Source organism: Silurus meridionalis, chromosome 4 (assembly GCF_014805685.1).
Source record: "Silurus meridionalis isolate SWU-2019-XX chromosome 4, ASM1480568v1, whole genome shotgun sequence".
NCBI lineage: Eukaryota > Metazoa > Chordata > Actinopteri > Siluriformes > Siluridae > Silurus > Silurus meridionalis.
Window position 1 is genome coordinate 19,485,703 of NC_060887.1, and position 288,358 is coordinate 19,774,060.

At 37.6% G+C, this 288,358-nt stretch overlaps 7 protein-coding genes across 32 annotated transcripts; 5 read left to right on the plus strand and 2 right to left on the minus strand.

Annotated features, from left to right (window-relative positions):
• The first annotated feature begins 56,399 nt into the window (after positions 1-56,399).
• Positions 56,400-180,411, plus strand: sema6e (sema domain, transmembrane domain (TM), and cytoplasmic domain, (semaphorin) 6E). 7 transcript variants are annotated; one of them, XM_046846362.1, is made up of 21 exons: positions 56,400-56,623; positions 68,324-68,429; positions 105,560-105,745; positions 135,584-135,772; positions 140,957-141,071; positions 142,281-142,338; positions 143,554-143,610; positions 144,177-144,278; positions 146,725-146,815; positions 147,037-147,159; positions 147,259-147,347; positions 147,531-147,748; positions 147,965-148,096; positions 148,765-148,920; positions 149,323-149,496; positions 150,591-150,728; positions 153,214-153,291; positions 163,433-163,491; positions 164,908-164,958; positions 169,862-170,014; positions 177,800-180,411. In XM_046846362.1, the coding sequence occupies exons 4-21, from the start codon at positions 135,643-135,645 to the stop codon at positions 179,047-179,049; spliced, it is 3,174 nt and encodes a 1,057-aa protein (XP_046702318.1). In that variant the 5' UTR covers positions 56,400-56,623; positions 68,324-68,429; positions 105,560-105,745; positions 135,584-135,642; the 3' UTR covers positions 179,050-180,411. The 7 variants fall into 7 exon arrangements, with proteins under 7 accessions (XP_046702318.1, XP_046702324.1, XP_046702323.1 ...); XM_046846368.1 differs by lacking the exon at positions 177,800-180,411 and adding an exon at positions 172,253-172,405; XM_046846367.1 differs by lacking the exon at positions 169,862-170,014.
• Positions 180,412-202,167: 21,756 nt separating this feature from the next.
• uts2r3 (urotensin-2 receptor 3) lies at positions 202,168-220,225 on the minus strand. Of its 4 annotated transcripts, none has more exons than XM_046847924.1 (2): positions 220,213-220,225; positions 202,168-204,464 (listed from the first exon to the last, which is right to left on the minus strand). In XM_046847924.1, the coding sequence occupies exon 2, from the start codon at positions 204,368-204,370 to the stop codon at positions 203,216-203,218; it is 1,155 nt and encodes a 384-aa protein (XP_046703880.1). In that variant the 5' UTR covers positions 204,371-204,464; positions 220,213-220,225; the 3' UTR covers positions 202,168-203,215. The 4 variants fall into 4 exon arrangements, 3 of the variants coding, with proteins under 3 accessions (XP_046703880.1, XP_046703879.1, XP_046703878.1); XM_046847923.1 differs by lacking the exon at positions 220,213-220,225 and adding an exon at positions 210,295-210,459; XM_046847922.1 differs by lacking the exon at positions 220,213-220,225 and adding an exon at positions 206,084-206,274.
• kcnj14 (potassium inwardly rectifying channel subfamily J member 14) lies at positions 215,763-228,878 on the plus strand. 10 transcript variants are annotated; one of them, XM_046847918.1, is made up of 9 exons: positions 215,763-215,917; positions 222,234-222,308; positions 222,442-222,526; positions 222,931-223,103; positions 223,363-223,383; positions 223,551-223,605; positions 224,453-225,549; positions 226,266-226,583; positions 226,781-228,878. In XM_046847918.1, the coding sequence occupies exons 6-9, from the start codon at positions 223,575-223,577 to the stop codon at positions 227,099-227,101; spliced, it is 1,767 nt and encodes a 588-aa protein (XP_046703874.1). In that variant the 5' UTR covers positions 215,763-215,917; positions 222,234-222,308; positions 222,442-222,526; positions 222,931-223,103; positions 223,363-223,383; positions 223,551-223,574; the 3' UTR covers positions 227,102-228,878. The 10 variants fall into 10 exon arrangements, with proteins under 10 accessions (XP_046703874.1, XP_046703875.1, XP_046703876.1 ...); XM_046847919.1 differs by having other exon boundaries at positions 222,931-222,988; XM_046847920.1 differs by having other exon boundaries at positions 223,050-223,103.
• A 1,201-nt stretch (positions 228,879-230,079) lies between these two features.
• Positions 230,080-261,596, plus strand: myh14 (myosin, heavy chain 14, non-muscle). Of its 7 annotated transcripts, XM_046846798.1 has the most exons (44): positions 230,080-230,284; positions 233,881-234,049; positions 235,529-235,735; positions 238,891-239,047; positions 239,469-239,496; positions 239,969-240,086; positions 240,324-240,371; positions 241,705-241,716; positions 242,175-242,267; positions 242,365-242,428; positions 242,563-242,661; positions 242,753-242,896; positions 243,446-243,660; positions 243,746-243,898; positions 244,024-244,197; positions 244,481-244,654; positions 244,769-244,883; positions 245,065-245,136; positions 245,773-245,987; positions 246,439-246,560; positions 246,763-246,832; positions 247,063-247,223; positions 247,380-247,488; positions 247,833-247,964; positions 248,634-248,840; positions 248,929-249,066; positions 249,359-249,482; positions 249,578-249,749; positions 249,879-250,091; positions 250,308-250,452; positions 250,586-250,792; positions 251,039-251,143; positions 253,833-253,985; positions 254,077-254,325; positions 254,436-254,648; positions 254,768-254,980; positions 255,171-255,332; positions 255,532-255,660; positions 255,764-255,852; positions 255,942-256,065; positions 256,615-256,823; positions 257,164-257,272; positions 257,570-257,742; positions 258,584-261,596. In XM_046846798.1, the coding sequence occupies exons 2-44, from the start codon at positions 233,891-233,893 to the stop codon at positions 258,786-258,788; spliced, it is 6,180 nt and encodes a 2,059-aa protein (XP_046702754.1). In that variant the 5' UTR covers positions 230,080-230,284; positions 233,881-233,890; the 3' UTR covers positions 258,789-261,596. The 7 variants fall into 7 exon arrangements, with proteins under 7 accessions (XP_046702754.1, XP_046702747.1, XP_046702748.1 ...); XM_046846791.1 differs by lacking the exons at positions 230,080-230,284; positions 233,881-234,049; positions 235,529-235,735 and adding exons at positions 237,468-237,673; positions 257,987-258,013; XM_046846792.1 differs by lacking the exons at positions 230,080-230,284; positions 233,881-234,049; positions 235,529-235,735 and adding exons at positions 237,468-237,673; positions 257,990-258,013.
• A 1,801-nt stretch (positions 261,597-263,397) lies between these two features.
• LOC124384166 lies at positions 263,398-269,982 on the minus strand. 2 transcript variants are annotated; one of them, XR_006925357.1, is made up of 5 exons: positions 269,957-269,982; positions 269,147-269,336; positions 268,945-269,075; positions 267,362-268,821; positions 263,398-263,538 (listed from the first exon to the last, which is right to left on the minus strand). XR_006925357.1 is itself a non-coding variant. In XM_046846799.1 (4 exons), exons 1-4 carry the CDS (start codon positions 269,967-269,969, stop codon positions 267,563-267,565), a joined length of 1,593 nt encoding a protein of 530 aa, XP_046702755.1. In that variant the 5' UTR covers positions 269,970-269,982; the 3' UTR covers positions 266,910-267,562. The 2 variants fall into 2 exon arrangements, 1 of the variants encoding a protein (XP_046702755.1); XM_046846799.1 differs by lacking the exon at positions 263,398-263,538 and having other exon boundaries at positions 266,910-268,821.
• Positions 269,983-271,698: 1,716 nt separating this feature from the next.
• Positions 271,699-274,476, plus strand: si:ch211-120k19.1 (uncharacterized protein LOC563199 homolog). The gene is made up of 6 exons (XM_046848053.1): positions 271,699-271,846; positions 272,182-272,311; positions 272,452-272,922; positions 273,066-273,136; positions 274,194-274,223; positions 274,312-274,476. The coding sequence occupies exons 3-6, from the start codon at positions 272,460-272,462 to the stop codon at positions 274,441-274,443; spliced, it is 696 nt and encodes a 231-aa protein (XP_046704009.1). The 5' UTR covers positions 271,699-271,846; positions 272,182-272,311; positions 272,452-272,459; the 3' UTR covers positions 274,444-274,476.
• A 168-nt stretch (positions 274,477-274,644) lies between these two features.
• rpl18 (ribosomal protein L18) lies at positions 274,645-282,090 on the plus strand. Its single transcript, XM_046846096.1, has 8 exons — positions 274,645-274,660; positions 277,346-277,563; positions 278,435-278,521; positions 279,201-279,308; positions 280,690-280,788; positions 281,214-281,337; positions 281,757-281,826; positions 281,957-282,090. The coding sequence occupies exons 1-8, from the start codon at positions 274,645-274,647 to the stop codon at positions 282,030-282,032; spliced, it is 798 nt and encodes a 265-aa protein (XP_046702052.1). The 3' UTR covers positions 282,033-282,090.
• The last annotated feature ends 6,268 nt before the right edge of the window (positions 282,091-288,358 follow it).

Below are 288,358 nucleotides of genomic sequence, written 5' to 3' on the forward strand. Positions count from 1 at the left end.
TTTTTTGTCACATACACATTCATACAGTGTGCAACATGTAGTAAAATGCTTCCTATGACTGTCCAACATGTAAATACAAATAGTCTATAAAAAATAAAATAAATAAAAAATAAAAGTAAAGTAAAGTATAAAAAGAATAAAAGTATATTAAATGTATAAAGTATAACTAAAGTATCAAAACAGGTAAAAAAATATATATTTATTGTAATTCATATTATATTATATATCATATTTAATATAATAATATAATACACACACACACACATATATATAAATATGAATTACACAGAAGGGAGGGATGTATGTTGGAGAAGTCCAGAATTGTCCCAGTGTCCATGTGTTGATATTAATGTGACACTGTGCTGTGCCAGTCCATAAAAAAAGCTGTGACTACTTCCATGCGTTTGCTAAAACAGCACAATATGGTGGTTTAAAAAACAAATATGGCATGCGCTTGAAGAGAGCATGGTGGTATTATCACAACTCCCGGTTCAGTTTCAGGTTCAGTGTTCAATTCTAAGCTCAGGTTACCGTCAGTGTAGAGTTTCTGCCCATGTTCTCCTCAGGTCCATGTGGGTTTCCAAAAGTTCACTCATTTCCTTTCACCTATTAAAAACATGTCAGTAGGCCAAATTGCCTTTGGCTGAAAATACATATGTAGGGTTCTGATGTGTATATGCCCATACAGTCTGCTTAGAATAGGCTTAGGATCCACTATGACCCTGACCAGAATAAAGTACTTAACATCAAATTAATGAAATATTCCAGATGGCATATCCATCAAATTCTGTTTGCCTTTAGGCTCTACCATCCTGCCACACATGGAAGTATTCTTCAGCTTTGCTAGAACAAGGACCAGATGTCATTATAGAGTCTGTTTATATTATCATTAGTCCATAGATAACAAGGAATCACCATGATAATCACCAGGCTCTAAAGCATTAGTCTAAAATGTTTATGTATAAAGTTGAGTTTACTGAAAGGTCATAGAATCATTTAGCAGTAAAATATGATATTTAATATAAGGACCGTAAAAATAAATTAAATAAATATAATTAACTTTGTTTTGAGGTATGGAAGCTGAGCAAGCCTATTTTGAATGGTATCATCAGTTATAGTTAAGAGAAGAAAGGAAACATCTGCTTCATCATGTCCAACTGATGTGCACTAAACACTTAAAAACACAAACAATTTTCTAGGACTTTTTTTGTTTTCTATTTTCCATTTGCCTGCCTTTTATTTGCACATAATGGTTGTGATAAGCTTCACTTAAGGTTTGTTAGGTAATGCTGACTAAAGGAAAAAAACCTGACTGCCAGATTGAAAACACAGATAAACATGCCAGTGCAGCTCACCAAAAATTCAAATATTCTCCTTAACACTCCATCACTGTCTTTCTGCATCCACTCTTTTTCTTTTTTCTTTGTGTGTTGCTGCTAGGCCCTGATCTAGGGTTTTAGTTGTGCACTGTCCATCATGTTTCTGGGTCCCTTTGAGAGAAATCTCAGCCCCCCTGTCTGTCTGTCATCCATATGACCACCCTGGAGAGAAAAAGCGGCAACGGGAGAGACAAAGACAGATAGAATGAACACATATGAGTGAAAATGAGGCAGCCAGAGACACATAAACACAAGAAAAGATGAGAAACTGAGAACAAGAAGAAAATGAGGAGGGAACAAAAAATAGAACGAGACAGGCATATCATCTGGAGACACCCGTATCATCTGGAGACACACAATGGTGGTCTGAGTTTGAGTTTGAAACATACTGCTTCTATTAGGGACATTGTGCTGCACCATGGGAAACCTGTAAGAGCTGAGATGGAAGGTATTCTGTAACAAAGGTGACTTCTTGTCTTCTTGAACACTCATGATGAAGAACTGTTCTGAAGCATCATCTGATTGAAATTCTCTGAATCCTATTTAGGTTGGTGACATTACTTCGAAATAAAGAATTATTGATTTTCTATTTTATTTATCTGTTTGTTTGTTTATTTATTTATTTATTTAGTAATTCTTGACACAACATTCTAAAGTGAATGAGTGAAAAGTGAAATTCACTCATCCAGCAGCAGTACTTAATAGTAAGAATTAAAAAACAGTTAAATATTACTTGATAAATAACATGTTTCTATATTAACATTCTGTATTATAAAAACCTGTTTAATTATTAACTAATTCATATTATTTAACATGGTATTGAACAATATTAACCGTTATATATTTTGAAAAACAACTAAGAAATGATATGGTAATGATTGACCTATGAGCACATTATATTCTATACAATAATATATTTGACAAAATTTTACATTAAGGTTTCAAATAGTATGAAATGACATCAATCATTCTTGTGTATTGTTATTAGATTTCAGCAAATATATTTTACATGTGTACAGTACAATACATTTACACTTATATTACAGTGTCTATTTCACATAAAGGCTGAAAGCAGGTATGAAAGTTACAAAGAAGACTCATTAATAACACATTGAAGACATATTAATCATATGGTTATGTAATATATTCCAAGAGAATTCATAAATGATTCATTTGGGTGTGCTTATATTTAAAATAGTTAAAAGTAATGAAACTTATAATCATATTCTTAATCGGAACTTTAGCAAGAAAAAGTTGGTTGATGGACAACTAAGTGAAGACACAAAAATGTTTTATTATTAATATGTACACTAATTAAGCCATGATATTGAGTTGTGTTTCATTTAGAGAGAATTGGTCCAGCTTGCGTCTGGAGTTGCCAGCGTTTCCAATGTAGGTTCCAAATCTGCCTTCAGATCAACATTCATTAAGTGTTAAGCATTTTTTAGTTCCTATTCCATACTACATACAATTATACTAGTGATTCTACTTATTATTCATAGAGCAAGCAATTAGAAAGGCATAAGAACTGTATTAATATTTGTAAATGTTTGGTAATTATTCATTGTGTATAATATAAAATAAATATTAATTACCCTACTGTATAATAGGCAGTAAAATTATACATCTATTACTCATTAACTACTGGTCATAATATTAAAGAACATTAATCTCTGGATTACGATGCATCTGTAGTATGAATAAACATTCTAACATTATTATACCTGTTAAAACTATTACAAATATGTAAAGGAAAAATATAAAGGCTATTCTTTCATGCTATCATTATGGTGTATTTTTTGTATAATTTTGTGGAAAATGATAAATTTAATCCATTTTGGAATAAGGTGAAACATAACAGAATGTGGAAAAAGTGAAGCGCTGTGATTACTTTCCAGATGCACTGTTTGACAGAGTATTTCTGTGCCAAATTTCGGAAATACATATGATGTAATGAGTGGTGGAATTCCTTGTATGGGCACTACTTCCAGAGGAACGTGTGGACACAGCAATCAGAGCAAGAGCACTCCCACCAGCATGCTTCATTCGGTTATAAAAGTCTCCCACAGCACTGCACAGGACTTGAGAAAAATGCCTCCAAAAAAGTGTGGTTTTGGATGTGAGGAAAGGTTAACCTTGTGCAGTACTTACCATATAGAGAGGTCCTGCTGTAATCGCTGCTGTTGTTCAGTTTTAGATTATATTCTGGATCAATTAAATATGGCTGGATCTGACTGTTAGCCATAGTTAATTTAAGACATTAAAACCTTTGTTCCTCTTTTATTTATAGCGATGTCACAGCTTGACATTTCCTTTATAAGTCTGATAAAACTAAAACATTTCCGGAGATATGGGATAAGGATGCAATACACTATAGGTGCTCAGGATTAACCTGACATTTGCCAAAATGGTGTGTTATGCTCCCTTTAAGAATTACTGTCCCCAAATTAAGTATGTGCACCTTTTTCAGTTTTTTTTAATCATCCATTTATGTTTGTAGGGCTACACAAATTGAGATTTACACAAATTGAGATGTACAATTATTAGTTTCAGCTCCTTAAGCTGTGTAGCCCTTTAACACCATAAGCTAAACTAACACTAAACAAAACTCATCATTCTAATAAATGTGTGCACTTCTGTTGGTCTCAAGACATTCAGATGGGAATAAACGTTCACTCAAACAGTAAAAACTCACTGTGTTATTTGCTAGAGCTGGTATAATGCTCACATCATTTCACTTTCAGCCATCTATCCCCTAGTACCTTCTGTGCCTAGATTCTCATTTTCACTCTACTTAATGACATGTAACAAGAATTAGTTTCAGACTTTCACACTTCCTTTACAAAGGTGGAACTCTTCCAGGTTCAAGCTGCTGTGACAAGCTCCAAGCTGTAATTTCACTCTCTGCCGTCATTAGATTAGCACTTATGGTGTCGGAAGAATGAATTTGGCGCCTTTCCCAATAGGAGCTCTTGAAGGTAAGGGTCCAATGATCAACTCCACTGTTTTGTGCCTGGAAAAAAAAAAAGAAAGGGAGGGGGTGTTTGCAACCTTCAGACTCAAATTATTTCCCTTGCCTTGCTAAAATGAGCATTGCAGTTGTACTTGGAAAACTTATATAATCTATTCACTTTGAAAGGTTAAATAGAAAAACAATCATTGTCAGTTTCCAGATGCTCTAAATTGAACAAATGAATTACAATTGATTGACACATCCATGGTTTTTCAATCGCTGGCACTGGTCAGTGAAGACACAGGCATTGCTGATTACACGCCATGTATAGTGCAAAATGCTTAAAAACGTTAAAATTCAGTAAAAAATCTACTTAATCTAAAAATCGTTGTGCTCAATGTATACCTAAGCCACAATTTACTAACTAAATACTAAACCTGCCCTTCATTGTGTTGATAGGATTCTGATTTTTTTTAATAGTCATTTTCTCTTATTCATATTTAATAATCACTTTAGCCTCATCATGTTTACAGTGAATTTGTTGCCTATTTAAGGAACACATGGCGTGAGGTGGGAATACGCCTTGGATGGTACTTGACAATTTAATAATTAAGCGTTTTTTTTTTCTACATTTGTATTTAAACCTTCAAAGAACTTATTAGACATCACACAAGCTCTCTTCTTCTCTCATTCAGCCACTGACATGTACACAGCATATCAGTTTCACTTTCAATCAGTTCAGGTCATCAATGTATACATAATGCAAAGAATCATGCTAGTATCACTTTGACTGTGACTTTCTGCTATGCTAATTAATGTATTATTCACTATAAAGGTCTGAATATGCTCAATGATGGATAAGCTAGCACACTGAGTAAAAATATACAGTGTCCTGTATCTCCTTTAATAATATTTTCAATGGTTTTTTTTTTCAATATTATTTTCAGGCAAAACAGTGATATAGCATTCAAAAGAAGATCATAAAATGATAATTACCATCAGTTTAAACCTTTAATTATTTTTCTTTACTTTTTAATACTTAATTACTTTAAAGAGTAGAAAGTTTTTCACCTTAGTTAATTTTTTGGCTTGATACTTTGACTTTTGAGCAAGATTTTGGCAGGCTGTCTATAGTTTTACTTATAACTAAGAATTCAGTATTTTATCTTCTTTTTTTGTAAATGTCTCAATGTATTTTAAACAGTTAAGCAACAGTAGTTGTGACAGGGTTGCACCTGTCACAAAACTTCATGCATTTAGAAATTAAATCAGCCATCCAAGCAATCAAATGCAGTACATAGAAAAACAACCATTAAAATACTTTATAGGTCCAGTTAGACCCTGTTGATGTATACTGAAGAAATGTAATAGAGCATAATGTTTATATTGTTGTAGTGCATAATGTTAAACGTTTTACATTTTTATGTTATATTATTATTTCCACTTTGTTTTTCCACATATATAATTATTTCCATTTTGTTGGAGTTTCTATAAATTTTTTGTTTAGCTCAATTCAGTATAATTTTGTCTGAAGTGTAAATATTGCTTTTCACAATGGACATTGTTGCACATTTATTTATTTATTTATTTGCTAATGTTGTTACATTTAAAGGTAAGATAAGATAATAAGACAATTGCTATGGATAAGTTGCTCTCGATAATGATAATAATAATAATAACAACAACAATAATAATTATTATAATAATGAGAAGAACTTATAATAAATGTTGCCATTTTATCATTTTTAGTTTCACATAAATTCTGCCTCATATTGGGTTGACTACTATTTTCAGTGCTTCTTAGACCACTTGGATTTTATTCTGACTTTGCAGCAGTCTTCTTCATAGCGCTCGGCTTCTTTGTACTTTTGAAGGCCCATTAAAAATCCACATAACATTAAGGGCGAGTCACACTTAAATGCCTCTCCCTTATTCTGGCTGGTCCAGAATAGCCTCCAGTAGCTGCCTGATTGACTTTCTCCATGAAGGGTAATTGATTGGTGGGGATTATGTGGAAAGTCTGGCCTTGATAAAGACAGGCGGGCTGTGCCAGAGCAGCCAAGCAAACCATTCGGCCCACACAAGTCTCTGTCTCAGCCCATTACAGGGTGACTTACCGCCACACAACAAGGAAAGGCTATTTGTTACATTCTACTGCTCTCATTATTTCCCGCCTTGATTAAATACTACCTACTTCATTTCCTACTTCAGTCTTCATCCTCTTACTGTATATCATGAGGAACATACCGTAGCTGCAAGAGGGATGTTATAGAAGAAAGCAACATATATTTATTTAATATTGGCTGATGAACAATTCGGTGATTTACTGTGTTTAACTCCTATAAAAAGAAAAATGGCTATTATATATACCATGCACTTAGAGAACAATACTTTCAGGTAATTCTTTTCAGCATTTATTATCCGACTTTATTATGTTGTTCACTGCTTTTAGGGTGATTAGTAAATGCTAGAAATGCATAAGACTAAGAAAGCATCCCATCTAAAAGTGTTTTTTCCCTGTCTGCAACGATGAATTAGGCTGATTTAAACTTTCAAACAAGTGTTTCTCTAACAAAATAATTCACAGAAGTGTTTTATTAAAAGAAATGCATTAATGTTACTTTTACTTACTTCACTTTTATTTTCTGCTTCCACAGGTTGGTTTTTATTTCTAAAACTGCTTTGGAATAATTATTTGTTAATTAGTTTATAAAGTAAATAACCACAATTGCATTTATTTGTGCTCTAGCTAGTAGATTACCTTAATTTGTTTGCTTATTTATGGCATGCTTAGCTTGCCAGTACTATAGGAAAAAAATATTCATGTATGTATTAATATAGTCTCTATATAGTAGCTGAAAGTGTCATATTGTAGATGGAAAATACTTACAGAAAATAAGAAATGTTAAAGCTTAAATATAAAACAAACAAATAAACAATAATGAAAGGCCATATTGCTTTTTTATCCTTTTAAATGGCAGATGAGCCAATCACCAAACCTAATCTGCAATGATAGAGAGTTGAGCTCTGATTATAAACTGCTCTGCCCTTTCCTTCATCACAGCTGATGCTCTTGCATTAGCTAACCAGAGAAAGTTTTGTGATCATTAATGTACGAATATAATCTATCATTAAGTTTTTAATTACCACTTAAATAATTAACATCAACTCTATTAGGGAAGCTAAAAGGTTCTGCTGATTTGGGTTTGGAAGTGAAAGTTGGAAAGTTGAGGAAGAAATGGCCTCATGAGGAGAAATGTGTGCTCATCATATATGGAGTCATTGTAAACACAACTGGGTTCTTTCAGCCATGTTGTAATCTGAATGTTTACCCTGTAGCAGTATCTGAAATATTTCCATCTGGGCTATCTGCCATGTTGAAGATTACATCCTCACATTTATCCAGATAATAAATGAAATATTTTTGTTATTTTGTTCGACAAATGCACCATATTAGGAATGTATAAATATTGAAACAGCCAAGCAAATGCATTTGTAACACATACGTATCAGTGTCAAGGTTTATAACTAACATTATCATGTGATTAATTTGTTGTTGTCAATTGTAATAAACAGAAGTTCTTAAATATCTTTATACATTCGCTCCAAATCAGTGCAACAGACATTTTTGTTTGCATCCATTAATTTACAATTGTACTACTCTATATGATTCAAATTATTTGAACATCTGTCCATCTGTTGCCACAAAGCAACCGACACTTGTCCAGAATGTTTTTGTATGCTGAATCATTACAGTTTCCTTCACTGGAGCTAAGATGCCCTGAACCTGTTCCAGCAATGGCAATGTCCCTGTACACAAAGCAGCCTTACAATATGCCTTGCCAATGTTTTAGTAAAAAGTTTGAGTTGTCTGCAAAAAAGCCTGACCTCAACCCCACTGAAAACCTTTGGGATGAACCGGAAGTGGCACCTATGCTCCGGGTTTCCTTACCCGAAATCAGTACCTGACTTCACTACTGCTCTTATGGCTGAATGGACAAATCCCCACAAATGCTGCAACATTTAATAGAAAGCTTTAACTATAGGCAGGAGTTGGGTTCTTGATATAATTTTGATGGTCAGATCAGGTCAGATAGTGTAGTGTAGTGTAGCGATTTTAACTAGTCACTAATTATCCTAACTGGATTTTTTAATATGTAATACACCAGAAGCACAGCCTGACAAAGGAACCAAAGAAAAACATATAAACAAATCCAGTCTGCTAGAAATCCAGAAGTTCTTTCTCACACCATATTTGGCAGGCTTGAATAAAGAGGACAGTACCCTTAGCAGTGTAATGCCAATAAGTAAAAATGCACATTCACAACAACATCTCTTCCACACTATGTCTCCCCTGAGTTCTGCTACAAACACAAACACAAACACGCAACCAAAAAAAGGTGATTGCACAGCTCTATGTGCACAGGGCTTGGGGAGTAGGATCTCATTTCAAGTGCACTGTTGCCTGGCAGCCATTTTAAAAATTGCTAATAGAGGTTGCTGATTGGTAGGTAAACAGCTTATGTGCTATAAAAAGGCACCAATGTGTTCCCAGTCCACTTTTATCTTATTAATCCACAATGCTGATAGGATTTTCAGAAGCAATGACATTTTCCATGCAACACATTTTTATTATTTAGTGATTAAGTTATAAAAAGTAAGAGTTATTTCTCAATTTCCACAACTCCTTTTTTCACTTAACTTTATCTGCTCCTTCACTCTGTGGATAGAAATGTGAGAAATGGTAATGTAAGGAAATGATGTGTTTATTTATGTGATAAATATTATGTTATTTATTCAAATAATGTCTTACTAAGGTACTTACAATATTCTTATATGTATTTTATTATTTTTATTTATAATTAAAAATAATTATTAAGTGAATTGATGTGATTTAATGAAACAGCTGAGATTATATTAGTACAGAACCATTCATAAATTAAAATAAAATAACTATTCATTCTATAAAGTCTATGAATTCAAATATTTATTCATGGCCAGTAACTTCTTTATCCAGGTCAGGGTTTCAAAGAATCTACAGCCGATCCTGGTAGCACTGTGAGTTGTGAGGTATATATATATATATATATATATATATATATATATATATATATATATATATATATATATTTGTATGTATATGGGAATATAATAATAATAATAGTGAGTGCAAATCTTACATTATTAAATTCTGATACTTGTGCTATATAAAATGCTTTCTCTGCTCCAGTGTCAGTGATTCACAGCTGTCAGTAACAGTTGGTAATAATACATTTTCAATAAAAAATGTTCTGAGGATGCATTAAAAGTAAGGGTTGTGTTTCATACTGACGTGTACACAGTTTGTGCAGTTTTTATTGACCTTTTTTCAGCCCCTGTAACCTGGCTGCATTTACAATGTGACATTTCTTTTAACTTATTTTTACACCCTCAATGATTTCAGTGTACATTTACATAATTATTTTATCATCTTATTTATAACCCATATAACTTATTTCTCATTATCCTTAATTGTATTGAATACAGCTAACCTCAAACAGTTTTTCTTATAGAAGTCATTCTGTATTGCCTGGACAATGAAATCCAGTGAAAAAGGATGCTCGGCAAACTATTGGAACACTGGTGAAACAGAAAAGCACCTTTATTAGCAGACTAATACAACTGTGCTGTACTAAGGAGTGTAATGCCAAGTCATACTTAGCCATAGCAATTAGACTTCATAAATGAGTCATTTTATTGTTGGAGCCTGTGACCTCCACTGTTAAACCAGAAATGTGTTAGAATTCATTTGCACTTTGTGTACAATTATATTATTAATAGTAATAATGGGAGTGATCGGTTTAGTAGGGCAAGCAGGACTTTTTAGGAATGGAACAGGAATTGCAAACAGATAATTGCAACAGCACCACAAAATGTTGGCACAAAATTGTAAACCCTCAATTGTCTAGAATGTTTTACATTTTCCTTTCTAATGGAAAAGCTAAAAAAAAAAAGTGTCTGGAATGGGGTGGTCAAGATTTCTTTCTAGTCTCGATTGAAGACTCAAGCTGAGTTGCAATGACAGACATGTTAGGTAAATGCACAAACTGAAAATTGTGTGTGTGTGTGTGTGTGTGTGTGTGTGTGTGTGTGTGTGTGTGTGTGTGTGTGTGTGTGTGTGTGTGTCCTGTTGAAAGTCTAATGAACCTGAACAAGTTGATTAATGAACAAAGTGCTTTTGAAGGAAAATTAATTGTAGATCATGCACAGAAATTGTCCAATCAAAGTACAAATTACACAAAATGACATATGACTAAACAGAATATATAGTGTTTTTTTCCTTTTTTTTTTTTTTACACCTTTTATATCTAGCATCTTTGGTATTTGGATAAAATATGTCAAGGGTCCAGGGTAATACAGACATCTCCCAGAACAAAATATAAATCATTAACGCAGTTTTGTGTGATTATTATATCAGCAGTCAACTCTACATTGACATTAATGCCTATTTATCTTTGAGAGATATTGGGTTTTAGCCAGCTTATCTAATATCATGTCCAGCAATCACTGAGTTTGATGGGTTTGACAAGGAGTATTGAAACATGTGAAAAGAAAATGTGAGGATTTCCAGCTGCAGGTGCATTGCCATTGAACCCAAGCATCTTCAGATGTAAATGGATCCTTGTCTATCGATAACTCTGGAAATGCTATAGTGTAGGGAGTTATTGATGACTGGCATTGATTACATTCATAATTCATCATTGTCAAGCAGTCTTCAATAAGTGTTCTGGCACCCACTGGTCTGTGCCCTGCATGAATTTGTGACTGCAGTTACTGCATGTCAGGGAAAACACTAAATCAGTTGCTTTTGTCAGACAATCTTTTATCAAAGCAATGTCAGAGACTATTATGGAACCTTGACAGTGTGAGCACATAAACATAGAACCAAATAATATAGTAATAAGTTCCGTCATAAAGAATAACAGCTCTACATTTCCAACCATAATTGACATTTCCCATGATGACCAGCCAAACACAGAGTGGCATTTAAGCAGTTATTCATAACATTTCTCCACTGTTGCTTAAACAATTCAATTAGACATTTCCATCCCAGCTTTGCAAATAGATTATCATTTAAATTTTTTGGTTTATTCACTGCATAGTTTTTTGTGTGTGTGTGTGTGTGTGTGTGTGTGTGTGTGTGTGTGTGTGTGTGTGTGTGTGTCAGTTTTATTCCAGATAACCTGACAAGCAGCCAGTGAGCCATCAAAGATTATTTCCCAAAGCAATAAGCCTTATCTATTCACCGAAAGTAGATTACAAAGGCCTGTAAATGCTTCACCATAGCTTATCGTGCAAACATTGTACAGATTAATGCCATTGATTCTAATTGGACGCCGCTCCAGAAAGCTGAAGCGGAGTGAGGAAGATGTCGATATAAGCAAGAGGAAGTAATTAAAAAAAGGTAATCCCTGATGAGCCTGGGTAATGATGGCAGCCTGTGGTCTGTGTCTAAGCCGCAACTTTTCACTTTGCTATATTTTGTGCTGTCTGCACTCTGCTTACATGCATTGTGATTAAGAGCCTGTTTTTTTTACACACTGGGCAGGTTTTTTAAACATTCCACTACCTGAAAATCCATGCATCTATAATTTCCCTAGAGGGGTTCTGGTAATGTTTTTCTGGTAATGTTATTTTTAGTCCAATCTAACATTATAAGTCTCTTACAGTCTTACCTTTGAGTTTATATAGGGGGCTCTAGCCATCTAGATCTCATTATATTAAACAAATCTGCTTATGTGTAAGGTCACAGGATTAGACTAGCCGCTATGTTTTACCCTGAAGCTGCATTAGTTCAACTCAGCTCTAAATGCCACACAGAGCTATTAATGAGTAGTTTTTACAGCTTTATCTGTTCTTTATTTATTTTAAAGCATTTAATGATAGGTACAATAAATAAGAGTGAGGTTGCATTAATATATTCACCATCTGACCTAATAAGCCCACAGTAATGTGTGATGATTCATTCGCAGGAGTAAGAGACGTTTATTTTTGACCTCTTAGTTCCAGACATGAATGCAATTTTCATATTAGCAGTTGGTGATGTGTGGTCTGTCTGCATCATAGTTCACTCACTTACTTACTCTGTCACTCAGTATCTGTTTAAATCTGTTCTAGGTGAATTTTAAAAAAAGTAAATGCTACTGTATGGCTATTCTATTTTTCTATTAAATGACCACATGTTGTACTGTGTATGATTGTGCATGTAGCAAATTAAAATTTTAATTGGTGGTGAACCCAATACCAAAAACCTGAATGGATCATCAGTTCCTTGAAGGGCACCATGCACTCATCTACTAACACATATGGGTAATTTATTGTCTGTCTGTCTGTCTGTCTGTCTGTCTGTCTGTCTGTCTGTCTGTCTGTCTATCTATCTATCTATCTATCTATCTATCTATCTATCTATCTATCTATCTATCTATCTATCTATCTATCTAACATCAATTTACCTACTGGCATTTTTTTGGGAGGTGGGAGGACACTAAGGAAATCCACATGGACATAAGGAAAACAGAAAACAAAAAAAACACTGTTCAGATTAACCATTAACCTGAGTACAGGATCAAATCTGGGACCCCAGGGCTGTGAGGCAGCAATGCTATCTGCTGTGCCACCCTGCTGCCTTCATAGTAGTTTAGTTAATTAGAATTTGCTTGTAATCCCTTGAATTTGTTGTGTTTCTTGGGAGCAGTAATTGAGAGATACCACTGAGACAGAGTGATGGTGCATGCTTCTATAAGTCCTCTGGGACTTATACAGCTTTTATAATGGTGGGTATAAAAATGGCTCCAGTCGTGTGATGCTGGTCTCGAGTCATTGACCTTGATGAGAAAATCGTCTGCTTTATGATCCTGATGATCATGACATGGCTACACATACTGTTCTCCTGCTGGCACTGAAAACTGAAAGAAAAAAAAAAAACTGCTGAAATCTACAAATGTGACTTTTGCAGATAATCAAGCCTTGAGCCACTGTTCTAATGAACCCAGTCTGGGTAGCGCTGTATCAGCCAGACTGCGGCTCAGAACCATCATGAGCGCTGATGGTATGCAGCTTCTGTGCAGTAAAAGTTGCACTGTGCAATCATTTTTGTTAAGACAGCGATCTCTTTGGGTCTCTGAATTGCTGCACTTTGTCACATAGATTTACTGTTAATTCCAAATGAGAAATCATAAGCAAGAAAAGAGGGAAAGAAAGAATGACCTTTGGGATTCAAAGATCTCATTATGCTTTCAGTTATTTTAGGAGTCTATCCCTCTGCTGGAAGAGTAGAGGAACTAAAATCCCCTTTCCATTTTTTCCCTGATCTGTCAGCTTATTCAGTATATGGGGGATAGTGTAGTAGAAAAATGTCTGATTTCTTTACACGTAAGAAGGTAATTAAAAAATAAATTTGATGCTGAATATCTATGCTGGATTTGGAATAGAGAGGGTTAGTGAGGAGTGCAGGGCAAGGAAAATGGGGAAATGATGAACATGGGAAATATGATGAGTTTGTCACTTACTCGCAAGTAGTGGATTTGGTTTGGGCCATATTATGACTTAAGTCAAGTTTGGATTAATGCAATGGATTTTCACTGCAATTAAACTAAAATACTTACTGGGACTATAGGGAATTATATAGTTTTAAATGAGAACTGTCTGGGTTTGGCTGTTTGTACCTTAAGTGAAAACACAGGACAATGTGAAAGAAATCAATAAATTCTTGCACCATTATATGATTTATTAAACTGAAAGACATTTTAGAGATTGAGTACACAAATCAGTGCTACTGCAAAGCTGATATTATGCTGGCAGAAGCCTGGTGGAAGTCTGTTTCTACTTTTGAATCTACTTTGTTGAATACAAACTTTCACTGTTCATTAGATTGAGTAGAATAATCAAGATTATGTTTTACGATCTTAAATATGATCAGTACATTTCTAAAATGATTTATAATGTATTCCTTAGTTTATATAATTTAATAAATCTTGGTTTATAATTTCCATTGCAAAGTCAATGAACACAAAGTTTATTTTGCATTCCATTTTATTTTATTTTTAAAACTTAAAGAACTCTTAAAGAGATCAAATGACAAGCAGGAACAAACTGTGCAAACCAAACCTTCCCTAAAATGTATTAATTTATGCAATCTTCTCAAAATTCTGATTGAGTATACTGTAAGACATACAGTAACATTTAAGACAAGTTATATTCATGTTATTGTATTAGAGCTTATTATGAGGCTTTTTTCTCCTTTGTCATATATATCTACTATAGTAAAGCATTAATTACACATGGTGTCACTTAAGAAAATGTTTGTGTGCATGCCAGCCAAAATACATATGCACTGAACTCGGTGCGATATTTAATACGCCATTTATCAAATTCTCCTTATTGATTTTTGTAGTGTAATTTAATTGCATATTTAAAGCCTGTGATATATGTGATATATGTGTAAAAGCGTATTGTGCTTTATGGAGCCCTCATCATTCATCCATGCGGTGTTCAGCTCAATAAAGTGCCTATTTCTCACCCACTTGTCATGGTGAAGGAGAGGCTTATTTGTACCTGTAATTTTGTGCCTTTCTGCCAGAGATATGGGGCATGGCTTCTGTCTGAACAGAAAGCTGATGCTGTCTCTTTCATTATCTTGACTGGGTTTAAAAATGCTTAACACCATTACAGAGTATTAGTGCCATGCTGTCAACATTACGGAAGCCTGGCCTGTAATTACAGTGACGGCTTTGATGGCATATCTCGTGCAGGCATCCTGTCTTTTTCCAATCTCTGTATCACGCATACGCACTAGTTGGACCAAGAGTGTGCATAAGCTAATAAGCACATATGGATACCCACCCCATCCTTGAAATCCTTCAAACGGCTGCAATGTGTTTTGTTTGGCTACAGATTTTATCATGTCTTGACTGTAATTCACCATTAAAATCAAGATACAAAAAAATGACAGACAACTGTAATTATTTTATAAAGCAATTATTTAAGTGACCCAAAATACCTAATTTATTAACTGGGTTCTTTTGGTTGCTATTAATTGTTATTCTGCATTAATTTTAAAGGCTGTGAAAGCCTGCTGCTTTTTTCCTGCTGCTCTCAGTTGAGAGGCTCATGTTGAATTTATATGCCAATTCCTTTCCATTATGGGCTTAAATGACTTTTCTGAATGAGATGGATGCTATTCCATCACCATGGCACATCAGCACATGTTCAGACTTATTTGGGGAAATTTGCTTTGCCAGCTCACTCACTCATGACTAGCACTTGAAATGGCAATATATATTACTTGAAGCTGGCTGAAGGATTATGTTCGCTTTCATGAGTTCATTACCAATACACTGTGAAAATATATTCATACTCTGTGCAACTCTATCTTCCACCCCAAAATCGATATTTGCCAGGAGAACATTGTTTGGAAATAAAAACTATTGCAAGATTTTAGAGTAACTTGTGAACAAAACAATCTGCATCCCAATTACATTGTTAAAACATTTTTTTGTTCAAAAAAAGATCAGATAAAGATTTATATTTATTTTATACAATACAATGGAATTTAGCATTGTAACTCTCAGAAAGCAACACTTTCACATTATATTTAAAAACTAGGAGTTCAAGTAAATAAAGGACAAAAAAGTTCAGTAAAAAAAAATTAGAATACTTTGGATGTCACTCCAAAAAAAAAAAAAATATATATATATATATATATATATATATATATATATATATATATATATATATATATATATATATATATATATATATATATATGTGTGTGTGTGTGTGTGTGTGTGTGTGTGTTCCTAATGTGTCCTATAGCCTTTTATTGAATGTTGCCTGTTGCCATATCAAATGCTAGTATTATGATTTTACTGTCATGTAGTACTGGTTTGCTTTTACAAGTGGATGGACCTTTCTCCAAAAGTTATAGAAAAAATTAGGCACTAAAGTATTTGAACATCTACACCGATTTAACATACTGTCATGCTTTTACTTTAATAGAATACTGATGGGCCTTTCACTTTCTTTCGAACTATTTTACAAAAGGAAAGTCTAGCTGAGCTGATTGCTTTCAAGATGCTTTTCTGTTGTTTGCATTGCTAAAAAATTCTGCATTACTGGCCTCATTCAGTTTCTTTGTTAGCAGTGGAGCTGAGCATCAAGCTTTACTGCAGCTGGTGCACCATCTATCTTACCAAAAGCTGCACATATATGGAACATTTCTGTTGCTATTTTCTAACCTGATATTGATGCAGCTAATTATTAGTGAGTTAGTTTGACTGTCAGTCAGTTAAAATTGGGAAGATTGAAAATCTTGTATTTGTTAAGGAAAGAAATTCGAATTTCAGAATGCTATATACACTGTACACTATATATATATAAAAGTTAAATTCCAATCCAAGTTCAATATGGTTGAAATATATATATATATATATATATATATATATATATATATATATATATATATATATATATATATCTAACCACTCCAACCAATATAAACCACATCGTCATGGAGCTCGCTTTGTTCACAGGGACATTGTTATGCTGTAACACATTTGGGTCTCATAGTTCAAGTGAGGGAAATATTGTATGTTACTACATCCAAAGACTTTCTGTGGATTTGTGGTAACATTGTGGTTTGGGGTAGAAACACATTATGGCTGGAAAAAGTCAGGTGTCCCAGTATTACCTTTTGTCCATATAGTGTAGCTTGTACATTATACATTGCAAAGAAATTTAATTTGTCCAGGTGTCTGCAACTCAGAGTTGTATGCAAGATTACATAAAAGTGCAAATCCACAACAGTGAGGTGAGTGCAGGACAATGAATGTGCAGAACAGGACAATAGATACACAGGACAATTGATTCACAGGACGAGGGCTGAAGACTGGAAACAATTTTCTAATGTGGCAGCAAAATAAGTATAGAAGTAAAATCGTCAGCAAAAAAACAGTTCCATCTTAGTGAGCACCCAGTCTAAAACAAGGAATACATAAAAATGTGATGAACCTGGTGCATGAATCTGCATAAGCATGCTGCTAGTAAACATGGCACTTCACATTTTATTTTCTGAAAATTGTGTTTTAGAATACTTTGACTGGAATGTAACTAGAGAAAACATGCATAATGTAATTAACTTTTATTTTGTTCCATCATGCATTTAAAAGGCTGAGAATATAATTTTTTTTCTTTCATCTATTATGTATAAAGCAATCACATATAACAATGACATTACAATACACAGTAATTATTATGTTTTATTGATTAACTCGTTCTGAATAGATTTGGTTAAACATATGAGGCTCAATATTCTATCATTACATTAAATCCTCTGGTTAGCATTCAGCAGTGTGTTCCTGATTCCCTGTGAAACATTGAGCTGTGACAGCCATACATATTTTAAAAAATAATAAAAATCTCTTCAGAGAGTATCAGAAATGTATGATCTCTGTAGACTTACGGCAGCAGCCTGTCATGCCACAAATCGTCATGCAGAATGCACTGCATCCTAGATGTTTCGGGAGACAGGAAAACATTTAAATGCATTCCATCTGTTGTATTGCAACGGGTTTCGTTTCCGAGCTAATGGATAGGTGCAACTAAATGATGCTAAAACAAGCACATGCTGACATACATTAACCCTGCAGTAAACAGAATACATTTCACTAATTGTTTGGCACTTGGCACTGCAAGCTATTGCACTGAAACATTACATGCACATTGCAAATAAGCATCGTAGCTGTTGTGATATTGAAAATTGTTTATGTTCTATAATCTGCGAGTCATTTATAGTAGTATACTGCTACACTGATATACTGCTATGTGTGTGTGTGTCACTGAGGCCACTGTTTCCCGACTGAGGATAAAAAGTATGATTACCCATGATACCCCGGAGCTGCTAGTATGATCTTGTGTTCATTACACAATAAGACATAATTGTAAAAGAAAAACCCTACAGGGTTACACCTGTAGAGTTCAAACTGGATTTAGATTATTATTTAGATTAAATGCTTATTCATAAATGCCTATGCCAAGAACATGTTGCAGCATTGGACTCATTATTTATTTGATGTGGACCAGTTTTTTAGGCATACATTGTATGAGAAGGTGTTTTGTAATCTTATAGGTGGAGTTAATAATCACACTGAATATCCTAATCAAGTTAAACTCTTGTTTAGTTCATGAATTTCATTATAACTTTTGAAAATTATAATTTCAGTCTGTAAATGTTCTGTTTGGTTTGCCTAGTAGGTTTTACATCCGCACTGTTGCTGTAGTAGAGAATGAACCATATTTGTAAGGAAAAATATAATGTGTATTTGTATAGTTATGCGAACAAAGCTAACAAGCTAACAACATGAGCCTTTTTGTTTAAAGTAACCTTGGTCCCAGTTCAGGACTACTATAACAGTGAATGCATTTTGTGGTCATAAGTTTACTTCTATTTTCTCACAATTTACTCATTGCTTATTTAAGACAAATGCTTGCATCTGAGATCTAGTGCTCAAGCACTTTTAAATGATTTCTTTCGTGCTGTATTTGTGTAGTCCATAGATGCACAATTTTTAGCCTTTGTCTCTTTAAATGAAAAGGAAAAGGAGATGTTCATCATTCCTTTCAATTTTGTTGGCCTCTTTTAAATGCTTTACTGCTGTGCACCTCAGGAGCTTGTGGTCAGAAGTTAATCAGCAATAAATTAAGTAAATAAGTTAGGTCTTGGAAGGGCACTAATGGAAGCAGCACTTAATGCAAAGTTGAACTGATACTTAATTAGCCATATTCATGGTTCTTGAAGATTCTATGACCATAATAAGTTTGATGAGCCACCTAATCCATGCCAAAATGGCAACATGCATGCTTCATTCAATGAATTAGTGAGTCAGAGGCTTTTGTCCAAATGCTTCTGAAATTCTCAACACTGGAATTTTAGTAACAAAGCAAAGTCAGAATAGTTGAAATTCTAGATTGGGATTAGACATTAAGATAAAGCGTTCACTCAGAATGTACATGACATAGTAACCACAATAATTAAAAATGACCTAGCCTGCGGATAGCTCTAAAGCAGATAAAGTGTAGTTCAGAGACAAGGCCATAAGCATTAACATTTAAATAAGGTCCATAAAGATAAAACCATTTTATCTAGTTATTCTAAACCATAGAATTGAACTGTTCGTCATTCTGTATATTATATTTAGCTTTTGTTCTCATTAAATAAGCAATGCAAAAAACAAAGCAAAATTCTATTAAGGAAAAAAATATGAATTAAGGATCATAAATATACATAGACTTTAGCGTATAGGAAAGAATATGGATACGGCAACAGATGGAATGCTGCATTATTGTAACCTATTGTAAAAAAAAATTTATTTGTATCAATGAAATAAATAAATAAATGATACAATTTATTGTTTGTCAAACACAGAATGCAAGACAAAGGACTGTGAAGGCAAAATAATTATATTTGAAATATGCATCTTTGTCTCCTTAGTGAAAGCATAAAAGTTTAAACATCCGGTTAAAAATTTGTTTATATATATTCATAATATCTCAAGTCCTTTCTGACAACCTGAATCCCCACATACAAATATACCATTGTACAGACCAGGTCTATTATTTCAGGTGGACTACACCTTAGTACCTATTAAGACTGATATGTACATTAAAGAGCTAAAATCCTTGTTGAATGGGTGGCCATGATTTTAATGAGTAAACACATTTTAAACAAGCTGGTTAAAATAATGCTGAGTGTGAGAACTGTCCAGTTAGTAATCTCCACTTTGCCGATACACTGTCCAGAAGAGATTTCTTCCAGAGGTTAAGTGCCAATAGTGTGCTAAAAGTGTAGCCAGAAACACACTTGTAAAGTATGTGACTGCAGCAAAAGAAGATGAAGCAGCACCAGCAAAGTACCAAATATTGTATAGTAATTAGTTTCAATAAAGTCAAAACCTAAACATAAAAGAGCTTTTAAATTACTGCTACAAGTAGGATGCATATTGTACGCATTAATACATAGTAGTGTATTAAAGTTCAGCAAACTTTTAGATTATTGCAAGCAGACTAACAAAGGACCAACATGTGTCTTTTGTGTGGCTCTCTCAAAAGCAGACACATTTTCAGTTTTCAGTTACCATGCCTACCAAAATATCGTACAAATAGACAGTATAATCTGCCATACTTCCCTAACTAGTTCACTTATGAAAGCTTAAATTTATCATATTAACATTTGAGAATAAAGCGTAAACTGTATAATCATAAATTGCTTGTTATTAAATACAGAAAATTTACGCAAATTCTGTTATTCACCAGCAAACATATAGTGTATATTTCCTTTCCAACTGAATTGCACTTTTGATTCTGTGTACTTTCTGGTATCATTTTCTGCATTATTGTCTCTATGTACTGTACTGGTCAATGTTTACTACATGTTGCATGGTAGTTTCCCAAAAATAGTAGAATAGTGCAGTTGGTATCTTTAACACAAATAACCTTCTAATACATTTAGTTAAATAATAAATACATTTTGCAAAAAAAATAATATAATAATTTATTCTTAAGTGCATGTATAAGTAGCTCTTTGGCTTTCACTTGAGTATAATTAAGCTGTCTATTTCAACTTTTAACTGAATGAATTTTGACATATTATTCACTACAGGAACCTTTGCTGAAATACATGTACATTACTAGATCATTTTTCCATGATGTTTACACCCATGCTAATATTGAGCTTTTGTTAAGCTCAAACCAACCATGTCTAATCATGTCCATTTGGGTGTGCCAGTTGTTGATTTACTGTATGTGTCACATACACACCTTGAGAAACCTGTGGTAATGCCAAATTTGGAATGTGGAGAAAAACAAATCAGCTTAACCTTCAAAGCCAAAGTACCACCAGTAGCTTGGCAATATTTGTCAAGAGCTGTTGAAAATCTAATTGCTGTGTCCCTAAAGGTCTGAACTCAGGAAAATAACTGATTTATACGACTCAAAAAGAAAATAAATTATAACTATGATGGCAAGGTGAAGATAAAGATAATCACAACATTTTAGATCAAAGTGGCAGGTAAAACACTGTCAAATACTTTACCTGATATAGTACAAAGCATTTCACATGATGATGGAGTTGTGTCATTATGTGCCAAGTTTTATCATTAGTGGAAAAAAAAATTACTACTCATTGTGTACTGTTTTATTTTACAAAAATTTCTCACGCAGGGGCATTGTTTTGCAACAATTTGCACTAGGAGGTGTTTAGGGATGAGCTAAAGTCATAATGACTGTCCCACATACATTTTACCTTCTTTCTCTCCGTCTCTGACAAGTCCTCTCTTAGCAGAGCAAAGCAAGACTGGTATGTATACACACAGCACTCATACAACACTCATGATGCATACAAGTTATAAAGTATAGCTACAGACATGAAGAAGAATTCATTTTTTCCTATGTGATACACCTGTCGTATCACTATTATGAAGTTCCTCCGCATTGTCCAAATAGAAAAAAGACAAATATTAAAATGCCTCAGGGTAAGATGAGCAACAGATTATGAAATTGTTTCAGCTGAACAAATGAAAGAGCAGAACAATCATATTACCCAACACAATCAGATTAGAGATGTGGAATGATTTATGCTGCTAAACTGAATTATGGTGCAATATATATATATATATATATATATATATATATATATATATATATATATATATATATATATATATAATACAGACCAAAAGTTTGGACACACCTGCTTATTCAAAGAGTTTTCTTTATTTTCATGACTATGAAAATTGTAGATTCACATTGAAGGCTTTAAAACTATGAATTAACACGTGGAATTATATACATAACAAAAAAGTGAACTGAAAATATGTCATATTGTAGGTTCTTTAAAGTAGGCATCAAGAGAATGCCAAGAGTGTGCAAAGCAGTAATCTAAGCAAAAGGTGGCTACTTTGAAGAACCTACAATATGACATATTTTCAGATGTTTCACACTTTTTTGTTATGTATATAATTCCACGTGTTAATTCATAGTTTTGATGCCTTCAGTGTGAATCTACAATTTTCATAGTCATGAAAATAAAGAAAACTCTTTGAATGAGCAGGTGTCCAAACTTTGATCTGTACTGTATATGTGTGTGTGTGTGTGTGTGTGTGTGTGTGTGTGTGTGTGTGTGTGTGTGTGTGTACATGTGAAAAAAAACCTCCTCCATTTGGCAAACATAGGAACAGGTCAATATTTCAGGTAATTTCACTTCAGGTAATTTCAGGTAACTTATTGCCATTTTACTGGATTTTAATAAACTATAAACCTATAGTTGTGAAACGTGCTAATGGACAAGAAACCAGAAAAGTCTTGTCCATAGTGATTATTGACATAAACAGAACATAGTCATTTTATTTAATTGTAGGTCTTTCATTAGACAATCTTCACTGTATAATATAACATGCTATTGCACGTCTGTTAAAGAATTTGCCAAAGATTGTATTGCTATCCTGCCAAACAATGTGGCAAGTAACAGACCTGGTGTAATCTCACAGACTGAAATTGCAACAGTAATTGCACAAAGATTCTAAATTGATGTTTAATCTTTAAATGCGTATATAAACACTGCTCTCTAATTCCACACAGTTGCACTAGAACCCGTGTGTTACACGGTGTTGTACGTTTCTGTTCCTTTAGGATAGTAACAAATATTTTTTGGTAAAGGGCAACACTGGATTTGAGGTAAGAAATAAAAATACTTAGCAGCCTCCATGTACATGCGTTCAAACATGCATAGTGCAGTGCAGACACAGAAAACTATTCGTCAGTAAAGTGATTATGTGCAGTGCTGGTTCTCCACACAAAACACTCATTCATCCCTTTCTCTGCCATTATACCTCACTAACAATCCTTCTCTGCTCCCTAAAGCAGTGTTCCGTCTGTCCTCTGTCCCTGTCTGTGAGCACTAGTGATTCATGGCTAATTGATCGATGCTGCCGCAGCATTGTTGAAAGAATGTTATATAGCTTGGACAGACCCACCAAAAGTGTTTTGTATCTAAGATTTCTCTCTCTCTCTCTCTCTCTCTCTCTCTCTCTCTCTCTCTCTCTCTCTCTCTCTCTGTCTCTTGCTCTCATTTCAGTTTGTATACTCTTTTCGCCTCTTCAGCGGCTTGATATACTTTGGCACGTTTGTGCAGCGATATGGCTTTTGTCTCCCAGGCTAGCGAAATGCAGACAGACATCACAAAGACCAGTCCAATCTTTACTTGTCATACCAGGCTGCCCATGACAGGCTACACTTTGTCTGCTGTGCATCTACAGCCCCAGAGAGATAATGCTAAATTAGAACGCTGCATCGCCATGCTGTCTATAGTTCATAATACTCCAGAGGTCTGATGCCTTCACTTTATGGCCTCCGTGGATTCGGATGACACAGGCTTGAACGCCATACTCAGCATGGCACATTTACCGTCTAGGACTATAATAACAGCTATTGCACCTGCATTGCACTGACAATAACTGGGCTTGTGATCGTCATAATTGGTGCAATGTCGCACATTTAAAGTGACCCACTTAGCATTGGTTGCATAATGAAAATGCAAAAGGATTAGACAGGAAAATAGATAGCATTCTTGCTTAATGGATCCTTTTTTTTAAAGATAAGGCCATCAGCAGATAATGTTTAGTCATTAGATTTTATTGACAGTGGGTGGATGATGGCAGGTGTTACATAGAGGGAACACAATTAAAGCTAAATTATATCCGATACTGATCCCAACCCAGCACTCTTTTAATGAGTCCATGTTAACTGGAGGGTTATGGTCCAAAATGTACTCATGAGGAAAATAAATTGTCTCATTAGAAAAGGACTCCCAAGGCTCACATTCTAATTTTTACGTGTGTGTGTCAAAGCTAAGGTCACAGTCATGTCCCTGCTAATGTATCTGTCTTTCTCCTCAGTGCTCTTTCACTTTCTCTCCTCCATCATGCTTTCTCAGAGAGCCTTCCGCTATTTCCTTTCCTTTTCATCCTTTTCTCCTGCTGTCAAACTCATTCCTACTCCCCTCCCTCTTTTCTAAGTGCTGTCCTATTAATCTCTGTCCTTTCCTTTCTGTCCTCTTTCCCTGTCTGTTTTCCTCATCACCTTCAATATTTCTTCTCCTTCCTGTCCTTGTGAATTTTTTCATTAGTTTACTAAAGTGAGATTATTTTGATTATGTATTTCTAGATAATCTTTTTTTCATGTTTTTTTTTTTGTATATCAGCAGTTTATCCTTCAGATTAAGGATGGACATCACCTTTAATCTTGGTAATTTATTTATTTTCTGTTTCACTTAAAGTCAAAAAGTGTAGTGCAAAAAAACACATCTGTGTAGTATCCAAATAAAAAGCCACAGGCGCTGAAAAGGGAAAAAAATCAAGCCAGCAAAAACAAGGAAAATTGGCTCATCCCATTGTTGTCAGTGCAAAGATTCTAAAAGCAAGAGCTTGTGTGGACTGTTTGCAGTTATAAACCTTTTATTTTGAGGGTTTACCTGCTACACAAGCACAAGCATTAAATAAAGGCTTGCTAAAGCTGATAAGCTTTAGCAAGCCTTTATTTAATTGAGTGAGAAGAGAAAAAATAATATATTGGTCAGATAAATGTGCTTTATGTAAAGTAGCTTTGGTAACTTATTAAGTATAAAAACACATGCCTTTTTCTCCATTATTTTGGCCATAAATCTAAAAATATTGATTCTTCAAACAAAACTATTGTGAAACATTTACATACTAGGATGTTCATTCTTATCCTATAAATACTTTACTTTTTTCTCTCTCTTACGGTGTATAATCACACTGTCCAACACACAAAAACTGTCCAAATAATCACACTCAGATAGGTATGAAAAATAAAATCAGATCATTAACTTACACTCATAAGTACTTACCTATAAACATCCAGCTGTGAAAAATCAAGTGAAGGGAAAAAAGAACGTTCTCAGTATAATCACAAACACTTGGCATCAGGCCAATATTTAAAGTCATTGTCATTACTGAGTGCACTTTCTGAACAAGGGGTACAATAATTATTATTATAAATGCAGTTTCAGACTTGCTAATATTAGACGTCTGGTAAATTTTAATCCCCTTTTTGGTTTAAAAATGTAAGTGATCTCTTCTATACACTACACTGTGCAACAAAAGTATATATATAAACAATATATTAAGGACAGGAAGGGACAGCGACATGGAACTTGAAAAAGTAGTTCAGGGAATAATCCACTTCACAATCACCTTTTCTATTCCTTCTGACAGCTTCAAAAGCTAAATTGAGAAACAGCGTGTTTTTGTGTTGCAGGGCTAAATGACACCTGGCCCATTTTCTGCCACTTTTTCCTGCTGCAGCTCTTCTATCTGAAATCAAACATGAAATGTTAGTGAATCAATAACATCACAATCTAGTAATTAATTTTAGCTCCTTTAAATCAGAATTTTGGAAGAAGTGAATTAATTACAGTGGTGAGAGATAGAGGTTACCTTTAGTGTAGCCTAAATAACTCATTCAACAGATTACTGTACTACATCCATCCATCCATCTATTTTCTATACTGCTTATCCTACAGACCTGCCTGGAGCCTCTCCCGGGTAACTCAGGGCAAAATGCAGGGAGATTTCTTGCACGCCCACACACACACACTTACATACAATAGACAATTTGTAAATGCCAATCATCCTACAGCACTTTGTATTGGGGAGGAAACCAGAACACCCAGAGGAAACCCTCAGAGTGCAGAGATAACATGCAAACTGTACACTGGTTTAAAACCATCAGCTCTGGATGTACATTACTGTATTATATCTACTGTACCAAATAAAAGTATTCCATTTAGCTCCTGTAAATATTTCTAAATTGCTTGTTTCCTCGTAACACAAAGCTTATCAAAAAGGGGTTAACATTTGCTATTTATGCTCCAATTATTTTATTTTACCTATCAGCAACATCTTTTATAATGTCACTCCCAGCAGCCTTTGCATGTCACATGTCACTAATCACTCACTCCTATTCTTTGTTTTACTTAATTTAAAAAACTAATGTTAAAGTACATTTTTGTTATGCTTTTTTGATGTGTGTGTTTGTTGCGTTGTCTCTGATTTGTCTCTGTATGCTTTGCAATTTTGTGCATACTCACCACTTTAGGTGGTATTTTTACACCTTGCACTTTTAAAGACTGCACTTGCATCTGCCACCTCTTCCATATTGTGACACTTAGTTTGTTAATTGTAACCTTTACCTGTTTACTTTCATTGTTTTAGGAGACTGTTGCTATAATGGATTGTGGTCTATGTTGTAAATAAAGGTTAATAAAAATTATACACAAATACAGACTTCTTTTTTAATATTATAATATCAAATACAGTAAATATTACAATAATACTTTGTGCCACCATACAGTATGTAAATAATGAGAACTCAGTATATTTGTTGACATGCTGTCTGTTAGTGAGGCATGACAGGTGCAGTGACTCAAAGGCATTCAGTTTGGCCCAATTAAGCAGCAGTAATTTCAGTAGTGGTATTTTGTTGCTTCTGTGCTTTGGCCTTGCTGTACTAATGCTGGGGCTGTAGAGCTCACTAAAGCCCTGTTTTCCCTTTGCAACTGCTGTCAGTCCAGCCTCGGCTTTCTATCAGCACAATTCTCACAATAGCGTCTGATTGCGCATGCATAGAATTGAGATATTGGCGGTGATGGAGCTACAGGAAGGCCAGTGTGGAGACGTAGCTGGGAGAATCTGATTAGGCTGTCATGTGACCCTGAGAATGCACACACAAACACACACACAGATTTTCACTCTCTCTTTCTCTCTCTCTCTCTCTCTCTCTCTCTCTCTCTCTCTCTCTCACACACACACACACACACACACACACACACATACACACACTCACACACAAAACCCAAACACACTTACATACACGTATATATATGTGTCTGTGTGTGTGTGTGTGTGTGTGTGTGTGTGTGTGTGTGTACAACACATGATTGTGAAACCCAGTGACTGCACCTTCTCTTGCTGTTGTTCATGCTGTAAGACAGGGCAAACCTTATCTGTCTTGTCTTTTACAATTGGTCAGTATCACTGTGATTGACAGGTTAGAGACTATATACCATTCCTTTCCCCAGAAAGCACTGCCAAGTTTGATCTCTCGGACTCCCTGTCATGTATGGCTGTGGCATCATCGCAATTTGACCTCACAATTTCTGAATGAATGGCTCTGACCCACATATCACTGTAGAATGACAGAAATGAACTCATCTAAATCTGGCTGCCAAAACAAAGCCATAACTCAGCCTTGAAGAGACAGTATTTCTGTCAGAATTTTGTAGGACTGAACAGTTACAGTTAGAGGCCCTAAGTCATCACTTGTGGACTTGTGGATTCTGCAGCCATTTAACGATTTTCATGGGGCTTAGATGCATATTATACATGACCCAGTAAGTAACTTATTGGTAGAGGTAGCCAGATTACTGTTAAAAACATTGATGGGTTCTATGATGGTATGTATACTAATAAACCTATCAAGGAAAGTAAAGTTAAAAAAAAATAATAAAAAAGCTCCATGTCACATTCACTTTGCTGTGCTTAATTGTAGGGATTAGGTCATCTTTCTGTCGTTGTTTTCAAAGCCAAAAAGCTCTTTTTTTTTCAATTATTTGCTTATAAACCTCTGATATCATATTCTATTAATGTCAAGTGAACACAAGTAAGCTTACATTTGCTGTTAGGAAGAAAAAATAAGTTTTGGCATGGCTTTAAAATATTTTCCTTAAAATGTTTTGTGCAACATTTTTGCCTCCGAACTATTAACCTTACAGCTGATATGGATATTTTTATATAAGTATTTTTAAAGTCATTGCCAGATTTATGAAGGTCATCATGTTTTTTGTCTTATTTCTGTTTTCTCTAATGTTCCAAATATTGATGAAAGACTGTAGGAATCTGCCCACTGTCATCATCTCATATTTATACACCAATTACATCAGAAGTCATGGATGACCAATGAAGGGTCAATAAACACTTAGTGAACTTAAAGCAGCAACACACAATTGAAAACATGGAAACATTTTATATTTATTTATTCTTTATTTACTTCAGTTATAGTTTTAAATCCTTTTAAATGTTCAGTGTGAGAGACATTTGTCTGAGAGAAGTCTGTGCAGTAAAGCCAAAGCTACCATTAGCACCAGCTGTACCGATAACTTTGAAACTGATTGTACATATCATAATTCAGCAGATCATTTTTACAGGTTTAATGGCAGATTGATACTCTGGAGACAAAGCTTATTAAATGTACTGCTGGTAATGTGGAATGAAGATAGCACTAAAATGAAGATAAGTTACTAAAATCTAATGCTATTTATAGTTATATCATTTATAACAGAGTTACACAGTGTCTCCTTTGCATACTGATCAAAATCATCTCATGACTCCTTGACTTTAAGATCAAATAAATCCAATCTTTATAATGCATTGTTTCAGAATGTACTATGAAGGCCCAGTGTAGAATGCCATTAAATAAATGCTAAATCAATGCTACAGAGAGCTCTTTAGTTAAACACTAGCATTATTACTCCTATATATCCTGTTGCCCCATAGTGTTTTAATGACATTGCTTTATGTGAGATTAATCGAGCTTTATACCTAGGATCATTGGGTCTTGATGTTCCAACTTTTAGTGTTAGCTTGCTTTGTTCCCGATTGATTATTATGGATTTGCCCTTGATAACCCAGCCTGTGTGTTTATGTCTGTTCTGCTCATTCTTACTTTGAATCTTGGGGAAGGCCAAATAAATCACCCGTTGCACACATATCCTCTGTCATTCGTTACAATAGCTCAGATCTGGAAGTCTGCAGTCTTTCGATCTCTTGATATATCTCGCCGTTGGTGCCTTCAAACTGAGAAAAATGGGAGGAGGTGTGGGGGGGCTGGGGTAGACGACATATGCGGTAGTTCCAGTTGAGTGAGCTGTTTATTTTCAAGCATTTCAAAAACTCCCCCCTTTGTGAACATTGTTTATGTTTGTCATATCCAGATGGTGTATCTCCTGCTTCCAGTCTACTCTCTGAACTTAAGCCACAGGAAGGGTATTTTCCCCTTACCTATTGTTTACTATATTAATCTTAGAAACTTCATTATTTGTGAACAGCGTGCTTTTATTTTAGAGATTTTTATTTTTTCCAGTATTTGTGCTTTAATTAATTTTAGGAAAAATGTTGTTGCTGATTCCACATTTAAAACCTCTTTATACCTTCAGGATAAGTTGGATATCTGGAATGTTTACTTCATCTATTGATTTAAGAATTAGAATAGATCACATTGAAAGTAAGTTACCTTACTTTTGCATGCATGTAATAGAATATGTATTATCATGACACCCACAAACTACGCATTCATAACCCAAAGCATCTTTTCAGCCATTGTTGTCTTTATTGTTATTAAAAGGGTGGTTACAGGTTTGAAACATTGTAAAATTTGATTACATTATACAATTAGGTGAACAACACTAATTATATCTTCATCATGGCACCTGTTAATGTGTGGGATATCATTGGCAGCAAGTGACCATTTTATCCTCAAAGTTGATGTCAGAAGCAGGTAAAATAGCCAAGTGTAAGGATTTCAGTGAGTTTGACAAGAAGCAAATTGTGATGTCTAGACAACTGGTTCAGAGCATCTCCAAAACAGTAGATTTTGTGGGTTGTTCACAGTCTATTTTGGTCCGTATCTATCAAAAGTGGTCCAAGGAAGGAACAGTGGTGAACCAGCAACAAGGGTCATGGGTGGCTAAGACTAACTGATGCACATAGGAGCAAAGGCTGACCTGTGTGGTCTGCTAGAAAAGATGAGCTCCTGTAGCTTAAATTGCTGAAAAAGTTAATGCTGTAAATGCTCCAGGGGTCAGGACTATTTTAGCAACAAAAAGGGGAAAGGGGGGCCAACATAATATTTGGCAGGTGGTCATAATATTATGCCTGATCAGTGTATATATTCTATTCAACAATTCTTCTGAAATTTTAAGTGTCTTGTGAAAGTCTTGTGAAAGTCACAAATCATACATTTTGTAAAATTCCACTGACAGACTAATTATCCTTTTTGGGTGACCAACCATTAAAAAATGGGGCTCATTTTAAGCCATAGAATTATTATTGTGGTCAAAAAATGGAAATTACAACAAGTGCTAATAGAGGCCCATTTGGACAGAAATTTCACTGCCCCAGGCTAACTTTTTGAACATTTTCAGTGGTGAAAGAGCAGTGGACCAGGCAGTTATGTTCATATGTAAGAAATGCATGGAAAAGAATGACCTTGTTTTTGACACAAAGACAGAGGTTTTTGAGATTTTACTGATATGTTGCTGGAACATGGGTAATAATATTTGCTCTGCTGGTGATAAAACACTGTATGTGAATGTGAATATTTAAACTTTAATGAGGCTATGCTAAAAATGTAATTAATTAATTACATTTATGCTCTGTTGTTGTTTTGTAAAGTTCTCCCATCCCACCAAAATCTATAGTCAGAGACACTGTTGACATTTGCAAAACGCACATTTACTAGATTTTAAACCATTTGCTGTACATTTATTTAAGCATACATAAATAAATTCCAAACTGCACATGTAAAATAGTTGTGCATATAAACATGTATAAATGTCAAGAAGCTGATGATTGATTGTTGTTATTTATGCTTCCCTAAGTTGTATTTTTGCTTAGATGAAGTTAGATCTCTGACTTAAGTAGATGCAATTTTAGTTTGACCCTGGCATAATGTATATATACAATTTATATATATATATATATATATATATATATATATATATATATATATATATATATATATATATATATATATATATATAATTAACATCTCATTTAAAAAAGATACAGTTTTGCCTTTCCAAAAAATGTATAGGTGTGGGTTTGAATCATAATATATTAGCTTAATAAATTGCATCTTCTGAACAACATAATACCTTCTTTAGACTAAGTGGTTGAGGATCTTTTCAATTTTATTTATCTTTGGGGAGGCATCTAAGAGACTAAATTAAAGGGATCTTGGAAAACGAACTATTTATCATACTTATGAGTTCTAAAAGATGCAGCCTATCAGCTATTTTGTGCAATCTCTGCAACCGGCAATTTATATAAACTGGCAAATAAATAAGCACCAAATTAATCAAGTGTTTTACAAAATCATTGAAATTAGCTTGGAATTCAAGTGCGTGATGCAAGCATGTCTTTCAAAGAAATCTCGATTATAGCCCTATTAAATACATTTTGTGCTCTGGATAGGATAAATTGCAGTACTGGTTGTGAATATAACACTTTTTTGTGTCTATGTGGAGCCTTCCATGAGGAAGTTGGTAAGTTGTGCTGTGAGCCAAAACAGTGATAATACCACAAAATAAATGCCAGACTCATGGAATAATCTTTCCTTATTAGCAGATTTTTACTGAATGTTCTTTATATTCTGTGTGTTTACATGTTGTTGAAATTTGATACAAAGGGTAGGAGAGATTTAACAGGGGACCTAGAGTGACACAGTCCTCTTTAATATGATGCAAAATTTAGTAAGGGGATTTGAAGCATTTATAGTGTGTATGTGAATCCTGTTCTTTATATTTAACGTAATTCTTCAGGCTTCACAAGACCTCCAGTCTCCACAAGTTATTTTACTTCCTCCACCTCAGCATCTTAAATGGCTTCTCCTGCTACAATGGCTGGGCCCCTTCCATTTGCTCTTTATTATTTAGGGTAATTTACTGACTGGCCTGGAGCTATGCCACCACCCCAAAACTTCTCAATTGGTAAGTGTTTGTTGCAGAGGAGTGGGGGAGAAGCAATAGAGGCAGCAGTGTACAGTATATGGATAAAAGCAGAGTCTACATGAAAAGATTTTTTGGCTTGTGTTACTACTAGCTGCACCAAAACAGGCTTGAATTTACATTAACTTTTGCTGCCAGAGGCAGACAATACAAGTGCAAGTTCAAATGGTTCCTAAACTTATAATTGTGAAAAGTCTACTAATTAGCACATTCTTAGTGTGAGAGACAAACATTAAAAGTGTTAAGGCTAATATTGAATATGTTCAGCCATGTGGTGCCCTGAGGCTCAGATGTATTACAGCCAGCATGCTGGGTTAAATTTGGTACAATCACTTTTTGTTTAACTGCATGACAAGCACAACTGGGCTTCAGTGCTATAATTTGATGGAAATGTAAAATATAGCATGGGTATAATGGTTAAAATAATAAAGATGATGTAATTCAGTTTCACATTGCTTCTTAATAAAATTTTCTCAGTCCAAAATTGTAAAAATGTGTTCCTTCAGTCAGGGGAACTGCTGTTGACTGCTGTATTCAATTTGGTAGGTTAAAGAATAAACTGGAAACATAAGGGCTGGCCATCAAACTGTAGTTAAATTACACCCCCAGGACAAAGACCTATATACGAAGCAACATTGAAATCACATTTCATCTATGAAACTCATACTATGAACATTACTGTTTCTACATTGCCTATAGAATGAACTATAGTTCACTCTTCTCCTACTGAATCCCATTTTAACCTCTGAGCATGTTTATGCAAAATGCACATTTAATGGCATGAGAGGTATTAAGTAAAAGGGATGAAGGAGTCGTTCTTAACTTCTGCCTGTTGACTATTTCTCTTTATTAGTCTAAACTATTTTCTGTTATAAAATAACCTTACTTCCTAATGGATCTGCTGTTTTAAAGCTATTTCATCTGTGATGAAAGAATTATGTACACAGCATAATTAAGGAAATAATAAATTAATCATCCCAGTCTACAAAAATGTATGTACTTTTTTCAATTTTTGCTCTTTGCCTAGGCCCATTGGATTTCATTGCCATTAACAGCTTCTTCTCAAATCAACTTAACTTGACTGCACCTTCTTACACCATATTAATGTATCATTAAATCTTATTTCTCCTATCATTAATAATGTTTTTGATAGCAAAAATAAGAAAAGTGCTATCAGGCATATTTGCGAATGGTCAAAGAGAGTATGGAATGGAGCATTAAGCAACTATATATTTTTAGCACCTATTAGCTGTTCCACTTGTAGAATCAGAATAAGCAATATTTTCTTTTTTCTTTTTTTTTTTAAGAAATTATGCCTTTTTAGAGTTTGGCAATGAACATTTTACTTTGCTTTTTTCTATTTATTCGTTTTTTAAAACATTACGAATGTGCATCAATAATGTGCAGTGCAAGCAAACCAACAATACTGCAAAGAATTGCTTTTACTCAAAATATGAAGAAAATGTCAATACATATAGCTAATTGGGGGATTTATTGGGCCCAAGGCAGTTGCCTAGCTTTCCCAGTAATGAAGTCCATCCCTGTTTTAGATGTACTAAATAACCCCAAGTTCATTTTACTGCTGAGAAAGGTTCAATAATTAGGATAAATTATATTTTGCAAACAGTGCATGCAATGTAATATTGTGTAGTTTTATAGAAAACATAATCTAAAACTCTTCCTCAATTCTTGTTTGTTTAGGATTTTGCAAACACCTAGATTGTATATTATGATTAATTTAATAATTAATAGATAGGGTATAATTTAAAATCAGTTTCAGCCCAATGCCTTAAAAAACGGCTATGGCTTTTTATTATGCAGCCCCTTCAAGAGCTCAGTCTATTTGGTGTGAGTAATGGAGTAATTTGAAATTCAGGCCACTGTCAGCCTTCTCTAATACAGGCGATTGGGAGAGCTGCAATTTACACATCTCCAGCCAGTTGTCTTGATAATGACAGTGAGGCCTTAAGCAAGGATGGTGCTTACAGTTACTGCCACACTGATTTGCTACTCTGGTTTTCCACTTTGCTTATTACCCATTTGGAATAGCACAGTTTTGGCACATTGCCATGGATAGTGTCAGTAAACAGAGGATCCATTCGATGCAATGCATGCGATCAATAACTGTTTTGGTCAGAACTGAATCCCATCAATCAGAATCTAAATGCAACATCATTTTCCCAGGGAAAGTGAGTGGGCAGAGTCTGATTACATGCTCTGCACCCAGAGGAATTACGTTTCTTTTATTATCCAAATCATTATAAGAAACTGATAGCTACAGATTTATTTCTGTATTACTTAGTTATGGCTGCTCCTTTTCCTGTTGTTTTATTTGTATGTCCTGGCCAAAAGCAAGTGAACTGTAACCTACAGAAATGTAGAAATGTAGTATCTGTAGACAGAAACTTTTCTGCATGTAAAACGCATGTAACAGACTGTAGACAGAGAGGCCACACACACATGGAAAAGATCTTTCAGCTGCAGCAGGGAAAGGTGCAGGTAGAGGCTGGCATTGTGACTATGCAGTTCTTGCCAGGTTGAAAGCTCTGTTAGCTCACAAAAATGTGCATGAACCACAGCCTGACCATCTCACTCACATTCACCACACGACTGTATTTCAAATGTGTCTACCCAATCACTGCTTATGATGTGTTACCGAAAAATATCAAATGGATATCAAATTTAGGGTCTGTTTTACTGTGTGTGATCAACTGACACACTGTCACTGAGATGCCCCATGAATCAAAAGACCGGGCATGAAAGATATTAACCCTTTAGCAACACATCCTACCATTCTGTGCATTTTTCTAACAATCACTGAAAGACAGAGGGGGCAGTGTGTTACAGGGTTGGGGGTTTTTATCCCTGCTATCCCATTTATCATGTCATCCTGCAAGTGTATTGGTCTTTTGACACTCTACATGTTGCTTATACAGCAAAATATGTACATTATAAATGAATCTACTCTTGAGTATATATGTTGTCATTTCTTACTGATTTCATATATATATATATATATATATATATATATATATATATATAGTTCAATAACTGCATTTATTTCTGCAATCCTAAACAAAAAGTTATTTTTTGATTATAAAGCAAAAACAAATCAGAAATAAACTTTCCGATGTGTCAGCTTTCCATGAAGCAGAGTGTGATTACTGCACGCCTCGCATCCACTCAGTGGTGATTTATTTCGCCAGCAATGCTGATGAATGTAAACAATGATGCACTTCACACAGGATCTGTTCAGTATCTCAAAACTTGGGCTGATAATAACATGCATTAACCCTGAGAGAGCATATGAAGATTGGACAGGTGGGTTAGCTAAGCAAATAGAGCTAACAACATCAGCATAGTTAACACTAAACAAGTTAAATATAAGTAAATTATATTTTAATACTATTCATTTACAGCAATATAAAGAGTTAGAGATGCCAATCGTATCACTGTGCTTTTTAGTTTTTTGTTAGAAAGGATGTCATTGACATTGAGCTGTATCCGTCTGGATTAATGTTTTCACCACCCTTGAGGTTAATTCTGACTGATAGAGGGTAATTTCAATTTTGTTAATGTTATTTTACACTGTATATATTTTGTGGTATATGCTGTGTTTTTTACTACCTTATTGTACAATCAGTTTGTCTCACTGGTAACACTTTTATTGGTGCCAAAGGAGTCTTTTAAAATCTGTAGGCTGCCACTGAGGACCAGCCATGGAGCAGAATCACATCTCACACTGTCTCTCAACTCACTGTGGGATTTATCTTTGACTTCTAACTTAACAAGCTCACTCATGCATGAAGCACAGTGCAGCCTTTAGTGTTTAAGCATCACACGCTGAAATAATTGATTGACAACTGATTGAAAATGAAAAAAAAAAAAAAAGAGAACTAACCCCATTTTATTATCATTATTGTATGCTAAAAAAACAACAACAAAATAATTTCTGCCTGACTACACAGTAATACTCTGAAATTCATTTTAAACAACAGATTTTCTGTGATTTTGCTCACAGCTTCCATCATTGCGTCATTCACCCACCCTGACAATTAATCACAAAGGGAATAACGGATCTGTTAATACCATTCATACATGAGTGATTAACAAACATCCTGAAGAAAATTGTCAACGATTTGCGGCATTATCGGAACAACTAAATTTCATTATAGCAGATGAGCACTGCTACTCCCACAAGCAGTAAGAACCGAACAACCATTTTATCACTGTGTAAAGAAAATTAGATCATCAATATGCTAATACTAAAACAAAAAGCCATGTGATGAGGACATGGACATATTGGAGAGGACTCTTTATGTTGCTTAATGATTGCAGGGACCATCACATTTGTCTTAGTCATTCCTCTGAACCTTGTAAATGTTATGTGTTAATTGTAGTCATTAATCAGTTTTTTTTTTTTTTTTTGTGTGATCATATGTGTCTATGGAAAGAACGATTGTATAGTTGTTGCAAATCAGTAATCAGGCATCCTGTGGACAACATGCTGAGTTTCTTAAAGGCCATTTTCTGCCGACTAAAAGCCTTTTCCTAGGATACATCTGTTCGGGGAAAAGAAAAAACATCAGTAGAGAGCAGATGGTGTCTAAATATCCCCGTGAATATGAATATTTACATTGTGTTCCTTCTAGTCTGGTTATAGTTTCTGCACGGATGTAATAATCCTCATTTATATGAGAAGGAAAGGTCACAGTGAAGGCAGTAATCCGCACGCAAAGTCATGTCCTCTATTCCACAGATTCAACTTAAAGGCAGAGACCCAAATTATTGTTTCTTACCATTTTGATGCATTGTTTTCTGATATGAGAAAAACCTACCAGACCAGCACTAACTTGTCCTCATAGCCCTGCCTCCAACGATCTGTTCATTCATTATTTTTGGATGTTATTGCTTGTGTGTGTGTGTGTGTGTGTGTGTGTGTGTGTGTGTGTGTGTGTGTGTGTGTGTGTACTTTACCGAATAAAAAAGAAAGCACATTCCACAGCTTGTTTCTCTACAGGCAGAATGGATTTTTTTCAGATTTTTTTTTGTCTTCAAGATACAAAAATCTTTTACTACCCTCCTTCTTTTTCCACATCCTAACAGGGTTATTAACTAACCCAACTCTTGCTGGCCACAGCAGGACTTGGGATAGTATTGCACACAGTGAAACATTAAACCCAGCAGGGGGGATCAGAGAAGATATGGATTTTCTAATGGCTAGCAAGTGAGAAAATATAACAAAATATTTTATAACATAACAAAAAATACCATATCTTGATTCGCTTAAACATTTTTATAAATCTGTGAGAGATTGCTGCCGAACAGTGCACCAGCAAATCTTTAGTGTTGCAAAAAAATAAAATGTTCAATTTACTGTCTACTGTGTAATTCCTGTCCTTTACTGTCTACAAACTTTAAAAAATATTTAAAGAAAAAAGATTTTTCTATTATTTCTCCATCTTATTCTTTCCAATTTGATAATCTGTCAATCCCCACCCACCAGCTACCTCTACCTATCATACCACAACCACCAGTCTAAAGGCTAACAAATTCTTTCTCTGAGATATGTGAAGATGTCTACCCACACCTTTTTGAATTGCTGCTCATAAAGTGTCGCAGGGCAGTTTAACACACCTGGAAGAAAATGCTCTTCATCCTCTTCCACATACTTGAAGCTCGCAGTTTGACAGGAGCTAGAGAGTATGCCATCCCTTCCTCATAGCCAGAGAGCACAGCTACTTTTGCTTCCTTGTGAAAAACAAATGGCTGTGTAAAAATAAACACATTTATTAGAAAAAAGACAGTAAAACACTGAAAGGAAGCAAAATTTGAAAGAAATTAATATTTAATATTATATTACACGTATATTAATATTTATGATTATGGGCAATTGTTTCATTATACAATCTGCTCTTTCCAGTCAGCTTGTAAAATCAACCAAAGAAAAAAAATGTATAACATAAAAAGCATATTGACACAGTATTTATAATGGTATTATTTTGTCATATTTCTCAGCTCTAGTGCACCAGTATTATGCAGCTCTGACACCCTTTGATCACAGGCCGAACAGAAATAATGCTCATATTTAGTAGAGCTGCACTACAATGAACTAAACAAGATATCCATATACATGACAGACCAGTCATGTGGAAACGTTCTGCCATGAGTGAGACGATTGTGTGTATGTAGGATCGGTTTGGTCAGAGAAATTGTTGAGGTTGTCCCTGTCATGTGGATGTTCTGTTTTGGTGCGCTGAGCTCAAACGAGGGTTTCTTGTCACACTGCGAGACCATATTTGCAACAAGCAGCAGGAAGGGGGAGCGACTCCAGCAAAGCACCGCAGATGTCACTCTGCATTTGTGCGCTGCTTGTCCTGCTGTGAGCTTCGTCTCTGCACTGACAGAGCGCTTCTGAGATACAGTGAGTTGTCGTCGTACCTGTCACCTCTGGGAGCACAACAGCCTTCCCTGAGCTTTAATTGCTGTCATTTCAGTGGCTACAGAAAAGGCTTGTTCTGCATGACAGCCTAATTAGCTTTATTTAGATCAACTCATGGCCATAAACACAGAGAGGCCATAATGAACACGTGTTTGGACGAGAAGGCTGTAGGAGAGCTTCTTTGTGAGTTACGAATTGTTACAGCCCTCCACACCCTTATTAATGGCCCTCTTAATGTCATGTCTCTGATAGCCTCCAGACGATCTCCCAGCCTACTGCTGGTGTAAGCATGCACATACGCGCTCGCACACACACACACACACACACACACACACGTCTGTTGGCTTTTCAACTATTGTTTGTTACAGAAAATCCCCATTGCTTGATTTTCAAACATTTATGCATTCACATGCTACAAAGGCAACTGGCCATGAGTTAGATTTTAGCCAACATGCTACAAAGTAGTATATAAATAAGACTATACAGTAAAACCCCGTTGGACGAGCATAATTCATTTTTGAAAATTGCTCGTAGGTCCATTTGCTCGTACGTTCAAACTAATATTCCCTATAAGAATGAATGTAAAAGTGATTTAATTCGTTCCGAGACCTCATTCGATCGCTTATTTCTGCGTGGGTTTGCTTGTGCAATAGGGTAAACTTTTGCGAGCAAGGTCGCTCGTATCTTCGTTTGCTCGTACTATTAGTTGCTCATACAACAGGGTTTTACTGTAATATAATTATACTATGTTGTATACATAAGTAAACTATATGGCTCACAGATGGTCACCTCTTCTCTTAGCCTGGCTTCCACTACTGTGGTGTGACTAATCAACTTTATTCCCCTGTAGTTAATGCAAGTCTGCACATCTCCCTCATTCTTAAAGACAGTACCAACACACTCCTTCTCCATTCCTCAGGCATCCTCTCACCTTCAACAATCTTGCTTAAAAACTCCACTGCCACCTCTCCTAAACATCTCCATGCTTCTACAGGTATGTCATCTGGTCCCACCTTCCACTCTTTATTCTTTTAATAGCTGTTCCCACTTCATTCTTACTAATCCTATTCACTTCCTGCTTTACCATCATCCGCCCTTTTTTTTCTCTCTTATTTTATTCATTCATCAGCTTCTAAAAATACTCCCTCCATCTTCTTAACATACTCTCATCACTAGTCCATCACACATTTCCATCTGCATCCTTTGTTGCTCTAACTTGCAGCACATCCTTCCCAGCTCGGTCTCTCTGCCTGGCCAATCGGTACAAACCTTTTTCTTCTTCTGTAGTGTCCAACTTCACATACAGCTCCTCATATGCCTTTTTCCTAGCTTTTGCCACATCCCTCTTCACCTGCTGTCACATCTCCTTGTACTCATGCCTACTTTTCTCATCTCTCTGCCGATCCCAATTTTGTTTTGATCACAAGTCTTTACTCTCCTCCTCATCTTCTTCACCTCCAAAGCCATCCTACAGTCCACTATCCGATGCTGTCTAGCTACAATGTCCCCTGCCAACACCTTACAGTCTCCAATCTCCTTCAGGTTGCATCTCCTGCATAGAATATAGTCGACCTGTGTGCACCTTATTCAGCACCTTATCCTCCTCCTTCTTGAAATAATTATTTACCACTGACATTTCCGTCCTTTTAGCAAAATTGATCACCATCTGCCCTTCCATATTCCTCTCCTTAAGGCCATACCTACCCATCACCTCTGTTCCCTTTACCAACATACCCATTAAAGTCTGCCCCAATCACCAATCTTTCATTCCTAAGTACACCATCTACTATGCCATCTAACTAATTCCAGATATTTTCCTTCTTCTCCATTTCACAGCCCACTTGTGGAGCATAAGCACTGATGACATTTATCATTACCCCTTTAACTTCTCTTCATTTCCACTACACTCTTACTGTACTCTTTCTTCAGGATCGCCCACGCCATGATAGAACAGTTTAAACCCACCTCCAATGTTCCTGGCCTTACTCCCTTTTCACTTGGTCTCCTGAACAAACAACATATCTACCTTTCTCCTCTCCATCATATCAGCTATCTCATTTCCTTTACCAGTCATAGTACCAACATATAAAGTGCCAACCCGAACCTCCACTCTCCTACACTTCTCCTTCTCCTGCTGTCTCTGCAGACTGTTCCTCCTCTCCTTCTCCTTCTTTGGCCAACAGTAGCCCATTTTCCACTGGTACCCTGTTGGCTAAAAAAACCTGTGGCAGTCGTTGGTAACCCGGGCCTCGACCAATCCGGTATGAAAATCTTGTTTGTGATCTGCATATTTGATTTGGCACATGTTTTATGCTGGATGCCCTTCCTTACGCAACCCTCCCCATTTATCCGGGCTTGGGACCGGTACTAAGATTGCAATCCTAATGCACTAATTAGGGTTAAAAAACAAAACTTATACCAAGCTTTTTAAAACATTAGGGATATGTAATCCAATTCTAAAAGCCTTACTGTTGCAAAACCACAAACAAATAATGGTAATTAAAAAACACTCTCTTAAAATTATCAGAAATCTGCGATGCCCATAGGTGATCTGGGAAACCATTCAACAGCCGAGGTGCTGCCAAATAGAAGGCCTGAAACCCGTGTTGTGCAGATTTTACTCCTTGAGATATGAAGGAGGAGGTTATTGTCGGACCGTAGATTGTGAGTGGAAGTCAGGGGGGTAAGTGATTCTTTTGAGAGAGGGCGAAGCCTCCAAAAGAGGTTTAATATGAGATTAATATTACATTTTAGAGGAAATCGATATGCAGTGTAGTCCAGAGAACTGATATCATTACATTTGTGCATCAGGATCCTGGCAATACGGTTTTGGATACACTGGAGGTTTTTAATTTTTTTTTTATTAACATGTAATCATGTAAATGCAGAATCACCCAAAGCCTCATAGACAGACCAGAAGCCTTTTGTAATTCGAATCAGTCACCCAGAAGATCAGACAGTAAGTGAAGAAGATTTCTTGGGGTGCTGTGGGCAATGAAAAAAAACGAATATGGTTAAATTAAATTAACGTGACAAAATGTCAAAGCATAACAGATAATTATATAATATTTATGCATTACAAACACTTGATACACACAAAAAACCTCTGACCAAAAAAATTAACACAAATTTTGTGGTAATAATAATGATTATGCTGCTGAATAGATGACCTTGTTATATTGGTCTAAATAATGGCAAAATTCAACTGAGAAATCATGAGAAATGGATATTGAACATGTAGGCTTTTATTTAGCAAAGTAAACACCCTTAGAAAACGTGTTTAAATCGAAAACAATGAAACCTTCTTCTTATTGACCCACTTTTACTTTTAAGTGCTTTTAGCACATTTTAAGTGGGAAACTTAAGTTTTTTTAAGAGGAATGTTGAGAAACCTTTTTACTGTTTTTTGTAGAAACCATATTTGTAGGATTGTGAACAGGGACTACATTAACCAACAGCTTCAGCATTTCAAATGACTGTCACATCACTAATCATTCACTCCTCTTCATTGTTACCCCAACCTATATTTATTATATTGCTTTAGGCTCTTTTGTTTTGCACTCAATATAATAGTCTGCATTTTGGCCATTGTATCTATGCTTTAGTTATGTGACACCTACAACATGCTGTACAGCATACTTTCCTATCAAAAAGAAAAAGTAAAAACTCTTATGTTTCCAAAGAACCACTAAAAAACTATGTGTAGTCCCTTAGCAGTGTACTGGGATTAATTAGAACACAACAGAATATTGATTAGAACTGGAGGGGGTCAAATATATTCTGTGCTGCAGTCGGCCTGATGGAGGACTGGCACTGCACACTGTCAGTGCTGTAAGATCAGCATGAGCTGCCAAACCTTTGGATTTTTTTCTCATTGTTTAATTTACAGGTATGCTCAAAATACCATAATTACAATTCATTGGTTAAATCAGGTGTTTTTAGTATTATGCAAATTTGCATACAGGCTACAGCTTAACAAATTACATGATAGCATATGCTTGTGATTCCTGAGTGCGGATCTGGATGGCATCCAGAGCGGCTGGGCATTCGATAAATGGAGAAAATGCTCTTAGAACACAGAGACTGCACGTCTGGCCTTTTAAACAAGAAGCTTTGTTTGGGTGCCTTCAGTTCAGATTGAAAAGATATTCAGAGGTTAAACTTCTCACAAACACAAGGAGAGTGAAAGAGCAGCCGAGGTCAGAATAAGGCAGAGAGATCTTACAGCAGGCATCAGACTCTTCTCCTTAGCTGTGACCCTGTGCCAGGGTAAAGCTCTGTACAGACCTCAAGCAGCACTAGAAGATTTCCCGGTTGCCTTACTGTCAATTTTGCCTGGACAGTGAGACCAGTTTTTACAATGCATAAAACCAAAGCATGGCTCAGAAACATCCACTCAAACTGAGCAACCTCAGCCCACCCCTTTCCCCACTTTTCTGCTCAAATAACTGACTATTTACTCAACTACGACATATTGTATCAAAGCACACTGAAAGGCTAACATCACTAATCTTTTCAGCCTAGAAATACATGCATATAGTAATGTTTGTTAGTTCTCAATTAAAATGAATGTGAAGAGTAAAGGTGGAGTGGAAAGAGAAAGGATATAAAAAATTAAAAGTAATTTTCCAAGGAGTGCAAAATTGTACATCAACTGAAGCTTCTGCATTACTGTATGATTCATTTGCATAGTAATTGCAGTGTTTTAAAATAGGCTACTAGTTTGTTTTATACTTTGGGAAATAGGAGCGAATTTTACCTGAAAAGATAGATGCATGTAGAAAAAGACAACAACAAAAAGAAAAAAACGCCCCAAGCATATCACTAGTTGAAACCAGTTATGAATTTAATTATCCATAATTTACAGCCAGTCTGCTTCTGGGTCTCTGTTTTTTAATGTTTCTGGGGGGCATATCAGTAGGTCTGTTTAAAGGTCATACCCAATTACAAATACCAATACAAAAAACTTATACATAAATAAATTATACACATCATTTTCCATTTCCATTTCCATTTCAACTGGTTCAACAGTGTTGGTGAGACTGTGCCCTCTGTAGCCTCAGATTCCTGTTCCTGTTTGCGGCTCAAGGATTTGTCATGTTCTGGATTCTGTGATGCTTTTCTGTTCATCAGCATTGTAAAGAGTAATTACTTAAGCTCCCATAGTTCATAAGCTCGTACCTGTCTAGACATTCACCTCTGTATTTCATTTCATGAAGCATTTCCACCAACAGAACTTTACATTATTTTGTGTAGTGTAGCAGTTTCTAAAATACTCAGCCTGGTCTGTCTTGCAATATCAACCATAATAAATTTTTGTTTTTCTACATTCTGTTGGTTTGTTTGAAAACTTGCATTAATCTGAGAACTATGGTTGAACATTTCCGAGAGAGAAAAGATCTATTGTACTTTATAAAACATGGATTCCTAAAAGTAATATTTTTATGCTTTATTTCCTGATTTATTCAATTAAAATGTTTGTTTAAGTAACCGTTTGATCAAATATTCATTAGGCCACTGCAAGTTGTCAGAACACCTTCCATGCACCTTGGCATGGATTCTGGCACCATTTTCTAGAGCTGTAATGGAGGCATGAACAAAATTCTTCTAAAAGATATTCCCTTACTTTTGATGATGTGTTCTTTCTTCTGAGATCTGGAGGCTGTAGCAATCTTAGCTTTTGGTTTGCATAATCTTCTTTTCAAATGTAAATCTTTTAGTATAGTTTGATGCCCAATAGAAAGGGGTATTGTTATCCTAGAAGAGTCCATGCTCATTAGGATAGAACTGTTTAATCATACATTAGTTTTTGTTTGGCTTCACAGTAAAGTGGACCCATAACATATGGGCTTGGGTCTGAATTGGCTGAATTGTTGTTCCTGCCTGGCCCCCTGGGAACATGTGCCCTTCAATAACTTTCCTTCTATAAAGCATTTACCCAACCACACAACTTCCTCAGAATTGGTATAAAATATAATACGAACATAAAGAGTGTATTGATTTCAAGCCCCCTTTCTGTTCAAACTCAAATAGTTCAATTCAGAAATATAATACACATCCAATTCCTTCTTTTATTCATCCAGAACAAATTATGTCAACTATAAAGGCAACAAAACAGGAAACTGTTAAATTTAATTACATTTCAAAGTTTAGACTCTAGGTCTATTTTTCCTCAGCAATTGATCTTACTGAACTGAAAAATGTTGTTGTTGATTTGATTCTTCAAGGTGACATAAAAAAAAATGACCTGTTAAAACTAGTCATCCGAAACCTCTTTCTAAAACAATAAGACATCTGTTTCAACCTCATAACTGTGGCACACTTTCTAGAGAAAAAGATTACCCTCATTATGTGCAGTCATATGATCATGCACATTCAGTCCCTGCACAGCCATTAAAAAAACATGAGCGTTATCGATCAACCCACTGCACTGCTTTCCCTAATGAACATGTTAAAAACCTCTGACGCATTTATAGCTTCTACTTCTTGTGTGGCAAGTGATGAATTTGTTTGAGGTGGGTCTAGTGGCAGTTTGACTTTTGGTGTGGTGGCATATTGAATGTTTTATGTATTTGCCCTTGATGAAGTTGCTTGCTAATAAAGGTATAAGTGCAGATTTGACTTGCAGATGGGGAGAAACCATATGAAGGCCTTGCAATGATGGGCAGTTTAATATTTGGGCTTCTGTTCAAATTCTGCTGACGCCCCTGGACCTTAACGTCTGTGCTCCACATGCTGTAATTCTAAACCAAGGTCGACACAATTTATGAAGTAAAATCACTGGCTTTAATATGAGAATACAAAAAACATGTTTAAAAGCAGGAAAGTAGGTTTTGGGAGAACAAGTGACTGCTAAGCATGAGCAGAAACAAAAACTGCCTCTTAGCAACACAAAACTGTCACAATTATCTCTTTATGCAGTACTACACACTACAGTGTGTGTGTGTGTGTGTGTGTGTGTGTGTGTGTGTGTGTGTGTGTGTGTGTGTGTGCACGCGTGTGCGTGCATGTGCGTGCATGTGCGTGTGTGTGTGAAGAGACAGAGAAAGTTTTAATGGTCTGCCAGGCAAGAAATAAATCACATAAATTGTAATTATGTTATGCATAATCACAAATATGTATTGACAGTCACTATATAGAGGAATGGAATTTACAAACAAAATAATCTACACTGGTTTGCAGTTTGTGTAAATTAATTGTATTCATTAAGATTGTACATGTGCATCTTTTGCATACACAATGCTATTTGGATTCATTTTGGCTTACTAGCACAGCTCCCATGGTGTATCTGATACAACAAAATGGTTGATTTACACTAAATATGCAGCATATTACATTCTGTATAGGCAAACTATATAGATTATTAGCATACACATTATACATAGTTTGCATGGTTTTGTACAAGATTAGACAGTGTACAACTGAATACACAATTATAAATGTTTTTATCAATCTTTGAACTAAGAAACATATCTGAATGTAGAACAAGCATGGTACTAGTACACTACAGCTGACAGTATTAGCATACCGTAATGTCCGGACTATGAAGCGCACCCATATATAAGCTGCACCCACTGAATTTTACAAATATATTTATTTTTAACATAAATAACCCGCCGCACCTGTCTACACTAATGTACTTTACACAGGCTTTAACAAAAGACACGTTACACACAGTGTAACAGGTGAAATATGTTGCGCTTCTATAGAGGTAGCATAGAGGTATTTTGGGAATAGCATGCCGCCGCATTTTTCCGCTATTACTGCATGTGTGGAGACCGAGGATTATGTTATTATTTTCTGATGCTCATTTCTAAGTTTCTTTGACTAACCCGTAACGCTGTTGCCAAGAAAAATTAAAAAGCACGAGTTTTGGAAACCTGTCTGTGCTTATATGATTTCTGTTGCAACTGGAGAAGCTATCTCTGACTGAAGCTATAGCTTCACCCAGACTCAATGCGTTACAACGGCTTGTATCTAAACAGTAGCCGACCAAGTAAGTCATTGTTCACTGTCTTCCTTCTTCCTTTCACAACTATTTATCTCGGGAGTTTATCTTTTGGCATCGTCGTGCGTTTAAAAATCACCCGATGGAAGTTTTTTCTCCCGAAGCCATGCAGTTTTTTGGCTTGAAGTTTGTGAAATCTATGAATTAGCCGCTTCGTTGTTTATGCCGCGGGGTTCAAAATATGGGAAAAAAGTAGTGGCTTATAGTCCAAAAAATACGGTAATCTCATTTTAAATCCAATAGAACACAAATGAACATAAAAGCAAAACATTCTGTCGAGAGGCAAGTAATTCAGGTTTCAAATATTCTCAAATATTTAAAACTAACTGTACAGCATGTTGTTCATTTTCACTCTCATTCTGCTGCCATTGTTAATTGCTCAAATTATAAGGCCCCCGTATACACTCGCTCACCGTCCAAACTACAGGTTACACTACAGATCATCTCTGGACTACTTATGCTAAGCAATCCAACCGTACTACGGTGTTCGATTCTATGGAAGTATCTGCTCCGTGTACTAAGGCAAATAAGGCGTATTTACTTTACTACCAGATTTCGACTTTTGATCTGTATGTGACATCTACAAGCAAAAGAAGGATTTATTTAAATTTGTATTAAATTGTAATATTTCTTTGACATAGCAAGTCCAGTTCACCAATTGGTGTTTCTGTTAAATAGGACACAGATGAAAAGTTTTCTGCTTAACCGATAATTATTAAATAAAGAAAATTTTATATAACAGCTCAGTTATAAAACATTTGAGGGATCTGTGAGTAAACTTTGAATTCTGAAAGATTTACAGCTGCAATAGAACAATGTGTTCTTAAAAGACTTTTAAAGTTGTACACGTGCATAGTGTCCAAATTACAGATTAGTATCTTTTTTTCCCCTTAAAGTTTTTTAAAGAAATAATCTAAACAAGCAACCACTTTATATGTATGCAGGTACATAGGCAAATGTTTGTGGACACCTGACCATAAAATTGGTATGTGCTTTTTCGATTCCACATTTAGTCCATATTTGCTGTTATAATAACTTCCACTCAAGATGCTCCACTAGATTTTAGAATGTGGTTGTGGAGATTTGTGCTCATTTCAGCCACAAGGGCACTAGTAAAGTCAGGTACAAATGTAGGCTGAGAAGGCCTGGATTGCAATTCATTACAAAGGTGTTCAATGGGGCTTAGGTTAGAGCTCTAGAGCAGGCCACTCAAGATCTTCCATGCCAACCCATGTAAAGTATATGTTCATGGCACTGGCATTAAGCACAGGGGCACCGTCATGCTGGAACAGGTTTGGGTCTTCTAGTTCAAGTGAATTAAAAATGTAATGCTACCGTATCCTAAGACATCCTGTACACTTGTGTGGTAACAGTTTAACAAAGATTCACATTGTGACTGAAAAAGTCAGGTGGACCACTGTTTGTGTGTGTGTGTGTGTGTGTGTGTGTGTGTGTGTGTGTGTGTGTGTGTGTGTGTGTGTGTGTGTTTACTGGACATTGGTCTTGAAATAAACCTATAAGATCCATTCAACTAATTGTTTCTATTTGTGCTGCATGTACTGAACACTGTATCTGACATGGAGATAGGATCGCTTATGAGTGCATCAATTCTGGAACTAATTAATGCTAATTAGTTTTGATGAAGTTTGACAAATATCCATACTATTTCCATTATTATAGATGTATTCTGAAGCAAAGTGTTAGCTCTTTTAAAACCTATATTTATTTGTTGGTGCTTCTCCAATCATTATATTTAAGTTGATTATTTCAATGGTAAAAGTCTTGTTTATTTAACACTTCTGGTCTATTTTGCACTTTGTGAAAACAGTTTTCAGTGCCTGTCTGTGCTTATATGATTTCTGTTGCAACTGGAGAAGCTATCTCTGACTGAAGCTATAGCTTCACCCAGACTCAATGCGTTACAACGGCTTGTATCTAAACAGTAGCCGACCAAGTAAGTCATTGTTCACTGTCTTCCTTCTTCCTTTCACAACTATTTATCTCGGGAGTTTATCTTTTGGCATCGTCGTGCGTTTAAAAATCACCCGATGGAAGTTTTTTCTCCCGAAGCCATGCAGTTTTTGGCTTGAAGTTTGTGAAATCTATGAATTAGCCGCTTCGTTGTTTATGCCGCGGGTTCAAAATATGGGAAAAAAGTAGTGGCTTATAGTCCAAAAAATACGGTAATCTCATTTTAAATCCAATAGAACACAAATGAACATAAAAGCAAAACATTCTGTCGAGAGGCAAGTAATTCAGGTTTCAAATATTCTCAAATATTTAAAACTAACTGTACAGCATGTTGTTCATTTTCACTCTCATTCTGCTGCCATTGTTAATTGCTCAAATTATAAGGCCCCCGTATACACTCGCTCACCGTCCAAACTACAGGTTACACTACAGATCATCTCTGGACTACTTATGCTAAGCAATCCAACCGTACTACGGTGTTCGATTCTATGGAAGTATCTGCTCCGTGTACTAAGGCAAATAAGGCGTATTTACTTTACTACCAGATTTCGACTTTTGATCTGTATGTGACATCTACAAGCAAAAGAAGGATTTATTTAAATTTGTATTAAATTGTAATATTTCTTTGACATAGCAAGTCCAGTTCACCAATTGGTGTTTCTGTTAAATAGGACACAGATGAAAAGTTTTCTGCTTAACCGATAATTATTAAATAAAGAAAATTTTATATAACAGCTCAGTTATAAAACATTTGAGGGATCTGTGAGTAAACTTTGAATTCTGAAAGATTTCCACAGCTGCAATAGAACAATGTGTTCTTAAAAGACTTTTAAAGTTGTACACGTGCATAGTGTCCAAATTACAGATTAGTATCTTTTTTTCCCCTTAAAGTTTTTTAAAGAAATAATCTAAACAAGCAACCACTTTATATGTATGCAGGTACATAGGCAAATGTTTGTGGACACCTGACCATAAAATTGGTATGTGCTTTTTCGATTCCACATTTAGTCCATATTTGCTGTTATAATAACTTCCACTCAAGATGCTCCACTAGATTTTAGAATGTGGTTGTGGAGATTTGTGCTCATTTCAGCCACAAGGGCACTAGTAAAGTCAGGTACAAATGTAGGCTGAGAAGGCCTGGATTGCAATTCATTACAAAGGTGTTCAATGGGGCTTAGGTTAGAGCTCTAGAGCAGGCCACTCAAGATCTTCCATGCCAACCCATGTAAAGTATATGTTCATGGCACTGGCATTAAGCACAGGGGCACCGTCATGCTGGAACAGGTTTGGGTCTTCTAGTTCAAGTGAATTAAAAATGTAATGCTACCGTATCCTAAGACATCCTGTACACTTGTGTGGTAACAGTTTAACAAAGATTCACATTGTGACTGAAAAAGTCAGGTGGACCACTGTTTGTGTGTGTGTGTGTGTGTGTGTGTGTGTGTGTGTGTGTGTGTGTGTGTGTGTGTGTGTGTGTGTGTGTTTACTGGACATTGGTCTTGAAATAAACCTATAAGATCCATTCAACTAATTGTTTCTATTTGTGCTGCATGTACTGAACACTGTATCTGACATGGAGATAGGATCGTTTATGAGTGCATCAATTCTGGAACTAATTAATGCTAATTAGTTTTGATGAAGTTTGACAAATATCCATACTATTTCCATTATTATAGATGTATTCTGAAGCAAAGTGTTAGCTCTTTTAAAACCTATATTTATTTGTTGGTGCTTCTCCAATCATTATATTTAAGTTGATTATTTCAATGGTAAAAAGTCTTGTTTATTTAACACTTCTGGTCTATTTTGCACTTTGTGAAAACAGTTTTCAGTGCCTTTCTTAAGTCTTAATTTCTCTGAATGACTCATTGTTAATTATTGTGGGTGTCCCTAGCATGTTGTTATCTCAGTATGTAAGCGGTTAACAGTAAACCACTTTATGACCAGGAGTTAAAGTAAAATGTATGATTTGGGGTAGCTCTACATTTAAAGGGCTAATAATTTAACAAAGTACAACAAATTTCTAACTTAACTACAATTGGGTGATTGCACATGATAAATGTCCACCCTCTGAATCATGTGTGTAATCAATCCAATGGAAAGGCACCGCCGGGACATCACCACACCGCCGGGGTGATGTCACGACCAGGAGGCTATAAAAAGCACATGCAACAGAGCCACTGCTAGCTTCTGTTTTTTCAGGAAGCGCTCTATGTGTGATGCTCTGTGGTTAGTGGTAAATGTCAGGAAATGTTCCTCCTTATCCCCGCTATATTACGGGGGGTGGGGGGAATGCACTCAGCCGGTGTGTCGCTTGATTGGGAGCAGAGCATGCTAGGTCAATTCTCGAGAGAGCCAACTGCGCACATTTCACTCGCATGTCTCCCAGAGAGTGCTCTTTGAGGAGGACGCTCCCGCTCCTCACGGTTCTGGCCCCCACTTCTGTCAAGGCGAAGTGACGTTTAAGATCATGGGACTTGCAGAAGGTTCGGAAACGCCCCCTGTCCTTTCTCCTTCCTCAACTGCCGGGTCTAGCGCATTCTCTCAGCATTCAGAAGCATGCCACTCGGCGGTTTCTTCCCTCTGCGAAGAGACCGCTGCTCTCCACCACTCTTCCTCTAAGGAGAGGGAGGGGATGGATACCATAGAGCCCATAGACATGCTTCCCCAGCCAGTCCTCTTCGAGGAGCTGTTGGAGGTAGTATCTCAGGCCGTTGCCAATATGGCTGGATATCTCTTGGCCAGTAGAGCAGCAGAAACTGTGCCTGTACAGCACTTCGTACAACTCATGGTCGACGCTGTAAGTACAGTCATCGGCCGCTTCCAGGAGGTTACAGTTCAATTGCCGGCGTTGCAGAAGGTTCGGAGACGGGCTTGTGCCTTTCTTCTTCCACCCGGTACAGCACTTCATACAACTTCGGCCTTGGTGGGCAAAGGCTTATACAGCAGCAGGTCAAGCCAGAGGTTGCATGCACACCATAGCAGTGCTGCAGGCTTAATATGCCAATCTGCTGAGGGAGGTAGACGAGAGAGTTCCTTCGGGCAGCAATCGGGTCCAAGAGCTGCGTTGTGCTTCAGACCTGACACTTAGGGCTATTATGGAGACTGCTAGGGCCATTGGCTGGTACATGTCTGCCCTCGTTTCACCCTGTAAGACCTTCCTGACAGGAATAGGGCTGTGCTGCTAGACGTCCCCAGTAGTGCCTACTGGTCTGATCGGCAACGTCGTAAGTACGGTCGTCAGCCACTTCCATGAGGTTACAGTTTATTCGGCGGTGTTCCAACGGTTTCTTCCTCATTGCTCTTGTGCTCTGGTCTCCCTGCACCTTTTATTTGAGGCCTTGTCATCTGGAGCTTTGTTCCATGACATCTGCAATGCTGTGGGCTGTCTGCCCTGATGACCTTCGGCAAGTTTGGCCTTGACCTTAGTGCCACTCCTGGCCCCTCTGTCCTTCGACCTTGCTATACACTATCAGACTAGTCAGTCTGGTGGAATTGGACACTCGTTCCCAAAGCGTTGTTGATGCAGCTGGAGTTCCTGAAGGGGAACGTATCTAGGTTATGTAACCCTGGTTCCCTTAGGGAATAAGACGCTGCGTTTCCAGGACACACTCCCTTAATCCCGGCAGCATTTCTTTCGCTTACAAAGCTAGCGCTGGCTCTATTGCATTTACTTTTATAGCTTCCTGGTCATGATGTCACCCGCCAATGACGTCGCACCGTTTGCGTTGGACGCAACGTCTAATTCCCTAAGGCAACCAGGGTTACATACGTAGCCTGGAATCGATTCCCACAAGGCATATGCATTTTTGTCATCTAACAAGTCACAAAATAGTTATAGCTAATATTATTTTAGTGTGCGTTTTCATAGAATTCAGCAAAATGAACTAATGATAGCTAAGACTTAAATTAAGATATTCATAGTTATGCACACAAATAATGAATGTTATGAAAGATAAAGAATGTATTCTAAGAAATGTTTCTTTTTATTGTGGTCCATAGGATATGGTAATAGTTTATGTCTTTGTTAAATAGCTAAACTTGCATGTTTCTGCACATGACTAGAAGAAGAAAATGAAGAAGAGAAAAATTATATATTGTTTTTGTACTGCTGTGAAAAACAATAAAATGACAATGATATTACCCGAATTCTTCAGACAACAACATAAATCAACAATATAAAACACAGAATTTGAACCAGTGACAATGCCCACTGTTATTTATTTATTTTATTTTTTTCCAGAAATGAAGTGATCAGTATTTAAGTTATTACTGAAACTGGCCTGGTTCAGTAAACATCTTCGGATACTGTCTGTGTGTTTCTTATATTCTACCAGAGTCCATGTCAGTTCCTCTGGGTTTCTTTCCAAATCCCAAATACATGCATTTACATAGACCAGCTAATGTAATTGTCCCTAGGAGTGTATGAGTTTGTAAATGTGTGATGGAGTGACATATCATTCAGTGTATATTTAGCCCCAGCTGTTTTATGTGAGCATTACACAGTCTGGCAAATCTCCTCTGATCATGCTCATCATCAAGGTGTTGCCACCACAAAGCTGCTGCTCAATTGATGTTTTTTGCTGTTTTTGTCATTGTTTGCACTGCTCTGTGAAAATTCTCTATTGTACATGGAATAGGAGATCAGCAGTTTATGAAATACTTAAACTAGCCATCTGGCACCAAAAACCTTGCCACGGTCAACATCAGTGAGCTAGTCTAGTGTTTGTTAGCACCTTCACCTACATTTCAGATCTGACTATTTAGACAGTATAATTAATACAATAGGTACAATTAATAATATGAAATTAAATCTATGCCATTGCCTCTAACTCTCTCATCTTGTTTCAGTCAAATTCACACACTCGCATACTGCTTTCCCCGAAAGTCTTAACAGAAGCTCAGTAAACTGTAAGATTTGGGTTTAATAATATAATACATTTTGACATTTCAACACTATTTATTACCTCATTTTACTTTGAGTTTGTTATTTCCACAGAAATATAGGATATTTTTACTTATTAGGTGGGGATCACTGTTTTCCAGATTTCTTTTCACCTAGCTGTGCTTAGGAGAAAAGGGAAGCCTGCCATAAGCATTTAATTTTCAAGATGTCTTAGAAACAAATGAGAAACTCATAATGGCTCATTCTACACTGACAGAGTGCTGAAAGATTTCAGAGATGTTTCTCTTTAATGGCCCATGAGAGACTTGGATGGAAAGGAGTTCATCTTTAGATGGTGGAAAGGAGGACTGAAGAAACATGCATAATATACCAGTGAGATATTAGTCTGTCTTGGCTTTTGTGAACCGACACTAAGATGCACCATAATTGTTTTGGGATAAAAAAAAAAAAAACGATCAAAAAATAAGAAAAACAAGCTTTATTCAGAGATACAGTCCATGACTTCTTTCTCTTAGAAGTCTCTCAGAGATAATTAGGCTTACTACTGTATGTCATAAACCTGTCATATGGTTCTGACACAGTTCCAAAAAATTGATTTGTATTTGGTTTTTTTTTTAATAACTTTATCTTGTTGATTAACTTGTAATTAATAATATACACTAAACAGACACATTTTAATTGTGTTAAACAATACCAAGTATACAATTCTAGTAAACAGAAGTTTTAAGATGAAGCTATAAATCTTTTATTTATCCCACAAACTTTCACACATACTTTGCTTATCTATGAGAGAAAATAGAACTTTTTTGCCTGAGATATCTTATTCTTTAAATATCTTATTGTTTAACATATATTTTTTCCTCTGGGTGCGTATATGTTTTCTAGCCGCTGGATAATTTTTCCAATAATGAGGCCTCAGGTGACAGAAACCTCTAGCTATTTCTGAAAATGGACAGTGTGTAAATGTGGATATTGTTGTAATGTGGCTGTGTGTGTGTTTGTGTGTGAACAACAACAACTACAAGTTATATTTATTGTTAATGGAGCTTTTACATGTGTATGGGGCATTCTCTTTTCACTTAAACAGTACTATGAGCCTTGTCAGCAGTGTTGTGTAAGTGAATGCAAAATTGTAATTTAGACATACACATTTTTGATTCAAGAGCATTTTGAGACTAGATAATGCAGATGCCTCTTAAATATTATGTTAAAGTTAAATACTTTTGAAGGAAAACAAGCTAGCTGTCACTGGAAGTTACTGGTTACTGAGAGTTATGTTAGAAGAAATAAAAAAATGATCATCTGAAACTGAGGCTGTTAGTGACTAAAGTGCCAAAATTCGCAATTGAACTGACTCTGAGTATCACTAGCAAAGCCTGCTGTGGAATCATTTGGAGCACTTTCTCTTCACCACGAAAGCTGGGCTTGGAGGAAAAAATGAAGCTGCCAAAGAAAATTACTCTGATAAATCTATCGGGAAATAATTCGAAAACCCCACTGTGGTTCTATCGACCATGAAAAATATGAAGCAGAAACAAAATTTGGGTACACTATTCTTATAGAACATGCTGTAGGTGAAGACCTTCAGTATAGTACATTGTATATTCATTTCTCATTTAGCTCTGTGATGCCTCAATATTTGCTATTTTGAGAGGATCCATGAGCACTATCTTTGTATAATTATGCAATGATCTATTATTGTATGTAACTTTATTCTGCAACTTTGTATAAAACATGAAATAAAAGTAAATGTAATAAAAGTATTTGGCCTACTGTTTTTCCATGAACTACCTTGTGTCCTTGTATTTTCCTATGACCTACAGAGAAAATTGCAGTAGCCTTATCCTGGATACTAAATCACAACTTAGTGAGCTTGTGATTAGGCTGCGTACATGATAATATGTAAATGTACTTCTTCACTGGCTGATTTTATAAGCCTGTGACAAGAAAAAAAGTGTAATCTTTTGTCTAGAGCTTTTGTTGCCTTATTGCCTTTAGATAGGATTTTTAGTTAGTCGATTATAAAGGTCACAGTTTAAGAAGCATGACTAACAGCAGGCTTTATGAATGTAAAATGGTTTTGGGATTTAGAACTCAATGGCTCATCACCATCTTGGACTGAATTAGATCCTAAATGGCGACTGGCCACTGGAAAAACATTAATCTCTGGAAAGCTGGACAATTTAAAATAACCTTAAAATTTTATAAAAGCCACTGCAATTTATTTTGTTTATCTTCAGTAACTGCTTTGGTCAGGTTTACAGTGAATCCAGAGTATAGGCAGAGCGGTGGACCAATTAGAATAGCTGTCTTTTCGCAAGGAGGAAACTAGAGAACCCAGAGGAAAACCATGTGGACATGGAGAACAGACAAAACTCTTGGACTCTGGAATTATGAGGTGCTAAACCTACTTTCATTGCCACAGTACTGTGCAATTCACCCACAGACATTTGATCAAAACACGATTTAATTAAAAAAGCTTTAACATTTATGTATATGTTAATATTTTATATTTCTATGTCTATCATTACCCTCAGTCAGTCTTGCATTATCCTTTTAATCTACATCTTTCTTCCTTTCACACAGAACAACTATAAAACTCTAATTGTACTAAACTCTATGTGAAAATGCTACATTTGTGGGCTTTATTATTATTATTATTATATCTTTTTTTTTCTTTTTACTATTTCTGTAAATACGTTTCATATGAACCCTAATCCGCTTCTGAAGCCCTGAGGGGAAACTTTAAACGAGAATTTAGATGAAAGACTTTCAAGCGTTTCTATTGGACGGCCGCCTTGTAAATCAATACATATGGGCGTGGCTTTGGGCAAAAACACGCCCACAGTATCGAGTCGCTCCAGCGCAGTGTGCCTTGGCTCTGTAGGCGTGTGTATACACTTATAACGTTGTGTGTTTAAACTGAAGAAAAATTAAATAATAGATATAGACCTCGTGGGGAAAACTCAAGCAAATCGCATATTTTTGCGGTTTCTTTTACCACATTTTGCGGACAGGCTTCTGTTCTTCTGCACGGAGTCAGCTTTGAGGGGGGAAAAAAAGACGAAGGTAAATGGCCTGATTTTATTCCTCTGTCGGAAGTTTTTCTTTCTTTTCCATTAGGAGCTCGTGAATTGGAGAGTCACTGACGTGCGTGTCCGGTGCGTTTCTACATAGAGAAGTGTTTTCTGCATTGGGATTGAAGCGATTTCATTGAGCTCGGGCTGTTTTGCAGTGTGCGGCGCGACACAAAGCCCGTCTTGCGCTCACCACTGCAATTTAAAGTCCTGCACAGACCTCCACCAGTCTGCCTGTTTATGATCGCAGCATGCTGTTAGATGGGAGATTGCTTGAGCGTGTTTTTTGTTATTTTCCTTCCACGAGCACGCGATTTAATCGATATAAACTCACACCTTTTGTTGCTTTTTTTGCGCCGTGATTTGTGCACGCGTCTATTGTTTGCAGCTCAATCGTGGTGCAGTGTTTTGTTAAGGCGGTTCGATAAAGAAAAAAGGGGAAAAAATCTCGGCGTTTGTCTTGATGGGAAACAGACGTGTGATTTTAGAGGAATATTTATTTTATTTTATTTAAGAAGGAAACGGAGGTGATGAAGTTGCATTGGTGAGGGGACAGGATGCCAGCTGGCACTGCTGTGTGGATGGAGAAGGGGATCAGAGCGCATTTTGAGCATGCTGTCTGTCATTCAGCAAAGCGTCTCTGTGTTCCAATCGAATGGCACATGAATAGAGGAGATAGAAAGGTGCTGCATGGAGTTTCTGTAATTAAAAAAAAATCTAGTGGGGAGTTTGGGGTCAGGCTTTAGGGGTGTTGCGCATCCCGGTCAGGTCTGTCACGCAGTTTGGTATATTTGGTATGCAGAAATAATTGCTTATGACGCGTCATAATTGCTTGTTGTGATTAGTAGTTGATGTTGATCAGTTGTGAATAATCAGGAAAGCGCTCGCGCGCTCGCCCCTTTCCTTGTTTTCTTGATTAAAATTTTTTTTTTTTATTTTAAATTTTTTAAATTTTATTTTTTTTAGAGCAATAGACTAATCAAAATAATTATCAGGTCACATTATGTCCTTCTTTTAGTGAATACGCAAAAAAACCCTTTTTAATAATTTTTGAACGTTTTTTTTTTTTTCCTTCCCTTTTTTTCAAGTCTGAGAATAGTTTTTAAAAACTGCTTCAGCCATAATTGCCATATAAGTGCTCTTTAAAAAAGAGAGGAAAAAAAAAAAATTAGGAAGAAAAACACCGTTTTTTTTTTTTTTCTGATGCACAGAATAAGCCGAGTGGACCATAGTAAAATCAGGGGCGTTTATTATTTTTATTTTATAATAAACGATTTCCCTACTTCTACATGTGTCACACACTGACAAACGCCAGAATAAAGCATTTTCATAACGTCTTCAGTATGTATTGTGTCTTGTACTATGTATTTGATTATCATATTTAGATTGCTAGAATGAACACCCCCTTTACATTAAACAAGGCAGTCAAATCAAAATGTTGGAGTGCTTTATCATGTGATCAATCAGATAAGAAAACAGATTGGCTTCTTTTGTAAATAAACGAAGGGGCTGTTTTATGTTCCTGCACAGAAACTTGGCAAAGATAAATCAGCTGGTCATTTGGACAGGCACCTATGCAAACATCAACACTCAATGCTTATAGAAGTATAAATCAGCCGCTGATGTCGCTGGAAAATGTGTCGTGAAAAGTGTCATGGGAAAATGAAAATGGAAGATTAGACAAACAAGAGTTCAAGTCTCATTTGCTTTCGTACTTTTATTTTCCTTTCTTCCATTGAGACTAACAAGTTCTTAAGAGCAACTAACTGAAGCCCTCAGATAGGTACTAAGAAACAAATTAAGGTACATCTTTGTTAGAAAGGAGTTAGTATGACTAAAAAATAGTCAATGACTCAAACAGGGGAAGTTCTTTCACGTTGGTGCTAGGACAAAGAACAGCCGTGATGTATCTCTTGACAGATTCTGTGTCACATCAGCTAGGATCTGGAATGTAACTGTTGCAAAGCAGGATAAGTGCCTCCATGTAGGTAGGGGTCCATTTGTGCTTTTTGTAGGCATGCATTCATGTTTTGAACTTGATGTGGAAAGATACAGGAAGTCACAGATGGGAGGGAATGTAGCAGCGGGGTGACGTAGAGCTGTAAATAACTCTGAAAGATTGAAAACAAGTCGTGCAGCTGCATTCTGGATCAGTTGCAGGAGTTTGATGATACACCAGGGAAGTCCTGCTATTTCATCATGTCCATTTCCTGACCTCTATAAGCTTATTACAGTACTGTACTGCATGAGCAGTATTATTGGTAGAAATCTGTTCATGCTTTTGAGCTCTGTTCTCACATAATTTCATAAAAAATTTCTGTGCACAAAATGTAACATTTGTCCATGGAGATACCAGAATAATAAATAAATGTTTTAATACTAATACATCTGCACATTAGGCACCTAGGTTAGATTATTGGTTAAAAGCTTGGCATGTCAAGTTTTTCAGAAATGTCATAGTACTATTGCTACATTCTGAAAGAAATAAAAGCTCTTCAATCAGAAAACAGTGGGAAATTGAACATCGTATCATTTATATATCTATTTCCAGCATCATTAATTCGCACCAGTCCAAAAAAAAAAAAAAACAAGGTTTGTTATGGTCAGGTTTTACGAACAGTGAGCGGTCCTGTTCTCTTAAACTGTAAACTTGCTTCCTCCTTTCCCGAGCTCCACATCACCAGACCCTTAGCTTGTGTGGGTAATGATGCATATAGCCCGGGGTGTAATTTTACTTCCAATTTCCGCTGCTGTAGTTTTGCCCTAAATGATGTTACGCTGGCGGTGTGTTGCGGATGACTGTGCCTTCCTAATGGCTCTTTGGGTAATGACTGCTGAAATAGGCTTGGTGCTATGAGCACTGATCTAAGCCATCTACCATTCAGTATATTTTTTTCTTCTCAATTCTTTTCTCCTTTTTTGTCCTTTTCATCAGGATACAGATGGACATATTTTACATTTGAACCTTGTTTGCCCCATTATAAGACTTTATGACCAACATTCTGAACAGAGCAGGTTTGTCGCAACACACAACACTTCTTAATATTTGTAGCACTTTGTGCCGTTTCCCTCATATTTCACACTGATTGTTGTGGTGACAGTGCAGCCAATAGCTGGCAGATACACCTGGGGGGAGAAATTAAAAGGCAGCAGGAGCCTTTTTTTCTTCTTTCAATTCTTTTTATTAGGCAAGTGCCGCATTTCCCTGCATGGCTGCCCGTGTCCAGTATTGGGCCTTGTCCCCCTGGGGAGTGAATTATTACCTGTCAGATGTGGGGCCTCCACATCATCCATAACTTGAGTGTGACACGGGGGCAGCAGAGCCAGCGCAAATACGGCACAACCAGCTAGCCTTGGCCTTCGAGGATGGCTTCCTCTCTCGGGTGGGAAAAACAATCATACTGCTACTTCAGGTATTGCAAGCTGCATAGGGAACACTGAGCACTTCTACTCTTGCCTGGGATGTAGTCATACATGCTTTCATTTAACAAGTTTCAAACTTGTGGTTTTGTAAGTTATGATTTATGTAGGATGTAAAAATGTAATGTTTTTTTATTATTATTTAGGATTAAAACAAAGGAAAAAAAAATAGTATTTAATCTAAAACTGTTGTTGAGTAAATCGGTAAAATATCGGTTATTTACATTCATGAGATCATATGTAACACAAATTTTGCTGTAGGGGGGAAAACATGATAATTATAACTAAAGGGAGAAAACGCAATGGAAGTTTTAGGCAAAGTTAAGGAGAGCAAGAGCGTGTCACGGACTTCACATTGGACAAGTTACAGACCTCAAGTGCTCATTTCTATGCTGCTCTTGGACAGACTGGCTGGCTTCCAGTGGGCTTTTTAAGTCATTTATCAGAAACTTTAACCCCTTTTGTCAAACATGTTGGTTTGGTGCTTCTGGCAATTTCACAATGACCACAGAATTAGAGGGACGACGAATTGCCTCAATGCCTGCTGGGTTGAGCCGCTCCACCTAATATACACTAGAAATGGCATCAAATGAACAAATTTTACAGATAAGCAGACAGAGATGCAGCTCTTGTTAAACAAAATGCCTCCCATCGTCCTGTAGTTTTATTTTCCTATGTGGTTTGTGTTTAGGTGTGAATTTGGAGGAGGAAAACCATTGTTGAAATCCATGTGAGAAAGCAGCTTCTCTGAGTGCCAAAAGTCTAATTTAAGCAGAAATAGTGCATATTGTTGTTTTTTTTTTGTTTGTTCGTTTTTTTGGGTCAAATTTAAAAGTAGTATTTCATTTGGTTGTTTGTGTGTGATTGGTATGACAGCAAGAGCAAGCTTCTTGCCCAACTGCCATCTTGGAAAACAATGCTTGGATAACTGAGTTGCGAGAGTGAAATCAAACCGAGTTAGAACCAGCAGGCTGGCTAAATCATGCAGACACGGCTTTGTTTTTTTTTGCCCCTGGCTCCTCTTCGCACCAGATTACAGAGTGATGACTAACTCCATTTCATTGCACTTGGACATTCAGCTGCATCCCCAGCTCCCTGCTTCCACCACACAAGTAGCCTTTTGTACCTTTCCCCATTGGTATGCCAGCATTACGGGCTAAATCCCATAGCAATGGGTGAGAGAGAACTTCACCCTCTACTAACACATACCGAAGCCCTTTTTAATTACCCCCATCTCTGAATCTGAAACGGAACCGCAGGAGTATGATTTTGCACCCATATTTGTTAAAGAGCCTGCATACATGTTTTTGATCTCTCTCCCCCAAAGAGGTTTAAAGGTGCTCGGATTTTTTTCTCTGAATGATCTCTTAAACACTTTAAAGTGGAACAGCTCTTTCCACCCCCACATTGATCAGATGCTTGCATCACCGCTATCGTGAAGCTTTATTCAACTTGTTAATTTGAGATCTAGACTGAACTAAAAGTTGTATTATAAAGTGGGAAAAATGGTCAGCCATTATTTTGCTTTTTCACATAAATATATATATTTTTTAAACTTCGATATTTCGAATGTTTTAAAAATCTTCTTTTAGCCCTCTTTTGCAAGCAAAAGCACTCGGTTATCTTTTTTTATCCTTTTTTATTATTATTATTAATAATTAGTTTTATTATTACTTTATTTATTATTTTTTTTATTATTTTATTTTAAATCAGGCTCTGTGTTGCCTTTGGAAAGTAAATGCTTTTCCCAGAACTGTCCAAAAAACCCAAAACAAAACTGCTGCAGAGAAACACAGGGTGAAAATGAAGATTCTGTGAGAGCCCAAATCACCCCCCACCCCCACCCATCACACCAACCGTTGCTAAAGTCTATTTACCCTTTTTATTACTAACTTCCAGCATTTTTTATTTTTTTTAAGATTCGAATTTTATATTTAGAATTTGGGAATTTAACGATTCTTTGGCACAGTGCTCAACATGGCATTTAAAATATCTGCAGTACTATGTGAGTAACAGTTGGCCGCCTCGCTGCATGTTTTAAAAATGAGCCTTTTTATGGTTGTAAAAAGTGAAACGGAGCAGGAAATTAAAAGCCTCAAGATAAGACAAGTTTTATTTATTTATTTATTTATTGCACTTAAATCTGCACTTCCATCCAGCAGAGCTGCATCATCAGAGCCCATTCATTCAGGATGGAAGGGTTTCATCAGCAACACAGAAGGGCTTTGATGTGAGCATCGAAGATTTTCATTTTGGTTTTATTTGTGAACGTGGCCTTTCGTGGAGGCGTGCTAACTGTTCACAGTAAATCTAGTGTGACCATACGCACATTATGTAAATCCCACTAATTTCCCCAGACCTCCCAAAATAGAAGTCTCATTTGACCTTCAGGGAGAGAATCTTAGCGAGAGGCGGTCCATGTGTCCTCAGAGGAGCAGCGGGGTAACAGCAAGGCTGTGATCTCACGTCTCTCAGTCTAATGTTGGATTTTGATGGGTGGGAGGGTCTCCATGATGAGTGGTATTAGAGTTTTGATTTTTGGACTTTGTCGGATTTAAGATTTAAGGCTCTGCTTTCTTTGAGTTTCTGTGAATGCTGAAGACTATTAGCACAAGGTCTATTTTTAGAGCTAATGCTATGGAGAAGGGGCCAGTGTGGGGGTTGGTGGAGTGAGTATCATATCTCCCCTTGGAACAGAGCCAAACACCACTAGGGCCCCTCAGTTCCCCCTCTTGTATGTCTTTTTCATTCCTCAAGTGTGTGTCCTGTTAATCATATAATGACTCAGTTCAGTGTGAATGTGTGCGTGTGAGCACATACGCTTGCAGATGTGTGCGGTTGTGCAACTAAATGTTTTTCATGCCTTGTGTCTGTATCCGTTTAAACCATTCGCTGAACCTAAAACACACACATGCCCTCGCATACACACACATGCACACGCACATAGTATGCACCCCTGGTCTAACTTGATTTGATTTTTCTTTATTACTTTCTCACATTATCCCTATCCTGGAAAGCCGCTTGTCCCAGGGGACCGATCTCTGCTTCGCGCTGACGTACAAAAAGCTTGCCGTAGACAGATCGCAACCACACACAATTCCATTAGCGCTAACAGTTTGACTCAAATACAGCCAGCCATGGCTTAGTCTTCTTTGCTTTCTTTTTCTTCATGCTCAAGTCGAAGGTGTACCGAAATAGCAAGGGCAGTGGATGCCAGTATTATGGGGTACCACAATCATGTCAGTTCCCCCTTCTAGAAATATCTTTGGCCTTCATCATCTTTATATATGTCCTGAGATGGATCTTGTACTAGCTCCATCTGCTTGGTGAGTCAGCTAGAATATATATATTTTGTGTGTGTGTGTGTGTGTGTGTGTGTGTGTGTGTGTGTGCTTAGTCTTAGCCTAGTGTAAGCACACAAATGATTTTATAAATGGTGGCTAGTAGGGAAAGTTGTGGCTGGAAGGAGTGGGAGTCGATAAGATTGTTGACTGCCAAGTGTCTTCCTGAGATATATTTCTTTGTAAGTCACAGCATGTCTCAGCTGGAATTTGTATTCAGGCTCAAGGATTGCTGTTTTGAATGGACAGTATGACAAGCAAAGAGTTTTTTTTGTACAGAAAAGCACACAGAGATCAACAACCATTATAGTGGAATTAGCCTTGAAGTCAACAAAATCCTCAGCAATGCATATCTTTTACATTTCCTTTGTGCTCAAAGCAACTGCCAATTAACTGTCGGCCACCATATGTGTTTCAATTTGCTCTTTTACAAAATAAGCTAAAAATGTTTGGTTAACCGAGCCTTTGTGCTCTGTGGGCATCTGTCCTATTTTCAGTTCAGACAAACGGTGTGTTTTTATTTATTTATTTATTTATTTATTTATTTATTTATTTATTTATTTATTTATTCTTCCTTTCTTTTCCCTCTCTCTCCCCTAAATTAGCATGATAACACCCTGGAGAGGGAGTAAAAGAGCTAATCACATCGTTCTCTCTATCTTTTTCTCTGCGTTCATAGCAGTGGCTTATTGTGATACTGAACGCTTCATCGGTTAAACTAGCACTCTGATCTCCTCCATAAATCTCGCATATCGCAGACTGTCAGCAAATGGGGAAATGAAACACAAAAGGCAAATTGTATGTCTCTTTCTCGGCGGTGCACTTGATATTATGGTTGGTTAACAATCTTGTTCCTGAGCTATTATTCCATGTTAATCACATCCTGCTGGTCCTCTATGAGAAGATCATGGCCTTGAATTTGCAGAGGATGCTGCTACAAGAGGTGGGAAGGACATGTTTGAATTGCAGCCATTTCCATTGTGGTTTGCATCACTCGGGGAAGTAAAGAAAGTGAAAGCCAGCTGGCTAAAAATGTGTTTCCGTGTCAAGGTGCCAACTGGACAAGAACCCACCCGGTAGTTATTTCTTGTCACCCCCAAACCCTCTCTTAAACAACCAACCGACCCCAAGTCGTCTCTATTACTGTTTTGGACAGCCTGACGCCCACCAGACTGAAGGGGCTGACCCAAATCCAAGTCTTCCTCCCAACACAATCCCATAAGGTCACAGGGTCAGCAGTTAAGCATGGGCAACGGCATGGCCTGAATGGTAAAGAGATTGATTTTTGTCACTGGGGGTGGTGGGGGCAGGGATCGGAGATGGCTCAGGTCAGATCATTTGCCCCCTTTAAGAGCAGGGGGAGAAAAGAATGCACTGGTGAAAGGAGAAAAAAGCGGCGCATTCACAACATGTCTACTGTCTTTCTGCTCTCAACCCGACATCTTCAGCAAGCTTTGCTGTAGCCCAAAACAGGACATGGTGTTGTGCATCTTTTTTTTAAATAGGCAGCTGAAGGGCAAGGGCAGTCTTCCTTTGGTGCTGTACTGAAGTGTTGTGTTTAAAGAAGTCAATTCTTTTACCCTACTCGGTTGTTTTGATTGTTTGTTGCCAAGGTTTGGTCTGTATAACTTGGTTATTTGTTCACTACAGTCATGCTGTTCTTTTGGCACAGAATATAATTTATAGTTAGATTTAAAGTACACCTAATTATAGCATAGTACTCATTTTTAATAGTAGTAATAGTTCTTATAAAATAATTTCTAATTTAATCAGATCATAAGGGTTTTTTTAATGCTTATTTTGTCACCTTTTGCAAACAATGGATTTATTCTCAATAACACATCATTGGGACGATGATTGCAATAAACTTGACTGTTGAAATGCAAGTTTAAGGCACTGCTAATATAGTGCCTGTGTGCTCTTGTCCTATATGCATAGAAAGAGCTATATAATGGTATCTGGGCGAGCATTACGTGGCCTTCCTAAAGCTCAGAGCTTTATTCCAGATGACGAGCTGCTAAGTCTTCCTGCCTCCTGGGTCCGATTTAATCAGAGTAGAGCTGCTCATTGGGAAAAAGCAGCTGGCGATAGGGCAAATTCTTCTGTTTGGACGTGCCATGCTCCTGTCAGCTTTCCATGCTCTAGGTCAATTTTATGTGCCTTTATTGACTCTGAGCCAAGGAGAAATACGCATTGAGTTAAGGTTTTCTTCAGGCGTCATGTCGAAGTGCTGGCGAAAGATATATTTATTCTCGAAATCTACACCGTGGCTAACAAAGGAGGCCCTACATATGCAGGATGTTATTCCAGGAATCTGTTAAGGCAGTCATGCTCACGGTGAGCCACATTGAGACACACATTGTTAAAGTGCTATGGTGAAGCCTAGATGAGCAGCTATGTTGTAGCCGCTCTCTCTTTCTCTCAGATTTTATTTCATTTTTCATCTTTAAACCTGTATTTTAATGATAATTGATGCCCTATTGAAAGATCTTTTCATTGTAGTTGTTTTTCTGCACATAGATGCAAAATGAGACGGAACAGTCCTTGAAATAAAGAGAGCATTTTTAAAGAGTGATTACAGAAATGATTTCTGACAGACCTGATTGTAAAACCCGGACTGTAAAATGTGCACCTGCTGTGGGTTAAAGGTCATTAAAGTCAGCCGAAAAATAGACAACATTTTTCTTTGGAAAGTTCTAAAACATACTGAATGCATCTTTCTCAATTTCTCCCGTTCTGTCACTCGGCTGTCACCCAAAAAAACCATTAACTTTTTTTTTTTTTTTCTTTTTCTTCAAGGTTTCTTCCTTGTTTCATCTGTCGCCTCTGGTTTCCTCATTAGGGGTGTAAATCTACATCTGGATTTCTATAAAGCTTTGGTGTGACAATGTGTGTTGTAGAAATAAAGTTGAATTGAAGAGTACAGCAGTACCACAGTTAGAGCAATTTGACGGCTGGAAAATTAGGATGTCATTAAGACAGCGGGGTAGTATTTTTCTAACTAACTTGGTGTGTTGAGTTCAAAACAGATAGTATCATTTTCTTAGTAGGAAGTACCTGAAGAAAAATGAAGCAACCTCCTGGAACCAGTTCAGCGAAGCATAAAACACAATAATACACTGGCTGCCTGCCCAAAACTTATCACATGAACGGCAAATCTACACCATTTCGTTTAAGTTATATTTCTCTGCTCTTGGCTATTCTTAGCTACAGTAATGTAAGAAGCATTTATTGAGGGGGGGCTGCAACAACAAAAGATAAACTGAAAAGATAGAGGATCATGTACTATGCTATAGAGAAATAGTCAACCATTTTCCTTTTAGTGAAACTCTAGGGAGCAGGAGATAACCAGTTGCCTCCTGAGCTTTAGTTTCTCTGTGTTAAAAGCTTCAGAGAAATGCTGCTCAAACACCCACCTACTAGAACCTGGCCACAGGACGCCTGCTGCAGCTCAGCAACAAAGAAAAAGGAGCGCTGCACTGGAATTGGATTGAGTCCAGGTGCTTGCTGATAGTTTCATTTTAGCTTTAAAAGCCAGACTGAGCCAGACACGGCACTCAGGCTGTGGGTTGATTTCGAACTGGCCGCTTTGTAGTTGTCCACAAAATGTATGGGTGAGCTTGAGGCCTTGAAGTGAATTGGTATGTTTTTAGGTTTTCTCCTATAAATGGGCAACAAGGAGGTAAATGGAAACACTGCAGCGCACTGACAGCTCTGTGCATTTTGGATGAGCGTCTTAGCATGAATGCTTGCTGTTCTCATGAATCGGAAGTGGAAACTGAACGTTTGCTAATATTGTGGAACTGGTCTGATCAGAAGGTTGGCAATTCAAGCCCCAGCAAGCTGCCACAGTTGGGTCCTAACCCTCTGGGCTCCAGGGCTTCTGTATCATAGCTGACCCTTACTCTAACCCCAGCTTCCAAACAAACTGGGGTATGCAAAGAAAAAAATCACTGTCATGTAATGTGACAAGTAAAAGCTTTTTTCTTGCTTCTTCCTTTCTTTTAACATTTGTTTTTTTTTTTTTTTTAAAGGCAGCTCAAAATGACTTTAGTCACACATACATGTAGACAGACATATACAAAGCATTAAACCTTTCCTACTGGTCTATAATTCATAGATTCTTAATTCCTCGAATTAAGAGACCCCTCTCCAAGAGCACAACCAATTTAGCCTGCCCTCAGGGGGGCTTTGTACGTCGAACCTTATCGTACAATATTAAACACGAATATAATTAGATCAAAGTTTTACGTGCATTGTCTCCATTATTCTCCAGAGATATGAAATGGGTCTGTCGTAAGCACGTTTAATGCACTTTGTTCTTTGTTAGGAGACAGACACTGCTGATTAAGCCAGAGAACTTGGATGCAGAGGCTATTACAAGGAGCTACGTACAGACACTGGCTCAGACACGATAGAAAGATGAGGTAGTGGAGAAGCGCTTCCTAGTGCTGCAGGTCTGCACAAGTAAGGAAAACTGGCTGAGAGGAGCGTTAACTCGCAGCAGATTGAAGGAACAGATTGCACTCCACACAGATTTGGAAAGCCTCGGAATTGGATTTGTAGAGATTTGGTTAAAATTCTATCCATAATGAATGTTAAGTGAACAGTGCTTCCTTTTTATCATGCACAAAGACGGCACTTTCTTAATAAATAACTTTTACTTTGTGTGATTTGGCAGTGAGTGCTAGTGCAGTAAATGAACGGTGGCCCTTGAAAAATCGGGGGAAAAAAATATTTTTTGGATGCATCTGATTTTTATACGATTACATATAAAAAATATAATGGTGCATTGTAAATTATGGCTGCTATTCTTCCTGTTCATTAATGTGTGGAAACGCTTGTGTGTGTGTGTGTGTGTGTGTGTGTGTGTGTGTGTGTGTGTGTGTGTGTGTGTGTGTGTGTGTGTGTGTGTGTGTGTGTCCTCTTAGAGGGATATCACGACTTCCTGGAGAGATCCAGCTTTTTATCCAGAACATTCCTTATCCTCTCCGTCATGCGTCTGACACCCTGAAGTATCATTGGATGAGCACTGAGGTAGGAACCAAGGGGAAACAACTTGCTGAAATGTCAGACCCGAAATAACCCACTTTATTTTTTTTCTTGTCTTCTTGAATCTTTTGTTGATATTTCCTTGGTGGAACACAATTGCATTCTTTAAAGGAAATGTGTTTTGATTTGGCAGAAAATTGAAGTCGTGGCCAGCTGCATTATCTTGGGCTAGTTGGTCACCTCACGGTGTTGTTTGTTTTGTGGAAAGGCTTTTTTTTGTATTTTTATTGCCTTGTTGAGATGAACAGGTGCAAATGAAAACCAAAATCCTGTAAAAGAACTTGGTGTTTGAGGATAAATTAAATCCTTAGTTGTTTGAGGAAGGTGTGCAGGAGTGTGGGGGGTTAATGCTGTGATTTTAGGCATATTTTATAGTGTAATCTCGTTTTTCAATTTTTGTTTGTTAATCCGATCAATTTAATACATAATTATTAATGATGAGTTGTAGAGACTGTATTTAATAAGTGCAATCTCACCAACGATTGTATGGGAAAAAATATTGATGTGTTTGCTTCCAAGCAATCCTAATCACATCTATTATCTCAGCTACTGCAGACATGTTTTGGTTTGTAGACAAATAGCAAGCTAGTGTGCGCATGTCATGAAGTTGTTTGTTTGGTATTTCTGAGCATTTCCAAAGAACCAGTGAGGAAAAAACTATGAAAATAGCGAAATTCTTGGGAAAGCACCATTTTGGTCTGTGGGTCCTTCAGCGTACAGGTAGTGATCCTGCTTTAATCTTTATTTTACATATCACACCACACCACAGTTTTCTTATAAATACACATGTTTCTTTCAGAAGTGTGTCCAAAATTTAAAGAAAAAGTAAAAACCCGTATTCTGTATTTGCCATGAAATAGCCATTGAAGTTGATCTTGCACAACACCCAAATACAAACAAGTTTGTCCTTGTGATGAAAATAAGGCAAGCAGTTACACTCATGATAGAACGAGGGAATTTAATTTACTAAAGCCTTTCTAAAATATAAACTACAGTTGCTTCAAGGCTTAGTGGTCTTATTAGGAGCAGCAGTGGTCCTTGAGAAATCAGTCACTGTGGTTGATTGTAGAGTTGATATAAACAAATAGTGTGTGTGTAAAAAAAAAAAAACATTTATTATTGGCAGAGCAAACCTTTTCTGTACTTTCAAAGCATATATTTAACATTTAATGGTGCTGTTTACTTGATGCTCATTTGACATGACTATTATATAGCGTAATAATGAACAGGAACGATGCACATTTTAATGACACTTCAAAAAGTTGTTTTTTTTTTTTTTTTTTTTTATAGTCACCAATTTTATTATGCTGTAAAGGTCATGGGTTGGCTCCACCTGTCGGCTCACTGCACATCAGTTTTCCGACTGATCACTTTTATCCTATAAGGAAACATTTATATTCTGATGGGAGGGGTCTTCTCCACATTGATGATGCCTGGAACCCTGTGTAGTGGTATATTGTAAGTGTGTTCAGGAGAGAGATGTTTTTATCGAGGGGCTTGTGGAAAGGTTTGATGAGTTTGAAAATGATGTAAATCATTTGCTATGGCCTTCACATTCACTACATCTCAATGTAAGTGTTCAAAACGTTGTGGCCTAACACATGCCATGTTGTCATTCTGAGTGTAGCACTAATATATTTTGTGCTTTTTAAAAAAATTTTTTTTTTGTTAATTTCACTTATTAATCTCTTAAATTCTAAATTCATAACAATACTCTCCATATTTGGAAAATAATCTTAATGCAAAATTGCTTCCCAGGGTGTCTTCTCAGACACTATTTGCAATTTACCAAACTGCTGTAGAAGCAATACATGTTTAGTATAGTTGCCCATTTCTATGTCTGTTCTCTCCACCATGAGTGTTTTCAGACAGAGAACAAGGAAGTATAAAACAGAATAATAAAACCTGGGTTATGCTGTGAAAGAGAATTGAAGATGAATATAAGAAAGAGGAAGTGAGTGTTTGAGTACATTAGATATTACAGCCTACCTGCTGCATTTCCCCATGGATTTAGCCTTCAAATGTGGACCTCCAATCCCTAGGGACCACAAGCACAAACAGACGTATGCATATGCACCAGCACCACCACCAGACATGGTGATTGGCTAGAGCGCTGATGCAGGTGGCAGGGTCTCTCCAGTGCTTGCTGGGAGCAGATGGCTGGCCAGATGCATGCATGGATTTGACCTTGGTGCCCACAGATGATTGAACAGCACAGTCATCCCTACTTCACACTCTCTTTCTCCACTGCTCCTCATCTGCTCACTTGTGCCTCTATTTGCTTTGACAGCTTATGGTGTGTGTGTGTATATATATATATATATATATATATATATATATATATATATATATATATATATATATATATATATATATATATATATATATATATATATATATATACACACACACACAAAACACATAACACACACATGGTGACGGAGGGTAAAATGAGCAGATGTGCAGATGAGGGACATGGGGTATATCGGTAGGAGAATGCTGAGTATAGAGTTTTTAGGCAGGAGGAAAAAAGGAAAGCCAAAGAGGGAGGTTTATGGATTTGTTGAGGGAAAACATGCAGGTAGTTGGTTTGAAAGAGGTAAATGTGAGGTGGCTGGCACATAGTGTGGAGGGAGGTGGTAGCTCAGTGGTTAAGGCATTGGAATTTGGGTCGAAAGGTCACAAGTTCCAAACCCAACACCGCCAAGCTGCAACTGCTGGGCTCTTGAGCAAGGCTTTTTACCCTCCCCTACTCAGTTGCAAGTCACTCTGGATAAGGGTGTCTGCCGAATGCTGTAGTTGTAAATGTAGATGACAGAGTAGTATGGAAACGGATGATCTGCTGTGGCGACCCCTGACAGGAGCAGCAAAAAGAAGAAGAAGGGAAAAAAAAAAATAATAAAAATAAAGATTATTTATATAAATAAGATTTTCCCCCTTGACCTGGGCAATATGGAGTTATTACAAAGGCTCTCATTTGAGGTGTCATATTCTTCCAATGTTATTTGCATTCGGTTATCTTCATGACTGCACAGCACAGTGCTGGTGGACATCAAAGAAATCATCACATTGACTGGAGTAAGAGGAAAACAGAGAATGGATTATAATTGGGTGAACAGATTCTTGATTTTGATGGACAGAAGCCTTATTAAGTCCGCTGATCTTGGATGTGTGGGTTCAGCCCATTTCCCTCTGTTCACGCCTGTCAAAACTGCCATCCGTCCCAACACTACTATGTGCCAGGCACTAAAAGATTTATTCCTAGTCCTCACGTCACGAGCTTGGAGGAAGAGATAAAGTGTTCTGTACAAGTTGAAGCCTGGCCACCAAGGTCAATATTAATAACGATTGTGTTCTGCTGCAGCTTTTTTTAATTATTATTTTTACATTTTTACATTATACATTTTTCTAAATTTGCGATAGAATTCTTGGAAATGAGCACAAAGAAGCTCTGTTTGACTTAATTTTGTAGAATTAGATTTATATTTACATACTGAAGTTTTTTTAATTATCCTTGAGACATGTATTTAGATGTTTTTTATTTATTTTAATTTTTTTTTATAAAAATGATTTAAATATTTACACAAGACCCAAGGTTCCTTTTCAAAACTAATTTACACAGTTCTATTTTTGTACCACCAATCTATCTGGTCAAGAGCTGCTTTTTACCTAATTAATACAAGTTTTTCAGTCTTTGCAGGGTTGCTGCACAGCCAAAAACATCTGTAATTGGGCTCATTGATTAACTGGAGTTGTTGGTTGTTCTCTCTTTATCAGTGAAAACCAGAAAGCAGGCGGTGATGCAGAGGAAATGGTCACCAGGTCCAACATTAATTTGATCATACTCTATCATACACTAATATATCATGCATTGCGTTAATTGAATGGTGACTCATTCACAACACAGACGTGGCTCTGAGAAGGGTGTTTCACTGGTAGGCTTGTATGAAGTGAAGTAGGTTTTCTAGGATATCTTGTTGGGCCATCTTGTAAGAGTACTGTTTAAACCAGTTTGTGTTTATCTGTTGTAGGTGTGTTTTAACTGCTATAGTTTGTGCTTGTGGGTTTACTCTGTCAAGTTTATTTTCTTTTTCCCATTCTAATTAGAAACTGCAGTCTACAGCTCAATGTACAATTTGTACACTTTGCTTTTATTGAAAATTATATTGAGCTTTGATTTACATGCGACATGCTAGGCTTTGTGCTAGCTTTGTTGGCAGATTATCAAAGACTAAATATGCTAGTAGCATACACTACCATTTTCTTGTTTTGATAATCATCATAGTAGTCACATACACTCATTAGAGGCACCAGGAATCTCTGCTACATCTTTAGCTTAGTTTTTTCATAAAGTCATTATATACAGTGCACACGGAAAGTATTCACAGCGCTTTACTTTTTCCACATTTTGTTGTCGCAGCTTTATTCCAAAATGGATTCTTCTTCTTTTTTCGGCTGCTCCCATTAGGGGTCGCGACAGCGGATCATCAGTCTCCATACCCCCTGTCCTCTACATCTGTCTCTTTCAAACCAACTACCTCCCTGTCTTCCCTCACCACATCCATAAACCTCCTCCTTGGTCTTCCTCTTTTCCTCTTTCCTGGTGGCTCCATCCTCAGAATTCTTCTAAAACAATACCTCATAATGACAACGTGAAAGTTTGTTTGAAATCTTTGCAAATTTATAAAATACATAAATAAATTGAAATGTTGTTTTGTTGCTTTCCATCGCTGAAGAAATCTCTAGCCTTTTAGCAGTCAGTGGACTGTTTGCTAGATATTTCTAGTCTGTTTGTGAAGTTAGCAGTGAACTTGGTGTTTGAAAATCCCGTTAACACTAACATTTCTGTTTTATCAGAGGCATACAAACTAAATCATGTCTCCCTCATGTCAGTGTTATAGTGGGCCTTTTATTTAATATGCCGACACATTGTTTATAGCAACATATGGGCTATAATCATCTTTTTGTACATACAAACTGCAACTTCATGATTATTTTTAAGTAATGGCCAATGTGTGTATATTCAACTTGCTGACCTATGCACTTATTTTTATTTTTTTCAAATTTTACTGTGGTATAAATTATTTTTGTCCCTTCTTAATAACTCCTGTTAACATATGTGTTTTCCCTTATGTACTGCATGTTCAATGTCTTATACTGGACTAAAGACACGCTTGTACTGCAGTGGCAGGCCGATTAGCATCTTAGCGGAGTGAATGTTAAGTAATCTTATTGTTGGGGCTTAACTCGAGTGTTTGTGTGCATACATACTTCGGTTCCTTATTCTAGCATATGATACGTCTCATTCGTAAAGCAAGATTTCAACTGCTAGAGTTTTGAAACTCTCAAGTGCACTGTGGTGATGAGAGTAGTTTGGTAATGTGTAACACTTTTTTCCCCACAGACACCTCTGAGTAGAGTTCCCTTTTGTAATTGAACAGCAAAAGCAGAAACTGGAGTGAGAATTTAAGAACATCTGTTCTCAACAAATTGTTTTCTGAAGAACAAATACTATTGCCGGTTCCCTCTGTGTGTTCTTCCTGACCCTTAGTGGTTTGTTAAGCCACTGGTTCTGAATTAATAGGAAGTGCTTGGTCCCCAATGTGCTAACCAGGACCTCCAATCACTCCACTGACTCCTCTGGGTCTGTGTAATCCTGTGCGTCTGTGCTGGTGCCCCACGAGGATGAGGCTATCTCAAAAGCTCTTCATCACAGCACTTCAAAGTGATGGCTTAAACCAGGAAGAGATGGAGGTAAAGCTTAGCTCCAAATCTGTACCTGAAAGTTCCCATTGTAGTGCAGTAAGACTCTGGGTCTGATAGCCAGGGAGGATGGGAAGTAAAGGTTTGACGTCTAAAGCAGGATTAAACCTCCATAGCCATTTTGCATTTTAATTAAAAATCCTTTCCTACCAAAAGGTATGAAGAAGACTCAAATAAGAAAAGTGTTTGTGAGAGCTGATCTGCAACTGCAACTTCCGAATTAGAGTTTGGTCTGCACCCTCAACCTTGGCACGCATGGTAGCACAAACTTCATCCAAAATGCTCAATGAAAATCTGCTCATTTACAAGTTTATGCAGTATTGCTTGAATCCATGTTGCTGTAAATAACACAAATAAGATGAACACAGAAGACTGCTTGTAAAAAATAAAATGCATTTTCATTGTTTCGTTAACACTTTTTTCACACTGAAATCTTCACAGATTTTAAAGCCATAAATGTCCAAAACTCCAATTGTGAATTCCTCGTGGTCCTTTTGCATGGCTTTGTTTATTGACTATATAGAACAGAAATGAAGTGTAATGACATTTTGAGAAAACACAGTTAATATAAATTTTGTTGCACAATATGTCCTGTATTTTCTGCACTGCGTAAATTATTCAAGGGAGTGGCTGGTTATATAATATATATATAGAGCAAATCACAAAATGGATAAAGATACACTTTTTTTAGAATTAAAAGTTTTAGCAATACTGGAATACAGATCTGATGAATACCTTATGATGAATCTAAAATGTGTGAATTCCAAATATTTATTCAAAGCTGAACTCAAGGATGTAGTCATAAAGTCGGGCATAGAGTGCTTTTGACAAAGCATGGCATGAAAAACAGGCCTGCTCTGTGCTCAGAGTGACAGATATGCTCTCAATCTTGCCTCCCCATTTACTGTCCATGATACGACTAGTCAGTTTCTTCTTCAAGCCATCCTGAGATATTCCCAAAAGATAGGATGGGAAAACAATAACTACACAAGATTGATGGAAAAGCAAAAAAAAAAAAAACTTTGGCAGTGAATTAACTGAGGAGTAACAATTCACCTTAAAAAGACAAATGCACTTCATTAAATAAAAGACAACGTAAGTCACTGTGGTGTTGTCTTTTAAGGCAATTTTAAAAATCATAACCAACGTGTGGTGTAGCATATTGAGGTATGGTTCATTTTTCTTTGTGGGAAACAAATTAAAACGTGATGAGTTGTGTTTGACAGTGTTGTGTCAAAGTAAGGGAAAGGTGGTTCCATAAATTGGAATTAAAATGTATTTATTTATTTAGCTCTCGTGATCATTGAAGCTGTTATTTACAGAATTAATTACACAAACATTGGTTGTTGTGGCCCAGTGATAAAAAACAAATTTTCTCTCTTTCTCTATCTCTCCCCCCTCCCTCCCTTTTTTTTTTCTTTTTACATGGACTGTTTGCTTCATGAAAATCTGGTCTGTTGTAGCTGTGCAGAAAAACGCCAGCTCCCCCTGAAACTGTATAGTAGCGTGACAAAAAAATCCTGCTCTGCATTGCTTTGGGTCTAGTGCCATATGTTTCCAACCACCCATTCATCCTGTGGGTCCAAAACACGCCAGCACGGCCTTTTTCAATAACATCCTGGCAGAAGGAGATGATTGTGGGTTAATAATGGATCCTACTATTTATGTGCATATCCTTGAGGATGACAAACATTTGTTTCGTTGCGAATGATTTGTTATAAATGAGAGAGGGGGAAAAATCCTTCTCTTCTTCCCCTAAACAATGTTGTCTGCATCTCTCTCTCTCTCTCTCTCTCTCTCTCTCCTTCCATGTTCTTTTCCTGACCTCCCTGTAAATTGAAGCTCATTGCATTGCACTTTATTGGTCTATATTCTTGGCTGTATTCAGGCAGCAGGAGAAGACCTTCGATAAAATGACTAGCTCTCTGGCTTTATCTGTTTTAACTTCCCTCCTTTCGAAGCATGTCTGAGCTAAAAAAGGGTGAAGGGGAATTGAAAAAGCCCATCACCAATTAAATTCTCAAAAAACAATTATCCCTAGTAGATGAACAAGTTAAAGGACCTTGGCTGGCTCACTAGATTTTTACAACTTTGGGTAACCTCCTTTTTTTTTTTCCATATTCACTACCAAATAACAATGACCTACTTTCTAATACTTTTTTGCCTTTTTTGTTTTCCTGGTGTGGCTGCCGGTTGTTCTTTATGTAAACCATTTTTGTTCTTTGAAGGTGTTGTGCCTAGAAATGGTATTTCGGCCTGGTCATCACAGATGTGATTGCATAGTCTTAGTTCTTCTCCTTCGTTCTGTGACTCATTAATCTAATTTAGCTAAACAATTTGTAACAGCATTCAAGAGGCCTAACTTGCTCAAAGGACTGATTGGAATAAAGGGATGATGGGTATGAAGGACCCATTACTCCTGATAAGAAGAAAGTCTGCCTCTTATGGGTTTAATGCTACAGCAGTACCCACACAACCTGCCAATTAACGTAAGTGGCCCCTCAGGGCAATGGATTAGTCCTCTACCCTCTCAGTGAGAAAAGTGAGCACTCGTCAAGAAAGGGCAGAGCTATTAAACTGCATGGTCCTGATTGCCACTGCTTGATGCCACATTGTCCATACCTAATCTGCACACCAACAGGACATTGGCAAAGTGCTGTGATGTAAAATGATTGGTATTTTCCAGTCCCAATCTAGCACAATTTGTTTGTTTGTTTTTAGGCCCCACGTTCCACAAATTACGTCGTATTTCATTTGCTATTGCATTTTGCTTCATCACTCTTAGTTGGAGCCATTTGTTTGTGTGATTTAATCAAACTAGAAAAATGTTCCTGAATAGTAACTGATTCGGAACTGCTTTCTCTTGGAGGGCCGACGTTTTAAATGTAGAAAAACTGGCCAGATTAATCACACTGACAAACCTGGCAGAGTCCTGTCACGAACTCAGCCTGCACACTCATGTTATTTCATGCTTATATGATGCAAAACCTGTCTGCATTGCTCAAGCCAGTTATGCTATCTATATATTATTGAAATGTAGCTTTGCTGTCTGACCGTATCATTAATGGCATGCTTTAGCTTTGTCTCTATTTTTAAACTCTTTTTATTAAATTTATTTTTTTTTTTTACTTTGACCCTAATGACTATTCGTATTTATTAATGCACGTTCATAGTGTACATCTAATAAAATTCTGTGCAATGTTTTATATATAATTTTTGCTGACCCGTTTCCCTGATTTTAAGATTTTAGTCAGTGAGCCAGGATATTATCTCTTAACGCTGTGCCTAGGGCTTTTTTTGCAGCAGTCACATATTTGTTTGATTGTGATGATTTGCATCAAAGTCTTGCAGGTCTGCAGAAACAGCAGCACTGGATTAATTGTTTTTTTTAGTTGCAATCAAAAGCAATGTATTTAGTTCATTTTTCTCATCCCCTGAGCAGCTAACGCTCGGATGTTTGCAGAAAATTAGCCGCTTCAGGGCTTTGGAACAAATATCTTCGAGTGGGTGTGTATGTGTGCGTGCACCACTAAGGACACATAGAACACCTGAAGCGTTATGACCCGCACTACCCCTCGTACTTGTACACTTGAGCAGATTGATTTTGGCTGATTGCTGAACAATATTTCTGCTGCAGCAGCTGTTCACAAATTAACCCGGTCTATGCAATCAGAGGTTGAACAATGCTCACTCTTATGACCTGCGCCTCCACAGTGATGAATGACCTTACAATGGAGTGTGACACGGTCTGATACTGCTTTTAAATCTCCAGCTGCAGAGACCTCCACTTGATAGCATTGAGAGATTGGTGTAGGTGTTTGTTGGTGAGTGAAGGCAGAGGTGGACAAATCACTAACCCAGGTGTCTGACACAAGCAGATTTCGTGTCTGGGATGTTAGAGTTTTTTTTTTTATGTAGTTGCCTGCTGAACAAGCACGTTCAACAACCAAAGAAAGACATTTCCTACTGACTTCCAAAAAATAAATAATAAAAATAATGATAAATAGCTAGATGAACAATATCTTTTATTTGCAAGCACAGAACACAGCCATGATATCTGAAGACAATTTTGCAATACGACCCTTTAAAAAAAAAAACTTTATAAATGTATGATACTGTAAAGTCCTTGGCTCATCTTTCACATGATAATGGTGGGAATGGTAAATAACAGTTAGAGAGGAAAAAAGGTAGAAAATGTTATAGATTATTTATCATTAAATAATAAAAGTAAACGCAAGAAAGAAAAGAAAGGAAACTCGAAGATGCATTGAAAAGAAAAAGTAGTGTGATACCAGTTTCTCAATAAGAAAAAGATAAAGAAAATAAATAAACTCTACCTTTTTCAATCAAAATGCCTCTTCACATTAAATAATTTAACATTAAAAAAGAATTTGGAGTCATCTGCCTTCAAAACCTTTTTGATTGAAAACATTTGTTTATAAAATACATTGCACTGCCAATGATTTCACTGGTATTGTTCATTTCGGCACAGAACCCATAGATTAAATGTTGAGTTTTTGTTAAACATGGTATGCTGCAAGATCCTATAATAATACATGTACAGTAACTATCTATAAACTCCTTCATAATTTATCATATTATGTTAGCTAATACTTATTAGTCCAGTCAGTTAGGTTTCCAGGCAACCAAAATACAGACCTGGGCAAGCATAATGAAGCTTTTACCATGCCCAGTGGGCTAACTAATGAATTTATTATTTGATGAGTCATCTGCAGGTTGTCTTTCTGTCTGCATATTTTTCATGTTCACTTTCTCAGCAAATGTTTTGTACATGTAGAAGGAGCTGAGAAGTCACGAACCTCAAAATACACACGTGTGATGGAGTGGGGGAATGAAAGTGCTTAAAAAGACTGTACTTTTTCTGTATTAAAGAGCAATACCAAATAAGGGAGAGAAAAGAAAATGTTTATTGCTGAAATTGCACACAAGAATATCTGAAAACTAAACCCATGCAGTAGCACATTTAACATCCACATTACATTCAAATACAAATACGGTGAGTTTTAAAAAGCGGTTCTCTGCAGGGCCCGTGTAGAGTAGGTTATAGAGAAAATATTTGTTTAGTGAAACTCATTGTTTTTTTCACTCATGTATTTATTTATTAAATCTCACACAGTATCGTGATGTGGTTTTATTGTCTCCAGGAAAGCGGCTTGAAATCTTTCCACGAAATCTGTGTTATCTTTAAAATCATGCGCCACAACCTGCTCTACACGGCCACTGTGGAGTGAATTTTTAATGCACTGTATATAAATAAAAAACTACTTCAAATTACGCAAACGGTAACCGCACTGTGCGTTGGAAACTTTGTCTGATAGCACGATAGACCAAACAACTTATAGCGAATAGTTTTTATGGAGTTTTATATTAAAATAATTAAACATATTAATAAAAATATACTTATTAATTATAAAATGAAGTAATATGTTAATACAGTACTGTATACATAAAATGGCATTTTTGGGATGGCGTCTGTTTTAATCACAGTTTTTTGTTTATCGCAGGCGGTTTTGGAACGTAACTTCCACGATAAACAAAGGATTACTGTATAATGTGAGGTCCAGTTACCATCATGACACTTAAACAGTTAGTAGTAATGGTTACTTTTTTAGTTTAAGTAAAAAAGGACAAGTTAGAGCCTTTACTTTACTTGAGTGAAACATTTTAGTCAGTAATTTTAAAACATGAGTATCTGTACTTCTACTTAAGTGAAGGATTTGTGCACTTTTGCAATATCTGCTCCTCATCCCATTGATGCCCCCAAAACTAAATTGCTTTCTCATATATAACAGGAGGCAATTTTGAGTGTCTAAGAACTCTCTTGCCTGTATGACCTTCTGCTTAACTGTACCTGTGCTCCATAACCATAATAAACCAGACTGTCCATTTTCCCTGTTGTCATGGTGTGACTTTTTCCCACTTTTTCAAAACTTAATGTTTTTGGAAAAAAAAACATTTTATACTGCCACCATTAGAACAACTCACAACTCAGGACCACCATCTGTGTTACCATGGTGATTGTAGGTTCTATTCTTCCGAAATGGAATGCTCCAATTCTGTTGCTCTCTAATTGGCCTGTGATATTGTTGGATGGAGCAGCTTCAGATGGAGCATTTATCGTCGTAGACAACTTCAATCTCCAGACTTTAAGAGGTGAAGTATAAGAAAAGATCACGTTAAGGGCCAGAATGCACCCCACTGTCCTTCAGAGGTGCACTGCTGTAATCTGCGAATGGAGTGTGAAAGTTCACTCTCAAACCACTTCCAAAAGTGGTATATTTTACCCATATCGGGATTTGCGGTGTTGTAGATATGGAAGATTTATTTCTTTGCTTGAAAGCTGCAGGATATATCATGAAATTTTGCACTTTCTGGCTGAAATATCTGGTACTTGGAGAAGTTAGTATATTAATGTTGGTTATGCTGCGTCATTGTAGATTAATTTCATGGATGCTAGTTTTGTTCAGTAGTCTTTCTGTGATCATTCAATGCTGTCTCCCAAATCTTATAACACTCACTAAGCCTAAATAGTAATGGGACCAATGATATAGTCACTAGTTATGATAACAGTGTGCAGTCTCAAATGTATATCTAAGCATAATTGCTTCATATCACTTGTTAAGTATTGGAGCAGGTTAATAAGAATAAAATGCCCGTGACAAAGTTCTGAAGAACCATGTGAATCCTTCAGGTTTCTTAGTAGTACTGTACTGTTTACATGCCGTTTTTGCACATTGTATCTGAATTGCTGCTATTGCTCCTTGCACAACATTTTGTTGAAATTTTTTGTTACTGTTCACTTTGTCTCTTTACAACAGGTTTACTGGCGAAGCTGTTTTATGTTTTGTGTATTTGTCTTGCACTGTGTTCTCTTTGCACTATTTGCACCAGGTTGCACACGATGCACTTTATGTGACGTGAACACTTACTAGTCCTTAGCCCTGTGTTTTCTGTTGTCTCTGATTGTTGTTGTTGTTGTATGTAGCACCAGGGTTCAGGAGGAACGTTGTTTCATTTCACTGTGTACTGCGTCAGCTATATATGGTTAAAATGACAATAAAAGCTTCTTGACTTTTGACTAGTAGTAGTTAGTGGACACATGATTGGCTAGCTGTTTATTTTTGTGTGCTGTTGCATCTTGTGCATGCACCTGATACATGCATGCATGCACCTTATAGCCACTTCCTTTCTGTTCTTCATATATACTATCTGTTTTGTATTTAGTGCTCTAGACTGTCAAAGGAATTAAATATGAGCCACGCTAGATAGGACACAGTAATAAATATATGCATAGAGACTAGTAGTCATGTCTATTTACCACCTGAAAAAGGTCTACATATATACTCCTCAGCATTTGCCATTACTCAATAGCTCGCATAAGTAACATTTGCTCTTCTCAGTCAGCCCTTTTAATTGAGTCCTTTAGTCTCCATGGATGACTGGGTTTTCTCTTCTTATCCTTCTAAACTATGGATTTCACTTTTTTCAGGTTAGCTTTTACTTGAGTGACAATTAAAAAAAAAAATCCAGAATGTAATATTGATACAATCGATACGATTTTCTTTCTTCTTCCATGTTTATTTTGGTTGCTCTCACTTTCTCTTCCTCCCTTCATTGTCTGAAAGTTTCTTTCATGCCTAAGGTTTAAGGTGTGAGGATGTTTTGAAGTTTCTGAGCTGACATCTGAGTAAACATTTTCCTCCAATTCTCCAGGCATTGTTAGGGTAACTCGCAGAAATAGGAGCATATTGTAGAGTAGAGGATTTTATTTTTGCTTTATAATTTTTCAACCTTTGTACCAATAATATTTATTTTTTTCTTTTCATATTCCACACAAAAGAAACCCTTTAGCTTTAAGTGCCATTAACAGCCAGGTGCATTTGTACATCATGCCTGTGTATTATAGAGTGTATTATGACTTTATTAGTTAAAAGTAGTAAAGTGAAACTGGGAATACCTGCTATGCAATCCATTTAACAGCATAATGGACTACAGGGTTCCAACGCAAATTGCATTCAAGAGGAAAATGGCATGCCAAGCTGCAAAGATTTCATGCTGCTCGCCCAAGACCTTTCTTTATTAGGGGAAATGTAATGTGTCTGGTTGTTCTCCCATGCTGGTGTACGTTGATATTGGCACAGATTGAAGGATCATCCACCACTAACCTACTCTTACATAGCCTCAGGCTCCTGCTGCAGGCCACGTGTTGGCCGCAATCCCGAAGCACCATGTGAACACGTGCTCGAACCTCCTTGTCCTTGGGCCTTGTGTGACAATGAGAAAAGAGGAGGAGGAAATGAAGGAATCAATGGTGTCGATTTAGCAGCTGGGGAGCACAGCTCACACCTTTATGAGAGCCGGAAAGAAAGAGGGCCCTCCTGCTAGCAGAGCAGAGGTGGTGAATGTTGGTGACTGTAGCACATTTTGGAAAATACAGCCAGCTACAGCCAGCATTGAGGTGAGGAACTTTTGCATCGACATATCAGAGTGAGACAGGTTTAAATGTGTACACGGCCAGATGCAAATTTCTTTTTATTGTATCTCAAATGTCTAGTTTGCATAATGCAACAGAGAGTTGAATTAAACATGGAGGCAAGGCGTAAAGTCTGAACTTTGCAGCATAGCATTTCGGTGGTTGTTTAACGGCGGGGTTTTATAACGTGCTAAAGACAGCGCAGTAACAGAGCTGGGACTCACATTTATGACTTCCTCAGATGGTGGTTATAGCTACTGATGTTTTATATTTTTGTAATATTTACTTTCTTTACACACGTGTTCTTGCACATGCATGCCCACGCATGTTTTATTTCTCCAGAGAAATATGAACAAAATTCAAAGGAAGTATATTTGTTTTGTATCAAAGCCTATCATTGAGTCAAGTTTACTAGGTTCATTCTCTCGCTCTCTCTCTCTCTCTCTCTCTCTCTCTCTGTCACACACATAGATTGTTCCACCCTGTTCCAGTCCTCTCTTTCAAATGGTAATGCTGACTGCTAGAGCATATTGGAGTGTTCAGTCCCTGACATCAATACATAGCTTGAAACCTCTTTTCAGCTTGAGGAGATGTTGGGAATATGCTCTTTTGTAAAGATTTCTAAATGGCAAGATCGTTGTTTCTATCCCACACCTATATTTCTCACTGTATAATCTTTTTAAGTTTCTAATCCAGACAGTGTTTGTTGCGTTTCCATAGTCAGGGTATCTTTCAGATCTTAGAAAACTTGTAACAATAAGCTAAGCATGCAACTGTATGCTTGCCTTTTGCCCCCAGGGCTCCCCGAAAACACATAAATAATGGGTCATATTCAGTATACTTTCTTTCAGCATGTTTTCTGCTCTTGACATGATAGACTTTGCTGCACAGATATGAGCAGATTGCCTGCATTCTGAACGCTTTTGCCTTGACTCCTCCAGAGTCACCTTTGAGACCTTGTAGGGGCGGAAGAGAAGCACTTGTTGAATATTTGATGTACAGGGTTAAATTATGTGACCAACCCTTGAACATTTCACTTCTTCATGGAGAGGGTCTATGGGGATCACACTAAACTGACTAAATGCTAGCGGCATGATTTCGCCACATATGTTCAGAAAAGCGCCCCTCTCTTGCTGATTTGCTGGCCGCCTGCAGGTTCAAGGTCTGATGGATTTCAGTGCAGGGAAAGGACTCCCCCATGGCTACATTGCTCTGATCAAAACCCTGTGTCTGCCTCACTACGTCTATCCAGCTCCCCTCTCTATATTCAGCACTCATTATAGAGGCATAAATAAGTAATTCAGGATCAATGAGGAGGGGCTTGAAGCAGTGGGGGCACTGGGAACTCTCTATGGAGCCCCATTTCAATATAGAGCTATGTGATTTTTCTTTTTTTCCCCCACTCTCTCTCTTTGTGTCTGACTGCTCTCAGTTCTCCCAAATGAATCTCTCATGATGTAAATTGCTCATAATTTATGGATGGGTCATGATGGAATTGACAGAAAGCTTTTATTTTTTTATTTCTCCTTCCATGTTCGGATGGCTGCCTCTAGAGATAAATATGGTTCTGAATAAATGTGTCGTGCTGTGAGTGTGTGTGTGTGTGTGTGTGTGTGTGTGTGTGTGTGAGTGAATGTGAGCATGGCAGACCCAGTTCCCTCACACATGTTGTTCTTATCTTGGCCATCAGCACTTCCCCAGGGCTGCCACTGCTTCCTTTCCCCTTCTTCACCTTGGCATCTGTCTCCTCCAGGCCTCAGAAGTCTCTAATTGACTTTTCAGCTGTGTGAGGCATAATTGAGTTTTAATCACCGTTTTACATTCTGTTTTGATATTCAAATCAGCCATGTCATCTGAGAGACGAGCCAGCCGCTCATTCACTTTCTCCAATGGCTGCTGCACCCATGTGCCACGTTTGATTAGGCCTTTCACGTTAAGGCCTGATCCCTAGTCAGCTAGAGACACATACAGTATTCACCACCAAGGTCTCTGAGACAAAGCGCCACTAATGGCATCCTATACTTATTCACAGTAAATACTAATTACTACCCATCAACGCCAAAATCTGCTCTATCCGATAAAAGGCTGTTAAGGTGGCTAGGTGTTTTATTTTTGCACATTCCATAAAAAAAAGGTTACATTAGAAGGCTACATGTTGAAAACATGAGTAATCCGTACTTCTGTAGCGTGACTAAGTAAATGTATATATTGTTTAATTTTGAATGGTCATCTGTATCATAAGAGGACAGTTGGGAGAGAAGCGTCTGCCATTCTTTACTTCACTTTGAAACTTCACAAGGTCGGCTCACTCTGTTTTCTGGTCAGAAAACAGATCTTGTACTCCACTCTCAATCTCAGGGAGATTAAGCTAGTTTAGAGCAAGCATCGACCAGACCCGAGCGCAGTGCTCATTACTAGACTTCTGTTCAACACACGAAAACCAATTAAGTCCCAGTCAAAGACTCTGGTCATGATTACTAAAGCATATGGTGTGTGAGCAGAGGTGGTGTTGGTGCAGCAGATAATGTGATTTGTATTAGCCATGTTGTGCCCTGTGGAATTAGTATTAACTGTGGTAGCTTCCGTCAGTCAGTACAGCCATGACTTTTTCAGTATTTGAAATGTGTTAAAATGTATATGCCAACCTTTGCAGTTCTGTTTGTTCTGTGATGGCAATAGAAAAATACATCCATGCTAGTATGGGAATACAAAAGTAATCTAGTCTAAATATTTCCTGGGGTTATTCCTTAGGTTAAAATCCCAGAGGTCCATTGTAATTCAGGGGTGGTGTTTGCTGAATGTGCAGCACAGAAATGTACTTGGATGTGTTTTGAGATTTCTATGGAGACTTGCAAAGACAAGTATGTGCGTGCAGAGCTCTCAAAATGAACTCTCCCACTAGGACAAAATGCAAACCAATACCTGGATTGTAAACTTTTCAGTCTGGACAGGTTCTCTCTCTCTCTCTCTCTCTCACACTCTCTCACTCTCTCACCACACACACTTTTTCATACAAGAAATGCATATACTCTTTTTCTACTTTACACCTGCTCATTCATGCCATTATCCAATCGTGTGCTTTAGCAACACACATACAAGCCAAGAGCTTCAGCTAATGTTGATGTCAAACATTAGCATATCATAAATTTTGGATGTGACATGATTGTTGCTAGATTGGCTGGTTTGCATTTTTGAAGAAAGTGGTAGGTCAGTGGTTCTTCTGTGTGCAAGCTGTCACTTCTGGGCCCAGTTGTATGAATGAAACGTCAAATGTAAATTATTACTTTCAGAATTTCAAGTACGTTTAGAGTTTACAAAGAATGGTGCTGACTGATGATGGTCTCTGTTTTTGGATTGATGTCTCTACTGATCCTGTACTATTTAGTTTACTGCTAGGTTTTACATTCTAAAACAATCAATTAACTTTCTAGCACATACCCTGCTTTAAAGAGGAACAGTTTATTATGATATTTTAGGATAGCAAAACAATTAAAAAAATATATATATATATTCTGTATTGTTTGCTATAGAGTCGTAATATGCTGAGTAAATCTAGCTTTTGGACGCAAGTTGTAGTCCAACTTTGTTCTCAGTTGGCATGACACACTCCATGGTAGCAGGTTTATGCCCATTTTTTTGTGCATTAATGATCTTGTGTTTCTTGGTGTCTTTGCCCTTTTAGGAGGAATGATAACGAGGCCTGCCATTTGAAAGGCCAAAGTGTGTATCCATTTTTCTCCTGGCAGCCTGCTCCTGTTATGCATGCTTTTTTTGTCGTTCAGCTGCACCTCCCTCTATAATGCACGTCTATATCGCTGCAGTTTCCGCCTGCATTTTGTGAACGTGTACCTTTTTAAACAACAGCAATACAGAGTCTAAAAAGGGCAACAATTCCTTTCAGTCTTTCTTGTACCCATCTTTTTTCTTTTTTCTCCGCGCACCAGTTTCCGCTCAATTGCCCAGATTGTAATCTTATTCTCCAGAAAAGGCCGGCCTGAAAATGAAGCCATACATCATAGACAGCCGAGTGAGTGAGAGAAAGAGACAGATTTAGGATGAGAGAGAGAGTGCACGTTGAGAAGGAAGAAGAGCAAGCGGTGGAAGATAGAGAGCAAAGGAAGAAGCCGATCAAGCACCAGACAGATGGGAACGGTAAATAAGTGCTCATATCCAGAAATGGCTTGCTTTCCTTTTGGCCTCTCTACCCACCCAACCCACAGTTTCTTGTTAGAGGGAAAGCAGCATTGAGCGAGCGAGAGAAAGAGAGAATGTTCCCTTATTGCTTTCTGGGCATCATTAACATTCTGATTCTGCTGTGCACTCCTCCCGGCATGCTTCTCCAAAGCCTTATTCAGCCTCTCTCTTTCTCTCTCTCTCTCATTTTTTTTTTTTCTCCACCTCCCTGTCTGTCTCTGCTTCTCCATTTTGGCAGCTTTAGAAGGTTTGGAGGAAGCAGAAAGAGAGCTTTGGAAGTGAGAGCTCCTTAGGGTCTTTGTGCCCTGCATGTGCCTGTCTTGGCCCTCACACGTGCCCCTCTGTGCCATCACCACACATGGAAAGCGCCCGTTTAGCTGTATCCATGGAGACGGAGCCATGACCAGTGAAGAGTTGATTTAAGCCCCCGAGGAGCTCTTGCTCTGAGGGAAGGGAGTGAAGGGATGGAAAGAGGGAGGGAACTAGTGGTGAGCAGGTTTTATATAGCACTTTAGTCAATACACAACTCTCGAGGAGCAGACTGAGACCATTTTGAAAGCCCTCAAAGGCTTGTCATCTGTTGGCAATATTGACCAAACCTTCTGAAGTGAATAAAACTTCGGCAGCCCTCTGTGTGTCATATGAACCATTGAGGTTAAGTATTTGGTAAACACATAACTCTGGATCAGCGTTATGAATATGTAATCAAAAACACATTGTTCCAGAGAGAACTTAGTCATTCCTTCTGAGCCGCAGGTCGCTAACATAAAATGCTTTGGTAAAAAAAAAAAAGTATATTATTTTGTGAAAATTGTTAGGATTGATATTTGTGCTAAAGGCAGGTCTAAAATGGCACAAGGGTTTATTGCTTTGCGCCCAGTTCACCTCTATCCAGCATGCCAAATGCCCCCTTGAAGAGCCTTATGAGGATGCAGAGTGCAGGCTGTGATCTGGCCTAAATCTGCACCACATGCTTTTCCTCCTGCCACAGCCTCAATGTTAGCCTACCTTTGGGAAGTGCTTAAGGCTAACAAGGGTTGTATGGGTAATGGCTTCAGCAACATTTAAAAGGCACAATCTGTTAGAAGCTTTGCCTATGTGGCCACTTCCTTCAAAACTCTGAAAGCGTATAGACACTGAATTGAACTGAACCCTGAATTAACCATGAATCTCATATACACAATCCAAGATGATTGCAGTCTGTGTATTTTCCATTGCATATTACTCATAGCTGCATGTAAGCTTTTCTTTGCAAACAGCTCATCTAGGACTAAAATAGCTGCTGAGGAAAAAGAAAACATTGTTGACCATCATATCTTTATTTAATCGCAAAAGAAAACATCTTTGCAAGAAGAAGAAAAATTGCCAGGAAGTGAAGTACTAGCTTGACTGGAGAGTATATAAGTCTAGGATTATGGTAGAGTAATTGATGCACATTGAAAAGGCAGATTTCAACCCAAAGTTTCAGTTCCACAAGACGCATAGTGGAAAAGAAACCTGCCAGAAACATGAGACAACGAGAGAACTTTGGTGGATTTTTTCAGCACTGGAGAGACGGGAGTTTCAAAGGGCTTGAAACTGATATGGAGTTTTGCTCCTGTTTGACAGGCAGTTTTTTTTTCTTGGTAGATTTTTATATAATTTTTTTTCTGAACCTGTATCCTCCCAAAATGTAATGTGGAAATTACTTAAACATTTACTTAACATTTGATGTGCACATGATGACTGAGTCTGTAGCTATGCTATGCATGTAGCTTGTTAGCTGCCTGTGTAAAAAAACAAACAAAAAATTATAATAAATCAATTATGACCCGTTTAATATATATTTTTTTTTTTTTGTTTTTTTTTGCAACCTTTAGGATCACTTGCTTTGAGATACAATAGCTAATAAAAACACATAGTTATAGAATTTCAAGCCATTTACTGTTGGCAATGCCAAGGTCTGCAGTGAATCAGAGGCGGGTCTGCTAATCCTCTGCCACCTTGTCTCACTCTCGCATTGTGTTTGTATCTGTAAAGAGTGATGGAGGATGTGGGTTTGCCACGACTTGTTCTGTGGTTAAATCTGGAGTAAGCTAACGAACCACTACAATAGCATTATTATGATCGATTAATCATGAAATTATGAACAATAATGGTGTTTATCTCAACAGATCAGAATGTTTTTTGAAAGAACGTGGCTTATAGCAATGTTTCTGGAGTTTAAACAATTTTATCCATTAATTATTGATCGACATCCATGGCCTAAATTAGAAGTATGGAGAAGAGATCTGCTCATTTTGTGGTGTCCTTGTTGCTGGGAAAGCAGAATTGTAGAAGTGATATAAGGGTGTAGGAGTGTGCCAACTGAACAATAGCTCTGGAAAATGAATCTGACTGAGAGAGAGAAGGCTTTGGCTCCAGTGAAAGATGGGTATCACAGCGTGTGTGAGCTGAAACTAGGACAGCTCTCAGAAGGACAGGAGTGGGACTCAAGGGCAGGGGCAAACGCACACAGGTATGATGAAGACCCCTTGATTTTAATCCCATCACACACGTGCACACAGACATCGTCTATACAGCATGAAGGAAAGCTGTTCATTGAAGTGCCCTTGGCTCAAGACAAGTTTGATTTGGTCTTTTTTTTTCTCTTCTTCTTAAGATTTAGAGAGAGAGGGGGAAAAAAAACATGACTGCATCCACCTTCTTTGTCCTATTTTTGTTTGTGCCATTATTCTAACATTTACCGCATGCAAACATTCAATCCTCATCGATCCTTGTGTCGAACGGTTCTCTTGAATAGAGCTCTACTTTTTCTCTGACAGTCTGTACTGTTTGAAGCCATCAGCTAAGGCAGAAGGCCTCCCCAGGGGGCTGATCAGCCAGAAAGAGCCGAGACGTTCATTAGACAAATCCATCCATCCTTTCCTCTCCTCCTCCACCTGTTCTTTTTCAGCAGCACTAAGGTTAATTAGCACATTGGATTAGGCAGGTGCCTTCTCTGTAGCCCTCCTCCTGCATCCTCTGCAAACCGACTTGGCTCAAATCATCTCTGCAGTGATCTTCACACTGCTGGTAAAGGATATATGTATTACTACATTCTACATATCACTATATAACTATACATGTTGAGAAACGCTACCTGCTAATGTTTAAATACCTTATAAAATAAAGCAGAGAGGAAAAATGGAATAATCACCAATTAAGTAAGGATTTAAATACATGTTCTAGGTTAATAATGAATTTTCAGGGTGTAACAGTAACTCAGCGTTGTCAGGCTCCATTACACCATCCTATTGTGGCTTGTTTTCTAATAACAACACACCCAGGCTGTTTAAATCATTTTTATTTTTTTTATTCCTTCTTGAATACATTGAAGTTTTTCATATAGGTACTAGTATTTACAAGATAAAATTATTCCTGTTGGGCCTGCAGTTAGAGCAGCTATAAACAGTCAAAAGTCCTTTTTGACTATTTCTAAAAGACAAAAAAGGCATATCAATTTACAGAGGACCTGAACAATTTACAGGAAAATAGCTTTGATTGAAGACTTGACTTTGGAGGACAATTTGCATAATACTCATTAAAAATATCCTTACAGAACACTTCACCATCTCAACAATTTTCCAGCTTTCCTGTTTAAATAATGGCGCCCTGTAAGAGCTGTAAATCTTCCAGCAACTTCCAAACAGATTTGAAAAAATGTGAACATCTACATATATATTTTATATAGGATTTTATATTTATATAGGATTTTATATAAAGATTATTCGCCATATAATCTTTGCATGTACAGCCTTAGAATTCTGCACAAAAATACCACTCTGGGCAAAAAAATAAACATGTTAAGCTTGTGGATGATTTTTATTTTTTTTTTTCCTCCCCGCTGTGTTTTAGTTCTTGCCCACATTTCTTAAATATGAAAAATATAAACAGGAAAAATTATGTTCACTCTAGATGTGTCAACATAACAGGTATTTTCACTAGACCATATATTGCTATTTAACTAATGTTGTGTCCTCCGGTTGCTGCATATGCAGCTCTTTAAGGCATGATCTCCACAAAACATCTGATGGTGTACTGTGGTATTTGGCATCAACAGATTTTTTCAGTCTTCTAAGTTTCAATTTGGGGTCGTCACGGATGAGACTTGTTTGTCCTGCTCATCCCATAGAATGATATCTTGGGAATATTGGAGGCCAAGGCAACAACTTGTTGTATCTCAAATCATTTCTGACCAATTTTTGCAGTGAGCATGGCACATTATCTTGCAGAGAAAAGACCAATACTATTAGAGAATACTGACACCATGAAGGGCTGTTCTTGCTAGACAACAATGTTGTATGTGGTAAAATAACATTCACAATGCCTTTGCTGAGTTTTCTAATTCCCATAGTGCCTGCTAGAGTCATCTGTTCCACAGGTAATTGATGCGTAAGAAAAAGAAATGAGATTCATCAGACCAATCCACCTTGTACTATTGTACCTTGTACACATGTCCTTTGTAAACACTTTTGGTAGTGAGCTGAGGCCAGCATGTGAGCTCTGACAAGTCTGTGGCTACCCAGCCCCATACACTGCAAGCTGTGATGCACAGTGTGTCCTGACACCTTTCTATCACAGCCAGCAGAACTTTTTCAGCAATTTTGCTAGAGTAGCTCTTCCATGGGATCAGACCAGACAGGTCTTTCTCTCCTTGTGCCCATTAATAAGCTGTGGGTGCTCATGACCCTGACACCGGTTCACCAGTTGTGCTTTCTTGGATCCTGCATTTTGTCCAGTGCTAGGCCTGATCTGATCTCATTGGATTTTGACCAGGAAGCGATGTTTCTTGCAGCCTCAGAAACAGATTGCGATTAGCTGTACAGCTTTCATGTTGTGATTGCTTACAGCTGGGCTGCAGTGACTCCTTAATCTGGAGAATCGGCTATTCTTATAGATTGGATGGCAATGAAAGTATCATTTTAAATAGTCTTAAGAATGGTGATTTGGGCAGTCGGGAATGCAGTGAAATTTATACGAATATTTTAGGGATGCTGAATTACTATTATTTTGCTGTCTCATTATTTCATTAACATGTCAGAAAAGAGTAAGAGTGAGAATGTGTGTTAGAGGGAGCAAGAAGCCTGATTTGTGCAAAGGTAGAGGTTGCCAAAGAGGATTTATTTTGTTTTTGTCCCAGTACAGAGGCTATCCAACCCTGACGCCAAGATTTCCATGACACGTCCGTACACGGAATCCCTGCCAATGTCGGTTCACACCTCTGTGGCAATACCTGCTGCCTGCTGTGCCTGGGCATGTGTTTGTGCCAGCCTGTATGCAGCATTCACAGTGTATTAAGTGTTGAGTTTTATCCATATCCGTCTCTGCATTGAAATAATTGTCTGCACTGGAAACACTTTGAGGTGTCAGTATATAGAAAGGTCTATGTTGGACCTTGATTTTTTTTTACAAGCTGTTGGAGTCAACCAGGCTGTTCATTCACTCTGAATTGTTAGTGTGTGAGCTGTTTAAAGAAAACAAGGAGGTTAAATGTTTGTGAGCTATCATACCAATCTTCTACCCCAACCACCTTTCTTGAAGAGACTGCAGGGAAGAGCGGGGACTGCAGTGGCGCTGCAATGGTGTGAGGCCTGAATGAAGACGGATGGATCCATCAGAACGACTGGATGATGAATCGTGGGCTGTAGGAGAGGCTCTCATTTATGTAAAAGAGGTGCTTTCAGACATGGCACTGCCATAAATCAGACAGAGATTGCTCTAATTTCATTACAGTGGCAGACAGAGGAGGTGCCACTGTGATGCTGCAGTGAGACACACAGTCTCACACATACACACACAGACGTTCATTGTAGTATTTTGATTCAGCCTGCATCGACTTTGCAAGTGGCGTATGAGACATGGCAATATTCTCCAGATGTGGATCTTTCAGCCTGTGCTGGACTAGGCTCGAATCATTTTGTGAACCGTGTGTGTGTGTGTTTGCGCGTGTGTGCGTGTCACATCCTCACTCAAGCTGTTTAGCACCGAGCCATTTCTTTCCCAATGCAGGTGGTGTGGCGAAGGCGTGAGAAAGTAGCTGAAGCGCTCAGTAAAAGGCCAAATCCAGCTTCCATGCATTATGGATGTGAGACTGGAGGCGATGAAGCTAGACAGTGAGGGGAAGGAAAGAGTGTTAAGCAAAACAGGTTAAAAGTGCTGTCTACCCTGTGTGAGGGTATATGTGTGCACACTCGCTCTCTGCGTGAGCCCCATGAGCCACTGGCCTCCCTCGATAGGGGGTGGCAAGCGCTCCAGCTGTTTTGGCAGATAAGCCAGTGCAGTGGCACTCTCAGCTTCCTGTCGTGCATCAGCTGTCACTGTCCTCTCTACACTTGACACTCAGCTGTCCCCCACACACAAACACTAAGGCTTGCTAGCACGGTTTCAGCTCCCTCAGCATTGAATTAGCTAGAAACACACATACACACCACCTATTGTGCTGCCCCAAACTCTTTAATATCACAGAGTACCAATACCTTTCCACACCACTGCTGACTAATTACATGGCCAACTATTGGCCTGTGCACGGTGCACACATGCAAACACGTAGCTAACTGTCACTGATGATAATTGGAGTAATGAACACATGGTTAGAGGGTTTTCTCAGACACCATCTTTTGACTTTATCCGAGATGACTCGTGGAGACATATTGGGTAAACAGTGAGCATCTTGCTTAACCTGCTAAACAGCCCTGAATGTGAACACGGAGTTTAGGTAAGAGCAAAAACAAGCCAGCATCGAGCACTGCACCTCCAAAAACATCACCAGCACTTCAGTTTATTTGGATGAGGGTAATGGTATCTCTTTAACAGCTTCAACTACACTTCTTGGTGCAATTTAGCACTAGTTTAATTTATTTCTTAATGCATTTTTTTTTAAGTCCAGTTTCAAATTCTAAAAAGAGAAAATATCTGAGGTAAAAAAACAAACAAACAAAAAAACAACAACTAGGAAATATGATCATCAAAGTGAAATGAAATGCAACCTTCATAGTTAGCTTTAATGTTAGCCAGCTAAGCTAACCAATCTTGAGTCATAGTTAGAACAAGCAGAATATTTCAGGGCTAGGGCTACTTTAGCAAATGCAGCTGAATTTTAATGAATAAAAATATTAAGTATTTAGTTTAATATTTACATTTAATATTGTACAAGCCCAGAGCACAATCTACCAGCAGTGCTTTGTTCTGTGTTTGTAAGCATGCTATGCTATGTGTTTGCTTTCTTAAACAAAGGAAATTATACTACGGCCTAGCCGTAGTTTAGTTTGATAACTAAATGTTATCAAAGAACTTTATTTATTGAGTCATACTCAGTACATACTTAGTAACTGATTTTTAGCCAAGAATGTGAGTATGACATTCACGCAAATACAGAATACACATACTGTAAAATCTGCCTTCTTTTTGCAGAGGTATTTTAAGGCCATTAAAGTGAAGTGCTGCACTTCAGGTCAGACTGAAATAGACAACAGCAGCATATTTAGTGAGTAAGGTCTTAACAGATGTTCTTTTTATTATCACCACAGTCACAGATGGTCCTTCATTTCATAGTTATAATATTAAAAGAGTAAAATATTAGTAAGGAAATTACAAAAATGAGGAGGGGGAAAGACAAAATGGTCAATAGAAACCTTTATCACCATTTAATTATTCCACTATAAAATATTTTAAAATTTTTGCTTTTAATGCTTAAACTGCCTTCAATTCTCACAGCAGGTGTACTATTCACCCCATACACATACAACTCGACACATCTGTTGGATCTCTGCCAGATGTCATACACTGCCAAGAGGGTCAGGGCAAAACTTCAGTTTATTATTTTATCTTTTGGATTGTTGTTTTGCTGCCAAACACTACAATTTTTAAATTTTTTATTTCTATTCAGATATTTTAAATCAAATACCAAATAGATTCTTTATACTATACTTACTTTGTAAGATATAAGCCTTTTTGTGTATTGCACCCACATGGTGGACCGCATGCACAATACAACATTGTTCGAGATCTGAAAGTGCTCACTAATTACGACTTGTATGTCAAATATTTAAAGATATATATATATATATATATATATATATATATATATATATATATATATATATATATATATATATATATATATATATATTTACGTTTTTTTTTTATTTATTAAAAAGAGAAGTGGTGGGTCATGAAGCAAAATCGAGCAAAGAAATTTGTTGTGTTTGATAAATTATATATATATATATATATATATATATATATATATATATATATATATATATATATATATATATATATATATATATATAAAATAAAGATAAATTTTGACAGCCTGAGTGTATGTAATCAGTGGATGTTGAAAATTCTTCTTCTCCATCAACAATGTACTTTCTCACTCTTTCTCTCTCTTTCTCCCTCTATCTAGCTCATACACACATGCACAAAATGCAGCACTATTTTTGCACCACAGTGTGTTTTGTGAATGTTCAGCTGGATCGAGGAAGTGATGGTCCTATAAGGGCCGAACGCAAAGGTCAGTAAACAGAGAGTCATTTTTAGATCTGCAGATTGAAAGGGAAATCGGTTTGCTGTACTGGGACAATGTCACAATGTGTGTGCATGAGCCTTCTGAGCTTTACTGGCACTGCTGGAGATTTGTGCTGTACCGCAGTCTGCCTGGGACCCAGGTGACCTGTCAGTGGTAGTCAGGGTGCACAAGCACCGTATAACATGGCTTAATGGAGCCGAAATTCTCTCCCTCACCCTCCCTCATACTCAATCTTGCTCACGCTGTCTTGTTCTCTAAGCCTCAGGTGTGTGGGTCGTCTCTGAGCGGCCGGACCAGCAGGGGAAAAGGATCAGATGAAAGATTCCCATATTAATATGAACTCTAGCTGTACTCCCAGAGCTCATTATCTTTCATGCTAGCGTTTTTCAGAAGGCTCAGAAGATTTCTAGGTAAAAGACTAGACATGCAGTTTTTGTATTTTAGTCGTGTGTGTGCTGGACTTTGGCTGAAAGGAGCAGTGTTTTTCTTTAGTGGTAAGGAGAAGGAAAAGCAGGGCCTCTTGGCTCAAACTTCACTCACACCGACTCCAGCAGTCCAAAACCAAGAGTGCCATTAGTGGAGTACAGTTGCTCAGTACACACACACACACACACGTACACATACATGGCTGACCTGCTATTTTCCACAATCTTGCTCCAAAATGGATGAGGGTGCCAGAGCATTACCGAGTGCTGCTAGTGAGCCCTCTCAAAACATGCAGTCAGTGCCCATTCCCTGCATGTTTACACAATTCTCTTCACACTGACCTCACGCTCCACATGACCTTTTCAGCTTCTGCTGTTTGATCCGAAGCTTTTTGTGCTCTAAAGAGCCCCCAAATCTCATGTGTTTATCATCATTGCTAACAGAAAAAGATATAAAAAAAATACGCAGTGAAGCAAAACTATCAGCTGTGGAAACAAAAAGTCAAAGATCCAGCCCTGCCTTGTACCACACATCGTCAGTGTACTGCAATAGCTTTATTGATCCATATAGTGGATTTTTTTATTACATTTTTTTTGCCATTTGGTGGCTTATTACAGTCCTTCATTCTCTGCTTTTGAGGACTTTCTGAGCACCTCAAATATGTATATATACAAATATACAAATATATATATATATATATATATATATATATATATATATATATATATATATATATATATATATATAAAAAATAAAAACCAGACCTGGGTTTATTTTTTATTTCTGCAGTGTTCGTTTTCGAGGTGAAAGCCATTTTACCGGCTAACCTCCCACAGTTTTTAGAAAGTAAGATAAATGTTGTGCAGCTCTACTTTGTTCAAGCTGTTGCCTTCTTGTCTTATGGTAAGTTTTTGTGACTGAACATCTTTTTGATATTGTGAGCTGTGTGTTAAGGAGAACATTATAATGCTTTTGACAGTCCCTATAGTATTACACTGCAAGAGCAGATGTTGCATAACAGCAGTAGAGTTTTCTAGTCTATGGTCAGCTCCAGAATTATTTGCATCCTTGGAAATGGAAAATGTATTTTTATTTACATTTATGACATTTGGCAAGTTATCTTATTTATACAACTGAGCAGCAACTAGAGGGTTAAAGGCCTTGCTCAAGGGCCCAGCAGTGGCCTCCTCTTCAACTTGTGACTTTCTGATCAAAAGTCCTTCATCCTAACCTCAGAGCTACCACCTCTTTATGGTTAATTAACGTTGGTTTTAATATCATAAAAAACAAACAAATAAATAAAAAATTCTAAAACGTTAAGACAAATTTATTCTGTGTGTGATTAAACACTTTAATTACAAAGATTTTTTTTTCCCTTTTGTTTTTTTTTTGTTTTTTTTTTAAACCCCCTTTTTTTTCCCTTTTCTTTTTACAAATGGGTGCCAGCAATTCTTGTGCTGCAGTTCGACAGTGCAATTAGTGTTGAGAAATGCTAAGTATGTCTAGGACATGATTACAACAGTGCTGTTGTGATAGTGTTTCTCATTCTTGGACATCCAGACTGGAATGCCGGCATACTTGAAAGACCATTTTCAGATGCAAATCAGTTTCCAGGAAGGACGTTTGGTTCCAGGTGAAGGACAGGGGTGCATTTCCACATGCTGCATGATTTGAATTTTCTTGGTAATCTTCACAAAGATGTCAACAAACAGCGACAAACAAAGAACAAGCATTTCCCACTGAAAACATGCACTGCCAGTGTACCAAGGGACAAAGGGAGTGTACAGGCATGTAAAAGTGCCCTCAGTGTGTAGACCGCCTTGTACAGCAAAGCTGATGCGTGGCTGGCGAACACTGCCACATCTCAGTCTGAGATTTCAGCAGACATGAAATTTGATCTCCCCATGAGATTTGTGTTTGCAGACAGCTTCAGAGATTAACAGCGGGACGGCGGGAGAGTGCCGTTGACTTGGAGACCAGATTGTCTTATCTTCATTAACTATGCACGGCCACGGTTAGTCCGAGCCAGGTAACTGGAGGAGGGAGAGGGTGAACGAGGGGTTCAGGATGGGGCCTGGATGAAAAAAAAAATGCTTTTCTAATCCTGGATTATTGGCATGGAGGTTGTGTGCGTGTTTGTTTGAGTGGATGTGTATGTGCATTTGTCTGTTTTCTGGCAGTAGAGATAAAGAGAGACAAAAGGATTGCTTTATGGGCAGCTCCTGCGCCTACCCAACATCTTTAATCCTTTGTTCCACAAACAGACAGGAGAAAAGTGCTAAAATGCTAAAAAGTGCTTGTAAAGGGGCAAGGAAAAGTTTGCCAAAGTGTCTGTCTGATACCATGGCCACTTTGATTGAAACTTTTTCATTTTCATCAAGCGATGTTGTCCGGTGATGGACTGAGACTAATTGTCAGGGTAGGATGTGTGACCTAAGGACAGGGTATTTTGTTTCAAGGAAGAGGGAAGGAAGGAAAAGTGTTCTTTCACAAACAGCTACCCAAGCAGTTAGTCATGGCAGCTTTGCCATTTTCTGATGTGTTTATTCTGAGGTCTTGGCCCCTGTGCATAGCAGAGAGCTATTTTTGATGCTGATGCTTTCAGTGACGGTGGTATTTGCACACATCGTCAGGTCTCGCTTTGTTCCTTCTCTGCTAACCTTTTGTGTGCGATCCTACTGGGGTTTGTTTATTTAGGTTTCCGGTAGGGGGGGCACATGTTTCTTTATCCCCCTTTTTCAGGTCAGTGTATTATATATCAGGGCTATTCCAGCGAGTCGTCAGTATAACGGAAACATACCACCCTGCTCTCTTGATAATGCCTTTCTCTCTCTATTTTTTAACATACCCATTAACCAGTAATCCATCATTCCTCTTTCACCTTTAAACAAGGAGTATAGGTTGTATTACCAGCTGAGCCTCCCACTGGGGTAACGAGAGATCCATTCAGGTTTGGACATTGGAAGGGAGGTCAGATGTCCAGCCTGTATGATTTGAGGTTTAATAAAAGCACACTGGTGTTTGCCAGAATGACAGTCTTTATTTCATGTGCTGCTTTCAAAGTGATTTATGTCCAGGAAGGCTATTAGATTGCGTTCTGCTGTATCCATGCAACTGCTGGCAGCAGAAAAAAAACGTGTTCCTCATTCCTGTTAGAAATGTTTGCATTTTTGCAGACGTTGAATAAAACACTGACTTACGTTTGTCAGCATTAAAGGTTGTACTAATGTTCTGCCGTGTGTTATCTGGGCTTGGTGCGGATGTGGATAACAAATGTAGGAATTATAAAATACAGTATTTAGTCAACAATTGTGTGTGTGGGTTTGTTTGTTTGTGTTTTTGCCAACTTGACAACACATGGCTAAACAGAAAAGCCATTGTAAGCATAATACATGAGGCCAGCTCCTTTTTTGAAGTGGCTGTGTGCGGGAGGTGGCTCAGTGCAGGGAGATATGGGAGAAGTGAGCCAGAGAAACTGAAAGGCTGCTTGTAAAATGACGGTTGAAACAATGAGGAGCTCCGAGTTGGCGCACACAGAGCAGGGAAAAGGACAGAAAAAAAGTCAATGTCGTGTTCATTTAGACCCACACACACCCACTGTAGGAGATTTAGACAGAGGCATAGAGGTAGAAAAGATATAGAGAAAGATACAGATGCTGAGAGATCGAGGATGAAAATAAGGAACTCTGAGCATAATGCAGAGATATGTAGGAAGAAAATGAGATGCAGGGAGATTGAGGAGAAATCGATAAAGAGACAAAGAAAAAGAAATGGAGTAGAGGGAGACTGAAAGACAAAGAAGAGGGAGACTGAGAGATGAAGGAAGCAAAAGAGATTGAGACAGAGAGGAGTGAGTTGGAGGACGAAAAGCAAAGGAAGATGAGGTGAAATCGAGGAAGAAAAAGAGAGACACCGAGATGGACAGAATGAGATTGGAAGTAGGAGACAAAGAAAAATGGGAAGGGGAGAGCGAGAGAAAGAGCGAGCACAATATATGGGCTTGGGTCAGCATGTGTTGGCAAAGATATTTGATATTGATCGGGATCTAATTTTATCATAGTAATTTAAAAGTGTTGTCAGATTTTGTGTGCATGTGTGCGTTTGTGTCTCTAATGTGTGACTATTAAAATGTGGCAGCCGTACACCTTCTGAAGCTGCAGTGATAAAGTGGGTGTACGTGCAAAACAGCCAAGAGAGCTGTTGCTGTAGCGTGAGAGGAAAAAGCAGATCTAAGATGCTCTGACCCAAAGTAGGGGCAGGATGTGAACTTTTCCGTCCTTTCCCACGGACTAGAGGCGACTGACCTGACCCATTGCAGCGTAAATGAATGGACACCCAAGAGGAAAGGAACCCAAGAGGAAATGGAGGCTGTCACTGAAAAAACACTTCATGACTCCAAAACACATAAAGTATTTGTACATACAATGACTTCTGTTTGATTATTATTATTGTTCAGTAGTATTCTGGGGTATTATATACTTTATACATTTAGTTTGATTTGTATCTAACCACATACTTTATATGTATTTAAGGGTTACTGGAATCGAATACTTTTCAAAGAAATTATTATTATTTTTTTTTACAGTAAATTTAACAGAAATGGATAAAAAATTATTTCATAAAAGTAACTCATCTAGTCAATGGCTGTATGCTATACATCAATAAAATAGACTCCAGTGGATTTGCCTTGCATCGCATTTACATTTAATTCAATCCTAAAGGATTCAATTCAATTTATCAATGTATAAAAAAGAAAATCAGTAATTGTGCCAATTCATCATCTGATGTGCCTATCATTTCCTCAATGAGCATATTTCAAAGTAGAAAGTTTTTTTTTTTTTTGGCTGGATAAAAGACTACTTAAAATACAACAGTATTTATTTTTGCTTCAGACAGCAGTGCTTGTGTATTGGTTCCAATTAATGAGTCACACTTTATTTGCTGTACAGAGCACTAGAATTAAATATAGCTGCTCTTTTGGGTGGCTGAATGATGTACGGCCTTCAAACAATTCTTCAGTGAAGATAACACCACACACTTCACATGAAGAGACCCTTCAGGCTGGTTAAACCTCATAATCTCAAGCATTCTGTAAGAAGTATGCCGAGCTTCATGATTAATGTCTCTGATGTCTGACGTTTTCATATATTTGATGGGAGATAATGTCCTAATGGCTCATGTGTCGGTTATTGAGCTGGAGAAATTGGGACCCAGACTAATGAAACCAATATGGATCTTTTTGTTCCCCCCTGCATTAGCATCGGGGGCTGATTGCTTCTAATTGACTTGCAATGAGCTAAAGGCCAGGAAGCTCACAGCGTTAATGAGAGCATCCATTTTTATTTGTAGTTCACTACAAATCAGTTTGGCCCTTGTTTGCAGCTTCGCCATCCATTTGAGTTTTCCAGTAAGAGGGAACCTGAGGATTTATTGATCTGATAACCCTTTAGCTTGCGTCTTGAACCGAGGTTGAACCTGTTATGAGCCATGGAGTAATTATAAAATTCAGGTTGTTAATTGTTCAGATTCTGTGGCTGGAACAGATTTTTATTATTTTATTTTTTTTAACTGCTGTGACTGAAGCTACTTCTTTATGGGGTTTAAGACGTGAGTATGACTCGGTGTCAGTATTTGTACTTTTGTGTTTTTTTTTTTTTTTTTTATCATTCATATCTTTTGACAAGAGAAGAAAAATCTTCTCGCCCTCTCAAGACTTGCCTGTGTGTTTGAGGAATGCTAGATGAAATGCCTCTGTGAATTGAATAATCACATTCTCAACTGATTTGCACACCGCTAAAGTAAAAAAAAAATTTAATAAAGAAAGAAAAGGGCACAAGCCACAAAATCGTCAACCTTTTTTTTTTTTATCAGTTATAGCTGAGGAAATGATTTACATTTTACTTTTCTTACTACTCTCAATCATTGATCCAGGCAGAGTTGAGTGGATGAGTGATGAGCATACAGGCCACCATTCACAAAAGAATGTGATTGATCAGAATTTCCATTTAGCATGAGTGGCCTTTGGTGTCCCCCACACACACACTTCTATGACCTTAGCTGTTTCCATGGTGGCATGTGAACTCCAGTGATGCATGTTGTTGAATGATGACTAACTTCATCTTCAGAATAATGACGAAGATATTAAAGTGTAATTGTTGAGCCGTGCAGTTCTTGTTGGTCACTTGAGGTTAGCATCGGGCCGGGGGCATTATGAAGGGGAACATGAAGTACTTTCTCATTAGGAGAAAAAAAAACAAGTAATGCAGGTACTCTCTCCTAATTTCAGAAAGGTCTTTAAATGGTTTGCACTCAGACGACCACTATAAAACACAGTGCTCTTCACTCAGTGACATGGCTATTCAGTCCATTTTATTTCCTCCTGAAAGGCAGCAATTAATCTGATTATTAGTATACCACTCCTGTCGTTCACTGCACTAATGGCCAGTATGACAGCAAGGCCTCTGCATTATTAATAATTCTATTTCAAGAGTTGGGTGAGATGCAGCCAGGCCAAGCCATGGCCATTGATCAGCAAACACAGAGAGCAGAACACAATGTCCACAGGGCAGAGAGAACTGGACAAAAAATGACACTCACACAGCCTTGTTTTAACTCGATTTATATACTATAATATAATTCATTGCGAGATTTAAAAAACATTTGTACGCATGAGTAAAGAAACAGCGGTCAATGATTGTGACACAAATACTGCACACTGCAGAACCGTCTGAGATTGTGTAGCGAGCCTATTAACAAAAACTTCAGTTTGTTTATTAGAGCACCCACTTGCATCTAATAGCCTTTTGCAGTATCAATATATCAGATGATGATAAACAAATGATGTATTACGCAGCTCTAGCCCAAATACACTCACTCTATAAAAAGTGATAACAAGGAGGGAAGGAGGCATGCTTGTGTAAGACAGAATAGATGTAGACGTGATCTTTAAGGCAATGAGGCACATCTAAATACTAGTAAGCTGCAATGTGACTATTAAAAGCAAATGAGCAAACAGGGTGGGGGGTCACATAACTCTTGTTAAAAATCATTCTTACTCATGATTTATACGACAACTTGTGTTTCTTTCAGCTAAGCAACGACATTTGTGACTCCTTCGAGCGAAACCTCTACAATCTGAAATCTATCTGTTAGCCTTTGACTTAAACCCATAAAACATCATCTCCTCTACAGAGTCCCTGGGGTCTAGCACATACATCACTTCCTGCTATGTCAGACAGGTTTGAATCCAAACAAAATTGTCGCTGCCAAAACGCTCGCCGTCCTCACTAAGTCTCAAACAAGGTCATCATTCAAAGACAAACAGAGCCCTGTTCAGCTGGACTGACATTCATTTTCTGGATATTTGTGCTCACCCTTTGCCCCTGTGATTGTTGAGCAACACTGCCTGCTTTCAAAAAAGAGCTATAAACTAGCTTCAGCTGACTAGAATTTATAGAGGCTGGAGGATATGATATGAAAACTGCAACACATTTGCTTTGTGTCCACTTTAGCATGACATCCATAGCATGTGTTTTGATATTGTTTGCTAGCACTGTAGAAAATCTATACACTTTGATGTTTCAGGAAAAAAATAGATTTTGTTGCCATATCGTATAACATCATAAAGCATTCTGCCAGGAATTTTTTTTTCTTCACACATACTGTTGATTTAAACATTTTAAACAGCTGTAATAGAGCTGCTAACTTGCTACAAATGTTGAGGATCTTTATGATATAGCATACTGCAATATTTCAAAGTGAGCAGCTGAATTGAATACAGGATACGTAACGCACACGATAGCTGGCAATGTCAGATGGGAATGACCGCCGAATAGCTTGACGACAAAATTGTTCTAGTTAACTAATGTATATAAGTATATAATGTATAAGTATATCATTAGTACTTTTTTGAAAGAAATCTACTCGGAAGAGATTTTAAGACAAAAAGTCGGATTTGGAAGCCAAAAACTAAATCTTTTTTCCTTGAGAGTCCTGCTAGTCTATTTATATTAGCCACCCCGATATAATGCACAGGTTTAGAAAACAAGCAAGTTAGCATGAGAACACTCAATTTATTGCATCCTTTCTTTGGCTATCGTAACAGATGCACGCACCCACACACACGCATGCACAAGTCTAACAGGAAAACCAGACATGCAAACTCACAACTTAAGACAACGGAGGGCGAGAGTGTGTAATTGAGCTTAAGTAGGCTTGTGCTGACAGCACTCTTTATGGGTACACCCTTTTTCCATGATAAACCTTTACTCTGTTGACATACATTTACACACACACAAATCCTTAGTGACTTATACACTGTTTTGGTTTGCTTCATCTCATACGATGTGGCAAGGATCACGCCTCCAGCAAAGAAAGCCAGTAACGCCCTGTACTGTAAACAAGTTAGAGCTGTAGCCAGCCAGAGATGTATCACAAGGGTGGCTCACGCACATCTGCGTCATTATTAACAAAACATTAAGCTTGTGCTGTACAGTAAGTGGTTATTTATGGGTAATTTGAAGCTCGCAGCTGATGAACGTCAGTTGAAGCATCTGCACTTGAGATTATGGGTTGTGTAGCCCAAATATGTCGTGACTTCCATTTATCCTTTTGTAGCTCAACTGCACTGTGAAATGCCCCCAGGCCTCTGCTCAGACGTTTAAGGCATGACTGTTCGACTTTCATAACTTCAAATCTCCTTCTGTGAGCAATAGGGGGTTATGGACGAGAGCAGACAGAGAGGGATTCGTTTCCCCTTAGCTTAAAACAAATACTGAATTTAACCTGAAGGCTACACTTTACTGTAACTTAATATGGTCATGGCTGTAAAGGGTCTCAGAATGAGTGGGTGGGTTTGGGGGGAGGAGGTGCAGATGCCCGAACCAGATGCTGTTAGTCACTAGCGGTTAGCGTAGCGAACAGTGGTCAGAATGTGCTAGCTTTGCATAAATGTCTTTCCGAGAAATTCAGCCAACAGCCCCCAGCCTTAGCAGAGAGAGAGGGGCTCAGCCACAGACACACGGCTCGGAGTAAAAAACCTCACGGCTTCTTAACGAGTTTAATCTCGGTGGAGGAACTCTGAGTTTGACACAAGGGTGCCCGCTTCCTGCTGAGAATTACAAATTTTGGATCGCTTCATAGCTTTAGCTACACAGTCTGGCTGTTTGGTGCAAAACTATATATAGAAAGTGCTTATCATTTAGTCATGTTTTAATAATGTGGATAATAATAAACTTTGTTTGGATAGTGCTTGGCATGCAGACTGCAGTGGCTTGGGATAAAAAGCATATCAGTGGCTAACAGAGAGCGTGAAAGAGAAACCAGGGAGAGATGGGGAGGGGGCAAAGACAGCGAGAAAAATGGAGATATTAAATAAGGTTAATGAGTTCAGAAAGTGTAGAGGTGGGTGTTTTACTCTCTACCAAAAAACATCTGGTAGCGTTTAAAGCTCTGCAGCATGTGCTCTCATTGTTTTGGGGTTTTTGGAATGAAAGGCTAGAAAGGGGTTTCTCAAAGACGACAGTGAGACAGGGATCTTCTATTATCATGGGTCAGTGACCAGTTGATTTCTCCATTCATTGCTTTTCTTTTCTCAGAATAACGGTTATTAACCTAGCAATTTTTAACTTTGGTTAAATACCAGTATGTTCTAATGTCTTTTCCCCTCTTTTTCTCTCTCTCTCTCAGTGATTAAAGAGAGTCCTTGCTGATCACCACTGAAGCTCCAGCTTGTGTTTAGGGTAGTTGCACCTGGACCTCTGCCCCCACTACCCTGTTTCTACATCTTCTGTACAGACGTTTCTTTCCCTGAGATCGTAGAAAGAGAAACATCTTGTCTCTCTGCTGGATTCTGCTGCCACCCAGGCACTGACGGTGAGTGCAGAATGCTCTCTTACTCATTATGATTCAGATTCAGTGACCCATAATCGTGGACACAGCAGCTTAGATTTCCTGCAATTCCCCATGGCAGACAAAATCAATTTCTGACACCTTCTTAGTTTGCACAAAGCCGGTGACATTCACCACACGTCCAGGTGTGGATTTCAGCCCTGTCCAAACCGCTACTCTTCACGTGATGTAATCACGTGTCAAGCCAAACCGTATGAAGTTTGACATCTGTAAAGCAGCAGATCTGAAAACAGTTTCAAAATGTCTGCCTGTGGATTTTTTTTGTTTAATATACCAACGAGATTTAAGAGTACAGAATTAGAATTCTGGCCCCTTAAGCATAAGAATCACATATGGTCAAACATTTAATACTAAAACAAGTGTACATCAATTTCTTTTTGACATTTTCCTTTGTTGGTTTCTGTAAAATCAAACTAATCTTTGTGCGGGAATTTATTTCCACGACCTGAAAAATTCTCGTTTAGCAGATAAATAATTAAAAAAGTGTAAATAACATTATTGACGATTGCACTCACAGGAACCTCAGCCTGAAAGGTATTGTTTTTTTAATTAAGCAATCAACTGAGCAAGAGTGCCACTGTATTGAATAGCAGCAAGACTGTTCCGGCCGTAGGCACAAGGCTACCAGTGAGGTGACGGTTCCATAAACAAGAATTGAATATAGATTAACTGACATTTCAGACACAATATGGCCAAATATATAGTTTGATTTTGCTCCATGAGTAAAAATGGTTCCCAAAACGCCACAGCTGTTTCCATGCAATTCGCACACAGACTGACGGCCTGCAGTAAGTATAGTAATGGTTTCAGTGTAATGCACTCTTAGTAGAATAGCAATTTCATGTCATGAACACAAATAAGCAGTATAACTGTTGTACATCATGTATTATGTATTTTATAATTGTTGTTCAGTGGTGCATAATCAGCTCTTGAGATGTTCAACTGAGTTAGAGCCAGATTCGAGTACACGTCATCATCAATACCTGCCTTAATGCAGTGTTTTTGGGCAGTCAGGATATATTATTTTGGAAGCTATTTTCTTACAAATCAAAATAAAAAGGCCAGATACCATTTCTTTAATTTTAGTAGTTTGTTTTCAGGGTTTGATTAATTTATCGATTTTAAACATTTTGCTTGTAACATTATTTTAACATTGTGACATTATAAAGCTCTTAAATTAATACAAATCTAGTAATAAATACTTTGATACTTAAGGTAACACTGAAAATACACTAAACTTCAGGCAACACTGGAAAACCTGTGGGAGCACTTAAGTGTTCACTAGCCTTTAATAGCTTTAACATGAGCACATCTAACACTGACTTTTATCTCCTTTTAATATTTACACCATGCCTCAGACCTTGGCTTGTCTGCAGAATTCTCCCCTTCTATTGACTTTCTGTGAAAACTGCTGTAAAATCTGTGAAGTAAATATGTATAGTATATATAAGGTACATGTGGTATGTAATGAGGTTAAGACACTTAAGTGCACAATGATTTTGAGGCGTCATTTGCTTAAACCAGGAATATTTTTGTGCATACTGCTGATAAATAAGGGCCATTAAATACGCAATAATTATGTTCCTAAAATAAATCGTCTTGAGTCAGAATTATACAGTTCCTGTCTGCCTGTTTATTGGTTTTCAGGATAATCAGCTTACAACCATATAACAACCACCCTTTCTTTTGTAAATTCTGTTATGAACACTTTGTCATATCTATTTTCAAGGTTTTATAGCAACCATGGACATGAGTGATTATTTAACTGTATGCAGAATTTTCACGATTTCCTGAAGCTATAAAGCATATTTATTCCTGAATATTAGATTCACATAACTTTTTTAATGTTATCTAATATATATATATAAATGTATAGTTATTACATTTATGAAATTTTTATAGGCCTTTTTTCCCTGCAGTTTTGATGGAGCCAATTTAATTCAGATGACCAGGCAGGCAGGCTAATAGCCATGCACAATATAAGAATAATAGTTTTGATAATGCAGCACAGACCCCTGGGTGTCCCAAGAGCCCATTATGGAGATCGATGTTTATTAGCGATATATAGTGTTTTGAACTTATTTAGGTTTTTATGCTATAATTCCAAAGCCATAACAAATATAACAGAAATAAATTATACATTATTTTATCTTTTTAAAATTTGGTCTGTATGCTCATTCATGACTTGCTTATACTTCAGTTTTTATGGAATCCATTTTTTATTTTATTTTTATTTTTTATTTTTGTTTCCTACTATTGTCTGCATTTCTTCTTTTTCCTTCTTCTGCTACCTAAATGCCATTCTATTTCAGAAAGACCAGCATTTGGCCCTCACATCTGGCCAATTTTTGTTCTTTTCCTGTTCAGCTCTTCTTGTCCTCTAAACCGCTTTTCTGATTTGAGGGCCATTAGAGACCATGACGAGCTAGGGAAAATGTGACTCCTTCCAGTGCATCTGCATCACGTGTTAAGGTGTACCCTGCAATGCTGCACTGCAATCATGTGGAATGGAATACAAAAGAGGAGTAAGATTAAAACCACTCTGGATAGTGAAAAAGTAGCAGTCTGCATACAGGCTCACACTCCTTAAGTTTTAGTAGTTGAATAATCTTAACTACTGTGTTGTCCAATGTTTCTGTAGAGTTATGTATGTAGTGTTGGAGGTATGAGATCTTGAGCTTGCTTGAGATTTTTAAAAGTGCAGACACAGAGTTGTCCATGAACTCCTCTGTATCCCAAAGTATAAAAAAAAGTATGCTCACATTTACAACAGAATGTCTGAAAAAGAATCAAATCAAGGTTTTGCAGTGGCCGAGTCAAAGCCCAGACCTCAACCCAACTGAAATGCTCTGGCAGGACATTCAGAGAGCTGTGAATCAAAAAATGTGCCAAAATCTCAATGAAATGATGCAACATTTTAAAGAAGAGTGAGCCAAAATTCCTCCACAATGATGCGAGACTGATAGTCATACAATGCACAATTGCATCAGGATTTTGCTTCTTAAACATGATTTTACAAGCTCATAAGGTGTAGTTATGTAATTCCCTATAACTTTGTTTTTCACTCATTTGTTTTTCCATTTTGGCTTTATTCTTGTCAAACAGTGGAATATGTCTGGTGGTGGTGTTCATCTAAGGTTGCATTTACCTAATTCTGCCAAGACCAAATGTCTTGATATGTACAACTTAGTATATCTTCTCAAATGACATTACAATAGAAATTTAACTTGGATATATTTTAGAGTAGTCAATGTGCAGCTTGTATAGCAGTATGGATGAATTGTCCTCTAAAAATAACTTGACATACAGCCATTATTGACAAAATAGCTGGCAACAACTGTACGTTGTGTAACCATGCAAAGCCACATGTCCTATTAATCATGTTTGTTTTTGTCTGCTTGACAGGACCATACAAATTTGTGTATCTTGTATTAGAGCAGTTAAGAATTTGGTGCTTTGGGTACAATTCTCTCATACTGACCACTGGATGTTCAACAAGGCACCTCATGGCAAAGACTCTCTCAGGATTTGACAATTAAAATTAAAATATGGCTGATGCTATAAGATCAGTAACACCCTGAAACTGAGTCCAGTGCAGTGGCTAGAATCATATAGAAGATTTGCAAGATAGGTGCCACTCAATCAAAGAAGTTAGGTTCTCGTGCTGAGAGTCAGGTTTAGGAGATGGCTTTAAAAAAAAACTATGCAAGAGTGCTGCAGCATTGCTTTTGAGGTTGTAGAAGCAGAAGGTTCGCTTGTCAGTGCTCAAACCATACGCCGCACACACTGCAACAAGTCTGTTTGCATTGCCATCGTCCCAGAAGGAAGCCTCTTCTAAAGCTGGCTCACAAGAAAGCCGCAAATGGTTTTCTGAAGAGCAAAGAGCATGAATTACTGGAACCTTGATGAGACTAAAATAAACAGATGGTGTTCAGTATATGAGGTGACCCCCTGGTGAGGAGTACAAAGAAAATTGTGTCTTACCTACAGTCAAGCAATGTGGTTGTGGCATCATAGTCTGGGGCTGCATGAGTGCTGCTGGTACTTTGGAGCTGCAGTTGATTGAGGGAAACATAGATTCCAACATGTAATGTGATATTCTGAAGCAGAACATGATTCCTCCCTTCAGATACCAGGCCAAACAGCAGTTTAACAACATAATGACCCAAAACACATGGCCAAGATGACAACTGCCTTGCTGAGGAAGCGGAAGGTGATGAAGTTGCCAAGTATGTCTCCAGACCTGAACGCTATTGAGCACCTGTGGGGCTTCCTCAAGCAGAAATTGCAGACACGCCATGTGTCTTACATCCAGCAGCTCCGTGATGTCGTTATGGAGGACTGGAAAAGGATCTCAGCACCAGTCTGTGTAGCTCTGGTGAATTCCATGCTCAGGAGGATTAAAGCAGTGATTTAAATATCAATGGTGCTCACATAAAATATTGACACTTTGGACACAGTTTTGACTTTCACTTAGTGCAGGGGTCGGCAACCTTCACCACACAAAGAGCCATTTGGACCTGTTTCCCACAGAAAAGAAAACATTGGGAGCCACAAAACCCTTTTGACATTTAAATTGAAATAACACTACATGTAACAGGGTTTTTTTTGCCTTTATGCTATGTATAATCAAACCATAATGTGTTGCATTTATAAAATCAATGAACTGCAGAGAGAATGAAATTACATTTCTGCATGCAACAAAAAAATTTTGAACTCCTTAAAAAAAAAAATTGGGTTGAAGGTTACTTTCAAGTAAAATACTCAATGTCTATTTGAGTCCTTCTTGTATTTATGAAAAGAACGCCGAACATAAATTATCCACCGGCAGCAAACCAAAAATGCCGTCCTCTTCTGTGTGCCGTCAACCAAAGTTTAAGAAGTCGCGTGCCGGTTGTAACGCATATGAAGAGCGACAAAAAACTTTAACACGTTTTATTTAGATTTTACAAGATCACCAAAATCTTCAAATTTAGAATTACATTTTAAAAACTATCAAACTAAAATAAAATACATTTTAATTAAATACTCATTATTTATTTTCCAAAGCCACAGGGAGCCGCGGGTTGCCGACCCCTGACTTAGGGTGTACTCACCTTTGTTGCCAGATATTTAGAATGGCTGTATGTTGAGTTTTTTTCAGAAGACAGTAAATCTATACTGCTATACAAGCTGCACATTGACTACTTTAAAATATATCAAAGTTTAATTTCTATATTATTAATCAATATCTTGTATTGATGATGTGAAGTCTTCTCCAGCACATCCCAAAGATTCTCAATAGGGGGTTAAGGTCTGGACTCTGTCGTGGCCAATCCCTGTGTGAAAATGAACCACTCTTTCACAATTTGAGCCTGATGAACCCTGACATTATCATCTTGGAATATGCCTGTGCAATCAGGAGAGGAAAAAATCCATTGATGGAATAACCTGGTCATTCATTATATTCAGGTAGTCAGCTGACCTCATTCTTTGGGTACATAATGTTGCTGAACCGAGACCTGGCCCACTGCAGCAACCCCAGATTATAGCACTGCCTGCACAGGCTTGTATGGTAGGCACTAGGCATAATGGGTGCATCAGTTCATCTGCCTCTCTTCTGATGTGCCCATCACTCTGAAACAGGGTAAATCTGGACTCATCAGACCACATGACCTTCTTCCATTGTTCCAGAGTCCAATCTTTATGCTCTCTAGCAAAGTGAAGCCTTTTTTTCGCATTAGCCTCATTGATAAGTGGTTTTCTTAAGGCTGCACAGCTGTTTTAATCCCAATCCTTTGAGTTCCCTTTGCATTGTGCGTGTGGAAATGCTCTTCTTTCACTATTAAACATTAGCCATGAGCTCTACAGTTTTTTTTTTTTTTTTTTTTTTTTAACAATTTGATTTCGCCAAACCTTTTAAGATTTTTTTTCCGACCACATTTCTTCCTCGAAGATGATGGTTCCCCACTATCCTTTCGGTTTTCAATAATGTGTTGAACAGTTCTTAACCCAATTTTCAGCAATCTCCTTAGATGTTTTCTTTGCTCACTGTGCGCTAATCATTTGGCCCTTCTAAAACAGATCAACATCTTTTCCACGACCACAGGACGTATCTTCTGACATGGTTGTTGCAAATGCTTGATTGCAGTTGTTGCTGCTAAAGGTGGCCCAAACAGTTATTAGGTTTAGGGGCAAACACTTTCTCACACGGGGCCATGTAGTTTTGGATTTAGTTTTCCCCTCAATAATAAAACAAACAAACCTTCTTTCGGCTTCTCCCGTTAGGGGTTGCCACAGCGGATCCTCCGCACGTTTTGATTTGGCACATGTTTTTACGCTGGATGCCCTTCCTAACGCAACCCTCCCCAATTTATCCGGGCTTGGGACCGGCACTGAGAGTGGCTGGGATGGTTCCTGACCGAATCAAACCCGGGTTGCAGCGGTGAGAGCGCCGCATCTTAACCACTAGACCACCAGGGGACCTTCCCCTCAATAATAAAAACCTTTATTTTTAAAACTGCATGTTGTGTTCACCTATCTTTTACTAATATTTAAATTAGTTTGATGATCTGAAACATTAAAGTGTGACGCATGCAAAAAAATCAGGTTGTGTGTGTGCGTGTGTGTGTGTGTGTGTGTGTGTGTATATATATATATATATATATATATATATATATATATATATATATATATAAAATAATAAAAATACTAAATAATGCACAGACTTGCACACATACAATCAGATGTGTTTCTGTTGCAGTGACTGTTGAGCCTTGGGGTCATTTTAACATACAGAACATTACACACAGAGCTCACAATATACATCAGTAACCTTGAGTCTGTTTGTCCGCTGCAGTCATTTTCACTCACATGGGGAGAATTTTCAGGAGTTTGTGTTCTCAGTCTCTGATAGAGCCACAGGGCTTCTTAAACCTAAAAAAGCACCGGTCCTGCTCATCACGGCGCAACACCATGATCCGGGAACAAATTGCTCTTGCTCCAATGCTAGACTGAGCATTGGAGTACACCGGCTGCTGTTCTGAAGGACACATCTTTGAAACATGAACCCTCACAATCACTTAATATAATATTTCACACACTCTCTGAACTGTAATTCCTATAACACTAGAATGGATCAGTAATTCATGCTATGTCCTACCCTGCATGTACATCACTCTACTCGTTAGTGGCCAGGCTTGTCTTGAGTTTCTCCGGGTAGTTACACAGTTTACTACAGAAGGTTTGCAAAAACCACTCGGTCAACCTTCTTATTAGTAATCATTGAGATGTCTTGCTTAATTTGAACACAGATGGATTTCTACCAAAAATAAATAAATTCATCTTGGCTTTTCTTTAAGTATATGACACTCTTTTATTTGCAGGTGGTAAAATGCTTCATTTGTTCTTCTGCATTCTGGGTTAAGGTGACTAGTCACTTAGATTGTTTAATATTGATGCTTTTAGACAGTCTTAAGATGGCATAAAGGCAAAATGTCTTACAAAGCCCATTCCTAATGGAATGGAATTTTCCGAGATTAAAAATAGAATCCTAAAAGCAAATCAGGCCTTGTGTGTGCGTGTGTGTATTTGTCTAGGTGATAATTGTGTGTTTAGTCGGTATCTATCCTCTGTGAGAAGCCGAGAGCATTTTCCCACGGCCCATTGATATTCTGAGCGGGTAGCGCATTAAGTGCGGTATTGATCCGCAGATGTGAAGCATCCTCCGGGATTCACCCAAAGCTGCTCTGGGGTCCATTCTGTCAGTACATCTTATCTCTTCAAGCCCTCTTCCAGGCATTTAAAATGACATGAAGAGACAGGTGTGGAGGCATGTGTGTGGGTGTTGTCTTATTTGTGTATAAGGGTAAATCATTTTTATTTTTCTCTCTTGTGCTTTGATATTTTCCTCAAAGTTCTGGGCTAATGCTAGAAATATGAACCATTTGAGCTATGTGTAATTTAGCTGTTAGCTCTTCTTAAAAATGACTTTATTTGTGTCTCTGTCAACTTGGATTTTTTAAAATCAACGCTTCTTCCTTTTACCCAAAATGCATGACTTGTACTGTGGGAAGAGTGAAGCAGACCTGTGACATGAACAAGACCCTTTTCCTGTGACAACATTAAAGCTGCCTGCAAGCCAAAACAGATGACACTTGTGCATTTGCTTGTACACAACATGATGCATGAATGAATGAAAGGTAATGAAACACTTTTTACATTCTCCAGGGAGACATATAATACGTTCCACAAACAAAATACGGCTCTTGTCTCACCAGCAAATTAAAAAAAAAAAAAATCACTCCATTTAATATTTACATAAATCAACAATCAAAACCAAGGAAAATGAAAAATAACTGCAAATCCAGCCTGGAAATTATTATTATTATTATTTTAATTGATGTGATAGCAGTCAGATAATCACACATGAATGCTTTAAACACTCTGCAGTGATTGTTGTTGACGTTGTCCAGGCAACTAGAGACATATCCTGCTTTAATAAGAATAATCCCCTGTTCATTGTGTGTCACTAAACATTTCAATAAATAATAGCCAGTTTTTTTGACATAATAAAAATATTTTAGTGCATGTAATGGCTCTGGGTAAACTGAAATCTGAAACTGAATAGAACAATCCCAAAAAACTATAAGTCTAAATAATAATTAGATTAAACTGTATTTGGCTTCCATAACTAGTGATATAAACTGTTTAATAGTGGGCTTGATATTTGTGCAGGGTGATGTGAAGGTGCTGCTTTGATAGTTACATTTGGAATAATATGCTAATACTAGCTTGTGAACGTTTACAATATGAAGCATTGCTATTACTTATTCCCTTCATAAACGCTCAGAGATGTAATGAGAGAAATAAATGCCAAAAGGTAACGTGGAAAAAGTGCAAAGATTGTTGATTCCTTAGTGACCCTTTCACTTGATGTTTTTATTTCGATAAGGGTATATATATATATATATATATATATATAAAAAATATAAAATTATAATAAATCTCTCGTTCTCATATAGAACTGTTTTTTATTTTATTAATTTTCCTTCTTTTTAAAATGGACATTATCTTTATTCATTAGTCATCTGCTTGAATGGAGCCACTACAATTTAATTTAGTTTCCCCATAAGAGTTTCAAGAGTTAATCAAATGAAGACTGTGAGCAGCTGGCAGCGTTTTAAAATCGTCACACGTGCTTGACTGCTTCCCTCAGTTTTGTTGAGATAGATATCCTTGCCATGCTGATTAGGCAAGGTGTTCATTTTAAGAGCTAACTTGGTTTTAGTCATTGAAATGAAGTCATATACTTCATTACTTCAAGGACAAAAGTTTGTGGACATCTGCCCATAAGTGGCATTAGTAAAGTAATGTAGGCTGATGAGACCCGTTGTGCAGTCAGTGTTCCAATTCATCCCAAAGGTGTTCAGTAGGATTGAGGTCAGAACTGTATAGAAGGCTTTTCAAGAACGTTTACTCCAACCCATGTAAACCATATTTTCATGTGCAGAACAGGTTTGGGTCTCCTAATTTTGGTGAAGTAAAAATGTAATGTTACTGATCTAGACATACAATTGTGTGTCTTAGAACCTTAAAATACATGTGGAAAGTTAATTGGGGGGGGGCATATTCCCTGAAGACCAATGACCAGCATTTTTTTACATGGACATATTCTTCACTTTTGGATATTTTCATTTTGGTTTTATTAGATTTTTGCTTTTTTAAGTTTTCCAAATAAATAAATAAATAAATAAATCTATCTATCTATCTATCTATCTATCTATCTATCATGTATTTATTAATTTATTTTGCGTCCCAGTAACTTCTTAGTCACACCGTACACTCGTGGGCCCAAAATATAGGTCAAGTATTTATTTAGTCAGTTAATGAGCAAGAATTTAACAAATGGATAAAGGGAAATTGTTTGGGATCTATTTTCCCATGATTTATTTTATTAAATGTTTAAGTCTTGTGTGTAAAGTTGAGGATATATATATATTCAAAAAGACCATATAAGTGAATTCCCTGTCTCTACCTTTTCTCAAAACTAATCACTGCAGCCAAAGTTAATGCTCTCAGGACTGTATTTGTTTCATTCATGCTAATTGCTAGTTTTCTGTCCAATGATTTGTTGTTAAGACCAATAAAAACTTCATATGGTGCTCATTTAGGCTTGACTAATTTATTTGGCCAGGAACGTACACACACAGGCTTAAATATACATACATTGAAATTACCTCAACTACATAGACATTACTCTTGCATTGTAAATCAGTTATCAGATCCATCTTCAGCATGTCCAGATGTTCATGATATTTCTTCTTGCTAGACACTTAAAACTGTGTTGAAATCTTCCTTCATTTAGCAGATATTTCCTATTCAGCAAGTTCTGCTTTTATATCCTTAACCTGGCTGGCCTCAAGGTTAGATTAGAATATTCATGGAGCTGGATTTTAGAAATCAGTTGACTTGTGAGGATGGAGTTCTCTGCTGAGTGTCTGCTGCTTTCTGATGAAGTGCTCACGGTCCTTCGCAGTCATCATTTTTAATGCTTAATGCAGGCCTGCTATCTAGAATTGATGAAAGTATATGATTGTGGAAACTTTTTTAACAATATAACTCTCCCTCTACTGCTTATTTTTTTCTTAAATCCTCGGAAGTGTTCATTTGGGTTTCATGTGTCTAAACTCTACATTTTAAGGTGTTTTGGACTTATAAAACTGAGAACAAGTATGTTAATTTTTTTTAAACGATGCAGTATGAATGTTGCATTCTGTGCTGCTTTTAGTTGGAAACCATAAATAAAACGCTGCAGATATCTGCACGCTATTTATTCACGAAACCAGGACAAGAAAGCATAGAAATAAATGATCCTCGCATCTTATACGCGCCTGGTGTAAAATGAAAAGCGTTGCAGAGTGATTGCTGCTTCTTGTGTAAAATGGGCTTAAAACATAAGCCCACGCATCACGCTGCACTCTCCACGCGTGAAGGTGAAGTGGAAATTTTGTAGGAATCGCGCGCTCGCGTTTTCGCTTTAAAGTTTATTTAAAAGCATTCTGTACAGAGCTGTCATGATGTGCAACCTGTTGTTCCATAGCGGTGTTTACACAGTAATTATACTGATGGGAGAATTGAGGAAAAAAAAGGAAAGGTATTTTATAAAGGCATCTACTTATAGACACAAGACACACATTTCTTTAGCTAATTTTAACTCTTTAACTTTTGAAAAATTAAATGACAAACCATAACATTGACTCAAACTAATTTAAAAGCTAGTTATCAACCATGTCATGTAGCTTATACTTCACCCTTGCTTACTTTCTATTTATGACTCCTTCTAGCAAGCTCTGACATAAATTATAATGGAGCATATGAAAAACACAAGACATAAAGTACAAATTTTTAATTCTAGTAAAGTCAACCACCGATAATTCGCAGTTCGGAACATGCGGCTCGAAAATTTGTGGTTCTCATTTGGAACCTGACTAACAGCAAGTTTTAGGAATCTGCAGCGGGGCCGAAAGTCTAGAAATGTTGGAACAACATTTTAAACTATGTTTTCACTAACAAATTTCATAATTTTTTTAAAAACGCATTATTGTATTAAAGTGACAATGTCTAGGTGAATTCACTAAGGTACCATAGTGGCTGCCAGAGTGCGTCCAAAATTGGCTGATTTTCAGAACTAGGGGGGGGTCTTGGAACGTAACCTCCGAAGTTCCGGGGGAACGCTGTAGTCCAAAATGCAGGACAAAAATGTGTATACATACACCATGTGTGTTTTTCGAACATCCTATTTCACATTTGATCCCCATCTACACTCTTCCCGGGAAGATGTTCCACTAGAAGTGGTGGTGTGGAGATTTGTGTGCATTAAGCTAAATAGCCATTAGTAAAGTCAGGTATAGATGTAGGGTGAAGAGCCCTGTGGTGCAGTCAGGTTGAGGTCAGAGCTCTATAGCAGGCCTTTCACTGAAAACCTGTGTAAACCATATCTTCATAGAGCTAGCTTTGTGTACAGGGACATTAATCATGCTGTAACAGGTTTGGGTTTCTTAGTTCCAAAGACATTCTATAAATTGTGTTCCTCCAATGTATAAAATGTATAAAGAATATATAGAATGTTTTTTAACGTTTGGGACGCCTGAATTTTCCAGCCACATGACATTCTTTCCAAAACTGTTCCCTGTGTGTGATGTATGTATGTGTATATAATGGGGGGTATTTGCAGTCTGTATCTGCAGTGTTTAGGGGATGGAGTGATGGAGTTTTGTCATCAGGCTTTAAATACATTTAGCAGCTTCTAATTTCTGAGAGCCTTGGACTGGGTAAGCATGTGACATGATGCGACCCCAATTTTCTTGGGAATTTTTTTTGGGACTGTCTTGTGCAACCTAAAAGGTTGGAATAGGATTAAACCCCGGGCATAGTGGTGAAAGCGCTACGGTATTACCACTAGTATTCTGGAATGCGGGGAAAAACCCAGTTGAGGATTGCCACATCTCAGCTTACCTATGGCCTTGTTTATTTCTTTTAGCTCTTCCTCTGCTTTTTCTTCTTCTTCTTCTTCTTAATAGAAATCTCAGATTATTTGTATTGAATTGTAGAATACTTTGTTGAAATGTAGTAGTTTTATTTATTATTTATATAGAGATTATAGTTAGAATAACTATTATATATTACCTTTTAAATTATTTTTTTTTTCTGTTTGTCATTTAAATTGTTTTTTTTAAATTAAAAGTTTCCTTCCGACTAAAAGAGCTTTTATGTTCTTCTTGCTGACAAAAGAATATTTTTGTAGTAATTCTTCACTCAGTAAATCTATTTTATTTTTTATGAATGTAGATAAAAGTAGATTTATTTAGTAATATAAAGTCATCATTAACAATTAATACATTTTAACTTTTACTTGTTCTAATACTTTCCTGTACTTGAATGAGGCCAGATTCTTACTTTTAAGCAAAAAACTATTTTACTTGAGTTTTTGACAGGTGGCAGCTGTCCCTTAGGACTCCCCAAGTAGCCATCTAAATTCAGACATGCTATAAATAAAGAACTCAACTGCTGTAACCTCTGTGACATTTGTATTTGCTGAGACGGTCATCATTAGGGATGCTGTGCTTCCTCTTTGCAGTAGGACTAGGTGAGGATTTGGGAGTGCACTAGAGCACAGATGGACAAGATGCATTGTGTCCACTCTGCCTGTATAGAGATTGAGACAAAAAGTGAGGAGGTCCAGACAGACTGATTGGAGCCAGATCCCCATTACTGCACCAGAGAGGGCATCAGAACACATCATCTGTACTGCTCTCCCACACACACCCCCTCTTCAAAGGACTTAAATCAGCCTTTACAACAAACAAACAACACACAAACAACCCCATCCTTTTTTTTTTTTTTTTTACTGAATCATCGATCTGTTGTTCATGCCCCTTGTTTGAGACCCCTAGTCTTGTTGTTTTTTTCTTTCATTTCATTTTGTTTCATTGATCACAGGAATGAACAATTGTTTAAAAATATCCGAACTGCCATTTTTTTGAACATTGCATAATCTCTGGGGAAAGTTATATTTCAGACTTGTGTCAGTGATTGTTATACACCAGTCTGACACTAATAGTATCTCGGAAAGAGGAGGGGGGGGTTGCATTAACTATGAGTTTATTAATGGAAATGTCTGAAAAAGTGATGTTGCATGTGTGCCCTATCCCCCCAACCCCCCCTGTGGCTCTCTCTCTCTCTCTTTCTGTCCCTCCTCTCTTTCTGGGCATGAGAAAGAGAAAGAGACTACAGGCACACAGACCTAGACTTCAATTAGACCCCCCCCCCCCGCCTTTGTTGCTTTTATAACACCTTAAGAATCAAGACCACTCGGAATGTCTCTTTTTACCTCCACCGGTCCTCCTTTATTTCTTTAGGGTATCAACATTTTCTCTATATACACAGGCTAGTTTATCTCCTCTGTGCCTCCCCATTTACACACACACACACACACACACACACACACACCCCTATACATTATTTTTCTTCCTTTCTCTCTCTTTCTCTCACACACACATAGCCACACACACGCATTCTTACTTATGTCAGCTGTGGCACAAGAATAATGGTCCCTCATTGGCTCTTGCACACAGACTAATGAGAATCTCAAATCCGACAAGCAGAGTGCATTTATCACGTACTTGCACTTAATGACACCACCGCTGCCATAGCTTAACTTTACACACAGATTGGGTGCACAATTTTGTGTGTGTGTGTGTGTGTGTGTGTGTGTGTGTGCATACACATTTTAGAAACTTCTGGGTTCTTTTGCCTTCTATTAGAGAAGTGCACTTATTAATTTGAAGAAAAGTATATAACTTGCAAGGAAATAGAGAACAAATGCTTAATTGTGCATTTGTTCTGTAGGCCTCGGGTTTGTCACATGTGGTTTACACCCATAGAGCCGTTACTTTGGGCAGGTATGAACACAGGCATTCAGCAGTTACACTTGGGTGTGGATCAAGACGACCGTGAGAACATAATTCAACTCTCGTTTAACTCCGATTCACATTATTCACAGGAATAACAAGACTTTTGACAGCCTGTTATGTGTGCTCCCAATTCTCCCTCCCACACGCACCTTGCAAAGGTTAAGAGATATGTGCCTTTTAAGCATTTCTTAAATATTGTATGTAATATGAATTTTCAGTATTGACCATGTGCCAAGAATACAGACTTCAACATCTGGTATTACAAATAGCAGCAGCACCTTACTTAAGGTCAAAATATAAAGTGTACTGTATGTACTTAATTTATTGATTGCTAATGTGATACCATATTTGTCCTATATGCTTAATAAGGAGAGTGCTCCTCAAGGAGTTTCATGCCCTTGTGCACTTTGTGGTCAGACGACTCATTACTTCTCAGCATTCTGTGATTCTTGTTATATCTCCACTACTTCATGGTTTGTCTTTATTTTTGATCAGCAATTGTTGGTTAGTCTGAACACCAGAGAGCAAAAGCCTGTCACTTGAGCCTAATTAGAGTCGTATCTAAGCTGCATTGGGGCACATAATCAGTTTTGGGATTAGCGTTAAGATTAGATAAGGCATTATCCATCTTGCAGTGATTGAGGCCTAGCTTTTTCAGATCAGTTTGTAGCATGCATTACCCCCCAACACACACACACACACACACACACACACACACACACACACACACACACACACACACACACACACACAATCCTTTTCCTATTCTTAAAAGTCATAACTTTTTCACAGCTCCACCCGATATATCATTATGGATCAGTTCTAAACAAAACATGGAATCTGCTTAAATGTGTAGCAATAACAAGTGACCGTGATCTAGTTGTTTAATAAATTGTGGTTTCATCCTTTCCTACTGTCAGAATTCTTTCATTACCTCTAATCAGATTTTGGATGATCTGAGGTGAAATATGTGATGCAAAAGTTTGTGCACATTTGACCATAAGATTCACTTGTGCATTTTAAACATCCCTTTCCAAATGTTCATAATAACCTTTGCTCTTATGAGATGTTCCACTAGATTTTGGAATGTGCTTGCAGACACCCCTTTTCCAGAATGATTCTGTCAGAGTGGCAAAATGCTTGGAAGTATTAATCAACAAATACAGTCTACTGGTTCAGAGGCCAGAGCTCTACAGCTACCACTCAAGATCTCTCACTCCAACTTATGCAAACCATATTTTTGGCTTTGTGCACAGGATTATTGGAACATTATTATGGAACAGGTTTGGGTCTGCTAATATTTAATGCACTATTTAATGCAAACACATCCAAAGACATTCTATACAATCGGTTGTCTTGAACTTTGTGGTTGTTTGGGAAAGAACCACATATTGCAGGAGAAGTCAGATGTTACAATACTTTAATCCATGTAGCTTATTGATCATAATTTTACCTGTCATGTGTGATGTTTAGCTTTGACACTCTTAGGTTGTTACTTCATTTTAATAAACATTTTTTCAATAGTAGAGAATAATTAAAAGTAGGGTTTAAAAATCTTCTTCCCTTAAAATTATGGGGTATGAAAACTTTTGCACTTGACTGTGTGCATTATGGTGTTCAAAGTACTCAGAGTTTGTACAGAAGAATGTAAGATTGGAACGGCTACTTTCAAAATGCATACTATGCCACATTGATTGCCTGATTTAAAATTGTAATCAGTGACAATCAAAAGTTCACAAACCCAGCAACATGCTCCTGATTGCATTCCAGTACTTTTTAATTACTTGTCAGATAAAGTAAGAAGAATGGTGCTGTGGCACAGCAGGTAGTGTTTCTGTGTCAGCTTTAGGGTCTGAGTGTGATTTTGAGCTTTTGGACTATTATCTGTATGGCATGTTTTCACATGTGTCTGAGTGGATTTCCTTAGAATTCCTGCTTCCTGTTAGGAAACTGTAGGGGTGTGTGTGTGCGTGCGTGTGTGTGTTCATTGTGCCCTGCATTAGGAATAGCTGTCCTATCCATTGTACTCATGAACTGTATGAAGCAGCTATTTAAGATAAACATATTCAGTCATAATATCGATCTTGTCAATGTCTGTTTTTAAAAAGCTACAAATTATTTCCATTTTTTTTTTTTTTAAACCCAGTAGTAACTGTTCTCATCTGTAATGTAATTGTTACTGCTATTTTCCTGCACTCCTAATGGATAGGTCCATCCTGGTTTTTTTTTATTATTATTATTTATTTTTGATGTGTACTGTAATGCCATTAGCTGGATTTCCTGCAGTCCTGAGTGCAGCATTATTTTGAGTAGATATATAGAGAAGTGGTTTGCTTGTCCCCTGGGGAACAGACAATATGATGAAGTGTTTAATTTGATAGCGGAGGTTGGAACACACGAGCATGATGGGAACGTCACCTTGAAACATGCACACATTGTTTTTCTCTGTTGCTCTTTCTCTCGCACCCAGTCAGCAGCTCTGATTGGAATATCATTCATTTGAAAATAGTGCAGTCATTGTGGGTAGGCACCTGCTGGGATGTGCAGGACAATGCAGCTGTCACTTGCTTTCTACATGCTTCCTTTTCTTCCTGATTAGCTTTCAGAAGACTGCTCAGTGTGTGTGTGTGTGTGTGTGTGTGTGTGTGTGTGTGTGTGTGTGTGTGTGTGTGTGTGTGTGTGTGTGTGTGTGTGTGTGTGTCCACACATCAGTAAAGAAAATGAAAACGTTAAAGGAAAATTGAAAGACCCGCACTTTATCCTCTTATCAGTTGAAGTGTTCTGCCATATAGCTTTCTACATATTCTTACATAGGCTTTTTTCTATTTTGAAGGTTAATAATGAGATCACATTGTGCTGTGAGGGGGCTGCATGGCATGAATTGGCCAAGAGTACCCAAGGTCAGACAGTAGATCTTGATTAAAACTCCACAGATGCAGGTGTGTTTAGATTAATGAACGCTTAACCTTGACACTTCTTTCTTTCTCTATTCAGCGGTGAGTTGATGCAGCTTCTCCTGAAAGCTTAATCTGCGTGTCTTTAGCATACGGCCTCGGTATATGTTTAAAAGTCGCAAGTTCAGCGCTTTCGTAGTATAGTACGCTCATAGTGTGATCTTCATTAGAAGGGAGGAACACTAGGGCATATGCAATGGACCGATCTGGAAGGACATGACGGCGTATAAACGGCATGACAGGAGATGGAGATGAATGTGCATGAACAGGTTGGGTCTCTGAAGCCGCATTAATGGACACACGCTCACGAGATGAAACGACGATCAGAGCGACCTCGCTTAATAGAGACGTCACCATGCATTTTGTTATAGAGCTGCTACTGAGACTATTTCAAAGCTATCTGAGACATCACAGGCCTTATCTCTCACACACACACATGCATTCCCCGGTGCAGCACAGAACCCACAGAGTACTATCATTTGCTGGTTTACTACACACCGCAGACCTCTTGTGATTCAATGAGGTTTACTCTCTGTGGTTTATGCCTGAGAGGTAAAAGTGGCAGAAAAAATGCCATTTCACTCGGTGACAGTTGTGTTTTTTTTTTTTTTTTTTTTTGCTGTTTGGTTGCCATGTTGTTTTTAAAATGCCATTACAAACAGCTAGAGAATAAAAGTGAGGGCTCTCAAGAGTTTTTAGGAACTTGAAGGCTGGCAGATGGCACTAGTATGGACCAACTGGTTTGTCTGAACGTGTGTGTGTGTGAGAGACTGCTGTGGTTCTGATAAATGAGATGGTGGTGGTGTTGTGGTTTGGTTTATAATATCCTTCCACTGTTTTGTGGTAAGGTGTGATAATGCCTCCTGAAAGGGTCAGTCTCCTGATTTCAGGTTTTGTTGGAATCGCTTTGTTCCTGTTATGTTGTTACTGTACACGCAATCACAATCTGAAGCACTTAATGGTATTTCTCAACTGCAGGTTTACTGCAAGTAACTTGTATTTGCTCAGGGGCAAGATATATTCATTGCATCACTCCAAAATAATGGATATGAAAGCCCTGGTTCACTTTATGGCCTTCATGACCTCTATTGTTGACTACTGTATTTGTCTTTTGATTGACCTTTCAAATTATTACCAGACTGAAATATACAGTGGCATGAAAGAGTTTGCCCCTTCCTGATCTCTTATTTTTTTGCATGTTTTTAACACTTTAATGTTTCAGATCATCAAACTAATTTAAATATTAGTAAAAGATAACACAAGTGAACACAACATGCAGTTTTTAAATGAAGGTTTTTATTATTGAAGGAAAACAAAATACAAAACTACATGGCCCTGTGTGAAAGGGTTTGCCCCCTAAACCTAATAACTGGTTGGGGCACCCTTAGCAGCAACAACTGCAATCAAGTGTTTCCGATAACCTGCATTGAGTCTGTTACAGAGCTGTGGAGGAATTTTGGTTCGCTCATCTATGCAGAATTGTTGTAATTTAGCCACATTGGAGGGTTTTCGAGCATGAACCGCCACTCCAAAGTCTTCATTTTGTTTTTCTTCAGCTATTCAGAAGTGGACTTGCTGGTGTGTTTTGGATCATTGTCCTGCTGCAGAACCCAAGTTTGCTTTAGCTTGAGGTCATGAACATACAGACATTCTCCTTCAGGATTCTTTGGTAAACAGCAGAATTCAAGATTCCATTTATCACAGCAAGTCTTCCAGGTCCTGAAGCAGCAAAACAGCCCCAGACCATCACACTACCACCACCATATTTTACTGTTGGTGCGGTGTTACTTTCGCACCAGACGTATTGAGAGACACACCATTCAAAAAGTTCAACTTTTGTCTCGTCAGTCCACAGTGTGTTTTCCCAAAAGTCTTGGGGATCATCAAGATGTTTTTTGGTAAAACTGAGATGAGCCTTTATATTCTTTTTGCTCAGCAGCGGTTTTTGTTTTGGAACTCTGCCATGCAGATCATTTTTGCCCAGTCTCTTTCTTATGGTGGAGTCATGAACACTGACCCTACCTGATGCAAGTAAGGCCTGCCGTTCTTTTGGATGTTGTTGTGGGGTCTTTTGTAAGCTTTTGGATGAGTCGTTGCTGTGCTCTTGAGGTAATTTTGGTAGACTGGCCACTCCTGGGAAGGGTCTTCACTGTTCCAGGTTTTTGCCATTTGTGAGGCTCTCACTGTGGTTTACTAGAGTCCCAAAGCTTTAGAAACGGCTTTATAACCTTTTCCAGACTGATAGATTTCAATTACTTTCTTTTTCATTTGTTTCTAAATTTCTTTGGATCTTAGCATGATGTCTAGCTTTTGAGGATCTTTTGAGGACTTCAGGCAGGTCTTATTTAAAAGATTTCTTGATTGTGAACAGGTGTGGCTGTAATCAGGCCTGGGTGTGGCTAGAGAAATTAAACTCTAACAGGGGGAAAACACTTTTTCACACAGGACCATGTAGTTTTGGATTTTGTTTTCCTTTATAATGAAAACCTTCATTTTAGAACTGCATGTTGTGTTGACTTGTGTTATCTTTTACTAATATTTAAATTAGTTTGATGATCTGAAACATTAAAGTTTAAAAAACATGCAAAAAATAAGAAATCCGGAAGGGGGCAAACACTTTTTCACACCACTGTATTTGAAACTCAATAGGTAGAGTTCATGATCAGAATAAAGTGCTAATTTTAAAACTTTCTATCTTTACTCCTGACACCTGCCTATCCATGCACCCATTAGCACACCTCTTAGCACTGAAGTTAACACTTCTAGCTGTCACTACATGAGTGTGAGAGAGTTTCATACACTCCTGTGTACATGAACAGGAAGAATCCATTTGAAGGGGCATCAATTAATAACTCTGTTTAGCTGTATTTGCATGATGTATAGGAGGAGGTGATTGTAAACTTATGGCTATTATTTTAACAGAAGGAACTTCAGATCTGTGTGTGTGTGTGTGTGTGTGTGTGTGTGCGATCATTACTGCACTATAGAGAAGCTCTTCCATCTAGATGCAGACACATTGTAACTGTGTAACATTGTAACAATTGTAACCTTGGCATGTTTCAGCATTGCAAACCTTTCAACTAGGTGGGGTTCTTCTTCTTTCTCTCTCTCTCTCTCTCTCTCTCTCTCTCTCTCTCACACACACACATTCTTATTCATGAATATTCACCCAACTTCAATTGAAGCTCAGTGAATAACACACACACACACACACACACACACATATATATATATATATATATATATATATATATATATACACACACACACGCACACACGGCTGTGTGGGGAGAGACTTTGATGTTGTGATCTGAGGCGGAGATACAATCTATAAATATAGCAAGCTCCCTCTCTCTTTCTCTCTCTATCTCTCTCTCTCTTCCTCCCCCTCCTTCTGCATCTTATTCTTTGGTTGTCTCTCTGCTTTTCTGTCTCACTCTTGGTCTTTCTCTCCATAAGCCAAGTATTTCATTTTCTCAGCAGGACTGAGCTGGGTATCATTTTTATCTGCCTGCTAGTGCTTTTTACCCTGGGGAAATAGAGCATTGGGGAAAAATAATAACGTATACATACACGCGCTTGCGCGCGCACACACACACACGCGCATATATAGAGCATTATTCCTTCCTACTCTACCAGACTGTATTTCCCCAATACTCCACTCTACTGTGCTATACTCTTCAACTCCATCTTTCTCCTCTCTAAACTTAACCCCTTCTCACTCAAAAGTTCTCCATACTACTTCACTCAATTCCACTCTACTCATCCCTTCTCTACTTTATGCAAACCTGCTCCAATCCAATTGAACCTACTCTACTCTGCTTTTAATCATTCCATATTACTATATTGTTTTGCAGTCTGATCCACTCTCCACTGCACCAGGCTGTGCTCCAGTCCGACTTACTTTTTATTCAACTATGCAACACTATACTACTCCATTCTTCTCATCTCCCTCCTAGTCTACACCATACTTCCATTCTTCCCTACTCCATCTTACTCAATTTTGCACCAGCTGACATTTTTTCTTTCCCATTCACTAACTCACTCACTAACTCGCTCACTAACTCGCACACTCACTAACCTACACTCATTCTGTGTGTCTGTCTATCACTCTAATTGGAATCGTGTGGTGCCATGCTCAGTTTGATGACTGAGTGGGAGTGTGCGTCATGCAGCTTTGACAAGTGCTCTGCAGCACTTTGATAAAGACTCTCTGTCTAAACCTTCTTCCAATCAGCACCGCTCATCCCTGCTTACCCACTTGCCCGCCTCCTTAGGGAATTCTCTTCAGTGTGGGGTGTTAGTGGGGTCTTGTGTGCATGCCTGTGATGACTATTGCAGTCAAATCCCAGGCAGTGGTTTTTGAAGACTCAGAACAGACTGTAAAAATAGGGCTGCATGCAGAAGTGTGAGAGTCAAGCTCTTCCTTCTGCTCTGTCTTGCTCTTCCTGCACACACTCCACTTTCCAATTATAACGCCCTTCCACAGGGGGCCTGCTAGAATTTCTGTCAATACCAGTGCAGGTTAGGTTTCTCAATAACAAACTAAATTATTAATGGAATAGGGAGAGAGGTAAAGAGAGAGAGAGAGAGTGTGTGAGTGAACATGTGTAGTGTTTACTTTTATTCACAACTTGATGCATAAGATAGATGTGATATGGCTTAATGACATATTGAATAATACTGCAGCTTTGTCAGGGTTGGTTAGTTAAGACAGGCACATGAAAGAACTAAAAAAGACGTGGTGTGTGTGTGTTTTGAACTCTCTCCATTTAAATGATTTCTAAGGGGAATGAGCTTTGCTGTGTATGCAGACTATTGTTCTAGGAGAAGGGTGCTGCAGGGAAGGATGGGTCTTGCCTTTCTGATGTCTGGCAGTGGAATGACCTCACTGTGGTTTTGCTATTGATCGGTCCTACGGCTGTCTGCCGTCTGGCAGTAATCCCGCTCTTGTGTCTGGCCACAGTCTGGCCAACGGTGCCACTGGAAACTTCAAGAGGTGTAGAGAAAACAAACATCAGAGCTTTAAAGGGGAAAAAAAACTTAAAGGTATCGTTTGGTGTTGTCTGTGTATGTCTGTCTGAGTGTGTTTGTGTAGTGCAGCAGTTGATTCTGCTAGATAATTGTCTCACTTTCCACTCTTTGGATTCAAGCATACGCTGAATAAATAAATGTAAATGCAGCACCTGGCTGTACATGGAGTTTCTCTGTTCTCTAGTCTGCTACAGGGCTTTTCTCATACAGCAGGCCAAGTACTGTATTTGTGCCCAAGTGCTTCACTCTCCTTGACTATATCAAGAGCTCTTTTGAAAATTTCATTCCGTTAAAAAAAAGGCTTGTTGTGTCGAGAGAAAGTGTCAATAACAGTATTGTACGGAGTGGAACGCAAAGTAATGGTTCATTTAAACCCCTTTTCATGACAGCAAAGCTTTAATAGAATTCATATTGGCACTCCCGCATTTTACAGCTTCAACTTCACTCAAAAATTCCAGAAAAGACAACCTGCTTGAGGGGGCTCTAATGACTCTAGTGTGACCTTTCTCCTTCTCCTCGTCCTCCTCCTTGTCAGTTTGTCTAAACCCTGGTGCCAGTGGCAGATACTTTCTCTCCCTGTGGGTTTAGCCGACTGGCATCGATAGCGAGATGACTGACCTCGTCGCTGTATACCAGGCACACATTTGGAATGGCACTGAGACAGTCATTTGGAGCTCATGCCACTTCCCTGATAAAGAAGAGAGAGAGAGAGCACTGATGGTATTGACACCATCTATTTGCTCCTAATCCCAAATGAGGCCAAGGATGCTGTCTGTCTGTTAAATTGATTCTTTCTGCACATCTATTACAACAAGTAAACTTACTGTCAGTCACACAGCCTAAACATGCTATTGCAGTTTCCAAAGTCCTGCTTTTTTCAGCCATTATGTTTCCAGATATAAGAAAAACACACACACATCTCTCTTTTAATACATGGCAAACATTGTGCTCTGGTGTTCCATTTTAGGAAATAATATGATCTTGAATCTATAGAGTTTTTTTCCCCACAAGTAGTCCTTCCAAAGCAGTATGACAATTTATTTTGTCTAAGAATGCAGGCTCTGGGGTTGTAGATGTATGAGGTGTGTGTGCTTATGCATTGATTTGATTTGAACTGAAGTGGTGATTTCAAATGCTTTTAATTAGCAATACCCTCAAACTCTGTGTGACTGGGATGTTACACGCCTGTAATTTCACATTCTCTTTCACAGCTGTAGGGGTCGTTCGATGATAATTGCCCAACACTGCACGATCCCAGTTCCAATTTAGTCGTCCAGCAGCAGGGTGGACACCCACTGAAATCTAATTAGGAGGTTTTCTGACTGTCTTGGCTGCAAGACGGTTAATGAAATGGCTAAGCTCATTGAGCAGGTGTTGGCACCACGAGCATTAAGCATAGACCCAGGTTGCAGGGGGCAACCAGTTCGCCACAGCTTATCGTGACTCTTTCTGCCCTGAGCTGTTCTTGTTCTAGTGTTGAATTATGCTAAATGGAGCCTTTGGTCTAGAGTAAACAACAGCCACGTCTAAATTTGTGTCTGTGTTGTTGCATTTGGTTTCTTTTAATTTGATGATTCCTTAGAACCCATGTGATCGGTATCATGGGATTAGTCTCTGGCTGCACGCTTGCAAACTGACCCACCGTCAGCAGGTTGCAACCACAGACTTTGAGTAGACAATGCTGCCTTTGTAAAGCTGAATCACAGGCTACCTTTCCTGCCCCAGTTTTTCCTGGAGCTTCTTAACCGTCAGGATTAAGTACATAAAGACAATATATATACACTTGTTTGTTTCTCAGAAGCTGACTCTATTCTAAACTCGCTGACAATTTCTTTAATACACTTTACATGCTCAGTGAGGGAAATAAGTACGGCCTTGTTTTAAAGGCTTGCGCTTCATTTACACCTTGGTTTCTCGGCCCAGCTGTTCCTTGGGCTTGCTAATCAGCTTCAGCAAATCATAAAAAAAAAAATCCCAATCTGCCAGGCAGTCGTACCATGTGAGGATTTAACTGTGGCAATAAGATTTGATCGTTTGCAATGTTTACTCCCCCTAGGCAGAATTATTTGGATGCTAAGATGCACTATTCCTATTTGTTAGTTGAACAGTTTTTCTGATCTGTCCTTAAGACCTAAAAGCCTCTCAGGGGTGCTGGGAGTATTTGGGGGGTAATGTCTGAGAGCCACATGTGACAGTGCAGTCTTCCTGCACACAGTCTTGCTGTGGCCCAGTTAATTGACACAGCTACGAGCGAGTCCTTGCCGCAGTTGCTGGGGGGTAATGGGCCATGGAGAGCTCACGCACTAACGTGCCTAATCATGTTTGAAATGACAGAGGAGCCCTGGGATACACGCCTTCATTAAGTGTGATGATGATGTATACAAAGGGGGCAGAGAGATTTGAACTTATTCGGGCAAGGGTCTCAAAGCATGCGTTGAGGGACGCTCTGCTCCCAAACCAGAGATAATGGAAGAATCAAATCTTGAATTGTGCATAATAATCATCATATTTAAATTTGGCCCTTGTGGTTTTGGTCAGTGTAGCAAAGCCAGGGTCCTGTAACTTGATCTCTTTTATATGATCTCATTGTGTTGGATGTGCCATAAAACACATACATTTTCCATTTATCCAAGTAAAACTGCAAAACTGGGCAGAGAAGTGAAGTGCACCTAACAGCCTAAGTGCAGCCACAGGCCTCTGCACTTCCAAATGAATGTCACATAATCAATCCAGAACCTCCAGTGGCCCGCTATCCTCACACTCTAAACAGCTAATGCCCAGAAATCCTCTACTGCATGAGCTTTCCTTGTTCCCCTAACAACAGCTGTCAGCTTGTCAGTGCCTCATATTTGGTCAAACATTTTTTTTTTAAATCCCGAGTGATTACAGATTGGTGGGACTTCTCAAGGACATGGTATACAAGTCAAGCAACAGATTGTATTGAGGTTGCATATGGGATTTTTCTGTGTGTGGAGGGCGTCTGATAGTGATTACACTGTTGGGGTTCTTTTGGTTTTCTTGTTTTTCCCTTGCTGTTCTTTTTTTGACCTGCTTTTGGCCTTGTGGCCTCATGTCTTGGCCACATAGTGTCCCAAATCATCCCATAAAAAGTTTACATTTCTAACTCTGAATATTGCAGTTACAGGCAGCAACAAGAGACATTAATTAACATTGTATTACATACATTATATGCATATGTGAATATGTATGTATGTATGTATGTATATGTGTGCATGCGTGTGCGCGCGTGTGTGTGCGTGTGTGTATCTGTTTTCTTAAGATTTATGTTCTCTGTTTGTTGTTGCAATGTTGGATGGAGAACTAAGAATAAAAAAAATTTCACCAGATTACATCACATGCACATTATGTAATTTGTATGTGATAAACAGCTTTGACATTAGTCAGACTTTGAGTTTTTATAACAATTGTATAGATCTTTTGGCCAACTAAAAATGAAGCACAAAAATATTGTAAACATTACACACATTTCCTTGCTGAACATTACATTCCATATTTAGTCTCCTTTTCTCTTTATAATAACCTCCACTCTTCTAGGAATGCTTTTCACTTGATTTTGGAGCCAGAAGAGCAATAGTGTCAGGAAGTGATGCTTGAAAACATCTGGGGTCCAGTCAGTGTTCTAGTTCATTTTGATGTTCTGTGGGGGTTGAACTCTGGACTCTTTCCAGGCCACTTGAGTTTTTCTACTATACAGGGGCATGTCATTGCTAGAATGAGCTATTTGGTGGTCTTAGTTTTTGTAAAGGAAAACTTAAATGCTACAGCACACAGACATTCTACACAATTGTATGTTTACAAGTTTCTGTGGCAACAGTTTCAGAAAGACTTAAATGGTAATGGTAAAGTGTCCACAAACCTTTGGCAATATAATATATATATATTTTTTAAATACTATGAAGAAAACCCTATCTAAAGAATTCTGAAGTTGCACATCGCCTCGTACTGCATAAACCAACCTGTTCACCACATCGTCATGACTTTAGGAATGGAACTGAACTGGACCCGAATCCAAACGTTTGATTTCTCAGGACATGTGGAGTTATCTGGCTGACCTTATTAGGAATTGAACTGAGCCAAGCCAGGAGTTGTTCAGTTTGACTGCAGTGATGGAGACACAAGAGTGAGCAGCAAGGGGAAGTAATTAAGGCCAAATCCATTTAGGTCATTTAATTAACCAAGTGACAAGTCCACTAGCTTCTGTAGCCTATCAGTGCTAGAATCAGTCTTCAGTGCTGAGAGTGAGGGGCCCTTATTGGGTATCTATTAATGGCTGCATGAATGGTCTGCGGCAAAGACTAACGTTGCAGAGAAAATCAGGTAGTACTTGGAAATTTGACATTTGATCCAAAGGAAGTTGATGAGGGCATACTTCACACATTTCTTTCCCATATAAAGCCACAGTTGAACCAATATCTAGCATTTAGCTGAATCATGGATCCAAGATCTTCCAGAATATTGTTGATGACTATCAGTCTTTCTCTTTTGCGCTCTCTCTTTTTTACTGTCTCTCAGACTCTCGCTCATTCTCACACTCTTTTGATCACAAGATGTTATTGCAATGGAGCAGAACCAGTGTGTCTGTTGTGCTCTATAATAAATAATAAATAGCTCACAAAAAAAGCCATTATTGCAGTAGAGCATGTGGCAGTGCTGCATAATCGCTGTTTGTTTGTGTTCATGTGGACTGGTCCTCTGATCCTTACCGTTTTGTGCAACAGCTGTGTGTGTGTGTGTGTGTGTGTGTGTGTGTGTGTGTGTGTGTGTGTGTGTGTGTGTGTGTGTGTGTGTGTGTATGAGAAAATGAAAGGCCATGTATTTTGAACCATGTGTCAGTGCAGAGCCTGGAGCCCCGACTGTGAGTCTGATAAAGCAAGTGACAAGCAAATCCTTGACAAAGAGCATCTCAGCCTTTGCTTAGTTCTCTGTAGCCTTTCATTAGCCTTTAGCCGGTGCTGAAGCAGGGGGTCTGGTTTGTTTCATGGCTTGTGCAGAATATGCAAGTTCAGAAGTTACATACTGCATACTTTACATGCTTTATCAGATATTGATATACAAAGGTTGAAAAAAAGATTGTTTACTGATAAAAAAAAATAAAAATCAGGGAAAAATATATATTGTTCCTTTGTTTGTTTTATTAAAGTTAAACTAGGGTTAAACTAGGGTTTTTTATTTTATAATTAATAATATATATATAGTTAGGTTAATAAGGCCCAAGCATGCATAAGGACAGGTTCTGAAAGTTTCTACACATACATTTATTTTTTAATAGTGTCAAGATTTTAATTCACCTGAAAATAATCAAATATATGTGGTTCTGTGTGTGTATGTATAATATATATGTGTGTGTGTGTGTGTGTGTGTGTGTGTGTGTGTGTGTGTGTGTGTGTGTGTGTGTGTGTGTGTGTGTGTGTGTGTGTGTGTGTGTGTGCGCATGAGTTCTGCTAGAAGTAAGCCCTGTTTGTGTATTTCTCAGTATATGACCATGAAGGTTTTGGAATGTCTGTAGGCATGCATGTTTGTGAGCGTGTGTGTGCTGACTCACCCTGACATTGACTGTAATTCATGAAATAAACAGCTGAAGACACCCACATTTTCAATTTATAGCCATGCAATCATTGTTTGACCATGCTGCTAAATGCGTGCCTCACTGTGGAATGTGAATGAGGGTGGAATGTATGAATATTGATAACAGTGCATTATTGTGTTGACTGAGTCTATGATTCAATTTGAACTCTATAGGAGCGCTGGCAACTCAGCTCACCCCTTTTCCTATCTTCAACCTGTCATTAATATGTAAAGAGGAAAATATTTTTTTTTAAGACACTTTCAAGCAGGTTAGCTATATTTTGTTTACTGAGGAGAAGCTTCCCGCTGTCCGTCTGGCTGTCCAATTAGCCTGCAGAGTAAACAAGGCATAGCATTAGCATTTCAGCTTAATCTTCCTGTGACACAAACACTCAGCCACTCATAAATAATCCAACTGCAGGGAAACGCAGCTCAAATATACGCTCGAGCTCTGACAGCTGGGCCTTTTTTTTTTTATTATTATTATTACTTTAATCTTTTTTCACCCCTGGCTTTTTTTTTTTTTTTTTTTTTAATCGGTTCTGAAAATGAGATTTTGATGTGTCCCTTCTGGCCTTGTGTCAGATTTGGCAGAGACAGGCACTATCCCAGTAGTCTTTGTTGTTAATTGTGTTAAGTCACCTATGAAAGACTGAAGAGTTGAAGTCAATGAGCCAGGTGTCCCTTCGGTCAGTAGTCTCGCACCTTTTTTTTTTCTTTTTTTTCTCCGAGTTATCTCTTAGGGAGATCTCAAAGCTGTGGCTGATAAGATAATCTTAGCTATTTTCCTCTTGGGTCTAAGCCTCAGGATGAAACATTTCAGTGCACTGCTATGCATCTGTGAGGGCCTCTGGTTGCTCCGGAACCTCCACTTTACTCACAGTGACATTCTGAAAATGTCACCGATTCACAAACGGAGCGTTCCTTGAAAAAACACGGGTTTGTGTGGGAATGACTTTACTAAGCTTTTCTCAGAAAGTAATTAAATAGTTCATACAGCAGCAATAGCAAATTAGAAAACATACAAATAAAAAAAAAAAACACTGAATAAACACATTTGTCGCATTTATTTTAGTGTTAACATTTTACTGCATAGCAAGAGAAAACTAGCTCAGATTGCTTTCATAATCAAATGTACATACACCACAATTAAGAATTGACTTAAATGAAAGAATCAATTGCTATTCTATAATAAATACAAAAAAAATATTTACACTCTGAACAGTTTAACTCCTGAGTGTTTTGCCCGCTGAAAACAAAACTTTTAATTGAAAAGAACAGTGTAAGTCGCTTGATCAAAGCGTTCCTGAAACCTGTGTGGACTGTTAGAATATCATTATATATGTATTATATGTATCTGAGTCTTCAGTCTGCACGTTTAATGAGCAGAAAAACTCCTTCAATCTTTAATTCCCTGTAGTCAGCGGGTAATTAAACTTTATTTCACTGATGCTGGGACGACTTAAGATCATCTGCTGCACTGCTCTGAGAGTGTCAAATTGTCATGCTGTTGCACCTACTGTAATCTACTTAATATACGAAACAAAAGCCATGCATGGCATACGCCTACTTCACACGCGTTATATACATTGCAATATATAATATGTGTGAAGAAGTAGGCGTATGCGATGGATGACTTCTGTGTTTTGCTATAAAAAAAAAAGTGGGTGACTCTCTAATCTCCTTGCTGTCCTGCAGTGTGTTCTGTATAGAAACACTGTCTAGCACAGTGTTTCAGTCTTTTTTTTATCTCTTGTTGTCTGTTTTTCTCTCAGGTGGAAAGAAGTACACTGCGGGTCATGCTGTGGGTCTGAGTGCTGTAGCTGGTGCTGAAATGCGGTTGGTTTTGGGGTTGCGGCCCCTCCTGGCCCTGACCTTTATCCTTACTGGCCTGTTACTGCTGTCCAATGTTGTCACACCCTTTCCCCAGGACCTGGAGCCAATCAGCATAGTCGGGAGTGAATGTAAGTATTGAACACTTGACTGTTTGGATTTTCTGCATTTTGTTCCGTAAACACTGTTGTATAATTTAATTGTCGTTTTTAGATGTAGGCAGTTTTCTTCATATTTATGCAGGTCAGTTGGAGTTAGAGATATTAGATATCAGATTGGATAAAACATACACCTTTGTCAGCGTTTAACTTTTTCTTTTAGGTTTTTAATCTTTACTCTTTGCAAGGCATGTTTTATTTACTATTTTCTCTTCTATTTTCTTGTCAAAAGTAGCAAAAACAAGATGAATGGAATCTTGTCCGGTATTTCATACACCGGAGGATATGTGAAACGTTTTCAAACACTTAAAAGTGGTCAGCTTGCCAAGCAATCTGCACTTGGCAGGTAGGAGCACTGTTCCCACGCCAAACGTATAAATAACCAGGAACTCTAGTTATAGTTGCAGTCAGAGCATACATATCAACTTATCAGTTATTTAAATGAGGAAAGAGCGCTTGTATTTGGAATAGTTGACATCGACCACTGTGATTGTGTAAGATAATGGAATTTTGATAGCGGTTAGCTGTCAGGAGCAATAGAGCTAATTCAAGCGTGACAGAATTTATATTTGGGATGAGGACAATACAAAAATCAAAGGTCTGTGTAGGGAGTGTCTACACTAAGCAATTAATTTTAAGCTAGAAAAGACTGGGAAGTCCACAGTTTCTGGAATTTACGGATTATGCATGACAAGTACACACACCTTGCCACTACTGCATTTATAAGACATACAGAAGCACCGGGACACTGGCAATGGTAGCTGGGGTTACTAAAACTCTTAAAGGAGACCAGACATGTAATGAGGCCCATTTATCAGCTCTTGCACCTGTGTGTGTGCATGCGTGTGTGTGTGCTTGTGTGCGTGCGTGCGTGTGTGTGTGTGTGTGTGTGTGTGTGTGTGTGTGTGTGTGTGTGTGTGTGCTGCAGGCTTACAGGGGTAGCCATTACTTATACTAATTCCCTGACCTGTACAGGGAGCCTGCTACAAGTGTGCACTAATTAAAAGCTGCAGTTTACACCTTTTGGGGATGTAGAGACACCTCTGGTGGACGAATATTACTGCACATATATTGGACACATCTTCTGTTTAGTCTGATTTTTTGTGAGGTTTGATGCTAGCTAACTTTTATTACACAGCCACTTGCCCGCATGTCAAAAAGGAGAAGGTGACAAAGCAGGTCTGTAGACAATAAGGCAGCGTAACCCTGAATAAAAATTGGCTTTACCCTGATGAAAACTTTACTAAGACCTTGATTAAGAGTGAAGATTTCAAGAATGTGTATTTTTTTATTTATTTTTTAATGCAGCAATTACAAGGAATCAGCAACAAGACTGCTTTAAATCAGAGTGACTTTTTAAATAAAATACCTTAAAAACCTCATCATATAATCGATGACCAAGCATAATGTTATTTATTGAAACACAGATAGACATGGCTTTATGCAAATATTAGCTACTCCATGATGAACACCGAGCAATCTAGCACAAAACTCAATGATATTTAAGATTATTGTTGGATTCCTGATAGTTAAAAAAAAAAAAATTTATTTATATGCTGTAGTAGAATTATCTTTTTCATCTTCAAAATGTACTGTTCACACCATCGATGGTAATGGTTATAGTTATTCACTCATTTTAGGTAACAGGCCATATAACAATTAGTCCAAGGTCTTGTGGGTGGGACCAGATGTTCGTTTGGTAGACAGTACAGTATCAACAACTTTTAAATGTTACGTTATTGTCTTTTGACCTAAAGGTTCACTCTAGACACACAAACCAATTTATTAGCTCAGTCTGTGATTTTAAATGTATTTGAGGGCCTTTATGGAACCAAAATCAAGCTACAGACTACGTTTATTATCCCTGCACTGAATAAAAGAGTTGGTCTAATGTTAGCTATGAGAGTGTTAAGTCAGTCTGAAAACTCCACCACCTTAAGACTTGTTTGCATAGCAGCACAAAAAAGGCATTTATCTTAAGGATGGGTCGTTCAACCAACCTTCAAGTAAATGCTGATTGGTCGAGGCATTAAGGTTTGTCCTGTCACGACTAGATGTAATAACCTGTTGCAGGTTTTATCCAGAAAGTAATAGTAGTAGTGCTGGAAATACACTGAAATTGCTGGAATTAAATTGATTAATGCTTTAAAAAAAATATCAATTTAGTTTTATATGATGCTGTTAAATTCTTAATGTGGTGTATATAATAAAATGTTGAGGGTCATGTAATTTATTTGCAAAAAACTGACTGTGAATTGGCAATATTTGTGGCTGTGGTTTTAATGTTTGGGGGCTTCGCTTTTTCTTTGATAAGACTTGCAGTAAAGAGACGTAATGTACCTGTTGCACGCCATACCAAACAGAATTTATATAAATTCTGAACATTCGATTCTGTGATTGCTAGAATTGTGGATAAAAATGCTAATTAAATTGGGGCTTCAGCACATGAACTGCTTAATACCGACGAGCAAAATGCTCTCGGGGGGAAAAAACGCTTTTGTGTGAATTAACTTTAAATTTTAAATTTGATCACGTAAGATTTCTGTATTTCCCCCCCCCAACGCACCTTTGAAAACAAAATTACACCAATGCTAAGTTCTATTTGTTATTCCTACAGTGAAACATGGATCTCGCTGCAGTTTTTCAGCTTCTACGCCTTACATTCATTGTAAATTCTGGTTGGGGATATATGTTCTGTAGTGTACACGCTCAGGTTATATGTGCATGTGAAGGCAGACATACTCCGTATGTTGCCGAAAAAAAACTGCTGCTAAAGGTACTGCAATTTTTGCATATAATCTTTTTTTATTATTATTATGTGGACAATGCATTTGCACTTTACATTAAATCTATGAATTTGTCAGCAGTGCACTGTAATTCAGTGTGCTGTTTTTATTGTACTGTGTTTTTACTTCTGCTTAGTTTTTAGTTATTTCTGTGTTATCTTGTGTTTTATGAAACACCTTGGTCCCAAAGGAACACTGTTTTGTATCAATGTGTACTGTAACAACTGTTTAGGGTCTAAAATGACATTAAATGACTTGAGGTGGCTTGACTATTTCAGCTGCACAGGTGTAAGCCGCACCTTAATGACTACAAGAAGGTGGTGTAACTAAACAAGCGAGAGAAACTAGACTGCATTATGCAAATAGCTGTGCTTCTAAACTAATAATCAAACCTGTTTGTGAAGTAACTGACTGTAAACCAGATATAGCATAACTGACTGTTACATACACTATATGGATAACAGCTTGCGGACACCAGACCATACGCTTTGTACTGTACGTACTCTTTGAACATCCCATTCCACATTTGCTTTTATAATAATATATAATATTCTGGGAAGATGCCACCAGGTGTGGAGTGTGGTTGTGGAGATGTGTGCTTATTCACCTTTTGGGTAACATTAGTAAAGTCAGCTCTAATACATCCCAAAAGTGTTTAATAGGGTTGAGGTCAGAGCGGGCCACTCAAGATCTTTCACTCCAGCCCATGATAACCTTATGTTCATGTAGCTACGTTTGTGTACAAAGGGCATTGCCATGATGGAGAAGGTTGGTGTCTCCTAGTCCAAGTGAAGAGAAACTTTTTTTTACAATTTATACCATTGTGTGCCTCTGACTGGCAGAAAAAGGCAGGTGTCACCGAAAGTTTTCTCAGAAGTAGTGTAGCAAACTTAAGCAACACAAACTGCATAGATAAACGTTGTGTAGCCAGTTGGCTTGGGATAATTTTTAGACTAATTATAGAACAACTGTAGAATATTGTATTAGTTTAACAAGAAAACTGCCAACCCAGCATCACGTCTGAATCATTTATAGTTGCAGAGCTGTTACCATCTCTTATCCTCAATATATCAATATATCTTACCTCTCGCCCTTTCTATAATCCTCGGCTATGGTAATGCCTTAGAGGATAATGGATAAGCAGTTCAAAGTTTGCTCACTGTCTTCTCTTAAATGGTTCTGGCTCAACAGTGGTGTCAGTACAGTGTAAATATAAGCCACTGAAGTCAAATTTCATTCAGCAAACCCCTGACTTTAAATGAATATTTTAAGCTTTCTAGGATGAACACGTCTGAAACTGAAACATTTTTTTTTATTATTCCACTCATTGTGTAAGGCCACAACTTTTTTTTTAACACGCATTTAATCATGGTCTTTAAAATGTCTAGAAAAAAACAGCAACACAGAGTGCTTATCAGATATAAATTTGAGCCATGGGATATAACAGCTGATTTTTAAGTACAGATTTGAAAATTCCGATTTAAGTGTCTGCCACTACAGGGAGCCCAGATAACCACAGTCTCTGTATAACTACACATTGTCCAGGGGAAGTAGTTGAGTTATTTATTTTTTTATATTGCACTTTCTGAAGTGAGAATAATGGCTGTACTGTGATCATTGGTGAACATGCTGAGATCAGATCACATGTTTGCAAAGGAAATGCAGTGCTGCAGTTAAAGTCAGGGTTATTTATTTCCTCACAGTTTTATTCCATACAGCCCCATAGACTGAAGAAGTTTAAACCGGAGTTCTTTTAGTTGAGCTTCTATATGCTAAAATGTTAGCCGAACTTGTTATCAAACGGTGCCGCCGTGTTCTTGTTTAAAAGGTACATTGCATTCTGCCCCTGTGCATGCTAAATGGCCTTGGCGAAAATGTGTTGCTGAGAAGGCCCTAACTCACCTTTCACAGCTCAAGCACTGCTGGCTAAATGAAGTCATCACTTTGCGCTGACAGATTGGACGTACAGACTGAATTTACTCTGCACAGAAAGGCTGGAGGCTTGCTCAGACCTCACTGTTAAATAATGAATAAAGGATATCCTGAATGAGGAATTGCTTTTCTTCAAGCCTGAGTGTTCTCAAGAGGATTATTTTTAATAAAGCTCTGCCGAGTGGAATGAGTATTAATATCTTAGACTATAGGCTTACATCTTGTATAATTAGTTTTGGCTAATATAAATGAAGGCTTTTACTTGTTTGTTCTAAACATATCAGGTATGGCTCTTATTGAAATGTATTGATTACTCCTAAGAGCTCTTAGTTCTGCTATCTTACACTCTCTCTTTCTCTCTCTCTCTCTCTCTCTCTCTCTCTCTCGCTATCGCTGTCTTTTTCTATAAATCGCCTTCTATATCTTTCTCGCTTCACAGACTCCTACCTGTACCCTGGTTTCCAGGGCAACATGTCAGATAATGACACAGCGAGGCTCGGTCTGGACTTCCAGAGAATGTTGCGTATAAACCACATGCTGTACATTGCTGCCAGGTCAGTCTATCATCCCCAGCACCACCAACCTTATACTGCTTTCTGTCTTTGCCCATCAAGCGGAATGATTTTGATCTCGCTTCTAATCTGAATCTGTGCTCACGTCTTATATCTGTCCTTAATCTAAGTGATTTGCAATATCCCCATAATCTTAACCTATTTCATTCAAAACTATTCCTCTGCACTATATGTTAGGTTTTAGTTCTGCATTGAAATTGTTATTAAAAAAAAATGAGCATATTTATGTTGCAGATGCATGCGGTTGTGCAGTCTAACTAAGTAGTAATTAATGGACAGTTGAAACATTATAACTACCAAACAGGTTCCGTGGCCTGGCATTGTTTTTTAATGTTGTAATGTCACCATTTTCTATAATAATAATATTATTATTATTATTATTATTATTATTATTATTAAAATAATTATTCACCCTAACCCTACTATTTAAAAACAAATAAATAAAATCTTATTTTCTTCTTTTGGGAATATATATTTATAGTTTCTAAAATTTGTTAGAATCTGTTATAGATATATATATATATATATATATATATATATATATATATATATATATATATATATATATATATATATATATATATATATATATATAGGCAAAACCTTTTGTTGGTTCATTTTGGTAGTCAGCCACATCAGACGAGTATTTTCTAATAATCCTGTTCTGTAGCAAAGAACATTTTTTATTATTATTATTACTATTGGTAGTTCTATTACTTGTTTTTATCAATCTCTTTTCTCTGGTATATGCTTGTCTGGTCATGTGACTGGTTATACCACCCACATAAAAATATGAGTTTGGGAATAATTGCAGTCTTTTCGAGCTTTTCAAATGTAAACATCTTCGATCACGAATGGTAAAAAAACCATCAGTTCTCATGTAAATGCATTTCAGCTTGAGCTATACATACATTTACCCGAACGTCCTGCATTATATAAAACAGGTGAACTTGGTTGACTGTGGCAAGCAGTGATAAATTGTACACTCCAGGCTTTTTTCAGATCTGCGTTCATCGATAAGCACCTTATCCCTTTTCTAGCACATATACACCCATCTACGATAAGGGCTGCATGATTGAGGCTAATCAGTTTCATTCAGCTGAGGTGACTGACAGAGAACCTTGCTCACTCCTTCTTCTTTCTTTCTTTGGTGTCTTTGAGTCCTTGATTCCTTTGTATTGTGTGTTGCAGGGATCACGTCTTTGTCGTCAATCTTAGTACTTCGACTGAGCAAATCGTCCCTCAGCAGGTAAACCTCTCTCTCTCTCTCTCTCTCGCGCTCTCTCTCTCTCTCTCTCTCTCTCTCTCTCTCTCTCTCTCTCTCTTCTGATGTAATGAGCTGCACCGTGTGGCCCGCAGCTCTCTGAAATGAATAGCACTAATGCTCCCCCTCTCAGCATCCATGCTATGGCTCAGAGCACTTAGCTGCCCCCAGCCCTTCCCCTCCTCCATATCTCATCCCATTTCTCCACTTGTTTGGAACATTAAGGGATTCGAGGTAGCGGTGCGTTTACTGTGAAAGGACAGGGAAGCCAGTAGGAGCGTCTATCCTGTCCCTTTTATGATAACGCCAAGCCAGTTATCATGCCGTGTTTCTGCTTCCTGAAAGCCTGAGCAGACTTCCTCCCAGTTCCACCGTGTCTCCACACAAGCAATTTCTGCATTAAGACGGAAATCATCCAATTAGCGCAACTGAGCATAGTCCTGGTTGGAAGCACATTGAATCAGCTAGAAGAATCACATATGTATCAGAAGTACTTTGAAGCCAGGAGAGAGGGACATATTAAAATGACTTACCTTCAAATATTTAATCTTTTGCCAAGTGAAAGCACTTTGTAGCAATAGATTAGCTGGAGTGTTATGAACAACTGCCTGAAATAGCATAATTTTTTTTTCTTTCTGAATGTATTTGCTTCAATCTGATCGAGTACAAATATATGACATGAAAATGTTTGCAGGTCTACTTTGTGAAATGCTAATGCTCTTTGGGTTTATTTAGGACACATGAGCTCCTGGAGGTTTCTTTTTGTACAGCCTAGGATGGTTGCGTACATTTCTGTATCACTATTATGTATAGAAAGCTACAATCTTTTTTTTTTTAAGTGGAACATAAATACCAAAAATGCAGATTAAATTTTATGTGTTGGACGAGTGCTCCTCCCTTGAGGGCAGTGAGAAAGTGAAGAAGAAATCTTTCAAATTTTTCAACCTAATGACATAACCCAGCACCCTGCCAACACTTATACACACACCACAGCTTGTTAAAGGGCTTATAGATCTCACTCTTTTCCTGTTTGTCATTCCTACTTGTACCTTCTCACACACTGTTTGTTTTCTCAGTATATTGAAGTAAAATAGTTTTTTTTTAATGTGAGATGTTAGAGACATCCCTAGTGATCACTAACACATTATTTCTTTATGTTCTTTTTTTTTTTTTTTTTTTCTCCATATATTTTTTTGGCAGAAACTGACATGGAAGACAAAGGATGTAGATAAATGCACAGTGAGGGGCAAGAACAGCGTGAGTACACAATCTTTCTTCTTTTAAAGCATATTTAGGATATGTTTGTGTTTTTGCTTTCTCAGTTTGTGCTTTCCTCCTTGTTTGCCTCCTTTGCCTACCTCTTTTCTACTGTTTGTACTTGTTTTGTGTGCTTCCCCAGTGGACGCAGCTCCTGTAGTGCAGATTGCTTGTTAGTGGTAGCACCACAGGTGTCCGTTATGGTGACAGACAGAGACACACACACACATGCGAGCGTGTGTGTGTGTGTGTGTGTGTGTGTGTGTGTGTGTGTGTGTGTGTGTGTGTGTGTGTGTGTGTGTGTGTGTGTGTGTGTGTGTATGTGTGTGTGTGTGTGTGTGTGTGTGTGTGTGTGTGTATATATGTATGTATATATATACACACACACACACACACACACACACACACAGAAAGAGTGAGCTCTTGAATGATTACTTGTATCTCCATGAGAGGGAGCTTCCACTGAACTGTGCACAGTAATTATGATAAAACTGTTTGTGTGCTCGTGTTTGTTTGTTTTCGTGTCATTCCACTTTGAGATGCTAAAAGTCTCTTGCCTTTTACAGGATGAGTGCTACAACTACATCAAAGTGCTGGTGCCTCGTAATGATGAAACACTGTTTGCATGTGGGACCAACGCGTTCAACCCCACCTGTCGCAACTACAAGGTAGACTAAGCTCCTCGGCTCACGCACACACACACACACACACACACACACAAACCCGCACACACATGAACGCTGACTCACACACTCATTAATGCCTTCATCTCCATCTGTTACTAGTGGAAGATATAGCAACCTCTCTATCAGAACCAACAGCGTATCTCTATACGTGCTCAAATACACACATGTACACACAAATTTTCTTCAAAACTTCATGCTTGAAAAGACTTAAAAATTAAAAATAAAAAAAAAAGGAAATCACTTGTAAAATTCACTCAAATGCACCAGGTTCTTTTAATAGCACTTGGCACTACTACAGACAGTGTTGGGTGTTGATCATGGAAATGTCCCAGGGTGAGATCAGTGTGTGCAGGACTGGAGCTGTCTTTACTTCCTCACTGCCAGTATGAGCAGAACCATACACCACCCTGTTGAATGTCTTGCACAGCATGCCAAGTGCATCTAAAAATCTTAACAGCTGTCTGGAGGTACAGCCATGCTCAGCTCAGTTTCTACAGACTATCCTCATGTTTTATAGCATTTTAGTTGAGCTCATGGTTGTGCCATGATTCATGGTTTGCACTCTACATGATCTTACAGATTAGATCCACAGAGTCCTGTGTATATGTGTGTGTATTGTGATCTGTACTATCCAGACAAGGAGAAACATGCCTGTGTGTATTGGAAATGTGAATAAAGTTAGAAGAGGTCATCGGGGAGGCAGTATGACGACGCTTGCTCCATGCGTCTATCTGCTTCAGACTCTCCGAGGAGAGCCTGATTTATATTTCACACCTTGGGGCACATCACAATCTCTCTGACTCTCTTTGACTTTCTCCCCCCTTCAGCTTTTAACCCTCTCGTGATTTTTAGCTATGGAAAACGTATGCCTGCGAGCTCCCGCAGAGAGGGGAATTAGTCAGTAAGAGTAAATCAAATCTCTTGGTTCCTTATCCCCTGCTGCACCATGGAAAAAGAATCTTTCCTAAAAACACCGAGCTGAGAGGTTACACCATGGTTTGAGAAGAAGCTCTGAGATATTGTTATGGAAAGGATGTTAGGGTGTGGGTGAATTTATGATTTGATAAGGTGTGGATGTTGCGTTAACGGCACACCCAGCTATTCTTGGTTGAAGTTAGTGGAAACTAAATGTTTTGGAAATCCAGGCAATTAGAGCACCTTTATGATTGTTGGATTGTAGCTTTTTTTTATTGCAGTAACTGTGCAGTAAAGATTAGCATTACGTAACTTTCCAGAGGAGTCGATTTATTTAAAATACTACACTAGCCATCAGAGAGCCAGACACTAGCTATCAAAAACAGTGTCTGAAACACATCTGGTCTAACTCTGCATGCTGGTCCAATGGCATGAGGTTATATTGTTTTGTTGTGAAGTAGACAGGCTGGAAGATTTAATGTTAGATGTTGATTTGTCTCACAAGATAGGGCCGACTTTAGAAAGAGTTAGAGTTAGCATCGTGGCTCTCAGCATCCTGCTTCAAAATAACCCCGGTTAAAAACCCAATATAACAAGTGGCTTCTCCAGAGTTCTAAAACACAGGTTAGAAGGCCTGAATGCTAACGCGGCATGAAACTTGACTGTTAACATGACTGACAGCGAAGTAGAGTTCCTGGTGTTTTTCTGATGAGTTTAATGTTGGTGGTGAGTACAGAGATTTTTTTTTTTTTGACACTTACTGAAATATGGAGCACCAAAGATACTTTTATTTAAAATGGTCTTGAAAAGTTCAAGTGGAAAATGGACTGATATTTAACAAAGTTTTGGAGAGTTCAAGGAAGGAGGTTCAAGATGGGGAAAACTATTTCCCGAGAAGTTTTGGAGGAGACTTAAGGATGTTATGGTGAGGCTGAGTGCAGAAGATTAGTGGGCCAGTCAGAGGTGCATGTGTGTAGGGGTTGTTTGCTTGCAGCTGTAGGTGTGAGCTGAGCTAACAAGGCCAAGCAACTCCTCTTGTTAGTCTCAACCTGAGACATCTTACTGATAGGCGCAGCAGTGTGACTTTCACACTATAGGTCAACACACTCACTTTTTGCTTCTTCCCTGAGATGTGTACTTTATTGCTGAGCGAGTAAAACGGCTGATATTTGGAGTAAAACGGTGTCTATGCCCTGGGATTAGAGCCTGTTATGTCTGCCGAGAGCTGGCCCTCATACAGCATCAATGATGCTGCTGTGAGACTACGATTAAAGATGAAAAGCATTGGAAAATTACAAAAGCTAATTTTGGAGTTTGATTTAAATCATGAAATTTAAAAGATATGCTCTGGAGCATGTGCTGAAGTTAGTAAAGCACAGTAAAATGGCTTCACAGAAACCCTGGATTAGTATTGATATGGACGTGTATTTGTAGTTTTATGATCTTGTTATCATTTCTCTTGCTTATGCTCTCGCCCTCTCACTCTCTGTTTTCCTCTCTCGCTGTCTCTCAGATGGCCACTCTGGAGCAGGTTGGAGAGGAGGTGGTTGGTCAGGCGCGGTGCCCTTTTGAATCGCGCCAATCCAACGTTGGCCTGTTTGCTGGTGAGTTGGCTGAGCCGAGACCATCAGGAGAGAAACATGATCTCACCTTTAATCTTGCCAATATTCTACTGACATTTCACAAAGTTCAGATGCTGCTTCCATGATGCCAGCACACATACAGTCTCAGGAAGCATGCAGTCGTAGGCAGTGAAAGGCCTGAAAGCTTGTGTGATGAATATTAGGTATGTTTGGCCTTTAAAGCTTCTACAATTTTCACACAGGTGGTGATTTTTACTCAGCAACAATGACAGATTTTTTAGCCAGTGATGCAGTGATCTACCGAAGTTTGGGGGAAAGTAGTCCAGTCCTGCGAACCGTGAAGTACGACTCTAAATGGCTGCGAGGTTAGACTTAACATTCTGTCAAAACCTCTTCGCTGTTCCTGACTAAATTGGAACGTTCTGCAAAAATCTTTTGTTTAATTTTTTTTCTTTTTCTTTTAGAGCCTCATTTTCTTCATGCAATTGAGTATGGGAACTATGTGTACTTTTTCTTCAGTGAGATTGCAGTGGAGTACACAACTCTTGGCAAGGTAAGACCCACACAACTCGGCGTGATGCCTCCGCACTTATAAGCACTGTGAGGTGCTGTGAAATGTAGACAGCATTGGCCCTTTGCAATTCTCTAAGCCATCATTTAGAGATAAACGTACATTTTATTATTTACTTATTTACTCACAGTGACTTGCCATTAACTGATTATTTCTGTTTTTTAGGTGGTGTTTTCCAGGGTGGGTCGGGTGTGCAAGAATGATAATGGAGGTTCTCCTAGGGTTCTGGAGAAGTACTGGACATCATTTCTTAAAGCCCGGCTGAACTGTTCTGTTCCTGGCGATTCGTTCTTCTACTTTGATGTTCTGCAATCCTTAACAAATGTGATGCAGATTAACCACAGGCCTGCTGTGCTGGGAGTTTTCACCACACAGGCCAACAGGTGACAACACACTATGAGCTCTCCTCTCCTTTCCTCTCTTCTCCTCTGCTAAATAAATGTCATAGAAAGTAATGAGTTGTTACTATTATACCAACACTTATATTCATTGTAATCTATTTATCATTAAATCCAATTATTGAAGGTAATTTGCATTGTAGCCAATTCTACTGTCAGAACTGTGATTAATCTACATAAAAATGGTTTTCTTTTTATCAGTATCACTGGCTCCGCTGTTTGTGCTTTCTACATGGACGACATTGAGCGAGTGTTTAGTGGCAAGTTTAAAGAACAGAAGACCAGTGAGTCGGCCTGGACCCCTGTACCTGATGAGCAAGTACCCAAACCCAGGTATGTCTATTTTGCAGGGTTAAATGGTCATAGCAGCATTTTTAGCTTCCTCTCTTATCATACAGTAAATGCACTGTATATGAATGATTAAGAGTATTACAGTAGAAATTTATACACCATGAAGAAAAAAAAAAAAAATATATATATATATATATATATATATATATATATATATATATATATATATATATATATATATATATATATATATATATATAATGTTGTCTTGCCAAGGCATTTCTAGGCTGTTCACATTCCGAATAATGCTCAAATTAGAATAGAAAGAGCTGATTAGGATTAGTTGTTTCTCTCAGACTTCAGGCAGAAGATTAGGTGTTTATTTGATGTGAGAGTGGAAAAATTGGATTTGACTGCATGAGTCTTATACTCACAAAACAGACTGGTCAGTCGATTATGTTCTGTAAATGGCACACACGCATCCTTTGTCTGATTAATGCTCAGTTTCTACATAGAACTCTCTGTGTAGCACTCTTGGCATGTTGGGTTGCTTTAGCTCCAATTTCTCTGAAAGAAAACCGGCAGCTTTGATTTAATGACTGCTGAAAGAGATACTGGAATTTCAAATGCTTTTGTGCCTCTGTGTGTCAAAACATTTTTGTTGAAAAGCTTCATGGCTAAATCTCTGCTATCTTTGTGTGTGGATTTAGGCCAGGTTCCTGTGCTGGAGATGGTTCTGCGGCAGTGTACAAGTCCTCGACTTCCTTTCCCGATGAGACTCTCACCTTTATCAAGTCTTATCCGCTCATGGACGAAGCTGTGCCTTCAGTGAACGGGCGGCCATGCTTCACGAGAACTACGAGCAGGTACATGCATGGACATACAAAAAAAAGAAAAAAAAATTCACAGCACTGTCACATCACTATGTCACAGCCGATAGGACAATTGACAGAATGCTTGAGCAAGCTGTAGAATGCCTGCTGGGTATAAGCACACTTTCTCCATCACATCTGTCCCTTGCAATTTTTTTCCCCCCAAACGTTTTATTCCTCTCTGTCAAACTTTCTCTGTCTTCTTCCCTCACACTCTCTCTATCTCTCACACTCTGTTACTCATTCTCACAATCACATCTGTCTCCGACTCTCCTGAGAGACACCACATCTAAACACTACTCAAGAGTAAACACAGACACCTGTGCTGTTTAATACTGTCGGATGCACTGCTGCTCCTGCTGCATGTTTACTAATGAAGCCATGTTCTATCTGCAGATTTAAGTTGACCCAGTTAGCAGTGGATACGGCCGCTGGACCTTACAAGAACCACACGGTCCTGTTCCTGGGTTCGGAAAACGGGCACATTCAGAAGATCCTCGCCAGCATGCACCCTAACTCCACCTACAGCACCCAACTCCTGGAAGACATTGACGTGTACAACCCGAACAAGTGAGCTTGCTTTATCTCGCTCTTAACCTCCCTCTGGAGGAGTGAGGAAGTGTGCACTAGGGGAGTACAGACTTCGTGAGCTCCGCCACTGATTAATTCTGTTTGCCTCTCTCATGGATACAGCTTCTCCCTGGGAATGACATGAGCGGTTTACTTATTTGCTTTACTGGGTTTTTTTATTCTCACTCTGACAGCTCTGTAGCACACAGCAATTATTAGAATGCTGAGAAACACCCACGTGCCAGAACTGAAGCATTACACACACATTACAAAGAGCTTTGTTCCTCCTGCACCTTCCTCCCCAGCCCCACAATTTATCTCCCCCTCTATTCTTCTGTATCTCACACTTTCACATCTGAGGAGTGAGGGAGTATTCACTATGGAAGTAAACACTCGGTGAGCTCCACCACTGATTAATTCTGTTTGTGTCACACTGGGCCACAACGCCTCCAGAACCCGCTAGACACACACGGTGGTCTAGTTTACTCCCTGTGTCTCTTTTTATACACACATTCAAATTTCCTTACTCTCATCTGTACACACTAAGGCATTTTATTCAAACAACAAGCTCCGTCATATAGTAAACAGGGTGCAGAGAAAAGCAGTAGTTTTATCCTCCCGTTGCCTTTTTCCATTAGTCTGCGGCTATACATTGTCTTCCAGATAAAGTAAATCATCCTGGGTGGCCTCATATATGGGACACTTATAAATGATTTTATTCTTTACCACACCAGTCAAAAGATTACAATATGTGCAGGCTGTAAATGTAAAGCGTGCACTTTTATTGTGATACTGTTTTCCTGTGAAACTTGACATGATTTGGATCTTTCGTTTACACTGACACATGCACTGTGGCTGAAGTGGTAGCACAGCGGTCCTGCTGGGCCCTTGAGCCACGTCCTAAACTGCTCAGTTTTACTGTATAATTAAAATAATTAAAATAATTGTAATTTTCTCTGTCATAAATGTAATTAAAATGATAGAAAATTTTATGTTTTGACTGATTGATTTAGAAAGATTAAAAAAAAAAGTCTTTTATGCCTTTTATGTCTTTGTCTTTTATGCTTATGAGCAATTTTCTTACCGCTTGTTAGATGCAATATACGTGGGGAAGACCGGAGGATTCTGGGACTGGAGCTGGATAAGGACCATCATGCCCTGTTTGTGGCCTTCTCTAGCTGTGTGGTACGTGTACCTCTGAGTCGATGTGCTGACTACGGAACCTGCAAGAAGTGAGTAGCTCTGAACACTTACCGTACATTGCACCCACTGTACTGTTGTTTTCTTAAATCTAATTGGCCAAAAGGTGCTAATCAATTTTTGATAGCAGTGGCTTACACAGTATTAAATTATTTAAATATTATACTTATTTAAATGTGTATTGAACAAATAAATATAAATATGGTTAGTACAAGTGCTTCATTTTTTATATTATTTATAGCAATTTTATATCATAGGCTCCAGACAGATCATCTATGCTACGTCTAAAGATCAAAATAATTTGTTGGTTTTTATCAAAGAAAACGTATATATGGGTTGATATGGATCGGTCTGAAAGGAGTTGCTTAATCAGCATTGATAGAAATATTTTTGGCTGTCAGCACTTTCTACAATAGGATAGTCAGAGGAGTTTCTTGCTTCTTGCTAAAATGACAATCTGAGATTTTTCATTAACTTGAGCAGAGAGTTTAAAAATGAGAGAGGCTGGTAAGGGAGTGACTGTTTATAGCTGTTACACTATAAGTGATAACAGGATCTTGTTTGTCTAATGAGCGTCTCACATCATTAAATGTAGCTATAAAATGTTTAAAAGCGTTGTTGTTGATTTGATAAATTCAAGTTTGTAATCGTTGAGAAATCCTTTTGGTATAAGAGGTATACAACACTTTGGGAGTTGTTTTTAAAGAATCCACTTTACGGAGGTAGAATCACTCTGTAGCCCACACTGCACTGTAATGGATTATTTTACTATGGCAAAGTCATGCTCTTTTCCTGATTTAATTTGCACTTCTTCTGAATGTTTATTTCTCACAGATGCTTTCTATAGTCCTGACATTGCCGTAGTTATAATAATGAATAGTCTGCGCCGGGGAGAAGTGAAAAATTGTGATATGTGGTATGAGTGGTGACAATCACGTCAATCATTACCTCTTACAGACCACTAAAACTTTTATAGATGCATTTTTACCATTACAGATGCTTATCCCCTGAGGTTGACAGGAAATCCTGAGGTTGAGAAGTCTGCACTTTTTTGCAGAGACAAGCACATAAACACTGATAAGCTAGGCCATATGTAGGAGAGCAGCAGAGCACTGCAGCTGTCTGGGTGCTGGGTTCTGTGTAGTTAATGGAAATGGGGACGTGTTTCTTCTACAGCGTGATAAAATGTCCCTCTCCACCAAGACGCCACCAGCCAAATTGCACACGCTCAAATTGGAACCATCTGATTGGCTAAAAGCCAGTAACAATCAGACCAGAGAGGCTGTGTTTTTTTTTTTTTTTTTTTTTTCTTCCTCCTTCTGCAAATAGAGGACGTGAAAGCTGATTCTGGAAACAGGCTCTGTTTCACTTCATAGTGATCCCCAAATCCTATCACAGGATTTGACCAAGAAGAGGGCGCACCTTGGCTGGGATTATGGGTCGGTAATCGCTGCTGCCTCCCATTCCCCATTTCACAAAAGTGCTTTTGCTTTATAGAAAAGGTGTGCTATAAACTGCACGTCTTAGTCACCAGTTCACTCTAGAAAAAGCAGAGTAAAGACCTATTCACGTAGGGAAATAGTTTAAAAGGGAAAGGATCCCTGTTCATTAATTTTTTTTTTACAATTAGTGCCAGCCAAAGATGCAATGTAAATAACGACAATAAAAGGCACAAGGTACAATAGACCGAGATCTAATTCAGCTCATAGTACAAATGGCTTATCCTAGTTCTTTCAAATGATAAACTAATTTTACAGTAATTGTGTTTGCATAGTTTATACTAATGTGGTGGTAATGAGAGCTAAGTGTTAGGATAGAGAAGTGAATTGGTAGAAAGTTTGTAAACAGTAAACAGCTGAATGTAGAGATACAGAAGGCACAGCGGCTACAAGAGCAGCTATCGATCAGAGAAATAGAAGAAAGCATTGTGTTAGTATAGTTTGTTTTTCCAGACTCCTTGATTTTGTTACTCTCTGTCACTCAGTCTCCCACTCAACCAGTTTCTCCCAAACCACACACTACCGACTATCCACACATTATTTTCCTTTTTCCTCTCTCCCTTCCACTCCTACTGCTTTCTTTCTCTCTCTCTCTCTCTCTCTCTCTCTCTCTCTCTCTCTCTCGCTCTGGCTGTCTTATGCGCTCTGCCATGTCACTGAGTCCCAGTTGGGCTCTGGCAGCCATAGCACACCTGTCAATCACATACACGTGTGCGCACACATTCATGAACTCGCATCTGGCTCTCAGGCAGTTTCACTGACAGTCCCTCTATCTTTCTCTTGACACCTTTCTCTCTTGCTGTCTGTCTCTCTCTCTCTCTCTCTCTCTCTCTCTCTCTCTCTCTCTCTCCCTGCTTTATTCGGCTGACCCTGTGACTGGCTATCCTCTCTGACACCCTTGGTCTATTATTTGGGTGGGGCATTTATGAAGCATGAAGATGAAAATTCAGAGTGAGAAATACAGTCTCGTTTCAGCCCATCTGCTGTGAATTAACTGTGTTATGTGTTTGTATTTCAGAAGCTGTTTGTCCTCACGAGACCCTTACTGTATTTGGCTGAAGACGGGAAGTTGTGCCACTGTGGCGCCAGGACTAAAGTGAGTTACAGATTACAGCATCCTGCTGTTTGGCCTCTTTATTATAAAGTTACAGTCAAATAAAAGATTACAGAAAGCTGCTGTACACAGGTCAATGAATGAATGCGCAAAGGTAAAAAAGAATGCCTTTCATGTATTTTTTTTTTATTTTTTTATTTAATGGTCCTGTTAAGGAAAATGCTCTTGAGTAGGGTTCACTTTATCCTGAAGGACAAACCACAAAATCCATTAGTTTTTTTTTATTTTTGTGTTTGTTTTTATAATTATTCTTTTTTTTTCTTTATTACATAGCATTGAATGGAATGATAATTGAAATATCCTTTCATAAGAACTAAACCTGGAATACAAATGTCAATATTAATAAATCATGATTAATCTCATAATAATGTTAATACTTAAAAATAAAAAATCAATATAATTGCAAGAAATAGAAACAATACATTTTTAGAATGATAATATTGGAATATGCACTGACATTTTAAACTTGCATCATATTCAGTTCTGTGCAAAAGTCTAAGGCAGGTGTGAAATATGCTGTAAAGTAAGAATACTTAAAATTGAGAGGAAAAAAAAAGTTTTATTTTTATTTATTTATTTTTATTATCATTATTATTTTTAGCAATTAACAAAACGGGAAATAAATGTACAGAAGAGAAAATTAAATCAATATTTGGCTTTGCCTTTCCCAGTTAAACAGAATCAGTTCTTCTAGGTGCACTTGCACACAGCTTTTGAAGGAACTCGGCAGGTAGGTTTTTGCTAACATGTTGGAGAACTAACCACAGATCTTCTGTGGATATATGCTGCCTTAAATCCTTCTGTCTCTTCATCTAATCCCCGACAACCTCAATGATGTTGAGGACTCTGTGATTTCTCTATGCTAAAGATACAGTAGTTCTTAAAAACATTGGCTGTATGTTTAGTGTCATAGTCCTGCTGCAGAATACATTTGAGGTTAATCAGATGCATCCCTGATGGTATTGCATTAATGGATAAGTATCTGCCTCTATTTCTCAGCATTAAGGACACCAATAATCCTGACCAAATTGCTAACTCCATTTGCAGAAATGCAGCCCCAAACATGCAAGGAACCTCCACCATGCTTTACTGTTGCCTGCAGACACTCTTTGTACCTCTCTCCAGCCCTTTGACAAACAAACTACTTCCTGCTACAGCCAAATATTTCTCATTTTGGCTCATCAGTCCAGACCATCTGCAACCATTTTTCTGCACTCCAGTTCCAATGTTTTCATTTATAGTAGTGTTACTTAGCCTTGTTTCCACGTCTGAAGTATTTTTGGCCGCGGTTCTTTCATGAAGACCAATTCTGGCCATACTTTCCTGGAAAGTAGATGTGTACCACTGGTCTCTGTCACTTTTTTGCTGATGGCACTGCTGGACATTTTCCAATGTCAAAGGAAAATAAGCATGATGTGTCTTTCATATGCTGCAATAAGTTTCCTTGGCCGACCACTGCGTCTGCGGTCCTCAACATTGCCTGTTTCTTTGTGCCTTTTCAAAATAGCTTGGACAACACATCTTGAAATCCCAGTCTTCTTTAAAATCTTTACCTGGGAAAGACATTACTCATACAGTATAACTACCTTGTGCCTTGATGCTGTGCTCAGTCTTGTCATGGTTTCTGACCTGTGACATGAAACTGTCTTCCACAACCTCACCTTAGTAGCAGAGTTTGGCTGTTCCTCCCTCAGTTTTAAGTCTCCTTTACTGCTGTTTGCTACGTAAGAAATAGATAATCAGTAGCACTTGCTAGGTATAATTAGATAATAATAGACTTGCAAGTGTACAAAGCGTGCAAGTGTAAGAATCGATGCTAGTTCGAAGCTAGAGGGTAGCCACACCAAATATCGATTTGATTAAAAATAAACAAAATATATATATATATTGAAGGCATTCTTACTTTATAGCATTTCTTTACACCTGCCCAAATCATTTGCACAGTACTGCAGAGCTTAAAACAGAAAGTGATTTATTGCTTAAAGTATAAAAGTTTAATTGTATAAAGGTTTGTGTTATGTCCCCCAGTGGGGGTCATTTTGCTTGTGTATTTTTTGATGCTTTATTTTAAAAGTGCTGTGCTGTGTTTTCATTCAGCGCTCTGCTGCCTGCCTCCTCAACATTTAATTCATGTTATCCAAAATAATGTGCTTCATTGAATCAGTATTAATTATATGCCAACATCTTGCACAAATTTGGGTCTCCTGTTCGGGAGCATGTCAAAACGTTGATGAAGCCAAGGTGTACAGCCGTCCTTTTTGTTTGGTGGCAAGCAGGCTAAAGGAAATAAATGGGTGTGAGGCATGCTTGCACCTATGCAGGGATATCGATCAAATGCAGCCTGGTGTCATTTATTTGTCCACACAGGACCAAATGTATGTGTCACAAGCTTCTATTGACCAGCCATTACTTTCAACCAGGGGAGGAGGGAAAAGCCTCAATCTATCTCACACTTTGTCTGTATGCATGGAATCGAAAGTAATGTTCAGCTCAATGGCTTTCAGCCACCATGCCTGTGTATGCCAAACCAGCACCTTAGAGAGTGAAACAGTAAGCGAGAGATTGAGATAGAGTGAGAGAAAACTGTTAGCTGTTAGCCTTACCACCCAGCAGGCCTTTAGCACCTTTGTCCCACTGAAACATGGCTGCTACTCTAAATCACTGCGAGTGCTTATTTTCTCATCACAAATTTGGCTGTAAATTACGCTGTGGAGTTAGTCAAGGCATGTTGCAGGCTCGGGTATGCTATCTAAATGTGAGTATTGATCTCTTTAAATAGCGCTTCAGAGTTATTGCCTCTAAATCACATGACTATCTTCTGTTTGTGATATTTACCGTAGGCTTCACCAGCCTCCTGCTAATGAAATGTGTGGAATGTATTAATAGAAGTTCCATAAAGTTCCCTGGCAAGCAAGATAGCTTGACAACTTATTGACCTTGTTTGGAAAAATCGGTGCTCTGTCTCAGTCAGATAGAGTTGTCAATAGTTTGTTCCCGTCAAGGCTAATGTGAAAGCATAGCAGTGAACAGTATTATGAATTATACAATGGCATATTTTGGCCGTATAGCACACAGTTCCTTTAGGTTCTATTGTCTCAGGGTTTTTTTTCCCCTTGCCAACATCATCTGCAGCTTGTTAATTAAGGAATAAATGTATCCTACTGTGTTCATTGTTAAACCTGCTGTAGAAATAGACTCTAACTGAATAATATGCCACAACCAATCATGAGTTTGGGTTTTAACTTGAACTTAGCCATCTTCAAAAATGACCTTTGATTCGGACAAAAGCCTACTCGTGCACCTCTTCTCTGCAGCGCAACCTGCACTGTGTTATGGCTAATATCATTTAATAGAGCTTCAGAACTAACTGAAACCTGGCCATGACACTTGGTGAGCACAATGCTGCAGGACACGAGCGATTCCAGACCGAGGCCTCCAATCAGCCAGACAAGTCGTTCATCAGGGTTTAGCAGGACAGTGTCATCTGTACATTAATGATGTGCTGCTTCCTTGCTGACACAACATGGTTATTTATGCTCCCAGTAAATAGCCTGCACAGCTTTGTCCAATCATTTCCAGCACTGGTCATTACAGGGGGAGAGAAAATAGTTCACCCTCACCCTCTTTTCACCTGCTGACTCCTGGGTAATTTATGTCCTTGGTAGGTCAAGCTGTGGCTTAATAGCATTGTTCCTCAGAGAACAGAAAGTGCTCTGTTGTAAGTCTTTGGTATGGTTGGGTAAAAAGTTTCAAACTAATTTAAGCCAAGTACACTTGCCTTGATGTGAATGCAGTGTTAATATATCACCAGGAAATTATTGGTGAAGCATCCAGTGCCCTCTTTCTGTTTCATTAGTACTCAATTTTATTTAATGTCTATTCAATTGTTAATCAATTATCAATGATATTAATAAGTTTTGGGTTTTAGTGTAGTGAGGGTGGAATGCTACAACTCAGCTGAAGTCAATATGAAGTCTGAATAATAGTCTTTTGGAGATGGCACTTTGCTTTGATTTCCCAGGTTTTTGTACCAAAACCAAGCCCCCCCCTGTTTTTTCTTTTTTTCTTTTTTTCTTTGATGTGTTGTTTGCTGAACCACAACCAGCTCAATCTCGAGCGAACTCTTAGGGGATCTGCTAAAGATAGCAGCTTACGCTGTTAGATCCACTAGCTTTATGACGGGTTTGTGTCTTTTCAAAACCTTTGACCATTGAGAAACAGTGTTACTCACTCTCATACCATCCGAGACTGAGGTAGACTCTACCTGAATGCATTTTTAGGATTGTTTTGCGAAGCTTATTTCTTCTATTTGTCAAAGGATTTTGGTCCATTTCTCCATTCGCAACATTTTAAACTCTTTAGTGCTTAGAGGTAATCAGGTCTTGGGATAAAATGTCAGCAGAATAAATGATGCCATAAATCTTCACAAGAGCCCCAGAACCAACAGCTACAAAACTGCACTAAAGCACCAGCGATCCACCTGCAAGTATCACAGGGGGTATTAGTTCCCTCACTATAACATGCTGATGAGATGTAAAATCTTAGGTTTGTCTAATGCTAATTGTAGCATTAATGATGCTTGGTGGAATTTTAAGTGGACGATTTTGTGAGGTGTTCTGAGGATAGTCTTCTTTTTTCCCTGCGATGCTTCCAAACAGCTTGTTGGTATGAAAGTGGAGTTTATTACTTTATTTTAAAACTTGACAACCACAGTATTCAGCTAAACTGTGCTATTCTCAGCATGCGATCTTTGCATTTTTTTTTTCTCATTGTGCTCAAGTGTCCAATTCCTAGCACATTTTTTACGACTGTTTCAGAGACATGAAGCTTTTTGTTTTGGCCCTACTTTGCATAATGGTATTTTTTTTAAGTGCTTATGCATTTTTCGAATCCATTATCTGATTTGTAAAAGTCTCTTTTGTGTTTAAATTTTTTTGTGATCAAAGGTTTCCCACAGTAATGGATGACAAAAGGACTTTGTGTGTGCAACCCCATATTTCCCCAGGGAAACGGAACATAACGACAACAATGCGTGTTGTCTACGTGATTATGCATGATTTAAAAAAGAATTGTTTGCTTGGGTGTAATACATTTGCACTGAATCCATACTTCTGTTCTGAAATTGCGCATGCACGTGGGTAACTGACAGACTGCCGCTTATTATAAGGGAGTATCGTATAAATTCCCCGTTTCTGTCCCTTGCTCTCAGAGGTTAATGAAAATACGGGATGTAAATTGTGTTGAGGGAAGAGGCCAGATAGATTGAATATAGAGTACACAAGATCTTTGTGTCAGCTGAAACAGCATGTTGCTGCTGCATAGGCTATACTACCTAATGCACTATTTCATTAATTTTTTATTTTTTCCCTGTTTTTTAATCTGTGTAGATCGTTCTTATATAAAAGCAAATGGTGCAGTGGTCAAATCTGTGCTCCTCCAGATGACACTCTGGAATTTAGCTGCTACTATGGCTGGGCAATATGATGATAAAACACTTGGACTGTCATTACTGTGGTAGTGTTTTTATAACACTAAACAACTCTCCTGCTTGATACACTGCCCCATGAATTATAATTCAGGATGTAAAGGAAGTCAAAGCGTGAGTAAAACAAAATGGCATAATTCACAGCATGTGACACATTAGCATCTTGATGCTTTTATAGATTTAAAAATGTGTTGTATGGAAACCATTGCTGCTAAAACAGCTTCCATTCTTCTGGGAAGAATTTGTTAGATTTCGCAGTGTGGCTGTTGGAATTTCTGGCTATTTAGGTACAAAAGCATTAGTAAGGTCATGTGTTGATGTTAGGTGAGCAAGCCTGCAATGCAGTCTGTGTTTAAGTTCATCCCAAAGGTGTTCAGTGGGGTTGAGGTCAGGGCTTTGACCACTCAAGTACTTCTTCTCCGACCATGGCAAACCATGTCATGATGGACCTTGTTTTTGTGCATAGACCACTGAAATGCTAGAACAAGGCCTTATTGCCTGTGTTTGTGCACTTGGATTTCCCACTTGGATAAATCAAGTGTCTGTCTCTCTGTCTGTCTGTAATGTATTTTATATTACAGTACATTGTACCATGCATGATTTACATTATAACTAGTTTATTTAGCAATTGTTTATATTTTTACAGTCTTACTAAAGTATGTGTATGTGAAAAATAAGATTAAATATTGTGATGCCTATATCTTAAATGTTATGGTCATTTTCAAAAATAATTTATTTTATTTAGAATTTCTTTACAAACTATCCCCCTTGTCTTCTTTTCAATGTTTATTTTTATAAACATCAAATAAAAATTATTGACCTAGAGGTTTATTTCTAAATGCATCACTTCTGTTCTCCTGCTAGTTTGCTAGGAAACTTAAATTGTGATGCATGTTGAGTATCAAATATCATATGATTGTTTTTTTATATTATATTTAATATTACCCGCCTCTTGGCTATCTGTTCACCAATTAAGATCAAGATGGTGAATGACTAATGCATGTGTAATGCAAGTGCAATATTATGGCTTTCTCCTATACCAGGTTATAATCTTATACCATAACATGCGAAAGTTTGTGATTTTGCTGGGTTTGCTGGGTTGTTGCAGTCTCGTCAAAACTGCTTTAGACACTTTTATACTTTTCATGAATGTCCTAATGCAGCTGATCAGAGTTGGCACTAGAAAAGTGAATATCTTCTATATTCTGAAATGGAGAATATGACACAATGATGAGGGAGGTGCAAAACTCATTGTCCCCAGCCTGCAGAAACATTGCTGCTGTAGAGCTGTCAGACAAAGCAGTGAGGCCTATTTTAGGAATTTCAGCATAATTCTAAGCTTGAGTGCACTGTGAAACACAGAATTGGTTTAGGACATGAGAAAATGACATTTATCAGATGGACAGTTTGAAATGAACTATTGAGTAGTCTCGCAGGGCCAGGCATTATCTCTATACTGCAAAGGAAAATGTTGAATATAGTATAAGATTATCACAAACCAAATCTAACCAAATTAATGATAAACATATATATATGTTAATTTTATGAGAGGAAATGCAACCTAGATATGACTACATTCAAGGTATAGCCATTTGCTAATATTACATTTAACAATTATTACATTTAGTGACATGTGAGAAAAGAACAGAGTGGTTTGCTGACAGAAAAATATAGTACCGTGAGAACAAGCAATGTAAATATGCCATGACCTAGATAAGCATGTACACTACATGCCCAGTAGTTTTTGGACTGTGTTATCTGAACATAACACACACATGCTTTTTAAACATTCCAATCCATATTCTGTCCCTCTTTGCTGTTATAGTGCTGTTTCTGTAACTAGCACTCTTCTGGGAGTGCTTTACACTAGATTGTGGAACATGGCTTTTGGGATTTGCTCATTTAGCCACAAGAGTAATGAGTTCAGAGGCTGATGTTTGGTGAAGAGGTCTTTGTGCTGTGTGGTGTAACCTATCCCAAAGGTATTTGGTGGAGTTGAGGTCAGAGCTCTGTGCAGGCCATTTGAGTTCCTCCACTCAGAACTCTGCACATCATGTCTTCTCCGATATTGTCGTCAAGCTGGAACACGTTTAATAATAACCTCAATCTCCGGAGGTTGAGCTGGGTTTTAGAGGGAAATATTGTATGCAGTTTATTAAAACAACAATTTATATAATTTGGAGGAAATTACTATTATTGAATATAATTTAAATATTTCTCACGTATTCTTTCTATTCTTAGTGATTTTTTTTTTGTTTTTTTTATTGTGTGTGCTGTAATTGTTTTCAGAAATTTATAAAGGATTTTCATTTTTCTGGTGAGCATAGGTTGTTTTCGAAAGACTGAGATGTATTCTCATTAGACATCTCAATAAAGGGCTTGCGAGAGTCGTCCAAATTTACCCTAATTGTTTATTGTGAAAAGTAGCGATATGGCAGCATAAAGGCCAAATGCAGAATTTGTAAAACCAGAGTGCAAACTTTATTAAGATTCAAACTCTGAATGCCCTCATAGGCTGTGGTCAGACAAGTCCAAGATAAAACTCATTGGTCATGCACCCCAAGAGCATCTTGATAAAGTGGCAAACTACATCAAATCAACCCAACTATAAACCAAAGACAATTCCATTTCGAATCCAGACACGACCAGACCATATATACAAGATGTCGTATTGGACACTCCAGGCTCACACTTTCCTGCTAAACGGAGAAGAACCCCCAACATATCATCACTGTACAAAAAACATAAACATATTATTGGACTGCAATACACTTAAAAACACAAGACCGCTCTTCTACTCAGAAAGGACATATGAAGGAATCTTCCCAAAGTTATTACCAAAGAAACTCTGCCATAATCAAAATCTTTAAAATGCTATAACATCTCATCTTGCTATAAAAATAGCTACCACTGGCATTAAATAACAATAAACAACCAAACACACCAATAGAAAAATGCTTGGCTCTAAATGTGGACCTCATACAAAGGAAACACATCTAATGCCTGCTGTAAAACATGGATCAATGTGGCTTTGCGGCTGTTTTGCGGCTGGTGGTTTTTGGGGCTTTTCTGAAGATTAATCATCATGCCTGGCAAGAAGGTTCAGGCTTGGCCAAAGCCAAACATACTTCTGAAGCAACACAGAAATGGTAAAAGAAAGATCAAATAACTGCAAAAATTATTTAAATTTCTGTCATGCAGTGGAGTCTGAGGAAGCTGCAAGTGCAGGTTTGGCGAACAGTTAACAAATATGAAATAAAAACTCATAAACAAGAGCAGATTGAAAGTCAGTTGATCAGCAAACATGGTCAAATCCAAAACCTAGGCAATGAGGCAGAAAAAAAAACAAGATCATGCTAAGCATTACTTTGTAACAGGTCGAATGTTCAAACTTTTTATGTAGTTGTGATTAGAAAAGAGTGTGCATGATTAGAACTCAAGTGACTGTAAATGTGATGGTGGAGTGTTTCGCTGGGTTCATAGTCTATGGCACCTATGATTGTAGGCTGCAGTGTGTTCTGGGAAGTGGAGTATCTGGCTGAAGCTGGCACTGACTTGACACACAATTTAAACCGAAAGCGTGCAGAGAGAATTCCACATATGCAAACTTCGATTAGTTTAAAGTGTTTCCATTAGAGGTGTGGACCAAAATCCTGCTGCAAGTATTTCCTCTCAAGGTGAGACGTAAACAAAATAACACTTGGCACTGTTATTCTGTCTGGAACAAGAATTATAAAACATTAATTTTAAGAGGGCTGATCAGTTTGAAGCCAGCATTTTGTACATCTCATCATCTCATTTATTTTTTTTATTAAAAGAATGCAATGTCCTTGTGGATTTAAGCTCAGCTTACTTCTTGCATAATAAATATATTACTTATGCAATATAATATTCATATATTGTATTTGTTGCTCATTTCAATGAAGGCTGTCATTAATTCTCAGGGACATGGTATGTCATTAGTTATGCATGCATGATAACTTCTAACATCTAACATATTAGATTTTGCCTTGTGCAGTTAAATAATGATCAAACTCATGTTATGAATTCTTTCTATCCATCAACATGCTTGCTACATCGCAAGCAATCATCAGAAATGAAAAAGATGCCACATGCAACAGATTTTTTCATTGTGCACTTTGTGAATCAAATCAAAAACCCGTTTCCCTTGCTGCCGTTCCCATACAGCACAGGTGTTTCTGCAGCCTGACAAATGCACCGTGACTAGGTGGGAAATAATTGCTGCTAATTGCAATTAATAATTGCCGTCACAATGCCATGCTAAATAATTGCAGTCATAATCTCTGTAACAGCTTCGCAGCTCCAGGGAGCATGTGCACCCTTTTGATTGTTCCTCCCACCATGAATAAGATGGCCTCCGCGACATAACAGATGATGCCATTCATCCACACCTTCTCTGCCATTCATTTGCCTGACTGTCTCGGCCAAAAGAGTCGACCTTGAAAAAGACAGCACACAAATTGCATTTCCCTTTTAGTACTATTCGAGCTCAGACAGATAGACAACAGGTCTGTTGTCCTGTACTTGACAGCACAGGCAATTAAGGGTGTGAAAGAAGAAAGGGATGATGCAGGTAATAATTCTGTTCTTTCTCTTTGTGTTTTTTTTTTTTCTCAGATCAGGGTTTGAGCAGGATGTGGAGAATGGCTTCTCGCAGTTTCCCGACAGCTGCCACGGTGAGCACAAACCTCCAGCGTCCAATGTCCTAGTATATACACTTTGTACACTTTCAGCCTGAATGAATTTAATCCCTGTTCATAACTGATATTCGACATTAGCCAAGACCTATGTGGATATATTACATCTGTTGTGCTAATAGCTTTAAGACTAACAAAACACTGAGTCGCCAGTGTTGCTAGGTTCACACTTTTCATGTGGAATCCTGCTATTTTTTTTTATTTTAATGGTTTTATTTGTTTTTGTTTGTTTGTTTTTTTTTAAACTGTCCAGACATGCATTTGATGCATAATGGTAGTGTTTTATATTTTATGTGGCTTAGTATATATATTTTTTTTATTAGATCCAGTAGATCAACATTTTAAAATGTTCTTACCAGACACTTAGTCTCATATACTATATAAGCAGAGGCTATTTGTGTCTTTGATTTGGTTAACTCATTGTCACTAGGAACGATCTGAGACAATTACAGCATCTTGGTAAAAATTATGGAACATACCTTTTTACAATATTACATTAAAGAATATTGAATGAAGTTACAGTTATATATTAGAGAACATGTTTCAGTGCACTTTGATGTTAGGCTTTAAAATATGGTTTGGAAGATGTACATGTTGAGTTTGGTAGTATATTCTGCATTCAGCTATCAGAAAGCATCATACAGGTTTACTGTTATTTTAAAGGGCACAAAAGTTCAAAATGTGCACAACAAAATCAGCAGGCATGAGCTTGAAACCGTATTATGCTATACTTTTATATCATCTATTGTATCATATATTGTCATGGACATTATAATCCTGTATTTAATGTTTGACAGAATATTTTATAGCCCTCTGCACTGTAAACATAGTTGAAGCTATTGCGAGAGACTAATTTGCATTTTTTCATACCCACCTGCTCTTGCTGAATGCATTACATAAGCAACTTGCATTTTATTTTGATTATGACTTCCGTGTCTATTTATTTGTAACTTTTTGTATTTATTTGTCGTTAGAATTGTAGTTAGATGACAAAATGCATACAGATTTTATCAACCAATCTGAGCACCTTACCGGGAAAAGGAAATCATCAGAGGGTTGAAAATAAACAGTGAGTTTTTGTTTGGTCCCCGGCTCCTTTTGGGTCTAGTTGTAAAGTGGTGTTGGGACATATTTGGCAATGCTGTTACTGAATAAATGCAATTACAAGTGGTTAGGGGAGACTCATTCCAGACACAGGAAAATTCCTGGTGTAAACAGCTATCCGTCTCAGCTGTCCACTTGTGATTGAACCACCTGAGGCTGATGCTAATAATAAGTCTGAACAGGCTAAACAGACCCAAGCACACAACACAAACATTCCAGAAATCTAGCAGAGTTTAAAGGAGATTAATTAACACTTATTAATGGTTTTGTATTTTTCTCCTTTAATCATAGATGTCTTGGCAACCACTCGAAAGCAGAACCCTGCACTGGATTCAGCGTACGGTCAGTTACTTCCTTCTCTGCTTAGATTACACAAACCACGTCTCCATTTAACACTTCCATATATTCAGCCTTCTATTCATCATTTGCTCTTAGCTTTTTATTCCTAAAACACATTCATTCAGACGCACACATGCATGCCTGCTCCATCGGTTTGTACTGAAAGGCACCCGGATCCTTCTTTTATTTAGATAATGTCTGCATATCGCTTGTGCATTTTTCGTTTTGTTTGCCAACACTCCAAGGTTGACTGCGCAAATGGTAGATGTATTACAGCATATTGCTTTGATACGAGCGTAAGTCAATTTACCTCGCTCTCACCTCTGAAAACACGCTACAACTCGCTTTAGCAATGCTCTTGCACTCCGTTATTGATGCCATCATTCCAGATCAATATGTACAAACACCGAAATGGGCAACAGGGAGCTTAATGCCTATAAAATCAGGGCTGCAACACGGAGTCACAATGCTGTAGTTCAGCTTGAACACAGGCACACGCTGATTTTTCACTGGAATAGTGAATACAATCCGTGTGTGGTGTGTCATCATGGGTGTGGGAAAGAGTGCAGTGAGCAATGATCAGCTTAGTGTTTGACACATTTGTGTGCGTGTGTGTGAATGCTGCAGCATGTGTCAGCTGAATTTTTTCAGTGCAGACACATTGGCAGGTGGGTCATGACCTCAGAATTATTGTCCTGAAGCATATCAACAGCACATTGTGACGGACGGACAGCACTCCTGCTGTCTGCTGACTTAACTCTGTTCAGCTCAACAAACCGCACATACACACACATTTTATTTTATATATATATATATATTTATATATATATATATATATATATATATATATATATATATATATATATATTTATTTATTTATACACACACATTATATATATATATATATATATATATATATATATATATATATATATTATATATATATATATATATATATATATATATATATATATATATATATATATATATATATATATATATATATATATATATATATATATATATATATATATATATATATGTATATATATATATATATATATATATATATCCATATATCCCCCCCCCAATGGACTCTCTTATTGTGTAAGACAGCTGAGAATTACTTATCAAACCAGCCCCAGTGTTCACATTCTGCGCAAAAAACGCTGTTCTGTATTCATGAAGCTTGTCGCCGTCTTTCAGTAAATGTGACAACGGATAGATGCAGTTCAGGTGTCCACCTCTGTGCTGTAGTGTCAGTCAGGGGGAGCGAGCTGGAGAGAGGGGGGATCATGCATTATGGGAGTTATTATTATTATTTTTTTTAATGATTAATTTCGTTCAAATCTCATGCGGTTGCAGCTTTTCCAGAGCGCAATAAAATAACTGGTAATTTAATTTTTGAATTCTGTGTTGGTATGTTCTAATTTTGAGACAAATCATATAGCACAGGGCAATTATTTAATGCAGAGAAAGACCCCTTTACTGAGCTGAACACTGCATTTACAGACCTCTGTAACCCCCTGCCCCACCACCCCACCCCTCCCTCTCTACCTCTTTTTCTCAACTCTGTTTCTCACACACAGTCCCCAATCAAAGTAACAGCAAAGCCTGTATGCAATACACTGAAAACAATTGAGGTTTGAGATTAAAAGATGACTCACTGGTTTAATCAGAATTTTAGGTCATTTTCCCCTATTTATGCCGAAGCGTGTTAGCAAATTAGAACATGGCGCTTTTTTTTTTTTTTAACCTACCTACTTTCCAAAAAATCTAAAATATAGAAACATATGGCTGACAGATGTTTTCTGTTTCCCAGTTGTGTCCTGTTAGATTGTTCGTTTAAGACATTAATAGCTATGAATGTCTACTCTTGGTTTGAGCCATATGTTTCACCTGTAAAGGATAAACCAACAAGTCCAGAGATCTACTGGAGAAAAACAAGTCATTTTTAAGCTTTAAAAGGAGGGAAATTGATCAGAGACGTTGCACGAGCAGTGCACATAGTTAGCACAGAAACAGGCTGAACAGGTCACCAGAGAACACAACAGCAGTTGATGGGAGAAACATTGGGAGAGCTGTAAAGAAAAACCCAAAATGAACAGTCAGTGATATCACAACAGCAGCCACGGCTCAGGGCCAATCACAATCTTAGTGAGCAGAAATGTAGTGGGTATACCACAAGACTCAAATCACTCATCAGCAGTAAGAATAAGAAATCCAGATGCAAATCACAAAAAAGTGTATAGATGAACCACAACCATTTTGGAACCAAGAATAGCCCATATATCACAAATTAAGAATACAATAGTTGACTGAAGTCAGTGGGTCACCAGCTTAATTCAGTTATGGCAAATTAACTACAGTTTATTTACTTTAATACTTTGTCCCAGTACATTTGCTCACAAAAAATGCCTCACCAAAGGTGCCATGTTCTAAATTGCTCAGTACATCTAGATATCATCGTGGGAAAAAAACGTGGAAATTCTGATCTATAATGGCCTCTGGGTTATTTGATTGCACAGCCCCACTAAGAAAATGTAGCTCTTTCTCACATTTTTAGCTGCAAGCACAATGAAACTGTTCTCACTTACAATCACCATATTCTGCCATTTCTCCCCCAGTGGTCTGAATGATAATAAATGAAAGTAATATCATTTAGGCTTGTAGCATGGTGCTGGCATGTCAGGCTCGGCTCCCCCCAGTGCGCAGGCTAAATTTGCCTAGTGCAGATCACCCACTGACAGGCCTGATTGGAAGGACGCTGATAAACTGCCAAAAATCTTTTGTGTGAGAAGCAGCTTTTAATTTCTTTATGAGAACCAAATGTGCCCATGATTTTGTTTGGACATTTGGTTAGTAAAACTGCTGCTTTTATGTGTGTTTAATAAGGTTAAGGTTGAGGGTGTTTGTCAGTTACACAAAAGTTAATGGAAATACCTCATAAAGATAGAGTTACAAATATGTGCATGTATGTGGCAGCTGGTGAACTGCCTGGTTACATGGAAACGGTATAAAGGCGGTTCATTAACCATCAGTCAATCTTGGAAGCCCCTCTACTTTGCCTTTCAAGGACACTCAGCATTTGAGGAGCAGGAACTTTACCAAGGCATCAATAATTAAAACAGTCTTGGCTGAAGATTATGGAATTTTTTTCCCTTCGCAGAACTGCTGCAGTATTAAAGATGGGGAGGCCCTCAGACTTACCGAGTGTCAAGCTATGTAGTAAAAATTCTGAATTGTAATTTGCAAATTCAAGCTTTACAGACACAGTGAGGGAATAAAATAAGAAGATCTGTAGCCTGATAGAAGCAGAGGGGAATCAGGAAGCAGAATTTCGAACTAAGCATTGTTTTCCTAGTTTAGGTTCTGCTCTGGAAAGTGTTTAACACCTGCAACCAGATGCGCATACTGAACTCATAGCCTAGTTTAGTTTTTAAATGTACCATACTTTTGTGTTTACACACTAGTATACATTATACATGGTTTCAGACTAAAATGTACAAATGCACCTTAGGATGAACAACAACCTCTACAATCATATACAGTTTAACACAAATATAAACTGCAGATATTAACCACAAAAGTCAGCTGTCTATATAGCATATAGTTATATAGTATAACTAGCTCCTTACTTGACAGGAAATAGATTGGCAATAAATGTTGATCCAATTAAGATTACTGGCTGCTAACATTGATAGACATTGCAAAGTAAAGTTCATGTAATGCAAGATAGAATTTGCTCTAATTTGATTATTACATTCATGAGAACCAGAGCCAGAAAAATCAGTCGTCTTCATAAATGTATAACCTTCAAGAAGACTGATCACTTAAAGACCATAGATTTAGACTGTCTTTTTTTGATAGATAGATAGATAGATAGATAGATAGATAGATAGATAGATAGATAGATAGATAGATAGATAGATAGATAGATAGATAGATAGATAGATAGATAGATAGCACAAAGTTTGAATATTTTACACACTGCTAGTTAAGTTACTGCTATGTTGAGTGAATGGGTCTGTTTTGCAATCCAGATTCTTTACATTGCAAGGTTTAAATTCTCTCTTGGTTATACAGTTGCAAAGTGAAACTTTTTTTTCATCAACAATTGGCCATTTTGGGTGCACTTCTTCAAAAAGCTAGTGATTCTTAACTGTCCAAGGTGAAAAAAACGAATTGTATTCAGTGAGTATTGAATGATTTAAAGTTTAAACCCCTTGTCGTTTTTTAGGGGAAATCTTGTTGGCTTCTCAGTCTTTGTCATGCTGTTGGCATGTATTCAGGGGACAGTAACATCGGTGCGTTCTTTGTGTTGCTCTCACACAATTTCTGTCCATAGAATGGGAGACAGAGCAGGAACGCGTCACCCTGCTGCTTTGTAAAAATCAGTGTAACTTGCAGTCAAACTTAATATTCTGCTGGTGCAAGTGGCTGTAGGAACAACAATGTGATCCAACAAAAATAACACACAATGTGATCCTGCTGCTATTGCTTGAGTGACTTAAATTAGCCATAGACGCATTCTCTGTAAGAGTTCCTATAAAGGTTATTGGTTTTACCGTAGGCTTTTTGGTTTGCACCGTTTGTGAAAGGAAATCCCTCTGTTTAAGGATTCCTCTAGAAGGGACAGTTGTCTTTGAACAGAAAGGACAAGCAAAACAATTTTACAAGCATAAACCACTTCCTGAAGTTCACATGGACCGCTTTCAGCAGTGAATATAATAGTGATGTTTTTAATTTGATCTTTTAGCTACTTTATTTTTTTACTGCATGCACACAGAATATTGGCATAAATATTGTTTTTTTGTTTGTTTGTTTTTTTTGTATGTTAATATGATGCACTTTAAGGACTTGACTGACTGGTTAACTCTGTTGCCCCCTTCCAACACAACCACAGGAAAGACCTCACCCACAAGCGCCAGCCCAACCATTCAGGGACCAGCTCTGCCTAAAGGGCCAAGTGTCTCTGAAAAAGGTACCCACCCTGCGGAGGGGAAGCGGGGAGGGCAGGGCTCCCCTGGCTTGGAGCCAATCAGTGTGGAGATGGAGGGTAAGGGGGCAGCGAGAGGCTCAAAATCTATTATTTGTCTTCTAGTTCACCATTTTCTTTAGTTTGAACCCTTTTGCGCTGTACTGGATCCTACTGTGTGGCCCTCAGCTTTACACACACACTCACTCAGAGTACCTATATTGTGCTAAATATATAAAATAAATTGTATTTCTTAAATATATTTCTAGATAAAAAAACAAACTTGAATAAATTAGCTTGTTTATGAAACACAGTAATTACACAATATCAAAAGAGAATACTTTAGAGCTAATTTCTTTATCTTTCAATGAGTGATTTAATGTGCAGCCTGCTGACTTCCACAACTAAATTGAGCTTTCTCTAGTAAGTATAAAGCAATTTGTGCTGTCTGAGAGCATCCAATCTATATTTATTGCTTAAATTACACAAAATTATTGATGCTCTATGAAAGATGATAAACCATTAAAACAGCAATTTCCCTCTCCTTTTCAGAATCCATAATATCCCGAAATGCGTGGCGTGTTGTGTTTAGCCATTAGGGTGCGTTTTCCCCCTGTGGTTCCTGATGGAGTTTCTCCACTGTGAGAATAGGAGCTCATAAATCCTGTTCCTGCCGAGCTCTGTGCCGCTCCCATGCACTCTCACTGTTACTGCTATGATCATCCACTCAACCCGTAATGAGAATGCCAGCAACAAATAAATAAGCCAAGGGGTACTGGCTAATAAAAAAACACTTGGTCAGTGATGTGTTTCGGTAGCCGAGGTGAGACAACCCGAGCTCTGAAACTCGGAGTGAAAGGATCATAAACTATTATGCAGTATTAAAGAGTTTCTGTTCTGTTCTGAGGTCTACAAAGCTCTCTTTATCCCACAATTCAGTCTTCATCTATCAGCTTCCTCTATTTTTCTGACTATTTCAGTTTGATCCTTAACTGAAAGTACAAATAATTCAGAGACTAAGAGAGAGACAAACAAAGCTAAATAAGGCATAGGTCTGTGCAGAGTAAATGGAATATAAAACTATAAATTACTGTCTTGGGACCAAGATCAGTTTGATGCATTTATAATATGACACGCATTCTTCATTCCTAGTTTCAGTCCTGGCTATTATGTGTAAAAGGAGCAAATTGGGAGCACAGGTTAAGGTCTGCTTCACTATTACATATTCCAGACACCCACCTTGGCTATAATATAACCCACCTATAACCTATAATGATGCCTCAGGTTCCAGCAGAAGGAAAACTTGCACCAATTACTGCCCAGAGGTGTCTACGGCGTGTATCCGCTACTGCAGCTATTTTAAACACACTCACAGGCCATTTATGAATTCAAATGAAGTGAACCAGTGTGCGTCGAAGACTCCTGTCCTCCGATAATTTGTGCGTGCACAGAAGGAGGCTGGCCTCATAATCGGGAGCAGGATACTTGTGTCTGTAGCTCATTAGACTGAGAGAGAGCAGAGGACACCGGACATGAACTCAAGCTGAACTGTTAAAAAGCCCCTTGGCCTTGCGGTTATTAATACCTTATGAGATGGAACAAAAAGTGCGAAAAAAAATAGATGCCGTCCACGTTTTCTATTTTCTATTTCATACTTTGAGTTAGAGACTTGTGTTGCTGTGCTAGTTATTACTGAATTAACTGTTTGCAGCAAAAACAGTAACAGAATTAAAAACACTCACGGAGCATAAAGGGTAATGGTTGTTGTCAGCAAGACAGTAAAACACATGGTTTAGTGTAAACTGAAGGTCCACACAGTATGTAATCCAGGTAATGCGCTTGTTCTTTCCAAACTTGTTGACTTCCTCTCCACTCCTTCCTGTCCCCTGTCCTCCCCACTCTCTCCGAGCTCTGCGGAGTAGCGTGCTGTTAACCCGCCTCGTGTTTCCTCTAAACTAAGTGACCTTCTTCTGTTCAGCCCTCAATTCCTCTTCTCCTCGACTCCCTTCACCCTCATTGTGTGGCAAAATAAAACCCAGCACTCAGCCAATGAAATGCGAAGATGTAGAGATGTAGGCATAGAAACAGAATGTCATTTATTCTGCCTCTATGCAAGTGCAATTCAGATCAAATTCTGCATGTTCCAGCTTGACAATGCTGGAGCTAGAGGTAAGTTTGGGTTTTTTTTCCCCTCTCTGGGCTGTCGGTGGAGAACAGGGTTAAAAGTGCTGCTGCAGAAACTTCTGCTCCTGTAGAACGCCCTGCTCCTGCCATATATCCTGCACGCCTTTATCCACTTTTGCTCGTTTTTGGTTTTAGTTCTGACTGATTGGCTGATTCCTCGACATGGACCAGCTCTGCTTCATCCATTCGCTGTGTAATGTGGGAAAGCCAGAAACTTGAACTGCATGTGCCTAACACTTCTGTTTTTCCTCCTTATGTGCCATAATAAAGAAGAGTGTTTTTGCAGTGTTTCTGTTGTTCCTATCCTTAATTGAGTTATTGCATGCATAATGCATCAAGCACTGCATGTACCTTAAAACTGTTGTACAAACTAAAAATCTCACTGGGATTCTGTGTTGTGGTTTGCTGACAGAAAAGATATGCACTTTATTTAATTCATCAGAGCTTTTATGATTGTAGCAAATGAACTCGATCACAAAGACCGTTTATTAGTTATTTATGTTTCAATCAGGCTGTTCACTTTTGCATATGAGACTTAAACAAAGCAGAACACTTTTTTTGCAACAACAACAAAAGAAATGCAGCAGAATATGGAATAGTATGATATATCTATTTTAGGACTGAGACGTGATGAATTTCTTTGATCTTGGGACAAAAAAAAGGTTACTGTTATAGTGTCTATAAACTCTTGCAAATTGCAACATTATTTTTTATTCAATTCAACTGTGTGTGTGTTTGAGAGATAGAGAAAGAGAGAGGGTCATTCGGGTTTTTTGGTGATCTGTTTAGTCTCTCATTATAAATGTTGAAAACCGTGTGGCTGAAATGAGTTGGGTATAGTTTTTTGGCAGTAGAGAACAGCTCAATGAGCTTTTCAAAAGTGCCAGGCACTGATCATCAGTGTAATGTTAAGATTTGTATTATTTTTTTTGGTCCAGTTCAGTTTTCACACTGCACCAGAAAACCAGGAAACTTGGAAACTTTTGCAGGGATGTGTGCAGAATGAGACAGGACTGGAAGCATAGTTGTGTAGTTGAGTATGGGAAAAGGCAGAGCCGGTGCTAAATAATTTATACATAATGACATCAGCAGTTTTTGTGAACTGTATCCAGCAGTTCCTCGGGCCAGGCATCCAAAATTTATCCAGATTCCAAATGATAGTTTGCCTTTCCAATGTCAAAATTGCTCCTCACGAGTAACAATAAACAGCATGTTTCGTTCACATCCTGCTGTTGGGTCAAACCAGGGTGATTTGAGTTACTGCAATCTAATCACGCTCGGGTTCGGTTAGAAGCAGCCTGGCTGTTTTGGTCTGTATTTAAGTCTGATTGCTGATCGCTCATAGCTTCCCAGACTGCACTGCGCCAGGGATTGATTCAAGTTGGGGAAACCAGTGACAAAGCAGGCATGGCCTCAAAAATGAATTAGAGAAAGAGATTTTTATTCTATTGCACATGTCAGGCAAAACTAAGCTAATTTAGCAGTGCTTGCCTGCTCCTACTAAATGAATATAAAATAATCATCAGTAATCACCCTTTACTTATACTGAAGTTCATAAGAGAGGCACACCATTCCTTTCATCTTGATGGTTAGATTGTTGGAATGGATTTCAAAAGAGTAGATCATTGTAGAGACCTCATAAGCACATACTTTCCAGGCCAAGAGTGTGAAGGATGAGTTAAAGTGGTGCTAGCCAAGGGTAAGGGTACTGTATTATACTGAAATGGGCAGTCAGTGCATTTCAAGTGTTTGGAGTTGTTCTAGAATACTGTGAGCTGACGTTTAGGACACTTTAGACCTCACCTAATAAAGGTATTGGGATCAATTGTAAGACTAGACTTAAACCTGATAAAAATGATAAAAAAGAATGTCCTTCAGTCATGTCATAGACAAACTTTTGTCTGATAGATCTAAAAAAAAAAGTTTATCTGAAATATGACTAACTATGTAATTAACATTTGTTAATGGATCAGAACCCCTTCACATTGGCACCTTTATTTGTAAGAGTGCGATCAGTGGGTATGATTAGAAGCAGGGAAATTATGTGAAAATTAAAACAAACTGGAGAAAGTTTTGTGTACATGATTAATAATTAGATTTGTGCTATATTGCACACCTTGTATGCTCTTGCACAAAATTCATGGCAGTTGGTCCTTATTTATTTCTATTTTTAGGATTTTTGCCATTAACGCTGTGTTCTCAACTGTCACACCCTAAATTAGCTCTTAGAGCGATCTTACTTCCCACTATCCACATCCACTTTTCTCTCGCTGTAATCAGGCTTACGTAACAGAGTTTTTGTCTATTCTTGTTCTTTCTATTTCCTACTATTAGAACAGATTCTGCTATACAGGTGGGAAAGGAGAGAGAGAGAGAGAAAGAGAAAAACTAACACTTAGCTAACAGTCTGTCCATCACTGTCTTCCAATTGTGCATTATCTCCTGCACTCCTCCACTTCCCTTTTGCCCTCGGCGCCACCATATTTAGTCTCATACCTTTCAGTCAGCACCACCTTATGTTCATCTTGCTTTCTCTTCACTAACTCCTCCCACTCTCCCTCTTCCGTTATCTGATGGTCTGTAATGTGGCTGTCCCTGTTCTTCACACATTTCTGTTATCTTTAGCTGGGTTTAACACTGTACACAAACATATTATGCAAGTGCTTTGTGTATGAACAAAGTAACAAACGATCAAAAACACAAAAATGCAAAGAAAACTTTGTATTTAAAGTATTAAAAGTATTCATAATGTTTATTTAACCAGTCTCACTCAATATATTCTACATCATTTAGAAGATTTTATTTTGAATTCTTCCAGAGTATCCAATTTAGCCAGATAAATCCCAGCGTGTACAATGTTTCGTGTAAAAGCATACTGATGTATGAAAATGTAGGATGAAACAAGGCTATTTGTAAATAAAATGTCCTGTTAAAATTAAAGATTGTTATGCTACAAAGATCAATCACCATAAAAACCTGAAATCTTAACAAGGTTGGAAGACTTTTTATATCAACTGTATAATGATGCCTATTGGACTCTAGAGTTTACATTGATGTGTAGAGTATTTGCTGCCAGTAGTTAAGTTTAAGTATAGTAATATACATTATCTGGCAATTGTAGACATTGGGCAAAAGCAATCATGTACAGGAGATCACCATAGTAGAAAACGGACAATAAAAACAAAAAAAATAAAATACTGGACTAACAGCCTTTCTGCATGGAACAATTGTACAGGCTTTATTCCCATTAAGAAAACTGTATTTCACCTTCACATTAGAGATTTACAAAGTGAGTTGAGATGATGAGTTTAATAGGACAGGGATGTTAGCTTGTCTGTTTTTAGCTATTTGTGAACAACATATGCATATCTGGATTTAGAACGAAAATTCTGTTTGCACAGATAGGACTGGATAAGGTCAAACTTGACTGCTTCACCTTATTGTACAATGTTAGTATGAGGTGCACCTGGGTGCAAATCATAAAAAACAGTCAGTTTGCTTGTCATTAGCCAGAATATTGGGTTGCTTTTTGTGCAAGTCAGTTATATCACGGATACTTCCTTGTTTCAGGGTACAGAGTCAACTCTCTAAATGAGCATGATGGAACACTGAAACAAAAAACTGCCCTGCAAAATGTCCAGATTTCATTATCATAGAATGCTTATGGGATTAACCGGAAGAGTAGGTAAAACAACAAGCTCCACAAACTCTAGCTGACCTGCAGACCCAGTCAGTGGAAAAGTCTACTAAAATAAAATTGGCAAGAAACTGTTGCCATTCTTACCTGGCAGGTGTGATGGATACTGTTATTACGGCAAAGGAGGAGTCATATGTTTTTCTCCAGCGAGCTTAAATGTTTTTCGATTGTGAGCAGAATCTTCCATCATGTGTTAGAGTAAGCTACCTTAAACTGCTAGGCCTTCAGAGACTGTTTACAGTCTGGTAGCAGTGAGAGGGTGAGTGGGGCAGCATTTATCTTTTATGGGCATCTGCTCATCCTTGGCTGAGAGTCAAACATGTTTTGACAATTTATGTGTGGAGCAGATACGATGTGTCCCTTCTTTGTGCCCCCTAGTGCAGTACACATACTGTACACATGCATCAGGAATGAGTCATTTTATCACAGAGCATGTGGTAGCCCTCAGAGCACTCCAGGCTTGTGTGTATGTGTGTGTATAGTTTAGGGCCTTGCAGAGGCTTGGTGAGTCAGAATCATAAATGGAAGAGCTCCATTATTCATAAATTCCCCTTCTTCAGTCAGAGTACCACTGTTTTACCAGTGTTCAACTATCGGAGGTTAGATAAGAAAGCGAGAAAAAGCAGCAGACATAACACTAGTTGCTACAAAGTCCTATCTTTTTTCCTCAAAAAACATTGAGCTGTTGAAAGGTAAAAAGCGAAACATGCTCAGTGGGAGCAAGTCTTTCCAACTATTTCCTGACCTATATAATTCTTCTGCCAAGCAGAAGTGAGAGAGAAAAGAGAAAGGTAGGGGAAAGTGTTCTTTTGCCATAAGGCAAACCGGAATATTGCAGAGTTTATTTTGCCATAACTCTTTCCAGTTTGCATCTACAAACAGCTGAAGAAAAAAACATTTAGGAGAAAGGCATTCTTTATTTGATAGCTAGCAAAATGCCAGGCTCTACTCTCTTAATGTGTTTGTATTGATGCCTGGAGGAAGATTATCTTTTTTTTTTTCCCTTGTACCCCAAACTTATTATGCATTCATAATTGTGCTTTTGCTTGGAGCTGCATGAAAGTACAATAACACTTTCCTTCCTCCACCTTTTGATTCGTTTCTCCCCCTTTTTCTTAATATTGTCTCCTTCCTTCACCCCCTACACTGCCACTATATTGTATTTACCTGCTGCTGCATTGTGAAGTAAAGCAGGTGCACAGCTCCTGCTAGCTTAAGCACATGTCCCAGCCCTTAAACATCTGCATCCCTTTCAGCTGTTTTAAATGTTATAACACTATGTACCATCTCCAGCCTCACCTATACTGTAATATAGAAAATGTTTTTCAGAAAGCATTTTGTAAATTAGTTAACTACTTTTGAATATTCCTTATGAAAATGTATTCTTTTTAGGCATGCAGGTTTAAGGGCTTTTTCTGCAGAGAAGTTGTTAAGGGTTTTGTCCACATTTCCTTGACCTTGAATAGAGAAGACGGATGAAAACTGGAAAAATAATTTACTAATTAGCTCAGATTTTATGTAGAGCAAATGTCACCTTTGCCCTCAGTCTGCATGGCATAGTAATGTATTTTACATCTAAGGTTTATTTAAATAATTTAAGACTGTTAGAATAGTATTTTTAGATACAGGTAGTCAAATTGTATTTTATTATTATTTTTTTGTTATTTTATCAAAAGCAAAACAGGTGCTTTATTTCTAAACTTTGCCCATCTTAAATCCACAGTGAGGTTTTAAATAGCCAGTAAAGCCTATCATCATATTTAAATCCACTGAACACACATAAAGCTTTATTAGTCAGTAGAGAATGCCAAGCTTGTAAACATTTTGTAGCATTAGATCTGCTGCTGCTGTAAACTGCTATAAGTTGCAGCATTAATTTACTAATATCTGATTGAGGACTTGCCAATTCAAATTATGTTTTTTTTTTTTCTTATGAGATCTTGCCCACTCACTATACTGTGTTTTCTCTTTTGCTCTTTCTTCAGGAGTCCGTCGTCCTCCTGAAGTTGACAAGTCTAACCACAGTGTTCATTACACTCTGCTAATAGCATGTGTGCTTGTGGCATTTGTCTTGGGTGCCTTCCTCTCTGGGTTCCTTGTGTCCTGTTACTGCAACTACAATGTTAACAAGACTAAGAGACTGGCCAAGGACCCGGAGGCTCCTATCCCTCATGCTCTGTCTCTGCGAAGTCTGGCTAAGCTGAATGGCCTTCTGGAAAACCAGGGCAAGGATGAGAAGCTGGAGGTATCTTCTCCAAAGCTATATAATGCCTTCTTTCAAAATGGGAAGGATCATTCAGGGCGGAGACATGGCCACCATGGTGTTATGGCAGAGCTGATACATCCGCATCACCACCACTCTTCTGAGCTGTCTGGGCTTCCAACCCCTGATTCGACACCTGAACTGCCAATCAAGAGCATGAAGGCCTTCAAGAACCAGTGGGAGAAGAATCAAAATTGTAACAATGCCAAAGAGCCCAAGTCTCACAATATGGCTGGCTCTAGGCCTAGCTCTGGAATTCCTCAGCAGGTCTTTCCATTTACCCATGGTCTGGCTAGCCGACAGCCTTTGAGTGGGTCTGTGCATCTGGAAGAGCGCAAGATACACAACTCTGAGCGTGTCCCAAGTCAGCCACAACACTGCTACCCACACAAGATTGTGGATGTGACCTCACTTGATGAGCTCCTCAAGCACATTCATGAGATTAATGTTGCGACTGGAAAGAGCCCCACTGTGCTTACCTCATCCATATCCGCTAACTCGGGCCAGATGGCATTTGCCAACCGCGTGCAGCCACAGATCCCTGAAACAGAGTCAGCTCCCTACTATAGCTCCTCCACCCTGCCCAGAGACAGCCTGACACGTCGCATGGATGTGCCACCAGAGATGCCCTCCCAGCACCAGTCTACACTGGAGAGGGTTTCACGTCATGCCTCCCAGCGCCATTCGCTCATGTCAGCTGGAGGAGCCGTTTGCCGAGAACCAAGCTTTAGCCGTCGCTCACACCATCCCCCACTTCTTGCCCGGGTCAACTCTACCGGAGGCTGCGATGCACGTCACCCACTCATACCCAATGGCTACCTGACACGTCAGCACAGCTACAGCGAGCAGCCTGAGCTCCAGCGTGGAGCTGTGGTACGTCGCACAGCCTCACTAAAACCTGATGTCCCTCCTAAACCACTCTTTATTCCTGCCACCTCACCTGTAAATCAGGCTGGGAAGTTCAACTACTGAGCTCCCATGGACTTCTCACTTGCACTTCAGAGTGTGTAGACTAAACAAATCTACACTTGTTCATAAAGCGCAAGTCTAGACTCCAGTCTGGATTGCTTAGTTCTGTTTATGGGCAGCTGTTAAATAAATGCTGCACCACCACTGAGAAATGGATTCAGTCAGGAGAAGAAAAAAAAAAAGAACTGCAATAGAACTGATAATGGCTGCCAGTGTTGTCAACTTTACATTTGAACTTGACTCTTTTTCTTTCTTTGTGCCTCATGAATATTTGTACCATATTGGTATTGCTCAGCTATTTGCTTATAGAAGGTGAGGAAGTAGAAGAGAATGGAACAGTGCCCATCTTGTTTTAGGCTGCCACTGTGTTGAGTGTTGCTTTTCAGTGTTCTCCTGAACTCTTGGTTATGGTATTACTAATTTTAAGGCTGAGACTAACCTAGGCTTGAGCCTTATACTGATTCAGATTTCTCTGGCATTGAACAAAATTTTTTTTTTTTCGATGTAGACTTGATGGACCTTATCAATCCCAGTTCTAAACGTGTATATATATATGCATGTGTGTGTATATATATGTGTTTATATTTACACAATATATGTATGCATATACCTAACCAGTATATGTATTCTGTATTCTGATAAAATGGATGATCACCTCTGAAAGTAGCTCTTTGCCTTATTTTGACAGGTAAACTTTCAGTTAATTTGCCCTCCCATTTTGTATTTTATATATATATATATATATATATATATATATATATATATATATATATATATATATATATATATATATATATATATAATAAAATGTATGTGTATTTTTTTTTTACCTACAAGTATTAAATCCCCTGATTAAACACATGAGCAATAACATTTTCAGCTGTATTACCACAAATTTTGCAACAGCACTGCCCACCTTTTAGAGTGTCCTAGTAAAAAAAAAGAAAAGAAAAATCAGCATTCAATCTCTTGTTATCTCTGTTTACAAATGGGATGAATTGGTCCTTAATTTAGTGTTATTAATATAAATGTATGTAAGAGGAATGTAAAGAATGTAATCAGATGTGCATCAGACTCATGAGTTTACCCAAAGCAGTATGTATTTAGATCTCCTAATACAGAAACACTATGGTCCAGTGGTCCAGTTTCTTTGATGCCGTTTAAGCCGCACTGCAGAAGAGTATCAGTGTAAAATTCCTTCTTTAAGACTGGACTGAAACTGTGAAAACTGACCCTTCATGCCAGAATGCAAGCTTAACTCCCGATCTGATCTTCTCCTCTTTTCATCATGTTCAAATGTGTTTTATCATTATTAACTTTGTAGCTGTATGGTGTAAATATAAGAACAATAACTAGCCAAATTCATGTTTGTGTAAATTTGTGCCTTATTTAATATGGTATGTGCTACAGGGGTGTTTGGGTGGGGAGGGTGGGCAGGAAATGTACCTGGGGAAAAGAGAGAGACGCTACCATTATCATTTAATTTGCCATTTTTGAAAAGAAAAGAACTTTGATGTCTCTGTGTCATACACACATATATATATATATATATATATATATATATATATATATATATATATATATATATATATATATATATATATATATATATATAAATATAGAATACTGTAGATTTATATTTCTATTTAGACATTTTTAATATTCCCTTACTGTGTGAAGCTATTCCTTTTGGATCTACAGCTCCCTGGTTTTATAGTTCTTCACCAATTTATTTCAGTCAGTTATGTACTGTATGTGTGCATGTAAAGCAATGCACTGCACAAGAAAAAATGCCTAATGGCGGGAGAAGTTAGTGCAGAAATTTCAGATTTCAGTTTAATCCAAATAAGCAAATTCTATTTCAATGATCAGTGACTCTAGCCAAAATGAAAGTGTGTCCAAAAAATTAACTTTGTTGAAAAACTCAATGGATAAAGTTGCTGTTTGGGTTATGTTTAAATGAGGTGTGTGCTTGTATGCTCGTTGCCTGGTGTTTAAACATATTTCTGTCTCAACTTTGCCGCACTGTCACACAGTTTTTTATGGTTCCCAATTTAAAGATATCTTCCGTCCCCCACCAAAATGTTTGAGAACTCCTGGTGCTGGTCTGCAATCATTTTCCTATGAACACTTGAATTCATTTCTCAGGCCAGTTTCCCCAGTAAAACTCACTACAGTATGTTGCTCCACTTTACACCGAATGCAATGCAATGTTTTATAACCAGCTGATGTATAATATGCAACATACATATGATACTAGTTAATGATTACATAAGGACCTGTTAAGTGATGGCTGTTTATTGAAATGAAGTTTGTCATTTTAGGAACATTTAGGTGATCGGGACAGGCCAATCTACCTGTAGTCAGAATAATTTAGCTGAATTTGCCATTATGATTAAGAAGGAAAGGGAATGAATGATGTTTCTGCTTTGTTTGCTTCAACTGCTGAGGATTTTGTTATTGCACAGTGTAAATAAAGAGGATGGACAGATCCTGAATGCAGAACTCTGTTCTTATTGCTGCAACAGGATGCGTTCTCCGGCCTCTGCTTTTATTGAAGACCATTGTATTTTACTTATAATAGAAATAAATCTGAAGACATGACCTGCATGTTTCTCGGACCGATTGTGTAATTTCATATTTTGTAGAATTTTTTTGTTTTGTTTTGTTACAGTATGTATAATTCCCATCGTGCTCAGTAGACTTCAGCTATTGACAAATCAAAAGTATTTAAAAATAAACGTGTCAACATACACGCTTATTTTACATTTTTGCACATACATGGATTTGTATATGTGAATCACACATTTGATAACTTGTCAAGCATGTAGTTTGTTGTAACACTGCAGTCAGCAGTGTTTTTGCTTGAAGAGGAATTCGTTTTTTTTAAATTTGCTGAGCAGAACATGAGAAAAAAAAAACCATTCCAGCTGAAATGCTGTTTTAAATTTCAACCTTTGTTCTTCTGCCACTTCAAACTGTTTTTTCCCTGTACCCCAAAACGTAAGGGAAGATTAAATGTCAGGCTCCACTTGCTTCAAGATCTGAATCTGTGGCAAAAATCATCAGACTGCACTGCATATTTCCTGATAGAAGGCATTATTTTTGCTCTTATTGTATAGACATGAATAATGATTATTAGAGCACTAATAAGCCAAGAATGCTACTTTCATATATCGTAGTACAATTCTATTTCTGTGTGGATTAAATTTGCAACATATTATAGAAAGTTTAGTCAATTTCTTTTTGTTGTTGAGCTCAGCTCTCAATATATCCTTTGTGCTCTGTGATCAGACTGATTTCACCATTGTGATGATAGAGAAATGTCCTTCCAACAATTGGAGTGAATAGTGCTACTTTATTTGCACCAAAAACATTGGATTCCCTAACAAATAATAAAATAATACAAAAATACAAAAAACATAACCAGATGGCAGAGAAATTAGTGCATAAAATATAAGCAGAAATGTTCTGTACACAAAAGGAATAATCGCCTCCTATTTTTACATCCAAAAAAGCTCCTATTAAACAGACTGCAATATGAATTTCACTAGATGTAGCCAAGCCTCTAAACGGCAGCAGTAAAAAACTCAATTATAAAAAGAATAACAAAGGCATCAACAGAAATTATTAAAAATGACGTTGGACTTCAATTTTAAAATGACTTAAATTCAGGGAAATGTGTACCAAGATACTATGTACAAGCAATATTGAACTACTGATTAAATTTTTCTCACAGATGCATGATAAATAATGCTCACACTTCGCCCACTTACCTCGTAACTTACTTATACTGCCTAATGCTTACCATCATTAGTCAAAGGTTTCAGGTAATGCTCATATTAAATTATCAGAATCAGTCATTTTAGTCACTTTCTTTTGTTGTTGGTGCTTGGTTGAGTGTTTTAGAAACTGCTGATCCACTGGCATGAGGCAGTCTCAAGGGCTTACACAGTATGGTCTGAAAAAGAAAACACACACACACAAAAAAAGGAAGTGAGTGGCAGTTTTTTTGGGCAGAAATGCCTTATTGATGAGATGGGTCAGAAGAAATCACCAGACTGGTTCAAGCTGACAGGAAGGCTATTATAACTCAACCAGTCTTTCCAACCATGGTAATTAGAAATGCATCACAGAAAACACAACACTTTAAACTTCAAAGCTTTTACAACAGCAGACCCTATTGGCTTTCCATGCCTGTCTGCTAAGAACAGGAATCTGATGCTACACTAAAAATCCCAAGAGATCAGTCATTCATTTCTAAAATACTCAAACCAGCCTGTCTGCCTCAAGAACCATGCCATGGTCAAAGTCAATGACATCTCTACCCCTTTCTCTTCAAACATCAGAATAGGAGGGTAATGTGATGTGGCTCTTAAAATGCCTGGTGAATGTAAACATTAAATGGAAGCGCAAGCATGGTTTTGAACACACTTTGACCGTTAAAATGATGACATCACAGCACTTTTGGGAAACTGGGCTCAGATTGATTAATCTTTATGGCGGGAAAAAATGCTTTAGAGAAGTAATGCTTTTTAAAAAAATACTGCTCTTCAATTGCTTTTGCTTTGTTAATAGTTTATTTAGATCAATTAGCAAAATGAAAAGTAGCTAAACAGAAAAGAAAACCAAATAAAATGTATATTTTGTGTAACCACCCTTTGTCTGAAAACAGCATCAATTCTTCTAGATACAGTTTTTACTCAGTTTTTGAAGGAACTCAGCAGGTAGGTTGTTCTAAACATTTTGGATAACTAGCCACAGATCCTTTGTGAATGTAGGCTGCATCAAATCCTTCTGTTTTAGACTAAATGATGCTGAGATCAGGGCTCTGGGGGCACTTTCACCATTCCTTGATTTCTCTATGCTGAAAATGGTTCTTAATGACACTGGCTGTATGTTCTGTATTTGTCCTGTATAACTTCATTTGAGAAATGCAACCCCAAACTTGCAAGAAACCTCCATGTTATGCTTTACTGTTGCCTGCAGACCCTCATTATTGTACTGCTCTCCAGCCCTTCGCCGAGCAAACTGCCTCTTGCCACGGTGAAATATTTCTGATTTTGACTCATCAGTTCAGACCTGCCATTTTTTTCTGCACCCCAGGTCCAATGTTTTTGTTATGTTTAAGTCACTTTCCTTGTTTCCACATCTGAGGTATGGCTTTTTAGAAACAGTTCTTTTATGAACACCCTTTCTGGCCAGACTTCTTCAGACAGTATATGGGTGTACCTGGGTCTCACTGGTTTTCTCCAGAACTTGGCTAATGGCATTGCTAGACATCTTCCAAAGTAAGAATGGTGTTTTTATCTGCTAAATTAAGTTTCTTTGGCTGACCATTGCATCTACAGTCCTTCACATTGCCTGTTTCTTTGTGTGTCTTCAGAAAACTTGAACAGCACATCTTAGAACCCTGTTCTTGTTTGAAACCTTTGCCTGGAGAAACCTTGCTGATACAGTATAACTACCTTGTGTCGTCTTGTTGTTCTCAGTTTTGCCATGGTGTACAACCTTTGACATAAAACTGTCATCCACAACCTCACCAGTAGAGTTTGTCTGTTCCTCACCCAGCTGTAAGCCTCCTTTACAGCTGTTTCTGTCTCAGTTAATGACCGTTTCAACCTACATATGAAATTGATCAGTAGCATCTGCTTGGTATAAGAAAATAATCATACATCTGACTTTGATCCTACAAAATCCTTGTTGGAATAGTGTGACTTCTTCATTACCTCTTTGTGCTGTTTGTACTTGTCACAATGTTGGTCTGCATAGCATTTGGACACGTATAGCAATTTGAAATATATTTCATCTAAAATTTTAAAAGCACATTTGCTTACAAGTAGTGTCACTGGTGAGGAGTTTTTTTTCTTCATGATTCTATAATACTAATTTCTTTTACATTAAAGTGTGGTTGATTTGATATTCCAGGATTTTACACTTTTATACTCCATGATTTGTAAACAGTTTCACAAAACCCAGAATCAAATGACATTTTGCAAAAAAGCTAAATCAAAATCATTAGAATCTTCTTGCAAGCCTTATGCACTGGAGCTTGATATCATTGTCACACTATATCTTTCAAATATCACATATATTATTACCAATCATGTAGCAATACATTTAAAAATATTTTTGAGCATATTAAACAACACATACATTTTGATATGTTTGAGATTGTGCCTTAAAATAACTGAGAATTCCTGCTCTATTACATATATTAGCCAGTCAAAGGCACAGGCAGTCCAGTGTTACTGTGCTGTGTATGGCTAAGCAGTGAATGTCTGAAGTTATCTCCTGATATGGCTTCATAAATCACCACAGTCTATAGAATTTGTGATTTCTGCCAGAGACATAAAATGATTTCCACACCTGTCACAACTTGTGCACATGGCAGCTACTTGTAAAATCCCAAAGCAAAATTGATGACGACTGACGTTTTAGTCTAGTACATAAAGCAAAATGCACATGACAGACAGAAATTTCAGCTTACCCACTGCTGTGAAGGATAACAACAGGTTGCAATCTTTCCTCTTCTTCTTCACCCAAAGTGGCAAGAAGGAAACCTGAGAATATCACAAGACGAACTGGAAAAAGCTCATCCACAGCAACACCATATTCTCTCTGACTACCCAGCCTTCTTCAACTTATATCTATGTAACTTGCTTAGTTACTGTTATGCAACTAATTCTTTTTATATACATTCAAGCATGCCACTTTAATAGGAACACTTATACACACGTTCACTAAGGAAATTATTCAAGAATAATTAAATGCTTGAATAATTTCCTAAGTGAATGCGTGCATGTGTTTATAAGTTGTTGTTTTTTTTTTTAACAAAAGTTGTTACATTTTTCTCAGAATGGTGTGAAAAAAAAAACACCACCAGTGAACAACAGGTGTAAACACTTGTTTTATGAAAGAGGCCAGTTCAGATTGTCCAGACTGGTTTAAGTTGAAATAATCACTTGTTACAACTGTGGTAAGCAGAAAAGCAGTATAGAACATGTTGAACTTTATGGGGGAAATGTTACAACAGCAGATCACACTAGGTTTGACACCAGTCAAATAAAAAGCAGTAATCTAAAACTGACTATTCCTATTCAAGTGAGAATAGTGATTGTAATTGGCCTCTGTTGGCTGTGCAACATGAGGGACCCCTTTTGGTCAAATGCTAGTAGTCTATTTGCTACACATTCTCTACACATTATGATTTTCTCTATGGCTATATCATCTAACTGATTGCTATAGTGAGGACAGTCCCATTAAAATGTTCATGCAGTAATGAGTCCTACATTAGTTTTTGTATGTGTGCATGTGTCAGTGGAAATAGTGTAGAGCTTAGGCAGTTTCGTTATCCATTTTTGTAGTTTTTGAAATATTAAAAATATGAAAATGTTTATTTTATTTAATAATGGTTAACTCATTTTCCCCCATTTTCTCTACCGGTTTAGGAATGTTATGTTAAGGTTAAGAAGTAGGGCAGAAACAATTAACATTTTATTTTTTTTGCATGCTTCAGCATTAGTTCAAAATTAATGTCACTCAAACTATGCCTTTAACTTCATTTACTATTAGTCCAACCCACCACCCCATGTCAGTACCCTATTCAGGACATGAGTAAATTAATTAAAGTACCTGCTTAAGATTTTTAGGCTTGACTTGGACTCGGTAACTAATAGCTTGAAGCTTAAATTGGAGGCTAAGCAATTAGATTTAAAGAGTCAAAGAGCTCACTTTTAAATCACTTGTCATGTTTAACACAACATTTTAAGAACATTTAAAATATAGATTTAAAAATTATAAAAAAACTCTAAAAAATTAACTAGCCATAATATAACAGTGCAAAATTACAAAATGAAAAGGTTAATTAGAGAACTGTTTTGGTTAATGTCTGATAATTTAAATAAAAAATTAATATAACACATCTGTCAACAGCCTTCATTAATACTGCATTAGACAGGATTTTGTATTACCTCCCTGCAGGAGGTACTGACAGACTTGATGTAAGGAGGAGTGACTAGTAACATGAAAGCTAACAGACAGCAACAAACTGCTGAGTCATCAGGGTATTTTGTTGCTGGCATGGTTCAGAAGGAATTGATTATTTGTTTGTTTAAGCAAAAATGGTACACAAGTGAGAATTCTTGCAGATTCTGGTCCATGTTGACATAATTGCATCAAACAATTCTTGTCCCTTCTTGATTTTTCAGATGCTCGTTCATGCTGTGAATCTTCTCCTCTATCACACTTCAAATGAATTCTGTTGAGTTTAGAACTGGTGCCTGGGCAGCCGACTGAAAAACACTGAACGCTTTGTTCGTGTTCATTAAACCTATTTGAGATAACTTTTGTCTTGTGAGTTGTAATTAAAAATCCCTACGTGTACTGCTGAAAAACATTGCAGATATATAACTTTTGTCAAATGGTCAGCTGTATCTGTGTGGGGTTCATTGTCTTGTTGAGGTCGAATTGTCCACACAACCAGGAATATCTGACATTTTCGAATGTTAATGATATTTGCTGACAAGTGTAATAAGTATTTTTGTATTCTGCCATTTTCGTGTGTGTGTTTGCGTGCGCATGTACATGCCATTTCTGTAAAAAAAAAAAAAAAAAATTATATTTTTGTTATATTTCATGACCATTATTGTAGCACTCAGATTCTCAAGTGACTGGCACACATTATTATATTCTAATGTTAGAAGCCTAATCTAATTCCCTCCTGACCTCAGGTAGTGCTTTATTTTCTCTCGCTGATGAGGCCCCTGTCGGCTGTCGTCCCCTGCACCTGCTCCCATTGCATGAGAAAAACCTGGCTCAAAATTCCTCTTCAAGGCAGCCCATGGAAGCATCAGTTGCCTGACAGCAGGCATCAGAATGCATTATGTCTAAATTTACCAAGACTGTGTGCAGGAGAGGAAGACCTTCTGTTTTCTGTTCAGTGCTGTCAGGCTAAAGAGGGATTTTTGCAAACTACTCTAGTTTGGATGCATTTATTATGCAAATTTATTATATGAAATCTTTTATTTTATTATTAATTCAGTAGATAGCCTGTTTTTTAATTATTTGTGAAATGGAATTAGATGAACTAAACATATCTAAAGAAAAGGCACTCATACACTTACAACACTAATTCAGGGACATCAATTATTAAATGGCATATATTTTAGTACTCTTGTACTGAACAAGTATTTGTAAAATAGTTCTGGCACATTCTAAAATTAGGATTATATTTGGCATTTGCAAAAAAACAAAGTCAATATTTGCGAACCGAATACATATATGCTTCCACATAGCGCTTCTGAAATGTAATATATTGACTATTTGCCAGGCTCAAGGAATAATTATTTTGGATATTTGACAAGAAGGATGTTTTTTGCCTTGTAAGATATGTTATAAATGCAAAAAGTATTTTTTAATAGTGTAGTAATTACTAGTAGTATTAAAAATCTTTGTATTTTACTTTTATAGTAGCATGCAGTGATAACAATGACAAAACAATGGTATGCTATAAATAAAATGTAAGCTTTTTAAGCTAATTGAACTACATCTTGTGCACTATATTTATCTAAAACCTTTTTATCAGTTATAAACAGGGTGCATTTAATGTAAAAAGGGTCCAACCATGTGCTCTTCAAGTGTGTCTAAAATATTCAAACTTCAAACAGCTTTAATACTTTACCACAAATAATTCTTTTAAACCATCAAAGAACTGATGCATGGCTCAGGTTTCACATTTTGCTGAGCAATTTTCTTGAAAAATACCAATATTTTTTTAAATATAAAATTTAAAATAATAATTATAATACCTATTGTAATTCTTCTAATAATCACTTCATTTAGTAATAATTTAGACAAAAGAAAAATGAAGAAAAAAAACTGCAAAGTAACCCATTTTATTCCATATTAAAGTCTAATTTCTCCAAATAAATAGTTTAGTTTTCAGCTACAGTGCTGCACAATTAAATTCTGTCCCCATCAATACTCACTCCCCTGCATCCTCTAATGCAATTTTCATTTCCTCCTCACAGGCCCTGTCTCAATTTCCATCCCACACTATCTGATTACATATAGACGGATCTGTTCTGTCATATAAATGAATTTGTTAACACTTATAAGTGTACCTACATGCTATACAAGAAGCCCTATAGCTCACACCAGTGCACACAAATGTCATTTTTCCTTTTCACATTTTAGTAAAATTACAGTACATTTGAGCAAATCTTTTCCCTTTCAATTATTTCAATAGTGACATCTATAGCATAGTCTGTAGACATCTAACCCTCTTACTGTCACAAAATAAATCATTTATTTCCATTTATTTCTATTTAAGAAGTATATATATATATTTACATCTTAAATATAAATAATTTATTTTGTGATATATATATATATAATTTTTTTTTTTTTTTTTGAGAATTAAAAAGACCTTTTCATAGTGTTTAAGTAGTATTAGATTTACAGTCTAGTTTGTATGATGTCTCTCAGACCAAGTTTTTAAATCAAGTCATTTACTAATGTATAATTCAAGTGCTTTATTAAGACATTGACATGGAGCAGTTAATGGACAGGGGAATACTGATGAACACTAGGTCTTTACAGCTGGCTGACTCAATCTAAAAACAGCTCAGTAGTCAAATAAGCCTTATGACAGCAATATTTGGGTCCATTTGTGCCAATGTTTCATTTGTCTTGTCCACCTCAAGAGGAATAAGTGCACTACATTTTCAGAATGGCACACAACTCCATAAAGTCCTAAGCTGGTATTTGTTCAGTATTTTTTGGTATTCTTTGGCTACTCAGAAATCATGTCTGGCTGCCCTCCCATCAAGATTTTAGTGGGCCACAAACAACTGAGCATTTGGATGTAAACAGACCATAAACTGAAAGGAAACACATTGCTCCAGCCACAAACTGAGCCACTGCTATTATAAAAATGATTCTGTACACTGTTCTTCAAAATTGCAGTAGCTAATAGAGCTTGTCTGTGTTTTCAGCTCTGCTTTGTCTTCTGTGTTGCCTGTCTAAAATAAACTAACTGATAAGTCATTTTGTATTTATATTCATTTTTTTTTTTTTTATAAAAGTTGGCATTATTATTACTCAGACCTAAGATTTAAAACATATAGAAATATTTGTAATCTCTTATAGATTTTTATTTAGTTAATGTCATAAAATTACATCACTAATATATAAAAAATACAAATATATAAGTGCATAAATTAAATATAACATAAAAACTGATACTGCTGCTTTTATATATATATATATATATATATATATATATATATATATATATATATATATATATATATATATATATATATATATATATTAGATGTTGCCAGGGTACATAAGTGTGTATGGGGTCAGTAGAAAGTTATGTTACGGTTGGCATGGTCAGTATGGCAGACATGGTTGGCACGTGGCACACATTCGGACCTGGGCCTGGGGGCTGGGATTGGTTTGTTCCAGTACATACTGGTTCCATTCATCTATTTACTCAGCACTTTTAACACTTTCACCAAGAGCTACAGCCACACACCTGCCTCTGTCTATCTAGTACATGCACATATGTGCACACTGTTTATCTGACTCCATTTTGGCAGTGATCCCTGTCTGCCTGTTCTAGCCTGCTCACCATGCACCTGTCCTGAGCCATAATATAATATCCCACATCCAGAAATCACTACCTTGCTCTAACCCACAAAACTAGCCTCTCAATCGCACTCAAGCTATAATACTAGTATTAGGAAAAAACAGCATCAGAGCAGGGGTACTGTACTGTAAAGGTCTGAATTTACAAAGTTAAACTATTCATGCCTTGGTGCTTCAGCAGTGAACACACTGCTTTCACACATGATGAGGTTTAGCTCCTGATGCCTGCCAGTGTTTGTTTATTTTCTATCCTGCTCCCATTAATGTGTGAATAGTGAGGTGGGTGTAAATAACAGAGCAATCTGAAGCAATGAAAGCTGACACACTGAATATTTTTCCATCATGCGCTTTTAATGGCAATGTACACACTGCAGTGCACACAGGACATGACTGCTGCAGATGTTATGAATCAATCTCTATGTACAGGTGAAAATAATGTATAGGGGTCTATTCATACATTGTCAACATTGACCTGTTTGTGAAAAGTTAAATCCAATTTTCCACTCTCTGTAAGTCTGAATCAATGTGTTAACTTGTACCATACCAATGTTGTATTTATGTGGTTCAAGAAATGTAAAGCTGGCATTTTTTCTTCTTTTCAAATTCTTTCAGATTTATTTATAAAGCTATAATTGTGCAGCTTCCTTCCAACATTTTTACTGTTTTCAGAATCTGCTTCCAAAACAACATTCTTTGCCCCTTGGGGCTTAAATTATTCACTGTAGAAAAAAAAAATGACAACAGTATCAGAAAAACTAATTTATTTTCCTACACTGCAGTCCCCTGGCAATATACATAAGACACTGATTTAAACTAGAACAATCATGTATTATAATCCATGTTGATGGATGCTACTTCTGCCATAAATGAATGATTTATTAATTAATTAATAAATTCTGTTTTCAGCAACCTCCAAACTAGTACATTGATGATCTTTACACATTAAAATTAGAAACTTTAAACAGCAATTGTCATGTTATAATGCTAAGCTTTGTATTATCAAATCAAAAGTATTGTTTAATCTATATGTAGCTATGTGGAGTCAATAGTATGCCAATCATTAGCTGATGTTTTTAAAGAAAGACAGACAGACAGACAGACAATGCTGCATAGAAGATGCTGCTTAGAAGCAGTACATGACCTGGTGTTTCAGATGCTGAAGAAAAAAAGCATCTAAACAAATGTCTCCTCATGCCACAATTCCAAGCTCAGGAGAAGCACTTTTTGTTTCATCACCGGCCATAGTTTCCCTTTAAATGCTACGGCTGCACTTTAAATGCCATACTAAATCCTGCAAGAAGAATTTAGTGATCTTTCAGCAGTGACACACACTTACAAACTCACACACGCACACACACATGCATTCTAATTGAGTGTCTCTACCTGTCTTTGAATAACCTCACAGTCTCTTTTTAATTCACAAGCTGTAACGACACACGCCTTGCTAAACTCAGCCACCTCAACCTTCATTAAACTCTTCTGATTACACCTGCCTGAAGCCAGCGCCTCATTTTGCTAACTTCACTTTCTAAGTTGCCCCAATATTGCTGACACAACACTTCAGCTTCCTGGACATGCCTCACGTTGACATTCAATTAGTCCCATGTAACTACAGCACCTCCCTCTACCCAATGGCCCAGAACCTTTCTTTTCCACAGGAATAATTTCTTTTCTTCCATTAAATATGCCTCTCCAAATATGGAGTGCAGGAAAATAGCCTTTGGATCATTACAGTTGGAATGGGAAGATGGAAATGATAGATTCATTGGAGACGGCTCGTTTTTTCGTCTTTATTCAAATGAAACCCTATTACCATTGATTATTATGAAAGGGGACTGATAAAAGAAAAGTACATTTAAAAATTCATTCAACAGTATTGTAATTTAATCTACCTACTGAAGCGAACCTGATATATAGCAAATTGCTCTAGAAGGATTGCTGAGGATGACAGAAACCCAGCAAGGTTCTTCAGTAACATCAGACTCTAACAGACTCAAACTGTGACTTGTATTAGTTACGTAATGGTATTTAGAGGCAATGTTATAAGCATACAATTTTGTAAATTGTTTCTATTTGTGGGAGTCATGTTTTTGTAATTTTCAGAAAGGCTCAATTGAAATGCAGATTGGAATGCACTAATTGATACAAAATTATTACATAAAAACCTGTATAAAGATTATTCCTAAGATTAATCAACATTACACACGCAAAATGCTGGTCTTGAATTTTAAAACATTACAAGCAATGGTGCCTCCTGATGAAGCACTAGTGATAGATATGTGTCTCCATCTAGTGTTCATGTTTATATTTACTCATACATGGAGCTTAGTTGTTCAAAATTTTGTATAACTGTTAGAAATTGTAAAATAAATTGACAATTATATCGGAATGCTCTTGTTCACAAATCTCCATGTTGTAAGTCATTATTGATTTGTATCAAGTAAATAATGACACCTTTATTGCTTGTATGTTGTTTTGGATAAATGCATCCGAAGTAACTATGTACCTTTAGGGTAGAGCTGGACTTTAGCTGCTATCTAAATGTTTTTAAAGCAGAGGAGCCCATGCTTTTTCCTATAAATGACTTAAAATCAACCATGACTGAGGGCAATTGTCGAAAAATAAATGTTGCATTATACCAAAGTTGCCATGGTTCCTCTCATTTGTGATTTCAATTCAAAATTTTTTTTTTTTAACTAGAAAAAAGTTCTATTTAAGTAAAACTTAACAATCCACTTTATTGAACACGATTTTCATGCCTAATTCAGTAATGAGGTCCAACTGGCATTATTTTTTCCCTTTTTTTCTCTTTCTTTATGACCCATGGCCCCTGGTTTGGAGAGGTTGTTTAGTATCCAAAGAATTGGATAAAGCGTGTTTCATTCATAAAATAGGAAGAAGCCAACTAGATATTTTGAAGGACCTGCCCACCTTTTTGTTTCCACAAGTAGTACGTAGTAACCCAACAGAAGCTGCGTTTAGGGCATTCATGAGTAAGCTCACCTAAAGAGATTCAGAGCATGGAGGACAGTGATTGGGCCACCTTGAATTGTTTGAGCATCCCAATAATGCTTTAGTGAAGCAGCATTTCTTAAAACCAGCAAGATGAATGTCTGGACAACATGGACCTCCTCTTAGCTTCAGACAGTCAACATGGTCTCAAACCTACACCAGGGACCCACATCTATTATACCTGTAGCACCAATTCAGTTCAATTCATTTTTATTTGTATAGCACTTTAACCAATAAACATTGTCTCAAAGCAGCTTTACACAGATTAATGCGGTGAAACAGCATGATTAAGATGTACTGAAAGCATCCATGTTGATCTCTTCCTGGTATTCCCCTCCCAACCAGGCTCCCTGTTCCAGGAGTGCTATGACACACAAGTGAGACAAAGCCAGTGCTGCTTTCACTAAAAAATGTTTCATGCCATAATGTTTGGCTCCATCTGCAGTTTCCTAATTCAAAGTCCTTCAAAAGACAATGCTAGCACACATAGCGATCTAATCGGAGGAGTGATGGGGTTACTAGCATTCTTACTAAATTTAGATCCATACTGATGAACTACGTGGCCTGCTTTAGTGCACAGGAGCTCTTCTCTGAGATCACTGAGTCTAAACGACGCAATATATGAGGGGATATGTTCCCCATGGCTTGCTCCAATTGCCAAATATGGTATTATAGTGATGCCAGTTGTCATAAGAGAAGGCAAGGCCACCTATATAAATCTTAAAAACCCCATGGTGCTAAGCAGAGACCAAGGGTCATTCTTTGAACAGATATGGCTACCTTTGATGGGGCAAACCTCAAGAAGCATCTGTTGAAACATCTTTCAAACAAGGTTTTTAAAAACCAGTTTAACCTTCTGGGAACCCAAACACTTCCCAGAAGTCTGAAAGGATATACCTGTATTCATGCAGAATTTACATATACATTATTAAAAAACACAATATGTGGCAAATGTTTGTGATAACCAGATTCTGTAACATTCATTTAAAAATAACCCAAAACATAAAGTATTTATTTAGTCAAATTGTAGGCAGACAAGATGCTGCTTTGTTCTTTGGATCAGGAGTAAGCCTACTCTCCTACGTTTGTTTCCTGTTATATGTGTTGTGCACAAGTGACTCATGCTTACATGCTCACCAGGGTTTTAAGGCTGTTTTTTTGTGCTTTGGAAAAACACAAGCACACAATCATCAGCTAAAAGAAAACATTAATAACCACTCAAATTTTGGCCAGTTGCTAAAAAAAAAATTTTTTTATACTGTTAAACCTTTTTTTATTATTATTTATTCATTCACTGCTTTTTCCTGGTCAGGGTCACTGTGAATCCTGTGAAGCCTGTGATGTTGCATTAGGAGTGATAATTGATAAATTATTTCAATTTTCCAGCTCTATCAAATCTGGCCTGCAGTAGGTAGTAAGTAATAACCTGTTAATTAGCCAGAAGCAGAGAGCCATCTACATTATAAAAAGCTTTTTATCAGTACAGATTTCAGTTTTTAAATAAATAATACTAAGCAAGAGTGGGTTATAATATCGCCAACAATGCATGTATGTGTGGGAGGGGTTCAGTGACCTTTGGTAAAACCGCTGTAGGCCATGCAGAGCTTTTTATTTCTTCTGTAATTTTTCACAAACTACAGAAGTAGTCCATGGAATATCATTCTTTTCAATGATAATATTTTGCAGTGCTCAGCAGTTCTCATACTTCTATTCCATTCTTGTACTAATAAAGTCTTGAGGGAAAGGTATGACAATCAATCTCTGCAGTATATATATTGGCTTTGAATATCAGCGAGAGAGACAGAAGTGTTTTGTTTAGTGGATTTACCACCCTGTCTCTCTTCCCCATCAATCATGGGGTCCTCGTAGTTGGTCAATCATTTTAACATTTTAGCACTGGACCAAACAAGCATCTTTTGGGAGACAACACTAAATCAGAACATAAAGCTTGCTTGCCCAGAACATAAACCTTGACACTCTATGATTGCTGTCTATGAGTCTGTCTGCAGTAAAATCCAGCTTGACTCAGACAAAGCTGGTCATGCTGGTAGACATCTTTGTAGGCTGGTTAGTTCTGGTAGAAAGTAAATCAAATCACAGCTGCTAACATTAATATAGAAAGTTTGTATGTGATAGACAAGTGGAATATATGCAGCATTTCTTTTTAATGACTCACAAAGTTAATATTGAGGTAAGCTGAGTACATGTGAGAGCTTAAGACACTGTCAGTGCCTCCCTCAAACAACAGGCTTAGATTGGTTTAAAAAAAAAAGAAAATCTAATGATCCAACCAATTGGTTAACTCTTTAGTATATCTAGCATTGTCTGCTACAGAATATAAACATTCCTGCAGTACATGTTTAGGATGGGAAGCTGTATTTACTAATGGTAATGAATGGTGATACTAGTAGAACTGTGCAATGTATGGGTCAGTCAACAGACCCTGTGACCAATTTTTGAAAACTCTTGCAAAACCCTCCAGGACTTGGGCAAAAGTCGTTTATCATGAAGTGTGGATTTGGAGGAGGACTGCAGAATTTAATGCACCATTTAGGATAGGGCCAGAGTCAGCTTTTATCTCATGCCAACTTACTGTGCTTACTGTTAACCATAGTGATAACCTCAAAAAAGAAAAACTAAATGTATTTCTTGCTTCCATGTTTATATATTATTTTCTTCAATTGATGACCACTTTGTGCAGCTGAGGATGATTCCACATGAACAGATCCATGAAGTTACTATCCAAGTCAGGAACTATGAGGATGTATTTGGATTGTAAATTGATATAAACAGTCTACTAGAATGGCTTAGGACTGCAATTTGCATGAAAATTTTAAGGACTCCTTTCGATATTTCTTCCGCAAACATTCCCAAGGTGTTTGTCCTTGCCACTGTTACCACTGGCCTGTTAATTAGGGATAAACTTATAAGAGTTATAGGCACTAAAATTACTGGGGACCTATAAATGTAATAACCTCTTTATCTCTGTGTTGGTTCAATGTCCATTGTTAAAAGCAGTATACAAATCAAAATTAATATATTTTTAAAGATTTTTTTTTACGTTTAGTTCTGAGTGTCTATAACTTAACTGAATGACTACAAGACCCTAAAGCAGGAATGTGAGTGTGCTAGCGCAAGCAGTTTTATGCAATTTTACATTTCAGACAATTATGTACATATAAATACAAGCCCAAATCCTCCTACTGTTAGCACATGTTTAGGTAATCTGGCATAAGGAAATGTAATGAAAATTCCACTATGTGTCTTTTCTTTATGATCTCAGGGTGATTGGAGCCTTCTTGCCTTGCTGGTGATTTAGTTCAGGTCCCTTTTTTTACATGCCACTTTTGATTGACTGACTATAATATTTCCCAAATACATATTATGAGAATAAAAGGAATGAGGTGTTTAATAATGTTCCCTCAGATCACTTACCTTTCGAATAAGTCGTGTTTGTAATTAAAGAATGAGTTTTGAACATCTCTCTATATTTCCATCCTTATTGTTGGCAGTGCTAAGACTGAGCGATTGTATGTTATTGGTTGTTATTGTTGTTGGTTATATGTGAATCTCAACCCACCATAACAGTTATAATGCACAGTGATTTGGTATTTGAACACTAATGTGTAACTTGGCAAAGGGTGAACTGAAATGTAGTATATAGACTTTAGCACTAGGTGGCACACCACAAATATCTTTTTTATTTTTAGTCTTAGAGCCACAAACCAGACTTGTTAAGGCCACTGTGATTGCGGTGTGAACCTGTGCAGAAGTGCTGAGCTTTCACCCACAGCCTTTATATAAAATTTGTCTTAGATGTTTTATAAGGGAAATTAGATCTCTTGTAAATCTTTTGTAGATCTCTTGTGCGAATAGAATTTTTTCTTCAAGCATCCATTGTTGCATAGTTTTGTCTCAAGCTCATATTTGAATATCCTCATATATCCGATATAAAAAAAAGAAAATCCATCCAAAACCATGACATACAGGTTTGTCCAGAAATATGTGGGCACCAATCAATGTAAGAGTTTTTAGTCTACCACAGTCTTCTTCTTCTTCTTCTTTCGGCTGCTCCCATTAGGGGTCGCCACAGCGGATCATCCGTCTCCACACCACCCTGTCCTCTACATCTGCCTCTTTTACACCAACTACCTGCATGTCTTCCCTCACCACATCCATGAACCTCCTTTTTGGCCTTCCTCTTTTCCTCCTACCTGGTGGCTCCATCCTCAGCATTCTTCTACCAATATAATTTATGTCCCTCCTCTGCACATGACCAAACCATCTCAATCTCGCCTCCCTCACCTTGTCACCAAAACATCCTACATGCGCTGTCCCTCTAATAAACTCATTTCTAATCTTATCCATCCTCGTCACTCCCAACGAAAACCTCAACATCTTTAGCTCTGCTACCTCCAGCTCCACCTCCTGTCTTTTACTCACAGTAACAGCTGAATATTTAAGGCTGGCTTTTTGGGCCAAAATAGGTAAAACTAGCATAATTTAATTTTTGCACTCTAATTGCAATTATATCCTTTTTTGTCAATGACTTTCTGAAGTCTGGAACCTTCACACTTCAACACATGGTGAGTTTTTACCTGGTGATGCTTTGCCAGTACTTTACTGCTGCTGTCTTTAGTTCCTGCATATTGTGAATATTTTCCAAATAATCAAAAGTGCCTCCAGTTGTTCCTGATCTTGCTATTTTGGAATGAGGAAACCATTTTTGAGTTTAGAAAATTGAGGAGTTGCTGTAGAAAATGTTCATAGAAATAATTCTTATTCTATTTCAGATTATTTTTCTTTTTGCTGTCCTCCTCCAATCTCTTTTTCTACCTGTCCACTTCTAGCTCTTCCTTTCTACCTCTTCCACTTTGTTTTTTTTTGCTCCTAGCCCATTTTTTCTCTGAAGTATCTTTCTCTTGTTCTTACATGTAATCTTCTCATCACTCTTAGATTCTTCACTTTAGTTCATCACAAGGCACCCGTGCAAACATGCCAATCCACCATATTTTGACCAGTGGAAAGAAAATCAGCAAGGAAAAAGCATGAAACATGAAGAAGCACAGAAGTAACCCAAGCTTTAAATTGAACACAGAAAGTAATACTTTCCTCTGTGGCAGGTAAGTGTTATTATGCTGGGGAAAAAAGTACACGTTGCTTTTGTCTGAAAACAATGAAAGAGAAATGTACTACATACTTTTTTTTAGGTTACATCGAGACAGTTTCAAAGACATGGAAAATTCAATTTAGTTTGTTGTACATGGAAAACAAGATATATGTATTTATTTATGCTATTTATAACTATTTTGAGAACGCTAAACATTAATTTAGATACATTTGTTATTTTTGAAAGTTACTAAGGACTACAGTGCACAGTACTGGAACAATGCTCATGATTTCTGAAGGCAGTTTTTCATTTACATATGATGATTAAGGATTTAAAATATGTGCCTATAGATTAAATAAATGTGTTAAAGCATTTGCGACGCTACTTTTACAATTTGTGGAAGCAACTGGGAAAACCTATTTCAGGTCTACTATTATCATTATTTGTACTAGTACACACTGAATGCATGAAATAAACAAAGGCATGCTTTCAGTAGTTAATCTGCCGATTATAACTAGGAAGGTTCAACGAAATGACCTGCTGTCATGTTGAACATTTGCAAGCATATCAAATCGAAAGCAGCATTTATCAAGTATCTTTCACTGTCAGAGGTGGTGGGTAGGTAAGCACATAAGAGTTATAGACATATCGATCACGTCGTCTTGCTGAGAAACATTTCTGAATTGAATTGGAGTGTGCTAATTATTGAACGTTTGTAAAACTCAGGCATGAGAAGTTTTATGTGAACTGGAATGCTACACAAGCATTAGATATATTTAGATATAATTAGAGATTTTTCACTGGGATCTATGAAAACCCTACACTGTGGATTTAGATTCTAAGAATTCCTCATGAAGGCATGGTAAAATAACCGTTCCTAACCAGCTCAAACATTAAATCTTGTGTTTCACTTGTGTCTTTTTGCCACTTTCAATAGATCCCAATTGCTGCAAGGAAACAGCCAATAGAGAGAAGCAAAGCAATATACAAAAAGGACTAAGGTACAGTAGCCAAGCCACATACAAGCAGATAATAGACAAGTGCGGGGTGAATAGTTAAATGAAAACAAAGGATCAGTGTAGACATGGCATGTTCACACTTCTTCTGGTCAGAGCCAGGGTGAGAACAGAAGGGCTGATGTTCGTTTATGTAACCTCCGGCCTCTGAAGCGGGAAGTCAGTGCCATCGTCTGATCATGGCGGCTGACACTGGAGTGTGAAGGCATGGGGATGCGGCAGCATAGGCCAGCTTTTTTACTGATGGAGCCCCAGAATCCACAAAGAGCTATTAGGCTGTCTGGTTCCTGGCTGTTCACAGGTCGATATCGGGATTTGGATGAATTTTTTCCCCTTTTATCAGCAAGATTTGCAGTGATATGAAATAAATGTTTTGGAGTGTCTGTGTGAACAATGCTTATGGTACTTGAGTGTGCTCAGGACTGATGTGTAAACTGAATGTAGGCTTTTATTTTGGCTTGGACAAAGCCACAAACTTAAAATTAATATGCAGTAAGAGACACAGATGGAGAGGGAAAGACAGAAGGATTGAAAGAGGGAAAACAGATGGGCAAATAGAATTTCAGTATGTGTACATGTGTGTTCCTAGGAGAAGGGAGCCTCTTATACTGTCTCAGCGGGGGCTTGGGCCAAGCTTCGGCCTAGTCTCGTCTGCCCAGCGGGGGCCTTTCCTGAACGAGCCGCCCAGAGGAGGGGCACCTGCCTGAGCTACAAACACAGAGCAGAGACAGGAGGTTTGGACCAGTCAAGGAGGGGGAAGGATGGGTGGTGAATGGAAAGACACTCAGGAAAAAGGACACGAATTCAATGTCTGATTTGGAAATGAAAATATATGTGCCCTTTACATTACCCTGTAGTCTGTGGTCTAGAAGCCACTACCTCTGACAAAACAAGAAATCTTTTCGCAAATACAGTCATGGTGGTTATTGTTGGAGAGTCACACAGTACCAACTCTTGGGTCTACCAACATAAACTGACAGCGTATAGATTTATCAACCTCCCCAGGACAATATTTTCCTATGTTTGGACCCAGTGGGTAAAATACATGCGCTTGAGGTTTATCACACACTCAATCTTTCAGATTAGCATCAGGGGAAAGAGAGAGAGAGAGAAAGATTGGTCAGACATAGCCATGTTTTAACTTCACCGTTTTTACTTCTAAATTCAGTATTCAATAGAGCCTTTTTATCCTTTTTTATGTTTAGGTAAAACATTACTGGTCTACCAACATATTCACAATCACAGCACTGGAGAAAATGAAATAGATTAGATATCATAGATTTATAAAAGCTGACTTGTAATAAAGTGAAAGACCACAGAAATGCGCTGAGCTCCGTGTGAATTACAAATCTGAGGCTGGTCTGGCACTGGAGGATCCATGCTGGCTTGACAGGGAACAGAGTAGGAACACTAGCTAGCACGTTTCTCCCAGGTAAATGGAAACACATGCTAAAAGGAAAAAAGAACAGAGTGAAGCAAAGGTACAGCTTTGCATAAACTCTTCTTAAACAGTGTTCTGCTTTATTTCTTTCTTTTTTAACAGACTTTACAATTGCTGCCAGTGTGACTGAGGAAATATAATATTTTTAATAATGACCAGAAAAGTTCTTTTTTACTTTGTATTTGTTTTGGAAGCCCCAGCATGGCATACTGTATGCGTTGGTACAAAGCTACACAGATATGCAGCTTCACAAAGCTGTTACACAAAGCATTCATGGACATACGAGTTGTTCATGCAGACTGACACCATGATGCTATAGAAACATTTACAGACGAGGCACAGGTTTTCACCCACATGTTACTCACATATAAACATCACATGCATGTCATACATTTATTTAGTGTGGACATTATTATACACAGTGTCAACTGAGAAACAGAAGTGATTAATACTACTTTTTTTTTTTTTTATACTTTTTTGTTTTTGCCCTAGTATGTATAAAAACTTCAATGAGTTGAGGTCGAGAAGGTTGGAGAAGGAGAACTGATAAACATACACAGAAATATAAAGAAATACTGTACAACCTAGGTTAATAAGCATGCTACTTGTTTAGAAAACACATTTCACCCGTTACATCTCAATCAACTGTCAGTAAAGCAAATATGTCTTTAATTTATGCCTTGTCATTTTTTTTATATTTTATAATTATATTTATTTTATAATTATATTGAATGTAATAATAAGTGCTTATTCTCCTGTGCAGTCTCTTTCAGGATCAGGGATGTTTTATTGTCTAAACACGCTGGGGAAGGAATCATGAACCACTTTACAAACTTCAGTGTAAAAGAAATAATTTTATTAATTCATATATATTATTGCCACAAATGCATGTATACGGTATAATTGTTTGTGACTATGACTTGTGCAAAGCAATGCAGAGAAAAGGCAGACGCAAAAATAAATGCGTTTGCTGTAAAAGGCAAACAAAGCCTAAGGCATTCAAGAGTCATAGAAGACAGAGACTGAATACAAAGGATACTATCTAATTCCTTAGGCAAGCGTCTTCTATTCTAGAATGCAGTATGTCTTTTCATACACCTAAATTAGAGCAAAGCATTCAGTAAAGTAAAATCAGTAGAACACAAATAGACAGAATTGGGACCACACATAATAATGTACAAAGGTAAAGCATTGCTTTTTGAAAAATAATTTGCTTTACAGTATGTGAGTTGATACACATTTACAAATCTGAAAAAATGGAGACAATTAATATTTAACCTCTTCAAAGAGCAAAGTCCAGTGGGAATTGTTCTTTGGCTTTGAGCCTAATTTGAATATATGGCCGTTCCCTTCATTAGAGCTAATAAACCAGTTTGGTTTTTAAATGCTTCACACCTGTATTGAAAATTCCCTTTGGGCAAGCCACAAATCATTTCAACACTTGTGTTGTCCCTTTAATCTTGTGTCTTTGGTGTCTCCTTGAACAGATGTTTTTGACACTTTTGTTCAACAGTATGTAATAATTAGCTGTCTGCTAGTCAATGTTGTTTATAAGCCTTGCTTTTAAAAAGCACAAGAGGCTTGTTTAAGCTGATTATTAATTTTTATTTTGTAGAGAAAATATTTTGATGACACCCTAGTCAGTTCTACTAGAACCTAGAAGAATTCAAAAACCAATGACCATTTAAAGTGAACAGTTTACTTAATATATTTGATTGCAACAATAAGGCTGCTAATTAAATACAAGTACCAGAATAATATATAACCCTGTTCATTTCAGGATAGGTTGCAAAGAACCCTGACCCTAATAAATTGATTATAGTGATGAGATATGAATGAATGTACTGTATTGTGTGTTATACTAAGAAAAAGGAACTAACAAATGAGTTGTAAAAAGTGCACTTATTGTTGGGCAGGTAAAAAGCGGTTTCACTAGTGAACAGAGCTTCCCTTCTGGCAGAATGGAACAGATGTGCTTGCTGCCTGTCTGCTGGTCCGTTGGCGCTTTCCTGTCAGTAATGTGTAAAAAAATGGATTTACACATGAGTTCCCATATGTTAGCCCTGTTAGGATTCGGTTCACAGTGACCTGTGTGCCTACAGGTACAACACGTAGAATGTCTGGTCGATAGAGTGGTAGCAACTGCCAGATCCAGAATGGGAGGAAACAGGCCCAGAATGCAAGAACAATTCCCAGGATGAGGAGCAGGACTTTGGGTCTAGGAGCACGGGGTGGGTTGGCGCTACATCCTCCAGCCCAGGCCATCTGTGTCTGTGAAACCCAGTAGTGACGCCCTAAGGCTGCATATAGACCCCCAATAGCCAGGCCTGGTCCTAGGATACTGGTGCAGAATAATACACTGAGGTAAGCTTTGGAGCTTTGCTCATCCCATGCTGGAACACACAACTTGCCCTCCTGGTTTTCTCCATCTTCCAGGTGCAAAGTGATCATCATGGGTAGGCTGAGTGCCACAGCGAGGCCCCATGCCAGAACCACACGCCGCAGGCCTGAGGTAGGAGCTGAAGAGGCAGCAAGTGGATCTGCTACAGCACGGTATCGGTCCAAACTCATTGCAGTCAGTGTGAAGATGCTGGCGTGCATGGTGAGCAGGTCCAGGCTGAGCAGGAGGCGGCAGCCGAGTTCACCAAAAGCCCAATCAGATGCCAGGCTGTCATATACAATAAAGGGTGCAGTGGAGAGGTAAAGCAGATCTGCCAATGCCAGACTCAGAACCTGCATATGAAGTGAAGAAGAAGACAAGGAGGACGAAGTGGGGGAGGTATTAGGAGAGTGAGATGGGGAAAAGGTTCTAAGGCAAGCAGGAGTGAAACAGCAGCTTGATGACATACTGCCTCTCCTTCTGGGGCCCCTGCGGCGCTGAATGAGAAGCCCCAGAGTGTACAGGTTTCCCAGAATGCCCAGGAGTGAAAGGAGTGAGAGAGAAAAACAAAAAAGAGCTGTGGAGGCAACACTTGGGGAGGGATAGACTGAGGGAGAAGGGGAAGGGCTGGACAGGTTAGAAAGGAAAGAAAAGGTATAAGATGGAGCAGCGGAATAAAAGAGCGAGACAAAACCTGTGGCTTCCATTTGGAAACTTCAGTTTTAATGTTAATGAGCAAAGAATCGATAAAGAGCTTTCTGTTTCTATAGGGTCAAAATAATAAAAAGGGTAATGTTAGTACTTTATTAGAGAAAAGAGAAAGAAGAAGAAAAAGATTTTAAAAGAAAAACAGTAAGAGTAATTTGAGTAATTTTAACTATGATTTAATAACAGAAATATGGAGATATTTTATTCTTTATAGTGGGATTCAGGATTTCAGATGTCACAGACATAAATAACAAAATAATTGGAGACAGTTACTGTAGTCACAGTAATCACTGCAGTCACAAATTCACAATTTGTGCTGTATTAGTTGTTGTTTTTTTAACCTTCTGTTGTGCGCATATAAATAATCGTCTTGTTTGTATTTTTTTGTATTTTCATATATATCGTTATAGCTCTGTTTATTGTCATACAGAAATGCGCCAGATCAGTCCATTTTGCGCATTGCGCGCTCAGCCGCCGATACACCGCATCACGCGTCCTGTAAGTGACAAGCAAAATAACGTCAATATAAAGGATAAAGTATAAACATTACATAAACTTTACCATTATTTAGAAAAACTAGACCCCGAGATTAAAAAAGGGAAACGACCTTGCGCAACCAATTCACGCCACCTGGACACGTCGCCTTTATTTATTCTACACGCACTTACAGCCTGTCAAAGCTTCTCGGGTTGTGTTACACTTTCATTTTGGTCTGAGGTAAACCATCGTTGGGTTATTGATTAATTCATCAAATACTCTACATTCTCAACTTTTATATTCCTCAGCGGAATAGGATCTATGATGCATATTCTTCCCCTCTGAGTGTGTAACATTAGCTGTGAGAAATGTCTGCAAGTGCGCATTTACACTGGAGGAATTTTTGGGACACATGGTGACTCTCCACAAGCGCCTCAATAACGCTTCAGCAGGGCTACTGTAGGAATCTCTCACACACACACACACACACACACACACACACACGCGATCAAGCCCGCATTTTATAGCGCTAATTTGAAAGTGGGTGGAGCCAAATTAGGCTTGAGTGAAGACGTCATTTAGCAGAAAAGATATTTACGTTCTGTTATTTAAGGAGAAGAAGAACAAGCTTTATTCACATTTATTTCCTTATTTATTTACATTTACACTACGATTCGCGAGGGGATCATTTACCTGACACGATTTTATTAGGTATTATGCACAAATGCACTTATTATTATTATTATTATTATTATTATTATTATTATTATTATTAATCATAATATTACTCCTATTAGTTTTTGGTTTTTTTACACTTAGACAGCTTAGTGGACTGATCCATGGTAATTTAGTAACTCTGCTTAATTTCATTGCCTGATGTCAGCTTTTTAAAACCAGTATATAATAGCGCAATAAAGAAAATTCAAACGTCATTGTAAAAAAAAACCTAAAAAAACTAAACAAATCTCTTGCAATCTAATCACTGTTTGTTTAGTTCTGTATAGCACTGGATGCAGTGATCTGAAAGTCACCTAAATCTACAAGCAAAATCAACTAAATCAACACTGCTAATGATTTACCATAGAACTATTATAGACTTCATTAAAACAGTCCAGTGGCATTATGATGACACATGGCACACGCCAATAATTATTTCCTGGTTATATATTGCATAAAATCCAGACGGGAAAGTATTGAAGTAATTCGTTAAGCAAGTGAGTGTAAACTGAGATTACCTCAGGCTGCAGGGCTCAGATGGTCCAAAACCGCAAGACAAAGAGGCTTCTTCAAACTTCCTTGGTGGCTATCCATTTTAAAAATCCCGTTTGTATTTACGATATAGATTTTATGCTGGTAAAGGTAAGGGAATGTAGTTCTCGTTGACAGCTCTGGGCTGCTGAGGAAAGCTGATCACACACCTTGTTCATCTCGCAGCTTTTTCTCTGACCCATCTGATAACTCAGTGAGAGAGAGGCGGGGCTACGTGGGACACGGGGCGGAGCCTAACGAACTTAATTTAAATAATCAATTAACTACAAATGACAGGGCATTTGAAGGAAACCCTTTCTTGTTTTATACTACGTATCTCTCATGGGCAACTAAAAAACAATACCCATTGTATGGGTATATATTGTAAATCAAACCATTACCATTGCACTCGTATTAATATTATTTCAATAAATTGCAATTGCAAGAAATACACACAGCACTTTAGAGCGACAATATTACAGCATGCGTAAATAGCTTCCCCAAAATATTTATGACACATATGAAACGCCATGCCTACTTAAGCTTTAAATTATATGATTAACCCAGTATGAATAGTAACACGTTTAAAATCTATTATCCCACTAGAGACCAGCTTCAGCCCCGATTATAGGTTTAATCATGCTTAAAAAATGCTGGATAACATTCTAATATTTATAACCATTCAAGCCACAGCTCAAACCCGTTTAACCCATATGAAATATTGCATAGCACACATAAGACTAAACAGGAATACATTGCCATTAATGGAAAATAAAATTGTCCTCATCCGCATAGTCAGGCAGATGCTGTGAATCATATTTATTTCCAACTGAATTTAAAAGACATGAGAAGAAAAAAAAAGGTGAATTGGAGATGGGAGTTTTGGATTCTGTGTTGCAAAAGATTTACAGCTAGTAAAATTAAAAGCCATGGGCTCTCTGCTGGACAGGAAATATCACTTATAAAAAATAAATTAATAAGTACATTTATCTGTAATGCATACCAGACACTAAAATGTAATTACAGATGGCTTTTAACAAACTGAGATGATTTGGATGCCTATTTTTGTAAAGGTAAAATCATGCCGAAAAGTTACTTGATAGATGTACAGCAATTGTGTAAAACTATTTATAAATAACCTCTGTATTCTATACATAACGTGCATTTTATATGTACTCTGCCTTAGTTGTATTCCTAAAACACAAGAGCAAATGAATGCTGGTCGGTCCACACATGCTCTTTCCTGTAAAATGAGAATGACTCATAGGATGAAGGCAGTCCAGTGGAAAGGAACATGTGTCTAAGCCACCGACCAGAGTGGGAGAGAGAAAAAGAGAGTTATAGCTTTGTCTTCTTGTGAGCTACTGACACCAACTTCAAATTCAGTCCATGTGCCAATACACACACATACACAGAGAGAGAGAGAAAGACCAGAGAACTGCATGCATTTCATAGCCAACACACACATATCTGCACATCCAGCATACTTTAGAGCCAACACACACATCACCAACACTCTTCTACTTCACACCAGCACTCAACACCAACATTGGCAACCCTCAAAGACATCTAATCCCATGGAAGGTAAAGAGTGTGTGTTAGTGTGGCTTCATGAGCTTAGCTCGCAGTCTCGGGCTCACACAAAAAAAAAAAATTGAAGAAGAGATATTGTTGCTTTCTGGCAAAAAATTTCAGTCGCAGATTTTTATCACATCATATGCGATTGTCATGAGAACCAAGGTACAAAGTAAAGTCAGTTTAAGATGATTGCTGAATACATTATGTAATAATTTTTTAAAGTGTTGTTATATATTGTCTTATATTTAAAATAAAATTTTAAGATTATGTTCTTGTTATATGGTCTTACTATTTTGTATATGGAAATAAATGAAGGTATGAACAATGGAAGTTAATATAATGTACACATTGCATGTTCACTCAGGACTGCTGACATAGGTTTGTGTGTTCAAGGTGTCCGGGGCATGTGCTGTGTGTTTGCACACACAAGATCGACATAGACAGGCACCAAGGCTGAGACAAGAGGGAGGGAACATATTTTTCCCTGCAGGGTGTGTGGAATTTCAACAAATACCTGGCACCAGCCTGCCAAAATAGTCAAAGGAGAGAGACAGAGAGACAGAAAGACAGAGACAGACAGAGAGAGAGAGAGAGAGAGAGAGAGAGAGAGAGAGAGAGAGAGAGAGAGAGAAATAAAATGTAGAATTTTTATATAGCTGAATATGAAATAAAAAAAGGATGGGTAACTGTTTATATCATATACAAATTATATAATAAAGAATACACAAGCCTGTTAAAATTGTTTTTTATTTCCTCTCTAAATAAGTTACATATATTTGCGCAGTTCAAGTATATGAAACTATATGTCAAATATATGTAAACTGATTTAGAGAGGAATAAAAAAAAAAAAAAATGTTTTTCTGAATACAAATATTTTCTGTTATACAGATCAACATATAGACCTGAGGTATTTTACATGTTTTTTCAAAGGATTTTAGATATCTGTTGTATTTGATCACATGAATACTATATTGTGTCTGACATAAAGCCACAGCTGGTTAAATGGTCACGTCAGGTATCATGGCTTGGTAGCTTTTATTCTTGCAGCTCGACATGGAATGGCCCTATTGCGGGTGTCTCTGTGCAGATCAAAGGGTTTAAAATTCCCAAACACAAACTCCATACTGTCCAGACCCCCAGCTGGGCCTGTGTGTCTTTCAGTGCTGTGCGTTTTAGAAGTAACTTGAATTATTGCCTTATTGAAAGAATTACATCCCACAGCAAAAACATCAGTAGGCTCTTTAAATTTGCAAGTGCCCTTTTGCTTTGCCTACATTATGTTAATGAATTTTTTAAAGTGTTTGACTGTCCTCTGACAGATTTCCCACCTGTTTGACTACATCCAAACTGCAGATTTAATTAAATGGGCGGACATTTTTTGCACATGGCAAATGGTTTATTTCCTTTCTGGCTGATTAATGGTGCATACAATGAATTATTGATCCTCCGTGTCTCTGGCACTGATGTCTATATTCACTTTCTGCCAGAGTTAATTTCCTGAACCTAAGTCCTTCTCCACTGGGTTCAAGGCAAATCAGTCCTTTAACTTTCTCTCTCTCTCTCTCTCTCTCTCTCTCTCTCTCTCTCTCTCTCTCTCTCTCTCTCTCTCTCTGTTAGCATATACCTGGATAATAAGTATTATGAACTATCCAGATTAAACACTTCAAATGCTATTAAATCACCACAATTTAAAGAAAAAAAACCCCACTTAATTTATTAATAATGTAGGGTACTTTAAATGGGGTTTAAGTTCTTCAAAGATTATTTGGAGTTCTGCTTTCACCCAAATTAAAGCTGTTTTGAAATATAATTTTATGAGATGTGTCTCTGTGCCATGCAGCTTTGGCTTTAAATGTTCTAATTTTATGGCCAAAATGCTAGTAATCTTTTATTTTTGTTTTGTAAATTGCTTTAATTAATTAATTAATTAATTAATTTATTTATTCTGTTTTATTTATTTATTTGTTTGTTTATTTGTTTATTTATTTATTTATTAGGGGAGGTTAATATGACTAAAATGTTATGTTGTTCAAATGATAATTACAGTGGATCTACAACAGTTGAACAAATTAAACAATAATCATAATACCAAAAAATATCTGTAATTCATTTTCTAACTCAAACATCTTTTTGGTTTATTCCAATCAGGTAGCTTTCAGACTCACAATATATTTAGGGTAAAAGAGATTTAATAAATACTGTTTGTAATAAAAACAATATATAATCTTGTACCAAATAAATTTGTAAAACTTTGGTATAAACTTTTTTACTATATTTGGAACTCTTATTTCCCAACAGAAAATCTGTAGACATCAAAATCCATAGAAACTTAAAATAGCAATGAGTATCATCAGGACAATAAAGGGCAAGACAAGCTGAAAGTTCATAAAATTTCACAGTTTAGTAAATCGTTGTGGTTGTCATGTTACAAAACCTGCACAACTGGTGCAGAAAGAAAGCAACTGAGAAAAAATGCAGCACCTAAACTTCACCAAACATAACTAAAACTGGAATTGTGTATTGTGGTCAGACAACCAAAATTGAACACTTTGCCCATAAACATTCAGCATATTTTCTTTTTAAAATGGGCTTTGCACAAAGAAAAGCAGCTGATACTCACTGTGAAATATAGTTTGAGTCTGTTTTGTGGCTGGTTGTCCAGGAGCTCTTAGAAAGATTGATGCCATCAGGAATTCTGTTAAGTAGGCTATTTTAACCCCATAACACATTAAATGTAAAAGAAATATAAAATTTATGTCAGGCTTTTTTGCCATATGGCTGACTCTGTCTGAAATAAACAGAGTGCCCACATCCACAAATATAAGAACATAAAGGCATTTAAAGTGTTCTTTAGTGAGGAGTGGATCCAAGATTCCACTACAAACATAACCTTGTTAGGCATTACTGGAACAGCTTCAGTGCTGTTACTGTCTCCAGCATTAGATATGCTCAGGATGCTGATGTTGTTGGATGCAGCATTTTGCAGATAGCTTTGTACTGCTTAAGAATCCTTTCTTTGTTGCTTATCTATATTGCATGTGTTGGTGTTTATATATTAAATTGTGTTTTATTTTAAAATGTAATTGTACAACAAAAATAATTATTATGGTGTGATGTCTAAAGATCATTGGAACACTATATTTATTTATGGATAAATTCCAGTTTTGATGAAGGAAATAAGATTTTTAATAATGTGAGGTTCTTTCTGTCTGAAAATGGTTTACTCACCACAGATGGAAGCAATATTTACTCTGGCACATTGCATAACTGGAAGCTTTGGTGTGGGATTTTATTGAACTGCCAAATCCAATTCTTAGTTTTGGAGTTAAACTGTTCTGTGTTTCATATTAAAGTCAAAACAACTTAAAAAAAAAAAATAAAGTCTCACTAGAAGTAAACATACAGTGATAAAGTGTCAGTCAACAAAAAAAAGTCTTGTTGGGTAATAAGATGATGTGATGTGTAAATAAAATAAAAACAATGATGATGATGGTGATGATCAATGTGGTTTGAGCATCAATTTATTTTCAATAAATATTTGCAAAAGAAAAAAGAACTGCATTGATAGGGAAGCAGATTTAATTGTGCACCCATTACAAAGTACAACACCAACCTCAAAAGAAAAAATGTCTTTTAACACTACATATAGGATTAGGAAGGGATTCAAATTTCTCAGGCCTCCTACCCAGACAGAACACAGTTTACAAATGGAACATTTTCAGGATCATTAATGCTCTTCCTGAGTGTGTATCCTACACAGTTCGCTGCAAGGATAATCAGCCCTAATCTAACACACCATATCCAGCTAATCTTGGATTTCATCTGGATCTCATACGCAGTTGGAGTTGGACAGCACTGCTATACCACATGCAGGCATCTCGTGTAATTGATTAAAATCTGTGTTCATGTGTCAATCATGTGAAAATTGCTGAAAAAGAGCGGTGTTCATGGGAGTGTGCCACACAGGAAATCCTTCTCTCACTGAAATCCACTGTTTTCTAAAGTTTACTAATCACTCCCTGGTGTGATGTTTTTTTACTGCCTCAGGGCCCTGACAGATGCAGTGTGCACCAACAAATTTTTGTATGAGCAGATCCTACAGCTAGACACCAGTGTGTCTTTCTGCAGTTAATTTAAACTGACAATAAATGTGAAATAAGTGATTAACACCCCTTTAGAAATACAACACATCGCTTTCTCATCGGCTTGAGGTGATTCCAGAATTATATACTTTAAAATATGAAATCTCTGTAATATGTTAAGCATTTAAGCAGCTACATATTGCATTTCTTTTTTCTTTTTTTTTGCTAAATATTAGTTCCAAATTCATTTCCTTTTATTCTTAACCCCCTGACAGAAGCAGCACGATTTTGATTGTAATATCCAGGTCCTGCTAAATATTCAGATCTTCTTTATATACAGTTAGTTATTTTAGATGTGGTATCTGGTGGTTGACCTGGAAGTTTAACAAGCACAAGAATCAGATGCATTGATTTAAACATCCATGATGATGGATATGTTTGTGATTTTGTTACTTCACAATCTAATATTTTTCCTGAAACAAATAGTTTATTTTGTTGTAGTCTTGTAGTTTTGTAGTAATTTCTGATTTGTAGCCCAAAGATTCAGAAAGAAAAATATCAGTATATTTCTTTAAGAGAATGTATAATTATTAACTACTTTTCCATCTGATATTTATGATAATAGTAATAATGTTGCCATGTTTATTCAATGGATTACATTTCCAGATGTGTTCTGGAATAACCATTGTAATAATTTGGTTCTGTGTTTATGTTTTTTCAATCATTGACTTCAATATTTGTCATTTTGTTCAAACAGAAAAAAAACAAGAAAACTTTTAAAAATCACATTATATTTGTGATTCAGCCAAATTTCATTCCAGAGACATTTATAAGCATCTCAAAAAGAATTTGGGAAACAATTTTGTAAAAGGAAAGACGCCTTTCAAATGAATTAACTCAGACATTTGTGCAGCAATAAACTGAGCAACTGCTTTAAATCTACAGCATTTCTTAAGCATCTTTATGTAGTTTGTAAGGGAAAAGAGTTAATAAGTTCTTCTGCAGATGTTGACTTTTACACTTGCTTCTGTTATTGCAGGTAATAGCAAACCACCACAATTATGTTTTTATGAAACTATTTTCTCTTTCATTTTCCAATATGTCGAGTATGTTACCTTTCTTTAATGACACATAGGCATATGTTTGTATCATTTACATATCTTTTAAATGAACACTGGAAATTCCTAACACTATGACTAGGCTGAGTATGACATTTTCATCTTAAAGGCTTCTGCCCTCTAGTGTTCATTTAATGCTATAACAATTAGCCTTGTGTGTGTGCTGTTGGAAAATATGTTGTATGTTTAATTATTTTTGTATTTTATAATTTTCTTACGTAACATCTTACATATCAATTACAGACATGAATGCCACTGAGATAGGGGCTCTCCTCTTAATCTCACTAAACCACTCTATTCCTGCAGGAATTTTCTCACAATTCCATTTATCACATTCATTATTTTCCTCTTAATGATTTACAGTGAATTTAATGGTAAATAATACGATATTAGGTTTTCTCAGGGGCATTAATATAATATTAATGAATTTTTGAATTATGCAGTAAAAATAAAGCCTTTTCTGGGAACACGACCCAATAATAGTAAAAGATTATTTCAAAATACTAGTATGAAGTATTTTTTGAGCACAATAGCCTAATTGAACAGGACAATATTAATGGTCCTATAGAGATCTGATTAAGGCCATCAATATGTGTGGTAAAAGTGTAAAAACTCTGAATGTTTGCTTAAAATCATTTTGTAAAAACCATTCCTTCAACTGTGTATCATACAGGACAACTTTAATATGATTTATTGATGCTTTTTTTCTATTAATATTGTGCCAATAAGTATTGTTAAACTTGTTAAGTTGTTAATTGTTAAGTTTTATGTAACTAAATATCTTACCTTAATTATTTAAAAAGTGTTTATTTTAATTATTAGAAAACTTTAGTTCCTTTCTATAATATATCTGCTTTTTAATGGTATTAACAAGACAAATACAAGTTATCATTAAATGGGTCTTGATCGAATAAGATATAAGTACTGAATCTCAGCATCACCCTGATGATACCGATGTCCAATTAATAAAAGAAAATGTTATAAAAAAATATGCCCATTTGGGAGTTTAAGTTAATGTTCAGATTTTGTGTTTGTGCCAAAATACTGTACCTCACACATTTATATGTGTGGAGGGCTGGAAAAATCTATTAAGCATACAGTAGCTTTGGCCAAAAGCAAGCTACAGCCAAAAATGACAAAACATTGTGTTTTGACCAAAATGTAAACCTTCTGACAATAATATTCTTTGAAATTCTTACTGTAAGAAAACATCTATGTATTTCACCAATGTAATGTGGAAAAGTTTATATTTAGCCTACTTGCTATCCAGTACCCTGTGAATGAACCCTGGCCAATTATCCTTATGTTCTATCCCAATGTTTCCACCAGGGATGGGCATTATTTATGATGAGTGCATTTCGAATATGTATTTTAAATATAAAATAGGATTTTGAAATTTGTATTTGATAGGGTTGATAAAAATGGCTTCATATTTTGTATTGAAATGCTTTAATGTTTTGTATTTTGTCATTTTAAAATACTGTAAAATACTTTGTAAGAAGTCTTCATGATGACATCATAAAAATGCAGCTTCTGATTGGTGCCTACTCAAGTAGAAGGCACCAAGTGGTTTGCCCAGATTTGTTGAGATTAGAACAGAAAATGTATCCATATTAAAGTGGGTGGTGAAGGTAAGAAATGTGCATGCTGCCAACTTCCAAATAGGTGTCCGCTGACTGATAAATATTTAATTGCAAAATATTGTACCCTAATTGAAGTAGCTGTTTAGTAGGATCATGATTTTGATATATTATAATATTTATGAATAACAATCAAATGATTAATTAGTTAGAAACTAGTTGCTATGAATACAGATGCCATCACTTGTTTTCTTATTAATTACTTGTTTGTCATTAAGTCAGTGTTGCTGATGCAAAGTAGCCCTTCGTTACCAAACACCAAGTAACAAAATTACGATTAGACTCCACCTCTTGTCTTTTTCCTAATGCCACTGTCTCTAAACCATACAACATCGCAGGTCTCACCACAGTCCTATAAACTTTACTTTTCACTCTGCAGCTACTCTTCTATCACAAATCACTCCTGCTATCACTCTTCTCCACCCCTCCACCTTGCCTGCACTCTTCACTTCTCTAACACACTCTCCATTACTTTGCACTGTTGCTATCACACATAGTTTACTTAATCAACTGAGTGAGTGTAATGGTGAAGAGATACAGTAGATCAAATAGTCCAAATGATGGAATGTTTGTGAAAGATTTCATGCTCTCTTGTTAAAGTATTTTTTAGTATTTTTTAAATACAAAATTACATGAGTTTATTTTGATACATTGTGTGGCAGTTGTATTTTGTAGTTTATTTTTATACACTTAAAGTTGAGGTATTTGGTATTTTATTTTAGAATATATTTTGATTAATCTTTGCCCAACCCTGGTTCCCACTATAGCCTTGAGATCCACTGTTATCTGTAATTAAAGGTATAATGTTAAATATTAATGTAGTTACTGGAGTTGAATAAGTACCTTTTCGGGATAGCTCATATGTTTGTTGTTATATTTCATGTCTTTTTTTTTTATCATATTTCTTTCTATTTTTATCTTTTTTTTTTTTTTTTTTTTTAGGCATATTATTTTTTACATTTCATGTCTTTGAAGCATACAGTCTTTCAAAAACACAGAGCAGATGTTTGTTTGCTGAATATGGCACATATTTTAGGAACTTTTGAACTGCCAATCAGGAGATATTACTTAATAAAACTGTTATATAAGTTAATGTAAAAAAAAAAAAAAATGTCCTGTGTGAGGGATATGTACCATCCGGGTCATTGACCTCTTTTTAGCGTGAAAGCACATGAGTGAAAGAGAGAGAGAGAGAGAGAGAGAGAGAGAGAGAGAGAGAGAGAGAGAGAGAGAGAGAGAGAAAGTGATGCAGTGTTGCTCTCTGTCAGTCTGTACAGTTTGTAAAGTGAGTAACACCTCATACTCCTGAAAGAAGAGGAGCAGCCACACACTTCTTATACACACACACTACTCATTATTGGATATACACCGAACTGGATGCTATTTTCATGGCAGCATAAGGGGTGAGTGTCAGTACAAACTCTACATAATTCTTTCTTATAGTATTTTTTTACATATTTTTTTAAATATACCGATAAAGAGGCAAGACTTAATTGTAAGTAAAATGTGCATCTGATTAGGCATTAATACCATGATTGTAATGAATATTTTCTAAAAAAAAGAATAAAATATGGTTATTGAACGGTCTAATCTGCTGTTTATTTGTTGTTTAGGATTTAAGGCTAATGTAAATTGTATCATAATTAACATTTAAGCCAAATCAGATATGCTATGATCTGCTATGAAAACTTTAAACTCCATTAATTGTGGTATTAGGTAGTCCTAATACAAAATTCTAATACCAAAATTCTGGGTGCCTCAGGTTGACCACTGACCAGAACCAGCACTTTAACGCAGAAAATACTGAGAATTTGAACACTTGCAATGGTTGCTACAATAGACTGTAACAGACATTTATGCAGCTGATGTCAGTATTGTGACAATTTACATAAAGCTCAGTTTGTCATTTTTACTGTCAAAGTTTTTCTTTTAGGATTAACTGACATTTCCTTATTGATTCGGTTCATTTGTTATATTAGTAATGAATGAATGCAAAGCCAATTCATTATTATAACCCAATTATCGTTGAATTACAAATGTTTTGCCTGACACTACATGTAGATTACTTTAATTTTTGTGTAGCATAAGTGAAATGTTTACAAATAAAACTCATTGCCAATATTATTGCATTATGCCGTTTTCATATGCTGTACATATCCTCAGTTGGCTGCACTGAGCTTATTAGAATTGCAATTGCTCCCTGAGGCAGTGAATGTAACAGCATCTCTACTGTTGTCCTTTTCACACATCTAATAATGTCATTCATCCTTAACTTAACTGCAGATTTAGTAATCACTGTAAACTAATTTGCCTACTTTTAGGAACAGTGATTATCTATGCTTTTGTGATCACAATAATACCTGTGATCAGGTGCCCAACTATGTCTGTGGGCTACAAAGACTTATAGCCCCCGGGTTCCAAAGCTTTATTCCACCAACCCCCATATATAGGTGACAGTAATCATTTGGTTTATATTATGATTTTGTAATTAGTTTAGGTGCCATGTAAAAGTAAAAAATTTATATTGAGAGAGAGGTTACATTTTGTTTTCTATTATAATTTTTTTCTACTGTACTAATACTTGTCCTGTTACTTTCAGAATATTACAAAACATATAATATATGAATATATTAACTGGAGAATAATGTTAAGAAATTTGCACTAAATTGCATGATCATGTATTTATCATACAACTGATACATTTTTATGTGAACCCTTTAAACACATCCTATAACATACCATCATTAGTAGTATGAGAAGTGTACAGAATTGTAACTCAACAAAATTGAATAAAGATTAATATGAATATATTATTATTATTATATACAGTACGTTTCACTATTTTATTTCATTGATGATTTTGAAATTGATCTTTTTTTAAAAACTTGTACCTTCATTTCACATTACTGTCACAAACACCACAATAAAGGTCATTAACCCTGCAGATAAATAAAGGCTTTATCTGTAGGGTTCATGTGGCTTTTTAATGGCTGTTGTATTAATAAGAGTATCTTTAGATATTTTAAGATATCAAGTACTGTTTTATCATCTCCACACTTCAGCAGACATGTGATTACTTATTTTCAGTCTCATGCTTGGGTCACTCACGCATAAGCATGCCTTCACACTTCAGTTTAGCATTATTTTTATAACTCATGCTATATTGCAGCACAGGCACACACACATTCAAATGCAACACTACTGTACATGATGAAACTCTCAAGAATTCCTTCCAAATAAAAAACTTGTCAAGAGTTGGCAAAGTTCATTTTGAATTATTTAGACATTTACTAGTCATTTATTTGTTTTTTTTTTATAGTCATGAAGTGACCACAGGATTAGCATATTATGATGTTTAAACAATACAGTACTTTATCCTTCTTTAATTCTTTTTGCCTTGTACACATCAGACCTCATGTGCACTTGGCTTGTAACTAAAGTACTCAGTTCTTAAAACTGGCTCCAGACTCTACTGCTCTCACCTAGTATCATCACGTCTTTATGTGGTGATTATGTTTTTTTAATATTCTAATTTGTCATTTAATCTGTATAAAGTAGACAACATTATTTTAACAACATTACATTCCATATTGGGAAACATTTTGTACATGCATTGCTTTGCCCCATTAGTGCTCTATGGCTCAATCTGGAGCAGATCATGATTCAGTCATTAGATCTACTGGTGCCCTTGATCTGGAGAGACACAGGCAAAAATGTCTAGAAGTACATCTTTACCTTCTAATTCTTCTGCTTCTACTATGACATGAGTCTTGATTAAGTGCATTTCTTCCTCGTAAACATTATTTGCTCCTGCCACTGGAACATTGGCCTGTATCTTCTCCAGGTTCATTAGGGTTAAAATTTCTCTGTCCTCAGTGGAGTGAGTGCAGCAGTTGGAACTGAACATCTTTCCAGTCAGTAAAGTTTGGATGGGTTTCTTATAGCATAGTAACACTGGCAAACAGGGAGGAATAAAATAGAATGCTAGTTACACATGTAAGTGATTCTGTGAATACAGGGATATCCATGAGATTTCCTGACAGATTTCAGTAGAAATGATGACTGTATACAACAATATTCACAATGAGATGAGTTAAGTAGTAACTGAGCTTAAAACAAAGTATGTTAACATTTGTATCTCACACACAGAGATTCATTAATGTGTCACAATGATTCTGAAACTAAACCGAGAAAGTTTTTTTTCATGTTTATTATTGTATACGTTGCCCCTACTTTTAGGATATACAAGTGAATAAATAATTAAGCTTAGCATAATACAGAATTCTTTCAATTATGTGGAGCACTTTAATTATTTATCCTCCTCTCCTTTTACCTTATTGCCTCACTATTTTTTAATACCATTATTACATTAAAGGTGAGATTTGCTTGTTTTTGAAAGTGTCTATGACAGCTTGCTGCAAGACAACAGTTTTACAGGTCCAATCTCACAATGTATCATACACTCTTGTACCAGCCAACCAAGTTAATACCAACATGTCATTCATATGAGCACATGTTGTAATAGCTTGGGGCCAGGAGCTTTAAGGTTCTAAAATTCATCAGCTTTCCATGTTTTCTAGCTCTAGATGTGAAATAAAATAAGAGAGGGGTAGATAAAGGGCTAATCTGGGTCTTATTGAATGACATTGAAATCATATTCAGAGCTTAATCTGCCAACACAATCTTTAAACATGACTAAATATTCTATGGAAAAAGAAAGTCAATAAGGGTCAGAGGAATTGACAGATGTCACCTGAAGTTTGTTTATAAATTTTTTCTGTAAATAATGAAGCCAGAATATGCAATGTGTTTTAAAAATTATTTCATGTGCAGTCTCCAAATAGTATTCATTCTTACTTTAGCTTTATCAGTGTATTAGAAAGTAATAATAAATGGCTCAGTGAATAAGTGATTTTGACTTGTAAGAACGTGTCATTGTTCTACAAATTGAATACATGTGATTGGTTTTTTTTATGCTTCTACCACCAGATGAAGCAGATACATTACGCAGTTACTTCTGATGTAACTACTTTACTACAATACTTTACTATTATATTTCTCATTGCTGCTACTAGTGTCAGCAATTTACAAGACATTTTTGCACTAGTTCTATTTTCCACTCAGTGCTGGTTTGTTGTCTTGACTTGTTGAAATGTACTGCCCTGTGTACTTATTGTATTGTTTGCACTCATCTGACAATATACTATACTATACTATACTCTACTATATTACACTATACTATACTATACTATACTATACTATACTATACTATACTACACTATACTATACTATACTATACTATGCTATACTATACTCTACTATACTAGACTACACTATACTCTACTATATTATACTGTACTGCACTATACCCTATTATACTATACTATACTACACTATACTAAACTATATTATACTGTACTACACTATACTATATTATACTATATTCTACTATACTCTTCTACACTACACTATACTATACTAGGGGTGTCCCTGATTAAGAATTTACATAGCAGAATCAGAATTGTCAAGTCTTGGCAATTATAGTTGACCGATAGTTGAATTTTCCCCAACAAACAATGTTATATATAGCCCATTATGATAACCCTGTAAATAAAATTGTTAAAAAAAAGCTTTAAATACATATTTTTATGCATGAATAAATCAAACCACCCATGTGACAGATTTAAGTTTCACTTACTATGATCCATGACACTGGACACAGGAGCATCTTGGCAGAAGAGATTAAAATATTTAACAATGTCTGGGATACTGTGTACAGGTATATTCTGTATTCATTTAATTCTGCAAATGTATTTTTGATAGTTTTTTGGTGCATCGGTGTTGCGCTGTACTGAGAGCGTGCACGCACAGGCAATTTAGCCAGTTTTGGTTGCTTTGCTAAAAAACTTTTTCTGTGTGCTGTTTGTGAAAGAAAATAAACTACCGTATTTTCCGAACTATAAGCCGCTACTTTTTTTCCCACGCTTTGAACCCCGTGGCTTAAACAACAAGGCTGCTAATTTATGGATTTTTCCTGGGTTTTTCCCCGTTTCACAAGCTTCATGACAACCTGAGCCCCACAACATTAGACCAATGAAATTGCAGAACGGGTTCAGGTAAACCAATGAAACTCTTTATATTAAATCAGATGCGCTCCCACTGAATCGGGCCGCACCACATCATAAATATGGATGAGGTTCCTCTGACGTTTGACCTGCCGCTCACTCGGACTGTCTACAGGAAATGCGAATCATTCGTCACGCTGAAAACAACCGGGCATAGAAATACGCACTTCACCTGTGTTCTGTGCTTCACCGATGTTGATTTTTAAACACACGAAGATGCCAAAAGATAAACTCTCGAGAGAAATTGTTGTGAAAGGAAGGAGGAAGACAGTGAACAATGACTTTCTTGGTAGGCTACTGTTTAGATACACGCAGTGTTACAGACACTGTCTTTCATTAAAGCCTGTGTAATGTTCATTAGTTTCAATGTAGGAATCTGCGGCTTATAGACAATAAAAATCGTTGTTAAATTCAGTGGGTGTGGTTTATATTTGGGTGCGCTTAATAGTCCGGAAATTACGGTACTTGTTGACTACCTGGTGTTGTGACATACAAGACAAGACAAGAAAAGACACCATTTCTATGTGAATCAGATATTGAGCACCCTCATATAACCAAAATGCCATTTCATAACACCATGCCTGGACAAATCCTCCAAAATTCAAATGTGAGATTGGTAGTTGAATCAGGCTCCTTCTATCAAGGCATCAAATCTTTGATTGTTCGGGGTCACCCCATACTATACTATACTTTACTATACTGTAGTGCATAAGGCACCTAGCACCTATCAGCTGGATAAAGATACAAGAAATTAATTTTGAAACATTTAAAAAACTTAATTAGAATGAGATATTTAAAAAAATGTTCAAACTATAAGTGCATATATATATATATTTATTTTCCTATTCCTGTATATCCTATTTTTCTGTATTATTGTCTGTGTTTCCTAGATGGAAATAATCAATGGACTGTCCACTGTGTGTGTGTGTGTGTGTGTGTGTGTGTGTGTGTGTGTGTGTGTGTGTGTGTGTGTGTGTTTGTCAGATCAATGGATTGGGCAGAAAGGAATAGATAGGGCATCTACAAACCAACAAACAAAGTCCTGGGTTATGTGTACATACTGTTTGCAAAGGTCAAACTATAGGTTTACAGGATCTAAACACAATTGTTCAAGAAATATATTTCCATTTCTATCCGCTGGGCATTTCTGTGTATTTCCCAAATGCACTCTAATTAATTATATTTGAATAAACTTAAGAGAAAAGGCGTTTTGGTGAAGAACAAAAAGAACAGGTGTTTGCTATTGGGATTTTATTGTATTACTTTCTTTATTATCAGTAAATTGTTCTGTCCTGTCTATTGTGCGTTTATTCTGAGAATGTGATTATAAAGGTAATTTACTGGTAATCATTACAAATTAGTCCATCCTTATTTATTTTCTTACTCAAATAGTGTATGTCTGCTTTTGTTTGCTTTGTTGTATCCTGTTGCATGCCTTTAATAACATTTTTTTGATTGATCTGATTTTATGAAGCTATTTATTTAGAAGATCTAACCCCAAACCATGTCAGTGGTGAATCTGTGTAATGCTGATCAGTAAATTTTCAAGGTGCATTATCCAATTGGCCATAACTAATTATATTTCTGTATTCAGTTCCAGATTAACAGATGATAACACTTCCTAAAGAGAGAAACACAGAGGATTCACAGTAACTGCATATCAGCATGGGTAATTCTTTATGGGTGATCATTTTTAGTTCTTTTACTTTATTAGACTTTTCAACAAAGTATGCTCATCAGATTCACAGTAAACAGTTTTAATGTTAACTCTAGGTTTTACTTTATGTTTATTTCTATGACAGATTGAAAGGAAACAAAATTTCCATTCCTTATACCATATGGACAGAAAGAGCTGACAACAACAGAAAATAAAACCAAGACATGGATGTAGGTCACCACAAGTGTTAACATGTCAAGTGAACTTTTGCCACATTCCAGCCTCCCATTTAAAATACATTTCTCTGATCTTTTTTGTTTTGGTGATTTGCATTCCTTTTTCCAAATGTTTTTCTTGAATCCAATTTTTTTTACATTTGCTGCAGTGCTTTTTTCAATCCCCCAAGATTATTGCAAACTATACTTTAATTTAGGATTTTGATATGAAAATAATGGTTGATATATGTTTCAGGATCTTTTCAGATACTCTTTTAAATTGTACAGTATGTTTGTGAAATTTAAAAATGTGCATATAAAATATTTTAGTGCAGCATATTCTACAGTTTTTTTTGGTTGTTTTTGTTTTGTATCTGTAGCGATATTGATTATTCTCTACATGGTCTATTTTCTCTCAGCTTGCCCTTTTTAGTGTCTCTGGCCTCATTTAAACAAGCCCCTATCAGATATTAGAGAGTAAGTGTTCTCCAAAATAGCCTACATGCATGTGAACATATATTAATTATTGTTTTTTCAGAACTACTTAAACAGCTGAGTTACATGCTGTTTCAAGCTCAACATTCATTATAAGGTCATAATTCCTCTTTTTTTTCGGATATATCCTTACTGTTTTTTTATTTTTATTTATTTGTTTTTTTTGTTTGTTTTTTTAAGAAAAAATGTTTTCCCCTTGTTGTTATATATAAATTTGATTGCAAAACATAAAAAACCCTTTTAGATGAATATAGCTCTTTTTTTTGTGTGTCCACATTTCCCTATTAATTGATGTTTTAATAAGTATTTTTTTTGTAACCTGTATTTTTCTTAACAATTTTGTTTCTTTCACTCAGAGCATCGGCGTTCTATCTAAGGTGGGGTTAAACAAAAAAATACTGTTTATACTGTAACATTGGGCTTTTTCTACTCAAACAAAATCATAGAACACAATTCCAGATCTATGAATTTATTTAGTTGAGTAGTTCTTGTGTATGTGTATTTCACCTTCTTATATTATGGTCATTTCGTTTGATTTTGGTAGCTTTGTGTGTTTACTGGGACCTGTATGGACCACACCTGTCAGCTGAACTCACCCAGTGAGTAATGGTCACACTACACACTATTAAAATGCTATTTCATTGTGAGGCTAAAACAAACAGCAGTAAAATAAGGAATATGTTCGCATATGAGGTATTATAGTGATTTCATGTTTGTGATGTGTTATTAAACAACTTTCGGTCCTGCAAAGGAATGCAAAGAAGTCTCAGAGGGTTTGTATAGGCATGCTTTAGTTTTTTTTTCTGTTTTTCTTTTTTTGCCCTTAACTGTAATTTACCATTTGTTTCCCATAAGACATTACACTGTTTTCTATGCTTCTCTTGGTTTGCTTTACCCTTGTGTTATTCGTTGTATTTCTTTTTTTGTGGTCTTTAGTGTGTTCTCGTCCTGTCTGAAATCACGCCGTATGTTTTCTTACCTTCAGATTCCTTTGATGTCTCAGCTTTTATTTAAATGCAGCGATATTTCTATTAGAATTTATTCTAAACTCCAGTGAGATAATAGAATTATTACTTGTATAGGATACTGTTAATTCTGCTCCTTAAGTCATATTGTTGATTGTTTTTTTTCCCAGCTTCTTGGTTACAGTTCTTTTCTGATTGTCTCTGCATCATGAATGATCAATATTTTCAATATTCGCAGGCAATATTTTCAGACGTAAAGAAAAACTGACTTGGATTTGCTTTGTATATCACAAACAAAAAACATATTTTGATCATTTGTTAAGGTCATAAGGTTTTTTTTGCAACATGAGGATGAACTCTTTTTTTTAATATACACTACAAACACACATTTCTATGTTTATATGCACATATACAAAACCTGATGAAACAGTTCTTTACTGTGTATTTTCCATAGACTCATCACTTTTCTCATTTTGCATAGACAGATACACACACAAACCCTCAATTATGGGGGCTGCACGCATCAAGCGACGTTTCAGTGCTGTAGTAGACACACCTCTTAATGAGGAAGAAGTTATGAACCTGGCTCAGAGTGATGATGTCACTGGGGCCTGTACAGGAGATCTCCCTTCTCCAAATTGCAATGGCAAGCTGCTTAACCAAAACAATGAAGATCCAGTTAGGCTCCCTGAGCGAAATGAGGAAGATGATGATAATGATGATGATGATCACAATGAAAGTTATGGAGGAAGGTGGAGAGGAAGAGAAGGAGGCTGTGGCTTCATGCTTGAAAGTGTGACTAGAAGAGAAGTTGGTTGGGAGCGAGTTGAAAGAACTTTCTCAGTCTCCCCTTCCTTGTCAACCCCTCTCACTGCCCAATCTCACTTTCGGCCTCATAGTCGATTTGTGGGCAAAGATGGCCGCTGCAACATCACTTTTATCAACATGAACAAGAAGAGCCAGCGGTACTTCACAGATCTCTTCACTACCTGCGTTGATATTCGCTGGCGTTGGATGCTGTTGGTCTTCGCTCTCTCATTCTTGCTCTCCTGGCTTCTGTTTGGATTGGTCTTCTGGCTCATTGCAGCTACCCATGGGGACTTAAAGCCCTTACAACCATCTTTCATCACCCCCTCCTCCTCTTCCTCAGCTGCTTCATCGTCTTCTTGGGCTTTACCAGAGCAAACGGTGGATCATTCTGCAGGTTTGCTGGAGCCTGAGGAGCCGCTGGAGCCTGACCACTGTTTTCAGCAGGTGAACAACTTTATGGCAGCCTTCCTTTTCTCTCTGGAAACACAGACTTCTATAGGCTATGGCTTCCGGAGTGTAACAGAGGCCTGCCCCCTGGCGGTGTTTGCTGTCGTTATGCAGTGCATTGTGGGCTGCATCATCGACGCTTTCATCATCGGGGCGGTCATGGCCAAGATTGCCAAGCCCAAAAAGCGAAATGAGACCCTGGTCTTCTCAGATGTGGCCGTGGTAGCTATGAGGGATGGGAAGCTCTGCATGATGTGGCGAGTGGGAAACCTGCGCAAAAGTCACTTGGTGGAGGCTCATGTACGAGCACAGCTGTTGAAGGTGAGACAAAGAGATGCATGACACAGAATGTAAATTACTTTTTTGAATTATATAAAAGCCTGTTTTGAAATTAAGCTTTTCACATTTTGAAGTAGAACTGAATAGTGTTTGAATGAGTTAGAGCCAAAGTCAAAGAGAGATGGACATCTGGATACTTGCTTGGGTTGGTAAATAAGAGCTTTTTTGAGAGGGATTCATTTCTCATTTGTAGGGAGATTAACTTAAACTTTATTGTGTGTGTTTGCATGTGTGTGTGTGTGTGTGTGTGTGTGTGTATGGTTCGTTGCATTTCCAATTAGATGTGTGTGTGCTTACTGTGATTAAAGTTTTATTGTGCACCTGTTTTATCACAGTATGTGTGTCTATGGTCAGCTGCAGAATTTTGCACCCTTTATAATAGCATAATTTATAATAGCATTTACAAGTAAAACCAGATAGGAAAAAATAAATATTTTTAAATATTGCAGTGAGAATTTTGCTACAAAAAAAAGGAAAGCCTCTCATTTTATGGAAAAGGAAATGTAAGAAGATTCTCCAGTTGTTTGCTTAGAATCTTGTGTAAAGTATTTTGCTTGTTCTCTAGTGTCTCTAAATTGCAGAAAGAAATTACTGTTTGTAGTATCCTTTTCTTGCTCTGTAATACTGAAGGTGATTGTTTATGAATGATATCCAATTACAGATCATGCACTAGTAAAATGAGGTAATTTATCCTGTAGGCAAGGGTGACCCCAGAGGGAGAGTTTTTACCTTTGGACCACAAGGACATTAATGTGGGCTTTGACAAAGGAACTGACCGGATCTTTCTGGTGTCTCCGGTGACCATTGTGCATGAGATTGACGAGGAGAGCCCTTTCTTTGAGATGGACCGGAGGATGCTAGAGTCAGATGAGAACTTGGAGGTCGTGGTCATTTTAGAGGGCATGGTTGAAGCCACCGCCATGACCACACAGTGTCGCTCTTCGTACATTGCCTCTGAGATTCTCTGGGGTCACCACTTTGAGCCTGTGCTATTTGCAAAGAAATCTGGCTACCAGGTATGACAAATGATGGGAACTGACTACATGATTAAAATAAAAAAATATATTTGCTGTAGATTAAATTTTTATCAATATTAAATTTGAAAAACACAATTATTTTTGCAATATTGATCATTTTGAATTTTTAGGATTTTTTTTTTTTTTTACTAAGAATTTTTTGCAGTGCTCCACATCACTGTTTTCTCCGTCTCTAGGTGGACTACTCTTACTTTAACAAGACATATGTGGTCCCTGAAACCCCATCCTGCAGTGCTAAAGAACTAGCTGAGAAGAAGTATATCTTGGGCTCCCATTCCTCTTTCTGCTATGAGAATGAAGTGGCTCTGCAGCTCTCCTCCTCTGCTCTTCCCTCCCCCAACACCATCTCTCCATCCCCCTCTTCCCCTCCTTCGCCTTTTCTTCTCACTCCTAGAGGAGGCACCTGTACTAAGCAACCCGCATACACACACTCTCACTCAACACAGGGGTCAAAGGGCACTGGGCGCAGTGGGGATTTAGGGTTACAGAGAGTGTGAATAGGGAACATAGAGAGAGTCAGTGGCAGTCAGTGGCAGTAAGGTTTAAATAAGACAGGGAGAAAGTTGACACAAAGGAGAAACATTTCTGACAGGAAACAGAAAAGGGAAAGGAACTGATTAATGCCCAGGGGTCAAAATAAGGAGAAGCAATATACGTTAGAGAAAAGTTTTAAATAGCAGAACTATTGTCTTGGCTGTGACAGAAAGAAATATAAAAAACTTAAATAAAAATATCAACTTAATTGAAAACATTTGGTCTGTATTAGGAGAGTTAGAGAAAGCACAAGAGCACAAGAGTTCTGGATAAACTAAACAAGTGCATTTCTCACTTCCAGATATTAAGTATAACTGACTAAGGATTTGTTCAGGGGTGTCTAAAAAAAATTGCACAAAAGATGGAGATTTGGTTTTGAAACAAACGTTGAAAGGATTAAAGCAGTTTGGGAGAGTGAGAAAGTGATGCATTTGGGGAGGGATTCAGAGAGTTATTTTAGGATGAGGAAGGTTGCAGCACTGCCCCACTTGGCTGACTGGGCTTGGCAATCTTTCAAAATCAGTGTCACTTATGTCTGAGTTCCAGCAGTGGCACAAATACACAATAGTGATCCCTTATGGCAGTAATAAGTAACTGCACCTGCGAATGGAAGCTTATTTAGATAACAGGTCAAAGTCATGTTTCAAAACTGATGATGCTGAGACATGGAATGCACAAGTCTGTGGGAGAAAACCACATTTGCACAATACTGTACACTCACAGGACAGTATTATTAAGGATACATGGAACAGAATGAACAGCAAATGGACAAAATCAAAACTTTCCATAGGTGTGCACGGCAGCATATAGAGAAAGTTTTAATGCGCAGCCTCTATGGACAAGCAACTTATTTTCTCATTTACTGAGTTATTCACTATTAGCATGATGAAGTTTTGCAAGACAATGTATTAACACCAAAACTGGTTAGGCAAAGGCAAAGATGGTTTGTAGGAGTGGTATATTCAATGTCAAATTGCATTTTGTTCAGTATCATAATGTTATGTTCAGGCCAGATGGGAAAAAGGAACTAATTACAATGCTAATAGCAGATGTAAAGCTTAACATGTAAATTACACTGAATCTTTGATACTTACCTTGGGCAAACTAAACATACTGTATGTTTATGCATGCAATTATTTAATAACTACACATGATTTTTAATTTAGACAAAATAAATGAATGTTGAGATGTTGCCTGTTGTAATGAGAAAGCACACTTGATCTTCATTCAGGATATTAAAAAATACAACTATTCAGGGTTTAGCTAAACAACTTTTGCAGATCTGGCTGACTGCGTTGTTACTTTTTGCACTTCAGTGAAGGACTTTTGTCCATTTAGAAATCAATAAACAGTGTATATAAACATTTACTGCTCTTTTTTTCAACTATTGTTATGCTTTGTTACCTTTGGGACTGTTGCTGACGAGGTGGGGAAATGAACTCTGTTATACATTTACTTTTAAATATATTTTGGGTCAAGTAATTTTGCACCTTTCATCAAATGCAGTGTACAAGAACAAGCACTTAATTCAGTCAACCCTGCATCTTATTGTAACAGAGATTTGCTCATGTAATTTCCTCTGCATTCACACTGTATAACAAAATTTACACTGTATAACAAAAGTAATTGTATTTTAGAATTAATGCTTGATTAAATTTCTAGATAAAAAGCACTGAACATGTTTGTTGTCATGATATTTGTTTGTATTTTACTGTTTATTTTGTCCTATGTCTGTTAATGTGTGTTTGTGTGTGTGTGTGTGTGTGTGTGTGTGTGTGTGTGTGTGTGTGTGTGTGTGTGTGTGTGTGTGTGTGTGTGTGTGTGTGTGTGTGTGTGTGTGTGTCTCCACCACCTAAACACAACATGGCTCTTACTCTAATGTATTTTTCCTAATGTACAACTGACATGTTGTTAAAAAAAAACATTGTGGTGAACAAATCTCCAGCAGATTTATAACACAAAAAAAACATTGGTTTTATGCAGTTTATTGTTTATCATGTTGTTGTTGTTTTTTATTAACAAGCAAAACATTAAAAAAACAGAAGCATCAGGCATGTGTGTTCACTCTATCTTTGGGACAGAGCTCCTGAAACAGACTTATTATCTCTGTAAAAAAATTCAGCCTTACAATATAATTGGTTTAGGTTTATTTATTTATTTTAACTAAACTTTAGACTAAAAGGGGCTTCGGCTAAAATGTCCAAGAATGCTTTGAAGGACTGAATTAATGAAGCTTGTAAGATATATTATTTGGTAACAATCTAAGAAATGTTTATGATGAGGATGATGATTGGTATACTACTACTAGTACTACTGTAATAATATAATATTTAATAATAATAATAACGATTATTATTATAATGGTTATTATTATTATATTATAAATATTAGTATTATTATTACTACTACATTATTTAGTTTATTCCTACTATAATCCTAGCATATCTTAACATATAGAGGTTTTATTATCTGAAACATCTGACCTTTATAGCCTACTGCAAGAACAACAAAAAGGTGCACATCTGAAATTCCTCCGCATTCGTGTGGAATCTGGAGGCGCAGCATCTCCACGCGTCGTCTCCTGAATTCACGCTTCGCCCTGCCGCGCGCAGACACCTGCTCCTCAGCTCTGATTGGCCTCCTCATCCATGACTCATCCCGCACGCTCTACCCTCCCTGCCTCTAATTGGCTGTCCCACGTGTCCGTCTCCCAGTGCTCTATCACACTGGGTAGCGGCTCCGCGCTGTCTCGCGCACTCTTCAGTACAGTAGCAGGGTTCTGAAAGTGTACCAGTCCTGAGGCGTGGCCGCGTCGGTCCTATTGAGTGGGCGGGCTTTAAGAGCCATTCTGAGCTGTAATTGGTTGTTGTTTGGAGGAAGGCGGGATTTTCTTCACCGGCTAAGAAAACGATTGGACGAATTTGGGCTGCTTTGAAGTCTCGCACTAGTGTCTCTCTTTTTATCCTCAGTGTGTAATGAGTGTGCGGCTCGTACCCGGTGGAGTGCTGAGATGGGAAAACCCGCATTTGCAGCATTGCTTCATATAAGCTGAAGGAAAAAAAAAAAACACAGAAAAAAGGAAAAGAAAGAAAACGCGTCGCTCGGTGTTTAGCGTCCTTTTCCTCGGTCGGACTTGCAGCTCGGAGGTGAGCTGTGCGCTTTATCCTTGTTCTGGGTGGGATATATCGCGTTTCAGCGCTTTAGCCCCCTTGCTAACGCGGGGAGGTTTGGACAAATGCGGCAGCGTAGAAAAGCCGCACAACGGGCTGTGTACCGTTAGCGGCGCCCTGTATTTCTGTAGTCGTTTATACCGCATTATTAATGTGTTATATGTATAGCGTTAATAAGGACGCCTGAATGAAAGGCACGACATGAATATGGGCGTTTAAACCGGCCTGTGTTGAGTCTGAGATCTGAGAGCTGTTCTTCATATAAGACTCATTTATCACCACAGCTCAGTGTACATTATATATCTGTAGGCAATTTCTAAAATATATGTGTGTGTGTGTGTGTGTGTGTGTGTGTGTGTGTGTGTGTGTGTGTGCGCGCGCGCGTGCGTGTGTGCGTTTGTTCCCCTAACCTGTGTCTGAGGCTGGCGCGTGAGGCGAGGTGTGGTTCCTCTGTGGTGTGGACATGCAGGTTATTGTGGGTTTTGGTTTATATTGTAATAGAAAGTAAATGTTTTGGACATCAGAGTGGGTCTCGAGGTGAACAGTTGAAGAGTCAGAGAGCCTCTGTGTGACCAGCAAACCAGCGTTAACGAGCTGCTGTTATAGACCGTTATTACACTGCGATATTCTCCCGGCTTCAGCCTCCTCCATGAGGAGCAGCACCTATAGATCAGCCTCACCTCTCCATCCCTCCATACTGTCACAGCCCCTGCACTGACCTCTGATTAAACTTCGTGTGTGTGTGTGTGTGTGTGTGTGTGTGTGTGTGTGTGTGTGTGGTCTGCGTTGGTGGGTTCAGACAGTGTTGCCACGGAAACGAATCAGGGCAGATACACTGGCATCCGCCCGCATATATATATATATATATATATATATATATATATATATATATATATATATATATATATATATATATATATTTATATATTTTTTTTTTTTAAACTGGTAAAGCATATCGACATTGTTAAATATACATACATGAAGGTAATTACAAACGAGTAAGTAAAAATGGACACGCCATACATTTTTGATGGAGAAGGCAGTGAGGGTTCATTGTGAAATCCTCCGAGGTGTTATAATGACCACCACGTGACAAGAAAAAGGAAAAGCTTCGAGCGCGCGCCCGCGTGCGCACGTGCCGACAGAAAGAGTTTTGATTTGATCGCACAGCAAAATTATGAGATGCTCAGCATTGCACACATTCATCATCTGTATTATTGACAGGTATGAAATCTTAAGGGATTGTCAAAGCCAGTGACGATGCTTGTTTGCTACGGTGTCAATTAATACACTTTCAGGGAAAAAAAATATAATTGATGTCAGGTGTCTGACACATTTTCACTGGTTGCTCCTCTGGCTACATTATACAGCCAAAAAATGTTTAAGCGACTGCCCTTTTAGTGTTAGAGCAACTTAGTGGTTTGCATATCTGCTGTGCAAGTTTGTATCTTCTTGTGCTTTTAGGACTTCTGAGCCAGAAAGTGAGTGCCTGTCTGTTCGAAAATGTATAATCTTTCAAAAGTCCTCCTTTGCAACCTAAATACAGTGTTAATTATCTTTTTAATTATTGCTTCTTTTGCCCAAATATGTCAACTGCAACAAGCATTAATACAAGGCTATTAGGGCAGGAATCACACTGCTGCATGCATGGAGGAGGAGCAGCACGACAGTTAAACACAAGGCTAACTAGGCTAGTTTAAAAATACTCAATAGTCACCAAATATCTTGTTGAACAATGGCTGTCTATATGTCATTAAATACCAGCTATCCTTTATGAAGTTACTCTGAAAATGCACTTGATAGTAGCCTATAGCACAAGTCCAGTGTTATAGCCTCTAGAGTTTAGTTTATAGGGAGAAGGCCTGACTGCTTATTGTAGTGATGTTTATGCTGCATATGATTTGGCAATTATCTGATGTGAATTAAGACTGTGAATGAATAGAAGGAGAAGAAGTACAATGAGATGGCCTATTTTGCCGTAGGAAGCTCCATCTAAAGATTTCTCAGCTATTCCTACTGCCTCATCTGCCTTATTACTTTTAATCACCATCAGTCATTACTTTATCAAGCGTTTCTTTTACACTCTTACACAGACATTCAAATGCACATTGGGCATTTAACAGTCAGACACAAACACAAACACAATGAAAATCGTTTTATCACATATGCCTTAAGCAACTGGAGAAACTGTATTGCATAATCACAGCCATTTTCTTTCTTTCATTTCTCTCTCTCTCTCTCTCTCTCTCTCTCTCTCTCTCTCTCTCTCTCTCTCTCTGCATCTATCTCTGTCAGTCAATCTTGTATTTGTGTTATGGTCCATTTCCTCCTCAAATTCAGTTTGTTTTGTACATTGCTGTGTGTGTGATCTGAAGCTGACATGATGAGCAGCAATTAGATGCTGGTTGCTCTTATGATCACATCAGTAATCTACTCAGTTGCTGATCAGAAACCCAGATTTGAACCAAAGTTGTACTTTAACTCTTTGTAGTTGGATGTAAAACAGACACCATCTAATCATCCTCTATGTATATAACTAACAATTTGAAAGGAATATTTATTGGTAAGTATGTGTTTATGTTTATTATGGTGTGTTTTCTCAACCATACCAAAATATTCAAGGACAGACTGTGTTTCTGAGACATGCATTTGAATTGCATCTGATGCTCATTAAAATTTGGCGCTCGTATCATTCTGAGACTTGGACCAGAGCTGATCTAAATGTGAGGCATTAGAAATATGACTTATCTATTTTATTATTCTGCAATTAATTTAGTATGATTCTGATTCCTTCTGGAAAGTATGTCTTTGTTTGTTCTGTCAGAGCATATAAAACTCATATAAAGCTGCGTTAAACACATTTTTACAGTTATAGGCCTGAGTATTAACTGTTCTACGGTTCATATATATTTATGTTGTAGATGACTAATCATTACCTATTTAATATAACCATTTGTATGGTAAATGTTAATGGAATTTCCAATAATATTTTTATGTTGACTGACACAAGCTCACAAAGTGGCAGCTAACTCAAGTGATAAGTTTCGTTGTTGTACCATGGATAATCTTTAGCAAGCTTTTTTTTACCTTTTTGTTTATCTTCAAAAAGGTTAAAGGTTCTTTGAAAATGATGTTTAGAATTCTATATAATAGTTAAAACATGTGCTTTTGTTTTTGCAGTTTTTAGTTTAGAGTTAAACTGCAGTAAGTTTTCACAGCAGTTGCCAGTAAATTTCTAATTATATTGTTGTCACCAGCAGCATATCATAATACAATGAAAATTACCGTTATTTCTTTGAAATATATAGTGAATATTTAGTATTGTTCAGGTCAAATCTAAGGTCAATACCACTCATAACAGATGCCCAGCATTTACATGTTAACTTACACTCTATATGTAATCAAGGGAACAATTGAACTCATACATTTGGAATTTGGCAGATGTACTGTATAGGATGATGGGTAGCATCAGAAAGATGAAGAAAGGACTGTTAAAAAATTTATGAGAATGTTATTCATACAGTTCCAAACTGCTCTCACTCCCCCTCCCCCACCTTTTCACTCTGTTACAGGAACATAGCCATGGCTAAGACAGTGGCAGGCAGCGCTAATGATGTCAAACGCTTCCTCTCCATGGATGCAGGGCCGAGCTCACCCACATCTGTATTCCCTGCCTCCAGCCAAGCTGATTGGGCAGCCAAGAGATTGGTTTGGGTTCCTTCTGAGAAACATGGGTTTGAGGTGAGAGGAGAATGCAGGGTAACTAAAACATGGGTTTTTCTAACAAGCCCAAGATGTAAAGATCCCTGTGCCAGCATGCATGTTCTGATAAATGTGTGTATGTGTTGTGTGTTGTGTAAATCAAGGTTAGAATATGCAACTAAATCCACAGTTCACTTCCTGAACATTTTCTGTAATGTTGTACTCTGGTAACCTCCTCTGTGCTCCTCAGTGACAGTTTCTCAGCAGCATGCCACAGCTCTGATACCGCTATCTATGAATAGAGCAATATTCTCTTAGAGCCTGCAGCACTGAATGCTAAATAGAAACATGACAGAGGCCTTGCTTTAATATGTTGTCTATAAAGAATGTGATTGCCACAGAGAGACAAAAGAGATTGAGTAAGCGAAAGAGAGCGAGAGAGAGAGAAATCTAGAGTATCTACAATGTAGATGCACAAAATGAAACACTGATTTAATGTTGCATAATATGTCGATGTTTGCCCTTATCACAATTCAGCCACAATTTATTATTTTTTCCCCCTGAGAATTCAGGGGCTGTTTCACTAAATTAGTGGCATGATCTGAAGTTCATTTAGTCAGTCTTAATTAGTCCCTTGACATGGTCCCCTGGTGGTCTAGTGGTTAAGATGCAGCGCTCTCACCGCTACGACCCGGGTTCGATTCCCGGTCAGGGAACCATCACCAGCCACTCTCAGTGCCGGTCCCAAGCCCGGATAAATTGGGGAGGGTTGCGTTAGGAAGGGCATCCAGCGTAAAAACATGTGCCAAATCAAGACGTGCGGAGGATCCGCTGTGGCGACCCCTTACAGGAGAAGCCGACAGAAAGTTTAATTAGTCCCTTGACATGTTTTACATTTTGTGAAGTGTATCACAGAAGCAATGCTATGCAATCTAATCACAATATTTGTATTTTTGTGCATCATCATGTAGCTTTAAACTTAGCACACTCTCCTCATTCTTTCTTTCTTTCTTTCTTTCTTTCTTTCTTTCTTTCTTTCTTTCTTTCTTTCTTTCTTTCTTTCTTTCTTTCTGTCTTTCTTTCTTATCTCTGTCTGGCTTATACCCATTCACACTCTCTCAACCAAATGGCATTATATCTCTGTCATTCCTCCTCACTCCCAGACACACTCCTCCATAAGGCTGCCCGTCTCTATTGACATGAATATATGCACTGTTCTGTCGTGTTTGTGTATGCGTGTGAGAGCGGCTTGTGCAGTGGCTTCACTGTAAGACAGCACATGACCGGATGACGACCGAAAGAAATTGTCATCTTCGCATTACAAGGCCCACACACATCCGGTGATGCATTAGTATTCCCTTCAAGCCGGCATCACAGTCATCAAATTACTGAGCATTACTGTAGTACGTGTGTGTGTGTGTGTGTGTGTGTGTGTGTGTGTGTGTGTGGCAGATTTCAGCCAAAAAGGAGCCATGTGTAAGAAGATGAAAAATGTTCTTTTTTTTCTTTTTTGTTCAGTCTGCGAGTGTGCGTGAGGAGCGAGGCGATGAGGTGGAGGTTGAACTAACGGATAGTGGCCGTAAATTAACGTTACTGCGGGAGGAGCTTCAGCGGATGAACCCTCCTCGCTTCAGTAAAGTGGAGGACATGGCTGACCTCACCTGCCTAAACGAGGCCTCCGTGCTGCACAACCTGAGAGATCGCTATTACTCAGGACTGATTTACGTGAGCATGTGTTTGTGTGTATAAGTTAACACAAGTCATTTTTCAAGACCTAATTTTCAGAGAACTTCATTCTGAGATATTTCTTCAAGCATTCATTGGACCTACACACACACACACACACACACACACACACACACACACACACGCTAATACAGAGTGGTGAAGTGTTGCATTGCTGTTTTACAACTTCAGAGCTCCTAAACTCTGGTTTTGGTTTTTGTGGTCTTCTACATGTTCTCTTCATGTTCATGTGGGTTTCCTTCAGGTTCCTGATTTCCCTTTATTCTAACACTTGGTGGTGGGTTGATTTACTATTCACAACTAGTGTTAATGTCTGCACAATTGTGTGTGTGTTGTGTGTTGTGTAAATCAAGGTTAGAATATGCAACTAAATCCACAGTTCACTTCCTGAACATTTTCTGTAATGTTGTACTCTGGTAACCTCCTCTGTGCTCCTCAGTGACAGTTTCTCAGCAGCATGCCACAGCTCTGATACCGCTATCTATGAATAGAGCAATATTCTCTTAGAGCCTGCAGCACTGAATGCTAAATAGAAACATGACAGAGGCCTTGCTTTAATATGTTGTCTATAAAGAATGTGATTGCCACAGAGAGACAAAAGAGATTGAGTAAGCGAAAGAGAGCGAGAGAGAGAGAAATCTAGAGTATCTACAATGTAGATGCACAAAATGAAACACTGATTTAATGTTGCATAATATGTCGATGTTTGCCCTTATCACAATTCAGCCACAATTTATTATTTTTTCCCCCTGAGAATTCAGGGGCTGTTTCACTAAATTAGTGGCATGATCTGAAGTTCATTTAGTCAGTCTTAATTAGTCCCTTGACATGGTCCCCTGGTGGTCTAGTGGTTAAGATGCAGCGCTCTCACCGCTACGACCCGGGTTCGATTCCCGGTCAGGGAACCATCACCAGCCACTCTCAGTGCCGGTCCCAAGCCCGGATAAATTGGGGAGGGTTGCGTTAGGAAGGGCATCCAGCGTAAAAACATGTGCCAAATCAAGACGTGCGGAGGATCCGCTGTGGCGACCTTACAGGAGAAGCCGACAGAAAGTTTAATTAGTCCCTTGACATGTTTTACATTTTGTGAAGTGTATCACAGAAGCAATGCTATGCAATCTAATCACAATATTTGTATTTTTGTGCATCATCATGTAGCTTTAAACTTAGCACACTCTCCTCATTCTTTCTTTCTTTCTTTCTTTCTTTCTTTCTTTCTTTCTTTCTTTCTTTCTTTCTTTCTTTCTGTCTTTCTTTCTGTCTTTCTTTCTGTCTTTCTGTCTTATCTCTGTCTGGCTTATACCCATTCACACTCTCTCAACCAAATGGCATTATATCTCTGTCATTCCTCCTCACTCCCAGACACACTCCTCCATAAGGCTGCCCGTCTCTATTGACATGAATATATGCACTGTTCTGTCGTGTTTGTGTATGCGTGTGAGAGCGGCTTGTGCAGTGGCTTCACTGTAAGACAGCACATGACCGGATGACGACCGAAAGAAATTGTCATCTTCGCATTACAAGGCCCACACACATCCGGTGATGCATTAGTATTCCCTTCAAGCCGGCATCACAGTCATCAAATTACTGAGCATTACTGTAGTACGTGTGTGTGTGTGTGTGTGTGTGTGTGTGTGTGTGTGTGGCAGATTTCAGCCAAAAGGAGCCATGTGTAAGAAGATGAAAATGTTCTTTTTTCTTTTTGTTCAGTCTGCGAGTGTGCGTGAGGAGCGAGGCGATGAGGTGGAGGTTGAACTAACGGATAGTGGCCGTAAATTAACGTTACTGCGGGAGGAGCTTCAGCGGATGAACCCTCCTCGCTTCAGTAAAGTGGAGGACATGGCTGACCTCACCTGCCTAAACGAGGCCTCCGTGCTGCACAACCTGAGAGATCGCTATTACTCAGGACTGATTTACGTGAGCATGTGTTTGTGTGTATAAGTTAACACAAGTCATTTTTCAAGACCTAATTTTCAGAGAACTTCATTCTGAGATATTTCTTCAAGCATTCATTGGACCTACACACACACACACACACACACACACACACACACACACACGCTAATACAGAGTGGTGAAGTGTTGCATTGCTGTTTTACAACTTCAGAGCTCCTAAACTCTGGTTTTGGTTTTTGTGGTCTTCTACATGTTCTCTTCATGTTCATGTGGGTTTCCTTCAGGTTCCTGATTTCCCTTTATTCTAACACTTGGTGGTGGGTTGATTTACTATTCACAACTAGTGTTAATGTCTGCACAATTGTGTGTGTGTTTGTGTGTGTGTGTGTGTGTGTGTGTGTGTGTGTGTGTGTGTGTGTGTGTGTGTGTGTGTGTGTCGATGTGTGTGTGTGTCTGTGTGCCTTTACAGTATGTGTGTATGAAAGTGTGTATGCATGGTGCCCAGGGTACATTCAAACTTCATGCCCATTGTTCCCTGACCACAATACAACACTTATAAAAGATGAATGATTATATACAATAAATTATATTTTAAGCTTAAAATTGCAAAATTCTAGCTGAAGCAATAGGCAATATTTTAATCCTTTAAGTGTTAATACATTAGCCAGCTTTTCTCTTTATCATATAACAGCTGCTGAGCTCTAAGGTTAAAGTGTGCATGTCAATAGCCATCTGTCATTTTGGGATGAGACAGTGATGGATATTTTATGTTGTTGTTTGAGTGTAAAATTTGCCCATTCTATTTAAGGATGCCAGAAATTATCAGGTTGGCATGGTTATGTGTCATCTGCTTAATCTGGCCTAAACTTAAAATCGTTTATTCATGTGACATCATCGCTCACGCCACATGTATTAAAATTCTAGCATAGTGGACTGATATTGAATACTACACGTGGCTAGTCAGCCCGAAAGATAATGTTACATACATAATACACGTGCCAGGGTGCTTGTTCATGACGTCTTAAAGTTTTGTGTTACGGATTAGGTTTCACACACACACACACACACACACACACACACACACACACACACACACACACACACACACACACACACACACACACACACACACGCATGTGTGAAAGTATTTTGGTGTAAGGTTGCTGTAAAAGTTGCACTATGCTAATCTTTGTTTAAATTTGTTTCTTAATCTGTCCCTCCTCTCCTTCTGTGTGTAGACATACTCAGGCCTCTTTTGTGTGGTCATAAACCCATACAAGAATCTGCCCATCTACACAGAGTCCATTGTCGAGATGTATCGTGGGAAAAAACGTCACGAGATGCCACCACACATCTATGCCATATCAGAGGCAGCATACAGGAGCATGTTGCAAGGTACCACGTGCAGCGCCGCCCTGCCTCACTGTGTCACACTACCAAAATAACTGATCACTAACTCAACCTGAGCTTATTTTTGTAAACAAGGCTATTAATATCACGCAGGTTGTGTACAGTGACAGATTTTATTTTACTAACACTATTGTCCTTTTTAAGGTTACATAGATGCAGGCCATATTGGTTACTGACAACAAAATGCATTAAAAGCTTGGTCTTCCTTAAAGACATGTAAACCCCATTACATGTAAACCCAAACAGGTTCTATTTCAAGAAACCATTTATTAGAACAGGACGTGTGTGTGTGTGTGCGTGCGTGCGCGTGCGTGCGTGCGTGCGTGCGTGCGTGTGTGTGTCTGTTTGTTGTCACAGATGTGTTCTCTAAAATGCTCTTTCTGTTTTTCTCCCTCTTGTTTAACAGACAGAGAAGATCAGGCCATTCTTTGCACGTGAGTGTTCTAACCTACAGTTGTAGATCTGATGTATTAAAGGTTATTATTACAGTGCATTTACTGTTAGTATAAACTCCCTACCTCACCTCCTCAAAATAGCAGAGGTTCTCTGAGATATGAGTTCATCCCACTGCAGCTGCCTTTAAAGAAGCACTCTATGCACATGATCATTGACATTGGCTAATAAAATGATAAAGCGATCCAGTTCCTCCTGCTGTTTGTGTGCTGCTAATTTTGCTCCACAGTGTTTTTTTGCTGTTGCACTTGCCAGTGAGAAAGTCTCACTGTAGACAGTTTCCACAAAGACCATTAATCTATTTCCAGTGTATATTTTGTTTCCTTTTACTTTGCTGCCTTTTTATTGCAATCTTTATTAGGCTAAGTCCACATGTGTTTATTTGAAAATTGGTTGTTTTATGTGTGTGTGTGTGTGTGTGTGTGTGTGTGTGTGTGTGTGCGCATGTTCCAGAGGGGAGTCGGGAGCAGGGAAGACAGAAAATACTAAGAAGGTGATTCAGTACCTGGCACATGTGGCATCATCTCATAAAAGTGGAACTCTTGGCCGTAGCAAAGACAGCAGTCTGCAGGTGAGTATGGCATGAGGGCATCGCTCAAAGATAATTATTCTTACTGGCACTTTTACTGTGTTTCATGATTTGCCCACTGCAATAAAGAAATGCAGCTCTTGTATCTCTATATGGTCTTTTAGAATTTACCCTTTTCTCATTTGGATTGTTTTTTAACATGCTTCTTTTTGTTATACTCACTCTTGCTCTTTCCTTGTCCTCGTCCTCTCCTCTCCACTGTTCTCCTCCATGCTTAAGATGGATGGTACACGTTCTCTGGGTCGTGGCAGTAGTACTGTGAACAGGGTAAGTGGGTCATAATCGTAGGAATAACACACCCCATGATTCATATCACACGCTGCTCTTTATTCAGTGTGCACAGAATCAGAGGTGCATTCATTTAAATGTGTCAAGCTCGAGGACAGATGTGTTTACATGATCCGGACAGTTTTTCAAACATTGTACTGTTTGAGTCACTTTCAACCACAAAGAAAACAAAAATAAAGGTTTCATTTTGCACTTTTTTCGCTAGTCAGCAAACTAATGGCATTTCAGACGTGTTAATGCCCTTCATACTAGCACTGGTGTTTTTGCCCTCATTGCTAAATTTGTAGTTCTTTACTTTTATTTATTTATTTATTTATTTATTTTTCAGTTGTCACCGTTTGTAAGTTTGCACTGTAGTTTTCACCGTTTGTCAGCAATTTTTTAACTGTTGTTTTCACTATTAAAGTAGAATGTACCACTTCCTAGAAAAAGTGTTAACAGACCATGTAACTATACCAATGAACTTTAATTAAATATAATTAAATTATGAAAAATATAATTAATATAATTAATTATTATTATCATTATTTATTGTGTAAATAAATTAGTGCAAAATTATACCAAAACTAAAAAATAGTTGTAAAAAATAAAATCTGAAAAATAAATAATTATTACATTTGCATGTTTTCTTTTGACATTTGATCTATTTCTTTGAAACCATAAACTCTGTTCTCACTGCTGCATACTTGTCTGCTCTTACAGATGTAAATGCATCCAGCTGTGTACAAATGTTATTTTAAAATGGTCCACAGTTTGATTACTTAATCTAAATGGTGATTCCTAGTAGTCACAGATATTTCACTGGGTCATATCCACTAAGAGCTATGAAATATAAATCGTTTTTATTGCCAGTTACATTAATGATTAGGTGTCAATGTCAGTCTATGTGCATGTGGAGTTGGTGACCAGAATGTTTCTCATTCTTAAACTTCAGGAAAATGCTTTTAATGTATCTAAAATCCATTCTATTACTATTATAATTTAAATCCAATTAATTGATGCAGTGATCTGTATTCTGCCGGTAGGCCTTGAGTTTGACACCTGTATACTAGGTGCTAGACCCCACTGGTTTAAAAGGTTGCGGTTTACACATTTTGGTGGTTTTTAAATATCATGAATCTGATCTACAGTGTATAAATACATTGTCATTATAACCACATTGCACTTTTTTAATGTGGGCTTGTTTGTTTGTTATTTTGTTCCTTTAAACGTGTTTGTGATTGCAGTTATTTTAATGTATTTTCTGTCATTTGTTTTTTCCCCTGTGTTTCTCCTGCACTTCATCCCTTCCTTTATTGCTGTGCTCTAACAGAGTGTGCAGTATGTGAGTATGGCCTGACTCTGAGCTTGGAGATGGCAATAATTTGATTGTATGCTGCATTGCTGTGCTCCAGTAGGGGGCACTGTACCCTTAGCAGAGCTTATTATCATCAATAGTGGTGTCCAGCCTCAGTCAGTATTTTTTTTTTCCACCTATCGCCCACAGAAAGTGTATGCCTGGGTTTTTTTTTTTAACATATCCCCAAACATCCACATAACGAAAGACTGAGGTTGTCCACCTGTATAATAGACAAATGTATAGTAGTTGCTATTAATTTGTGATAGCTAAATATAAATAGATTACTAAAATATGTGTATTGCTTAGTAATGACTGGCTGCTCTCTCTTGCTTGAGTTCTGTTTGTACTGGTCTTTGTAGTTGCTGAAGCTTTGCAGTGACGCAGTGTTGGGACACAGATAGGGTTTTTCAGGTTATTTACATGTTACTTTCTTTGTCCTGTAGGGGGAGCTAGAGAGACAGCTGCTGCAGGCCAATCCTATTCTAGAGGCCTTTGGCAATGCCAAGACAGTCAAAAATGATAATTCTTCTAGATTTGTAAGACAATTTTATTCACTTTGTTCTGCATATTATTTCAAATAAATAAAATGTTGTGTCTAGTTAAGTTATCTATTGTGTTTTTCTGTCATCTCAGGGTAAATTTATCCGTATTAATTTTGATGTGGCTGGATACATAGTTGGTGCCAACATTGAGACCTGTATCCTTTGATTATTGTAGTGTTTACTTTATATATTTTGCCTCAGTTTGTTTTCTCAATACTTAGTTGTCCCTGATTGTTTGCATTATATTTCCTTGCACTATGTGTGTGCCCTTAACCACTGTGTGTGTCAGACCTTTTGGAGAAGTCTCGAGCTATCCGTCAAGCCAAAGATGAGAGAACTTTCCACATATTTTACCAACTACTCTGTGGAGCCTCTGAGGCCATGAAAAGTAAGAAGACACAAACAGTCAAACTTTATTACTCTTTCTGTGGAATTCTTTAAGTATTTTTTAACCATATACTTCTACACCTCCTGTGTAGCGGAGCTGCTCCTGGGCACTGCAGACCAGTATCGCTTCCTGTGTGGTGGTTCAGTTCCTGTTCCTGGTCAGAGTGACTCAGAGAACTTTACTCAGACCATGGACTCAATGAGCATCATGGGTTTTACACAAGAGGAGTGCACATGTAAGAAAGAGGAATAAAGCTGCTGTTAAAACAAACTACAATACCATAATTACCAGCTATGATTTCAACTACCTCAAAAATAAATAAATACATAAGTAATTATGCACAACATTTGTGTGACTCGAGATCCAGTTCACTGTAAAAAAGGATGTCTAGGTTGAAAATTGATGTATTTAAATATTTATAAAAACGGGTAAATTATTTAAGTTAAACTTACTCTTTATATGTGATTAAAACAAATCCACCACATCGATGTGGAATTCTCTGTTTTGATTGGTCAAAAGGGCAGCAAAAAACCCAAATTTTACAATATGTTGTATTATCTTTCAATGACATTAAATGTAAAAATAAATGCATACTATGGTCATGTTGTCATATCTATAGCATTGGGAAATTTGTAAGAGTAAGAAATTTGTAGATGTGCAGTTACTGAGAAATAATCAACTCTGCAGTGGAAACAGTAGCTTCACTTTTCAAAACATTTTGTCATTAATGAATTTCCTATAATGATATAAATTATAAAACTTGTTTCCTGTTTTTGCTTCTTAGCCATGTTGAAGGTGATCTCTGCCGTGCTGCAGTTCGGTAACATCACCTTTCAGAAGGAGAAGAATACAGACCAGGCATCTATGCCTGACGATACAGCTGCACAGAAACTGTCCCACCTGCTGGGCATCAGTGTGCTGGAGTTCAGTCGAGCAATCCTCACTCCCCGCATTAAAGTCAGTCGGGAGTATGTGCAGAAGGCACAGACCAAGGAGCAGGTACGTGATAGTGTATGTATGTAGGTGGTTGAGATGGCCTGATGTATTGATATGGATTCGATTTTCTGTGGTTGGGTGTGTTCAGGCAGACTTTGCGGTGGAAGCTCTGGCGAAGGCCACCTATGAGCGCCTGTTCCGCTGGCTTGTGCACCGCATCAACCGAGCTTTGGACCGAAGACAGAGACAAGGAGCCTCTTTTATTGGCATCTTGGACATCGCTGGATTTGAGATCTTTCAGGTAAATTGATAATGAGGTGAAGACACAATGCACTACATAGATGATTCACATTTTTTTCCATAAGGAATGTTAAAAAGTAGAGTTTTTTCTGTACACTCACCTTGTTTTCTTATATTTTTCTTTAGCTGAACTCCTTTGAGCAGTTGTGCATAAATTACACAAATGAAAAGCTGCAGCAGCTTTTTAACCACACCATGTTTGTGCTGGAGCAAGAGGAGTACCAGCGTGAAGGCATAGAGTGGAACTTTATCGATTTCGGACTCGACCTGCAGCCCTGCATTGACCTCATTGAAAGACCGGTCAGTGTGTGTTTGTATGTTTGTGTGTGTGTGAGAGAGCAACATTCTTTTTTTTTCCTCAATCCTTTTATCATTCAGGTCGGTTAAACATTAATTATTTTTTGAATGAGAAATTAATTATAATTTAAACAATATTTCTTCTTCTTATTTCTTATTATAATCACATAGCAGTTATGTCATCTGATTGGTCAAAATGTGCTCTGACATTGAAGCTCACTGCAGTTCAAATTACAAGTGTGTATGTTCATCCAAATCTTTCACATTTGCTTGTTTGGTTCCACAGGCTCATCCACCTGGCGTGCTAGCACTGTTAGATGAAGAATGTTGGTTTCCACGGGCAACAGATCGATCATTTGTGGATAAACTGTCGGCTGAGCAAGGAACGCATCCCAAGTTCTTTAGGCCACGACAGCTCCGTGAAGAGGCCGACTTCTCTATCATCCATTATGCTGGCAAGGTCTGATCTTATTCATGTTTCAGCTGATTTTACTTAGCAGAGATTAGATTTAGGACTTAGACTTTACTTCCTTGCTGTATATTTATCTGAATGTTTCTTTTTTTTCTCTCCCAGGTTAACTATAAGGCTGACGAGTGGTTAGTGAAGAACATGGATCCTTTGAATGATAATGTAGCATCTCTCCTACACCAGTCATCTGACCACTTCATATCAGAGCTCTGGAGAGAGGGTAAGGAAATGTGTGTGGAATCAAGCCTGCATTGTACTGTTTTTCTTTCATTAAAACACTAATAAACTAATATTATATTTATTTTCTCATTCTCAAGTATTAATATTCTCTATTTTTGTGTTTCTTTTCACCCCCTGTTCTTTCCTACTTTGTTTCTTTCCCTTCTTATTTCCTCCTTCAGATATTCAGACACTTCCTCGTGTCTACTTTTTTGACTCATATGCTTCCATGCAGACCAATGGCTCTGACAGCAGTAGGTTTATCCTCCCAATTGTTTGTGTCAACACTTGCATTTGTTCTCACCCATTTCGCTTCTGTTGTCCTTTGTAGTGTGTCCATTTAGTTGCGCATCATTTGTAATCTTTTTTTTTATTATGGTTTATTTTACCTTTTAATTTATACCTTTTTGTGTACCGCCTATAAACAGGTATAAAAGTATACACAGTGGTTTACAGATTCATTTTATGATGCATCTACTTGCTGCTTGCTTCTTGTCTTCATGCCCTTACAGTATAAATTTATGGAGATCCAGAATAAGTGGAAAAAAATCTAAAGTACTTAGAAAAATTCTAAATAATTGTAATTAATTTACATGGTAATTTTAAAACCATACTGTGTGTGTGTGTGTGTGTGTGTGTGTGTGTGTGTGTGTGTGTGTGTGTGTGTGTGTTGCTACACTTGCTGGATATTCAGGTTCTGGAATACTGTGCATCTTTACTGTTGTAAAATACTGATAATTATTTTTTATCAATCTGTTGCGAGTACTGTGAAGAGCATAGTGTGAATATTTTAAAAAGTATATTGAGGTTTGTGTATTACAAGAAAAATCTATCCCAAACCATTACTTTGGGTTTTTGCTGACTCAAATATCGTCTTGTCGTTCGCTTAGTGGAGAGGATTGTAGGATTGGACCAAGTAGCTTCTGGAGGTCTGGCGGAGAACAGTGGTCCAGTGACGTTTGGAGCCGCAGGGCTAAAGACGAAGAAGGGAATGTTCCGAACTGTTGGACAGCTATACAAAGAATCACTGACCAAACTGATGGCCACACTGCGCAACACCAACCCCAACTTCCTGCGGTGCATAATCCCCAATCATGAAAAGAGGGTGAGAGAAATGTTATTTTTAATTAATAAAACATTTTAATATTTTGTACCTTTACAAACATTGTGATTTTATTGTGATTACATTTCCCGTTCCTTAACTTAAACCACAGCTTGTTTATCTTAAATCTGATTTGTGATTAATGTTTGTTCTGCACAAACATTAAAAATCCAACTTGCCGGTATATATTAATGCACTAGTTCTATTATGTTAGTTTTTCCATAGTAACAAATTGTTCCCAATTCCATTTTACACCATACCAATAATAATTATAAAGGAATAATTCACATTGGGAACTATTATAATAATAATGTGGTATTAGTAACTACTTGTTGGCCACACCACACCACACTACTATGAATTATTTTACTGTAGTAGCACATCCTGTTGTGGTTTATTTCCTTCATAGTATACCTCTACTGTTAACTCTGCCTTTTTCTGTCTTTCTTTTAAGGCCGGGAAGTTGACCCCTCATCTGGTCCTGGATCAACTTAGATGCAATGGCGTGCTAGAGGGGATCAGAATCTGCAGGCAGGGCTTCCCTAACCGTATTCCCTTCCAAGAGTTCAGACAAAGGTCTGTGTGTTTTTCTCTGCTTAAGCATTGGTTTAACAACCTAGATTCTCCACAGCCTCAGTCTTATTCATGTTCCCTTTCAAGTTACACAATGTTTTATAAAAATTTGAGTGTAAAAAGAGTGTGAAAATTGTTATAAAATATAATATCCTTGAAAAATCCTCTTTATTTCTTCTTCTGTTGTTTTTCTGCTGCCTTTTAGATATGAGATTCTGACTCCCAATGCTATACCTCGTACATTCATGGATGGAAAACAGGCCTCTGAGCTTATGGTAAATGCAACTACTAAAACCTTGGTTGAGACTATTTAGGTTGAGTGTTCATGTGATTAAGTGTACATTTCTTTTTGATTAACTTATATAATGTATTAGATATTTGGTTTTACTCATCTGTTACATAATTCATTATTTTCATTATTTTGATTAGAATTCAGTAGTTTAGGTAGTTTAGTTTAGTGCTATTCAGCTATTGTTAAGAGAAAGTGTTGTACAACTGTGTTCAGATCAGGGCTCTGGAGCTGGATGGGAATTTATTCCGAGTGGGACAGAGTAAAGTTTTTTTCCGTGCTGGAGTGCTGGCACATCTGGAGGAGGAGAGAGATCTGAAAATCACTGACACCATCATTCGATTCCAAAGTGCTGCACGTGGATACATTGCTAGAAGGTGTGTTTGTGGTTTGTTGTTTGGATTGTTGAATTTTCAAAGAAATTGCTACACTCTTTGAATATTGAACATATTGTACCATGACAATGTTACTAAGAGTTTTATCAGACATATGTTTTTAGGCATATTGTATTCACTTGTTTATTCTTCTGTTAGAGCTTTCCAGAAGAAGCAACAGCAGTTAAGTGCATTGCGAGTGATGCAAAGAAACTGTGCTGCCTACCTGAAGCTACGCAACTGGCAGTGGTGGAGACTCTTCACTAAGGTAAAGAAACGCACACTTGCACCAGTCCAGTTTAGAAGTTACATGATCAAGAGATACTGCAGTTGATCTAAACAATGTTCAGAAGTTTATTACGGCATCTATTAAATAATAATAAAAGGCAAATTAGTTTGAAAGGTTTATCAGACCATGTATTCTGCCATAACGATCACAAACAGGGCTAGACAGCAGTGCAGTGGATCTCATGTATTTGTGTTGTCGAGTCAAAAAGAAATGTGACAGAATTTGATCATTTTCATACACTGATTATCCAGATCAAGTACTTCATTTATTGCATTATTAATGATTAGTTACTGAAGCATTTTACCTTTTGTCTGTGTCCCCAGGTGAAGCCGCTCTTGCAAGTGACTCGACAGGATGAGGAAATTCAGGCTCGAGAGGCTCAGCTTCAGAAAGCTAAAGATAACCTGAACAAAGTGGAGCATGACTATGAAGAACTGGAAAGGAAACACCAGCAGGTAACTAAGTCATCACTGTCTATTTCACTCCACTCTTTTTCCACTGTGTCCCATTTTTTTCCAATTGTGTGTCCCAGAATTCCTTATAAAGGTAGAGCGGCAACTATAAAATAAAAGCCAGTTAATTTTTTTTTCTTATTTTTTTGGAATACTTTATTGATCCCATGGGGAAATTGTTATTTTTTTGCATATCACAGTCATATAGGAAGTTGGAATCAGAGCACAGGGTCAGCTGTGATAAAGACCCCTGGAGCACAGAGGGTTAAGGCACATTGAACCTTAATAATCAGTTTAAACTATAAATAACATTGTGGTATATTTTAATTCATAATAGTGCTTTCCACTTTTGATCACCACACTCAAAATATAAAAGAATCTTAGTTGGATTTGACAAAGTGAGAATATAAATACACATTTATATATAAGAACTCCCTGTTCTTTCATGTTTAGATATTCTAGTTTTGTTATTGTTCATTAAGGGCTGTAGTAAGGTTCTTGGTAAATGTATATAAATGCATGCCTTTAGATAAACCACAACAGAAGATCTGCCACAGAAACAGATGATCATTGTTGATAATCCATAATATATAGGTTTTATAACTGCTCACATAGTTGTATCACAATTATAAGCTTAACCGGTATTTTATCTATTTATCACCTGTTTTTCAGCTTTTGGAAGAGAAGGCGGTCCTTACAGACCAGCTTCAGGCAGAGGCAGAGTTATTTGCTGAGGCTGAGGAGATGAGAGCACGACTGGCCAGCCGTAAGCAGGAGTTAGAGGAGGTTCTAGGGGAACTTGAGGGCCGATTGGAGGAAGAGGAAGAGAGGGGTGCCCAGCTAGCCAATGAGAAAAAACGAATTCAGCAACATGTACAGGTGTGTAAATCGATTTTTCTATCAGTTGGGAGTGTCATAATTGTGCTGTTCATGATGTACTCCTAAATCATTTATTTCTCCCTCTCAGGATTTAGAAGAGCAGTTGGAGGAGGAGGAAGGGGCGAGGCAGCGGCTCCTCCTGGAGAAAGTTACTCTAGAAACCAAAGTTAAAAGTCTGGAGAATGAGATCATGACTGCAGGAGAACAGAGAGACAGACTGAGCAAGGTCTTACAGTCAAAATTCTTATTAGCTCTTCTTTGAGTTATAAAGGCAGAAAAGGGAATTATAAACTTTTTTTATAAATCAAACAGTGATGTTGCTGTCACGTCACCCACTACTCAACCAAAGGTGCAAACACCTTTTTGACAATCCATGCATTAAAATGCAAATTTAATGCTTTGTCATAAATTAGGCTTTCAATATTTAATAGGCATTTTATGCTACAGTTGCACTGAATGTAAAGGCTTCCCTTCTGTTCTCTCCTCCTATCTACTTTGTCTGTCGCTCATTCTATCAGGAAAAAAAGCAGTTGGAGGAAAGGCTAAATGAGGTTGCTGACCAGGTGACTGAAGAGGAGGAGAAAGTGAAGAGTCTCAACAAGCTCAAAAACAAACAAGAAGCTGTTATCGCTGACCTGGAAGGTAACACTACGATTGCAGCCCTGTTACCCTGAATACAGCACCCGCATCAATGATTTCAATTTTGAATTTGCCTACTCACACACTTTCTTTTTCAGAGCGCCTGAAGCGGGAAGAGCAGGGTCGTCTCGAGCAGGAGAAGTGGAGGAGGCGCATGGAGGGCGAGGCAGCTGAAGCCCAGGAGCAGCTCTCTGAAATGGGGCTGGTTGTTACAGAGCTCAGAGGCAGCCTGGCTAATAGAGAGAAAGAGATAACTACACTACAGACCCGGTATACACACACACACACACACACACACACACACACACACACACACACTAATACCCATACACTGTGTACAGTGACTGCTGGCCTCATCATCAAAAATATATTTTCTTTGTGTTTTGTGGGTGTGTTTAGGTTGGAGGAGGAAGGAGCTCGACGTGTGGAGGCACAGCGGGCTCTGAGGGAGGCCATGTCTCAAGTATCTGAGCTGAAGGAAGAGGTAGATAATGAACGAGGCATGAGAGAGAGAGCCGAGAAGCAGAGGAGGGATCTTGGTGAGGAGTTAGAGGCGCTGAGGACAGAACTGGAGGATACATTGGACACTACTGCTGCCCAGCAGGAGCTCAGGTGTGTGTTACATGCCTAGGTGGGAGGTGGGTGTGTAATGGAAGAAAAAATAACTTTAATTTCACAATATTTACTTAGATTTTGTGTTGTAGCAATAAAATGTAAATTAAATGCTAGCAGTCTTTTTTTATCACTGCATTTATCTACATAAAACATTTTAAATATATAAAATCGAGTTTCAACAAGTGTATCTGTTTACTTGTTTTGTGTGAATAGGTCTCGGCGTGAGGCTGAGTTGGGGGAACTCCAGAGAATGGTTGAAGAGGACACACGGCGTCATGAAGCCCAGCTCTCAGAGATGCGAGTAAAACACAGTGCAGCCATTGACTCCCTGCAGGAGCAGCTGGACAATGCTAAGAGAGTGAGCAGTGTGCTTCTAAGTTCTATTAAACTATAGGTGCTGATACATTGTTATTGACATAAATTTTATGCACACTTGATTAAGTGTGTGAGTTGTGTGTTGATTAAGTGTGCACTGTGCTGTGTTTCATCAGTCACGTCAGTCTCTGGAGAAGGCGAAGGCTGTACTGGAGGAGGAGCGCGGGAACCTGACAGCTGAGCTAAAGACCCTGCAAGGAGGCAAGATGGAGAGCGAGAGAGCAAGGAAGAGAGCTGAGGGGCAGTTGCAAGAGCTTACAGCTCGCCTGGCCCAGGCAGAGAGAGAGAGAGTGGAGAGAGAGGACAGGCTCCACAAACTTCAGGTATAGAAAATGGAGACTTTGGACATGTGATGGCGCTGTGAGCATTGTATTATGATATGTTTTTATCAGTCTTGTTGTAGGTTATTTCTAATAACAAATTGTTTATATTTTATAAGAACATTCATGTTCTTTAACCAAACCGTGACATAAAAAAACCGAGGTACATACCGAACCATGAATTTTGTGTACTCTTCACCCCTAATGTACAATATGTCTCTTTGTCTCTCCTAAATAATTGTATTTTAGATGGAGATCGACTCTCTGTCCAGTTCTCTGTCTACATCAGACTCCAAATCCCATCGTTTGAGCAAAGAGGTCAGCAGTCTAGAGAGCCAACTACATGATGCTCAGGTAAGTTGTGTGTGGTTCCCTTATTCGTGTTGGTGCTTTCTGACCAGTGTATGTGTAAATATATATATATATATATATATATATATATATATATATATATATATATATATACAGTGGAACCAGGATACTCGCGACCTTGAGACCTTGACACTTGTGACCTTGATAGGGCGCGACTTTTAATTTGGAACCGGACTAAGGTAATTCGCTAAAAATCTGATAGTTCGCGAGAAGCCACGAATGGCTTGAAAGTCGAAGTAACATTTTAAAACATTTGTACTCATAAATTACATACAAATGTGTGAAAAACTATTTTATTATTGTATTAATAATTTAAAGTAGTAAATAAAACATTTATGACAAGTAATTTACAGATTTTTGTTAAGTTTACAGTACAGTACGTGTACAATTCCCCTTGAAAAAGGAACCATCAAAAGGTATAAATATATATATATTTACACACACACACACACACACACACACACACACACACACACACAGTATCTCAAAAATTGTGAGTACACCCATTACATTTCAGCAGCCATTTTAGTATATGTTCACAAGGGACAATGCTATAGAAATGAAACCTGGGTATATATTTAGAGTAGTCAGTGTGCAGCTTGTATAGCAGTATAGATTTACTGTCCTCTAAAAATAACTTAACATACAGCTATTATTGTCTAAATAACTGCCAACAAAAGTGAGTACACTCTAAGTGAACATGTAAAAACTGTATCCAAAGTGTCAATATCAATCAATAATAATATATATCACACAATATTTGTGTGAGCACCGTTGTTATTTAGCACTGCCTTAATCCTTATGAGCATGGAATTCACAAGAGCTGCAAAGGTTGTTGCTGGGATCCTCTTCCACTCCTCCACAATGACCTCACGAAAATGCTGGAAGTTAAACACATGGCGCTTCTCCACCTCTTGCTTGAAGAAGCCCCCAGGTGGTCAAAAGGGTTCAGGTTTTTAGACATACTGTGCCACTCCATCTCCTTCACCTTCAGCTTCCTCAGCAGGCGGTTGTCATCTTGGCGGTGTGTTTGGGGTCGTTATTATGTTGAAAAACTGCCATTCGGCCCACTTTATGCAGGGAGGGCATCATGTTCTGCTTCAGAATGTCACAGTATATGCTCTCAATGAACCAAACAGTAGCTTCCCAGTACCAGCAGCACTCATGCAGCCCCAGACCATGACCACCATGCTTTACTGTAGGCAAGACACAATTTTCTTTGTGCTCCTCCCCAGGGTGATGCCACACATGCTGGACACCATCTGAGCCAAACAAGTTTATCTTAGTCTCATCAGACCACAAGACATGGTTTCAGTAATTTATGCTCTTGAACAGGTTGTCTTCAGCAAACTATTTGTGGGTTTTCTTGTGAGCCAACTTCAGATGAGGCTTCTTCCTGGGATAACGGCCAGGCAAACCAACTTGTTGCAGTGTGCGGCGTATGGTCTAAGCAATGACAAGCGGACCTTCCACATCTGCAACCTCTAAAGCAATGCTGCAGCACTCATGTGTCTGTTTTTTGAAGCAGCTTCTGCACCTGACACACAGCATGAGCACTCAACCTCTTTGATGGACCCTTGCAAGGGCTGTTCTAAATGGAACTCACCTTGGAAATCCTTTGTATGTCTTTGGCCACTGTACTGTAACTCAGTTTGCGGATGTTACCAATCTTCTTATAGCCTCAGCCTCTTTGTAGAGAGCAACGATTCTAATTCTCAAATTCTTAGAGAGTCTTTGCCATGAGGTGTTGAACATTCAGTGGTCAGTTTGAGAGAACTGCACTCAAAGCACCAAATCTTAACTGCTCTAATGTAAGATACACACATTTGTTTGGTCGTGTCATGCAGACAAAAACATTAACATGATGAATAGAACATGTAGCTTTGCATGGTAACACAATGTACAGCTGTTATCACTTAGGGTGTACTCACTTTTGTTGCCAGCTAGGAAGGTTTTCAGGGGACAGTAAATCTGTACTGCTATTCTGTACATTGACTCCTACAAAATATATCCAAGTTTCATTTCTATGTTATTGTCCCTTTAGAAGCTAAAATGGTTGCTGAAATATGAGGGGTGTACTCACTTTTGTGAGATACTGTATATACACCACCCAGGCATAACATTATTACCACCTGTCTAATATTGTGTTGTACCCTTTTGCTGCCAAAACAGTTCTGACCCATTGAGCATTAACAGCATTAACTTCTTCAGCAATTTGAGCTGCAGGAGCTCGTCTGTTGGATCGGACCACACGAACCAGCCTTCGCTTCCTACTTGCATGGATGAGCCTTAGCTTCCCATTATCCTGTTGCTGGTTCACCACTGTTCCTTCCTTGGACCAGGTTTGATAGATACGAACCACAACAGACTGGGAACATCCCACAAGAGCTGCAGTTTTGGAGATGCTCTGACACAGTCGTCTAGATATCACAATTTGGCTCATGTCAGATTTTCACAGTGAAGAAGAGATCATCAGTGTTATTCACTTCACTTGTCATAATGTTATAATGTCATGCCTGATCTGTGTATATGTTTACTGATGAGATGTTTGAGAGGACACTTCTCATGAAAAAGTTGTGTGTGTTTTTGACATTAGCCCACGTGATCTTTTTTGTTTCAATGTTCAATAGGTATATGCTAAATAATTGTGTGTTTGTGTGTGGTGCTGCAGGAACTGCTGCAGGATGAAACGCGGCAGAAACTGGCACTTGGATCCCGTGTGCGAGCTCTGGAGGATGAGAAAGCAGCTCTAACAGAGAGGGTGGAGGAGGAGGAAGGAAAAACCAGAGAACTCACACGCCAGATCCAAACTTACATTCAGCAGGTGCATGATTACACACCCACAGATGTACTCATTACAATTTAACTGTGTAGTAGTTTTTTTATTAATCTGTATTCATTTTCTTCCTGCTCAGCTTGCCGATCTTAAGAAGCAGTCAGAAGAAGTTAATGCAGCAGTGGAAGCAGGTGAGGAGAGCAGGAGAAAATTACAGAGGGAGCTAGAGAGTGCCATGCAAAGAGAGAGAGCCAAGGAAGAGGAGAAAGAGAGAGTGGAACGCCAGAAGGAGCGTCTAAGAGAGGAAATAGAAGACATGACCATTGCCTTGCAAAGAGAGAGGCAGAACTGCACTGCTTTGGAGAAAAGACAGAAGAAATTTGATCAGGTTTGTTCTGAATCGATTGATGGATGGACAGGTGAATGACAAATGCTACAAATAATAGCCCTAATCATCAAACCCTGCTTTGCTACACCTTCGATCTTTGACCTTTGTAGTGTCTAGCAGAGGAGAAGGCAGTAAGTGCACGACTGGCTGAGGAGCGAGACCGAGCAGAAGCTGAGAGCCGAGAGAAAGAGACTCGATTCCTGGCTCTATCTCGAGCTTTACAGGAAGCATCAGAGCAGCGCGACGAGCTTGAGAGAACCAATAAACAGCTTCGCCTTGACATGGAGCAGCTTGTCAATGCCCAGGATGATGTGGGCAAGAACGTAAGACTTAAGAGTATTAATAATTAATTAACAGTTTTAACGATTGCACTGGCAGCATGTCTTTATGTCACTTTATAAATGCTTAAAACCTTTTTATCTCTGATACTTCTGCCTGTCAGGTGCATGAACTGGAGCGTTCTCGGCATGCTCTAGAGGTGGAGGCACAGTCACTGAGAGAGCAGACACAGGAGCTCGAAGAGGAGCTGTCTGAGGCAGAGAACTCGCGGCTCCGGCTCGAGGTCACACTACAGGCGCTCCGAGCCCAGTTTGAGCGTGAGATCAGTGCGAAAGAAGAGAAAGGCGAGGAGAAAAGACGGGCCCTTAACAAACAGGTAATCTGCTATAAGAGTGTTACTGGACAGAGACGTCAATGAAGATGCACTTAAACATACAGCTGCTCAGTTTGGTGATGTTATGCTTTCAGTACCTCAGCCCAGAATTGTATATGTTGGAGAATACAACTTTTAATTAACTGGTCTGCTGTAACTGTCTTCATAATCTATTATTTGGGTTTTCCTGTAGGTGCGTGAGTTAGAAACTCTGTTAGAAGAAGAGAAGAGTCAGAGGGCTCAAGCGCTGTCCATCAAGAAGCAGATGGAGGCAGAGCTCCAGGAGGCTGAGGCTCAGGTGGAGGCAGCTGCTCGTGGCCGAGAGGAGGCTCTTAGGCAGATAAAACGACTCCAGGTAATACAGAACACTGCAAAACTTGAGCATGTATTACATTTGTAGATTAATATTTGCAGTTAAACGCATGCACTTTCACAGTGTAAAACAAATGAAGATCGCACTAAACAGGAACATTTGCCAAAATGTTCTGACTGAGACTAACAAATTTCTGTAATCACGATGTTTGTGTTCCTGACAAATTATTATTTGTGCTTAGACTCAGATGAAGGAGGTTTTGCGGGAGTTGGATGAGACCAAGATAGCTCGAGATGAGATTATTGTTCAGTCAAAAGACAGCGAGAAGCGCCTGCAGACTCTAGAGGCAGAGCTGCTGCAGTTGACAGAGGTGCATTATTCGTCATAGTTGTTTGTGTGTTTAAAAATGTAACATAATGACTTAATTCGAGAGGCATTTTTCATGAACATGTAATGTGTTCTTTGTCTCCCAGGAACTGTCTGTGTCTGAGAGATTAAGAAGACAAGCTCAGCAGGAGCGAGACGAGCTGTCTGAAGAGATTCTCAACACTGCTAGCGGGAAGTAAGTACCAGTTCATATAAGGGTAAAAGTAAATGAAATTTGAGTTTATTTATGTAAATGAGAAATTGCTTGTCCTTGCTTTTTCTCAGGACCGCTCTCTGTGATGAAAAGAGACGTCTGGAGATGAGGATTAGCCAGCTGGAGGAAGATTTAGAGGAGGAGCAGAGCAATGCTGAGCTCATAGCTGAGAGGCACAGAAAAACCATGTTGCAGGTACAATATACTTAAATCCAGATCTTGTCAGGGATACCATTTTTAAAATGTTAGAAATTAAAAAAATAATAATTTGGAAACTGAAAAAAATTAAGCATTCATATTAAATGCTTATATAGTTATACATGTCTTAAATTCAGGTAAACAAAAACAGCTTACAGTAAATATGAAAGTAATTCACCTAAACAATTGCTAATCGTGGAGACTGACAGATTTTTACCATATCACGAATACATTTAAAATAAAATAAAATAATTTACTCATGTGGAGCATCTGTTGAACAGTACACATCCCTCTGCAAGGGATATAGGCCGACCCTATTTTTTTGTAATAAAGTTCAGTATTATTTTACATGGTGTGTTATGTCTGTTTGTTTGTTTTATCCAGTACCCATTTTAAACATTTTCAATTGTTTAATCAGTTAATCGCCAAGTACGATCCAACCTATCTATCGGTATCGGTAAAATCCACTATCGGTCGATCTCTGTAAGGTACTGTAGTATTAAAAATCAAACATTACAGTATCTCATCTGTTTCTCTCTGTATCAGGTGGAGACTCTGACAGTGCAGCTGACAGGGGAGAGGACATTGGTGCAGAAGAGTGAGGGAGCACGAGAGAGTCTTGAAAGGCAGAATAAGGAGTTAAAGTCCAGGCTGACAGAACTTGAAGGAGCTGTGAGAGGCAAACATCGTGTCAGTGTTGCTGCTCTGGAGTCAAAAATTGAAAACATGGAGGAACAGCTGGAACAGGAAAGACAGTGTGTATCACCTGGCTCATGTAAAACTTGATAAAGCTACTACCCATTCAGTTTATCTAAAATTATAGAATATTTGTTCATCATACTTTTGTCTCTAGTAAGGAGAGATTTGTGATGATAATGATATTTAGCTCATTATTAGCTCATTATAGTTTTTTTTTATGCCATCTTAAACCCCATCTCACATATTCATAATGTTAAAATGTTGTAAAATATACTATAAAACACAATTTACAATCAGGAAAATTAAACAAGGATAAATAAAGGAGGATATTTGTACAGATTTGTAATTCTGTATAGAAAAGAGGGTTGCTGTATTGATTTCTTTTTTTGATGCCAGGGAGCGTGCAATGGCCAATAAGCTGGTAAGAAAAACGGAGAAGAAGCTTAAGGAAGTGGTTATGCAGGTGGAGGATGAGAGGAGACATGCAGACCAGTACAGAGAACAGGTACACTCCCACTGTTTATGTAAACAAGTACCAGGTTTATAATATGTAGTATTTAAAGTCTTAGTCAATGAAACCAGATTCATGTTTATTACTCTCCAAACTGCATGCTTGTTTTTCTATTAGTCAGTTTCCTGTTAGTTATTAATTTCATTATGCTAAACATCTAAAATATAATGTCTTGTAAAATATGGATTTTACAGTACTTTAATGTGATGTACCCAACAGCATTTATGGTGTTTCATTACTTCATTTTAGATTTAAGGCCTGTATTTCAGTCTGTGTTGTCCCTTTGTGCAGCTGGACAAGTCAATGGGGCGTCTGCGACAGCTGAAGAGGCAGCTGGAAGAGGTGGAGGAAGAGAATTCACGCACAAACGCCCAACGCAGAAAACTGCAGCGAGAGCTCGAGGAAATGGGAGACAGCATGCAGAGCATGACACGAGAACTTAACACTTTGCGCTCCCAACTCAGGTAACACCAGCACATAGGTTCTGTGCTGAAAAGAGAGAAAGCTGAAAGTCGGATATGGAATGTTGGTGTGCACTGTGTCAATACTGTAATCAATTTTAATGCATTTTTTATGTGTTATTCAGTTTAGTAATTCATGTTTCAATATTTGTATATGCATGGAACACACATTTGTACAGATCTAACATATTTGCATGTGTGTGTGTGTTTCATTTTGCGTGTGTATTTGACTCCTACACCCACTCAGCAGCACAGAACAACCCAAAGGCAGCAAGTAGGTTTTAATTGTGTGTGTCTGTGTGGGCACATGCCTTATTAGTCTGTGTGCTTTTTCCTCACTACCTTTCATTCTCTAGCTCATGCACAATAATAATCTAGTCATTTTATGTGGAATCTGCAAAAATTTGAGTCACCTATATTTTAATTAGCTGATCAGATACCTTTATGTTTTACACCTTTACAAGTGTGTGGACTTTAAGGGTGAAAAGATTTATCTGATGACTAATTTTTACTTTTACTTTAGTCACACTCTTTTTTAAAATGCAGTACATTACCTTAAGTGAGGTCTTGGCTTTTTTCACTTGTGGCATTACTGAAAGAAATCTGATTACTGATTGGTTCATGTAGATTCTTAGCCTTTTCCTTCAGAGCCTTTAAACTGAAGTGCATGTAAACTCTGATTTCTTGCAGTAGACAAATATGAAACATTCATTTCCTTTCTGGTTCCTTTTGCTCTGCTTTTTGTATAGATTGTAAAGATAATATATGAAAATCATTAATTCCGGGTGCCCATTTTATTTTGCATATCCATTCTCCTCTTAATTCCTCTCCATTTCTCTCTCAGACGTGGTCCTCTCCCTCTCTCTGTACGCGGAGGTCGGAGAGCGCTGGTTGATGACCTCTCACAGGAGAACTCTGACTGTGAAGAGCCTCCTGCTTCACCAACGCCCTCTAGTGGCCTTCCAGGAACCCCTGTGTCCTCCGATAGTGCCCTGGGTCCACCTCCCCCATATAGTCTCACAGATTCGAGTGAGCAGAAGGAGGAATGATGGGCAGGTGAACAATAGACGTAGTAGACGAACAGACTATATACTGGCATAGCGCACACTGTATTGATGATACCTCTGCAGCCAAGGTGGGATTTATTATATTGAAGATGAGCATTTACAGAGGAAATAATGCTAATACTACTGAATTCAGTTATATACTGATATCAATTAAGTGGAAATCCAGCTACTTTTCCTAAAGTTCCAAGGAAGAATAGCATTAAAGTATATCAGAGAAGCCACATTTCAGTGCGATGTATGTCTGGCTTATTGTGGCTTCACATAATTTCTCATGCACTCTTACAATTCAGAATTTTCAGATGAGTTTAGCGTGAGATGTGTGAGTTAAGATAGCTGCACAAACCCTATGCGCTTTTTTCCGGTCAACCATAAGCCATGTATTTAAGGGCAATCTATGTTTATGATGGCAATCAAAAAAGAAAAAGAAAAAAAAACAACAACCAGACATTCTTTAAATGCAAAACTATGATAAGACAAACTCTCATTGGCTGTGCTTGCATGAACAGTTAAACTGCAGTATTACTTTCAGGCTTTCTCTCTCTCACTTTACCTGAAATTAATATTAGGAATTGGAAATGCCTTTGATATCAGTTGATGTTTCAATTTCAAATTTCAATTGTAAACTTTTTTTTTTTTAATCTAATGTGATTTGGTAAAGTTGATGTTAATTAAAAAATTAATTTAGTATAAACAAGAAAGTGACAGAGAGAAAATGATTTACTGTGAAATATCTACAAATTTGAGCCAGGCATGCTAGCTTTGACATTTTTGGTATAAACACAGGAAGAGAAAAAAAATGATCATGCAAATTTACAACCCAAAACCAGAATCATGTAGAACAAAATATTAAACATTTGAAAACAGTAAATAAGAAAAACACGTTTATGAATTCACTTTGATAGTATTAATTAATATTAGTGGTAGAAGTAATAATTCAGTGGTAGTTCCCATTGGCTCAGCTGGTACTAGAAATGTTAAACACTTTCAAAATGTTTTACAAGGATCACAATCAGATTCATTTTAAGAACTGTTTTCCAATATGAAATCATGTTAGATTATCATCATAGGTTATATTCAGCACATCTGGGTAGCAAGGCTTTTTTTACATCCTGTTTTTAATTATCAAACATTGACCTTGTGATTTTAGACAGTCAGGACTGACGTGAGTTCTCGTGTTATGTAGAGTGTGAGCAGTTAAATAAGATTTTTACATCACGTCACTCCCAGTTCAGTATGCTTAAGATTTGTCAGTCTCTCTATTCTCATTATCCAGGTTATTTATTCCTGTTTTGAATGTCATGTTGCTTTTACTTTGCAGTGTTACATCAAATGCAGACAGAGATCCTGAGGGAGAACACTGTGTACAGTAAAATTTGGTGCATTCTCAAAACAAATACACTAAATCTAAAGTCGTTGTTAAAAATAAAAATAAAAAGACATTGCAGATTGAAAAAACAAACTAATTGCCATCCTGTGCACTATGCCGGGTTTAAAATATCTTTTTGATATCAATATGACACTTCATGAGAAAGGCAAGATATTTATTAGGCTAAATGTTTGACCTAATTGATGGCAAAAAAGGGATATTAGCATACGTAGTGAGATAGGTAGGTGAATAGGTAGAACATACTAGTAATTTAAAATGAAGCCCAGTGGCAGTTTCCACACCAAGGACCTGATACTTTCCCAGAATTTCATCCTAATATATTGCCTGCACCAAGGATGAGATATTGCACGTTAGATCACATTTCAATGAAGTTTCTAGTAGCTGTTTGGTGAAAGTGAGGGTTTAAAAAGGTTTTTAGGCAGAGCTCTTTTTGTGAGAAAAGATGGTATTTCCATGACAGCCTTATATATTAAATAGTTTTTCCTGATCATTTCTATGTGTTTTAATGTCACAGTACAGTTAGTAACTTTAACAATGAAGTGCATTAAACCACACAGAGACTCTAAAACTCTGCTGAAAGTCTTCTTTAAGAGGTCTGTAGGCCAAAGATGAGAACTTTCCATTAGCGTAACGTCTGGTATGTTCACCTCAAATTGAAAAGCTGCTCTTGTATTTCTTAGTTCTGTTTTATACATTTCTGACCATTGCTTTCCTTATGTGAATGTCAGCTAATCGAAATAAAAATGCTAGGACACTTTTACAGAAATTAGTTGTTACATGTGCTTAAATGGCATTCATATTTTTCACAAAAAAAGGATTTAGATTTAGGACCAAACAATCCACTATAGTCTTGTACCTTTAATTTATTAGACATACTGTATGTTGTGAAAATAAAGCTGTAGTTAGGTGGGCTTCTGTGGCCACCTGCTCTGTGTTGTTTGCTAAAGCTGTTTCTTTGTGCAATAACAGTAATATAGATGCACTGGTGCTGTAAAGGCTGGTGAACTACAGGTACAACATGTTTACCGGCACTACATATTGTTCAGGACCCACACTGGCAAACACGTTTATCTGACACTGTTCACAGTATAATCTCATCAGTATTATGGGTGAACATTTCATCTGAGAAATCTACCTTCATAATAAATGTTGTCATAACCTAGCTATGTGTTTTTGTCCCAGTTGATTTATTATCGCTTTATCGTTCTAAGGATTTTTGGTTTTGCCTATTTTAATTAGAGAATGAAATGTCACTCTTGAACAGTACATTTTCAGAATGCTCTTGGTCCTCTCATGTATGTGAACCTTAATATTTATTCTACATGTAACATTGAACCTACATGCAGAATTTCTTGTGTATTTGGTATTGGAAATTCTATCATTAAAAACGATTTCATGCTTCAGACACTCCAGTGATTTTAATTGTAATTTTTTACAATTTTTTACTAAAGAGCGTCTAAGAGTAAATGAAGAGACAGCAAAATACCATTTGGATTTCTAAAGCAGAGTTGGTATTGTATCAAACATCTCTGTTTTGTGTTTCTGTGGAAAATTTTGAACTATTTATTAGTTTTTTGTTTTGTTTTGGCTATATGAATAAAATCTGACTGGGGTGTAATATACTGTCTGTCATTGGTTTTGACAAATGCAAATTGTTCAACCTGTTTTAAATACGTAACCTCACAACTTTCTTAAAATCTTTAAATAGATTGACCAGTTCTCAAAGCTATTTCCTCTGTTACATTTCTATTTCTAACATAAAGTTGTTTTCTCATGATCACGTGTATTAACTGGAATCTGTTGACAATTACAAGCTTGAATAACTAGCCAAAATATTATTTTACATTTAAAATCATGCACCTTATTTGTTTGTCGTACGGTATATTTGTACTGAGTGGAACTGTAATTTTTTTGGATTTGAAAGGGGTCCCTGAGTGTAGGGGGTCCCCTGCAATAGACTACAGTATAAATTAGTATTTGATACAGAGACAAATTCCATCTCTTGGGCAGGCAATTATTACATTTATAATGACATTGAATGACAATGAAATACCAGGTCACATTCACAGGGTTTGAGATTTTCTTGTGAATTACGTCATGAAAAAACAACTTCAGTTTTGCCAAAATCACAAAACTAGTTGTGCTTGTGAGAAAATAAGAACGGAGAAAAGCATGGCCTCTCAGGAATTTTTAGGGCTTTCATTAAAGCCGCAGTCTCAAGCTGTATCTGTGTGTTGTCCAGTCCTTTGTTTATTAATCAAAAGCCAACAAACTGTACACTCACCAGCAACTTAATTAGCAATATCTACTGATTTATTATGTACTCAGCTGAGCATGTAAAATAATTGCACCAAATCATGCAGATACAGGCCAGGTCTTTAGATAAGGTTTACATCAAACATCCAAAAGTGGGAAAAAAGCCATAGAGATAAATAGTTCCTGAAACTGGCATCAACAAACATGTCATGGTCAGAGTCATTGAGATGGCATTTTATTCTCCATTCTGATGTTTAAGGTGAACATAAAGGTCTGTATAGGTACATGATTTTATGCATTGCACTGCTGCCACCTGATTGTAATTGACTGAGCCTTTAAACATGCTGCATCTTGGTAATGCTTTTTTTTTGTTTGTTTGTTTTTGTATTGTGATTGTATTGTGACCGTTTTTAAAACATTTTATATTTAGGAGCTTTAGATATTATTATTATAATACAGATACAAGAAGGTTTCACTGAAATTCTTAATTTTCTTGAGATTTTTCATAAAAATATATGTAATGAACAATAACCAAAGCATATGCAATAATAACCAACAAAGATACAATATAAATAGCATAATAATTAAATACTTGCATAAATATTTGTAAAAATCCATTCTAATAAGTTTACAGCTTGTTTAAAAAGTAAACAACTCTAACAACTGTTACCTGCTGACCAGATATCAGTGTTTTTTTGCCCATTTGGTTTGAGTGTTTTTTTTTTTATGCTTGAGGTATCATATAGCAGTTCTCATTTGATTTAGCTTGAAGTCACTGAAACAAAACCTAGACTTACAACCTAAACAACAAAGCAGCAATAGTTATAATTAAAAAATACCAATAAACATGTTTCCCTATATGGCTAAATGTTTGTAGACACCTGACCATCCCACCCTTTTTAGGAACTAAAAAGCCTAGCCCAATCCTGCTCTAGTGCTCTCCATAAAGACATGGTTTGGGTGAAGTGTCAAATAGCCGCTCTCTGAGAACCTTTGAGAACCTACCATCATGCCCAGCCTCATTGATGCCCTTGTGCCGAAAATGGAATTTCTCGCAGCCACATTCGAAAAACGAGTGCAAGGCCTTCCCTGAAAGAAAGGGGATGTTTAAGAAGCACATATGGATGTGATGGTCAGTTGTCTAGGATTTTTTGAGTGCGTAGATTATGTATGAATGCATCAGATGAATGCATATGCAGACAGATAAAAAATGTTAAAGAAAAGCCTATTGGCATTTTGCCCATTAGTGCTAAAGGGAGCATTTTGTCAATATGTATTTGCAAACAATTTTTCTAAATACGACTTTATTCTGTTTTCTGATGGGTGTGGTGCCTTTTAGGATTACAATGTCCCCTTCCACAGGGCATGATGCCTGGTTTGATGAGTATGAAAATAATACACATCATATGCAATGACATTCATAGTCAAGAAATCATCACTGGGTTACGTAGGTAACCCTAGTTCCCTGAGGGAACGAGAGCTGTGTCAAAACGCTTTGGGAATGACTCGTGTTGTTCATGCTCTGAATTACGTGTAAAATCTGGCCAATATGCAGTCGTGACGTCATTGGCGGGCGACGTCACGCAAACCAGGAAGCTACAAAATGGGAGCGCGATACAAGTGACATCAGCTTCTGGAAAATGAGAAGGTAAGCGCTGCAGGGATGCAGGGAGTATGGCACGTTGACACAGCTCTCGTTTCCTCAGGGAACTGGGTACCTACGAAACCTAGTGACGTTCCCTTTCAGGAACTTGAGCTGCGTTGAAAACGCTTTGGGAACGAGTGTCCAATCACGCCATGCTGACCAGTCCCTGCCTAGTGTGTCTGAGCACAACCTGCATGCAGGACAGAGGGGCCGGGAGTGGCTCTCATGTCGAGATCATAGAACCTGACAAAAGTCAGCGTTGTGGACCAACCTAAACGTTACAAATTTCCTCTGGGGAGACTCCTGTGAACCAGGCCATAGAGGCCGTCATACCCCGGGTGGAATGAGCCTTAACTCCAAAAGGAGTGGGAAGACCAGAATACTCATAACACAGACAAATGGCATCCAAAATCCATCTATCGAGTGTCTGCTTATTAGACGGGAAACCTTTTTTGTGAGGGCCATAGCAGAACAGCTGCTCCGACTTCCTCCAAGGACTCGTCCTGTGGAGGTACAGTATGTGTCCAGTGCTCGCAGCCTGTAGGTCCCCAACCCTCTTAAGGCAGGAGATTGCCAGGAGAAAGGGGGTCTTAACCAAAAGATACCTAAGGGTCACATCGGCCAAGGGCTCAAAAGGGGGGGCTCAGATAAAGCTGCCAGCACAACAGGCAAGTCCCACACAGGCACTCTGGGTTGTGTCTCGGGCCTCAGCCTCTGGGTGCTGCATAGGAAACGTGTCACAAGGGGGTGTTTCCCCAGTGACTGCACAGCGAGGTACAATAAGCTATGTAAACCTCTCAGAGTTGATGAAGCCAACGATGCAAGAACTGCAGAACTGAACCAACCAGGCAGTTAACTGTGTCCAACTGGTGGTACTCACACCACGTGGTAAACTGGTGCCATTTAGTGGCATACAACTTCCTAATGGCTGGAGCTCTGAAATGGAGAATGTTCTCTACTACCTCAGTAGAGAGACCAGTTGCTAGGAACTGCACCCCCTCAGGGGCCACAGCTTCCATAACTCTGGGCGGGGTGAATCATGGTTTCGCCTGCCTGTGAGAGGAGATCCCTCCTGGGATGAATTTCCCAAGGAGGTACCTCGACGAGGGAAAGCAGGTCTGCAAACCAAGGTCTGCCCAGCCACTGAGGTGCCACCAGGAGGAGACAAGCTCCCCCCTGCTGGATTCTCTCCAGAACTCCCGGGAGCAGCGCGATAGGGGGAAAGGCATTCAGACGTAGCCTCGGCCACGTCTGCACCATGGCGTCCAGCCCCAATAGGGCTGGGTGAGAGAGAGAGAACCAGAGGGGACAGTGCGAAGTCTCCCGAGTCGGATAACAGATCCACCTGGGCTCTGTAATATCTCTGCCATATCTGTCCCACCACCTCAGGGTGGAGCCTCCATTCCAAGTCTGATCGGGGAGCCAGCCTCTCGAGTGGGGACAGAAGGAGCTCTGTGGAAGAGCTAATAGTCTGGCCTCCTGGTGATGAAGAGGAGGTATGGCCACCGCAAGTGTGAACCGCCCTCCCCAAAGCAGGACGCTCTGTCCGTTTGTTCGCAGAGAGGACCACCCTCAGATTGGCCAACGGCAGGGTCCGAGTGGCAATGCTCTGTTTATGAGGCTGCGCCCGCCAAACAGCCATGTGAGAGCAACGGGGAAAGTACTGCTGAAATGCCACAGACTGCATTTGAGACTCTTGGAACCTGTTGATTACCGAACAGGCCCGAAGTAGCTATCGGGGCATTCAGCAGAAAAACCCTGTCCCCTTCAGGAATTTCTGACAGGGTGAGCTTAAGATGCTTTTCTGTGGCTGCTAAGGCTGACATGGAGCAACCGACGGCCCGCGCTGTTACCTTGGTGGCTCTAAGGGTTAGGTCGGCAGCGCGACGTAACTCCTTGATATCGTCAGCCCCAAAGATAAATCCCTCGGCTGTACCCACTGCTGCATAAGCCCTGCCTACTAAGGCCGAAGTGGCTCTCAACGGCTTAGTAGGCAACACCGGGGCCTTCAGCGATGCAACACCTGGGGAGAGATAGCCAGCTAGCATCTCTTCAACCCTAGGCATCTCCCAATAGCCGCACTCCTTAAACCCTACTATATTCTATATAGCAAACACAGGGGAAATGTATGTGGTGCAAATGGTGTCTCCCAAGACCTAGACACCTCGGTCTGTAGGTCAGGAAAAAATGGTAGGCCCCAGGGCACAGGCTGTGTCGCGGGATGCAGGAAACGCTTATCCAGGTTTCTGGGATAGCTAGAGATAGCTTGTCGGGCCAAGCTATTGCTAGCTTAACGATGGCCCGCGTCACTACCTCCAGAAGCTCCTTGAACAGCACAGGCTGTGAGGAGTCCTTGGGCTCACTAACATCTAAAAACTCTCCCTCCTCGGAGGAAGAGATCCGGAATGCCGCGTCACACGCCGGAAGAAAGGCCCAACGCAGCAAGAGCTTTCCCTGGTGAACGGGAGCTCGGCCCAGCAGGGAGGTTGGAAGGACTTATCCATCTCCATGCCTTCTGCTAGGACGGCCTGCAAGCCCCATGACCTTCGGCGCCGCTTCGCCTTGGTGAGAGCGGGGCCTAAGCTGCGAGGAAGCTCACTCTCCTCGAAGAGTGGTCTCCTGGAGTTGAGCAGGCAAATAGCCATACAACTACAGCATGGACAATCGTCAATCGAGAGAGAGAGAGAGTCGATTGAGCATGCTCCACTCACAAACAAGCAACACACAGATTCACAAAGAAAGCGCTTACCTGAACAACAGAAGCTGATGTCGCTCCCATCACGCTCCTATTTTGTAGCTTCCTGGTTTGCGCAACGTCGCCCACCAATGACGTCACGACTGCCTATTTACCAGATTTTACACGTGATTCAGAGCATGAACAGCGCGAGGCGTTCCCAAAGCGTTTTCGACGCAGCTCAAGTTCCTGAAAGGGAACCTGATCCAACTGAACACATAAAGCCTAACATGTTAGCACTCGTCCACTACCATCAAAACACCAATTAAAGAAACAGCTTTTTTAGGGTCTTTTTTATTTCTTGAATACAACTCCAGAGACACACTGAAGTTGTTCTAGTGACTCATGGAGACCCAAAATAATACTAAGATGTGTTGGTTTTTCCTTTAATTTGTCACCTGTCTGTATATGCAAAAAATATATATTTACAATATTACAATTTGGAACAAATATTTAAAACAGACCTTTGAAGTTGTACAATATAACAGTATTTTTAATAAAAGACATTTTTAGTTTGGTTTATTTTTTCTCACCTTTAACAGTCCTTCAACAGTAAGTATGGCTGTGTGATCTGACTACGCTGTTAAAGTCCACATCTGTTGCTATGTTGCTGAATAGCCAGTCATCATTCAGTGGTGGAGTTGATACTGGATAAGGGTATGGGTTTTGATAAGGAGCAGGAAAGGACTGGGCCACGCCCTCAAAGCTCGGAATACTCTGATTACTTTCTTTATTTAAAAAGAGCATGAGTTTCCTATGCAGTTGCTATTGGCTTGTACTGGAATGTCAAAACCATAGCATTGTACAGATGTGGTGGAGAGCATGTTTCCAGAATTAGAATGATCTGAGATTAGATTTAGAATAGGCCCTGACTCAATCTTTTTCTTTTCTTGATCTGTCAGCGTGTAATAATGATTGTTTACCTTGTTTAGTGCATGATTATAGTGACTAAGCTGTCGCTCCCAGGTTTTAGGTTCGATCTGTTTTAACGGGTCATGTTCAAGTTCTTGCAAAGCATGTCTTAAATGATTACCCTGCTCAGAGATGGTCCATGTACCTCCAGTTAGGTACTGATCCCCCTTGTTTACTGCTGTACTTATATCAGGCTGATTTATGGAACAGTCCACTGTCTGTCCAGTTTGTCCCACTTGGTTGTGGTGGCCGCTGGATCCACAGTGTGCTAGACTGTAAATAATGTTACTTCTTAATTCATTCTGTACATTCATGTTCTTTGCAGAATTTTGGAGCAGTGTGGAAATCTGCTGCAGTCCTCCAAATATATCTCCATCACCACAGGTTGCTTTCTTATCCATTGCAACGTCTGTTTGTGAAGCGTTAAGGAGCGGGAGGTTATCTTGAAAACAGCTCAGGTCTTCTTCAGTGTGGATGTCCCAAACTGCGGCCATGTCCATTTGGTCAATTTGTTGCAAATACTCTTCTGAGTCCAGCAGCTCAAGATTCTCCATTAAATCCATCTGTAGACTCTCCGCAGTGTGTTGAATTTGGGAGGTGTGGTCATTCTCTGGTTGTATTTGTACCTCAAAATCACATGAATTCAAAGACAAAGGAGACACTGGTGAGGTGGGTGATAGCTCAAACAACGTCAGTCCTAAATATTGTTCTTCATCAGGTAAATTAGGGATCTGTACATGTAAAGTCTCTGGTATCTTTTCAGTACTTTCAAGTGAGGTAAATACACTGTCTTTTAGAATGTTATTGCTAACTGATATCAAGTCATTTGAATCAGCAGAGCCACAATGAATTTGTTGCCTTCGACTCATGAAGTCAATGATTTCTTGTGGAGAGTTTTCATCGCTTTGCTCTACCAAATCTCCATCTTCCCTTATCTGACTATTTTTTCCCTTGTTCTGTTTATTCAGAGATTTGCTCTTCAAGGAGCATCCATTGCGGTTTATCACAATACTGTCTAGAGTTATTGTATCAGTGTCCTCCTCCAGGTGTTTTGTTTCAGCCACACCAAAGACAGCAGTGGCTGCAAGGAAACAAGGATTACAAGATTTCATCCCACATCAGACGCAAGATCCAACTAAACAAATCCTGAACATCGGAACTGCTACCATATCTATGGAAATTATATAAATAGGAGACATTTTACCTTTTTTCGGGTGTTTTTCTGATTCATGTTTGGGAGTCGACTTTATTTCCGATTGTCTTTGTGACTTTGCATCAACTGAAAAAATAGCTGATGCCAGCTGATGATTTGCTGACTCTATTTCTGCAAATTTCCTATGAAAATTTTAAATATTGGTAAAGGAATCAACAACTTATTTAAGACTCTTTCTGCTTGTGTGACCTACCTCTGGATCATGTTGTGTAGAAACCTGCGGTGATTGACCTGTCGCTTGGATGGCTTGTTCTTCCGTGGCTTTTGCAAAGTTCGCATCATGTAGCCAGCTGCTGATGTCATAAATGTAATTAGGTCGCGACCCCATGGCACTCCTCGTTCCAGCCCCGGTTCAAATGATATGGTGCTGGATGGACGCATCTCTTGAAGCAGAGGATAACCTGATTAAAACTGATTCCCCCCTGTTTTTATAAAATTTTAACACCTTTAAATGTTTAAGACCAGGCTTGTCTCAAACAGCTATATATTTACTTATTTAAAATATGGACTGATTAAATGCAGCTACAAGATTTTATCAATATACAAACATCAGTTGATTTTTTTTAATTAACATCTTTAAAGCATAAAAATTGCCAACCTTAAAAATGTTTAATTTCAGTGTTCAACAGAGAGGGAGGTGCAAATTTTCTGTTCAAGTACATATTTTTTTCAGTTGACATTCAAAATGCATTCTCCTTTATATAAGATGTACATTAAAGTGATTTGAAACATTTAGATTTTTCGAAATATGTCGGTATGTGGCAAACAACATAAACAGTCTTTGTGGAAATCCAACCATGAAATAATCATCAGCAAGAGACACAACATTTACAGAGCAAAAGCATGAAGCTTACAGACAGTTAGTGCACCCATCCTTCAATCATATTCTACAACCCAATGAAGATTATATAAATGAATAAATGCTAAACTAAACTCTTTGGTCTTATCTGCCATTTAAGTAATGAAGATTATTGTAATTAAGTTCAAATAACCCCAATCTTACCTGTTCCAAGCATTTGTTAGCTCTGCACCATCTGGTAACTGTGAAAGATAAATCAGAAGCAATGCTGTATCTACATGGGCATATATAAATACAGCCTTACACAATGATCGAGGGAGGGAGGGAGAGATGGAAAGAGAATAAATGCGGTGCGGTGGCATTGAGGATGCTAAAGAAAAGACTTAAAAGAAGGCTTTTCATCATCCTTTCAAATTAAGGATGGCAAGACATCGCTGACAAAGAGAGTAGGAAGTGACTATAGACCGGTCGAGAAAGAAAAGCAGGGCAATTATCTAAGAGTCAACTGCTTTGGTCGTGTGGACTCTGTATGCATTGTGAAAAGGACCAAAGGCCGCTTGTTAAGTGTTAGCAAACAGAAGCCCACCAGTTAAGAACTGAACAAGGCTTTAATTGATCAATTTAATTTCCAGGCCTCATTAACGCATTCTCCAGTCGGAGAGCTTTTCTTGTTGCTACAGACAAATTGCCCTCACATTTCTACACGGACACACAGAAGGATTGTTAATTTTACGTATCTATGAAAAAATTCAACATAACAGACTGCCGAGGAATGATTTATGAATGGTTAATTTCTTGTGCTCTCTTCTTGCTTTCTTACCACTACCATGACATTTAATAGTGAGGTTAGGAATGACACTTTGAATAAAACATTCAATGCTACTGTTTGTCACTTGTTTATTTATAAATTGAAATGTTGTAACGCTTGACCACAATTTTTTGGTGAAAAAACATTTGACACAAAGTTGACACAAAACACAAATATGTTTATTTGCCATGAACTCTCAAATATATTTAAAAATATTTTATAAGTAAAAACTTACCTTAGCAAGATGATTATGGACAGTGGGAGGATATTAATGCAAGATCCAAATGTATTTAAAATGCAGTCAGATGTAGTAGTCATCAACAGATAAGAATACAAGCCAACAAGCTAGAACAGAATAGAGTGATCAGAGAAAGGAAACAAGCAATAGATTGGAGGAGAGAAAATAAATGGAAGTAGTACATAATATACGATAATTGGTATTGGTATTTTCTTGCTTTTGTACAGCTAGAATTTAAAGTTTATGTTTGAGGATATAAGACATGTTAGCAAGATGTGAACTTGTGTTAATTTATATAGGAATGAGCATCAAAGACCATGTCAATTTAAGTGGCTTTATTATCATTGTTTAACCCTATACAGTTAGTACAGTACACAGTGAAACAAAACAACGTTCCTCCAGGACCAAAATGCTATAACAACATACAGTACTTAACAAGATAACACAGAACTAACTGAGTCGACCTACATAGAGCAATGCATAAAGCAAATCTGAGGAAAAACATGCAAACTACACAAAACAAAACTGTATAGAACAGTGGTGGCAGTCATTTGACACTGGTCATTTGTACTATTTATTTGTTTTTGTTTTTTTTGTTTTTTTTATAAATGCTTATGAATGTTATTATATTTGCTACCTAGAAGAGTATGTAATTTAATGTTAAGTAGAAGTGCCATTCCTATAATACAGCTGCGTAATATTATTGATAAACTGAACCAAATGCAATCGAAACACTATATCATATTAAGTATATTATATTATTGTTCATATTTGTCAATACATTAGAATGAGCAACGTTAGTAACATTAGCAGTAACTGAGAGGGTGGAGACCTATTTTTAGTACTGCTACAGTCCAGCTGCTTTACGGAGAGCCACTGAAGACCATGTGCTTTTGGGCTGGAGGAAATCCTCTCAATATCAGCCACCTTAAGGAATTTACTATGGAGAATCCCAATCATTGTGTGGTGTTGATACAATCTTGTGAAGGGTGTGTTTAGCATTTAAACTTATTTTGAGATTACATGCACGATAACTGATCTCAAGCAGGTGAGTTAGTTACTTTACATTTGTACTTTTATAATTATTTATAATGATGCTACTTTTAATTTACACTTAAGCTCTTTATGTGCTCTTTGTGCAAAGTGCTGAATATTAAATATTGGTTGTTTTTTAGTTGGAAAAATGAGTAAATATATATTTTTACAACTGAATCCCTGTACATTTTACTGTCACTTCCGAAAGCAGATTGTGATGTATTGAGCTATATCTTACTCCAGTGCGCTTATTCCACACTATTTCAGCATGTGTTATTTTCTCACGTTTTGCATTGTCTGATAAAGGCTTATCATTAAGGCTTAACACACTTTCATTTATCTTCATAGAACTTTGACCCACTGCAGAGGCTTGCTTTTATTGGCCAAAGCATGAACTGGTCTGTTGTCTTCTGAAGCCAATTGGATTAAAGTTAGAACATACAGTCTGTGTCAAACATTAAGATCTGTTAGCCGAATGGTGAGTTATATCTTTTTGTCCCTTTGAAAGGTTTTAAATATTTGTAGTATGCTTATCAATTGTTAAAGATTATATATTTTACCAAAGGGTATACATTGTTCTTCAAAAGTCTCTGCTTATTCTTTAATCTTCCATTACAGCAGGCAGCATGAATAGAGTATGGGCCATGTTCAGATCCTACCCATACATTAGCAATGTGGTGGGCTATACAACCCTGTTTGCCACTGCAGACTTGATTCAGCAAGGCATGTTAAGAGACACACATGGCCAAAGCACAAAGCTTAGTGGGGAAGTTTCTGAAAAGGAAGCATCAATAACATCCAGAGAGGAAGGAGCTATGTCTCATCTTGAAGACACTGAATGGAGAAAGCATTCAGCAAAAGAAGAGAATTCATCAGGAACGGTGTCAATTGTTCCAATTCACAGTGTTGACTTGAGCCAGACATTTCGTGTAGCTTTGGTGGGATTATGTTTTCATTCCAACTTCAACTACCACTGGTTACGTGCATTAGAAAAAAGGTTTCCAGGGGCAGGGGCCAAAACAATATTTGTTAAAGTGTTTCTGGATCAGCTAGTTGCTGCTCCTGCAACAATAAGTGCCTTCTACATAGGTGAGTAACCAAGTTTGTCCAACACTTAACCTATTCTAAGAACATCCCAAGTTTTAAAAAAAGATGTATTCAAAAGTTGATGTAATTATTATTTTAATTCATTTACTTTTGTGGTTTAGTGGAGAATGTTTATATTTTTAAAGGGTTGAGCACTTTAGAAGGAAGTGAAGACCCCTTGGAAGACTGGAAAAATAAATTCTGGACTTCTTACAAGGTAAATTTAGTATACCATTGTGCAACCTTAACAACAGGCAGGAAAAGGTTAACTAGAAGTCTTAACTAGTGTTTTTAAACCTTTTTCTCTCATGAACTCTTACATTACTTTATTCAAATATTTCATAATTACTAATATAATTATGTGTTACCATATAATTATGGCAACATATGCACTGATCCTTAGACAGATATATATTAATAGTCTATTTCAAATCAGGTTTTATTCATTAACCCACGTAAAAGTTGTATTTTTACCACAATAAAATTTTAAATAGTGTTTAATTCAACACAAGCTATATACTGTCATGCACGGATCAAGAGTCGTAAACCAGAATAAAGTCAATAAGCTTTATTTGCCTTAGTACATGGGCTAGAGAACATAGGCAGTCCAGCGATGATCTGTAGTGTAAAATGTAGATCGGACGGTGAGCGAGTGTGGACGAGGGGGGGCCTTATAAAGGGGAGTGTAGATTGGAGACAGGTGTGGGTGATTAATAGGAAGGAGAGGCTGAGTGAGAGTGCAGGAGGAGGCGTGGCTGGTGGTTCTCTGACATATACTGTTTAACTGTGTATGTGAGAAATAAAATCTTGAAATCTTGATTATAATATTATCAGAAAATATCAGTCCATTTTCTATGAAAGCACTCTATTTTTGTATTTAGTATTTTTGATTATAATCCTTATACTTATGTACTTGTTGTAAAATGTTGTAATTATGTGTTAAAATAACCATGAATAATAATAAGGTACTTATGGAAGGCATCTTTAATATACGCTGACATGAGAAATATTCTAAACAGGGGACTTTGTGCTTTACAATTTCTCAGTTTTATTAAGTTCAAGATTTGAATTTATAGAATGGAACTTGTGGTGATTGTACTATTAAAACGGATAAACATCTTATTAAATAAATTGTTTTTTACCTGTTTGCAAATGACAGTGGTATGAGAGGAATAAAATATTTTGGGATGTTTTGTTTTCGGTAAACAGCCTTGTTATCATTAATTGTTATTCATAATCATTTATCTATTTAATATTTATTTTTATTTTGGCAGACTGGGGTTGTCTACTGGTCCATAATGCAGGTATGATAAACTCCATTAGCATTTATCCATTTAACCATTGATCCTTAAAGTTTAACCCTCAGATTTTCTGTTGTTTTCTTCATTACAGGCAGTAAATTTCTCTCTGGTTCCACCGATTGCACGCACAGTTTTTGTTGGAGGAATCTCACTGGGCTGGACTGTCTTTCTTTGTCATTTTAGACAGCAGAAGAATGAAGCTCATTCCAGTTATACTAAATAGAATGCAATAATCATGTATCATTAAATAAATACGAGCCTGTTTGACTTTAATCAAATTATGAGCCTGTTTCTTCAATCTAGCAAAAAATGGTGGAATCAAAGTTCTCCTGCTCATTTGAATATATGTTAAGTAAATGTGCTTATATTATAAAATCATTTCTGTAGACCACTGAACTCTTTTGATGTTTTGCTCACTTTGTAAATGGAAAAGGTTGTCGGTAAGTGACACCAGACTTTTAGAAGATGAGTCGTTGTAGTTCAAAGAAATGGCATGGCCATGTGACTGTGCGGAAGGCGTGTTCATATACTGCTTTTAACATGCGTCAGGAGTTTCCTGTGTTTCAGTGCCTGTTTTGATGGCGTTATACACTTGAATTCCAGATACACAGAAATAGATATTATACTGTGATAAAAAGATGATGGTGTGTATGTGTGTGTGTGCATATTGAAAGAAGGGGGGATTGAAACATAAACATAAACGATTGAAACATAAACTCAGTAATGTGTATATATATATATATATATATATATATATATATATATATATATATATATATATATACATATATGCACGGGGTGACATGCACGATTGAAACATAAACATAAACGATTGAAACATAAACTCAGTAATGTGTATATATATATATATATATATATATATATATATATATATATATATATATATATATATATATATATATATATATACATATATATATATATATGTATATATATATATATATATATATATATATATATATATATATATATATATATATATATATATATATATATATATATATATATATATATATATATATATATATATATATATATATATATATATATATATATATATATATATATATATATATATATATATATATATATATATATATATATATCAAATGCAATCCTTTTATTTTAAATCTGAGTTCCCTCAGGAATGTCTCTGCCTTGTCTACGCCTTGCATTTTAAGCACATTTTTATTATAATTGTTAATATTAACATTAAGAACTTACACAAAAATGGCAGGGGTATAAAAAAGAATCTAGAGATAGCACCGTGTCACTATGGTGACTCACTCTTTACCAGAAATATGATTTGCTGCACTTTCAGCTGCACTTTTATGCACATCTTCAAGAGTTTGACAATTCCACATAACGAGCAAGTAAATGAATGAAGGATGAATAAGTGTTAAAGTATGCTGAAATAAGTAGAACAGTTAAGTAGAATATATCTTTAGAAAATTATTACACATTACCCAAATTGGGTCTAGGAAATATATATATATATATAATTTTTTACATAAATAAATAAATAAATAAATAAATAAATAAATAAATAAATAAATAAATAAATAAAATTTTCCATTCATTAAATTTTATTGAATCATTTAGAATGTTAGTAAAATGTAATGAAATTCAATCAACATAATAAAAAAGTGTATTGCATTAATTTTATTTATTATATTTTATTTGTCTATATTATTTAAACAAGCAGGCATGTTATGTAAAATTGTTTTAAAAATGTAAACGTTGATGATAAACAACTGTTAATAATAATAACCTTAAAAAAAATAAATGTAACCGACCGAACCGTCACTTAAAAACCGAGGTACATACCGAACCATGAATTTTGTGTATCGATACACCCCTAAAATTTACATGCATAATAAAATGCATATAAGTAATACAAGTAATTTCTCAGATGAAAACATTAAAATTATTTTATTACTTACGCATGTTGGCTTTCAGGTTTATTTTTGTGGTTTCGACACATTATCTATGCTTTCGCGTATTCAATATTTTCACTCCTGGATGTAAGTATTGTATAATTTATAACAATCTGGAATCAAACTGTTATGAACAATGAAGTCATTACAAGGTCTGAATTAACAAGTTCTTTTTAGTTCAAACAAATGCTGCAGATCTAAAACAAGCAAATCTCGTACTGTCATTACCCCTGTTACTGTGTGTTACTGTATTACCCCTGTTACTGTGTGTTTCTGTCATTACCGCTGTTACTGTGTGTTACTGTATTACCCCTGTTACTGTGTGTTACTGTCATTACCCCTGTTACTGTGTGTTACTGTATTACCCCTGTTACTGTGTGTTACTGTCATTACCCCTGTTACTGTGTGTTACTGTAGTACCCCTGTCACTGTGTGTTACTGTCATTACCCCTGTTACTGTGTGTTACTGTCATTACCCTGTTACTGTGTGTTACTGTATTACCCCTGTTACTGTGTGTTACTGTCATTACCCTGTTACTGTGTGTTACTGTCATTACCCCTGTTACTATGTGTTACTGTATTACCCCTGTTACTGTGTGTTACTGTTATTACCCCATTACTGTGTGTTACTGTAGTACCCCTGTTACTGTGTGTTACTGTCATTACCCCTGTTACTGTGTGTTACTGTATTACCCCTGTTACTGTGTGTTTCTGTCATTACCGCTGTTACTGTGTGTTACTGTCATTACCCCGTTACTGTGTGTTACTGTCATTACCCCTGTTACTGTGTGTTACTGTATTACCCGTTACTGTGTGTTACTGTCATTACCCTGTTACTGTGTGTTACTGTCATTACTCCTGTTACTGTGTGTTACTGTCATTACTCCTGTTACTGTGTGTTACTGTATTACCCCTGTTACTGTGTGTTACTGTATTACCCCTGTTACTGTGTGTTACTGAATTACCCCTGTTACTGTGTGTTACTGTATTACCCCTGTTACTGTGTGTTACTGTATTACCCCTGTTACTGTGTGTTACTGAATTACCCCTGTTACTGTGTGTTACTGTATTACCCCTGTTACTGTGTATTACTGTCAAGTCAAGTTTATTTCTATAGCGCTATTCACAACAGACATTGTCTCAAAGCAGCTTTACAGAAATCAACAGTTAAGGTGAATGGTGTGCATTTAATTCATTACCCCTGTTACTGTGTGTTACTGTCATTACCCCTTTCTGCCATCTCCGTATTACACATCGCTAAAGTGCTGACCAATGAGGAAAGAAGCTGTGGTCACGTGTCATCACGGTACCACCGTGTTCTCGCTGAACGCTTTATCGCGAGATTGCGCTACTTCCTTTTCCCTTTTCCCTCTGAGTCCAAGATGGTAGGTAGCAGCCTCGGCTAGTTTGGAACGTTTACTTTGAAAATCTGTAGCCATCCTGGTGTCTCTGTTGTCATACGTAAAGGAAATGCATTTGTTTGAATCACAAAGATTTACACGCATGAGATTTTGTAAAGATTTGTTGCTCATTAGCAGTTATATTGTTATATACTGATATCTCGAGTCGAGCGGCCTTTTCTTATAGCGGTGTCAAAGCGTGTGTATTGTACTGTGGCTGTTTGGGTCATTTCAGTTCAGCGGTAATAATTTGTTTCATCTTTAAAGAATTTTTTTTTTTTTAACAAAACCGAGTTCACACATTAAACACGGTGTAGTTGAATGAAACCAGTAGACTTGTGTAGTAGCCGGGTGCTAACTCCATAACTCCCGGTGTAGTAGCACACAGTCACCTAGTGTGTGTGTGTGGTGTAAGGGAATGCACGGAATATCAAGAGTGTAGACATATAATTTACAACAAAATGGCAATACTTTTTTTTTGTCTCACATCTACGTTAAGTCTCCATATGCGCTTATACGATTAGCCAAGTTACTGCAGTAGCTAGCCGGCTAACGCTAGCATAACTCATTGACTGGAATGGCTAGTAGTGTGTTCACATGTGGGTGAGAGATTTTCTCTTCGTGTGTGTGTGTGTGTGTGTGTGTAATATATTTTATATATTATGTATGTATGTGTGTGTGTATATATATATGTGTGTGTGTGTGTGTGTATATAAATATATATATATTATATATTATATAAATAAAATGGATGTGTGTATATACACACACACAGCCTGGCTTCCAAAAGCTCAGTGTACATGTATTAAAGTGTCAACATTGCAGTGTATAATATTCCTGGTTGCTGTGTCTACAGGGAGTTGACATCAGACACAACAAGGACCGCAAGGTGCACAGGAAGGAGCCCAAGAGCCAGGATATCTACCTGAGGCTCCTGGTCAAGGTGCGTAACTCGGGTGTCTGGGGTTTTCTCCAAGATCTCTTTCAGATCCATCAGGCCTTTTTCTTAGTGTAGGTCACAGCATTTAGTCGATGCTTTTGGGTTGCTTGCTGTTTTAATCGCCTGTAAATAAACAAAGAAAACTGTAGAAATAGCAACAGATTGAAGAGCTGTAAATGTATGAAAAAAATAACTAGTCAAATACTGACAATTTATGTTCTTCAAAATCTAATGAACATATTTGTGTTTAAAACATTCCCCCCTCTTTACTTTTTTATTTTTTTATATAAGCAAGATATTAAATTCTGCAGCTGTAAGGCTTTTTTTTTGTTCAATTTAGCAGCTTGCACGGGCAGAAAAATGATGCCCTTCCCCAAACCAAAACATATTGCACGTTTACTGCAGTTAAATTATGATTCAGTATTTTTCTCAGTGCTGTCAAACCGTACCTGATTTAGCATAGAACCAGACTGTCTTGGTCAGACTATTTTTTTCCCCTGAGCACAAGTTGTTTTCTCACCTACCGAAACAAGCTGAACCACAAGGAAAACTTCAGGGTTCTGTTGAAATGGACTGAATGCTGTTTATGCAAAAGCACAGTCATATATTAAATTTTTTTGTCAAATTTACATGTTTATCATGTTACGCTTCCATGTCGTGATAGTTGTTTATTTTACAATAGTTGTACAGGTTCCTGGCTCGCCGTTCAGATGCTCCCTTCAACAAGGTCGTCCTCAGGAGACTGTTCATGAGCAAGACAAACCGACCCCCTCTGGCTCTGTCTCGCCTGGTCAGTATCCACAATGCATGTCTGAAAGAGTACTGCAATCCTGTAAAAAGTCTAAACACTGAATGAATATAATAAACACTGAACACGTCACTGTTGGCCTGCAGTTTTCCTGTTGGCAAGCTTTTTTATTATTTAAAACACCATGTTAATGTGTATCAAACCACCCGCAGAAAACTGAATAGAACCTCGCATTAAGATTCTGACAAATCGTGATTTGTGTATAATTTTAATTAAGACGACTTCTGCTACGGTTTAAAAATAAGCGCCTCCTTATTTGAACTGTTTAGATGGGCAACGTATTTTCATTGTTAATGTCAATCTACACACTTTTGAAGATATTTATGAATGTTTATATTGAAATATGTGATGGGCTTATGAATGTTTCTTCTGGTTGATGCTGCGATTTAGTTTTTTCTCTGAAAGTTAGAGCCGCTCTGTCGTCATGGGGGGATGTTAGTGTAGTGTTTAATAGAAAAACATTTCAGCAATTTAACGTAAGTCAGGTTTCACTTTTGGCTGCTAAAAACAAGAGCATGATGTTCTCATTTCGCTCACCATTTTCCAGTGATGTTCGGCGTCTCATTTAATAAAAAAAAAGGTCAGACTTATTGGGGACAATTGAACAAGTTCCGGAATCGATGTCGATATATGGCAAAAATTTCGGAACTTGTCTGGGTGCAGTGATGTTGATGGCAGGATTTACTTAAGTTGTAGCTTTGACCAATAAATCAATCTCAAAAGCCACTAAATAGGAATTATATTGAAAGATTTATTTTATCAGCAATTGAGGAAAAAATCTTTCAATATAATTCCTATTTAGTGGCTTTTAAGATTGCTCATCATGATTCGAATATTATGAAGGTTTGCTTCTCTTTAAAGAGTTATTGTACAGTTTACTTCCGATTTTAAAACTAACACTACCAGGTTTTGGCCCTAAGCGCTCTAGTTTCAGTCTCACTGTCACAGAGTGTGCATTTATTAAATTATGGTTTTGTGTGTTGCACATAGATTTATTTTGTGTATGAGATTATTGTATTGTAACTTTTCTCCTTCATCTTTCTTCTTGCACATAGCATGTTAAGTAGTGGAAACAAACACTTTCACAAAACAGCATTCATATTCTTACCCATTTTGGGTCAGGGCTGTCTTAGAGCTTTATACTGAAAATACTGTTTATTTTAAAAACTCTATATGGTAGTTTGAGGTTTAGAGTGGATGCATGAGTTGTTGTTTTAAAACTCTTGAATTATATGCAAGTTCCTTGAAATGAAAAAAGAATTTTCTGATTAAAGTAGGACTGAACTTCATGTACTTCCATTTTAAATGTTCAGCTTTAATCGACTGTTCACGATTGGATTTTTCTACTCTGCTTTATACTCAGATTCGTAAAATGAAGCTTAAGGGACGTGATAACAAGACAGCTGTTGTTGTGGGAACCATCACTGATGATGTCAGGATTCAGAACATCCCCAAACTGAAGGTGGGTGTAAAATATGCTTTCTTTTGGATGTTGGATATAAAACTAGTTATTTTGTTTTGTTCACATTTGAACAGACATTAAAATGGTTAATTATGTGGGTCCCAGTATGAAGTGTAACTTGTGTATTTAGCTTTTAACAGATCTTTTAACAAAGTGGTTTTTGAGTTGGGTGAAAAGTGAATCTGTGGAACAGCTTTAAACGAATTCTTTAGACACTTATTAAAATATTCAATTTAGCTCATTTGGATTTTGATTGCCCCTAAATAATTAATTACTTTAGGTGCATTTTAATTCTGTTTTGTTTTTAATGTTTAGGTAGTTTGATCCAGTTTAAGTTGGAAGTTCGGCTTTGTTTTAGTATTTTGGTTGGTTAGGTATAGCAGCTGTAATTGTTATGGAAGAATAACTCTGTTGCTTTTGTTCAGGTGTGTGCTTTAAGGGTGACTTCAGGAGCTCGTAGGAGGATCATGAAGGCTGGAGGCCAGATCATGACCTTTGATCAGCTGGCTCTAGCTTCCCCCAAAGGACAGAACACTGTGCTACTGTCAGGTGAGTGAGTGTTCAAACAGGATATATGTTAATCCAGATAGTGTGCTCAAAGAACTATTGAACATTACATTATGCCGTAATACAGAAATAATTACAAATATTCAGATAGTGACTTTTTAATAGGCTATTTTACATAAACGGAGTGTGCTGTCTCATCAGCAGAAATTACTAGCAAAAACTGAAGAGGGTGGCATTGCTGTTGCCTACACTGCAAACTCAATAATCGTCAGTCTCCCCAACTAGAATCCAGTTTACTTACATATTTTTGTCTTATTGGTTTTAAATACAATAAGTGTAAATGATGTGCAGTTGTCTTGTTGAATCTGCACATAAATCTACCTCAAGGTGATGCTTTTTGAGAAATCCCATTTTAAAGCACATGTTCTTGAACTGCTTTCTTTCATGGTTTGTTTTTAAAGGACCTCGCAAGGCCAGGGAGGTGTACAGACACTTTGGAAAAGCCCCTGGAACTCCCCACAGCCATACCAAGTAAGATCATGCCTTTTTTTTTTTTACTGCTACAGTTTAGTATGATTTTATATTTATTTTATTTTTCATTTTTATTTTTTTAAATAGTTTGTGTACACACCACTAGAGTGATTTTTCTATCTTCCCGCAGGCCCTACGTTTGTTCCAAAGGAAGGAAGTTTGAGCGTGCTCGTGGTCGCAGAGCCAGCCGTGGCTACAAGAACTAAGTGGTGTCTTTGTTTTGTATTCATCAAAATGCAAATAAAGATGTGATGATCTACCCCATGGGTTTCTATCTGACCTTTTAATTTGTATACTGAGCAATATAGTCAGATTGAATAATCTCAGATCTTTATTAATCATTTTATGACCTCTTTTTTTCTCGCTCTACACAGAGAATTGTGTGGTGAGATTTACTGAAGATAAGCTGGTTTAATCTGTTTAGAGTAAACTACTAGAGTAAAATTGATCCATTTATATAGGGCAATGAAAAAGTGTAAAGGCGTGCATGTAAATTTTTTTTTTTATATTATTTATTTTATACATTTATAATGCCTAGTTATACAGAAAGCAGTTAAGTTGCATTTGCAAAAGTATTGCATAATACCCATGCAAAAATTTGTTGCATTCTACATGATGGTTGAATCGTGTAGCTCTTACATCATGTATTACCACATTAATTGGAAAATGTGGAGATGTGATTGGTATTAGTTATACATACGGTCGTACATGTACATAAATGTTGTCATAGAGTTCTGTTAAGTTTCAATATTAATGTAAAAGCAGCTGAAGTTGCGTCAGTGGAAACTATTCTCTAAGTGTAAAGAAGTTGTGGCTATTTTTGATTCTGTTTTCAGTTTGATTGGCTTTGGAAATGCATTTGTGCAGCAGTGGTTGGGGGGGGGCACTTTGAGCAGGTGCTATTTCTGAAATGCTTTTCAAAGTGCACTTTTTCACCACCTTTGGAAATAAACATGAATTTTACTGACGTCTGTCAACTGTAACATGCAAAGTAAATGTCAATGTCAATTTACTTGCTTGTAAAAGTATTTGTATTTCCCCCCTAGTGGGGCTCAGATTATATATAGTTTATGCATTTGCACAACCTGCATATATTCAACTAACTGGCTCTTTTTTACTGTAGTATATTGGCACTAATCTTTAATTGGACTACAATATTCTCAGTCTTGCAGGCAGAGAAAAGCACTTGTATTCTTGATTGTCCAGCTTTAATCCAAATATTTATTTTTGTCAGCTAATTATAAACATCAGCCTCTTTTAAAATGCCACCTAATAGAAATGATTCTCTTATTCCTAAATAGTGTTTTTTTTTTTCTTTGATAGTAATTGCAATTAATTTTATCTTTCAGAGGTCAATTGAAAGGTTTCAAATGTATGCTGTTCTGTCAAGCCTCCTAATACTTGTGCACTAGGTGCTTACACTGATAAACCATACTTTGTTTTAGCAATTGATTCTCTTGAGTAATTAATACCATTTGCTTTGTGCTTAATGTGCATAGTCTTATTTTTTAGAAAAATAATCTTACTGTACTATGTTTCAGATAGAGAGAGAGAGAGCACAGAGCTGAAAACATCTTTAAATCCCAAGCAATGCCAGTCATCTCTTTCTTTGGAAATCATTTCACCTTCAGTTGAATATTTTAAAGAATGTTGAGAAAAATAGAAAAACCAGTGAGCTTTTAAGGGGCCCTTTTTAAAGAATTTATATTTTAAAGAAATGTGCTCCTTTTTTTTTTCCTTGATAATTGGATAAATTGGAAGAACATGGAAAAAATTGTGAAACAGCATTGAAGAATGTGCACAGTGTAGTAAATCTGTTTTATATAAGTACAGTATGTGATTTGACAATGTGTAGATGGAAAAACATTTTTGGATGAAAAGGTGTGTAGATAGGTACATACAGTACATTCAGAAATTTTTCACAGCGCTTCACCTTATCCATGTTTTATGTTACAGCCTTATTCTAAAATGGATTAAATTGATCACTTTCCTCAAAATTCTACAAACTAAATTTCTTAATAATGACAACGTGAAATAAGTTTCTTTGAAATCTTGGCAAACTCCAGGCAGTCTGTCATGTGACTTTTACTGAGGAGTGGCTTCCATCTGGCCACTCTGCCATACAGTGCTGCAAAGATGGTTGTTCTTCTGAAAGGTTCTTCTCTCACCACAGAGAAATGCTGGAGCTCTTTCAGAGTGACCATCAGGTTCTTGGTCACCTCCCTGACTAAGGCCCTTCTCACCCGATCGCTCAGTTTGGCCAGGCGGCTCCGCTCTAGGAAGAGTTCTCGTGGAGGCCACTGCGCTTATTTGGACCTTCAATGCTGCAGAAATCTTTCTGTAAATTTCCCCCAGATCTGTGCCTCGACACAATCCTACAGACAATTCCTTGGACTTCATAGTTTGGTTTGTGCTCTGGCATGGACTGTTAACTGTCCTTTGTCTTGAATTGACGAATAAAGGTTTATCTTATCTTATCTTAACTGTGGCACCTTATAGACAGGTGTGTGCCTTTCAAATCACCTCCAATCGACTACATTTACCACAGGTGGACTACAATCAAGTTGTAAAAACATCTCAAGGATGATTAGTGGAAACGGGATGCACCTGAGCTCAATTTTGAGAGTCATGGCAACGGCTGTGAATACTTATGTACGTGATTGTTTTCAGTTTTTTTATTTTTGATACATTTAAAAGGATTTCAAACAAACTTCTTTCACATTGTCATTATGGGGTATTGTAATGAATTGAATCTATTTTGGAAAAAGCCTGTAAAATAGCAAAATATGGAAAAAGTGATGCGCTGTGAATACTTTCTGGATGCACTGTATATAATGTATGTATGTACATAAACGGTGTACATACACAGTTATATATGAAGCAATATTATACTGCAGCCTAAAATGCTTGCATAAAAGAAATCTTGAGAAACAAACTAAATGATTTGGTATTACAGACTTTACCATTTATTTTTTCTTTCTTTCTTTTTTTTCTTTTTATTTATATTAGCAGTTTTTTTTTCTATATACCTCAAACATCCACCATGAAGTCCTGAACTGAAGGAATGATTTAACAAATTATTTTCGTTTGGTTATTTGTTATAACGTTCCTTAAAGTTGTTTAAAGTGTTTAAATAAAATGCATTAAAACACCAAAACTAACGAAATGCAGTTCACAGTATAAGAGCATTTCAGTATATCAAAACAAAACCTACTCCAGCTTTATTATGCCATTGTTGTGCGTATGTATTGAGGGAGAAAAATGTTAGAAACTATATTGGTTTTGATGTTAAGCCTACTCGATGCAGTGGTGAGTGGCTGTTATGTATAGGTATTCTTCAGAAAAAGGCGCTTTTTCACAGAAAAGTCTCAGTTCAGTGTTTCTGTGGTTTTATGCTTACAGTATTCACCATAGTTTAGAGTTTGTTTTTGTATTTGTCTTGTATGTGGGAAAGAGCTTTCTCAGTTGATGGAGTACAAGATTATATTGTGCTCAAGTTTAAAGATGGGGAAAAAAAAAAACTATCACTGAAAGCAGGCACATCCAAGCCTCAGATATAATTGGTTTACTGAGGCATTTTGTAAATAAAGTAGGTCACTTTATGGCAAGTGCTCAGCAAACTGCTGAGCAACCTGGAAAATCAGCAAACACACACAGTAAGCTTATAATTCTTATCAATTGTTCTAACTCCACTGACTCATTTCTCTCTTGGGCTAATAGCAGACTGGATGCTGAAACATGCATTTAACATTATTATTCGCACACTGAGTGTATGTGTGTGTGGGGGATCACTGGGGTGTTAAAGAGCTCTTCGTGAGTTTCTAACGTCTTTCGATGTTTCTACCAGCTGCAAGCTTCTCTGACAAGGAAACACTGTAGTGCGTTTAAGGGTTCTCCCAGAGTGACAAAAAATCCTGAAAGGCTTCTAAATTGAGTTTTCTAAGTGTGTGAGAAATATTATTTCTTGAGTGATTTTACAGCATGGAAAGAAATTCAGTTTTATCCTTGTTGCAGTATGTGAAGATTACATGAGTTCTTTATAAATATTTATAATATAATTATAATACTATTTATAATTATACATTTATAAATATTTGCAAATATTTGGACATTATTTTAGCTGTTCACCACAGTATGGTGGAGTTACTAGTAAATACAGAAATACAGAAACAGAAATGGCATGCACCATTAAATAGTGCAATTCTAAAATGAAAATTATAAGTTCTAGATAAAAAAACACAACAAGAGGACTAGATTAGTAGACATGCCATATAAAGAAAATGGCAATGAATTTGAATTGCATTAATTCCCATCATGCAAAATATATTTAATTCCATCACAGTGCTGGAATCGACAAGTGAAACACTGCTTTTCATCAGAGCAAAATTGATTTGCATCCCTGCATTTAGCATTTTATATATTGCTTTTGCATGAATATAATAAGTGAATGCTGTAATGCATGCTGAAGTCAGCATTTACATAGCGAGCGTCTTAGACCATTGTTTCAGACAGAAAAACTAATAAGGGCTTATACAGTGTTATGCCTTCACTTAACTACTCAGCTCTGGCTGCAGGCTGTCTACATAAGTACAGTGTGGTGGCATGTCTTTTGCTGTCTAGAATGGGGACAACAGTGTCAGGAAATAAAGACTCATGCATGAAAGATAAAAGTGCACAAGTCTCAGCAACAGTGTTTTGTTAGTGGGTGTGTGGTTATTCACATGCTCTTCTCACAGATAACTCTTCTCACAGATAACATTCGACCTGCCTGATTGGAGTATCTTTATAACATTCATTATAGTGATTTTGTTCACAATTTCTTTTATAAACTTTTTTCAATTTACAGAGATTAAAGAGCTGTTTCAATGTTAAAGAATTCAAACCAATGTTTTATATTCCAACTAAAGTACGGTGGAATTTCTCAGTTGTGACACAGGATTTCATATGATATACATTACGAATATGGTCCATACCTAGATTAATCCAAATAAGGAAGGATAGGAAAAGAAGAATATGGAAAAAAAAAAAAAAACGATGTGGGTGTTGAAGGTGGCACGTTTAAGTAGGCAACAAAGGAATGAATGAAGTTGTTTCAATAAGTCTTACCACATCATTTGTCTAGTGCTAATATTTTCCAACTCAATTTACATATGTACAGTATTCCTACACGTTATGTTGTATTTCCACTTAAGGGGTCTTTATCTCTCTGTCTATTCAAATATGCTTGTCCTGTACCTCACAGCATGTGGGAAAGACCCCATCAGAGATTTTGCTAACACTCACCCACTCTCTCAAAGTTGCACATGTTCCACACACAACGTGACAGCTTATCTACTTTTTCTTGTTTTTGTTGCTTTGTTATTTATATATTTATATATTTATTTATTTTTTATTTTTAGCGGACAAAGCTTTTCATACTGGTGGTTGAATGGCCATTGGCTTCTCATGTCACAAAACAACATAGTGGACCATGAAAACTTTAGTTCTAGTGTTTAAATGACAAACATGGAATATTAAGAATAAACAAATCAGTTACACTTTATCACAAGTCTCATGATAATGATGCACTGTAAGTTCTGCAAAAACCAAAAGCTAATAATAATAATAATAATTATTAACATTATTTCATTAAAGTAAATTATTTATGAGGAACAGTAACAGGCACTAATTCTATATTTACAGACACAGACACACACACACACTCTCTCTCTCCATATAAGATCAAATCAGGCCTTTGAGTATTTCTACAAATAATTAAAACATTTGTAACACGTTACATTAAATGTTAATGGAAATGTAAATGGAATATAAAGCTTGAAAATCCACTTTACATGCTGTTTACCTTAATTTTCTTACTTTTAGTAGCCTGTGCTTTGGATTCATCTCTATGAATTCTAACACAAAGCATGATATATAGCTCCTAGGGTGAGGAATGTACTCATTAATCAACACATAAGGGTCATGTATAAATTCATTAATAATAGTTGGTTTAACATTTCTTTAGTGATTACCCAAATTCTCATTTTGCTATATTGCACATTTTCCTGTTACAACATACAAACATGATGATGAAAACAATAATAAAAAAAAAAAAAAACAAACAATGGCAACAATGATCAAAGTAAAACAAGCCTCATCATATTTAGTGAAGCATGGAAATAATTTATAGCAACTCATTATAATATTGCATCTGTGTAAGCAGCACCCAGTGGAAAACTATTCTGCATATGCACTAGCAGTAAGACTTTTTTTTCTTTCACATCTATTCACAATGATGGGAGAGAAGGCTAGAAAAACAAACAAGTAAATGAGAGAGTTGAGAGGGGGGATTGAGTCATTCAGTGCATCATTACTCTCATCAAAACAACTACAGCCTCCATATGCCACATCTCTCCATCGCTGTCTGTTTCATTCACACAACAATGTGCCATGCCTTCCAGGAAATAGCACTGAGACAACATGCTGACTGCATATATGATAACTGCAGTCAATCAGGGATCAAGAGGAACACAAAAAAAATGGGCTTAGATTC

What these genes read in the sequence shown, in the direction of transcription:
- kcnj14 (XM_046847911.1), top strand. Translation starts at nt 224,365, where the DNA reads ATGTTTATATGCACATATACAAAACCTGATGAAACAGTTCTTTACTGT. An exon ending in TACGAGCACAGCTGTTGAAG is followed by an intron (nt 225,550 to 226,265) that starts GTGAGACAAAGA and finishes TTTATCCTGTAG; the next exon opens with GCAAGGGTGACCCCAGAGGG. An exon ending in CAAAGAAATCTGGCTACCAG is followed by an intron (nt 226,584 to 226,780) that starts GTATGACAAATG and finishes CTCCGTCTCTAG; the next exon opens with GTGGACTACTCTTACTTTAA.
- sema6e (XM_046846362.1), top strand. Translation starts at nt 135,643, where the DNA reads ATGCGGTTGGTTTTGGGGTTGCGGCCCCTCCTGGCCCTGACCTTTATC. An exon ending in TTCACCACACAGGCCAACAG is followed by an intron (nt 147,749 to 147,964) that starts GTGACAACACAC and finishes TCTTTTTATCAG; the next exon opens with TATCACTGGCTCCGCTGTTT. An exon ending in TGCACTGGATTCAGCGTACG is followed by an intron (nt 164,959 to 169,861) that starts GTCAGTTACTTC and finishes ACACAACCACAG; the next exon opens with GAAAGACCTCACCCACAAGC.
- si:ch211-120k19.1 (XM_046848053.1), top strand. Translation starts at nt 272,460, where the DNA reads ATGAATAGAGTATGGGCCATGTTCAGATCCTACCCATACATTAGCAAT. An exon ending in AATAAGTGCCTTCTACATAG is followed by an intron (nt 272,923 to 273,065) that starts GTGAGTAACCAA and finishes ATATTTTTAAAG; the next exon opens with GGTTGAGCACTTTAGAAGGA. An exon ending in AATTCTGGACTTCTTACAAG is followed by an intron (nt 273,137 to 274,193) that starts GTAAATTTAGTA and finishes TTATTTTGGCAG; the next exon opens with ACTGGGGTTGTCTACTGGTC.
- myh14 (XM_046846798.1), top strand. Translation starts at nt 233,891, where the DNA reads ATGGCTAAGACAGTGGCAGGCAGCGCTAATGATGTCAAACGCTTCCTC. An exon ending in GATCAGGCCATTCTTTGCAC is followed by an intron (nt 239,497 to 239,968) that starts GTGAGTGTTCTA and finishes CGCATGTTCCAG; the next exon opens with AGGGGAGTCGGGAGCAGGGA. An exon ending in CTGGATTTGAGATCTTTCAG is followed by an intron (nt 243,899 to 244,023) that starts GTAAATTGATAA and finishes ATTTTTCTTTAG; the next exon opens with CTGAACTCCTTTGAGCAGTT.
- LOC124384166 (XM_046846799.1), bottom strand. An exon ending in CTACACAACATGATCCAGAG is followed by an intron (nt 269,076 to 269,146) that starts GTAGGTCACACA and finishes AAATTTTCATAG; the next exon opens with GAAATTTGCAGAAATAGAGT. An exon ending in AGAAAAACACCCGAAAAAAG is followed by an intron (nt 268,822 to 268,944) that starts GTAAAATGTCTC and finishes GTTTCCTTGCAG; the next exon opens with CCACTGCTGTCTTTGGTGTG.
- uts2r3 (XM_046847924.1), bottom strand. Translation starts at nt 204,370, where the DNA reads ATGGAAGCCACAGGTTTTGTCTCGCTCTTTTATTCCGCTGCTCCATCT.
- rpl18 (XM_046846096.1), top strand. An exon ending in TTCCCTCTGAGTCCAAGATG is followed by an intron (nt 277,564 to 278,434) that starts GTAGGTAGCAGC and finishes CTGTGTCTACAG; the next exon opens with GGAGTTGACATCAGACACAA. An exon ending in AGAACATCCCCAAACTGAAG is followed by an intron (nt 280,789 to 281,213) that starts GTGGGTGTAAAA and finishes GCTTTTGTTCAG; the next exon opens with GTGTGTGCTTTAAGGGTGAC.